The sequence below is a fragment of the Poecilia reticulata genome, chromosome 1, assembly GCF_904066995.2.
Source record: "Poecilia reticulata chromosome 1, P_reticulata-male-v2, whole genome shotgun sequence".
Taxonomy (NCBI): Eukaryota; Metazoa; Chordata; class Actinopteri; order Cyprinodontiformes; family Poeciliidae; genus Poecilia; species Poecilia reticulata.
This window is the reverse complement of record NC_088830.1, coordinates 9,521,040-9,789,840: the sequence shown is the minus strand read 5'-3', so window position 1 is coordinate 9,789,840 and position 268,801 is coordinate 9,521,040. Positions and strand designations below refer to the sequence as shown.

Genomic DNA, 268,801 nt, shown 5'->3' with positions numbered 1-268,801 from the left:
GAGACTTCGTCATTTGCAGGTCAGAGCCAGCATACAGGCTCATCAGATCGGCAACGTGTTGCAGATAAGATTACAGAGCGCTGCAGCAGCAGGAGGAGGACGGAGATGGCTACATTGTGTCTAGTTAGGGCTTGGTTCAGTCGGTGTGTGTGTATACCTCTCTGATAGGGGCGGACAGTGCAGGATAAGAGGGATGTGCAGACAAGCAGTGCCTGAGTACCAGCATGTGGAGCGTGTGTCGGACACTGATCTTAAAGCTGGGCTTACAGGGGGTGGGGGGAGGGGGGAAGAGAAAGGTATGAGTTGAAAGTTTTGCAAGGAACAGGTGGGTTTCCAAAAAGAAGAGAAATATAAAAAAAAAGTTAATGTGGGCTATTGGTGTTTGGCAGCCTGTCAGGTTACAACCTTCTTTTGAAGTGAGGGAGTGTGTGTGTGTGTATGCGCGCAAGTGCATTTGCACGGAGGTGGAGGCATGTTTATGTGAGTCAAAGTGATTGCATAAATTCATGTCAGCACAACTTATGTGTGTGTGTGCGTGTGTGTGATCTATAAATCTGTGTGAAGGTGAGCCAGGGGTTCTCCTGACTAGAGGGCTGTCTGACTGATGTGTGAAGGCCCGACTGTGTGTGTGTGTGTGTGTGTAGTGCCGAACGTCCACCCCCGCTCCACTCTCTCTCTCATCTGTGGGGTTTTCCACCGACTGGTTAGATCTCCACTGTGTGATCCTGCAGGTAATGTTCTTTGGAGGAAACACCACAGCATAAAAAACAAAAAACCTACGCAAAAGTTGTGAAAATTCCTTAGATGTTGGAAATGCTTCGTCAAAATAACTTCTATTTCCCCGCAGTTGGTGTGACAACGCTGTTAAAAAGTATTTGCACCCTCACAGATTTTAGAAAAATATAACATGAGTAAATACAAAATTCAGTTAAAAGTTATTATTTATTAGGGGGGGGGGAGCTAACCAGTCCCCATGTGGGAAAAAAAATTGTTCTCTGAGTCTATTAGAGTGGGGGTGTGCCGTCTTTTGTAAATGAAACTGGACCGGCAAAGTTTTGAAAACCGCACTAGAACGCCCCCTGGTGGATATTTTGTTATGTTGTTTTGTGACGCTAAAAAAAAAAAATAGATCCAAGATGGTGGAACGCAACACCGAACAGTTCGTGGAATTCAGCTGATTATTATCTTTACACGTTGCGTTTCAGACAAGATTTGTTCGTAAGTATTGGTTAATTGTGAAAATAATAATTGTCTCTGTTTTACGTAACGGTGGTATAAATAATTTGTACGCTGAAATCATTTAGAAATATGTTTTTTTTATTTTAGCTCGCAGCAAGAATGGCTAATTTGCAATGTTTGTTAGCTAACACTAACTAAGCCTTGTATGTTGCAGTTTACTATGGCCAAAGTGATGGCAGTGCTCAGAGGCCACTCTTCAATAAACAAGTAAAAAAAGAAAGAAGCTTGGTTATTGAAGCGTCATTGTCTGGCTGTCTAACAGCACAGGGGGTATAATGCAAGTTCAACTTTTTTGAGCTTTATATAATGTTATAATGCTATTCCCTCATCAAAACATACCTGGAGCATTTCTTTGATTCTTTCATGCAAGTTAGAGAAATACTAAAAAAAAGAGAAATTCTCCATGGCAACCACTTAGCGGTGCCTAAACAAATTGCTCTCACAAAGCTCCTCTTTGGAGATGTGTTTCAGCTGCCTTCCCCCTCACATGCTTTTCCCTCTCAGCTCCTTCAGACTAGCAGCGGCAGCAATTAGCAAACACATGGCGGAACTGTACATCAGCTGAGCTCAGCATGGTTTAATGGAGAAACATGTTTGTAATGACTTTCCGAAGGCGGATTGTCCAAAAGAGCAGGAGCTTCTTAAAGAGACAGAGGCCCAATCTGAAGACTTCAAATTACGAAGTCAAACTTCTTTTACGTCACACTTGATAAACACAGCACTTTTATAACAACTGAAGGGAACATAGAGATCTAAAATGCCACTATGTGCCTGGAAAATACATAATACCTCCCCTTGAGCTATTAGTGCCACTGGCTGTGGTACCAGTCCATTACTGTGGATGAGCTCGACCCCACTTTCCTGTGCAGAATTATTTTATTTCAACCACATTAGAGGGTGTTTGAGCATTAAATGTTATGAAAGTCATAACCTTTTCATTCAGAGGTCAAAGGTTGTCCTTCTGATTACTTTTTGGAGCAGATGTTGTGGAGCAGCAGCTCCATCACTCAACTACCACAGCCATGTTCGACTGGTAGTTTGGCCAGTCAAACTACCATGCTAAGTCAACTACATGGTAGTGATGGTTGTGCAATACTTTGTCAATGAGACTCACCCGCTCACTCCTCACAGATTGTAAAGCTTCTACTTAACTATTTAACTCAATCCACAGAATATTTTCTGAAGAGTCCTGGGTATCATGTTTTTTGTTGTTGTTGTTTTTTTAAAGCTAATGTGATGCAGGCCTGTTTGTTCTTTGTGTTCGAAGGTGATATTGATCACCGCTCCCTTTTCGATCTAAGCGCCACACAATGAGTGTATGGCGCAGTCCACACAAATGTTCTTGCATGCTAGCACTTCCCTTTGCGTGAGATTAATGCACCAACGAATGACTCAGCAGATATCAGACAAAAAAAGAAAGAGAGAAGGACATACATGATGAGTTCTTCCTAAAATTCTTAGACATATGAGACAGCACTGACGCATCGCACCTGAATGAATGACCTAATCCCCCTAACTATGACCTGCCCACCTGCAGTTACATCATTATAAACCTCCATTGTGCAACAGAAAAAAATGCTTCAGCGAGTTAGAAAAAAAAAGAAGCAGGGAACCCAACATCAACATGTTTTACCTGTTTTTGGCTTGGAAGACTTACTTGTTAGCTTTTTATTATTTAAAATCCAGCAGTTTCAGGGCATCACACTGAAGCACATAGAAGCATTCACCTGTAATGATCAACTGCACTTGAAGATGGGCTTTTAGACCAACTTTTGTTGTTTTCTTGCGAACTCATAAGTAATTTGGTTAGAAATTTGGTTTCCCAAACGGATTTAATCAACTGATAAAATCACATCTCCGCTAGGGTCCTGTGAGATTGTCAAATATTTTCAAAATATTACAAATAAATTGCAATAAATTCTTTCAAAAGCTGTGATTATTCCACAGATTTCTGTGAGATTATAGGGAAACAAATCATGAATGGCATGATGTGATTTGAATTTTGTATTTTTGTCTGCTTTCCTGCATTTGGATTCATCCTGCCCCCTGAATCAATACTTTACAGAGCCAACTTTTGATGCAACTTCAGGTGCAAGACTACAGGGTTACATGAGTACTAGATTTACACACCAAAAGACAGAGAGAAAAAAATCACATTCTTCTTTGTAAAATAGAGGGAGATCGGCCAGGTTGGATGGAAAGTGTCGGTGAAGATCAGTTCTCGAATCCTGACAAAGATTCTGACAAAGATTCTTAGACCCAGATTTAGACTGGGCTAATTTAACACATGATATATGCATCTGCTTTTTGAATGTGCAATCAAAGTCTGATGTGGATCAAAAAGGCGAACTCTGGTGCGCCTGAAATCACGGGTCTCTGTTTGGTTGAAGTGAACTCTTGACACGGTTTCAATGTGAATGCCAAGCGGACCGGAGATCACTCCTGAAGTGGGAGAAAAGAGTTGACGAAGATCAGACATTCTTGCTAAAGCTTTTAAAAGAGGGTGTGCTTTAATTCTGCTATAGCTAGGAAAATAACGTGACGAAAGCACCTGTCAGATTGTTTCGGAGCAAACAACCGAGTCAAACCACATCACAAACGAGTAAATAAACCAAATGTCTGTGACTTGTAGCTCCACGCCCTGCTGTTCTTTTCTCTACGCTTCAATGAAAGAGTGTTACCTGACATTTCTGACACGCTGCAGATGGAAGATTCTCACTGCTGCGCATATTTTCAATCCTGTGATCACCAACAGCTCAGCAGCTACAGCTACATGACCCTGAGCAGAAGGCACATCCCAGGTCAGATACTCTAACCACCACTTTCAACTCAGACCACAAATTGCATAAAACAAGACGGTTTGGGCATAATGGAGGACGATTAACACAAGCCACATTAAAACGTTTACATCAAAAGTCCTGTCTCTCATCGTCATGAACATTACTGTTTAAGAAACATTTTACCTGCTCCCAAATTACAAAATGAGCTTGGTGCATTAGAAATAATCATTTTCTGAACACATCCAAAACACTGACACTGTAATTTGCAGCGTGTACAGAATCTTAAAATCAAAGTTTGCTTATGATCGGAAACAGTTTATACTTTAATTAACTCAGATGACTGAATTGTGTTGGCGGTTGCTCTACAGTTTGTATTCACTCCTACTTCTGTTGTAATTTAATCATTAATTTCTAATAATCTGTTCTTTGTGTAACGTTTCTCTTGGCTGCGCTGCTTCCCGTACGTGTCTGCAGGAACTATGGATGTTTCATCCAATCTGGTTTCAGTCTCTACTTGCTAAGCTAATCTGCCTAAATACGTCAAAATCAAAAGTGCGGTCATACTTCAATAAATCTTTTGCAGGGTTTCAGTCACGTGACCAGGATGATGTGCAAAATTCAGATGGAGGTCCAGAAGTGGATTTCTCCGATTCAAAACAAAGCAAAATTGACCACAACCAGTAGCTAATGCCCTAAATGGGCTGGAACAGTGGTATTTCGAAAAAATGTGCATCTATTTAGGATATGAGCTGTATTATCTCGGTAAAAAAGACTTCTCTTATAATCTTGAGGATTTACCCGAATCGAGGCGATCAACATAACTAACTACCTGGAGCTGCAGACCTCATATTATACGATGAGTCAGAAAAAGCTTTCAAAAGCCTGGATAATACAATCATTTAGTTTTTATTATTTTATGAGCTTGAATCTCCTGGTAAATAATTTATTTAGCTTCTGTAAACCTAAATTCATGCTGGAGTTGTATGTTAATGTTGAGTCGCTGTAGGATGCTTTACTCAGGTCCAATGTAAACGATTTGCACTGATCTACAGAAACCCCGTGTTCGTGTCTGTTCGTGACCAGACACGAAGCATGTGGGGGAATAGTAACGGCTCACTGTGACTGTATGGCTGGATAGGCTATATTTAAATTATTTAGATTTTTCATTTTTACTTTTTTAGCATGAAAGTCCCAGTGAATAAACATTATATTTTCTGTCTGTGACTCAGCACCTTGCTAGCTGCTAACAACAACATTAGCACTCTTAGGACAACCATGCTAGGGCATAAAAATAATCTTACCTTACATATGAATGCTTGTCTTTCTAAGTAAATGTCTGATAAAATATCTTAAAATTTAACTCCCTTGTGACCAACTACCGTCAAAACACAAAAATAACGCTTATCTTTCTCTCTATTTGAACGGTCGTACAGGACAGACTTTAGACATTTTGATGCTGGATCAACAGAAATAAATAGGCTGCATTTGCTTCCTGCCCTCCATCTGAATTGGGTGACATGCTACGTCATCTGAAACCCAGCAATACAGCAACGATTTTTTATTTATTTTTTAAACCAATCAGCTTTCAAATTTGCCTCATTGGGCCAGTTAGAACGTCCACATTGTCGTCAGAGGTTTTCTGGCCTATGATTGGATGGTCAGAGCAAAGCTAGGACCTGCAAATATTGCTAGGAAAGACCGTCCTTCAAGATCTGCGTTGCTCACATTAATACTTAATTAGTTTATATTTTATGTCCATAATGTATGGCAGAGAAGAATTAATTTATTTGAAAAAAACATTTCAAGGTGGACTTTTTTCAGAAGAATTGGACATCGTTAATAAAATAAAGTTAAAGAAGCATTGAACCCTGTAACATGACCAATAGTGAAAAGCGGGCCAAACTTTGTACAGAATGTCAGACACTGAGGGTGTTCTTACTTTTCTTGCTTAGTTTTGTTGTTTTATTCTGTTAAATGAGTAGAGCAAGCTTAATGTTTTTGTTAATAAAGTGCAAATGAATCCCTTTATTTAGCCAGAGGATAAAGAAAGCAACATTAGACAACAATATTTTTTAACGTTTCTGAAGAAACAACAGAATTTTTAATTGGGCGACTTTATTTTTTTTTAACTTGACTCACTTTGTTTTTCATTTTTAACTCCCCAGAGTATGTCAAAAACTTCATGTGATCATGAAATACCAATTCTCTTCCTTCCAGAAATAGTCTGCAGTCCCCTAAATAACAGCCAGAGCAGCACTTTCCTTATCGGTGTTAAGCCAACCGGTCTCTGGGGAAACACACGTATAAACACACACATGGTGGAAGTAATTAAAGAAAGTGGAGCTAAATTGAAGTATATTGAACTCATCTCTCACGCGCTTCCCGCTTTGTCGATAGATCACTCGCCAAGCGCTATTGACTGACTCCCACTGCAAAGCCCTCTATGCTCCCTGTCAGATGCTACGATGGGCATGAGATACACAAGATGTTTTAAACTACTAAATCACAGATTTTTTTTTTGTTGTTAATTTCATGATTTCCTTTTTTCTGTTACCTGATTTTTTACGTTTTGCTACCAGCTCATCGTTTACCTGTCTCATTCCAAATCCCTTTATCTTCCCTCCTTCTTGCCGCGGTGGATAATGATTTTTGCCAAATGAAAGTCTTGCACTTCTCCGCCCCACTAGATTAGCGGATCAATGTAACTGCATTTGTGTGCTCACTGAAGGAGAGATGCTTCCACATGTTCAGAATGTACAGTCATCATAAAAACCCAATAACACAAGTGTTCCTACAGGGACAGGAGGAAAAAGTGACAGCAGAGATTTTCTCCAAATGGCAAAGGGGAGTAGAAAGTCATGGATTTTTTTTCTTTCTGCACGGAGTAATTGGTGTGGATTTTCCTCAGGGTCTTGACATGACAAATGTGTGTCAAACGCATCATTGATGGCGGAGGAGAAGAATGCCTCCGCTGCTCCTTTGAAATGCATTTCCCCTGTGTCTTCAGTCCCAACTGCTTGATGTGAATTCAGTTGAAGATTAATTGATTATCTCAAACGCGTAATCAATTCTAAGTGGGTCGACATGTTTGCCTGCAACTGTGTGAGTGTGCTGTGAAGCTGTTTGCACGCTCACATTTCAGCCTTCTAGTACTTTATAAGGGGATTTAAATGTTTTTAAATGACCCACAACTTTAACCCTGCCAAATATTAACTCCTACGCACCATTGTGTGTATGTTTAATATGTTCTTGTCTTATGCTAGTCGCTTTGTGCAGATTGTCTGGACTCTCGGCTGTTGACAAACGATTGTGTTCTGGATGCATGGACTCTGTTGAAGTTCAAAATTTTACCCAATTGCTAACACTCGGCCATGACATATGTAATGTTCCAGTTCACTGTGAAGCTTACCGGAAATTGCCAACCGTCCTCCACTGCGAAGAGAGAAGTCCTGAACCGAACAAGGCAGCTGCTAATGCTAATTTAATGTTTGGAAATGTGACCAACATGGATTGAACGGATTCTCCTGTCTGCTGATTTGAGACAAACGAGTGAAGGGGAGAAACCCCAGGATGTGTGGTAAGTGACACTTTTTCTGATGGGAATAGCACAGGAAGACAATGGCCAGACAAAAAAAATAGTTCTGTGAAATACATCTATTTCAATACAGCTGAAAAAGTGCAACAACATTTTATAAAAAAATTTAAAAAACAGGTTCCATTATGTGAATTTTTTTTCCCATAATTTCAATTTGCGTAATTCCGTGGTTAATGGAAACTGCTTGCTAAGGCAGGTGAGGCAGTGTTGTATCTCTATTGGGTTATACCAACACTTCGACCACTTCAGTAGCTGCTGTCGCGTTAAAACCCACTTGTGGCTATCAACATAATTAGCTAACAAGAGCTTTTTACTTTACTTTAACTTTACACTCACATTTCAGTCGTCGTTTGATCACCATGTTCTACAACTTCCAAATATCCATCTGTCTTTAAAAGCAGCACCTGACCCGTACCCAGATGCATCAACAAACGCTCGCACACACAGGTCCGGGCCTGCCGCTGACAGGCTTCTGCCCGCTGCAGAGGGCCTATCAAAGCAGCGCGGTTTCCTGCTGTTAGTGTGACAGCTCTTAAGCTTCACACATGAAAGACAGGCAGGGAAGTTTTTTTTTTTTTTACCAAACCCACCTCACCTCAAAGCAACTGTGGGAATGCATGTGCATGTGTGTGGCGGTGTTTATGAGGATGTGTGTGTGACTGTTCTTTTCAGAGAGGTGTAGACAGCGGTCAGGCTGAGAACCTGCCAGGTTTCTAAAAGCAAAACATGACTTCACAACAACAGCGTCCTCGGGGCATCAGCCTGCTGCTCTGTGCTAACACAAGAACGAAAAGGGATTGCTTCTCACACGCTTCTAGACAATCACAGGAGTTCAGACAGTGTGTGTTGTCTTATAGGCTGGTGCCTATCTCCAGCGGTCTCTAGGCGAGGGGCTGGTACACCATGGACATAAACACAATGCTGCACATAAACAATGTAATAATTTGTGTGATGACCGTATTTTCTGCACTATAAGGAGCACCGGATTATAAGGCGCATAGAATAGACGCTACAGTAGAGGCTGGAGTTATGTTATGCGTCCACTAGATGGAGCTGCACTAAAGTGAATGTCAACAAAACAATCCGACTCCGGTCTGCAAGGAGAGCCTTCTGAGACTGGGCCGGGGCGTGGCTGGACGATGGTCACCCTTCTCCGTTCGCGCACATCATGTTCATGGAGAACGTGATGCTAAATGACCTGCAGACGACCTGATTCTAGACGGTTGGTAGGTAGATAGGTCAGTCAAACTTTATTAATAGATTACAAACCAGCGTTCTGACAACTATCCCAGCATGCACCGCGCGCTTCTTCTACTGGCCAAAATGAAGTCGGCGGCTGCTTACCGTAGTTGCTAGACCTGTTGTTGCTCAATATTGGTCCATATATAAAGCGCACCGGATTGTAAGGCACACTGTCGGTTTTTAAGGAAATTGGAAGGTTTTTAGGTGCGCCTTACAGTGCGGGAAATATGGTAATCCAAAAATAATGTCTTAAAGCAGAGGTCCCCAAACTGTGGGGCACCCCCCCTAGTGGGGGCGCCGTGCCATTGCAGGGGGGGGCACGGGAAGCCGTCTGGATGGATGAAAAAGACAAAAACAACGCTGTATGCGCTCGGTTTTTACCTTAGAATGGCCAGCTCTCTGTTATTCCTCTGTCAATTTGATACAGTAGGGGCTTCCACACTTCCCATATCTGTGTCCTCTGTCACTTTTATCAGCAGTTAAAACTGTTTAATCCGTTGTTAATATGTGATAACCTGTTTTTCCGAGCCACCTTTAAACGCAAAATGAGCGCTACGACACTTGCGCTGGGTTTATACCTGTGCGGCAGCGATGGAGACCTGCTACTGCTGTGCAGAGCTACGTAGGAGTGTTTGAATTATGGCAGCAAACCAAGAGACCTTTTCACAGTTTTTCTCCCAAACTAACAGACTGAGGTGAGTAATGCTATTGGATGCAGGTAATGCTAGCTAAAAGATGACTAGCTAATATCAATACATCACCTTAAGCTTAAGTAGCCTGTAGGCTACCGATGTTGTTGTCTATGTCCAGCTACGTACATTCTTTTTTCCCCCAAAAGAAGTCGATTTCCCCCCACCCCGCTCATTCTTAGAGACAGGGAGTCTCTAATAATTCCCCCCCAAACAAATGTCGTTCAACCAGACAGCTATATGTAATCCGTAGGGGATCCCAGAAAATGTTTGGAAACCACTGGGGGGGCCCAGGAGAAAAAGTTTGGGAACCACTGTCTTAAAGGCTGCGTTCACACTGCAGCTCGAACTGACCCAATTCTGATTTTTTGTCAAATCAGATTTTTCTTTTGCCGTGGTCGTTCACATTTCCCAATAAATGCGACCTGTATTTGTTCTCCAGTGTGAACTGTAGAGTAGACGACCTGAAAGTGCCCTGCATGCGCAGTAGAGGGCGCAGTAACGTCAGCATTCTCAGTGTTCTGCCAACTGCCATAAAAAGAAGTGTTCAGTGAAGAAAACATGGAGGCTAACGGTGGAGCATAGCTTACTCATTTGAAGTTGTTGTCCGACCGGAGCAGCATATTAACAATTTAATCCTCATATAGCCGGTCATAGTTGTTCTTTTTCGTTGTTTTTCTTCCCGCTTGTGCATAACAGGACACAGAATAGTGACGTTTGTCGAGTATCAGTGACGTTCAGGTTGGAAAAAGGCGACATGGATGCATTCAGGTCGCATTTGAATCGGATATGTATCAGATACCCAAGTGGCCTGGGTCGCATTCAAAAAGAATCCGACCTGTGTCGTTCAGACTGTCATGAAAAGATCAGATACATGACGTATTAAAAAATCGGAATTGGGTCACTAAAGGCTGCAGTGTGAACGCAGCTTTAGATCATGAATTGGTTTGACTAATTTGAGGTGAATTTACTAAAAAACAGGATTTCACAATAACAGAGGTAGCAACATAGAAATACAGTGCTTCAGTTATATTTATTATATTCATTCCTATTATTCACAACTGTTCTCCCCCCTGATACTAATGTGAACTACTTAGGATTTAGCAGATTCTGTGTGCCCTCCTTACATTTAAGTTGGTAAAATCAATGTAATGTATCTAATTAAGTGCTACATAATTCAAACCAGCACATTTATGGTTTAAAGCAAACCTCTTCTACAATATATATATATATTTGGACTGGAAGTAATATTAATATTTTTGAGCTCCAACTTAAATCTGATAGGGTCTGTGGAAGAATGTCCAGATTACAACGATGCCAAGGAGGCCTTGGAGTTAATCTGCTAGCATAAATAATCAAAAATGCCAGTGGAAACGTAAACATATTTACATGTTCACTCAGTGGCATCAACAAAACACATAACCCATATATTACTTCGATTAATTAGTAGACAAGGGACTATATTTTCCAAGCATATCTATGCGTAGCTAACTTTCTTTAATTGTTTTCAACATTGTTTTTCAGTCTTTGTTTTTGCTCTCTGACACCACAATGCTTTTTTTTTTTTTAAAGAGGGTGAAAAAGAAACATTTGGTAGCTAAAAGATGAATGTGTGCCTCCATTAAAAGGCTTTCTGCACACAAAAATTGTTAAAACATTTTTAAGCTGGCTGCACCAAAAGTCTCTTTACTCCTTGCTAGCCAACATTTTGGACCGACGTTACATATAAAGTCCCAGATATTACACCAACAACAGGAATTAGAAGGTGACCTTAGTCAGAAACTGTAATAGCAATCATCTGGGATTTTTTAGGACTTTTTTGTGGAAGACATCAGGTTTATATGTGTGTATTTGTTTTTATGGTTGCTAAATATATGTTTAATGTCTGTCATTAGACATGTTTGTTGTCTCACTCACGCTCCAATTACCCTAATCAGCTCGTCATCCGCAGAATAACTGACATGGCAATAAAACCTGATTCTAAAATGTTCCTGTTCAGGACACTGACTTCAGTCTTTTTTTTTATTGACCAAACAGATTTTCACCTCACTGTGATCTTTGTTCTCAAGAATCCAGCTACCTCACAACAAAAACATAAAACACTCACACACACACACGTTTCACGTGTTTGATGGTGTCTTATTGTGTCACCAAGTGTTTCTGTTTAAATAGAGAGAGATTTGAAGGAGGAACCCGAGGTGTTTCTAGTGATGACAGTATACATACCTGAGGAGTTACGGCACGGGGGAGATGACACACAGTATGTGGAAAAGTGTCAGAGAGTTTGAATGGGTGCGTATGTGTGTGTATGTATATAGATATATTTTTTAGATATGTTACGTCCCATTATTAGTGGTTAATATTATGTTTATTTATGGGAAATATCTCTGTCATGTTTGGTGGTGTAGTATAACAAACGGCACCACTGAGAAGAATTCATTCAACAAGTCGTGCTTTCTTTAGCGGTAAGTGGAAAATAGTCATCATTTCTCTGAAATGTCTTGTTCCATTTAATAGTCATCACTCGTCCATCCATGATTTTTTGTTGTATATTTAACATCTAATGGATCCTTGAACCCCCCCCCCCATTTTTGGGTGACAACTTTTAGAATCAGGATGAATGTAATGCAGCGGATGAATACGGATGTTGGACTGAATCGGGGAACCTGGACAGAACCTATTCATACACGGGGAAACTACCACCGTGCAGCCCGTGCTTTTTTAGATGGAAGCATAAAACAACTAAAACTACTACTATTAAAACTGAGTAATATTTAGCTAATAATAACTAATAAAAATTAGTAAACACACTTTATAAACTAATTAAAGCTACCTGAATAAGACACAGAGAAAGTCACAGCTAAAATAAAACCAGATAGTGGTGAAAAACCCAAAACTAACTAGACTATCCTCAACTAGCCCCCAACTCTCTGATAAATCTAAGATATCAGACCATGTTAAAGTCTACTGTGGCTGCTGTCCTCTACTGTCTTTATACTGGCGCAGACGTGATGGAGTGATGGCTTTTTTAAAACGCCTCCACAGTGAAACCTTTTCTACCAGGTTATTCTCTTCTTCAGAGATGTCCTGCTCAGCCTGGACAATAACGCCTTGTGTTTCTGATCCTTGAGGAGAGATGGTTTTTATTTCAATTACGTCTCCAGAAAGTTGTACATTGTTGAAGTCTGTTGCACAACCTGTGCAAAATCAACAAAAGTGTTCTGTGAAATTCTCCACAAATCCTGCAATCCCATGAGCACCAAGATTGTCAGCTGCAACGCACTGAACGGTGCCCTTAATGTTTTTTCCAATCTGTGGAACAAAGATCCCTCGAGTTTCTAAGGTAAACAAATCATTAATAAGAGGGTCCAACACGTTCTCATACCCATAGTCTTTAATGTGGCTACTCTTACAGAGGAGAGCCAAATAGATTGATGACAATGAAGAGTGCTGACCTGGTGGTAAGTTGCTTAAAATCCAGTACGTTGCACAAAGCTTGTGTTTCTTTCTTGATGTATCCAGAGGGGTGCATACTTCAAAGTCATCAATGTAAAGGGTCAGACAGATTCTCAGCTCTTCTCCAGATAGGATTTTTTTTTTTTTTTTTTAAAATCTCTCCATCCTGAAATGATTTGTATGTCTGTGGTGTGGTATCAGATGAACGGCCACTGTAGTTTTCTATAATGTCATCAATAATCTCATCTTTGCTAAGAAGCTGCTGCATTGATTGCAAAATAGGAATGTACTGGTAGGTATGACTACATTTATTATCTAAAATACACTCAACTGGTTCAACAACTTGGAACCTGTCTATGTAATACTGCTTTTCTTTTGGGTTGTGGGTTAGAGGTAAGGTGTGAGCTGGGTTTTGGGCATGCTTAGGGGAAATATCTGGGTTAGGTGTAAATGCAGTTCCTGAAATGAATGGTAGTCAATATAAAGTCCTTATGGGTAGAAATGCAAACTTGTGTGTTTGTGTAGATATTATAGAGGACTAGAGTCAAGGTGGAAAACTGTTGCTGCCAGTCAGTCTGGAGACGGTCATGAGGCCATTTCCAAACAATTTGCACGAAGCCCGTCATTGTACAATGAGAAAGACCGTCCACTATTTGAAAACGCTTAAGACAGTGGTTAATCTACCCAGGGAATAGTACCTAAAGGTCAGACCATGCCACGCCCACAATACCTGCAAGGAAAAGAAGGAACTAAAGTTGATCTTACACTCCTCAGAAAGCATGCTAACCCTTGACGAACAAAGGTTGTAGAAACAAATCAAACATAGTTTGTTTGGAAGCATTGTCAGGAGAAAGTCTGTTCTCTCTGGAAAAAGTGGCAGCACTCCTTAGGTTTGCAACATTGTGTCAAAATTAGCCACCAGAGTTATGGAACAAGGTCCTTTGGACAAGTGTGACCATGATAGAGATGTTTGGCCAAAGACCAAACAAAGCACATTGACACAAATATCAACTGTTAAGCTTTGTGGTGGAGGGCTGATGATCTGGGCTCGTTTTGTAGTCAGTCACTTGACGTGGACGCTCCTCTGCATTCAGGAGTAAAATGTGAGGCCATGGGTGTAAATGGGATAATTGACAGGAAAATGATTTGAAACTCTACAACTGAATGGCTGAAGATGAAAAGAAAAAGTGTTGCCTTGGTGTAATCAAACTGCAGCCCTCAACCTGGTTCAGGTGGAGGCCAACGGACCTCAACAAGCTAAAGCAGTAGCAGAGAAGAATTCGAACGCAACAAAGTGACGCACTAGGGGAGTTGCGCCGCAATTTTCAAGTTATTGCTGCTAAAATTGGCTCTGCAAGCCTTTAAATGACCCTGACTGTACACAGACGAGCAGTTGGCGTAAACACGTATCTGAAAGGCATTAATTGGTTTCCTCTTTCTAGGTCCCATTTCTCCTGCAGAACGGCAGGAATCCCGGCTGATCTGGCGCATCGAGTCAGCACACGCTCGGCCCTCTGAGCATCCACAGCGCGCTCATGATTTATCTCTGAGCGACTTTGTACGTTTTAATCACTCAGAAGGAACTCATGCAGGCACACGTCGAGACTCAATGACAGGTGGGCTTGTGCAAGAGAGAGTGTGTGTGTGTGTGTGTGTGTGTGTGTGTGTCCCACATTGGTGCTTGAAGTCAGACGGTCCAGCACATCCAGGGTCCCCTTTGAAGGTGTGTTCAGGTACACAGACACACACACACTGACCAGCTGTTTCTCTCTTCCACCGCGCTTTGATGTCTCAACTTTTTGAGTCGCTCTGTGTCTTCACCTGTTACTGTAGCTCCTTACATTCCCGTCCCCAAATATAACATAACAGCTGATTTGCCACCAATGCAAGATTTTTCTAAAGCCTAAAATCTTTTAAGAATTTTACTGCAAATGCCTTTATGCACCACATATGCAGAGTGTTAAAGCTCTTCTCCGCAAAAGTAGAGGAAATTCTGAAATCCTGGGAAGGACAGAGATGCAAAACCAAACTTCAGTGATCAAGACTGCAGCACATTGCTAACATGTTGATTGACTCTGCAACTGTTGGCCTTCCATGGTTTATATCGGTTTCATGTGGCCCCCCCAACATGAAGTAGTACATCACTGCAAAATGGGAAGATGAAATGATTGGTTTACAGATTCCTTATTAACATAAATATAAACAGTGTGGTGTGTATTTGCATTCAGAGTGCGACATGTCATATTTCGGTATTGATCCGGTGTAAAGAGTAATACAGAGTATCAGTATCTGCAATACCGATACTGATGCTCTTGATATGTCATGAATTATCTGGCCTTTAGGTATTTTGTAGTTTTTCCTTTGAACTTAGGACAGAGCAACCCTCCCAACCCCACTAGGGAGAAGGGTGTATAGAAAATGGATGGATTTGGACAAAGTTTATAGGTGTGTCCAAAATACTTTAACAACATATTTTTTAACATTTTCAGTTTATGTGTATTTAATCAAGCACAGCACAGTGAATAATGTTACATGATTAAATAAAAAAACAAAAAAAAAAAGCAGCTGTTGTTTTGTACGAAGGTTTGTTAGCTACATGCTAATTTGCAAACTCAGTCCTTGGTTGGACCTTGATTAAGATGACAAATAAAAGCAAAACACTTTTGTGTTCATTTTTTCTAAATAAACAAAGTACTAAAAAGTTGATGGAAAGGTGAATGAAGTTGAAAGCAAGACAGTTCTAGAAAACAAAACATGTTAGAAGCTGCAAAAGACGGTTGTGGACAACTCTAAATATTCTCGTGGTAGAATGGCCTAGTCCAACTCCAAACTTAAATAAATCTGGAAATCTGTTTTGCATAAAAAAGTTCTGCTGTTCATCTTTATAATGTTCTATCTTTGGTAATAAATACCGAATGAACACTGAGCTAACTTTGCAACAATGTAAAGCAAACAGCAGCCGTTTGCAAGCACACGCAGTCACAAACATATCCTCGTGTCACTTAAGTATGATAATTATTGTTTAGATTCGGCTCCGTGTTTCTGTGCCTGCATCACCCTTAGTTGTCTTTTCTTCCACAGATGCTAATGATGTTGTTGTATTGTCTCACACAGACGCGGCGGCTCTGCAGCACGGATCGGTTTCATGAACAAACTCTCGTCTTTGTCAGGAACATGCGCTCAGAAAAGTAGCTGACTGAACTGGGTTCAACCTTTCCCCCACCCACAACATTTTAAGATCAGTGAGTATTTAAAGTATTTGCACAAGGCTGAGGTGGAGTTAAATATGCCAGCTATGTTGGCTCAAACCCTGATCCGCATATTCTTTCTTTTCTCTTTTTTTTTTACTGTAGCACTTGAAATTTCTCTGGATATCCAGCGCGTTTGAAATGCATTTTAAAACGTAGCAGATGCTTTTGATATTATCAAGCTTAACTTTGTGTAATTGTACTGCAGGCGGATTGTTTTGCTAATAATAATACAAACTTTTTACAGAATTAACTTTTTCCAATTTGGCACAGCTTGTGTCAGCATTTTTTTTTTTTTTTCCATTTTGCCAAATTTAGAAAAAATATTTGACTCCACACACATTTAATCTGTCTTTGCTTTTTCGTCACATTTAAATCTTTCACAAACAACATAAGACAAAGATAACCTGAGGAAATTTGATAAAGTGGAGTTTTTGGATGAGCATTTTATTTTTTAGCGCCAAAACAAAAACATTAACTTTTACTTTTTTTTTGAGCCATTCAGAGATTGATTTGCAGGTGTGATTTGGATCATAAGAAGCAAAATTCATGGTTAAATTCAGTTAATTTATTCAGGTCTCGAAGCAATAAAGCAGCCAAAAAACCACCATGCTACCACTATTATTTTTGATGTAACATAATCTTGATATAATGTTCTTTTACCAAATGCTGTTTGGTAAAATAATATTATATCAGATATCATTAATAATCACACACTTCCCAAAAAGTCCTACTTTTGTCTCGTCAAGTTAGAGAAATTTTTCGCAAAATTTTTGTGGGTCATTAAGATGTTTTTTTTATTTTTTGAGACTGAACTTTGTGTTCTATCAGAACAGAGTGTGTTTCTTATTGTTTAATCCTGAACACATTTAGTTCTCCTCTTCGACGAGTCGTCGGTGCTCTCCGAGAGTAACTTTGGTACAATCTCCCGTCTTTGTGCGGTTCATCGCTGCTCTGTGTTTCCTCTGTCGATAAAGGCTCTCACTTTGAATTATAAAAGTTTAGGGAAAACCTTTACAATCCTGTCCAGACTGATTTATGTCAACAACTTGTTTTTCCAGCAGAGCTGAAGCTGTTAAGCCTGCAAAGGCTGGGCTGACATCATATTAAACCCTGCGGGTGAGATAACTCTCAACACCATAGGTGTATTAAGCCAAAGATTCATTTTGGTTTGTTGTACAAAAACCATTGCAATATTTTGCATAAAAATAACTGGAAGAAATAAAAGTGTCAAAAATGTTATAGTCACTTTTTTACATTAGTATTTAGGGGAATGATCAGTGTTATTACACTGGCTTCTCGGTTGTTGATAGTATTAGTAAACTAAATACATTCCTGCCGCCTCGTGTATTTTTTTGGGAATATGGACTTCTGGTGGGAAAAATGTCCCAGTTGACGACGACAACAGCTCAGGACGTTAGAAAACTGTGTTTTTAAAGCCAACATTTTCCCATGTAGCAATCTTCTTTTAACCATCTTCCCTTTGTCTTGGAGCCATTAAGTCCTTCTAATGTTACCTGGACTGTCTGTGGGCCGGTGAAGCTCCAGAGGTCCAGCCTTTGTCCGGGCCGGGGAGCCGGCTGAACAGAGGAAGCCCGTGTCAGGGGCCTCTCTGCTCAGATACACCTGATACCTGCCTCACGCTCCCCCACACCAGCATCCACTCGCCCTCTAGTGTTCTGTCTGGACCCCCGAAATCCCCCCGCTTCGCTTGTCTGCCTGCCAGCTGGCGTGTTTTTTTTTTGTTGTTTTTTTTTGCGGGAATGAAGGATGTTTTTGTGGACCGTGTCCTCCACTCTGCCCTCTCTCCGTCTCTTTTGTAGAGTCCATGTGGGCTCTTGGCTGTTGTCTGAGCTTCAGATTTGTCTGAACACCTTTGAAACTCCCAGCCCTTTGCATCTCTGCAGCTCCTCTCCCCCTCACCCAGCTCCCCCACCACTTTGATTCCCTGGATCTGGTTGATTCACTGTCAGATAATGACACTCAGCCGCTTCTAGGCCTAAATGTTGCTGAAGGTTCAGATGTCAACCCAGAGCAGGAATTCATTTTGGCTTTTTAAAGTTGAATTTTTTGCATTCTGATGTCTTGCAAAAATATTCATAACCCTTAAACTTCCTAACATTCTGTCATGTAGCAACCCACAGGTGACTTCTTGATTCATAAGTCTCCTAATTGTTACAATAGAGTTGATCTGTGTGTAATAACGTGAGTGTGAATAGAGCTGACCTGAAGTCCCTATAGGTTGGTTAAAAAGATTTATTTCTGTTGTAAAAACAAGTAAAAAATACTGTAAGTTTTTCTAGTTTTCATAAATGGAAATAAGATATCACACACCCATATGCTGCAATGCATTCTGGGTAGAGCAATCTGTAAGTCGCTGTTGACTCAAAACATAATAATGTTGATTCATTTCATTTCTGGGCTAAAAAAAAAAGCTTTTGAACAAAAATATGGAATTTGGAGTTTACTTACTGCATAAATTAAAGCAAAAACATGATTAATAAAAGGGAAATACTTTATGGACTTTTAAAAAAAATGTATTTTAAGAATATTTTTGTGAAAACCACAATTCAGAATGACTCCCAAGCTGCATTTCACACACCCCTTGTTTAGAATAAAGTACGCTCAACAATCTCTCACGTAAAAACCCCGAAACCTCTGATATTTGACAAAATGTGAAAAAAGTTAAAAGCCAGACATGTGAGAGTAAAATAAATTGAGTTTGCTCGCTCTGGAGCCACGGTTTGTCTTTAAACTGCTCTCACTTTTTACTGCGCGTCACCAACGTGCTGAAGTAGCACCGCTGCTCTGCAGGGACACAGGTGGATTAAAAGAGGCTTCACGTTTGCATGCTGATGAGCGTCTGACCGGACAAGCTCAAGGACAACGCACGGAAAACTTCCCGTTCTTTTACAGCTGCAGTTTGGCTCCAGGTCACACATCGGTGTCAGGAGTTATCAGAGTCCATAAAACGTATTTAATAGATTTTGTTTCGCTCTCGGCCCACAGTTTAATCCTGACACATGTCTGATTTTTTTAACAATCATATATATTTCCTTTCTGCTAATGCGCTCTCCTGACATTTAGCATGTTAAGATTTTGGTTCAGTCACCAAAATTTCCACGGAATCTTGTACTTTAAAGGTTTTTTATTTTTCTAAAAGCTGTGACATTTTCATGACCATACCGTGTCTAAAAGTCCTAAGCCCAAATGTTTTAGCACTAAATATTAACAGTGTCTCACTGCCAATTGGAGGTTGCAAATTAACACAGAATCAACAATTTACTCTTATTTTTAGCTGGGATAGACGACCATTAACAAATCCCACCTGTGTGTGTGTGCGTGTGTGTGTGTGTGTGTGTGTGTGTGTGTGTGTGTGTGTGTGCGTACGCTGCAGACCTATCTATGAAATTAGAATATTGTTTATCTCAGTAATTATTAACTACAGACAGGCTCATGTTTTCATGCCTTTATTTCAGTTACCTATGAAAACATTTATCACTTTTAACTTTTTCCATCTTTCCGTCACTTTTGCTCATAGATTTTGTCCAATGAATAAAACTAAATGTTTTTTTGTTTAATAAAGCAAAGGATTTTTTTTTGTTGTTGTTGCTGTAATTAAATCATCTCCTTTTCCAGCAAGTAACAAAAAGAAGCAAGTGAACATTTCCTCATGGAGGAGCTGAACATTTTTTTCTACTTTCCCACAAAACTGTAAATTACTTTTTGTGCATTTTCTGCTCTTGACCATCCAACTGTGCGAGCGGATGATGAATGGTTCGTTTCGACCTCCCAGCTGTTGAGACCATTTGTCTAAAGCCACTGTGGCTTTGTCAGCACAAACAAACGACCAATCAGCACACGCAGACGTAACCCAACTGTGAAGCCTCGTCGGCGCTGAGCATGATGGATTGGACCCGTGGTGAGTCTCGTCCCGCTCATCGATGGGCAGGTATTGGAGCGGCATCATGAAATATTAACCAGCTGGAGCTAAATGGTGCTGTAACAAGTAGCCAGAAGGTCAGACAGAGAGAGAGAGATGTTTGAAATGTACCAGGTCAGCATGAGAAGAATCACAGTCTGTCTCAGAGTCCCCAAAAATGTCTCATATCAATGTCATTTTTTTTTCCCAAAAAAATTATTGTTCCAAGTGGAAATTCCCACCATCTTTGATACGTAAAAAGTCAAACAAGGCACAAATTAAAATCTCTCCCTCGTTCTCCTTTTGTCACTCCGGCCCACATCCTGTTGTGGTTCTGCTTCTCTCCTTTGATACCTGAGAGCTGCTGACTCCTGCAGACAGACAAGGCCCACCTTTGTCTTTGCCACACACTGCATCGTCCTTCTCTTTTTCTTCTTGTAAAAAGCAGAGCGAGTTTGTCTGTCCGTGTTCGACACACACACACGCGAGCACGCACACACAGAGTGTACTTCTCTGCATCTAATCTAAGCAGAGGGATGTTTCAAATATCCCATCTGTTTAAAGTGCATTACTGAGGACAAATTCTTGGCAAGAAATCACTGTGTGTGTGTGTGCGTGTGTGTGTGTGTAGGTGTGTGTGTGTGTGTGTGTGTGTGTGTGCGTGTGCGTGCGTGCGTGTGTGTGTGTGTGTGTGTGTGCGTGCGTATGTGCGTGCGTGTGTATATGCGCGTGTGGGTGTGTGTGCATGTGTGTGTATTGAAGCAGTGCTGCAGGATGATCTATACTAATGATTTCCCATGGACACCTCAAGTTGGTCTGAAAACCACAGAGGGGGAGGAAGTGGTGGTGAAGGAAAAGATCAAAGAGAGGGAGAGAGATGTGCATAATTTATTGTCTATAAATCACTTATTAATAACTTAGTGATCAGGGGGAAAAAATCGATGTACAAGTGAATCAATTGTAGAGACCCTAGATCCATAACATAAACGTAACTCAGTGCAAAGGTTCGTATTTGAAAAGATCCAAAAAAAAAAATTTCATATTATGGGATTATTGTGGGCTTTTTTTTTTTTATCAATATTTGTTTCAAATACTAAAGGAATTCTGCAACTGGTCCATATTTAATGTTAGTTTTGCTTTTTTAAATAAATCAGAAAGTGTGGGAACTTTAAATTACGAATGCACAACTCTGTTTCCTCAGAGCGTGCAGCTGGGAGCAGATTGCACAAAAAGATTCAAAACAAATTTCTCAGTCGTCTGCTCTGTCTTTACTCTCCTAGCTCAGTTAAAATTATCTAACTTATTTGCTAAATGCCAGAATAATAAAAGATGTGTTTAACTTTCTCAACATGCACACATAATTGTTAGCATTTAGCAGCATTCCCGTGTAGGAGTTTGGGTCGGGCTTCTGACAATTGTCAGCTGGAATTTTGGATCGATGTTCCATAACGTTGCTTCGTCATGATGCCGTTTATTTTGTCAGGTGCACCAGTCCCTCTTGCCGCCAAACACCTCTCACCACATGATGCTGCCACTCTCATGCTTCACAAGTTGAGATCATGTTCTCAGGCTGGCAGTCGTCCCCCTTTTTCTCCAGGGCGGCCTCGCCTTACCACTGACATGACAAAGGTCTCCTCACAGCAAGTCACAAGAAATGTAGTAAAAACTTAAATATTTGCATTAAATATTGACTTTGATTCAGTCATTTTGATCAAATTATTTGTTATGATAATGAAGGAACCAAATGATCTTGGGACTGATTTTTTTATTTACTTATTGTTTTTGTCCAGGGTTTTTTTCAATATAGCTGAAAGTCAGTCAGATTTGACAGAGGCCATCTGAACATCAATTTTCAGGTCTTGCCACACATTCTCAGTTAGATTTAGATCTGGGCTTTGACTGGGCCATTTTAATGCATGGTCATGCTTGAATCTAAACTATTAAACAGAAGCTCTTGTAGCTTGTTTAGGCTAGCCATCCTGCTGGAAGGTGACATTCCAGTCTTTCTCCTGTTTCCCAGCTGGAGAACAGCATCCCCACAGCATGATGCTGGTGTTTTCAGGATCATGTGCAGTGTTAGTATTCTAACTCAGGTAACGTTATTTTGCACCGTATTTCCTCTGCATGTTTGATTTGACACTCTTGAGGAAAATTGCAGAGCGTACTTTTGTAGTTTTCCCGGCCGTTGATCTTCATGATGTTTGTTCACTAATGTTATCTTACACACTAATGTGGGTGAAGCATAACAAAATAAAAAACAAAATTCACACAGCATAAATACTTTTCAAATTTTGACTTAACAAGTTTTGCTGTTTTGCTTGCCTTAGAGTGAATTGTTGTGTTTTTTCCTTACCCGCTTCTTTAAGAGACATGAATGAATTAAACTCACTTCTATATTTGAACACATTTCCATTGATTTAAGTGGAACAGAATAGAAGTTTTATTCACAAGATTGAATTAAATCTTTTACTCTGTTATCAAAAATGTGGATCTGCTGAAAGGCGCAACTTCAGACGCAAGCTGATGCTCTGCTGCCATCTGCTGGTCAAGATGGACCAAAGCATTTCCGGGCTGAGGTTGTCCAATCAACTTTATGAATCTTGTATGATTGAACTATCCAGTTTGAACCACTGATATAAATTAATTTAAATATTAAAATGCTACAATTCAACAAATAATACAAGCGGGGAATAATACAGGAATCATTTTTTATATCTACTCGAGTAATTTCAATACCTAAAGCATTTTTTCACTAATTTACTTATTGTGAACTGAATGTAATAAATAATTGCAGCATTTTTAGATTGATTAGCTTGCATAGATATTTGGATAAATGTTGTTGCGTGTAGTAATAATATTACAACTGTAATAAATACATTATAGAGTCCTCAACCCAAATTCGAAGTTTGTTGAAATACAAACTTAATTTTTTAAAAATTAGTTTAAACAATGAAAAAAAAATCACATGGTTTGTCAAAAAGAAAACGTTTAAGTTAACCTGCACATCAAATCACCTGCAGACCAATCACCTTCTGTAGAGCAGCGTTAGCGCCACCCACTGACTATGACTGGCAGATAAAATAATTTGATGATTTTCAACACACTACTATGAAGTTAAATACTTAGGCCTACATATACTTTCCCCTTATACTGAAAAATATTATTTTTGTCATTTGTATTTAATAATTAAAAATTAAACAATGCATTTAAACTTTAAATGACTTTAGATTTATGTATTTATTTAGCGCAGATAACGTAAGTTTTATTTATATTAATACTTAGATTTTAATGACCTATTCGCTGAATTGTGGTACATTTGGGTTACCATATCCTACAGATACGCATGAATGACAATTAGCTAGTGTTAATTGGACTCACCTGCTGCGGTGCTGCTAGCTATAACTTCTTGCCTCAAAATGCTGAAGTTTGTAGACTGACCGGGGTCCAACACTGCTGACGCAGCCGCCAACATGTCCACCAAGGACGTCGTGAACAAGCGTGTCTCCAGGTTTAAAAACAAGGGGAAAGACCTGGCAGTAAGTTATTAGTGGCTTCTCAAATTGGTGAGTTTTGGAGCAACTTAAATAAATAAAACCGTAACCTGTTGTAGAAACTCCGGGAGAAACGGGTGTCTGAGTGTCTGGAGCTGCGCAAAGCTCAGAAGAACGAGAGTTTCCTCAAGAGGAGGAACATTATACTGTCTTCTCTCCCCAGCGAGGAGGCCCTCTCACCTGAACACAATGACACGGTCAGCTGGCTGCACGGAGTCTTAAACTACGTCTTAAACCAGTAGTAGGATTTCTAATAACTTTGTTTCTGCAGCTGAGCTTCAAAATCGAGGATATTATCAGAGACGTCAACAGCAAGGATCGGGAGGCCCAGACCAGAGGATCTCAGGCAGCCAGGTGGGTGGATTGTGTTCCCACTCATCGATCGAACATGAACATGTTTTGATCTAGCTTAAAAGCTGAAAGTTTGCATTTGTCTCTTATAGTTGTGTTAAAGCAGAAAGATTGGGCAGCTGGGCTAGATTATTTTTTAAAAAGTGCAATTATGATACGACTATTCCCATGACTATTGCTGTGTATTATCCTCGTTCCCTCTCCATCCTTACAGTATCACTTTTTTGTTTGTTTTTTGGGGGATGGGGGCTTTAAGCACATGCCCACATCTATACCAGGCTTTGATGCATGGCGCTTGAAGTATAATGGAATACAAAGTCCAAGCAATCCTGTACTTCAGATTGCATGTGTGGTTCTTTAGTCTGTGGTTAAATAATGTAATTATGAAGATTTGAACTTGATGGGTCTTCAAACCCAGACCTTGTGCCCTGCAGATTATAGATGTGTTCCGCATGTGCATTGGATGCGGTCTTGTTCTCTAAAATCCTCTTGGGATTATTTTGCGTGCTCAAACATGGACCATTTAAAAGTTGCAGTACACTGACCCTTGAGGCATGAATTTGAAGATCCCCACTCTAGTTCGTTTCTTGCATGCCAGAGCTGTAAGGCAAACCTCAACAACAGTGAACCAAAGATCACACGGGCAGCCAAAGCTTTCAACCTACTTTGAAAGATAACTGTGGTTCTGGCAGGTGTTGGAAGTACACAGCATCTAAATTTGTCTGGAATTGGATAGCTATTCATAAAGAGTGCCTGTGCTATTGATGGTGCCAGGGTTTATTGGAGCATGAAGAAATGGAAAGTGGTGTGGTCTGCTGAATCACATTTTCAACATGTGGTTGGCATAATGTATGAGCCGCTTTCCTTAAACACATGGATCCACGATGGACTCTGGGGAAGTCAATGTGCTGCACTATTCTGCTGGTAAACTTTGGGTCTTAAAACCACGTGACTGTTGCATGTATCCCATGCTTGAGCAGTATTGATCATGTACACCAAACATCCCCTGGCTTGAATCTGAAAATCTCTGGGCTGTTTGACTAGGAAGTCAAACTTGATGCAGTTTCAAGAACTTTGTTTGCTCTTTCCTCAGGAAGCTGCTCTCTAAGGGCCATGATCCTCCACTCAAGGAGATCGTTGACGCTGGTCTGCTGTCACAGTTTGTGTCCTTCTTGTCTATGGACGATGAGCCGACTCTGCAATTCGAAGCAGCATGGGCTCTCACTAACATCGCCTCTGGAAATTCTTGGCATACCCACCAGGTGTCTACGCCAGCACATGAGGCGACACAAAATTAATAAAATGCTAACCACTGGTTATGATGGACCTATGAAACTGCTTCATAAAATGTTCTTCTGCAGGTGGTCCAACATGGTGCGGTACCAGCTTTCATCGACTTGCTGGCCTCGCCAATGTTGCACATCAGTGAGCAGGCTGTGTGGGCTTTAGGAAACATTGCAGGTCAGAATCTTTTGCCTTACTTAATTGACTCCTGAAGGAATTCAGAAAACATGTCCAACTATTTTTACTTTGACACTACAGGTGATGGTCCAGGTTATCGTGACATCCTCATTGAGTGCAAAGTCATCCCTGCCTTGCTGGCTCGCATTTCCCCAGATACACCGGTGAGTTACTCTTAAGCACTTGATGCTTAAGAGTAACTTTTTTTGTCAACCTGCTTGGACTTGTGTGACTCACAATTGATTACATGGTGAGGGATCCCTAAAGGTCTTATCTGTCCATATCTGCAGGTTGGCTACCTGCGGAACCTAACTTGGACCTTGTCCAACTTGTGCCGAAACAAGATGCCATGTCCCCCTTTGTCTGCAGTTCAGCAGGTGTTTAAAAACCAGTCTGGATTGGAATTGGCTTCCATTGTAGTCCCTCTCTAAATGGGGGGAGGGGAATTAACAACCTGCATTTTCTGCAGATGCTTCCTTCTCTGATCCAGCTGCTTCATCTCAGTGACAAGAACATCTTGTCTGATGCATGCTGGGCAATCTCTTACCTCTCAGATGGCAGTAATGACCGCATTGATGTAGTTGTGAAGACTGGCATTGTCCCACGGTTGGTGGAGCTCATGAACAAAAAGGAGCTCTTTATTTTGGTAAACTGAAACTTTTTTTTTTTTACATGTATAAATGTTTATACTTGCAAGACATGATTCTGCTTTAACCCCAGACTCTTAACTTTGGAAATGTGCTGGACTGCAATCTGTGGTACTCAATTGACTTGTAGACTCCAGCTCTGCGTGCCATCGGGAACATAGTGAGTGGCTCTGACCTGCATACCCAGATGACGATAGATGCTGGCGTTCTCAATGTTTTACCAAAGTTGTTGAGGCATCCAAAACCTACAGTGCAGAAAGAGGCAGCATGGGCTCTGTCAAACATCGCTGCAGGACCTTGCAAGCAAATCCAGCAGCTCATCACTTGCGGATTGCTTCCGCCTCTTGTGGAAGTGCTCAGAAATGTACGTCTACACAACTATTGCTGTAATGATTATAAAAATTTCAGATTTTTTTTACCCTTAAAATAGCAACTGTAAGAAAAAAAAAATTGTTATACCTCCAGATCGGGGTTTTTTTTGTGTAGCAATGCTGACCCCTGCTGGCAAATTACTGATACTTGGTAAAGAATGGCAGGTGGTGAACACAACTTTTTTTTTTTTTTTTTTTTTTTTAAGCAGAACTCCATATTAAAGCTGTATGAACCATTGTTTAAGTTAACTAGCTTTTCTTGTGCCACACTAGAAATTTTCAGACTTGGTTTATCCTAACCCTCTTACTAAATGGTATAACTTACAAATGGGAATGACTGCTTCTGTAATTTATCTAAAATTGAACTGAAGGGAGACTTCAAGACTCAGAAGGAAGCAGTTTGGGCAGTGACAAACTTCACCAGTGGGGGCACTGTAGAGCAGGTGGTCGGTCTGGTGCAAAGTGGAGCTCTGGAAGCGATAATCAACCTGCTGCAGGTCAAGGATGCCAAAGTCATCCTGATTATACTGGAAGCAATCAACAACATGTTCATCGTAAGTAGGAACACCTACATTACAGAAGTAACTTTATTTTTTTAATTTTAAACTGACTTACAAACTTTCACCAGAAACAAATCTTATAATCCACTTTCTAATTGTACTGTAACTTCAGGCTGCAGAGAAACTCGGAGAAACCGAAAAGCTTAGTCTGTTAATCGAAGAGCTGGGAGGACTGGAACAGATTGAGATGCTGCAGAACCATGAAAATGGGATAGTGTACCAAGCTGCACATGACCTCATTGAGAAGTACTTCAATGATGTAAGTCTCTACACACTGAACTGGGAAATTCTGCTAGTCTTTAATGACTAAAATTTATTTTGTTTGGTTTCAGGGTGACGTTGATTCAACTCGGACTGGATTTGAGTTTAAGGCTCCTGATGTCCAGAAAACCTTTGAATTTTAAATTGGAACCATTTTGCTAATCATAAATAAACTTGTGTACAATATGGATGGTGGTTCTGATTCTGTAAATGCCCATAAGCATGACCTGCTACAACTAGATGACTTGAACACTGGTGTGAATTGTATCAGCTACAGTAAATATACTGTGAACTAAAGTGGTTCAGGGAAGCCAGGGTACAGCTGCAGCTTGAAACACATTTCAATAGAGAAACTGTCAAAATGACAAGTTTTTTTTTTTATCATGTTTTGTTGGTCTGAACCATTTTCTAATGATGCAAATGGTCACTGAATATTTCATACTTTTGCTATTGTGGCCAGATGCAAAACCTGCTAAAAATTAAATGCTAATGTCCATAAAGCTAATCAGCAGAGGGAAGCGGTACATTCAAATCGACTTGCATATTTCCCTTGAAATGTAGAGTTTCATAACTTAACTTTTCTATTGTTCTAGAAATTTGTAGTCCATTTCCAAAAACGTCCTTGATTTGGTGAAGTTTAATGACTGGCTGTGCTCAGCTTTTGTGTAGTCACTGGATGCTTGTGGCAAAATTTACTGGGATTTAGAAAAATGGCTAAAACACCCAATTTCAAAAGCACATTTTTACAATTTACATTCAACTTCCCTGCAGGGTAGAAGCAGTCTGATTTGAGTGCCCCCCACCGCTTACTGCAAATATTTTAGAATGAAAATGGTCTAAACTACAAAGTTATACAGGCAGAAGGAACCTGGAAAAGTTCTGCTGGGGAAAATCCCAGTTGTCAAAGTGGTGCACTCAAAAGGTAAACTTTTATACAAATGTTTGTCCTGAGTCTAGGACAGTAAATTTCACAACCAGAGGATGTTCAAACTCTTTAATTGTAATCACCTCATTCTGCCCCCTAACTTAAACTGCAGGAATAAGTCAGTGGATCTATGCAACAAACCTTATTTTATGCCATCACTTGATAAAATCATTACATTTAAAACATACCTTTTACATAAACTTTTATTGCAAAAAATTAAAAGGTTTTCTTTCCAACAATACATTTTCCAATGTGGATGTCTGAAAGAATCGCAAATGAATCTTAAGATTCACAACTACATTTTTCACAAATTTTATGACAGGAGTGCAAAAATAATGCATAATTTAACATTTAATGTAGTTTCTGAAGCAGCACTTGGCTCAGTGGTAGAGCAGGGGGCAACAAATGCAGGCTGCAGCCCTCAAAGGATGTTTGATTCCCAACCCACAGCAGTTTGGTTAAAATTTTAGGGTTATGAATGCTTTCGCAAGGCACTACAGAGGTCAGTGACATTTTCTAAAACTACCAGCAAACCCATGCTGGAAGCTTCTAAATGTCTTGAGGCTTAAAAATACAGAATTTTCTGATGCACATGTAATCTTTCCACTTTTGCAAGCTTTGTTTCAAAAACTTCCAATTGATATACATAATCCAGCTTATACAAACTAGTCATATTTCCGTTTAAGGTCTCATTGAAAGAAGCGTCACCGTTCCCTGAAGAAGCCCCACTTATCTTGGTCCATTTGAGTTTAACATTTTCTCTGTGCAAATGTAGATGTGCTTACATCTTCTCATAGGTGAGTTCATGTCCACAGGTGGTGCAGGTTTTCTTGTAGAGGTCCTCGTCTGGGTCCACCACCTCCTCTGGTCCGTACTCGTGCTGGTGGGCGCTGGTGTTTTTGGTCCACGTGCTGCTCCTCACCGCCCTGCGCAGCTCTGACACACAAACACGTTTTAACATCATGAGTCGGCTCTGCTGGCGAAGGACTTGTGCGCCAAACAGGAAACCAACCTCTGACTTTCTTGTTAAAGCGCTTTTGTTTTTGGACCTCTTTGTTCTCCTCCCTCGTCTCTCTGGCCTCTTCCAGCGCCTCCTCTGAGCCCCACACCTCCATGCATCTTTTTTCTACCTGAGGCACACAATTATTTCAGACATTTATTTCTACATTCCAACACATAATTCATGTCAAAACATCCAGAGTTGTCCATTTTTGGCTCCTAAACATAGAATCTATGGAGGATATTTTTTTTACAGCTGTATGGCTTTAAGTATTTTCATAAAAATGACATACTGGAGTTTGTAATTTGCATGAAAGTAAAAGCTTTAAATTTGCAAAATGTCTAGGAGTGCTGTTAAATTAGCCAAGTCTTAAATATATCAGTGTGATGACTAGAGTTAGAATTGCTGATCAAAACCACCTCAGAAGATTTCAAGAAAGTTTGGTTGCTTGTAGGCAAAGGATAATGACATGAAAAGCAGTACAGTGTAAATTAAAATGGGGACAATACACGCATCTCACCTGCAGCAGAAGGTAGAGCTTCATGTCTCCCCAGCATGGGTTGTGAGGGTTTTTCTTCAGTATGAACCTAAGAGGGGGCTCTCTCTTGTCGAGGTCGACGTCCTTCAGCAGGTAGCGCTGCTTGGCCTCAGTTCTGGAGATCAGCTTGTGCTTCTCCTCGTTGTCTCTGAAGAGAACAAAGACTTTCAGTCATTTTGAACCATCAACTCTTCAGAGCAGCTGGAGAGATTTTGAGGCACTTGGCTATCAGCATAATGCAAGTTCAGTAAGCAGGTATAGATTAAATGCACGGTTTCTGCATGCTTCCCCAGCACCAAATATATATATTTTTTAAAACCATTATGAATTAAATTAAGGTTTCTACAACTGTGACCAGCCAACTAGCCATAAATTTGTATTTACCAATAGAAGACGCAAAAAAGAAAAAGCTAGCTAGCAGGGGTATTGGCACCGAGTTAGCGGTAGCCTCAACAGTACGCAATGAAGATGTATGAGTGCGACTCAAACGTTTGCCTGACAGAAAAGTCCCTTGAGAAAAAATAATGCATTTAATATACAAGATGAAGTCCTGTCAAGACAAAATATAACACCTATGATGTATAGAAGGCTAACTTACTTTTTAAAACTTAAGACATTTTAAGACCTTCATTTTAGACACAAGACTACAGATTTTAAAGGATCCGCGGACACGCTGAAATCTTTACAGATCAGATATAATTTTAATTTAATCATAAATCCAGATGTTTGAGAACATTAATGAAAAATACAGCACCGCGAAGATCTAGGAACACATCGGGAAGATGAAAAGTTTAAAGGCAGTTTGATTATAAAATAATATCCCAAACTAAGCTTAATACTGTCCAATTCATCACCTGGAAATGTAGAGTAAGGCACAACTGCAAACATACATAGACAAGGTCATTCAGCTGAACTGAGCATTAATCAAAGAAGCAGCCCAGAGGTTCATGGTGACTTTGTAGGAGCTGCAGAGATCAGACCTGCATTTGTCGCACACAGACAAGTCAAAGCTGTTGCTGAGGAAAGAGTCCATGAAGGGTTTCTGACAGTCATCACACAGCAGATAGTCTGGTTCAATCACCGGAGCTGAGGACACAACCACAAGAGATGTCAGGGAAACGCGCTTCAACACACACACACACACACTATATATAGTCACAGTCTGCACTAAAACACACCTGGCTGATGCACCACCTTCTTAGTTTTCCGCTCTTCCTCGCCGCCCTCCTCCTCCTCGATAAAGAAACCAGCGCCAGAGTCGATCGTCTTGGAAACTTTGGCCGAGGTTGCCCCCTCCACGGCGGACAGCGGGCGGCTCGCCAGCCGCGCTTGGCGGAGCATCAACGCCTGCTGACGGTTTCTCTCTATCTTAGCCCGCATGGCGGCAGAAAGCTCCGGTTTGGGGTTCTGGTCTGGCGGAGGAGCGGCAGCATCAGCTCCCTCTGATTCGGACCGGTCCATAATGCTCTCATAAAGAGGACTCGGCTTTGTTTCAGCGCTGCATCGGACTGTTGTTATGAAACTGACAGCTGAAGGCTTCCGTTGTTGTTTCTCGTCGTTTTAGTAATTGGCGCAATGCTGCCACCTGTCGGATTGGAGTGAGAAGAGCCAAAAGGAGGGAAAACAGAACATTTCTTTTATTGGCATTACTCACGACATAAACCATAGTATGTAAGTAAGTAGCTGGAATTACTCAGCTACAAGTTTTTAGGGGAAAAAATATATATATTTACGAGTAGTTATACTGAACTTGAGTAATATTTGTATGAAGTATTTGCTACATTTATTTGAGTAAAATTTCTGGATACTCTACTCACCGAGTACCTTTCCTGAATGAAGAAAAACATTTTTGCAAAAAATAAAAATAAAATAAAAAATTTGCAGCGGATACAGAAATGGGTACAGTTTAAATTAAAGTGATTGTTCTTGTTTGTTGTCGCTGTTTTCTACGTGTTTAACATGATGTGCTACTTAGCACTGCAGTTCTTTTTGCATCACCTAGTGTATTAGCTTGAGTTTAGGGTTTGTTTGTAATTGTAAACTGTTATTTGTATAAAAGTTTTCATTTTTAAATTAAAATTTTTGGTACTTTTAAGTGCCTTGTTGCTGAAATGTGAAAAACTTGATTGATTTATCTGTCACTCAGTAGTTGTGAGAAGTCTTTATGCGAAATGCTCTTTTACTCATACTTGAGTAATTTCTTGGACAGTTACGTTTTACTCTTACTTTAGTAAAAAATATGTTGGGATAAAGAACATCTCTACCGGCTATGTACAACTAAAATTCGACGATACGTGAAGGGTAAAACTCGCTACATTTACCTCGTTATGTGAGACGGGGTTTTGGCGCCCCCTCTGGTGCTGCCCCCCTATGCGTTGCATACCCACTTTTTGCGCCACTGGTCACGACAAGTCTCTATCAACGTCATTGTCTTGTCTTGTTTCTCGTTTGGATTTAGGTCTAAACTTTCACTCGGCTGATCTAACACATTAATGTGATCTGACTGAAACCGCTGCATTGTTGATCTTAGGGGTCATTTTGCTCTTGGAAGGCAAACCCTCTGACCTCTTCTGACCTGATCTCACTGCTAGTTTTCCATAAAAGCCCAATATAAAGCCTGACATCCACAGCTAATTGCAATGTTTGTCAAATGGAACAAATAACTCGCATGGTAACGCAGACTCTGTGTCCATGGGAAGGCAAGGAACACAGCACGTCCTTAGATGTCACAGAACAGGCAAGTGGACAAAAAGGCGCACAGGTGAGTGCTCTGGCTGTCCTCAGACGTCCAGTTAATCTCTGTCCCATCGCGCTGATTATGGCGGCAAGCCACATATAACTCTGTAAGGAGCTTGCGTCAAAGTAAAGCTCTGCACAAAACTGATAGATGACACTGCAGATCTGACTGGAGACATGAGGAAGCTTAATTTGTGCTCTCTGTGTATTTAATAACCAATACAGTCTTAATAGTTTCACAGGTTCCAGCTGTGAATTTTAGACAATTTCACACAATAAACAAAAAATAAATAATTGTTGTTTCAGGTTTTTTTTTTATTTATTATTATTTATGACATCTTTTACAGATATAAATAATACATATGTTTTTACAGCAGGATTCAAGTAGTACATAAATAAGATCCCATATTTTCAAACAGATGATCCGTTTTAATCCATTAAAACTGCAGATTTTGGGGATATTTTTAATGCACTCGTTCAGTGAATAGTTTCCAAAATCTAAACCAAATATAATAAAGACATGGGGAAAAAAAAACACAAACCTACTGCATATGCAAGCTAGATGAGAACCGGATGTCATGGGTACAACTACATGTATTAAATTAAGCTCATGTACCGCAGTTTACATATGAAACACAACTTTACTAAAATTGACCTAAAATCAAAAAAATTCATGTTTTTTTTCAGTGTGTGAAAATATAAATAATATTTGGGTAAAATATAAATATAAAATGTCCTATTTTTATTTATTCCTTAAAAGAAAAATACAATTCTGGTGTTAATGGTGAAATATTCAATAATGAAAAAGCAAGACAAATGCAAGTGCATACCAAAAGTCCTTCCCTTGTTCCAGCACAGAGAAATGAAAACCCAAGACGTGCGTTACTGAAAAAGGTTCTGAGCCCGGTCTCCACCGTGTAGCTTTGAAAACATAGAGAACATTAAAATAAATTGGTTTGAGATGCTGCAGAAAAATAAACCAAACAAAAAAAGAAAAAATATATCTCCTTATATCTAAAGGAGACATTTTTGCAAAAAAATAAATAAATTTGCAGCTGTAAAATTTGAGTCTAAGTAACCATGGCGATTTCCTAGACTCAAATCGCCATGGTTACCTGTTTTGTTTGTTTGTTTGTTTTTGGCCAATTACTTACCAAAAAAAAAATTTTGGAGAGGAGGCCTGTCACAATAATCAATATATCATTTTTTTTTTTTTTGCATGGCATGATAAAAAGTTAAAACAAATTCAATAATTTCCAATTTCACGATTTATTGTTGTTTTTTTTCTACCAAAAACTGGGTGATAAAAGTCTTTAATCTGGAGTTTTGGTCTCAACCAAACCTTTTTTTTTTTTTTTTACAATAATTTTGTTTCCTGATTCTGCATAACTAATTTTATTAGTTGTTTCTGTTGTTTTGTTGATTTATTTCTGATATTTAAAATGTCTTCAAGTTCCAGTGTTAAATGTTAATTGGAATTTAAAGTTTACAGATCTTTGAGAATGTGTTATTATGCCATTATTATCATTGTATTACAAGCAAATTGTGTCAAAACAACATTATCATTTATCGCAATAACTTCTGGAAAGATTAATCATCCAGAAACATTAGTTATTGCGACAGGCCTAGACTGGAGATTTGGTAATAATTTCTATCAGAAACAGCAGAAAACAACTTCTCTTGCTTCTCAAGGCCTGACGTGGAAACGCTGCTGAACAATTCATTGAATCAAGTGCTTTTGTGTCGTTATGTTCAGTTTCTCATGCTTTTGTTGGCACTTCAGAAAACCTCATGAAGACGCTAAACACATCCACGAATCCCAATAAAAGAGAGGTAATGCAAATACAGAAAGGGATTATTTTATTGTAGAACATCAACATCGTTTCCATTTATAGAACGTCATTACATGGTTAACGTATTTGCAGTAGTTGCTGATAATAATTTTTTAAAAGCGTTTAAACGTCTGCATACATTGAAAAAGAAAAGAAAAAAGGATGAAAAAGACTGAGATTTTCTATATGTACACATGAACCCAGATTCCAGGCTTTAAACCGACCGACTGGAGACGTTCCCCGACTCAAAGTGCATACAAGAACACTACTTCCTCTTTTGCATGGCAGTAAGAGTCACGGTCTTACAGAAAATCAACAACATTTGAGTAAAATTACAGTACGTGCAATCTGTTGTACATCAGAAAATCATGGTGAAAATCAGCGTTACCTGCTGGTAAGAAACGTTTTATTTCTTTTTTTAAATTTTTTTTATTAATCCCTAATCTGAAGGAAGGTATTAAAAAGTTCAACAAGAACGACATAACAGAGGGGGCTAATCTTTTTGTCCGTCACTCGGCGACAGTTTTCGCCCCTCGTTCTGCACCCAGTGACCATTTGTTTAGAGATTAAAACTGTAATTTAAAGACTTTTACTGGGACCACAGTAAAACATTTCAGTCCGGGTTTGGCCAGTCGATGTATCGAGGTTTTCATGCTTGTTTCAGTCTGATGACAAAAAAAAAACATAATTTTGGTTGGGGTTTTTTTTTTCTTTACAAATAGATGACATGTTTCATAGCTCAGGTTTGATAAATGTTTTGTATGTTGAGCAAGAGATGTCCAAATTTCCTAAGAAAAAAAAAAGAGTGAAAGTTCCCTTTAATTTAGCTCAAATTAGAAAAGTATGACTCCAGTACCAACTTCAGCGTCTTTACCCTCCAGCAGTGTGCAATCTGTTTTGTGGTCAAGCTGCCCCCTAACAGAATGCCACCCTGGGCAGTCAGCACATTAAAAAAAACAAAAAAACATCTTTGCCACCAAGTGCTTTCCAAACAGTAAAATCAGCATATTAACATGTTCCCCTTTCTAAAGCGGTGCACATAAAGGCAGCCAGAAGAAGCAAATTATGTTCATACTTTTTAGCACACGTGAGAACCCAGTTATGATTGAACTTTTTACATTTTATGAATGGGATGGACATGAAGAGCTGTCTGAAAATCCTGTCAAGTCATTGACAATATTCTTCTTTCTATCATATTGCAAAGTAAAATCTGAAGCGTTGCATACCGTTAACATCTCGAAGCCTACGAAGCTGCTATCAAAATTAAAAGTTTACCTTGGCTTCTCTTTTGTTTCGTTCTTTCCACGACGGCTCCCTTGATCTGGAAGCCAAAGCTCCTCAACAACAACAACATCATCATCATGTCTCTTTGTGTGTCCACGTCAAGTTTATATTCTGAATCTTCCCTCTGAGACGTTCAGTCTTTGTCCTTTGTTCAACAAGAAAAGTTCCTCCCGTCTTCCAGCTTCCGTTTACTCTCCAGTTTTTTTGTTTCAGCGTTTCTCAGACAGTGACGTCTAGTCACATGGTGCAAAGAGAGTCTCCTGATTGGGCGACCTAAGCAACGGGCCTTCAACTCCTGCTTGATCCGCACCAACAGCTTGTAAATGTGTGTGTGTGTGTGTGTGTGCGTGCGTGTGTGTGTACAGTACAGTGTGAGACATAAAACAGGCAGTTTGTCATTGCACTGTTAAAGAGCAAATTTCAACTTTATGTTCTTTTTTTTCAATTATTATTTCTTTAGACGGTGACTGGGCACATGATGACTTTGTCCTCCAACATGACGCTGACGATCAGGAAGACAAAGTAGAGCAGGAACATGAGGAAGCCCAGAAACTTGCTCATTTTCCACTTGCAAGCCGCGATGGAAACGATGACGAAGAGGAGCATGAGGAAGAGGAGGACGATGGCACAGAACAGGCCGTTGCTGCTCACCTCCACGGGCTTGAAGTCGTTGATGATGTTGTAAAGGAGCCACGGGAACGGCAGGCTGCCGGAGGAGGGAAGAAGCAGAGAGGTGGTCAGGTTTTCACAGATGTCTTATGGAGACGTTATCGGTCAACGTGGAGGGGGGTGGTAGGAATGTTACCCGACGGTGATGTCGAAGATGTTGGAGCCCACGGAGCTGGACACGGCCATGTCGCCCAGGCCTTTTCGCGCCACAATCACACTGGTGATCAGGTCGGGGATGGATGTTCCCGCTGCTAGGATGGTCAAACCCATGATTTCCTCTGTGATCCAAAAAGTCTCTCCAACCTTAAATAAAGCAACGATTTAAGAGTTTAATTCCTCAAGGTTTCTGTCTTAGACAGTTTGTACTGGTGGCATTTTAAAAAGTTTAGAGGACTCAACCAGTAGATGTGTGCGATACGGCATATTTTGTTATTGATCCGATAACAAGTAAATACAGGGTTCAGATCACCAATATCAATACCGATATTACCGGGTTATTGATTAGGATTAGTTGTCACAGTCCTGATAATTGTACTTATCCAGATTGTGAGAAGTCAGAATAGAGACGTATGTGTGAGATTAATGAAGTCTGATGTTTGTCAGGTACCTGGTGAGCCCACCACACCATCAGGTAGGAGAAGAACGCGATCCAACAGATGGAGCCGATGAACGTGACTGGAAAGAACCTTTCAGACGTCTGGGGAAAAAACAAAACATCCAACTAAACATCTTCATCAAATTTTCAAGCTTCAGACCTGGTAACGGCCTCACTTGAGACACTTTGAATGATTGATGGCGACTGAGACTTGTAGAGTATTTGAAAGATAAAAGCTAAAACAAAGCATTTTTTTAACCAATAACCAAATAGAAATTATGCAAATGTTGACATCTTCATCATACCATAACCATAATCGTACCATAACCATCATTTGCTTATTTTATGAATGGATGAATGGATTTACTGTTGTAAATCGCTACAACAGTAAACATTTGGTCAAACCACCTGAACATCATCATGTTCAAAATCAGAGCTTGGTCATACAACACTGGAAAATGGACATTAAAATATTCCACTGTTACGTGTTTCCGGTTACAGCAAAGTCACTTTTATTGTCATAATGACAAGACGCTTGAATAATCCTCAAGAAAATTGTGTCATTTATTGCACAAATCCAAGTTAGCACCAGGCCTGTCACCACAACGATCATTGTTGAGATAAACAATGATGTTGTTTTGAGACCATCTTCAAGAAATATATCGATAACAGTTTAATAATACAAGTTTAACTTCTCACAGACCAATAAACTTTAGTTTTGGAAGGAATACTTAGCACTTGAACTGGGAGATATTTCAAATATCCCAAACAAAACACAACAATAAAAAAAAAACAAATAAAACGTAAATAAAAAACATTTACAGCCAAAAGCACAAAAAAATGGATTACAATAGTTTCTAGCTGTATCTTTAGATACATTTAGCATTTTTTGGTTTTTATTGTTTTGTTTTTTTCTTCCCTGTTTTGTGCAACGATCTCTTCTTCTCTGGTGGTTTTGGACAATTCTCCTGATTCGGTCCAGACAGATTCGATACTCCATCTCACACCCAGCAGCAGCAGCCACTGAATCCACACCTGATTTGTAAATGTGGAATCTCGACATACCATTTGACTTTTTTTTTTATTGTTCTTCTGTAATTAATTTATCACAAACCCCTGAACAAATAAGAATTTTGCCAGCAAGCTTAATTTGCATTGAGGATAATGTCAGTACAGTCTGTTATAACTTCAACCAGAACCTTGTTTCCCTCACCTCTCTCCTGACGTCGGGCAGCGTGAGCCACAGGGGGAAGACGATGGGCAGGATGAGCAGGTAGGTGATCTGTTTCCTCAGGGTGTCGGGCCAGGCCAGGCTCAGAGGCTGGTCCTCATCCTCCTCTTCCTCACCCTCCTGAAGACAGGTTAAATATTTGACACTTAATATCGCTGAACAACAGCGTTTCAGTGCCGTTGAACCTGCAGTTGCAAACTATTTTAAGTTGTAGCTTATTAGCAGGAATATGTTGATTTTTTTTGCAGGGATTTTGTTTATTTTTTGCGTCAAGAATGTCGTGAACTGAAGGTTGTGGACAGAAAAATCGTACCTGATCTCCTCCTGCAACTCCGTTCATGGGCGGCGTGACCTCAACGGCGACCTTTGAACTGTTTGGGAGCTTTTTATCGACTTTCAGGGCAAAAACAAAACAAAACATGACAAATAGTGAGAGCTTGTTGAAAAAGCAGAGAAAAGAGAGACCGCTACGTCGTCCTAAATAATTTTTTCCCAGCAACGTGAGTCTGGACAAAGCGATGAGTCAGCAGGTGTATGATTTTTGTTGTCATTCCTCACCTACACCGTTGGCGGTGTTGCCTTCTTCTTTACACTTCTGTTTGGCCATTTTGTGGAGGATGGAAGCCTTCTCCTTAAACCGTCCTGCAACAAACCACAAATCTGTGAACGTTGAGACACAGGACAGGTGCAGCGAGTTAGGCAAAATGTCTGTGTTTTCTCTCCGAGTCGCACCTTCGTTACTGAGGGGGTCGAGTGTGTGTATCATGAGCTGGAAGATGCTGTTCCTCATCAGGGAGTTGTGCAGAGATGCACAGCTGCCTTCCCTCTGCAGCCGGGGTTTGGCCTGTGAGATCAAGATGAAACCACAAGACGCAGGATATCACTAAGGTGCATACTTTTCTATTATTTATAGAACAAAAAAACCCACCAACTTTGGTTGGCACATTTGTGTAACTTTGACACAAATGAATAGTTTTGCTTTAAAACACTTTAGACAAACTCACCGTCAACTTGTTCTCATCATCTCCTGATGAATTTGCCTTCAGGATAAAAAGGGGAAAAAAATGGATGAATACATTAAAATAATTCTTAAATCTAACTCATTAAGTTTACAGAGGATTAAGAAAAACACACTATCTTGAGTTTGAAGACTTCACTTCAGTATACTTTGTATACTTTGTAAGGTCGTCTTGTTGTGCACTGAGGAAGTAAATAAGTAAAATATAGATAATTTACGTGATACATGAGACGTGAATGCTAAAACATCAGATTATAGATTCAAATTTTTTTAGATACCATAAGTGAACTTAGGTGGCAAAAAAATTACCTGAAACAGTTTGCGCAACATTTAAAATCAGTTTGATAATTTTAGGGATGAAAGGTTAAATAGCAGGTTATGGATTTAGTTGCATAACTCTGTAGGCTTTCATTTATTGGTTTGTTTTCTGTTGTTGTTGTTGTTGTTGTTGTTGCAGCTGAGTTTTATCGTAAAAACACAAAGGAAAAAGAAATCACTGATCAGGAAGCAACAAAAAGTCCAACATTTGCAGCAGAAAAGACTTTAACAAAGTACCAATATTTGTTGGAATAAAAAAAAAAAAAACAAGACTTCATCCCCTCTTCACAACTCTAGATAAAAATGGAAACTGTTGATGATCATAACAACAAAATGAAAATACCAAAGTATCATCATCATGTTTAATTTATTTCATTGCAGATATTGTAGACCCTGTAGATACTTTGTTTCTGGATAGTTTCTGCATTTCGGACCTTCAGCACAAACAATAAATAAACTTCAGATGAAGGATGTTAAAGACAAAATGAATCATGTTACCAGCTTTAATGAAATATTTCAAAAGATAAAATAAAGTAAAAGTGTCAGTTTAAGGGGAAAAATGTTTGTAAGTTTCTTTTTGTGAACTATTGAGAAGGAAATAAAGATAAAATGTAAAAAAGATACAAAGTCATCACAACAATCAAACCTCTTTTTATGATTGCTGGCCATCTTTCTGCCCGTTTCTGATGGTATTTTGGATATTTGTGTTTGGAGAAGTAGGAAGGCCTCCTTACCATCACCCTAATCTTTATCTCCCTCCACAGATTATCTATCAGATTCGAATCAAGAATCTGGCTGGGTCAGTCCGAGGCATCAGTATTACATCCAGTCAGAAGATATGTGCTGGTAAAGCTAAAGAATTGCCACTTGGCATAAAATTTAAAAGAGAGGTTGAAAATATGCTTGTTATGAAAGATTAAAAGCTCAAAAAACTGAGTTAGTTTAAGATGGTAGAATATAATTTAAACTCTAACTAACTTTAGCCTCCTGAAAACTTAGTCTCTTCATTACTAATAAAATAAAATGCTAATTTTTAAAATGTTATTTGTACAGCAGACAACATATTAAATCCTTGTAAAACCACATTTTAAAATATCTGTAGTGCCTCTTTTTTGTTGACTCACTATTTGATTTTAAAACAATAGCAACACAAATGTCACAACTGATCAAAAAACAAAACAAAAACAAACAAATCAAAGACACTGTGGTGGTGAGTTGTAGCCAATAGGCTTGAAGGGGGCCCGTAGATCAAACGATGCCCAGGGCCCTACACATGTTTGGGTTGGCCCTGCAAAGCATGAGGGTCAACGTTTTGAAGGCCTTCACTGATTCTAAATCTGATAATAAATTGGTAAGCTGTAACATTGTTTAAAATCAGATCTCCACCGACAAAGTCTGAGCATGTTAATCCTCATTTTAAATCAAGAAATTTGATTGCTGTATTTTTAACTTAAAGTGAACAAAATGCTGACATTTTTAAGAAATCTGTGCTACATTTAACATCGAATCCATTCCTGGGAAACAAAAATAATACAAAGTTCTATGTTTCTAAAATTATGGAAGTATAATTTGAAAAAAACCCTGATGCATTAGCCTCATATTACACGCCCTGTCACCAAGACAGAATATGCAGACCTGTACACATTTAGTGAAAGATTTATGTTAACTGCACTAAAGCTGACAGTGGAAAAAAATATTATTTATTTAACCTGGAAACTCAAACTCTTTTGAAAAGAACATTTTGGCTATTTCTGCAGACTGACACAATCTTTAATAAATAAATAAAAATAAAAGCTTCATTGAGCCACAGCACAAATAAAGAAGGGCCGCATCATTCAGAACAAAGATGCTGTTTTATAATTCCACTAAGACTGACATCCTGGATTCATAATTCAGGAAAAATATATCTCCATTTTTATTATAGATGTACTTATGCAAAAACTGTTATGGGTTTAAGTCGATGGTTCATTTAAAAGTAGAAGGAAACGAACGTCACATTCATCTCTTCCTGTTCAAAGTGGAAATTTATAAAGTTGTGATGTTCTTGTTTGAACATGACAGAATAATTATTCTGCACCATCACGTCAATAAATCGTCTCTTGGTATTTGCTTTTATATGATTTAGAAAACTAACAACAAATGTCAGTTCAGGAAAAATGAATTCAGAAAATTCTTTCAACAGTGAAGATTTCAACATTTAATGTTAGACTCCAGAGTCGCTGCTGTTTGCTTGTCTCACCAGACTCACTCAAGTTAAATCCCTTAAGATTCTCTCCCACCAAACCAAACATCAAAATCCAATATGGCTGCCATGCACATAAAAAGAGACAACTGCTGTAAAATGCTGGAGCTGCTCCACCGCGCTGCTTCTAGCAGATCTACATCCTACAGTAAAACTGAGATAAAGTTTTGTTTTTTGATGTGTGTTGCAAATGCTAAATTTCAAATTGTCTTGTATTGCCATCTTGATAACTGAGGAGGTCACATTTACAAATTCAACAACTTTCCTGCTTGGGTATGACATCATTCTGATATTCAGAATGTTGTCTGAAACCTTATTTTTGATAACTGAAGGAGGAATGATAAATAAATTCAGATATCATCAGAAGTAAAATAAATCTGGTCAGATTTACAAAGAGTTGGCATCATAAAAATGTGCTGACTGGTTCTCCAAAGATCTACTGTAGCTGCTAATATGCAATGCTAATTAATAATAATAAAAAAATATCTAAATCCATTAGCAGATAGGAGGTGCATTTAGTGAGAACCATCCTGAAGGCCTTCACAGGCCTTGTGAAACAACTTAATGTTATGTTTGTCCAATTGCTCAAACAACATGATAATAAATAATAATAATAATAATAATAATAATAATAATAATAATAATAATAATAATAATAATAATAATAATAATAATTAATAATAATAATAATAGTTTATTCATGTCTGTCTTTTCCGAATACACAGAGGAGCCAGAAATTCACAAGAATAAGAAGAATAAGATAGGAGCTAAACTTTAAAGAAGCAATGTGTATGATTTTTTGACATTTAGTTTATTTGTGTTTTTTTAAGGCCACACTTCTTTGTATCTAAAAACTGGATTTGTTCCCATTTTTTGTCACAAATCAAAGTAAAATACAAACATCCTTCCTGACAAAACAGCTCAGCTCTGAACAGATGTGAACCTGTTCAGAGAATCACATCTGTTCTCCTCCAAACAGTAAAAGTGCAGGAAATGATCTCAGATTCTGGCCTGGGATGACGGATCGTACTGACCTGCACCAATAATCTAGTCTCCCTATTTTCAGGACCGAACTGGAACGGCTACTCCCCGTCAACTGAACAAGCAACAAAGCAATAGAAAACTTGTTCAGAGCACAACTGACAGATAAGACACTTATCTGTTTTAACTGGTGTTTTTAATGCCCAGCTTAAAACTACCTCTGTCTGTGAACTTTAAAGTCTTTCCACATATTGTCATTTAGAGTCAGTAACTGGTCTCCAACTGAGCCGTGTAGACACATGAATATTTTTATTTTAGGGTAGCTAAAGGCTCTGACAGCTTGTTTTTTCCAGCTGGAAGGCGAACCTTGGATCAGTTTCAACTGTTTTGCAGCCTTTAACAGGTTTTCTTCCAGGTTAGTCTACATTTATGTCCTTTCTCCCATCAAGACATTTTCTATAAAGCGCAGAGTGAACAACAGCCGATTAAATCTGAAGACAGAGCAGCTCCATTTATACTCATATTTAACACATGTGGATGAATTTCAGGGATTTTTTTGACATTGATTATGATACATTTTATTAGGGTATGAGAGTAAAGGGGGCTGAATAGAAATGCGTGGTTCCACTTTCCAAGAAGTAAAAAAAAAAAAAAAAAGTTCAACTCCATTTATCATTTCCTTTCAACTTCACCATTATATGGGGCTTTGTGCTGGTCCTTCACATAAAGAAACAATCCATCATTGAACATGAAAACTGGTCAATTGGATCAAATTCATGAAGACTATATTTATGTTCAAGACAAGAAACAATTTACTTCTAGGCAATATCTAAAAAGTGTTTAGAGGATTTTCAAGCTTGTTAGTTTAAAAGGAATTTGTGTCTCTGTTTGTGGGGCAGATCTATGGAATAGTTTGGTTGACGGATGGAAGCAAAGACAAAATATAAGTTTTTAAAAGACGATCATAAAAATGACATTTTTGCCGAGACATACAAATTCAGTTTGGTTTTTATTACAAACCTTTGCTGCAATTGGAAATTTGATATGCCTTTGTTTACGTTTTATTCTTGAAATTGTTTGTCTTGTTAAACCTGTATTTTTATCCTGGTGTCTTTTAACTTATGTTTGCCACAATTCAATAAACTCCATGCACCGAGATTAAATTCCATATAAAAATATTAAAACACAACCTTAAAATTCCAGCATTTGAGGGAAATAAATACATGAAAAATTTTCTAAACAAAAAACGCCCTGATCTCCGTCATTCCGCCGAGGCGCCATCAGATCTACTTTCTCTCTCTCTCTCTCTCTCTCTCTCTCTCTCTCTCTCTCTCTCTCTCTCTCTCTCTCTCTCTCTCTGTCTCTCTCTCTCTCTGCGTCTCTTCTTCGCCGTCCACCTGACTGTCGAGCTGTGCGACTTATCCAGGATTAATCCGCGGGGATCGCCACTTTTAGATTGCTGATTTTCGAGCCTGCGTGTGAACTCCATCAGTAACCACCAACCAAGCTGAGACACAACTTACCTTCATCCGCTGCCAATTCATTTTTTAAAAAAGTATTTACAGTAAAAAATAAATAAATAAATAAATAAAATCCCCCTTAAGTCAGAGGCATTAGGTGCTCCTTTTGGACTTTAAGTCCAGCTATAGCTACAAATACTAAACCCAGAGGTTTGGTAGAGTTCCCAATAAATAAGAGTAGCACTACTTCAGCAAACTGTTACTAAAGTAAAAAGTTGAGGTCCAATAAATTACTCAAATAAGAGTAAAAACGTATTTGCTAACAAGTTTACTCAAGTACTGAGTAACTGGTCAAAATGATCAATCATTTAATGTTTAAGAATTACATAATCGACGGATTAAAATATTAGGGTAAGTGGAAATTGTGGTACTTCAGGGCCGAAAATGACAATAATTCATATCAGTAACAAAAAAATAACAAACTCAGGCAAAAGATAAAACTGTGCAAATCAGTTTCTTTCAACAACAACAACAAAAACAAACAAAACTTTGTGGTTAATTTTTTGATTGTATTTCACTCAGTTGGTAGATAATCCAGAAATTGTACTCAATTACGAGTAAAAATACTTCATAATAAAAATTATCAAACCCCAGCGTAGCAAAAAAAACCTCCTAAAAGTACATTTAAAAGAAAATTGTTACTCAGGTAAATGTATTCGAGTAAATGCAACAACTCTCGATTTAAACCCAAACTGGGTTTATCGAAAGACAACACAAACTCTACGCCTCTAGCTGAAACTCATATTTCTTGTCTTCTTGAACGACTCGTCGTCCGTGGACGGTGACTGACTGTTGTCGTCACTGCCGGTAAGCGCTTGATCAGGGGATCAGAGAGGATTGCTGACTCTACCGCCATCAGAGAGCAAACCCGCAGATCTCTCCCAATTTGCTTCTGGAGCAACAAACCCAGCTGACATCAGTAAACCCCCATCAGACACCGGCGACGATGAAAAGATGAGACGCACTCTGCTGCCTCGAGTTGGACACAAGCAGCAGGCAGACATTTTCTCTCAGTGGATCTCATGATTCCTTCTCCCCGAGGGAGCATCTGGCTATTATTAGTGGCTCTAATGGGATTGGGAAGAATTAACCTGGGGGATTATTTAGCCGCTACTGACACATGAGGGCAAGGCATCTGGACATCAAGTGCCGGGACGGGAGGAGAAAAGCTGCTGACGGGAGACACAGCTGATCACCAGAAGGACAGAAATGTCAGAGAGGCAGACTTTTCTCAGGCATTTTTTTATTTATTTATTTTTTAATTATTATTTTATCAGTTCAGAAATAAAGAGTTTCCTGCCCAAAAGACTCTGAACCACACATTTAGAAAGTCGAAAAATGTTCTGGTTCTATTCTTTGTTGCCTCAATGTTTCAATAATGTTGCCCTTTAAGAACATTTGACCACAATCACGTAAATAATTTAGAGGTTTTATTGACATTAATGGCTGCATTCCCTTTTTATAACTCAAACGTGTTCTCGTGCATTATTAGACTGGAATCTGATTTAATTTAGTCTGAACACAAGCAGATCTCCTAAAGTAGTGAGGGACGGACAGATCCTGCTGGACCCAAGATCAGCCGTCCACCTGTGGTATTTTACATCCTTTAAGCCGTTCATTAACTTTAACTTATTTTACCTCAATCGCAGGCGTGGTGGCTGTTAAAAGTCACGTTTTGTAGCAAAAGTTGTTTATGTTAAGTGTGTTTTGTATCAACGTTACACTGGGAAAACCAAGTGTTGCATTTTTGTCTTTTTCCGGACACCTGGATATGGCTAATGTGACCATGAGGTTCACTTTCACTTTGATTTTGACGACCAAAATAAATAAACAAACAAGCTCACACATGCAATCTATTAAAAATGATGGCATATATAAAAAAAATAATTAAATAAATTAATTCACTAGTTGTGCTTGTGTGTGGAACATTCTCCCAGGAAGTCATGTGTAAATCCTAAGCTTTCCAAACTAAATGATTTGCTCCGTTCTTGATTAACGCTCACAGCTGCAAACCGCCCACAGTTTTCTGTAGGAATTCGTCATATTTCACAGCATCCAGAAAACAAATAAACGTGGAAGTTCTGAAATTTTCATGCAATATTTAAATTTTTTAGCTTTTTTTTTTTTTTTTTTGCGAATGTTATATCACAATAATATAATGCAGTTACACAATGAAATGTAGTAAAATTGGGGGGGGGGGGAAATAAACTCCTCATCACACAACACCGACAAAACAACAAACATACTGACTACAAAAACTTAAATTAGTGTCTTAAAAAAAAATGACGTCTGAAATTAAAGAGCATAAAAGCATAATAAAGTGACAGGAGAAACATCTGAGGTATTTTAGCGTTTGTTTAATGTGCCGGTGGCAGCTGAAAAAAAAACAAAACAGTTTCTGTGCTCTGACAGATCTGCGTCGTCTTCAGCGGGGGGCTTAAAGACATTTTGTTCTCCAGAAGGGGTCAGCTGCCAGTCGATGACCTTGTGAACTTTATTTCACAGGATTTTTCTCTCCAGATGCGCAGCCTGAATATCTCACCCAGATCCAGAAATAACTTTATAAACGTAACAAGGTTTAACTCCTGAATTAAACGAGTTGTAGTAAATCATACATTTCTTTGCAACAAGTGTGAATATTTTTAGAATGTTCTGCTATAGCCTTCAATGCAACTTATTAGGTAAAACCCCCAAAATGTGGCCTCTCTTTTTTTCTTTTCTAAAAAAAAAATAGCTTTGGGAGATTTAAAACACAAAAAGATATTTATGTGACGCTTGGAAAAATAATCCTCATGTTCGCTCATGTTTTTGACTTAAAAATCAATTAATGGAAAGCCAAAGTGAGCATATTTTTCCAATTCTGAGTGTGTCAGTGAGAGCTCCTTAGCTTCATCACCGGGGACTGAAACTGGAGCTGATGCAAATAAAATATGAAAATTCACACAATGTCAACAAAAATAACAAAAACTATTTATTCTTCATTGCTTTACCTGTGTAAAAGAGGAGGACAGATATCAAAATAGCAACTCTGAAACCAAATACAAATTATTCCTGTTTAAGTATAAGCTACTTTTAGAACGCTAGCACAGCTAAACACTACAGGAAGTTGGAAAATAATTGTTTAAAAACAAAACATTATGTTTAAATTTCTTTTTCTTAAGATGCTAAAAAGTCTCATTCTAAAACTCCCAAGTGCTTCCGCTTTAAAAGTTGATGTTTACGGTTTATTTTGTTAACAAAGAATAATTAATGCATTATACATCGTTCATCTAAATCATAACCTAAACTAACTCTTCCTTAGTTGTTGCCGTTTTATGTAAAAGTTGGCGTAAGCAGAGCAGCACAGGTATTTGTTGCAGGACGTTACAAAACCAACTCCCATCAACTAATGCTTCAAACACTGCGAGGGTTGTTCCTAATCAGTTTTTTTTTGTTGTTGTTGAAAATATTGTCTCAGAATCTTCATGTGATATAATTAATAGTCGTCATAGTTCAGCTATAAACAGAAAGTGGTTGCAGAAAATAAAAAGCCAAAAGCACAGACGGTGGCTGGCTCCGTGCTCGAAATCAAATCTGTTTTTCTTTGTGTCTCCGCTGACAAAGTGACGCAGATGATCGTGTTTCTTTTATATTTATAAATATATACACCATGTTCTCTTTTACTTTGCACGGTTTGTATTCCAGCCCAAAAGTTCCCAGAATCTTAATCTGATTTACTTGAAGACGTTGACCCAGAACTGTTACATCACTCCTTTGCTTAAGAGCCTTATTGGACTCTGGTCTGAACAAGGTCAGAAAAAAGAAGAGACTGAAGAGAAGGTCTAGATGTACTGGCTTAGTCAGCATGAAAAAGTCACAGCTCTGTTCTGTTATGCCTATTTACAGCCACACAGATTCTAAATAAAATATCAATACCAACAGATTCCAGTCCTTTGCTCATTTTCTCTTAGATTTCCAGAACAGAAATGATGCGATTCTGACACGTTGGGTTTTCACCGTGGTCCTACTTAATAGGACATGTGAATCACATTAATGTAATAACTGTCTTGTATTTTCATTGATGGTGTTTCATGTTCCATTTATCCATCCATTCATCCATCCATCCATTTTCTTACACCCTTGTCCCTCAGTGGGGTCGGGAGGGTTGCTGGTGCCTATCTCCAGCTAACGTTCCGGCCGAGAATGTTTCATTTAATATTTAATTTAAATATTAAATGAATATACGACCCTTTGGTCAACATCAGATGTTTCACATAAATAAAGTGTGATTCATGCATAATCTCAGACAAGTTATCATTGTTGATAAAAAAAAGAAATGTAATGTGAAAAGAATAATATTGCTAATCAGATGTTTTTTTGCAGGAATTTGATAGATGGATGTATGAATGGATGGATGCAGGGGTGTCACTAGGTTTAAAGACATAGGGGGCCTAGGCCCTCAGGAGATGCATAAGATGTGAGAAAGATAGCGGGCGATGTTGCTTTTCCACTTTTAAAATAGTGTTTAGGGTAATACAAACAATTTGTAATACAAAATATGAGCATTTACAGTTAATCGCTATTTTGTAGCAAAAAATAATCATAATTTTCTGTGACTTTACACCTAAAAACTGTTAAGTACTCTTTGAAGGACATTTGTGCAAACGTTCCTACTTGCATTACCTTCTGAACAATTCTTGCCATATTTTATATCGATTACCCAGATTATTACAACACAAAGTAAAGGGAAACTGTCAAATTAGTGACCATATTTGACTTAAAAATGTGATTATTTAGTGATCCTGGACGCATTATATTGAATTTGTCGGTAGTTTCTTATATTGTTAAAAACAACAACAAAAAAACAACAAATTATTTAGAGCAATTTAAGAATATTTTAGGGAAGCTTTGGCCACCCTAAAACAGGCCTGGGCCCCTGGATGGATGGATGGATGGATGGATGGATGGATGGATGGATGGATGGATGGATGGATGGATGGATGGATGGATGGATGGATGGATGGATGGATGGATGGATGGATGGATGGATGGATGGATGGATGGATGGATGGATGGATGGATGGATGGATGAGACTCACCTTTGGAGCGGCTTCCAGCTCGTCCACCTGGTTGCTCCCCAGCCTGGTTTTGATGAGGTTCTCCAACTGAGAATTGTACTTCATGAACGTCACGTAGCAGGTGTAGCACGTCAACAGACTGATACTTTCCAACACCGTGATTTGGTTATCCAGGAAAAAGTAGATGAGCAGGAGCAGCCCGATGATGTAAAACGAGACGTCTCTGAACAGAGGCCACCAGGTGAGGTTGAGCACCTCCTTGGAGAAAAGGGCGCACATTCCGATCACAAACAGGATGTTGAACACGGCCGAGCCCACGATGGTGCCTATGCCCACGTTGCTGTGGGAGACGAAGACTCCTATGACGGAGGTGAAGAGCTCTGGGGCCGAGCCGCCCGCCGCCATGAAGGTGGCCCCGGCCACGTCGTCCGAGATCTCCAGCTTCTCTGTTATGACGGTGAGTGCGGGGACGAAGAACTCATCGCAAACGATGGCTAAGGCTATGAACATGTACAACATTCCAAACATGTGAAGAACCACGTAGCCCTGGCGCCTGTCCTCCACGCTGAAGTAGTCTGTTGGGTAGTCTCCTTGGTTCATATCCAGGTGGGAAGAAGACTTCATGGCCACTGGCGTGTCCTCCGGGGCGACCGACACGTTCTGGCGCTGCAGAAGAGTTCTTTGGGGCACTGCTGCTTCGGCTGGGGACTCGGCAACTGATTCTCTCGGCTCAGTGGTCACGGCTGTGGCCAACGACAAGGCACTCAGTGAACAAACTGTGCAGACTGCCACCAGGCTGACGACGAAGCCGAGAATCCGTCCGGGCCGCAGCTTTCTCTTGACGGCCTGGTGGTGGAACCGGGTGTTGACGCAGTGGGGATCCAGGAAAGGATCGGAGCAGGAGAAAGCTATCATCTCTTGACTTCTTATGGGTAGCGTGAAATCCATGGTGCAGGCTGGCAGACAGAGCTGGGGTGTCTGGAATTCCCGCCACCAAAAGAAAAGAAAAAACTGGGCTGGTGGTGCTGGCGCCTAAGGTCGAGGCTGGGGGTTCGGCAGGCAGCAGCGGTTCACCGGTTGGTTTGCATGCTGCTCCCCGGTCTAAACACCCTGGAGGTCCTCTGGTCTTATTCCGGGATCGAGCACATTCAAAGGCTTCCTCATATTACTACCTGCAAAGCAAAGACATTTATCATTATTATTTGTTATTTCCTTTGTTTAACCAGGTTAAAAAAAAAACATTGAGATCTAGATCTCATTCTTAAGTGGGATCTGGGCAGAAATCTGCAACACACAACAATCAGGTTACACAAAAGTGAAACAAACTAAAACACAAGTTCAAATAAAAATTACAAAACAACTTCTGGTTGATGGAATCACATAACATGTGCCAAGGGGAATAATATCTAAAAATTACTCTGAGGAAACATCAAACCAATCGGTAAATATGAATAAAATGCCTGTTTTCTTTTCATTTTCTTCTGCATCTCTTTGCAGGACTGATCGCTGACCGAGCTGCCTTTGCTTTCACTCGCCTGGTCATCAGCAGTTTGACGTTGAGCTGTCATTTCAGTGCAATTTGTAGCTCAAAATTTCCAATGATATGCAAAATGCATCAGTGTAAGTCATTGCAGCTCAACAGCGAAGATTATATCTGTCATTAAATTGCATAAGATGTGCGATTTCTAACAAAATCTAAACTTTGCTGTGATGTGATTGGTTCCCAAATGAGATGATGCCAACAAGGATAAAAATTTGCTTCCCTTCAGCTTTCAGTAAAGTGTGCTGTCTTTTAATGGTTAGCTGTGATTAATGAACACATCAGCAGAAAACAATTGTCAGAATTGCTGTTTTAAAAGCAAAATCTAAGTGGATGATCTGCACATTTCTATCTATAGTTAAATATACTCTTATAAAATAGAAATAATGCAGTTAACAGCGTCACCGGCTGGTTGCTGGAGCTTAGAGGAGCTACTCTGTCTTCTTGCAAAAGGGAGAAATAAACTGCTGCTGATGTCGTCTTACACATAATGAGACAACATCAACATCTGGTGAAATTTTAAAGAATTTCATGTAACGTGGGCAGCAGCAAAGAGCTCCGTCTCCAGAAAAGTCAATACAACGCTCTCAAACTTAAAGCTAGAGAGGCCCTTGCATCATAATCGTCTTAATTTTAAAATACAATCGTAAAAAATCTGGGAAAACATCTAGAAAACATGGCAGCGTCTTGGCATGAATCTCTTCTCATGGAGCCTCCGACCCTTGTGGCGGCGTTACTAACTTTAACACAGCCACCGTTATTGTTTTGGGTGTTTAGGCCTCATAAGAGATGCAGCTCATAGATTCGCCCAGCAGCAGGGGGGTCACTTCTGCATCCTTGGTCATGGAGCACCAAAGAAAATCATACGAACAAACCTAAGATCGTGCAAATCGCAGGATGTTACAAACTGCACGTGTTATTAGCAACCATTCTTGTAAAGTGACAAAGCTTTCTTGCATTGAGAACCTTCGCTGGGGAGCTGTCCTTTAACTGTAGATTGCACATTAGTTAAAGCTCATTAAGACACAGTTTAATCCCTGAGAAGATATACTTAGATAAGCCTGAGGCTGTGCTCACTGGTGCTGATGCACAAAGTCAAGGAGCAGACATCAATAAAATTAACTGCGTGCAAGAATAAGAAGAGCTAAAGCTCATTCGTGCATTGTTTTGAAGTTCTTCAGGAGCAACATTTGGAAAACTCTCAACTTTATCTGGGATGATTAAAGTTCTACATAATTTCAAGCTGCAGTGCAATTTTATTTTTTTTAGTAACTAGATACATTTTATAAAAAAGGTTTTAGAGTCTTCTCATAATATAACTTTAATGCAGGAGCAACCCTTTGTTAAATCCACAAATGAACCATTTGAAGCATTGCAAATGAAGAAAAAAACGCATTTCACCTACCACTCTCGGATAGTCCCCGGTCTGCAGGAAGGACTCCAGCAGGTGCTGCTCAGTCAAATCCAGTGCTTTTTTGTTTTGTTTATTTTAATGATATTCTTGTAAATTGACTCCCAAAGCAGATCAACCCCAAATGTCAAGTGCTCAAACTGAAGGTCCCAACACTTAATCCATCGTGGATTTTCATCTGTGAGCAGAGGTGGAGCTCCAAAGACAGCGGCTCAGAGCAAGACACACCCTCCTTCAGCGTTCCTCCTCTTTGACTGTAACCGCCATCAGTCTCCTATTTATCCTTGATCCAAGAGAAGCAGCTGGTCTTGCTGAACACGTTTTGATTCTTTTTGGAACTGTGACATGTCATCTTAGTAAGACATGGTGCAAGTAAAACAAAGAAACTACACCAAACACCTTTTGAGGAACACGCCTCAGGTCTGGAGAGTTTGAACTTCAAAAGCCAAACATTTCTTTCTTAAGCAAATCAAAATTTAGTCTTGCTTATGTTCATTCAGACAGAACCGTGCTTGTGCTACATGTTGGCTATAAATATCAAGCTTCTGGGAGTGACATCACCCTTCCCCTGTCTCTTATATCCTTCTGGTCTGTAATTGGCTCTGAGTACAACACCTGCTCCCTGCAGACAATCCAACATGATGTGTTGCACAACAGTTCTGACACATTCTGATATGACCAGCAAATTATTTTAAACTCCCATGTGACCTTGTCATTTCCAATTATAACCTCATTAAAAATATAATTTATAAGCAGCACCTCAGTAAATTATGTAATTTTTTCCCTATTGTCAGAAAATAATTTTATGAGCTTCAGTTATTGTCCAGAAACGTCCATCCTTTCAGGGTCGGAGGGCAGTCGGTGGCTGTTGTCACTGGGTGAGAGGCGAGAAACACCCTGGGCAGGCCTCCAGTCCAGCACAGGACTTCATTTATTTCTGCACCAACTGCTTAAAATGTTGTTGCTGTTGCAGAAGAGTTGGCTTTTTTTTTAGCAAGTATCAATATTTTGCATCAACTTTTTTTAAATTCTCACAAGACTAAAACCCATATGAGGCTGTGAAGTAGACTGTCAACCAATCTCCTGCACCACCATCTTCTGGTTAGGAAACATTGCCCAGGACTTATGGGAGCTGAAAGATGCCAAAGAATCATATCATTGGCAAAAAGGCAAAGACGAGACCCACAGGGTTTCCCAACCAGACATGCTTCTCCCAGACCCTCAGGTTGCAAGCCTTTTCCAGATCCACAAATCACATGTGGATTGGACAACTAACTTCAATTATCCTTATGAACCTGATGAAGGTAAAGACTGGTTGCACTGTTTCAAAGACAGAACAAAATCACCAGATAATAGTGAGTGTGTTTAAGATGTTGAACAAACCTTAACTTAATGCAGATTCTTTAAAAGAAAAGTGGCCCTTTAGTGTAAGACCACAAATCAATCAGATACCAACTGCAGCATCAAGCAAATATGGCAATAGTTGTGAACTGTGCTTACTTGAGGCGTGTCCAACTCCCACTGACTTGATATAACAATAAGCAAAAGAAAATCTCTTTGAAACCCAAAATGACAGATAGCTCTATTCACATATCTTTACCAAAGGTGGCAATAAACAGAGCATTGTCTTGACCAAAAGCAATAGAAAACTCGATTGTGGCAGCCCCAACTGCTGGTGACATCCAGCTTGTGTGGCACAAACCCTCAACTTTTCTTCTCCTCACCTTGTAGGGGGCCTTTGTTTGGCAGAGGGAGGCAAGTCAAGCACCAGGATCCCTGGTTTGACTGTCAGAAAGCATCAACAAACTCTCACAAAGGCCTGAACCCAGAAGAGAGTTAAAATATTTTAATCACTCTTAGTATTTGTCACTGAAAAAACAGACCGGGTTGACCACTCTTGACTTCATTCTAGTCATTGTCTTGAACAAATAAAGACTGTAAACTATTAGGAATGTGACCTTTGTAAATACAATTTACAAGCTAGTAAATGATTGTAAGAACTTGGAAAACCAGGTTTTCCATATTAAGTCCTCTTGTTTCATGGCGCATCACTTTAGCACAGCCGATGGTCTGTGACGAGTTTCTGACATCAACTAACTGAGAAAGATATGGACTAGGGTTTTAAAAATTGAGCACAAGTGTTCCTGAAAACCAAATAATTTACCAATACATTATATTTCTGGGTGTTAGTGTCTGTCTTCAATGGTCGACATGTGAGAGGAGCACCCAGAGCAGTTCGCCAATCAGGACAACAAAAACGGGCAAAACTGGTAATCGTGAATGCAAACACTCATCAAATGGCCACATTTTGGATGATCGTAGTAAGCCAGGCCACCTGAACACAGCACACGTATTCACTGGGAGAAAATGCAAACTCCACCTGTGGGAGTGATTCAAAATCCTGAGCCTTCTTGCTGCCAAGGATCAACGCTAACAGCACCTCCATGTCATCCAACACTGAAAAGCTTCACCACTCTCTAGTTAGTTTTCTCCAACAAATTTCTCTTCTAACTTCTTAAGTTTCCTTCCTGCTGGCTAGAGTCTGGGAGATTACCTCACAACGATGGAAAACCACAAAAGCCCTTTTACCCTTCCTCTCTCTGTAGTTCATTTTTCACTTGTGAAATAACGAGACATGACCTGAGGACACACTTGGTTGGGGACTGTAGAGTTTAACCTTAGCCATGATGAATGTAGGTTGTAATCTGCTATGTTAAGCACCATGTACTGTTCTGAACAGGCTAAACTAGTTACACAATCAAACAAGCTGACCTTAACCTCATACTGGTTATGGTCGAGGTGCATCTGAGGCAAACTTCAAGTTACTAAAGCAGAAGAAACCTTCACAAGAGCCCCACTATCTATCTCGTATACTTTTGTTATGTCAACAAACACTCTAGTAGTCAAACTCAAGTGGCTTTAAGAGGATCTCAGTTTTCTGCACAAAATACAGAATTATTGACGTTTTAAGAGGTGGGTAGGATCATACTGTGAATCTGTAATTGTGCATGGGGTTTCCCATTATCAGACTCTCTGGTTTAGTTCTGTTAAAAAAAAAGTCAATTGAGCCAGACGAGGTTTTATTTGGACTCCCAAAAAGAGAAAGTCAGAGTGAAAGATGTTCCTTCACAAGCTGGGATCAGCAGCAGCTTACCGAGCAAAGCTTCTGCTTTAAATAGCTGCTAAGTTATATGGAGAAAGGGAGGGACCTTATTTCTGCGAGGAGGGGTAGCTGAGGTAATCAGATAGATCAATATAATGGGTCTTTATCTCCTCTCATGAGAGCTAACTAACTGTTAAATGAGCTCATCCCACTTATATTACTATGACTCTGATTACAAAGAACCCACAGGTTTTTAATGTCAAGGGTTTTTCTCTCAAGTTCTTGCTTTGCACAAGTTTTGTGAACTAAAGGATGTTTAGGTGCAACATCACAGACAGAAAGACAGTGACCAAGCTCTCAAAACAAACCCCTGACTCTGTTCTACTTCCTGCAAACAGGTCTTAGAAAATGCCTCAGCAGAAGGCAACGGGACTTCCTTTGTCGGTTCTTAAAGAGATTTGACCTCTCATCTGATAGGCTTCATCTCACATGTTGCTCCGGTAAGTAAGCGACTCACAGATGGCGATGACCTAAATAATTCTCAGGATGAAGGGGTTGATCAGTGACAACACATGTGACTTCAACAATACCTTCAAGTCAAGCACCTCGTGACTCTGCAGTATTGCGTGGACATTGGGGGCAGTTCCTCTGGATTGGCGGACCGGGGTAGTGGTGGTCCTCCAATAAGGCGTACTACAGAGTGCGTTCTAGCTGGTAAGGTTTATCAGTGATTTTGGAGAAGAGGGTCTGTCGGATAGATGAACCTCTGATTCAGGAAGAGCAGTGTGGTTTTTGTCGTGGAACACTGGACCCGCAGGACGCTGGAGAAGATGTCTAACTGGATCCCTCAGGGAATGCTGTGGGGGTTTCTCTGGGAGTATGTGGTATCAAGCCCTTTGATCAGGGTTGTTAGGCCCTGTACGACCTGTGTCAGAGCTTGGTCTGCATTGCTTGCAGTAAGTTGGGACTAGTTTTCAGCGAGAGTAGTACCCAAATATTGCCCTTTGTCACTGATGCAGCCAAAGTGTTGAAGGAATAAGCTTTGGTGGCATCAAGATCGCATCTCTGCTCTGCGCAGATGATGTGGCCCTATTAGTTTCATCACTTCATGATCTAGAGCAGTGTTTTCCAACCCTGGTCCTCAAGGCACACTGACCTGCATGTTTTAGATGTTGCCCTGCTTCAGCACACATGATTTCAATTGATGGCTGATTAAAAGGGTTTTGCTGAATTGCAGTCATCTGAATGGGGTGTGTTGAAGCAGGGGAACATCTAAAGCATGCAGGTCAGTGTGCCTTGAGGACCAGGGTTGGGAAACACTGATCTAGAGCTTTCGCTGGAGCAGTTCGCAGCCAAGTGTGAAGGAGCTGGGATGAGGATCAGTGCATCTAAATTTGAGGCCAAGGTGACTCCGAGTAGAGCCCCTGCTCCTTCACTTCGAGAGGAGCCAGTTGAGGTGTCTCGGACACCTGGTTAGGATGTCTCCTGGGTGGCCTCCCTGGTGAGGTGCTCCAGGAACGTCCTACCTGGAGGAGACCCAGAGGAAGACCCAGGACACGCTGGAGGGACTTTATGTTTCTCAGCTCGCCAGGGATCGCCTTGGGAATTGGCTGAGGAGAGGGAAGTCTAGGCCTCCTTTCTTAGGGTGCTGCCTAACCCAACAATGAATGAATGAATGAATGAATGAATGGATGGATGGATGGATGGATGGATGGATAGTATGTTGTACACATGTATTCCGGTCTCTGAGTCAGAATATTGTAGAACCACCATTTATTTCACTGCAATTACAAAGTCTTTTAGGGTATCTCCCTACCAGCTTGTCACATTTAGGAATTGAAATATCCAGTGAGATTCAATAAAAAATTAATATGTATTCTTTGATTTAGCCAGAAACTCCTGGTGATTTTACTCTTGAGTCTTGGGTGATGAGTTCTTATCGAAGAACAAATATTCTTATCGATAGAAACAAGATGCTTACAGAGCAATTAGCTCCTGTTCTATGATTTATCAATCAGTGAAAATAAGTCACATATTAGTAAATAGATGTTTTAAGGAAAGAAAGACAAGATTAATTTACCTTTTAATTTATGCAGTAGAGGGATTTAAAATATCACGAATCTACACTACATCTGATACCTTTCATTCTACAGTGAAACTACTGTGATGTGGTTGGAAGTAAAGCATGACTTGTTACTTCTGTCATTTTTAATGGGTTTATTATATTCATTAATGCAAAGTTGAAAGTTTAAATATTAAGTGTTAAAATGTGGAAAATGTTTCACATATTTTGAAAGGGTTTTGCAAAATATGAAAGATGGAAAAAGGAAGATTTAGCCCTGCAGGGTAGCAAATTCAGATGTTACAGTAGCACACAAGCCAATTAAGTGTTAGATTTATTATAGCACATATGTTAAAGATAAAATATGCTTTGGATGCTAAAAATCTAAATTGAGCATTTATATTATTACCAGACTTATGAGCAAAATACTAATGTGAAACGAACAACATATTTGCCAAGATTTTATTAGGTTTTTTCTATAAGACACAATTCAGACACAAATGCATCAAAAACACCTGGACTACAGTTTTTGGCAAAGGGAAATTATACTTTGACAGATTTATAACAGGAGTACCAGAGACACACACACAAGGAAAAAGAATAACAGTAAAAAAAAAGAAAAAGAAAAATAATCAGCTCTATGTTTATTTAATAGTTACGCCCTAAAAAGCTGCATGGACAGTACAGCCTGAGATCAGAGCCTGTTTGCCTGCTGGGCAAACAGGCTCTGATCTCAGCAGTCTGAATGAAATGATCAAAGTGTCCAACATGACTTTCTTCTTGCAGTGGAGGGTTAAGGTTCAGTGCAAAGAATGTTTTTCATAACAGCTCCACCTGGTGGTTGGCAGCTTCTGAAGGCACCGACCAGAAATGAAAATAGCCAGAAAATGTCTCATGTTAAGGCCACTTTCTGAAAAAAATATTTTTTAATCATCCATCAAAAGATTTAAGTCATTTCACTCCACTTAAATCCATCATTTGGCAAATTTCTGATTATCTACGAAGTAAAATCACCCTCATACTTATTGTGTGAACATCCAAATTATCCCATTAAGAATAATAAAAAAAAAAAAAAAAAAAAGAAATAAGTGCCTTTTTATTTCAAACCAGTTTCAACCATCTGCTGTGATCAACACTTGGCCTTCTTGCCGTAGCTGTCCACCACCTCCGGCAGGACACTGTTGTCCTCCTCCACCTCCTCCGTCACAGTCTTCCCAACCAGCTGGAAGATGTCCTCTGCCGGGACGCCCATGGGCTCCGCCACTTTCACCGCCAGCATGTCCAGCGTCAGGACCGTTCCCTTGGGGATCTTCACCTTGGCCACCACGGATTTGCCCAGCTGGAGGACAAGTAACGACAGGGAGCAACGTTATTACAGATAATGAAAACGTTCTTTGCTGCCAAATTTTTGCGCGTCTCCTCGCGGAGGAGAAGGTCACGCTGACCTTGTCGTGACACGCCTTCTCGCAGGGCAACATCTGCTTGACGCCACTTCCCAGCGCCCGCTCCACCAGACGGACGGAGCGGACCAGCTCCGCCAGCTCAGAGGGGACCAGCGAGGCCTCGTGGTCGCTCCCCTTCCACGTCTTGTCCAAGGTTATGTGACGCTCAATGACCTTCGCTCCCAGAGCCACAGCTGCCACCGAGATGCTGATTCCAGACTCGTGACCGGAATACCCGATGGGAATATCGGGAAACTCCTTCTGGTATTCCTACAGTGAAAAACAGAAACATTGTTGATGACGTTTATTGCGTCTTCCCTTCTTCTGATATGCCTGTTGCTTTTTTCCAGACTCTCCTATACAGCTTCTCGCAAAAGAATCCATATGTAAACATTTTAGGACTTTTTTCCTGGTTGCAAACTTTCATCCATTTCACTGACTTTTTACATGATAAACTAACAAAAAAAGCCCTATAATATGGATATTATGCCACACTTTTCTGATTTTTTGTTTTTAGTAAAAACTAATAATTTAGAATCAAAGTATCATTTACCTTCTACTTGACAATTATGCACAACTTTGTGTTACTTCACACAAACACTGACTAACTACAAACACACTGAAGTCTGTGGTTGTAACGCAGCACAGCAAAACCTCATCCTTCCCAAAGGAAAAAAACCAAGCAATTTTTTACAGTTAAACATTTGTTTCACATCATCTGCATCTCCCCACACAAATTTCACAAGTGGACACATATGGAAAAATACTTATGTATAAATATATATATTCATTCACCGCGATGACTCTGAGGTTGACATCTTCAGCCTCCAGAGGATACGCACTGGTGCACTGCAGGATGGCAAAGTTCTGGTTGTGCTGCTTCACCGTCTTGTAGACGCGACGCATCGTCTCCATCGACTGCATCCCACTGGACACCACCATGGGACGGCCTGATGCAAACCACAGGACAACATCCTTAGAAATGGTTCATGTGGCTCCTAAAGGCTGCTTAGATCCAGGACTTTGATTTCACCAAGATACAAATATGTAGCAATAAGAAACACCAGAATCTTAAAAGTGTTTGCTTTCTTTTAATATAAGAAAATCAAATTGTTATTTTTATTTCTATTAGAAGAAGAAGAAAAAAAAACAAGAGTTCCTCTGTGTTGCCTAGTGTGTACAATATAGCCTACATGTTTCATGAGAATGAGAAGAAACATATTGTGTCTTTGTTAAAAAAACAAAATCTATTCAGCTAAAATTTGTTTAACTTATGGGTATTTTAATGACTAAAGAGGTTGGAGCTTAGTGGCTCAGACAAACACATTTCCCACAACCTTTTTATGCTTCCTAAAAGCAAAAATATTAAGAAATGAGAAATAAATCAAGACTATTTTATCTGCATAAAATGGTCATAAAAAGAACACGACAAAGTGCTGAGAGAAACAGAACAAAATGAAACATTTATGTAAATGTCATCTGTTTACACCTTTTTTTCTGCTCATTAGGAACTCTGTTTTTTTTAACGGTTAGCCCTTTATAAAACAAGCACTACAAGCTACTAGATGTAGTCTTAGTAAATTAGTAAACTATAGTTCTGTGAGTTTTCAGGTCAGCTTGGTTTCGTTTGTTATACATTGCTAAGAAACAACAGCTTTCAACATTTCTCAAAACCCGAGCAACGTTTCTCTCCCATCACACCCAAAGCCTCAGCCTGAGGCAGCAGCAGGTGACAGCCTCACCCTTCTTGGCCGTTTTCTCCAGATAAGGAAAGTTGTTGGTGTCTCCGGATCCAACTTTGAAGAAAGGCACGTTGAGCTCGTGGAGAAACTCTACTGCCATCTAAAGGACGCAGACCAGAACTGCAGTTAAATCCCCCGACCAGATCAAATCAGAAAGTAACCCTCCGAACTCAAACCCGTCTTACCTCATCCATCCCCGAGGCCGTGAAGAAGATCCCCACCTCTGCAGCGTATTTCTGCAGCTCCCTGTACTGATCATGATTGAACTCCAGGTGGCGCTTGTGCTCGCCGTAGGTTTTGCCCCAGGAGTTCTTGGAGGTGTACGGACGCTCCAGGGCTTGTTTATTGAATTTGTACTCCAGCTCGCTCTTCTGGAATTTGGCGCAGTCAGCACCGCAGTCCTGAGGAGGCGAATATGTGAAAATGCATCAGATATCTTTACTTTGAACCAAACAAAAAAGTTTGTATATTTTTATGTAAAAAGTTATATATATTTTTTTAAAGAGCATAGATTATTGGAGGTATTTTGGCAACAGTTGTAGTTGGGAAGGTGAAATACACATACTAGTACTGGGGATCCAACAAATATCAACTTCAATACTTTTCAAAAGTGGAAAATGTACGCATTAAATAAAATGGACTTAAATATTCATATGTCAATTATTTAAGTGCGGCACTAGAAATACTCTTTAAACCACTATTCAATAATTTATATAATTGCGACCACTTCTACTAGTACTAGGAATACTATTTGCATATGCCGTCTAATCCATCATAAATTAATTTCAGAATTAATTTCACCAAATGGAATTATGGAGCTCGATCAAAGAGAAAGAAAGACAGAACTGGTTTAACTAGCACAAAACACACAGCAGTGATGTGTGACGGCTCTTTATGATCACCACACCTGAACATGACCAACCTGTCAGTGGCCTGACAGGTGCAGCATGTCAGGAAGGTCAGACACAGTTTGAAACCGCAGGATTCCTCTGTGTGATAACTTCATTATTGCGGCTAAAAGTAAACCAGCCAGATTATTAAATCCGGCTGGTTTATACGCCGTTTCTATCAGTTTAGCAAATATCTCCAATTCATAAAAATCGGTAATGCTGTACTCCACTTTTCCCCATTGATTCCATTATTAGATCAGCTAAAAACCGACGTGCGGAACAGCTGATAGTAATCAGCGCACACCTGCCTGAACTCAAATCCTTCAACAATAAAGCAAACTTTCATTCACCTTTGCCATTTTAATCATCTTCTTGGCGATCTCGAGGTCTCCCTGGTGGTTCTGTCCAATCTCAGCTATAATGAAACACGGATGTTTTCCTCCGATGGGTCGTCCGGGACACAGCTCAAACTCCAGAGGCATCTTGGTGGCGCTGAGGGAAACGAAAGGCGGCCGCTGGATAGAGACAGTTTCTAAAAGAAAAGCGCAGAGAGCAGGACGTGCTTTCAGTTGGCAGCGCAGCCTAACCGGACCGAGAGAAGAGCTTCACGTTCAGGAACTACTTCCGCCTTTGTAGCGCGTACGTGTTCCACGTAGGCGCCGGAATGGTTTTCAAAGTAAAAGCACGTTTGTTTGTTTTTTTTACTATTATTTTATCTTTAAGCAAACTATGACAATGAAGATAAGTGCTGATTGTCTCAAATATTAATATTATCGTTTAAATATTGAAAATATAAAAGAGAAGCAGAAATGGGGGAATTTTTTTTATTGCTGCAAATGAATGAATGAATGAATGAATGAATGAATGAATGAATGAATGAATGAATGGTTGCTAGGTCAAAAGCAAAATGAGCAAAACATGACTTCATTTGGTATTCTGTTGAAAATAATTAAAACGTAATACTACTGACAAAAATGAACAAAAAATGTTAGTTTTTTTCTTTGTTTCCTCTTTTTTGTTGTTCCTGATTACTTGACCTAAAAGTATTCTTCACAAAGTTCATGTTTTAGTCGTTTCAATGTTCTTAGCAGAAACCAACCAATGTTTGAGTTTTGTACTATTAATTTGAGAAAAGGGTGGCGGGGGAGGGGAGCTTAGTTAAAAAAAAAAACCTGTACAAATTAAATTTGCATGTCTTTTGCAGTTTGCTGGCTACACTGTAATTTTACTATGATAAAATTAAAATTATACTTATTCAGTGTTCACTATAATGTTCTGTATTTTAAATCAATCAGTCAAGTCTGTTTGTATATCACATCTCAACAACGAGGCAGTTCAAAGTGCTTGACATCATAAAAACGCAAAACAAAAAGTCACAAAAGCATCATACAGACACCAATTTGAGGGCAAACGTTACATTTTATCCAGTGCCATCATCAAAAACATCAACACACTTAATATCTGTTGGTCAATGTTGCCTTTATTATGGTTCAAAGGAAACTCTAAATAGGTGGGTTATAGCCTTGATTTAAAGAAACTCGGTGCTTCGACTGCTCTAGTTCTGATTTTAAAATAAAACAAACAAAAAAAACAACAACTAGGTTTTTGACTTGCTTTTTTCCCCCAACATTGGTGTCTAATGAGAAGTCCTTCCTATGTCTTGTGGCTCAGTGGAAGAACAGCTGCATCACATGCTAAGGTTACACTAGTTGCAGCTGTTCAGGGTTTAATTTCTTTACACCAGGCCTTCCCCCTTTTTTTCTGTCATTCCTGTGTCACTGCTGATGTAATAAAGACTACTAGTGCACAAAATAACTTATTTTGTTTTGTTTTCTCATATATTAGATTATAGATTTGTGTCTCTTTTGCATGTTGTTCATATTTGTTTTGCTTGTCAAAAAGTCTGCACCCACCTGCTAAACATGTACAGTTTAACATAACTCCAATTAAAACAAACAAAGGACACAGTGTCATTACTTTTCTGTCACTATGCATGACTTCTGCATTATCTTGTACATTTAGAATAAGTACAAACACTCTGTCTTCTGCACAGGAGCAAAGGACTGCACAGGATTCAAAGCTTCCTTTAGGAGTCTATGAATGCACCAGTCAGCCATAATAAAAGCAGCCATCAACACTTGACACATTAATGCAACAGAAGCAACACATCAGTGGAAGTGCAGGACAATAAATGACCGAAGAGAAAAAGTTAGTCTATCTAAAATGAAACTGGTCTTGACTGCTTGTGAAACCTGCTTGTGTTTTTAAATACTTATTTTGTTTTTCTCTGCCGATTCTGAATAAGTTAGCTTATCCTTTCATCAATATTTGTGCCAGTCTTTCAGACAACAAATGCCAGATCTGAATGAAATACTAGTTTTCACTGAAAACTATAAAAAGCTAGAATGTGTTTTTGATCAAATTGTATGATTTTTTTCTCTCTGTCTCTCATCTACTTTATCTATTTTCTTGCCCCTCAAGGTCCTTGTATTTTGGCTACTATGGTATCAATAGCACAACAGACCAGTGCTATAGTGTGGGAAAACTACAGAAAGGTCAAAAACTTTGCTCTGCAACATAATAAGCCACACATTTCTTTGAACTTGCTCTAAGAGTAGTAAGTTATCAGTCAGACAGATCAGTGCTGTTCAAACTATTGTGCAAAAATAATTAGAGGAGAGATCTTGTCTTGATTCAGCCAAACTTGAAAATGACATCTGGTGATTATGAAACATGGAAGAAAGAAAGTCTACCAGACAAAACATACCTTGTTTAAGGCACAGCAGAACCGGAATGAGTTGAAGTAAATGTATTAAATCCAAAACAATGGCGTCACATTATGTTATATTCACTGGACCGTCAGGCAATTTCGTAAACCACATCAGATCAATTTTATCTACCCGGATATGCAGCTCTGTGAAAAAGTGTTTGGCCGACCAGAGTCATCCAGAAGACCACAAGAACTCAGAACGAGCATAAGCTCAATGCTTATGGCCCAACCAGAAGAAAGAGACTTGGCAGAAATGGCATCAAGATAAGAAAGTACATTATTATCCGGTGGCAGATTCAAGAATCCTATGGCATTCATAAAAGTTACACACACACACATGACCAAGAGATCAAAATACACACTATAAAAAGATAAGAAAGACGGCAAGGTCACCGTGAGTGCAACAAGGTAGTGGCTGCAAAACATAAAAATGGCTACGCAGAATAAACGCGGGTAAAAAAATACAGAAACGACTACTGAATATATTAACATAGGCAATGGGTCACAGATGTAATGCAACTGATAGATTCTAAAGAGAAAGCTTAATGTTGTCTGTTACAGAAAAAATAAACATTAGGTTTCTCTGTGACATTATACAACCGCATGGCACGGAAGACTTCAGTTAGAAATTGTTTTCCTCTTCACAGTTATCGTGTTAAGCAATTTTAACACATGGGTTGTGTTAAACTATTAGCAGTCAATGTGTCGAATTGAACACATCAAATAGTCAACAGGTAGTGCTTCATTCTTACCACCAGGTGGCATAAGAGGTTTCAGTGTTGAGCTACGTTTGCCAAGCAATGGCGATGAAAGCGACTTTGAACATGACGTTATCATGCCTGGAGCCAGAAAACGAGCTGGACTGAACATTTCAGAAACTCCTTACCTCCTGAAGTTTCACTCAAAATTGATTTGACATGTAATACCATCCCAAATAACCACTTCAAAGAAGCATCAGACTCTGAAGCATTTGGGCTTCAAGGATGACGGCATCAAGATTCAATGATTACATGTCGACTTGTCAGAAAGCTGCAAAGATTGAATTGAATCGATGCAAAGATGCAACGATTAGCATCCAAGGTAAGTAATGGTGAACAAACACACCCCTGAGGTTCTCCTATACATAGCATAGACACAGAAGTAAAACTGACTTATTTTAAAGGGCACTCCATCAGCAAGTGAACAACTTTTGTAAGAAGTGCATGTGGCTGTGTCAAATTAAAAACACCAGTTCACGATGACTATGGAAGACAGGAAAAAGAAAATATTTCCATTACTTGACAAAAACACGTTTAAGGAAAAGAAAAAAAAACGAAGTATATACATTTCTTGTTGAAAACACGTGTATGGAAAAGGAAAAACAAAAGATATAGATTTCCGCTTTATATCATATTTGGGTGGATGCCCTGGTCCAGGAAGTGGGTGAGCACGAGAGTCCTGCCCAAAATGGTGGACAACTATGGGAAGACAGCCAAGTATTGATGAGTTTGATTTTTTTTTTTTTTTTAAGTCACTTAGTTTGGCATTTTCTTCACATCTTTTGGATAGGGTCCAAAGTTACTGTGGATTTTCATAATTTTCTTCTGTGTGGGATTTGTCAAATTTGACATGAATAGTCAGCATTTGGAAAATGTTCAGAGTAAAACAAGTTGTCAAATCAGCTTTGATAAATGATTTTCTGCCTCTCTTCTATACTTAAAAACAAACAAAAAAAAAAATGCTTAAAATATTTTTCAAGATGAATCCAGAACCTTGGTCATAGTTTATGTTTGACAAACTTTTACGAGTTTGCTTTGTAGTCTACAAAGTACTTTGTCAATTGTTTAAGAGTAAGAGTGATAAATCCGATGCCATCAGCATTTTGTCATATTAAGAATACTACACATATGATATTGAGACATTTGGAACCGAGCTCTAGTCTCCATATAAAAGCAGAAAAATGACAGGACAGCAAAATTATCTTCCTTCTTTTACTTGTACTGAAATCAAATGGACAATGAATACAACATGGTCAAGGAACTAGCTAGTATCTAGTCTTTAAAATCACAACGGTCTAATTTCAGTGACATAAATGTTTATATACTGTATATATTGCCTTCTGTATATGTACATAAGTACACTCAAAGTACATACACACACTGTTAGGGTTTGAACACCCATACAAACAGGTCACACGTTTTGTAATGATTGGACTTCCATCACTTCTGACTGGATGAGGGGGAAAAAAAAAGTTTCCAAAAAAAAAATAAAAAAAATGCATAGATTGGAAATTTGAACACGATATGCCACAATGAAGCACTACACACAGTAAAGTACACTGGATTTGGAGCTTGGTCCCCCCCCAAAAAAAAGAAATACAAAACAGACACCAATACTTCACTAAAAGGAGAACAGGAAGTGATATGTTGGAGGGCAAACGATGGAGATTATACAACAGCATTCTGATATTGTTTGGAGGCGACGGAGGATGTAGTGTAGCTGTAAGCCTTAAAAAATACAAACATCAATCTTTCCCTTTTAGTGTCCCAACTCACCACCCTTACAGTTTTACGAAGGACCACAGACCAAACACTTTGGTCAAATCCAACGAGACTTTAACATGGGGCCACAAAACATGAGGTCTCGACTAGTCTGAGGCGGAAAGACGGAAAGCTTTCAAAGGGGGGCGGAGAAAGGATAATCTCTACAGGCCTGCGTGAAAATGGAAACCCGGGCTGTCCCCCTTCACCTTAGATAAAAGTTGTGGATTCAGTAGTTGGTTCGTTGGTGTGTGAGGTGGAAAAAAAAAAAACACAAAAAAACCCAAAACAAAACAAAAAGAAAAGAAAAACATAACATGGAATGGACTTCCCCGGATCTCTCTGGTCTCTAACGGACCAGCGGGGACTGCTTTAGGGAGATGAGGACGGAGCGCATGCGGGACACGTCTTTGGCCTGCTTGCTGGACTTGGGGTTGAAGTCGCAGAGCCGAGCCACCCGCTCCCACTCTGTGCCGGGGTTGTTCTCGTCCAGATCTGAAATCATGGCTTCCTCGGCCGCCCTGACGAGAGGAGGAGGAGGAAGGGGAAAAAACGGGTCGGTCAGTGGAGGAAGAAATGAAAAATCCATAAAAACGACAAACATGAGAAAGTCTCTGCAGAGAGCCAACACAGGTTTATGCTGGGTCACCTTCATGTAAGGAGTGCACCGATTGGCCTGTCCTAATAAGCAATAAATCAATCAGCTGGTAAATTAAAACAAACTCAATTTCCATTTGTAGGATTTATCATTTCTCTTTTTAGCTACCAAAAACTAGATGACAAGTTTTCAGTCTGGAGCTTTGGTCACAACGGATCCTACTTTTGAAGGACAATTTTGCCCACAGAGACTTCATAATTCATTTTATTTGTTCTCTCTTTATTTATTTATTTATTCTGGATATTAAAAATGTTTTTCAGTTTCAGCGCTAAATGTTCACTGGAATTTAAAGCTTATTGACCTTTGAGATTGTGTTCCTGCATCATTATGCCATTAATAGTAATTGCAATAAGCAATAATATTGTTTTGAGACCAGTTGTTATTGCAATAACTTCAGGGACAATTTTATCGCCCAGGAACATTAGTTATCATGACAGGTCTATGCACTGACTGCTTTTTTCTGATTGATTGTTGAGCTTTAAAAAGTCTCAGTTGCCAACTCCGATTTTGGCCAATACTTTTTTTTTTCCCTTTAAAAAGTTGGATTATTGTTTAACCACGCACATGCACACTAGAGTCTCTGGCAGCAGTTCAAAAGGGAACAGTGGCTGATTTTTAGAAATTTGCAGAGGTAGTCAAGTATCGACTGATCACCAATCACCCAAAATTATCTGGGCCGATTTATCATCCAACTGGCTCATCAGTGAACCCAGGCTTCATTCTGCTTTGGCTCCTCACTTTTGACATTTAGCTCAAATCTTCTAGATCCGACAGGAGGATTTTTCGACTTTTGGCTGGGTTGGACTGTTCGCTCTGCAGAGTCTGCCTCAGCACAGGTTAGTCCCATCATAAATATCAAGTTTAATTACACCCACAGCTTTATTGTCGGCGACACAGCCGCGCCCTCGCTCACACATAACACCGCAATTACCTGATTTGTCAGACGAGCCACAACAGCAAGCAGAGGTACGTCAATACCACCGATAAAAGAAAAAACATCAAAAAGGAAAAACAAACTTAGCCAAAATAAATGAAAGGCTGAAGAAGGGTTTTAGCTGGTTAAACACAATTAACTCCTACAAATACACTAAAGCTTGCCTTGTGGGTGCACATTTGCCAAAAATCTCACCCAGGTAAAAAACATTCATTAAATATATGACCAATAGCAGAAAGCTTTGGCCTTTTTTTTGTGCCTTTTTTTTTTAACCGAGCCACTGCGACTTAGCCATGCGCTGTGCTGCGGCAAAGGAGCAGAATGGTTTCCTTTCATCTTGTGTGTGAAAAAACTAAACGGACATATCTGAAAACAGACCGAAAAGTGTAAAAAAATTATATATATTATATATATATATAAAAATAAAGTTAATCACCAAGACCTTTTGAGATCCAATCCAGGCTATGAAAAAGAAAAAGTCCCAACACCCACCCACATTATACCACCCTCAGAGTTAATCTTTATTTACACGGATGTACTCGGAGTTCCCACACTGTCCGTAAACACAAATTCAGCTAAAAAATAAAAAATAAATAAAAATAAAGTAAACACAGTGCAATGGGGATGAAAAACTAACCAACATTCACCATCACAACCATTTACCAATCACAAGGGACTAGAAGGACAACGACATCAAAGAAGGGACAATACAGCAATCAGTGGAGTAAAACAACGAAGCAACTAAACTGAACAAATAAAGAAAAAAAAAAACCCAGAAAGAAACAAACGGTCACAAGATGGATTCCGTCCTCAAAAATATCAAATACTTAGCGTTTCTGGGGTTTCGTTTGTTTACTTAACTGGTCTAGGCGGTAGCAAGGATGGTTAATGTGTGTGCTTTAAGGTGCAGAGGAAAAGAAAACAGGGAGAAACAGTTTCACCAGTCAGAATTCAAAAGAGAGAGAGAGAAAGGGAGAGAAGAGGAGGAAGAGGGGCGAGTGAAATAAAAGACAACAAAAATGAGCTCATTGCAGATGTGGAAGCCAAACATGCCAAAGCGACAGTTTTCTTTATTCTTCCTACAGAAATCATTTCTGTGCAGCTTTTGGTCCAGTAAGCAAACAACTCTTTGCCAATGAATTGAAATAGAAGGAGCATTTTATCCACCGAATCAGCCTCAGAGCTCTGAGGTCGAGTCCAAACCAAAGGCTGCACATGTCGATGGCATATCAACCCGTTTCACAGCAGATACTTTGAGCTGGGAGTATTAAAGTGGGCTGCATCCCACCTCAGCACCCCCACATGCTGATCTGATGTGCAAAACAAACCTTCCATAAAGTGGTAATCAGCCCCCTCTAATACTAGAGATGCACCAATCAGAAATGTGTGGCTCATTTTGAATTTTTTTTTTCCCTAAAACTTTGACATCCTGAGGCTGACTTCAGTGCATTTTGATTTTTCTTCACAAAACTAAAAAACTGTACAAAAACATTTATACATACTGCGGACAAGACGAAAATACTTCTTTGTCTCCAAATATGTTCTACCCAGAACTCAAGTGACCTAGTTTGAGCTTCAAATTATGTAAAAACATTTTTTAAACCCCCCCCAAAAAAACATCCTTTTGCTATTCAATGAATCAAAATAAGTTGGCAGAATTTTTAGCAACAGATGCATCCTTTGCTACAAATAATCAAGCGTTCACTAAAGGAATACTGTGTTGTTGAATCTTAAGACAATACCATTTTTATTTTTCTCATTTTAAAAGAATGTGTTTATTTAAATCTTTTAATGCATTTCTAAAATTGTGTAAATAAAAAAGCTTAGTAGCCAAATGTCTGCAGAATGTGCCAATTTATTTCAAAAATAATTGATAACTAATCACAAGTTGCAGCCCTAAACAGGCGGTTAAAAGCTCAAAACATTTCTTTAGTAAGCTCCCTAACCCCAACACTCTCCTCAAAGCGTCACTCTCTCAACCTCAAGACACGTCTCCACACGTTTAAAAAGTTCTTTTTTCCCCCCTAAATATTCAATCTTTCTGACATCTTTTTTTCAACTTTACACCAGAAGTGTAGTTGTCAGTGTGAACTCACTGATCAGAAATAGTTTGGATCTTTGAGTCACTACCGGCCTTTTCTCAGGTTTGGGCTCATCGAGATGAAAATTGATCAAATCCAGCCACCAATCAATTTCTCGGTGCATCTCGAAATAAGACGACTTCAGCTTTCCCATTTCACCTCCAATTATCTGCCATGAAATTCGACTATCAGCAACACATTTCTAACAAAGCATGAGAGCCGTCTTGTTTGAAGCAGTTGTCCGTTTGTCAGAAGCAAAGTCATCTTGAAGGTGAGGGAAGTTTAATCTAAAACATTATAAAGCTACATCACAATAAATTAAGTTTAAAAATACACCAAATGGTGAACAAATTGATCTACAACATCTCAGACTGATTAATGCAAACGCACAGCTGCTTCAAGCGAATGCTTAAGCACCCTACTCCTCTGTAAATTTACATCAAAGAGAACATTTTAAAACAAACATGAAAACACTTCATTTTGGAACAAGAACAGAAGCAAATTATTGTTGGAAAGGTTTCATACATCCTGATGCAACTTCAGGAGGAAACGGCACAGGTGTGAGTGATGCACAGAGAATGAAAACAAGCAGTTTTGGAAGAATGGAGACGATCTGGATGAGTGTGACTGACGACTTGTGAAGCGTGTTTTAATGTTGAAGTGGACCGAAACTAAAAGGGCCGATATGCTAAAGTTACAGGAAGGGCAACAAAAATAGATGAAGTTTTCCTTCTAATTGGCAAACTAGCCAAAAACTTTAATCTCGACTTTTGACTTGTTTATTCCAACCTCTGAACAGTTTGAGCATGTTCTCATCAAGGCTGAAATGATTCATCAAATTAAATCGATGAAATAATCGTCAACTAATTTAGTAATGGATTAATCGTTAACCGGAGTACACAGACTCTAAAAATGGCCATTTGCTGAATTTGCAGTCAATAAGCCAAAACTGTGCAAAAGATAAAATACATTTTGTATTTGCAATGAGAATTTTTTTTGGTCTGTAAATCCGTTTTACCCAGAACTTCTCAATCGCATTTTTAGCTTCACCTGGTTCAGATTCCGTACAAATATTAAAAATAAAAATCTCCTATTAAGCACCTTTTGTTATCCAATTAATAAAAAAATAATGATGTGCAATAATCTGCAGATTAGCCATCATTCTTTTGGCTGCAAATGAACACAGTAAGGAAATGCTACTGTACACATTGCATTTTAGAAAACAGAATTTTATTTTCATATTTAAAAACGTAACCGATTTGGTTATTTGCATCTTTTAATTTATCTCTAATATTGACCAGAAAGTCTTAAGTTTTTAAATGAAAAACCTACAGAAGGTGCTAATTTTTCAAATCACTTGAGCGTCAGAATAATCGATTGCTAAAATAATTGTCGGTTGCAGCCCTAGTACTTATTCAAATTCTATTCCCACTGCGATCAATTCAAACAGAAAAAGTGAAACATTTTCAGTTTCATCAACCTTTTGGCAATTGCTGGGAGTGACAACAAAGTTAATTAGGAGTCAATTTCAGGATCCTCTTTGGACAAATTAATCAATTGGTCTACCTCTGGTGTAACAACATGCAAGTGAGTGGTTTAGCAATTTACTAAATATTTAATATCAATCGTTCCAATAAACATCGTGAAAGGCATCCACTCAGATGACATGCAGACGAATGGGTCTGTAAACATCACTGGACGTAGTATTTACGAAGGAAGAAATCTAAAACTTAAACTGGATTTAAAAGAAACACGGCAAATACTAAAGGGTGACTAATTTACTATGAGATACATGGAATGTGTGCTGTGGAGAAAACGATATGAGAGGGAAATAAACAGGTGTTAAGAAGGAGGATGTTAGTTGGAGCAACATACACATAACCAATGAGGTCAGAGAAGGGCTGCTTGTAGAAGTCTTCGTCCAGCACTCTGGACAAACATCCGCCCAACGACAGAGCAGCGAGAAGGCAGGAGAGGAGAGAGAAAACAGTAAGAGGGAGGAGGGGATAGAAAAAAAACACAGATGTCATCATCGGTTAGCAGTCAGATATAAAGTCCAACCATCAGCTTTTTTTGATCTTAAAAAATGAAGAGTTTCACCAGCTCAAAGAGGAAGAGAGGCTCACGGGTGACTGTCGTTTCCGAGGACACAGCAGAGCAGCACACATTCAGTAACATGAGTGGGAAACTAACTAGCTATATCCCATTGAGTCAAGTCTTAATCTAAATACGCTTCATTTGGGTTTAATCTAAACAGTAAAACATATTCTACGCGTTTTCCAGGCTGCAGTGAGATCTGAGGGTCTCCCCAAGCATAAACCCGCATCGGGTTGCCATTTTGGAATCCGGCCACGAAGCCGCTACCTGTTGTTGGATTTAGTTTTCTCCAGCTGCTCGTTCTGCCTGGCATGCCAGTCCTCCAGCTCCAACTTGGCCTTCTCCTTCCACTCGGACTCCTGCTTGCGAGAGTTGGCATCTGTGGAGGGAATGCGGCGAGGCACAGGAGGGGACAGGCAGAAGAAGAATGAAAAATTAGACAAAAGCATATTAAACTCAGACTAGTGCTGAAAAAATGTCGGCGTATGGAATTTATCGATTTTCGACGCCGCAAATACGGGAGTCGCTTAAATTCGGGGAGTTTGTAAGTCGATATCTGTGAGGACATTTGTTTCAGAAGAGGAAATGTTGCCGTTTTGATTTTGATAATTTGTATTTAAAAAAAACCCCTGAAAGAATAACCAGCTTATCCACCGACACCGTTTTTTGCCATTGAAAGGAATTTCAATGTTTTATTTCTGTATCAATTGTCTTTTTTGTTAGTTCTTTTCAGCATCATAAGGAAGAGCAGGAGGAAAAGACAGGAAAGGATGGAAGGTGAAAAAAAAAAACAATGAAAAATGAACAGGAAGAATGAACATAAGGAAAATCAGAAGGAAAGAAGAAAATGTAAGAAAGGATGGTGCAGAAAAAGAAAAAGGATAGAAGAGGCTATTCCTTATCCCTTATTCAAAGTTTATTTTCCAGACTGCACAGAAACCCTGAGCCAAGCCTTTTCGAGCATTCCTACCATGTAACTAATTTTTGACAAGTTTGACATTAAAAAACAAAAATGTTACATTAGCACAGACTTGATTTCAGTGAGAAACCGCACTGGATGTGTCAATTTTATTCAACATAGGAAAACGGAAAAACATCGACTGGTTCGCCATTTAAATCATGCTGCAAATTCTGTGCAGGAAGTCAGTGCAACTATGAATAAATATGACTGTGACATGAACATGATAACAGATAGATATGTGGCTACGTGAATCATAAATGGACTCCAGCTTTTAAGAGATGGTCAACAAATCAGGGAAATTAAGTGGCCGTTTCTCTGTGCAGATCTTTGGGTTTTTACTTGTCGCAGCACAGAAAGCAGTGATCGGTCGTTCATGAGCTGCTTCAGAACAGAGTCATCTCTGTGAACCTACCTAGCACCTCCAGCCTCTCTTGTTGTTCCTCCCTCCACTTCCGGAGACTTTCAGGTTCAGCCTGCAGCCGGTCGGCGTTGGAAATGGCTGCATAGGCATCTGATGGGCCGTTGCTTTCCTTCAAAACAAAACATTTACTTTTTGATGACGTTCTAATAAAATATATATACGTATTATTTAATAGCTTTCTGAAAAACTAAAATGCTCCCGACTATAATCCTAACACTGCATCTGGCATCTTTTGTCCTTTATTTCTGATTTGTAGGCACCACATGCGTTCCTAAAAGTGGGCTTCTCTCCGTTTCTCTCTGCCAGAAGTCCTGACGGTGCAGAAGGACGAAATGTTGCAATGACAGCACAGGAAAAGGAAGCTGGAGTCATCAACTACAAGAACCTCGACGCACACGGTTCTACACTGAATTAATGATGTAGAAAAAGCTGAAAGTCGGTGGGAAATTTCCACCCCATACATTACTACGTTCATCTCCGACTTGGCCTCATTATTTCACAAAACAAAACAAAAAATACAGAAAGAAACCAGAGGGTTTTCAGCCTGAAAATGTGTAAAGCTTGTCACTATGCAAAGTTTCATGTCAAGCAAGTGTCAAGTCCAACTCATTTTGAGGAGGTTTTGTATCTACATTGGAAAACAATTTAAACAATGTACCATTTTCCTCATGGTCTACTGAAAAAAATAAATGTGGTTTTATGACTCTAGTCAGCCTCAAAAGAAAAAAAGTCCTTTAGTTTAAGAAGGTAGGTATGATGAAGTTTGGGTTCTAGGTACAAAAAAATTGAGATAGAAAATTTTAGTTTCCCCCCCAAAATCTAGACCACAGGAAGAAGCAAAGTCCAAACTATAACATCAGTTTGCATCGGTTTGTGAAGCCTGTAAAGGCTAAAAGCACATTTATTTAATGAAAGGTTAAAAGACACAAGGAGCTACAAATTCAGTCAAACTGGGAAAAAAAAAGAAACTTATAGGAGAAAATAATGGGAGTATTACCCCGTGAAACTCTCCATTGATGGCGCCGTCTATTAAAAAAAAAATACAAAAAGTTAGAAAATAAAACCATACATATAAAAACACAAAGGGAAAAATTTCGAATAATAATTTTTTAACGTTTTAGGAGTTTCATATGCGCACAATTTTATGCATGACATGTCAGCATTTTAAACCAACAGTTAAAACGACACATTAGTGGTCAAAGGTTGCTGCGTCGTACATAAATGTCCTCCTGCGGTTACTAGTAACGTTTGTGTGAATGGCCACCAGCAATGAATGACACGACCAAGAAAGCTACAGCTGATGTTATCACAAGCCTTTAGCCCATATGAAACGATGGAAAATGCTGCATTTATTAAACAAAGCACGTTATGAAACCTCCCCGAGTCCTAATACAAGCTCTTAACTGTTTCAGGAAGTCAAATTAATCTTGAATAAACCCGACAGCAATTAAATGACAGCTCCATTAGCATTAGCTAAAACTAGGCGCCCCAAATGTCGTGTCAAATTACCGTTTGTGTTACCGCGAGCATTTATAATTTACCGTCTTCTATCTTCGTAATATCCCCAGGTATTAACGGAAGCTAGACAAGCGAAATAACCCTGAATGGAGGTGTTACGGTTCCTCCGTCTGAGCACAGCGGGGACGAACCGTTAGAGTCTCTGAGCGACGAAGGGAACTCTCCGCCGTCCAGGATGCTGAAGCCCTCGTCATTCTCGATCCCCGCAATTTCGCTCTCCTGTTGGGCCAGGAAGGCGGCGGCCGGGTCCTCCTCCGAGCCCACACCGTTTCCAGCGGCGGGTGCGTTCAGCATGTCAAAATCATCCATGTCGGTAGAGCCTGCGGGAGGATAAATAGGAGAAACGACAAGCAGGTGCTGGGATCCTCGAAGAGCTATCAGCTAAACGGGAAGAAGGGCGAGGGGAGGGGTGACAAATCTATAGCTGTCGAAGCGGAAAGAGGGGAACAACCAGTCAAAAGGCAGGATTGCGGATTGGCAGTATTAGTAGCCAATCAGTGAAAATTACATCAGAATTGGACCAATTACATCTCTTTAATCATTGCCTACGGGTCCCATGATCAACTACGTGTGTAAAAGCTGTTAAAAAAAATCCGCAGTCACAGGGACTTCTGGTAGCGTTTATGTGCAGCTCTGTTGATATATATTTAAGTTCTTAACATTTTCTTGTTTTATTTCACTTAAAGTGTTAAATGGGATAAAGAAAAAATACCTGTAGACACGTTAGTAACAAAAGTCATGTAATGTCTTATTCGTAAATGTTGCTCTGAAACAATCAGACTCGGAGGTATGTTTTTCAGCTCCTCATATACCTCCTTTTGCATTGATAAAAAAGTACTAGTTCCAATGGTAGATTATTTCACTTTTAGGGAAAAAAATGTCTTGCTATAAGTGAAATATTCTGCCATAGGAATTAGTTTTTTTTTTTTAAATAAATAATAATGAATTACTTAAAACAAGCTCCTATATTTTGCTAAAAAGCTACTTGTAAACGAGTTTTGTCTCATTTTAAAGTGTATCAAGATATTTGCACTAGAAACTAGACAACACATACTTGGTAAGATTTTGATTGGACAGTTGCCACATCAGAGGGATACTTTTTAAAAAATGTTATTTTTTTTTTACCATTTCTGGGTAAGAGATATAGCACTACCTCAATCTGAACCCAGCAAATTATAGGTTTGCCTTTACAAAATCACAAAGTATCCAATTTGAGCTTCATCTGTTCCTTCTGTAGCACACAAGCTGGCATTGTAACTCCGCCTTGTGCCCCACCGTTTAATAATTAACTCGGATAGTCTCTTGAGATCTCAGGTGACAAGCAAACATTCGCCTGGCTGTTGAAATATGCAGCTGGGAGGAAGAAAAAGGGCTGGGTTTTACAACATGACAGTAATCTTAGAGAGCCTTAAAATCACAAAGATGGGCCAGAAAGTGTACAAATGCAAATAAGTTTCACAAATGATGCAGAAAACAAGTTTTATTTTATATTAACGATATGAAGGATGAACAAAAGTGGTCCTAAAACTGATCCTTGAGGGACACTGCCTTCTAACACAAGACATAATTGAACACATGAAGACTCTTTTAGTATCCAAAATGTTTTATTAATTCGACCAACATCATTAAGCTTCTAGAAATATATTTTTAAAGTTTATACAGCACATAATGTACAACACAACATGTAGAAGTACATGCAAACGTCATTATTTATCTTCAAAAGGCATCCTCCAAATGTCTTCATAAGGTCAGTGGTAATGCAGAAAACACATTCTATACATCCATCTGACCAGCCTGTAGCAGCTGCAAGGAGGTTTTCTGTCAGTACAGCCTCATGTGATGTGCAGTTTAAATAAAATTCACAACATTAAACACAATAGCTGGCTTTCCCTCCCCCTGCCCTGGAAGACGAGACAATAATAAAAGATATAGAGAAACCTGACAAATTAAGCCGGTTTAATGGATTTAGAACATACAGCAGAATGTCTCAACACTTTGGTCACATCTGGGTTTTGTTAAAAAAATACAAATTACCCCCAAAAGCTTAAGAGCTTCATTAAAGCCTTGTTTTACTGTAAGGAACTGTACTCTGCCTACTTCCCAGCACTTGCATGTCAGTTTAGAACATACTAGCATTTCCTTCTCCCACCCAAAACACATATAAGTACTTTAATTTTGCAGCCCAAAATAGCACCAGAAACATTCAAACACAATGAAATTATGTAAAAAAAATTTGATCAGAACAAACCGTTTTTCACTGCAGTGAAAGAAATAAGGTCCACTTTGTCATAACAAGACTAAAGTCAAGATTTAATAACCAGAAAACAGTCAGGTAAAAGAGATCCACTGAGTTTGGGCTTCCAGCAAAGACTACTGGATTTAAACTGAAGCAAACTGCCTCCAAAATGAGGGAATATTTTGGGAATTGCAGTTCTTTAACGTGGGAACGTCTGGAGATTATTTCAAGGGTGCTATTTGGGTTTGGAAAAGGTTTCATAGAACTCACAAGATCCTGTGATGGGAGAACATAAGTCTGAGCATATTGGGAAAAACTCAATATATAAATATACACATTTAAAAGCTAAGTGAATGTTTTCATTCTCTAGAAAACAACACCCTCTTAAGTAATGGTTAGCAGACATGTCCTTTTCTCTGTTGTTCCCCTTCACTAATTTCCACACATTAGATTCGCTACAACAGTAAGATTGCCACCGACATATTGCACACAGAAATTTGGCTTAAAGACTTAAAAAGATTCGGTAGCTCCGGAGCATCTTTGTTTGGACTGACGGAGCCAAGAACTAGTATAGATCTGTTGAAAATCAAATTAAATAAACGACTTAAAATGGCTTATGATCTGAACCATAGTGGTATCAGTTTAGCCATCGGCATGCTGGTGATGTTAGCAGACGACATATGGACAAACTTTGTGGTACATGTAGTATTAGGTTTGCCTAAATTCACCAAAACATAAAGGCAACTGGGAAATGCTTCACAGTTCAGATGGCAAATGACAAGATAAAAAAAAACAACAATAATTTAGCTAGAAAAAAAACGGAATATTGTGCAATAAACTAGTTAATCACCTCTCCAGCCCTCCCCCACTTTCAAACTACAGTCATTAATGTCTGTAAACAAGCAATCGACTTATAGGGTTGTTCTCCCAAAAACAGTTTAAATTGGGATAAGGATTCATTGCAATACAAGATTCAAGTCTTCACTACAAGCCCTTCCTCCTTTCATCAATTTTGACTTGATATATCCTGGTAAAACATGTTCCAAGTGCGTTTCCGGTTCTCTCAGTACGTCCTCCTCGTAGCGTAGTCCAACACCATGCTAGCAGCGCCGAGCAGGGCCGGTTCTTCCAGGTCGGACTTGAAGACCTTGATGCTCTGGGCGGAGAACAGTGCTCTCTCCAACATGACCTGCTGCACCGGGGCCTGGTAGTAAGACGCCAGGACTCCGGACAAAATCACCAGCGACGGGTTGACTATGTGGAGGATGTTGACAATCCCTACGCCGAGCGCCAAGGACGCTGCGACAGGAAGAAGACACAAACACGGTTTAGATTTTTCTTCGATTTTTTCAGCTTTCTTCTTGATTCAAAGCAAAAATAAACCTTCAACTCACTGGTGGGAAAATGACCAAAGCAAGTGAAAAAAATGACCAAAGCAAGTGAAAAAAACAAGCGACCAGAGTTTACGACCAAAACGCAGAGTTTGCGTGTTGTAAATGAGAAAGCAGCAGCGTTCTGGGTCAGCTGATTGAATCTTTTAGGCAGACTTGCGAATACATTGCTGCAGTGATCAATGTGTCTAAAGACAAACACAAAGATGAGTTTCTCTAGATCTTGTTGGGACATTAGTCCTTTAAATCCTGGAAATGTTCTTCAGGTGGTCGAAGGCTGATTTTATAACTGTCTTTGTGTGTCTCTGAAGGTTCAGGTCTGGGACCATGCTTTGTCTTCACTTGTTTCTAACAACTGAAGCTGAGTGGGGACTCTGAATCGTTCCTCTTTACATCTAAAGATGATAACTTCAGTTTTGTTTCTGTTCAGGTGGTGAAAGTTGTGACACATCCACAATTTGTTCTAATCATCAATCCATGTCTTGGAAAGGTTCAGAGTTACCTGGTGACATTGTAATGTAGAGCAGTGTAGTAAAAAGTTAATCGGTATTTATGTACAGTCTATCAATTACAGCCAGACCAAACAGCTTTTCGTCCTTCAAAGGAGAAAGGTTTGTGCAGAAAAAATACCACCTGCTGAAAGCTCGGGGTAATTTTTACAGATCAAGAAAAAAAAAATCCCACTAGTCACTAGTATATTTTCAAAGACTGAATGTAATCATTATATAAGATTTGTTTAGCTACGTTATGAAATATTGAACTTTAGTGAATGCTTTTTATTTATTTTTCAACGACTCGGGGGATGAATCATTTTGATGTCTTTAAAAATCTAAATCATCACGAATGCCTCATTAGATCACGACCTGAAGAACTTTGATAACTGAAATATTAAATAAAACAGTAAAAATGTTTCTCAATCATTTTGATCACTTCAATGGCTATAACTCCAATCATTATAGTGCAATGGTGTGTTTATATTCAACATCTTACTTTATTTCTAAAATAAGAAGCTAAAAAACGATTTCAGATGTCTTGATGGCTAGTTTTTTGTCAATATAGGCTTTTTATTTTTTACAGTTTGCAGTTTAAACCAAAATTCTGCATATTTGATTGCATGTCGGTGTCTGTGCTCCAACCTTTGTGCAGGACAGCGTTGGCCTTGGAGTTGCCGTTCTTGGCTGCGCTGATGAGGTGGGCGGCGGTGATCGGCTCGGCAAGCTTCATATCCATCCCGTCCATCTTCAGCAGCTCCTCTGGAGAAAGGAAGCCCCAACAGGTCACGACTTTTGAACAGCGCTGTCAACAAGAAAATGAAATAGCAGAGAAGTCGGAGCTCACCGTCGTGCAATCGCTTGGCCTCCCTTTGCAGGGCCATTCCGGACGCGAAGGCTTCGATGCAGCCCTGGCTGCCGCAGGAACACTCTGGGCCGTCCAGAGAAACCTTGATGTGACCCAGCTCAGCGGCGCAAAAGGTGCTGCCATGGACCAGCTCGGAGTTATGGATGATACCTCCTCCAATACCTACGGAGGCAAAATATAAACGCTTTTTTTAAGCTATCAGTGCACCTGATACAACAATTCAAGTGATGAATTAGAAATCATGGTTTTAATTGTTAAACTTGGTAAAAAAAAAATAAATAAATAAATAAATAAATAAATCTTGAAAAGATTTCATAAATGCAACACGATAATATGTATTTTCAGTGTTTTTTTTTTTTTTTACATTTTAAATCTTAGGGGGGGAAAAATCAAGTCGTTACATGTAGAAATAAACATCCACCTCACTTCTAATAAGGTTTCTTAAAGTAACTTTGGTTAATTATGCTCAGTTAACAGCAAAATATACAAAATCTTACCAAGTATTTTTGTCTAGTTTGTAGTGCAAATATCTTAGTAAACTTGAAATAAGACAAAACTCACCTACAAGCAGCTTTTCAGCAATAAATAGCAGCTTGTCTGAAGTAAATAATTCCTTCAAACAGATTAAAACAAAGTACTAGTTTCACTCACAGATTATCTCACTTATAACAAGACATTTTCTCCCAAGTTTTAAATGTAAAAAATCTTAAAATTAAAAATCAATATCATTAATTTAAAACATACTTTTAAGTCAATAATTTTCAAAACTTTTCAGCTATATTTTGCTGACAAGTTACTTGTGAGTCAGTTTTGTCTCATTTCAACGGTACTCAGATATTTGCATTAGAAACTAGACCTAAATTACTCGGTAAGATTTTGGGTTTTTACAGTGTTTGTGACGATTCTCAATTTTAATGTCATAACAGCGGGTTAGTAGTAAATGTGACATACAAATGAAGGTGTGACTTTACACGATACTCGCTTTCTCACCTGTTCCTGTGATGACGGTGACAAAGTTGTCCACCCCCCTGCCGTGGCCGAACTTCCTCTCGGCCAGCGCGGCGCAGTTGCCGTCGTTGTCGACCCAGACGGGCAGGCCCAGAGCGTCCGAGATGGGTGTCCTCAGGTCCACTGACGACCACTCCTGGATCAGCTTGGTGGAGTGAAGGACGATGCCTTCCTGCGGGTTCACGCGGCCGCCGGTAGAAATTCCTAATGTGTGGAGAAAAAAAATAAAAAAGTTTGAGATTCCAGTAGCTCAGCTTCACAGCCGTTTTCAGTCCAGCAGGTGGAGCAGCTGCACATGTTTCCATACCAACGCCCAGGATCCTGCAGTTGAGGCGCACAGCATCTTGCACTGCATCTTTGCACATCTTTAATATCAAATGCATCCTGTCTTCAAAGGTCTTCGGATTAGGCTCTGTGTATTTCTTTACTATGTTGCCCTGGACAAAGAGAGAAAGGAGAAGAAAGAATGGAAATTATTTCATTTTCACAATATACAGTTAGACTCAGAAAGGTAATACATCTACATGTTGTGTAAATCGTTTATCATTTATAATAATACATTTCTTATAATAAAAATTTTCATTTAACATTTGTTCAAAGCCTTAAAATATGTTATAAAGAGTTCCAGTCATTTTAATTGTTTTCACAATAGTATCATAAAATATGATGACAAAACTTTCAGTCCATATCGCAGATTTCAGTTCACACATTTTTTCTCTCCATGAAGTTCAAGCTCTACCTTAAAAAAATCATATTAATAAAACTGGAGAAACAATTGTGTGAAAACAATAATACAGGTGCAGTCTTTTCCCAACAGTTTTTCCTTCCACGCAACTTTCCAGGAACATGCTTTGCTATAGCACTATGAACAGCAGCAGTTATTCTCATGACAATGCACTTTTTGAATTACATTACTGAAATAAATAAACTTTTCAATTAGATTTGTGAGCGTTTTCTGTCTCTTTAGGTAACTGTCTCTTAGCCCTAACCTGCATGCAGACGATGGCCACCCTCAGGTTGGTGCCACCCAGGTCAACAGCCAGAGCGCTCTGTGTTTCCAGGATGTGATCGATGTCCTGGGAGATGGTGTCTTTCACAGGAGGAAAGCAGAAGGTCTTCTGGAGCGGCTCATCCAGGTCGATGCTACTCAGAAACTTCAGAATCCGGGGCACCGCATTGCCGTCACCGTAGATTTTAGAGCTGTAAATAAACGTTAACGTCATTACGTTTCTTAAAAACTTACATGTTTATGTGTCATTTTTTAAATGGCACGCAGGGACTGTAATTATTGTTTCAAACACAAGTTTCTTTACAAGTTGCTAAACTGGATCAAATTTTTACTTTCAAAGAATTCAGTGAACTTAATTTTCAACCCCCTCTAGCGAAGGTCACACTAGATTTTCTTAACTGTGGCAAATCGTAAGGCTATCACGATGTCTCCCTGTAAAAAGATGTGCCATTTGATTTGTCAATCAAGTTAAATCCAAAATTTAAAAATATTTTACTGGATTCCAGCTTACTTAATCAATGTGTTTTAAATTTAAAACTGGAATCAATTTTTTTTTAAAGTGCAGAAAGGTCCCAAAATACAGTCAAGCCTCAACAATCCGGTGGGAAACTCAGGAAGTACCTACCCTGGATATCGCTTCCCAAACTGGAGCTCCAAAGCGTGGTAGATCTTGTTATGAGTGTCAGCGTCTCTGACATGTAAAACGTTTTCACCTGAAAGTCAGAAATGTTGCAGTTTTAAAGATAACGTCATGCTTAAACAGACAAAACATGAAGTGGGTATGATTATAAAATAAGGAAACGTAACTTGATTCTTTGTGAGTGAGGTGTTCCCTCAAAAAAATAACTACATGTTAACATCAAGCCTTTGCCAGGTTGACAAACGTGGAAAAAGCATTTAATGTGTTACATAATGTGGAAAATATGGGTGTGTTGGAACATTGTGGCACTGTGTGAAAGTCTCGACTCATTTTAATGTTCTGCTTCCAAAGAGCCAGATTGTCTTATATAATCTATTAATGTGTTCTTAAGTAACAGTTCTTCATGCTTTTTCTACGGTATGGCTCCTATTTCATTCTTTATTTTGCCCATACCTTAATCATCATCAAACTTTTTTTTTTTTTTTTTAAATCACTTAATGTGACCTCATGAATCAGTCAGGCGTTAAAAACCTCCTAAACTCCAAAAAATATTCCAGTACAGAGTATATTTATCAGATATATAAATGGGACACACTGGTGTAAATTCTCAGTAAACCTACTTAAGCACTTTGAAATAAATGGGATCTTTTGGCTTTTGTGACAGCCTTTAAAAAATAATAAATTTTTTTCCCCCCAACTTTTTAAACAAAGCTATACAAAAAAAAAAAAATCTACATTTTAGCACAAACAACAATACAGCAGCAGTTGAGTATCAGTGTCATGTGCCAGAATTTATTAGCAGATTGTTTCTGGCGCAAAAATATTACTAGCAAGTAATTACTATACGATATAGTTTTTATTACATTCAATGTTATCAAAATGATTATATTAATGCTATAACTTGTTTTACCTTACTTTTCATTATTAATTGATAAGCTGCCTGTATAAAGATAGATGATGTTTACATACATTCTGGCTGAAGTGCAAAATAATTCTGACATATTTTATAAGTAGCAACTTGGATAATTTTCCTCTAACAATTTTAACTGTTTAATTATTCTGTAAAAAAAAAAAAAAAAAGATATTTAGACTTTTGTGAAACAAATGCATTCTTAAAGGTGTCACCATGGCAACAGCTAGCTGAAGCTAGTGAAACCTACCCGTTTCTCTGCCTGTTTGCCTTGTTCCCAGGTTGATGACCGGCGTGCCGAAGGCCCCGGCCTCCCGCACGCCGCAGCTGCTGTTTCCGATCATGCAGCCAGCATGCGACAGAAGCTGGATGAACTGCTCAAAGGGAATGTGCTTCACTGCCCGAAAGTTGGGGTGCTGCTCGATGCCCTTCTTTCGCATGACTCGCACCATCTCCTTACTTCCTGTTTGGGTGAGACGGATTTGCTTCAGTCACAGCGACACTTTTCCAATCAACTAGCTGCCTTTACGAATGAATCTAAACGCATCATTTGGGTTCAACAAACTGGAGCGCATCTCAGAAAATTAGAATATATTTCAGAAATTTGCTTTAAAATGTCAAACTTATTCTAAGTTCGACATTCTCAGGTTTAACACTGATAATCCAAAATTCACTTTCAAATTAAATTTTAATATTAATTAAGACATCACAATCAGTTGACAACACGCATATGGAGAGGAAGCAAGGAAAAGTTATTGCTAAAGATGCTAGCGGAACAGGAAGTTGTTTCTGAGCGTCTTAATAGAAAGTTCAGAGGAAGGAAAAAAAAATGGTTGAAAAGATGCTCTTCCTCCACGTCCGACACAGTAATTCATGCAAAAGTAAATTAGACCAAGTATTGTGTACATACTGCACACTACAAAAACAAAACTGTATCATGTAATTTTGGTGCAATATCTCAACACACTTGAAATAAGACAAAACTAACTTGTAAAGAAATTTTCAGCAAGATGGAGTTTGCTTTAAGTCAATAATCCATTGATGTTGAAGAAAAAGTACTAGTTCCATTAGCAGATTATTTCACTTATAACAAGACATTTTTTGCCATGTTATAAGTGAAATAATCTACCAATAGAACAAATATTTTTTCATCTATAACTTAAACTCGGATATTGTGCTGAAAAGTTATTTGTAAGTTAGTTTTGTCTTATTTCAAGTGTATTGAGATATTTGCACTCGAAACTAGACCAAAAATACTTAGTAACATTTTATGTTTTTGCAGTGCAGCCTACCTTGACATACCTTTTAAGTAAGTAGAACATAATTTTTCATTGATTTCATGCAATACTGTAATTTCCCCCCAAAAAATTCCATTGTGCATTTTTATTCAAGGTAAAAAAAAGTGATTAAATTAACAAAACTAAACATTTAAAATATACATCCCTGCATGATTAATCAATCTAAATGTGCGTTTCAGTTAACGTATTAAATGCTTACAATAAATCAACTTTTTGATTATATTCTAATATATAATTCATGGCAAGACATATGTAACTAACCGGCGTCGATATTAGGGAAGAGGATGAGCGTCCTCTTGTTGAAGGAGATGAGTGCGTCCAGCATCAGCCCATAGATTTTAATGGAGTGCTGGATGTCTGTGGTGACGGGGTGCTGCAGCGCCACAATGTAGTCATTCTCCTTCACCTTGTCACCTGCAAAACCATCAGAAAACACATGATTTCTGTAAACTGAAGTGAACTCAATCCTGCACAATATATATATTTTTTAATGTGAAAACATAAACCTGCGAGGTAAACTGACAAACAGGGTTTTTTTCTAGCTTGACGAATCTCAATCTTAGCTTTATACCCTCAATTTTGTAACCGCTTCTATAAAATGTATTGCCAAGAGTTTAACTTTATCTGGCTTTATGGCTTTAATTGGGCCCGTCTGCGTGTTTGCGTTGACCCGTAGGCCTTTAGCGTCTTGTTAAAGTATGACAAACGTAGTCCGGCGTTCTTGATCCTTATCCTGGTTTGGGACAGCAGACGAACTCCCACAATAAAGAACATGCTCCGCCACGTTTGTTATGTTTTTTCTTTTTTTTTTTTATTGTTATAGTAAAACTGTTTGATCTCCTTGAATTTCTGTTTTGACTACATCAGCCACACCTGCAGAATGTAACTAGCATTATGCTAACCTGACTCAGCAGACTGCTGCTCCACTCAGCTCTGATTGTTCTCCTTCAGAAAATACTTTTCAAAGACTTTCAAAGGCAGCTTATTGTCTCTGATTGTAGCCAACTGTATCCCCAAAGCAGAAACCACTTGTTCTTGGAAACAGTTAGCATTAGCATTTTTTTTTACAAACATCTAGAATTTGGATTTATTTTGCTTAATTAAAATCCACAGATTCATAGATCATAATGGGCAAGGATTATATCCCCAAATCCAACATCGCTTTAACCAGCTTTCTAACTAGACGACCAGACAGATTTAAAGAGGAGCGGCAAAAGCAAATGAGGTCGACTAGCAGAGTTTGCCAACCACAGAAGGCGTCATGGTTCTGCTTGGATACTGGTCTGTTAACGTGTCATGGCAGACATGAGTTATGTCATAGATTAAAAGTCTCCAAGTCTTTGGATTTGTTGCGAAACTGACTGCTACTGGAATGAATTATGACATTTAGTAATTTAATTTCCTTTTAGGATAATTAATATATTTCTGAATTGAACAAAAATGGAAAGCTGCCTGTTAGGAGTGGCAGGAGTTCTTTTGAGAAAATTATGTAGCCTTACATATAAAAAAAATAATCTATGCAATAACAAGAGGGCTTCAACATGTTTAAAAATGCATTTTGCAAATGCATAAAAAAAATATAGAAACTTAAACATTATTTGACTGGACCAAGTTAATTTGTGCACACCTAGCCAGCTTTTGATAATATCCATGTAGTCGTCCCGGTGATAAGTCGACAGCAGCTTGTCGTATGAGGGGCATCCGGCCAGCAGGATGCGCGAGTGGTCCTCACACATGGCGATGAGGTGCTGCTCTGCCATGCGCGTGCAGCAGGCATGATAATGCGCCAGCTTACTGATCGCGTGGCGGATTGAGTCGTCGATAGTGCCGCTAACCTGTAGAGGGGTTAAAGGAGATGGAAAAGAAAACACGTAGTTTTTAATTTTCAGAACAAACACTACAAAGTTCACATTAAATCAAAAGCTACAGCATCCTTTTACCTCGCCTCCCTCCAAATGAAGTATCCGAATATTCATCAGTGCGGCAGCAGTTGCCAGAGCGAGCGCGTCGAAACGGTCACCGTGGACGATCAGGATGTTGGGGCTTAGCCTCTGCAGGACATCGGGGAGCTTCACAAGGGCCAGCCCGACGCTCTCCACCATGGCCGCTTCATCTTCCCCTCGCACGATGGTGTGGAGTTTGGAGCCGATGTCGAAGTCATCCTGCTCAATCATACGGAACGTGTTTCTAGGGAGACGGCGGAGAACGTTAAAACCTCGACGACCATGAAGAACGGATGGAAAGTCGCTCTGGGTTCTCACCCGTAATCGTCGATGAGGTGGGAACCAAGCACCACGACTTCCAGTTCAAACTCTTCAGGGTGGGATTTGAGCCCAAACATGATGGGAGCTAACTTGGAGTAGTCGGCTCTGTTGCATGTCGCTACACACACTTTCAGTCTCCTCTTGTTCTGCAGAAAAAACGGTAGTTCAGACTTACAGGGTTCTTGTATTTTTCACACAGAAAAATTCAAGCACTTTTCAAGCACTTTCAAGGTAGGTTTTTCATCTTTTCCATCACCACTTTGGATATAAAAATAATACAAATGAGCAAAAAAAAAAAAAAAAGACAATTTCAATTCACTATTTTTTGTAATTTATTACCGTTAATAATCTCCTAGGTAAACTACAACATAACACAATTTTATGTTTTGAAATGTCTCTTTCACACACACTCCTTTACGTTTTTAATATAAACATAAAGGAATATAGTCTGAAAATATCATCTGAAAAAAATGTAAAGTGATCCCTTGTTTTTCGCGGGGGGGGGGGGTCGCGTTCTAAAAATGACCCACGATAAGCGAAATCCGTGAAGTAGTTACCTTTATTTTTTACGATTATTACACAGCATTTAAATACTCTACATTGAAACCAAATAACAAAACCTGTTTTCAGATCAGTGGATGTGCGTGTTCATCAATCGGGCCTTAATGTGATCTGGAGTCATGTCATTAAAGCATCTCCTCCAACCTGCCCCGAAAGATTCACAGCTGTATCTATGGCAGAGCGATGGATCTCGTCAACCGAGCCTCCGGTCGGGTTTTACGCTGCCTCTGGCCAGTTTTTTCCAGCAGACATTCAAAGTTTCAGTTTCCATCTCCTGAATGGCCAATCTGTATTACTTATACTTAAATACCGCAACGTTATTGGCACACAGGTAGAGAAGGAGCTTGGAGACTATTTAGCCAATCAGGACGCAAAAAACAATGCAGTGTAAAAAAACTGCACAAAAAAAAAACTCCGAGTAGTAGCGAGACCGCGAAGCGTTATAGCGAGGGTTCACTGAATAAAATACAAGGGATATTTTTGAACTTGTCACAACTAGCCAACTCCTTTCATCCAGTTAAGCAGAAGCATCTTACCTGGTACAGGTTTTCTTCAGGCTTTTCACGGTCCATCTTCTCTTTGGTTCTTTGCATTCTCAGATAGTACAGCTCCTAGGAGACAAAGCCCAGAAGATTAGGTGATGATCCTCCAGGTTAAGATTTCTGCTAAAGCAGGTTAATTATTGTAGACCTTCCAAAGTCCAACACAGGGTCATACTCACCTGAGCCTTCCATGTATTCAGAGACTGAAGCATGAAAATACAACAAAACTCCACTATAAGAGAAATTGACACATACAGGAAACATGCCTACACGCTTTTTCGTCTGATCAAGCCTCAACTTCACTAAATAAAAATATATACACATTATTTTATTCTATTTCAGAAATATATTGAGCGTTTTTGACAGCTAGTATATATATTTTTATAACCTCAGATCTTGACAGGTGAATCTTGAATGTGGACTGGCTGGGAGAACCTGTTAGCTTGTAATAACAGCTAACATTCTGAACGAGTCGTGAATTCAGGTGTGGCAAACTTTCATGCTCAGTCACATGAATAAGTTCATTTATTTGAACAGGTGTGTCAAACTCATTTTATTCAATAAAGGAAACTTACACATAATGCTAGTGTAAACAGGTTGACAGCAGGCTAACACCAGGATATTCTGACACCTTATAAGAGTAAAATGTGAGACTAGTCTAAACTTTGAAACTTTCAACTTTCTTTAGTGTTTGAGCAGCTTTTTCAGTGTTACACTAACGATAAGAAGCAACAATGTTAGAAATCTACTAATTAATCAGCTAGAGGTAAGAAAATTGGCCAGTTTTTCCTGAAATGCCCAGTCAAATACCAAAAAAATCCTTCTTTTTTGCTACTCAATCAATGGACGGAAACAAAGGAACCATTAAAGCAGGTCAAAGTAAAATTAATACACTTGTCACAGTTTAATAAAAATCCAATGCAGCTGATGAGCATATACTTTGAGGATAATCTTATAATTCCTGGATTTAAATCCCTCTCGTCTATCCCATAAATATATGGGATAGAAAAAAGCCAAATGTCCTTCTCTAAATTTATGTTGAAAGTCTTTGAAAAAATAATAAATAATAAATCAGAATCAGCAGGTCAGAGTCAAAAGAAAACCAGTAATTGGTAGCGGCCAGGAAAAGCCTGATCAGTTCATCTCTGAGCAAAACATAATCGCAAACCATTCAGAAAAAACCAGGGGGTGATTGATTGATTAATTTATTTGATAGGGACAACCTTCAAATAAATAGGTTTAACTTGTTATATATATTATTTAGCACTTATAGCCATGGCTAATTTTCAATCCTCATGTGTATCATATTTATCTAATAATGCATTGCCACTTAAATGGTTAAGCAAACTTTAAGGAATTTTAGCTTATTTTTTTTATCACTGATCCGACTCAGTAGTCTTTTCAGGATTTAACATGTTGGACCAGTGGTAAGCCAGTGCTAAACATCAAATAAAATTGTTGCAATGTTGTTGTTTTTTTTAAAATCATCATTGCTTTTTGTGTGTTTTTTTTTAAAGATAAGTGTGTGAGATTTTTTTCCCCCACTGTTGTCATTTGCGTTAATCCCTGGCTGGTCTCAGATCCGGTCTCAGGGCCAGTCCACGACTCATTTGTTTCCAAAAAACCAGTTAATAACCGGTTTGTTTCTCCACAGCCAGAAAGCTACGTCATTCAACGTCTCTTTCAATGCGTTTGATGCTCCCACTGATGCATTCTTTAGATTCTGTGTAGGACAACAACTTAAAGAAAAAAAAAAAAAAATCAAAAACGATAATGTTTGAGTTATGCTGCTGAAATAAGAAAAGTGCTCTTAAGAACCTCGTAGTGGTCACGAGAGATAAGTTGGTTATCGTCCAGCTCTGAGTTCTTCAATGAATAGGGCCTTCAGATTTGGTATTTGATCCTGCTCTGAAATGCAGCTCTACTTTTCAGGGCCTTACCTGAGACTTCAGCAGTCAAAACACAAAGAACCGGTTCTTAGAAAAACTCACTCACCTAACAACATAAACACACAAATCTCTTTGTGTTTTGGACAAAGAAGAGTTTTCCTATTATCCGTAGGAACGATTCACACCGGTGTCGATAGTAGAAGACTCAAAATATTTTCCGTTTCACTAGGTGTGCATCGATTGCAGTTTTTTTGGCCAATAATCTTTAAAAAGTCTGACCGACCAATTCTGATTTTGGACTGAAACAAATAATTGTGATTAACTCGTTATTGAAATAATCATCAACTAAGTTAGAGATAAATTTCGCATTAACTGGAGTATACAGACTCAAATATAAGGCCGTTTTCTGACAGAACAACATCCTCAAAGCACTAATTAAAGCAAAACTGTAAAAATATATATACATTTTGCATTTAAGAAAGAAAATAATCTTTGTAAATATGTTGTACTCCAAAAGTGGCATTGTATTAGCTTCACCCAGTTCAAATTCTGCAATAATTTTAAAAAGCACCTGTTGCTGTAAAATTATTAATTGGTTAATCAAAACATAAGTTGATTAACTGAAGTTGATGTACTGAAGTTGTCAAGCAGAAAAAGCTGAGCTTTTCACATCTTGATATTAGAAGTTTCTTTTTTTAGATGCAGATGCATCCATTGCCATACATGATCTGTTACTGCATTTTAAGCAATAAAATGTTTATTTCATTAAAAAAGGAACATCTTTTAAGGTATATCTAAAATTATATAAAAAGACTTGAATGATAAATCTGACAAATGTGCCAATTTTTTTTATCTGCTTAATCATCAGAATAGAATAATATTTGTTAGTTGCAGCCCTGTATATAAAGCTGCTCATCAGCCAAAGCAGCGGTTTTAATATGGACCCAAATTTTCAAATTGGTGCATCCCACTTTCGAACCAGAATAAATGGAAATGGAGTGCATTACAAACCATTTCCTGTGATTGTTTGTGTTGTGACTAGAGGTGGCAAGTAGCATTTGTAGCTATAACCTGGTACAGTACTACATCTCTCCATCAGTGGTTAATAATGTACGTTGTACACTGTCCCATAAATGAAAATCCATTCATAACCTTGTATATCATGGTTTAGGTACAGGATTACAAACTGGTTAGTTTAGATAACTGAAATAGTAAGGCATAAGTAAGAATTAATATTTCAAAGATGACTTTAAATTATCGACTTTATCAGAACCAATCAATAGCCTCCTAAATAATTTCCTGCTGCTTTAAAGAAAAATCATGAGCAGATATTTATCAGTACATTTCCATGATAAGCTCATATTTAGTGCTGCCCAAGCAGTTCAACACAGAATATATTTTACAATATATTGGGGAATCCCTACGGTAAATCATATTTACACGTAAGTTACGTTCCTTGACCGTTTTAAAACCAGCTTATATGAATATGTAAAAGCCACCTAAATAAACAACTTTTGATTTAATTAGATTAAAATGTGGCTTGTGAAAAAAGCTCTGCTGATTTAAGGAGCAGCTCTGTCACCAGAAATCCTGACTGAGGAAATTTCAATACCGCAAAAGTCAATTAACCAACTCCCCTGGGCAAAACTATTCACGTCTGACGTTTCTGCTCACAAAACAATTGCAGCATCTGAATTCTTGAAGCAATTTCAGCTGTCGTTCTCGTTCGGGTCGTTATGTGAATGACGGAGCAGTCTCTTCAGGGCATTTTTGCCGCTCTGTTTGACGTCACGGTGACGACAGAATTTTTTGAACTGTTTTCATCCTTGAACCTCGGCGAGTTCAGAAGTCGCTGTACTCGCCCATCAACAGAGGGATTGTTACTAAAATCTTCCACCCACCAGGTTCGCCTGCTTTTTTTGTTATAGCTGCGCAACCGGCCGGACAAGTCGAACTCACAAGTACATTTTTTTTCCCCACCTGTGTGCATAAAGTATCAGATCACTAAAGCACCTGCTTTAGTAAAATCCCACTTTAGCTAGATCCAAATCTACTGCTTTAAAACAAATTCTACTTTTGTGCATTATTTAGTTTAAGATTTGAAGATCAAAAGAAAAGGGGATAAAAACCTGAGCTTCCAACGCGGATGTGAAGTCAGCCATGGCAGGAAAACGGCTCATGTTCTCTAATCTTTATGGCAATATCGCCGGTCACCTTGTTAACCCTGACCGACGTGGTTTCGTTTTCATTCATGAACGCGGTTTGTACTCACTCTGAAACAATATCAGCGTTTGAAACCTTTACCAGCTGGTGTTTGTAGATACCACGTGAAATGATGTGTAACATCAGTTTGCAGTGCCATCTATAAATACTGACAGACTGTTGCATAAAACAGATTTTATGCTTGCTACTACTAAGAAATATTTATGCTGTGCTAACAAGACAACCCAACTCAGCACACCTCTGAAATAAAAATAACTTGGCGTGGCTTCCTGGTTGTGGAAAATAAATGTTCATGTGTGCCTTTTATTTTTGGAACCAGTCGAGAATCATCTTCAACCCCAGTCCCCATCAGAACCAGTTAGACTGGCATCTTAAGCATCTTAGAACTTGAAATCAGTTCAGGTCTATCTCTACCAACAAGCTAGGTGTTACATGTTACAATGCTAAATAAAGAAAGAAAAGCAAAATGTTGGCACATCTGATCGACTCAGAAACGCAGCGGCTTCCGCTCGAGCATCACAAGACAACATCAGCAGCCGACGGTGTGACATGGGGGCAGGGATGCAAGCAGGAAGCAAGAGATGACACAGCAGCCGAAGCAGACGTACACACCACAGACACGAACAGGCAAAACGAACGGGTAAAAGCGAGAGTGAGGAAGCTTAAAAAAGAACCGCAACATATAAAAAAATTAAAAAATAAAATAGGAACCATGAACGGGTTAAAAAAAAAAAAAGGCTGTCTGACTCACATGAGGGTTTCTGCTCAAAGCACTGGGCTGCTTTTCCATCTTCCACATGTGCTGATTAGGAGCTAAAAAAAATCCCCTCTAGGTTTCTTTTTTCTATTCAATCCTCTTTTTTTTTTTTTTTTTAATCACAACATTAAGCGGGAGAGCAAGCACCAACCAGCAAACACATGAGGAGAAAGAAAGGGAGAAAGGTTTGGTGACAGAGACATGGAGCCGGAGGGGGGGAGGGGCCGGTGTGGCGAAGGCGGGGCAACGACTCGAGCCACGGCTCGTGATTGGACGAGCACGAGGAAGAAGAAGCAACAGCACAAGTTCCAGGCATACAGGAAAGTGGAAAAGAACAGTCGCTCCTCTTTCATTCATCTAAATTAAGCCCTTAGATTTTTGGGTTATTTATTAATCCAAGTCCACAGACAGTAACTATCTAACATCAAACCATTCTGATTCTAAATGAGCCAAAAGAAAAATGATTCTGATGTGATTCATATCCTCCTCAAAATGCTGAACTTATTAGGCAGATAACAGCTGGCGACGTGTCACTCCGTGTGTGACATGAGGGAGGGAACGCCATCAGCTCTGCAAACGAAGCTGAGCAAACTGTTGATACGGTAGCGACATCCTGGTCTAACTCCCCCTGAAAAAAGTAGTTACTGTGATATCAAAGTACACAAAAGAGTCGCTTCCATGACAAGCTACTCCGATGAAGTAAAAAGGCAAACAAAGCCATGGGCCGTGAACTGTGCACCCATCAGAGTTCTGGCATTTTCCACAGCATTACTGGGAAACCTACAATCGTGTTTCAGCTCAACTTACAGCCGCTCTACCTCATCCAAGCTGTTTTATATTCTTCTTCTTTTTTAGCTTTGCATCTTTTCATACCGCTACAGACTTTTGGAAATGGTACAAGTTCTTCATAACCCTGGTAGAGTGAGATTGTTGGTCTTTCTACCAACAAATTTGAGGTGGGCCTCAAGTCTAAGTTTGGAGTGTCTCTGTGCCATCACCCTCATCTTTACCCTGAATATCATGACTCCAAAATATTATTTTATTTCCAGTAAGAGGAAATGTTTTGGCACAATTGAAATATTACGTTAAATTAGAAGTGATACAACTTTTCCCAGTTCCGATACGATACTGAAATTGCAGGTTTCAGCACTGGTCGATACCGATATTGACCCAATACGATTTCAGCAAAAAAAAAAAAAAAAAAATCGAACAGATTTCAGTTCGATTTGAATTATTCTCGTGCAAGATCAATTTACAGCTGTACGCGCTGCATCACTAACTCTCCAAAGACCAGAATGAGAGTTCTCAAAACATTCCCAACTTCAGCCTTGATCCAAAGTTAACACTACCTGCAGAGTGATGGTACACACCAGGTATTGTTCTGTTGCAGTTTCTCATGTATCCTGAAGGAACAGAGAGTCTATCAGTAGAGGAGATGTATTATGTCTGGCTGTGTGTAGGAAACAAGATGAGAGGTTATGTAGCTCCAAGTATAGACTGTAACACAAACCCTTAAAGACAAAACACACAGATGAAAGGTGCTGTGTAATATGGGGACATTGTAAAGACAAATAAGGGATTTATTAATTTTACTTTTTGATCTTTTAAAGTAGATTTTAAAGTATTGTTCTGTATTAAAAACACACCAAGATTTCAATCACAAAAAATTGTTATTATTTTTTGTTATTTATAGCTACTTCCTCTGTAGATAATTTTACAGGACAAATTGAAATACATGACGGTAAAATAGGGAATATCTTTATGTAGAGTCAGGATTTTAATTTTTCTTCTTTTTTTTAAGAGCTGTGATAGCTTAATGGGAGTCACTTAGAAAGCTAAAGACAAATCATTTAATTCTGACAAGTTGGACATGCAAAAAACAAAACAAAAAAACAACGGTTGATTAGAATCAATTAAGCAGAACACACATCAAACAGCAGTTTTCATGAATAAAGTGTTTGGAGTTTGTTGGTGTTTCCAAAAATGTTGCTTATTAGAAGGAAGTTTTATTTATTTATTTTTTTACAATCTAAAAAAGGCACTTGAACTGCCTCCTTTTACAACCTATTGATCAGATGTAAAGGATTTAATGCAAGATATGTGGTATTTAAAAACACAACTAAGTTTTTTTGTGTTTTCATGTTTGTAATGGAAAGTCTACGAATCTTGACTGGGGACTGTTCTTTCAAAACTCATTACTTATTTAGCCATAGTTTATCTTGATTATGTCATTGAAACCTGAACAAAGAACTAAACACTGCGTTGTAACTTGTATGGATAATTGTGATGACTTGATCTTTGTAATCTTTTCTGCCGTCATGTGCTGGGTCAGCATCAGAACCACCGACTTAAAAAGGCTAAACAACCTGATAAAGGATGCTGGTTCTGTTCTGGTGGGGGTGACAGTAGAACCTCTGAAGGAGGATTATTCATAAAATCAAGAAAATAAAAGACACCCTCAAGATTCCTCATCTCAAGTCAGAGGCTTCTTCAGAACTGCTGCAATACAGACTGCTACAGGAGATCCTTCCTGCTCATCCATTAGCACTGAACTTAATTGAATTGAATCTGTAGATGCATAAAAATACTGTTTTTGAACAAGTAATTTCTCCACTACATAAATTCACTCTATCAGATTATTTGTTTTAATAGATCAAACTAATAAACAGAGTATTTTATGCTATCACACCCCTTTAGGCGTCAATTTAAAAAATCATTTCACTTTCGAAGTTACTCTACTTTTTAAAACTGCATCATTCATCCATTTTCTTTACGCCCTTGTCCCTCAGTGGGGTCGGGAGGGTTGCTGGTGCCCATCTCCAGCTAACATGCGGGGTCCCCTGGACAGGTCGCCAGTCTGTCGCAGGGGATAAACTGCATCAGTAACAAGTATTTAATTTAGAAGTAGATGTGTGTAATAATCCGGTTAAAACCTTGAACGTCTTTCTGCTGTTAACTTCTAATGCCATCTATTGTTCCTCCATAAGACGACCGCACGTATGGGGCATCTCCGAGTAGCAATTTCACCCAATGCTAACACCCAACACCAAATCAAGTCAAGGATTTCCTGAAACGATTTCGCTTTACCGACCAGATACATTCTTAGTTTCTCACTTTCTTGTTTGGCTGGTTTTGTCGCAACCGCTGTGGCAGTTAAGATGAAGGAGCTACTCTATCAATGGCGTTAAGCTATTATCAGCTAGCATGTTGGAAGAGTAAACAAAAGATAACTAGGTCCGCGAAATTAGACCATTTGCAGTCTAACCACTCCTCCTGTGACGGACACGTCGGCCAAAAACCATCTTCACTCAGTAACTGGATGTTTCGCAGTGGCCTGTGCTTAGCTTATGCTAGCCAGAGTCCACATAAGTTCGTTAAAGTTTCGATGTTTTGGGATACATGGTGTTGTGCGCCAGCGTAGTTTCAAATGTAATGAGGTTTACCTTAAACTAGTGGCGTTGTGAGTACTTCAAGTTGAAGTCATCGATTGTTAGGTTCACTTGGTCCTCTGGGGCGAGTTTTCAGATAACAGCAGCCAACATGAACATGCTGCAGTGGTACAGTGGTCGGGAAGGTTTTCTGTTAATTTCCCGAACAGTTCTCGAAACTAAACCGGATATTAGAGGTGTGAGCTTTCAAAATAAAAGCCCCCTGACTAGGCGTTTTCTTTTGTGTCTGCCGGTAAAAAACAAAAAAACAAACCTTACTATCAGAGCCCCCATCAGCTTGTTACAAGTCTCTTTTAAAAGTCATAAATGCTTTAATGAACCCATTTAAGTCATTATGATTTGGCTCTGAGCCTTCTGTCCAGGCTCTGGCCTCAAATCTTCAGCCAGCTAGATCAAATCCAAGCACATTATACTGTATGAGGTCAAAGTAATCCAGGACTTTACCAGAGTGGACCGCCAAATCTATGAAAACGAATGCTCTTTGTAGCATTTAAAATTTAAACTCTTTATATTTGTTCATCGGCAATATTAAACTTTTGATAAATTATATTAAATGACATGGAAATAATAATGTCTGCAATATTTTGGAGTAACCCTAAAAAGATATATATATTATTAGTCGTACATAAATTAAATCAGAAAGTCAACCATATCAGTCTATAAAGTGAACTGTAAACAGTTCTTTTTACTTTCATTTATCACCTACTGTTTGATGAGGAAGGCAAACAAAAACACTACTAATACAGTTTTCATTCTTGAAAATGAGCCATATTGATAATTAGTAAGGTTATAAGTAGAGGAACCTAATTTATTTTTGTTAATTAAATACATTATAGTTATATAACTATAACTAAAAACTTAAACTAATATGCATAAAGCAAATACATTTACATTGTACATACATTTACAGTGTAAATATAAAATATTTGAGAAAAAAATAGTACTTATAAAAAGCCTCCTTTAAGAGATAAACTATGATTATGTATGAGTATATATACAGAACAATCTGAATTATAAAATTGCAAAAGGTTTGAATTCATTGTTAAAATTAGTGTTGTGAACATGTACAAATTGGGGCTGCACAGTGGCACAGTTGGTAGAGCTGTTGCCCTACAGCAAGAAGGTTCTGGGTTCAATTCCCGGCCCAGGTCTTTCTGCATGGAGTTTGCATGTTCTCCCTGTGCGTGCGTGGGTTTTCTCCTGGTACTCCGGTTTCCTCCCACAGTCCAAAAACATGACTGTCAGGTTAATTGGCCTCTCCAAATTGCCCCTAGGTGTGAGTGAGTGTGTGCATGGTTGCGTGTCTTTGTGTTGCCCTGCGACAGACTGGCGACCTGTCCAGAGTGAACCCCGCCTCTCGCCCGGCACGCTAGCTGGAGATAGGCACCAGCACCCCTCCCAACCCCACTGAGGGACAAGGGTGTAAGAAAATGGATGGATGGAAAATGTACAAATTTCTGTATATGTGGAGAAGAAAAGATTCCGAAAATTTTAATAAAAACGAGTCTGAACCGGTAATAAAGCTTTATGTATATGTTTTTAGATTGTTGCATATTTTATAAAATTGTTACAATTATTCAATTTTGTCCATTTCTGTCACAATTGAAATAAATAAGTAAACAACATTTGTATATTTGTTAGAAATAAACAAATTAATAAATAATAGTTTTGGTTTTTTTTGTTGTTTTGTTTTGCAAATATTAATTAGTTTCCTATTTAAAATAATTTATGATTAAAAAGATATTTAGCATTTCAAGCACTACAACCTAAGCTAAAAACCTGAATCTGTTGTCAAAGCTTTTATTTTGTTGGACCAGCAACCGGAAGTGTTCGTAGTTACTTCTACTAGATTGTGCATGCAAGGGCAACGCGCTGCTACGTCTGGAAGCCTGGCAACAAGGAACGTGAATGCGCGCGCACACGGCGTGCAAAGATAAAGGTTGTCACAAACATAGACATAATATAACATATAGCAAATGCACTGCTGGAAATGCAGTCACGTGGTATATCTGCATCTGCATAGCTAATGTAAACATTGATGCATTTCCGCATCAGACAGGTGTGGGCTCTGTCCAGGGAAGCATAACGTATGACAACCTGAATCTGTAAAAAGATATGAAATGCCTACGTATGTGTTTCGATAAAGACATACAAGGTGATGGAATAGCTTTAATAAAAAAATAAAAAAATAAAAGTTTTTTTCTGTACAGGCAAAAATGAGGAGAAAAAAAAAATCCTGAAGAATCTTGTGTGAATAAAAGCTTTTTAAAGCTGGCTTCATAGCAGCAACCAGTGCACAGCAAACAGTACCTGACACGGTTGCAGTGCTTTGTCTAAGCTGCCGCCCTCACACGCTGTTTATTTTATTACTCTGCTGCATTGCAGGGCTGTTTCCCCCTCCTCAACCTGGGCTGGGGTTGCATAAGAACTCTCCTTCCTGCAGGTTAGGGCGTTCTCTGGGAGCGAGGCCGGGAACAGGAGGCCGGGGCGGTGGGATGACAAAGAATGACAAAGTTTTTTGAAAAGAAAGGGCTTGGAAAAAAAAAAAAAAGTTTTCAGGATCAAGGGCCTGAAGCGGGAGCAGGAAGTCACGGAGGACAAAGAGGGTCCCTGGCAGATCGATAGCTGGGCGTGGAGGCTGGGCGAGGTGGTGTGAGAGTGAGTCACAGTGAGGGAGAGTGTGACGCAGTGGGACATGCACAGGGAGAAAATTTCTCCCTGTGCAGCTCCTCCGCTTTGTTTCTTCTTTCATGGATTTCACACACACACACACACACACACGCACACACAAAAAGCTTCACTTTTTATATCTGTGGGGTCTCTGTTCCTTTTTAGCGAGGGACGTGATTCTGAGGGGGTTTTCTCAGCCTGGGTCTGACTCTCAGCTCCATCAGCAGTGCTGCTCTGCAGGACTGACTCTAACGATGTGTTCTCTTACTGCCCCTCCTCTCTTCTTCAGTTTATTGACACGAGCATCAGTATTCAGGGGAAGTGGACGTTTCTTATCGAACAAACCGGCAGCAACTCTCTGACCCCCTGCACTGTGCGACAGCAAAAGTATTATATTCCCACTCCTTGAGGGTGAAGCTGCGCCCCATTCTTGGGCAGCCTTTAACAAAGTTTATTCAGTTTCCTGTATTTGTTTGGTAGGTTTGCAGTTGTGCCATACGCTTTTCCTTTTTCAAACAATGGTTCCTTCATCAGGATGTTGTTTTATACCTCAACTATACGGGGTGGGCATTTATCATATTGTCTATATTTTATCGTGAAAACAAATTTTTGATGCATCGTTGTTCTGATAAGTCCGTTAATGTTAAAAATTATGGACTAAAATGGTACTATTTTTCTCCATAGTTTGAAAATATGATTGCTGTCTTGTTCAATTATGAATTTTATGCTATAAATGCATTTATTGTTTGCATTTTTTTTTGTTTTTTTTTTCCCACAAGAGCATCAGTAAATTACTGATTTAATGTTTATATCTTTTTGCCAAAAAACCCCCAAAAAAACTAATCATGCCCGATTATCTTTCGACTTCACAGTTTCGTGGAAGATGAGATGATATTCCACGTGCCAAATAACCACTCACACTCATTTTTGGAGTGTGAGTTGTCATTTGCTGTCTTAATTAGTATTTTTTATGGAAGCGTTGAGAACCTTTAAAGTTGAAGCGCAATTGTGAAATTGAATCGAAACTCTGAAGGTGCCCTGTGAAAAAGAGATCCTCCTCGATTCATTCATTCATTATCATCAATGGAAGACGACTCGCTGGATCCGTTAAGCCAAATGCTTTTGTTTTCAAGTTAAATGGATTCTCTGATTGACATGTAGTTTATGGTCTGTTAGCACCGTTGCCTTGCAGCAAGAAGGTTTTATTCTCGCAGTGAGAAAGTATCTGCTGCAGAACAGATCCAGCTCATGTGCAGGCCTTGTGACTTCATGTTTTGCACATTTTCTTTCTTATAGAGCAAGATGATTGGCTCCAATTAACACAGCTTAAAACAAACAAACACACTTTGACCATTTCATGTTTTCTGAAAAAGAAGTGGAAGAACCAACAATTGTCTTGAAGCAGAACACCTCTAAAGCACTTTTTCCTTCATCTTGATCCGTTTATATTTCATCGTACTTTATTTTATTTAATTAAACATATGCATGGCAATTGCTGAGCGAGAAAGTCAGTCCAGCAGATAAACAGATGTAGTTGGTGAGCAGACGGAGAATGTTATCTCCATGACAAACCACAGCCTTGCACTTCCCAACTACAATCTGATTCAACTGGACAGACAACCACGTTAACAAAACTGCGTTGCAGGACTTATCAGTGACGACTGACGGTGTGTGACTCCAGGTACAGTTTGATTATCTGCTGTAGTGTTTGTTGTGCGGTTGCTCAGGCTCAGGAAAGGAGAATCCTCCTGCTTTCTCTGGGTCGTTGTCTCTGCAGTGATAAAAGGCTTCGACAGGATTAGTTAAAATAAAAAACAACATTTAAGGCGGTGACATCTAAGTGTCTGTTTGCGTTTTTATACGAAAAGGATTACCATCTTTGATCTGTGTGATTTGTTTACGCCCCCATGAGGGAATGCTTCAGGTTATCAGGATCAGTTGGTTTTTTAGCTTCGGCAGCTAGACACAAACTCTGAAATCTTTTCTTCTGATTTGCTAACGCACTTTAACTGAGCGCTACCCAGGTGGCAGCTACAAAAACACTCTTCAGTGTGGAAGGGAAGACTCAAAGTAAATTCTTCTAGAGCCAGAGGAAGCAAAGAACGATAATAAAGCAACTTAAACACACTTTGTTTTAAGTTGCTTTATTATCGTTCTTTTTTTCTGTTCACTCAGATTATATTTGTCAGATTTTCAGTTTTAAAAGTAGCGGGGGTGCGGGGGGACAACAACAACTTTCTCACAACACTGTCCATTCTGTTGGTTTTTGGTGTGGAATAGTGAAAGTTTAGACTGGAATCTGACTGAGACATTGGAACATGACCAGAAGCAGAGACTTGCTGGAAAACCCTCCGATGTTTCTGTGTGACAAACAAGCCAAAGACAGAAGAACTGTAAAAAAAAAGCAAATACTTTTTCACAGCATTCCACCACTAACCAAACACAGATAAACGGCAATATCTGGTGTTTCCTGCTGATTAGGTTTAGCAGTAAGACGCTAACAACATGACATTAAACACAATAGTTCAATAGCTTATCAGTATGTGTCTAATGGTAAACGCAGTGTACTGAAAGGCATTCCTCTCCTTCAATATCGTAAATAAAATAATAGTCTACGTCTTTAATAGTCTTTTTTTAATTAAAGCAGGTCATCCAGCTGCTGACGTAGCAAGGCAGCCCAAAACCATCACACCACCACCACACACCGAGCCAGACTTTACAAAGGTCTTAAAGGGGCACTAGCCCAGGGCGTAATTTCTTTGGGTGGCCCCAAAAATTTGTCTTTTTTAATAAGTGTGTGTACAATGTTTGCAAACACCGTACTTTATATAAAACTCATGAACCCAAATCATGTGAGTTACACAATTTTATCTTTTTTTTTTTTTAATATAAACAATATTCAAGTATTTGAAAATTATGAAGTCACAAAACATCATTTCATGATGAAGAATATGATGTTTCCTATTTATTTGGAAATAACATGGAGTTATTGGCTAGAAGACGAGTTAAAGCTACAGTGTTTCACTTCATACCTGCTGATGTACAGGACTAAATAAAGTACTGTAATTTGTATTAGTAAATACATTTTTCCTTAGTGAATAGGGCACCAGAAAGTGGCTCCTGACCAGGGGCCCACATCCTGGTAAATCCGGCCCTGTCTACAAATGTACATGTGATGTTTTCTATTGTTATTTTTTTCTATTTAAATGATTTTTTGATTTTACAGGTGAGGAAGTAATCAGGACTAAACTGTAAAATAGTGAAACTGAACAAAAAAATAAATGCATTTATAACATAAAATTCATAATTGAACAAGACAGCAATCATATTTTCAAACAGGGTCAAGTTGGTTTGCAAAGCTTTTTCCCTCTAAATAAATGAAACCACCATTTGAAGCGTATATCTCTATGGCTGTGTTTACGCCATATTAAAATCTGTTTAAGGATCTGAAAGACATAAGGGTGACAAAAAAAAGCAGATCTGGAGATAAATATTGAAAGCAGTTTGTTCATAGCACTTGTGTCATGTTCCAACAAATGTTCTTGCATTTTAAATTTGTAATAGGTTTCATTTATTTGTTTTAAACTCTTTTCCTTTTTCCTTGCAGGTCAGGCTGCTGATGTTGTCTTTGCAGTCATTCAGGGGGAGTTCCCCAATCAAATGACTTAAAATAGCTCCGGCTAACAAGGCAAATCTCTGCCCGAGTCACAATTCCTCTCATTGTCCACAGGGGGGCAGCAGCGTAGCCAAAGTTCTGCACTCATAGCCATCACCATGACTGCAATGCAAGCCAAGGTTCCTTTCAAGGGCACCCATCATATCTGCAAAGTCACATGTGAATCAGGGAGAGGCTGTGCGCGCGTTTTTAGCCTCAGCATTCATGCAGGGCTGGACGGTAAGGGGCAGGAAAATAATAATAATAAAAAAAAATTGTCTAGACATCAGCAGAAAACAGCAGCGGGACCCTTTAAAAAGCTGCCCTTGCACATTTTCAAAGGGGAAGCTTTAAATAGGAGAGAGCATGAATCATAAGTACAGGACTGCATCAGGAGAAGGGGGCTTTCAATCAGACCCAAACGTCCCTTGATTTGAATTTTTACCCAAACCTTTTGATCTTCTTTTTGTGAAACCCTGAAAACATTTATTTATTTTTACAAGGTAGAAACAGTAATAAACAAACTATCAAAACTACACTCTACCAAAACCTTACCTTTTCATAGTCATCAAATATGCATGGGCCCCTCTGAGTGCATGCAATGAATTCACAGATGGCCGCGGCGCCGGAAAGCTCGCCATCAGCGCTTCACCGTTAGTGTGTTTAGGTCTCCAGAGCGAGGCGGGCAACGCGATCAATATTCTGAAAGGAAACAGTAACACAATTCAGAGGGAGTCTTTTGTGCGTTCCTGTATCACTTTAAAATGAAACAATTGAAATTAAAATGTTTTCCTGGAGTAAAGGACAGAGTTCTTTGCAAAAACATTCAAACCTCTTTAAGTTCCTCATGTTTTGTGTGGTCATAGCCAGAAACTTCAGTGTATTTTATAGATTAACACAAAGCAGCACATGACTGCAAAGTGGAAAAGAACTGGGCACATTTTTGCTTCCTTTTTGCAAATAAAAATCTGAAAAGTGTGGTGAGCATTTATTTTTTTTCAGACCCCTTTACTTAAGATTCCCTCTTACTAAAACCCCACGGCAACCTACTTTCTTTGAAATTCCCTTCATCGATGATTCAGATGTCAATTTAATCTCTCTCAACGTGTCCGATGGTACGGCGCTCACAACCATTTTCATCGCGGCTTTCCCCACTTTATTAGAAATGGCTTTTGGTTTATTTCAAATGTAATGGACACAAAGACAGAAAAAAAGGGAGTAAGAAATCATATGTAATTTCCTTTACTTTAAAAAAAAAAATCAACTTGTGTTGATTTTTTATATATAAACTCAAAAGGAAAACCATTGAGGTTTTGTGGTTGTAAGAATGCAAAATGTGGAAAAGGGGGTGTGAATGCAAGACTGAGCTCCTTAATCCGTCCGTAAGAGTAGGTGAATTATTTCCTGATATGCTACAAATAGACATAACAAATCTACTATCATATGATTAATTTAATTAATTTTTTTTTCTTGAAAGGAGATACTGTACATAAAAAACTAATAATTTCTGCGGGCCAAAAAGCTGCCATTACACTCCAACATACTCTCACCGTCATCAGACATTAGACCTGGTTAATGCCAGACTGCTGTGTCAGCGCAATCGTCCTCATCAATGCCATCAATGCATGGAGTGTGTGCGTGTGTGTGTGTGGAGGCAGAGAAGGAAGAAAGGAACTATGCAAAAAGATGACAAAAACAAAAACATGACGACTGCAGCTCAGAAAGCATGAATGTTGACAGATTAGACAGACAGAGATAATTGATTCAACATTAGTGATATTCACAGAAACACGGGCACTAATGTGTGTCGTTCATCTGGCCAAGTTGGACAACATCTCGTTTTCTAATTTAAGGAATGTTGCTTTAAGCCAAACACACTCTGCTATTAATTGGGATGACTTCTGTGAGCAGCCAGCAAACACACAGACTGGCTTCTCCTGCTGTGACAAAAAAAAAAAAAACTGCACACCCAAATTCATTTCTACCCGCATCTACGCCTTCCTTGCACAACACAACGTTGACGATGCCGAGTCTCGTATCTCCCTGCCTCGCTCTCTCCGGGTCGGGGCTGTTCTTGTTTTCTTTTTTTAAATCACTGGGATGAAATCTGGTGAGATTAACTCAAAGAACACCAAGAAGGATAATTCAGAAAGACATTTTGCCTTTTTTTTTCCTTCTTCTTCTTCTGCAAAACACTTTGTTCCTAACAAAGATTAAAACATTTAAATCTCTGATAAAAGATTTTCTCTTTTGCTTTTTTTTTTTGAAAGGCGCATCCATTAAACATCAACGTCCAGTCAGATGTACTCTGCAAGGAACTGCCTGGAGTGCAAATTGCCTCCTCAGATGGAAATGCCCCTCTATAGAGCACATTCAGCTCTCTGAGCCTCTGTTCCTGCAGGGCTGAATAAGAAGACAGTCGCAACGAACGGCCAACGTAAAACTTCTTTTTCTGTTCACTGGCTTCCCTAAATAAAATTCACTTTGACCCGATATCATCAAGTCACATTATAAGTAAACCGAGTCCACTTGTGTGATGTTTAGTGTCTGTGAAGGCTTCATGCACAGCAATCATTATGAAATGTGGGTGGAGTTCAATAACGGTGTTAACAGGACAAAATATGTTACAGGCAGCAAAAGACTCGATACATGAAAAAAAAAATAGAATCGTTCAGATGAAAGAATATCCATGTGGCATAGTCAAAGTCCAGACCAAAATCTAATTGAGAATCTATTGATTACGCTTCGAAATTAACCCTTTCATGCATGAAAAATGATTGTCAGGATTTTTTTCCAAAGTATTTTTGATTTTCTTAAGGCATAAAAATGGTCAGGAAAAAAAATTGTAAGAAAAAAAAAGAAAGGGAAAAAAAACATCTAGGAATTCTTTTTTTCTAGGTGATCAGTTATAATCTCTAAATACAAAGTTATTTGGAAAATACATCACTAGTGTTGGTCTTTAGGGGTTACTTGATGTTACAATATTTTTTCTGGAAGAGTTTTCTACAGTAGAAGGATGGACTGCATATCCTTGAGTTGGTCAGCATGCTTTTTCATCAGTCTGCCATATTGGATAAAATAAAAAAAAAAGAAAATCTTACACTTGCAGTGGATGGCCAGTAGTTGGCAGTGTATTGAATGATGGACCATGTATGGTCCACTTCAGTGGTCTGTGTGCCTTTATAACATAAAAACCCACAAGAAACACAATGGCTTTTAGATGGCTGTCCACTACGCATGAAAGGTTTGAGGTTTTCCCATTTTCATGTTTGAAAACTGAATTTGAATCGAATTTAATTCGAATATGCAAATTATGCAAATTGTTTTATACTGATCTCGGGTTGTAATGTGATAAAATGTTCAAAGGGTGTGAAAACTTTTGCTAAGAGACATTTTTAAGTCTTTACACATGTATTTTTGTTAGTTTGATTTGATGAGTCGTTATCTTAGAGCATCCACTTTTAGCATTTTTTCTTTATAAAAACAGTTGTTTGCACGTTTTACATAATGACGAGAGTGCAGCAGCTTATGCAGAAAACCATTTTCCAAAACTCTTGGTTTCACCACCTACTTGCACCACGACCTGTGAGCTCGTAGCTGTCAGAGCGGTGGGCGTGAATCCGGCCGCCGGCGCTCTTTCACTCTCCCCCTGCTCTCCACTCCGCATTGCTCCGTGACAGTTCCACTGCACTAGCTTTCTAGGGCACGATGCACTCCAGTCTGGACGCTTTCCAGCCGTTGTTGTGGAGGAGAAAGGGGGAGCCCTGCCTCCTGCGGTATTTTATTTCTCCCCTCACAGGCAGGTGCGGAGAGGACGAGTATAAATCAGAACTGAGGCAGCGGGAGGATTTGCTCGGCCCGCGCCTGGCTGCTAAGGGATGCGGGCGATGCAGAGGGGCGGTTCTGTTGCCCGATGATCGAGGTCAACAGGACCTGAAAAGCAGCTGCACAGTAGTTGAGAGTTTAGAGAGACAGCATCATCGTCTGTCCTTTCGCTCTCATTTACTTTACAAGATTTTCTTTTGCTTCTCTTGTAAGTCAGGAAACTCTTCCCGAGGAGACATGACATCCTCGGGAAGAGGATGTCATGTCTCCAGTGTCTTTCGGTGTCACTGGAGGTTTTCCAGTTGACACACTGAGCAGCTTCCTTCCTCAGTCCCTTGTCCTCCTGTTGGACCTCAGGGAGCGAAGGACCTTTTGACACCACAATATGGCTCTGATGATGTCATGCTTGGGTGGAAACCTAATCACTCTGTTGATAGAGAGGTTTATTTTTTTTATTGAGTTGCTTCTGTTAATCCCAGACACACAGACTGCCAAGATAAGATATTTAAGCTGTTTAATGATAAAACTGTAAAAAGGATTTGTTACTTTAGATTTTGGGGGCTAAATATAATGTGGTGCAATAATTTATTTTAATTTTTCTACAAAAGTCAATCAAAAGTTTTGGTAAAAAATAAATTTAGATTATACAGTAAATCAACTTGCACGTAATTGTTTCTTTATGTTCAGTTTAATGTTTTAGTCCAACACGGTCTCAGACAATTGATCCTAAAAACTATCCGTTGTGACCTCTGACTGAAAATCCACCTCCTGGAGGTTGAGCAGCGACGTTTTCCTTATAAACAAACACACCAATGAAATTCTGACTAATTACACACTCACATACTCACATACTCACATACGAGGATGTTCCTGTAGTGTTTTGATGCATAAAACAGAGAGAAGTAGGTTGCTGTCCGCTTTTGTTGCTAATAGCAGCTAGCATCACACACAGTACTGAGTGTCAGAGGAGGTCTGATGCTATCCACAGAGAAGTTTAAGCTGGGATTTTTTTTGTGATGCTGTGCACAAGTAGAGAGTAAGTCTGAAAACAGAGGAATCTATTGTTGCGATGCTAACTGACCAGCGCTAATGAATTTAACTCTACATCTAATCTGAAATAACATGTTCGCAAATAACTATTGAACAGCATTATGCTCGACAATCATTTGATGAGATACAAACTGTTGTGTTGATAAAGTCTCTATAATCTTTTCTCCACATGGCAGCCATATTTGATAACAAACATGTAACTGCTAGCCGACCGCTAACTTTACACATTAGAATTCTGACGGTTTGAAACTCGACCTGATTTTCCAAGTCGAAAATATTAAAAACCTTCAGATCGGATGTCGCCAGCATTTGAGATAAACCCAACATACCACAAACTTCGCTTCAAGTTTGTTTCGACTGCAGTCATTTTATTTACTACAATAAAATACTTTTCCCAAAATTCTTTCTAATCGCTTCCCTCTGGTCTGATGTACACTAACTCTCCGAATAATGAAATCCTTTGTGATTTAAAAAAAAGAAAATAAAAAAAATCGAAGTCAGCAAGGCAATCAGCTGTCCTGTCAGTTCACAAGCGCCGTGTAATACTCTCCTGTCAACCAGTCAGTCATTTGGCATTTCAGTCAGCGTGTCTGCTGTCTGGATGTAGCTGTTATGTCTTTACGCATTGCAGCAGAGCACACCTCCCCACGTCTGGGGGCTTCAGTGACTGATAGACATGCACACACAGAATTACATGCAACTCCTCCGCTTCTCCCCCACTCTCCATCCTCCCTCCAGCTCCTCCTTTCCCCTCCTTCAGTGTCTCTGGGGACCTCAGAGTGCAGCACGGATGATGGACAGCAGCCTAATATCCAAAGAAAACCCGCCCCTCCCGTCGGACTTAGGAGAATCGCTTTGGAGGCCACTGTGCCCTTCACAAAGAGGGATATGACCTACAACATCACAGAAGAACATGCTGGCACTTGCACGAAGGAGACTGCAGAGGAAACATTAATAATATAACCCCGATCTTTAAAATATGAGGGGCTTCCGCTTTAGAGGCATGTGGATTTATACAAGTAAAACAAGGTTGATTATACTTCTTTTTTTTCTGCGGTTATTTTTTGCATTTTTACGCAAGAGGAAGCTAAAAAAAATCCCTACATAAATCAAACTGTCTCCTCATCACAGTGCAGATCATTACAGGAACCTTTCACAGCACACAGGAGGCGAGTTATGAATCCACAGAGCTATTTTGGGGATTTTAACTACATAGAGATTTGAAGAGGTCTGTGAGGAGATCAGGTGAGAGCAGCACTGTTGTTTCAGGAAAGCTAGCGGTAGATCATCGAGAGTTTCTATATGTATTCTGTTCTGTCAGTCTTTTATCTCCACACTTACAACAAATGATGAAGCAAGTCCATTATGCCGGAAAATTACAACTTTCTCAGCGTGGTTTTAAGAGGAGGTTCTCTAATAATAATAATAGCTAGCCAGACCTGTGTGTGGTCGGTTAGTCAATGATGGGTTGTATAAGGCAGGAAACGACTAGCATTAATGTTTAAAACACCTAATATATGAAAATGAGCTCAAAATAAGATTAAAAGGAGACAAAGGTTTTATCTGTGGAGTTGGAAAATGAGCTCACTTGCAGGTAAACATCAACAACCGTTCAAACTAAAATGATCACAATGTGCGTCTTCTGATTTTCAAAATACAGTGAGTGAGATATAATGAATTAAAAACACCAAAATGATTTTGTAATGTGTGCTGCTGTGCATACAGCACTATTTCTTTCACTTCAGTTTGCATAAATGGAGAAAGTTAAAGTTAATTATTGAAATGTCATAAAGGTAGTAGCGCTTAGAAGAATAAATGGAACTAATTCTCCTACACTCGTATAACATACTTTATCCATTCCCTTAACTTTATTTATTTTATTTTGAACATGACATCAGTATAAAATCACATACATAGAAAAAGAATGCAAAAGACATGTATTTTTGTACCACAACGATTCCAGTTGTATGCTTGCATAAAGAACTCTGAAAAGCCAGATTCTTCAGCAAACTGTAAAAATGATCAAGAATACGCCATGAAGTTGGAATGATCAAACTTCCTCAACGACCCCACGTTAAACACGAAACGCCTCTCACGTGTGTAAAACGCATTGAAAGTTGCTCAAAGTAACATTTTCGCATAAGCTCCAAGACAGACAAGATTCCAGACGTATCATAAAAAGAAGCCACATGAACATTTTGTTTCTACTGCACTAACACACTTTTCTTCAACTAAACTTCTAAATTATATGCTTGGATATAGCGCTGCTTGATTAGCCAGCTTCTTAAGCAGTTTAATTTTCTTTTTTTTTTGGGCTTAATTTCTTGTGGACGGTGGAAGTGACTGTCTGCAGGACAACTGCCAAGTCTGCACAGTCTTTCCCCCAGGAGTGTGTGGGCCGCAGCATAAAGCTTCTGCATTAAGCATCTTTCTTTGTTGGCCCTTTGCAACATTTAAACTTCAGCAGAAGGGAGTGATTCAGTTTGGGGGCTTTCATTCGTCGCAAAAACAGCAGAAATAAACAATGTAATTTACTTTATTTGTCTTGTTAGGATCCGAGTTACTAAAATAAAGAAACTTTACAATCACACTCATACAGTCACAGTCATCGATGTGCATCGATACCTAATAATTTTTTGTGGCTAATATTGTATGACTGATATTAGAGTTAAAAGGCAGATTCTGGAAATACACGCTTCATAGCAAACTAATTATGCTTTTGACTGGTAAGTTATTCTCTATTGATGTTTTTTTTTTCTTCCATTTCGATGAGAAGTACTAATCCATAAATCTGACTGTGTCCCCTAAGGATTTTTATTGATTCCCATCTACCTTTGCATTGTAGAGAGAGCTGCTCTAACCCTGCCTGGCTCAGCACTTCATGACTAATGAATCAGAGGATGCACAGATTGTTTCTGTAAAGACGGGCTGTCTGACACCGTGTCTTGCAGATGTGGATGTAATCCATGATGTACAGAGATCTTAGGAGACTTGTTTCCGTCTCACCGTTCTACAACCTCAGTTATGCATGTGGAACCTGAACAAATTTCTTTTTACTGAAACAAGAGTGATAGTGACATATTTTGAATATAGTTTTGTTGATTAGCGTGTAGTAAAACTCTTTCATCGTGATTGCTGATGAAGAATAGGTTCTCATCGTTTTACCTGAATCTTTCTCGTGCTGCCATTTTAATGTGACAATGTGCATTTGCTATATTTTGATTGTTCCAATTTGTAAAGAAAGGAATTTACAAAAAGTCAGGGTCATAAAAAAATCATACCTGTACCAATCATAATAATGAGCCATTTAAAATAAAAAAAATGTGTAAAGAGTGTTATTAGATAGAAGAAATACAAAAATAAGAAAAGGATGCAGCCTATCGATTATGCACCTGTGTTTGGACAAGGCCTTGAAAAGGCATCAAGAATCGAAGGTGGGAAAAAGAAAAAGAGTGGATGCAGTGGCAGGATGCAGCTGGGAACGCTGCTCAATACCGACTGAGTGAGACGGAATTAATTTACTGTTGTAGACAAAAAACAATAATAATAATTCTCAAAGCATCATTTTACATGCACCACTGAAGCAACACTAAACTTATTTAAACAAATGAAAAACATGAAATATGATCATTAAAAATCTGAAATGATTCCATGTTCAGCCCGTAACATTTTACATCTGGTTTACCTTAAACAGCGGTGCTAAAGTCTGTTAATCTAAAATATGTAATTTAATGTTTTATTTCATTTTATCCATTTTATTTCATTCACTCCATAATAAATATGAATAGCTCATGTATCAAGTAAGAGAAACCAGGAATGAAAATGAAGAATACATTTATAATATCTGCCCCTATTCACTTAAAAAAAAACTTTTAACAGACTGAGGATTTCTGGTTCTAAGAGCTTCCTTGATAAGAAGAATGTGGGGGAGGCAGAATGAAACGTATGGACCACAAACTCCTTAAATAGCTTTTAAAAAGATATTTTGTCCAGAATTTTCAAGGTTGGTAAGATGCAGCTTGCACTTTAAACACGATAAAGTTATAAATTGATGTTAATCACCAATTTTACTGATTTAAACTGGCATTGGTATTGATCCGTAGCAGTTATTTTTGTTGTCCTGTTTTAAGCTCTGTCATGTATTTCACTGCATGGTGTTCGCTTAGCGACCAATAAAAATGAGAGTTCGTTCTCATCCATAGATTTCCTGTGGATGAAATGGAAAAAAAACAACAAAAAAACAGAACTTTATCTTGAACACTAGCTGCAGGGGGAGGGAGATGTTTAACAGCTTTCTGGGCTCTTTCGTTGTCTTCTTCACCACGTGCCTAAATGTCACCATGAAAATGAGAAAAAGGGGAACGACTTAAGCACTTACAACTCCAGATGAGTTCATTTTACAGTTTAGAGTCTGAATCAAGGTCAGGCGACACACACGTTTTGTCCTTGACGTCAAGGCAGCGATAAGTGTGTTTGGGGACAGGTGAGCAGGTGGACGCGTTATTCAGGTCAGTGAGGCTGCTGGGTGAAAGAAAGTGAAGTAAGAACCGGGCTGATAGAGTCCTTGTGATAGTCCGTCAGGTTATCCAATGAACGGTCTCAAATCCATACTGGCGACGTGTCCAGGGTGTATCCCGCCTCTCGCCCGAAACGTTAGCTGGAGATCGTCACCAGCAACCCTCCCGACCCCACTAAGGGACAAGGGTGTAAAGAAAATGAATGGATGGATGGACGGACAGACAGACAGACGGTCTCAAATCCTAGCGGGGATAAAAGTACAACTGGTAGTAGCTAAGAGTAGAGTGATGCAGATGGCTTTCCATTGTCAAGACACAAGGTGTTTCTGGACAGCTAAGATCTGCACGATGAGGACTAAACAAATAAGATTTAAGCATGTTTATCGTACAAATCACATGCATTCACAAGTAAAATAGATTACTAGAACGCACCAAATTAAATGTTTCGTGCTCACTGTCGAAGTTGAACTACACTGAAGAGGTAGGGCATATCATCCGTGTTGCTCCCCCTCCCCCTCCGTCTTTTTGTGCATGTTCTCCCCCTCGTCCTGCAGGAATAGACTCTCCCCATCCTCCTCCTCCTCCTCCGCTGCAGCCTTGACTCTGACACAGCCGGCATGACTGCAAACTGAGAGCTGCTTGCACAAAGAGAGGCACGTCGCTTCGCTTGAGTTGCATAAATTGCTCGTTTTGTTTCTTCCTGGCGAGGGGACGAAGGAAGACGGCTGATTCAAGGAGCGCCAAGGAAAGGGGGGAGCATCGAAAAAGCAGGTAAATGATGCGGGGAGACTGTTGGATGACGGGACGGGACGGTGGCAGGTCTCTGCACCTCTCACCAGAGGATGCTTGTGCTCGCGTGCCCTTCTCTTTTACGTAACTTATGTTTTCCAGCGCTGGGTTTTGTCCGTCGTACGCGGTAATAGCGGGAGGTGAAGTGAGAGCGGATAAGAACACTTAGTTACGACCGGACGGGTTTGAGCGAGGAGGAACTGGGGGTCCTGGTGCAGTGGGACGAAATCAGGAAACAATCGTTCCAACTGCTGCACGACGACTCTGATGCAGGAAGTTATGAACGCATCTGCCTGTGCTGCAGTGTCAAGGGTATGCAGGAGAATGCAGCAGGACTGCACAGATTACCTTTGAATTATACATAGAGAGAGAGTACACAAATCAGGAGTCAAGCTTTAAATTAATTAGATGGTTTAGCCTCCGTGAAACTCAGTGTCATACAGTTAACGTGAGTTTTGAGTCTCACAGGAATAAAGTTCAATATTGTGAAAAAATGCACATTTATATGTATGATTACTACAAATTTGGTTTCATAAAAAGTCTTACAACAAGGTTAGGATGGTATAAGGGACGCTGAAGTGGAGGAGAATGAGAGCGTCCTAAACATTTCTGCAAAGCTTTTTTCTTTATTGTGCAAAGCTCCTTCAGGGCCCAGTGGATGCAGAACGCAGCCGCCTCTGGATGAGCGCGACCCTGCCTTTGTTTTCACCTTCCTTCCCTCGTTTCTGGTCCTTGTTTTTATGAGGATGAATTACTCTAAAGTCAGGCGGTGTCAGCGTAAATCCTCTCAAGATGGAGTGAGGTTGTGAATCGAGGGCGCAGGTGCCTCGTCTAAACTCACCGCTCCTCCAGAAAGAGCCCGGGTTAGTCTAAAGTAAACACGATCTTGAATCTGTGGATGGACATTTACAGCAATTCAGTAGTAAAACTGGGTTTTGGGTGCTTATGGTGTAGATATATTCTCTCTCTCTCTCTTTCTTTGATTTCCATCCCGTTTAAAACTCCTGTGTTTTGTTCCCTGGCTCCAGGTCTGTCCCTGATAACATTGACGACTGAGGGAAGGGAACGCAGAACTGCCTCATCATGAATTTTGTAATGAAAGCTGCGCTGGGAGGTGAGTCGTCTGCCTTGGCGCGAGGTTGATTTAACAGCACTGCAGTGCTCAGGATTTAAAGGGACGCTGTCGAGCGGCGCTTGCTTTGTAGTTGTTGGTGGGACGTTGGGCTGTTTTTGCATCCTGCACCAAACTAAAGACCTCACTCTCTCACACATGCACACAGAGTAACTTATGTGGAAAGTAAAGTCAAAGTTCTTGAAAGCAAGCGATAAAGACAGGAGAGAATTAGAGCAAAAAAATTTTTGTTTTTGTCCTTTACATCCTTCAAGCTCTATCCTCTTGGATAATATTTGCCTCTAATTAGTCCTAATAATAGCTCTGCAACTGAACCACCTTGTCAGCTTTAGCTCCAAGGCAAAGAGCAGGAAAGTGGCACCGGCCGTTTTAATGCAGGGATCTCTCCCATTCGGCTCAGTCGTGCGTGCCGTCGAGCCGCCGCTCTCCAGGTTGCAGCAGTTAGTCGGCTACGGTTGAATGGCGGGGGCTGACGTGTAGCCCCCTCTTCCCCTCCCCACCCACTCCGTCGTCTCATTGGGATGCAGGAGAGGCAGCCGCTGCCTCACTCTGCATAAGCCGAGCTGCGTGCCCTGCAGCCGCACTGTGAATTCTTAAATCAACTGCATTGAGTCGGAGGCAGGTTTTAAGTCAGAGCTGCAGATGCCAGATTTCGAGAGAGTGGGTGGGTTCGGTGCCTCACGTCTGCTGCAAAGGGGCGCTTGCCGTTGAGAGCGGGTCAGCTCCAATGGGTGGGGTAAACTTTAGAAAGTCGTAGAGTTTGATGTGCAACATCAATTCTCTGCGGGACGAAGCTTTTTTTCTTTTTTCAACCTACAGTTGACCTTATTTAGTGGAATATCGACAAAACGACCGACTCAGCATAAAGGTCGAACTATAAATCATTATGAGAGGGTAGAGGCGGTCTGATAATGAAGCAAACCAATCAGTTAGATAATCAATCCAGGGATCTATTGATCTGCTCAGAGTCTGTCAGTACATGTTAGTTAAGATCCACACAACATCAATGGTCATTGCTTATCAGGGCATTTTTCAGCTCTAATTTCATTTCTTTACACTCACATATTTCACTGTTTTTGCCATCAGATATGTTACAGAGGTAAAATATTGCAATATATTTGCTTGATAAAATTTTTTTTTTAGCTTATTTAAAAGTGAATCAGGACAAAATTGAACTCTGAACATTTCAAAATGACCAGTTTCTGTGATCTTACTTTAGTATAAGCACTTTAAAGCTGGACCAGTTCAGTTTATCTAAATATCTGAAATAAACGTTTTTGTTAACTTGATTTTTTTAACCTGCTGGGTTGGGCGAGGAACCCATTATAACAGCTTGCAGTTCTAGTTTAAATTGTGATTTTAGTTTTAATTCAACAATAATATAGACACGTCTGCACATGCAATAGACGTGCAATGTTTGTTGAAACAAACACGTTTCCAAGTTTAATTAAAGTTCTTTTATTATCTTAACTGCTAGACACATTCGATACTTTAAGTATCTGGACTCCAATCATTCACTCTAATTAAAAAAAAACATCTTGAGTTGGCAACAATAACACAATGTTGTGTTTTCAGACTAAAACATAAAACGTTCATATTAATTTTTAAGCAACATAAGACTTTTTTGAGCTAATTAAGAGACCAGAATTGAATATTTACTAGATTAATGAGTGTGTTTCAGTTCGGTCTCCACCAGTATCACACATTGCTGTTGGGTTCTGGTGTTGACCTTAATAGTACCTCATTAAGCAGAACGAGGTCCGCTTCTGGGGAGTCCAACAGAAACCGGAATGCAGTCGGCTGTCACGCATAACGAGTTACACACATTTTTTCTTTTAAAGTTAGCTGTACATCACAACGCAAGTCTAAAAAATGGTTTGAAATTTTGAATTTTGTAAACATCGTCAGGATAATCATAGAAAACAGAGAAAAAACAGCAACAATGAAATCAGTTGCTGCGCCAGTCATTTTCACACATTGTATGAAATTACGTTTTCCTCTTCACACTTTAGTGAAGGTGAACCTCCATTAGCATTTATGTTGTAAACAAAACATGTGCACCAGATGTTTATATATATATTCTAATTATTTCCCATTGTGATATTTGTGGTTTTCATGCAGCTCTTATATGGCACAAACATATATATGCAAATCCATCCATCCATCCATCCATCTCATATTTCTGTTGAGGGATGCAAGGAGGCTGGAGCTTATATCCCAGCATGCATCAGGGGAGATGCAAGAGTTTCATGCCTCCAGTCCACAAGGCCAAGACAGAAAGCCATTCACACACACCTGCAGTTACAGTTCAAATAAAACATGCTTCCTATAATTAACATTTTACAATTTTAAATAAACTTGGGGTTCTCGTGTTGCACCACTTTGCATAATAAGTAACGAAAGTGGAATTTGTAGCGTGTTGCTATGTAAAATTGAGGCTGAGGTCACTTTACCTCCTGCTATTACAACACATGACAGCCAAATAATTTTAAAACCAAATGATTTGAATGTCAGAACTCCAGAACTAAAAGAGTTCACTGTCTTTTTCAAATGACGGCATCTGCGCTCACATGGTTTTCATCTAATGTAGGGTGAGGCACTCTATTAAACCCAACAGAGCTGCACAGTGCGTTGAACTGCAGCTGCCATCGTAATGTCTACGTGTTCAATATTTATTTTTCAAAAGACAGCTGGACGCAATAATTGGATGGTATATTTCAAGTGGAAGGAATTCACACTGTGCACCAAAATTACATTTACCCAGGGTTATGGTCAAAAATGGTGCATCATTTTTTCCACCAAAAGAATTTGTAAAACAGCAAGTTGACTAATCCAACAGAAATGTCGAACTGAATTTACAAACTTAACCTGTATTTTTACCAAGCCAGTTTTAATTTAACATATTAAAACTGTTGCAACTACAATTTTTTTTGTAAACTAGTCTACATGTTTTAGTTGGATGTTTTTAGTTTTTTTTCCTGGCAGCCAAAACTGCTTTTCTTATATTAAAAGTAGATTTTTTGAGCATTTAAATAAAGAAAAAGACTTGTTTTATCACGTAGTGGAAGAAACTGGCCAAACTTGACGTTTTTCCACAGCGACAGTGTCAATTGTTAACGACACAAACATAAAACGGAGTAGACTGAAAATCCCTTTTAAAATAACAACGAACACAGACATTTTGTGGTAGGCGCAAATATTTATTTGTCAAGGTCAAAACATGGATTGCCTTGTTTAGTTTTAGGGACTTGAGAGTTTTAAAAAAATCTACTAGTTTTCAGGATGATGGCGATGGAGCTCAACAACGATTTATTTAACCGCGAGAGTTGAGTTGAATCGTTTTTCCACTCTCTCTTCTTTCTGTCGGACACTGTTTGGACACCATGCTTGGTTTGGGTCAGAAAAATGTTGCTTCGTCAAACTAACTGGACAGTTTATACCCCCATCACAATGATATTTGCTGAGACGGTGATTTGAAATTTTATGTCTGCCCCATAACCTTGAAAGATGGGAAATAAAATAAACCAGGCTGCATTTTACAGTCCACATTTTCCAAGTTGTAGAAGTCAGATTTTCAGCTGCAAACTTCCTGGTCAGTTTTTTTTTTGTTTTTTGCCCATTTAGTTTCAGCTGTGGGCTGCACAGTGGCGCAGTTGGTAGAGCTGTTGCCTTGCAGAAAGAAGGTTTTGGGTTCGATTCCCGGCCCGGGAATTTGCATGGAGTTTGCATGTTCTCCCTGTGCATGCGTGGGTTTTCTCCAGGGACTCCGGTTTCCTCCCACAGTCCAAAAACATGTCTGTCAGGTTAATTGGCCTCTCCAAATTGCCCATGGGTTTGAGCGTGTGTGTGCATGGTTGTTTGTCCTGTGTGTCTCTGTGTTGTCCTGCGACAGACTGGCGACCTGTCCAGGGTGACCCCGCCTCTCGCCCGGAACGTTAGCTGGAGATAGGCACCAGCACCTCCCAACCCCACTAAGGGACAAGGGTGTAAAGAAAATGGATGGATGGAGTTTCAACTGCGTTTTCCAAAGCTGCGGCACTGTGAGGATGAGTCTTCGTGACTGAGAGAATGCTTCCAGTGCATTAAGTAATCCTCTAAGGCGGCTCTAGTTACAGATACGGGGAGGAAGACGGAGCGTAGTTGAACTGAAATGACTCAGCAGGGCTATAATTTGATACTCGCCTGGCTTGCTTGGCTCTGCCTTGAGAAACCACAGCTGAAAACTGTATGTCACCTGATGCCCAAAACAGTTAAGACCTGCAAACCTGTCACTAAAAAGAGCGACTAATGACACAACACCTTTTGGACAGGAAAAAAATCCTACTTTGTGTTCGACCGCTAGCCAAAAAGCTAGAGCTTAAGCTAAGATTAACTGTTACCGACACAGTAATGAAGCTTCCCAAAAACCTTATTTTCCCCAGACGTTTATTCATGAGTTTCCTCTAAATGAATGTACGAAACCACTGGAACACATTTTAATTAGTGATGGGTCATTGTTCGTTTTAAAGGAATTAAACAGGCTGGCAAACAGCTTCTGCTGAGGAACTTAACGCCATAGTTAAATATTTGTTCCCGCTGCAGAGTGCTCGAAAACTGACCCAGCACTTCTAATACTCAGAAAATCTGAAGTTATGTCGCGTCCCTTTACCTTAGAAGTTGGAAATTGGGGCTGGGAATGACTTCACAGGTTTTCCAGTTAACGTAGTTGGAGAAATCAGGATTCCACCAAGTAGCCATTATGCATAGTATATACAAACATCGTTTTAAACTCTACTTTGCGCATCCAAACACCACTTTTAACTCTTACAAGCGTGTCCTTCAAAATAGACACGTTTCCACCACAGCTTACTATTGTTGATGGGAGGAGCGGCCACATTGGATCGTTTGATTCTCTGATTTTCCGAGTGGGAAACCCAAAGGGGGGTTTTCCAGTTGGTTTTTCCAACCCACTGTGACAGATTGGACCATTGTTATAAAAGACATTTTAAAGAGCTCCAACATTCAAATTCAATTTAAAATACTACTCTGCTGATCCCAGAGGAAATGTAGATGAGTTCAGTCAAACTACAAAGGCCTCAAGCAGCAATATGACTGCCTTAGGGAAAATGGCAGCCAACTCTTAGTCATTTGTAGAGACGAAGGAATGAAGTGGAAGGAAACCGATACGTTAATTTCAAGCAGATAAAAATCTAAAAAGCGTGATGTGCAAATGGGATCAGTCCACTTTCCTCTGACGACCCCGAATTAAATTCTGTTCAACAGATTGGCTTCAGAAATCAACTATTTAATAAACAGAGTTGCCATTTCTGCAAATTAATGGTTGAGGGTAAAGTTTGAAGAAGCTTAAAGATGAATTGACTTCTCAAATAATTTCCCAAGACTTGAAGATCTCAGAAAATGACCCGTCCTAAACTGACAGGCCAGGGAAGGAGAGCTTTAATAAGAGAAAATGCCCTCAGAAAAGTCGATACTCTGCAGAACACCAAGTAAAAATGAAACATGCTGAGAGGTTTTACAGTGATTCTGTTCTCACACTAGCCCACCAAAATTATTTTGTTTTAAACCATATTGGCTCATCACGGTCTTTCTTATTGAAATAATTTACATTAATCGTAAAATTACTTCTTCTTCTATTGCTATTTCGGAGCAACTATTACCAACTATCATTTATTTGGTCCTAAATTCTAACGTATGTGGATCCAGTTTTACACTCTTCACTACCAAAGAGGGAATCACATGTAAGTGAAGCCATTTCAGGGGAAATGAAACAAGAGACACCTTGAGAGACTCCTTCCTCCCCAATTCCCTGAAAGTGGAGATAATTTCGTTAAACAGCTCTGTAACACGATTGGCTGATGGATCGGATCTTCAGTACACGACGGGCAAACCTACACACACGCACACACACACACACACACACACACACACACACACACACACACACACACACACACACACACACACACACACACACACACACACACACACACACACACACACACAGATTCTCTGTTACGCCAGCAAAAACAAAATTATGTGTTTAAAGTGCCTTTAACCTCCTTATTGAGTTCGTTTTTGTTTTGATTTGATTTTGAAGATATTTTTGTACTGAGCAAAAAAGCTTTTCTCATGACAATTGATCTTTACAAAAGAAAGGATGGTTTCATTTATATAATTAATATCCTAATAGCAGGAGTGTAGAGGTAAAACATGCACATCTAAGACAGAGAAATTTATGACAAATTTAACATTAAAATGCATTTACTTTTGTCTTGTGAGAAATTATGAAGGCGAATAAATTATATTAATTGATAATCATTGTTTATCATCTATCTTGTGCAAATTAGGTAATCTAGATAACTTGTCCTTTATCAGGCCACTCCTTTTTTAAATTTTGACCAAAACTATAATGTTCAGACTTTGATAAAAAATAAATGAATATTAGTTAAAACCAAACAACTTTAGTCCAGACGAGGCCTGTCGTTATAAATCCTGCTGGACAATAAATTGTCTCAGAAATTATTGCAATAAATGATAACATTGTCATTTTGAGATCAGTTTCAACTAATATTTCAACTAATATTATATAAAAATGGCACAATAACGTGAGAACACCAACTCAAAGATAAAAAAATAATTATTATTTCAAAGAAACATTTAACGCAGGAAGCGGAAAACATTTAAAATATCCAAAATAAACAAATAAAACAACAAAAATTACATTGAATTTTAAAAAAGTCATCAACAGCCAGGCAAAAGAGACAGGAAGTGCAGGCCAACTACTTCCTAATGGGGATGAAATGTTTGTTTCTCAAAATGGAGACTTTAATAATACTAAAGGCGAGCCTCTCTTTAACGACAGTTGCCCGAATGGAAATCATTTAAATCATGTGATTAATTGATTTATTGCTTCTTGTGACAGGCCTACTTCCAACAGCATAGAGAAAATAACCAATAAGTTTTTTTTAGCTAACCTGTGAAGTAATTTCATCAGTTCACATTTAGTCTCTTAAATCGGCTTTAAGAGATGAGCGTCTTGTGTTCACATCATAATAATGTGATAAACAGTTTGGATAAACAGTTATCTCTGAGCAGAAGTTCATTGTTTTGTAACTTTGGTCAAATCTAAGTTAAGGGGAAATTAAAGGCAATAAAAACCTGCAGTAAAAAAAAGAAAAAAAGATTTGTTTGATAAAACAAGGAAACAATGAAAAGTAAAAAAAGTGAACAATAGATTTTTTACTCACAGATAATTGCATTGTCATCTTCATGCCAATACTTTCTTATGTTTAGAAATAATTTACATAAACTGTCATGGTGTAGCAGCTTTGGTGAAACTTTTTATGGTTCATCTGAAGAAAACATCGCAAAAACAGGCTGTTCAAATGAATACGTCAGTAGAAAGCAATTTTATTTACGACATATCTTCAATACCATGAAAATAAATCAAAACCAAGTGTTACAGAGCAGAGAAACTGACAGATGTGTCTTCCTTGAATAAAGTTGTTGCATATTAAAGTTGAATTTAGTGAATTTCTTGCATAAAACTTCCTTAAATGCGTTTACAAAAATGCCGTGCAGACAGACAAGCTGTGTCAAGCTGTGCATATGACAAGAGGATTTAGTGCAAAACAAAGCTGTTTCCAACCACGGCCCCGATTGATATTCTGCTTCTGGGAGGAAACTAAAATGAATCCAAAGAATAAAAATGCTGAGGAAAAAGTGCTGCTGCTCTTCTGTGTTACCGCCACATTTCTGCCGTCGTTAATACCCGCGGACCCGGTCCGTCCAACCAGGCGCTGGATTTAAAGTGCCGTCCTCTGAAAAGAGGGCAGATTAAGGCGCTGTTTATCTGATGCTGCAAAAAGTTCAAGCACTGGGAAAGTTGGCTGAGGTTGGCGATCTTTCCCACTTTCCCCGGAGGCTTTGGATTTAACAAAGACTTAGCTAAGAGGCAATTTAGCAGAGAGGATTTAAGAAATGACACCCTTTGTCTCGCTGCTGAGTTCAAGTATTATTGAAATGAATCGTGGTGCAATTAGGCCAAAACAGCTATCTGGACACTCGGGTTTAGCCCATAATGATAACTTAATTTCAACGGCGCTGGTGTGAGGCATCTCCACGTATGTTCAACGCAGTTTGTATAAAACTGGCACCAAGAGAGGCTGAAATTAAATGTTTTTTCTGTTAAAACCTTTGTTAGTTTTTGTATTCTCGCTGTTTTTGGCAATGTGCACATGCAGGACATCCAATCTGAACACATAACCTTGTATGCAGATTTTATGCAAATGGGAAATACTTGAAAAGCATATATCTGGAGTATTAACAAAAAAACAATAATCAGGTTTGAACAGATTATCTTAATCTGCTGAATTTGACCATTTTGTTCACTTAGACTAAATTAGCTTTACTTAGGGTTACGTGTATGGATCCTAATCTGCATATTCACAGTTAAAAACATATTGTGTGGAGATTAATTTGAGTTTCAAAGACCGTTCATTTCAATATCTGCAGAGAAAAAGAGGCACCGTTTCTCTGCTAGCGCCACTTGAAACGCTTCATGTTTTCCTATGAATGCATTGTTTGCTGCGACCTTAACCCACTTCAGGTTATACAGTCACTCTCTCCTGCATGAATGCAGAGTGAATGTGAGCAGAAGCTGTGAAGAGGCACATATAGAATATGTAAATACAGCCAGTGACAGACTCACACCAGATACTCTATATTCAGTTTATGCATTTGCATTTTGCTCTTCATGAGAATTTACACGATGTGTTCATTTAAACACGTGGGGCAAGAAAAGCCAAACCCCACCAGATCTTATGGATATAAGCCAGAAATGAAAGTAAACAATTTATGTGCACACACGTCTCCTTCACTCCGTTTACATCTTTTCCTTCCCATAGCAGAAGTGTCAAATCTGTGGTAATCTCTCCCCCGGCAGGAAAATCTATGACCTCATTGAATTTTTACCCCTCGTTGTCAAAATACTTCAGTCTATTGTTATTCTCTACTTAAAGTACAAGGCTATTTATTGGCCCCCTTTGGCAATGTGGAAAAAGGCTCAGAATAAATGTGGCATTTTTTATTTTAACATAATCTTACACTGAAAATTTCAGAAAATGTTTGTTATCCGATTGTTTGTTTATTAAGCACCAAATGATCTCAGGCCAAAATGCATTTCTGAGTTAGGCAACATTTAGTTTAAAGCTCTTCAACTCCCTGGAAACCTGATGTGTGCAGGAAACGTTTAAAACATTTCTGTTTACAGACTTTTTAGATCAAAGAATCTCACTACTGAACTGTCTGATCACTGATGAGTGACTGAAAAATTTGATTATTCAGAGTTAAATGAAAAATTATCTTTAGATTTAAATTAACTTTCTTTTTACGCAATATTTGCCGGTGCGTGACACATTAATTTGTCCTTTTCAACAAAGCTTAAATGTTTTTTTTATTTTATTTGATTGTATTTCCATTGATGTCTTATGAAGTACCTATGCATGCATGGTGTAAACATCCCTTCTTGAAAGTAAATGTTTTTAACAAACTTGCCTGCTACTTTGTACTCCAAAGTAGCAGGAGTACAATTATTGGTACTCCTGCTACTTTGTGAGACTTTGACCAAAAAAAAAAAAAAACAGTAATTAGTCTTCAGTCTTCAACCATGTCCTTTCACAAGCTTGTAACACACAGAGTGACGCCTCTTTGAATGTCCACCACCCCAAAGGGTTTTTACTGGATTCAGGTCCAGTATGTTCAGAGAAGCAGGTTGGATTAAGTTTTCTTGTTTTCTTGAGGTGGTTTTAGACTCATGTTTGTGCCTTACCAGAGGCATAAAACTCTGAAAAACTCTAAACCCAGTAAGGTTCTCTCTGTTTTTCTGAGATGTTTGGTCCATGCTAGCTTGGCATCTCTTTATCTGATGAAGCACCCATGATTTGCTTTTTTTTCTTGTGACATTTTAAAAGTTTGATTAAAATTCACAAGACAATTGGAGAAAAGCTTAGCTGGTAGAACCCAAAACGATACTGACATCAGACTTAAACAAAAAGTACACCCAATAGTTGGTATAGTTAGCTTTTCTCTTTTTTAAAAACCTTTATTATCCTTACTGTGTGTGCTTGGAATACGAGTACGGGTTCTTGTCTAGAAGTGTGTGTCTGTGTCACATCTTATATATATCCCAGGGAAACAGAAACTCATTAGAAGATCCTAGAAAGTCTAGTCAATTAAATAATGAATATATATATATTAAGAAAGATGTAAAATTCCTTTAAATGGACCGTTAAGGCAATAGTCTCTAAATATGCTTATTTGGGTATTTAGTCATTTTATTTCCATCTACTGGTTTTTGAGGAGCGAATGCCAAAGTCTCTTCTTCCTTCTGCAACTTAATAAGTTTGATTTATGGAGAAATCGATGCTCCTCGTTGTGGCTGGAGGCTTTTCTGAGGGTCGGAGCTGATCTACAGCTTCGGTAAAAAGGAGCAAGTGGACTTCAGCTGCAGCCACTAATTTCAAGGTGGCACTTTTATGCAGGGTTAAGCCCAGGTATTTGAGCACTAAGCTTACGGCTGCATAGCACTGCAACATTGTTCTCTGTTTCCTGGTACGAAAGGAATCTCAATAGTGTTTTTTGTCCTGTCCTTGCCATAAAAAGCTACTAAATAGAACTATTTGAAGGACGGCCCTTCAAGTAGCTGTCTGATTTATTAGGCTTATTAGGATGCTTTGCCTCTCTCTCCCTCAACATGCTGAAGTTTGATTTTATTATGCTGAATGAGTCGAAACTCCAACATTACCGCGGGCAGCTGCAGACTTCTCGGCTGTTTATTTTTTCCCCTCAAATGCCTCTTCCCTTCCTCTCCTCTTCCTCTTCTCTCCATCTCGTTCCAGTCGTCCCCTCTCCGCTTGTGTTGTTTTCTTGCTCGTCATCTTCCTCGGCCGTCACACGCTCACCAGTCTCTGTGTGTGGCCGCTCATAAACTGAAGGGTAATCCTGCTGACTGGAGCAGCTCGGCTAATTGGACGATAAAGCCTCAAAGAGATAGCCCGCTTCCCCGTTTTGTTTCCCAAAATTAGTCTGTTGGTAACACAACATTGAAATTATCTTGCATCCCTTCTTCTGTTCATTTGTCTACTCTGGTCTTGAACTAAATTTCTTCCACCACTGGCATTTTTGTTCATTGTGTTTACATAGATGCCTTTAGACAGACTTTTTATTTTTGCGTTGTGCTCAGCAGATTTCCGGTGATGGAAATGGTTAGTTCGGACAGGTAGGAAAACTAGTTCTCTCTTTTTATACGACTATCTCCCCCTTTTTACAGCAATATATTTGCTTCAATGAAGGGACTTCATTTCAAATAATACTGCGGAAGAATTCGAAAGGGCATTAGATCTTCCTTGGTTTGTCGCACGACATAAATCTTTCCAAACGTCAGATTTGGACAAATCATTTTGCTTCAAGCAGCTATAAATATTCCTGAGTTCTCTTCTAGAAAATGAGCTTCTTTAAACTTTTATGTAAGTGCGACTGAAGTTGAGGCGTTCGAGAAGAGACGGAGAAAAATTCATGCTCTTCACTTGGTTAATAATTGAAATAATTAAAATAGTTAATAATGGAGATGCATGATGGAATTTTGCAGCCAAATGTTAATCCATGCAGATGAAATGTCAATGTCTATAAAAAAAATCCCCAAAAATGATTTTTTTCTGCATTTGTAGCATAAAATATCAGCTTTCTTACGAATAGCCTAGTAGGTTTGACCTTCTCGGTTCAGTTTACCCCGGATGAAAACAGGTTGAAAAATAAATGATTACTTCTACTGCGTAAAACAAAACAAAGAAATTAAACAAAGCAGGTAATTTGTGGATTATACTCTTTACTGCTTTAGGTAACTTTAGTTTTTGTATTCTTTGCCATTAGAATAAAGAACAAAGCTGCTAAAGCCCTCTACGTGACCAAAGCTTTCTGTTGGGTTCATTTGTTCACCGTTTTTTGTTTTTAGGTCTTCTGCCTACAGATGTTCTTCTTCCTGGAAATACTCAAATTCTTCAGATCTACTCCAGGTAGACACAAGTTTCTCAAAGCCCAGAAGGGACATATTGTCCCTTCCACAGATTCTGGATCTGCCTGGTGGTGTGCTCCCATTGGGATGTGCCCGAGTCAACCAGGAGTCATTTTGATTACCTGAACTGACTTCTTTCATGGTAGAGAATCAGCGGCCCTGTGAGGGAAGGCTCGTCTCAGCCGGGTTCATCTGGGATCTGAAGCATTTGGTCATAATCCATATCTCAAGATCACAGGAGAGGGTTGGATTTGGGACAAACCGGTTGGTGTTTTTTGGTACAACCAGAGCAGCGGCCACATAACATATCTTACCATCACTCACAGGCAACTGACTCCTTACATCCATGTCAATTAATCACGCGAGGCGCCGTGACAGACTTCGGAAATGAGGGACAGGAGTAGTAAACGGAGCGACCGTGATTGTTTTCCCAAGTTGTTTTTACCATTACAGCCATGGGTTCTACTTGTTCAAGTCGAGTTAATTAGTCTGTGGAAGTAGACCTTACTGCTCAGCTGTAAATGAAGACAAAGAGAGATTGTCTCATGTAATACTGTCCATAAACTAAACACCTTCAAGCTGAGGATTAGCTCAGTTACTAAACCCACTGTGTAGAAGATAGACTCAATGTCAAGCAAGCAGACACAGCTCTTATTTCGGGGCTTTTTATTTAAGCAACCTCAATACTCTTTATTCCTGAAGGACGCCCCAATACATCACGCTAATGGATATGGTGGAAAGTCTTCTCTAGATTCACAAGCTACATGTGGCCTGAACAACCAAACTTATGAAATTCTCAGAAATTCCCTGAGAATAACAATCTGCATGAGGAAAAAAGCTAAGCTACAGGATTGAAGGCTCAACCACCAGCAAGCCTCCCTCCAGTTGCCATTTGCAATGATCATCTAATAGCTATTAGTCTTTTCCTCCCCTGAGGCCATTTTGCCAGAGAGAACCTATCAGCAGCCAAAGTCCCGCAGAACAGATGCTACAAAAGTTTCCATCGAGGCAGAACTGGAGGAAAAATTTAATCTATGCTCACTCTATCAAAACAGCTTGTTCAAATGTCATGACGTCCATAAAATCTTTACCTGGAACACTCTTTGTGTGCAATCTGTTCTGTCAAAAAATCTTTTCCTTTTCTGTCTCATCCTGTGTCTGCCTCCGCTTAATTCACTCCATCCCACAGTCTAGCTTGAATTTTCCGACACTCCGGTCTCAGAGACCAGCTGGAGCCGTCACTGTACCTGATGTCTCTCTTTTACGCTGCCGTCTTTTTGTTTCTCAGGAGGCCCCCCTGATGTGGGCAAGATGCTGGGCGGGGAGGAGAAGGAGGAGGACCCCGATGCAGCAAAGAAAGAGGAGGAGCGACAGGAAGCGCTGAGGCAGCAGGAGGAGGAGAGGAAGGACAAATACGCCAAGATGGAGGCTGAGAGGGAACAGATGAGGCAAGGCATCAGGGATAAGGTATGATGTAAACCACATCTGCCGTCTGAGTGTAGCCGTCATTAACCAAAGGGAAAGAACAGGAAATGGAAATAGATTACTAGCCATTAGATTATTAGGAAAACAAAGAATGCCAATTTCCCAGAGAAGTTTTTAATTAACACGCTAGCTGATTAAGGGGAAAGTCAATCATTTTAAACAAAAATTACTTGATAGAACAGCTCCTGAAAAGTGTAACAATCCAAAAATAATGCAAGACGTGATCATTTATGTTTCTTCTTAAAGTTAAATTTTGACCTGCTTTACTGACGTTTGCTATTTTTAGTGGCAGCTATTTTTTTCTCTTCCTTTAGTCTTATTTTTAACTTGCTGTTTAAAATACATCAGACATGGATCAGGAAGTTGTGCAGAACAAAAAGAGACAGAAGGCCGATAAAAAAGATAGAGAGCTGATGAGGAAATACAACTAAATCAGAAGTTGATGCAGATTTTCTGAGTGTTAATGATTATGTGGCTTACAGCAGGGTATCTCCTTAAAAATGTTCCACCCAAATCAGAACAGGGCTTAAAGTGAGACAAAGTGGATTTGAGTTGATTAGTTTCCCTAAAAATAATTCCCTATTAAAGCTTTTTTTTAGCCCAGACCGAAAAATAACAAAAACAAACGTCAAATGATTGGATAAACAAATCCTCACTCTCAAAAGACTATTCAGTAGTTTTTCTACACGTACTAAAACAATTGCATCAACTCTGATAATTTAATTGTCATTTTGGTAGTTTTAAACCTCACTTTCTCAGGTAAGGAGATTTTTTTCTCACTAGAAACTTTGTATTGACTAATTCATGTCAACTTTGGCAATAATACCGAACAGTTAAAAACTGATGATTCAAATTTCCTACAGTCTACTTTTTGCCCATAATCAGAAAGCTATGCGACTTCAAAAAACTATAATCTACCAACATAAAGTGCTTTATTGCCATTTTGTTTGGATCAGGTGTCCATTTCTCAGATTATTGGCCCAAAAAGGGTTCAGTACCTTGAACAATGCTTTAGGGTGTAATATTAAATCTACATTAGTTTATAATGAATTGTGTAATTCATTGAGATTCAAGCATTTTTGGGATTATTGTCGCATAATTTGGAATTTATATATAGGGTACAGTGGTAAAGTTTAAGGGTACCAACTGGTTCATTGAACAAAATGGGATCTTATTTTAGAGGCAAAATGGCAAAGTCTGGGTTCAAAATGGGAGTGCACATTGAATAAGGATCCAATGTGTCACAAAGCAACTTGATCCTCTTCTTTTTTTTCATATGTATTTTGTCTTTGCATTACTCACCATTCTTGTTCTGCGTTTTAATGCCAGTACGGGTTGAAGAAGAAAGAGGAGGCCGAGGCTGAGGCAGCGGCTGCTGCAGAGGAGCCCGCAGCCGGCAGCTTGACCCGACCCAAGAAAGCCGTGCCGGCCGGTTGTGGAGATGAGGAGGAAGAAGAAAGCATCATGGACACAGTGATGAAATACCTGCCAGGCCCTCTGCAAGACATGCTAAAGAAGTAGCTTAGCCAGCTAACTAAAGCTAACACTGTCTGGCTGAATTTGCAGGCTACATTCACAAGGTTGGCTTGAATCGGGTTTTTATTGTCAACGTAGATCCAACGTAGAATTTAGAGGAGTGTTTCGGTGTCAAATCACAATTTTGTAGTAGGGAAACTTCTCAGATGTGAACAAACAGACGACACTGACTCAACAACCGGGTGAATGTTAGCTGGATTGATGTTAGCTTCAGCCATGTTAGATTTCAAAGCTAACAACACGTGGAGGGCTAAAGTCACATTTCAGATGGGTTACCCTTCTAGTTTGAGACATTTTGAACTTTTTGTTTTCTCCTCTGCGTTAGCTGCAGTATGGAAAAATATATCTGTCCACCACCTTCACTCAGTTTGTACATAAAAATAAAAAATAAAAAATGCAACGCATACCATCAAGGTGGGCAAACAATCATAGATATCACATATAAAAGAATACATGAGTGGCTATTTAAAAGAAGAAAAGAAAGAAAAGATATATCTGGATAAGCCATATTTTAAGAACAATTTAAAGACTACTGTGTTGTGTGTTCCTAAAGTTTATGTTACGTGTGTTCTGTCTGATATTTATGTAAAACCTTTTGCACACAGTGTTACACGTAATCTGTAAAACCTTTTCGTCTGTCTTCCAGACACACTCCCTCAAAGCGCAACGCGTTCATATTGTACGGTGTTCAGAAATGTTTCTACTTCCTTGCTCAGTGTCATGTCCTGCATGCCATTTGTCTGGAGAGTTTGTTGTGTCGGTATGTATTAAAATCCACCTGATTGCTGTCCATCTTATTTCTTATCATGCAAAAAATATCGAGGCAATAACTTAAGTTTGACTGTGTTTACTTCCATGTTGATATAACCGTTAATAATAATAATAATAATTATAACAACAACTATAATAATAATATCAGTAGTTTAAAAAAAAAAGCAATTAGATATGTATGTATTCAGGAAAAACTATTTTTATTTGCTTGGTGTCTCTCTTTTTGTTTGTTTTTGTTGTCATTTTGAGGAAGAATGACTGCTGTAGCCGTTTTACACAACAGCCAAAACCTTAAGCTATATCAGCCATAAGACCAGAAGAAGTTACAGTATCTATACTGCTACAGTCAGGATCAATGGGAAGGAATACGTGACTTGTGAATGAGATGAGGGTTTATTTTCTTCTTTGTTTTAGAAATTATGTCAAAGAAACCAAGTCTTGTTGGAGAGAGGCCACTTTCCTTCAATACACAATCCCAGCCTGCTGATTTTGTTTTACAGAAAATAACAGAAATAAGTGTTTCGAAGGGTTCAGTATTACAGTGTGTTCTGGATGGAGGTTATGCAGAATGACAAGAGCAATAAAGGATTAAATATATGTTTCTGCCTGAGATTCAATAAAGACTTCAAATCCTGCTCACAGACACGAGAAGTGTGTTCTTTCTGTGATCAGACTTGCAAAACAGTGGAAGGAAAAACTGTAAACTTATTTTATATGTCTTAATGCATCTGGATGTTTTATGGCCTTTTTGGATTTGAATTGGCTTTCTACATTTTTGGCCACATCTGCTCCCATTAAATGTAAATAACATGTCAGCAGCTTGATTCAATGTCATATTTTATTTATTTATTTGACTGCAAGCAATGGGATTCCTTTATTTTCTTTTTTTATTATTTTCCATAAATTGGAAAGGACTTAGACATTTCCTGCCAAAAAAAGAAAAAAAAATCAAGAAAAGAGATTTCTGTGCGCTAGTTGTTTAATAAAACTTGGATAATCATTTACGGTACATGAAATACTTTTTGGGGCGTGAGGGTTCTGGGAGGTTCAATAAAGACTTAAAATCCTGCTCACAGAGTAGGAGTAGTTTTACTGTACTTTTTACTTCGATCATATAATGGAGCATAGCAACTCTTTCAATTCTTGAATCTTCAGCTAACTGCGAGTAACTTTACCGAATGGACATGTCAGACAAAAAAAACAAAACATGTTTTTTCTGTCATTTTCTATCTGACGTGGCTGTTGTTCTGTAATATTGATATAGTCGACGGCAAAACTTCAACCCCGAACATTTTTCATATTTTAACCATTCATGAACTGTTCTTGTGTTTTTTGCTAACAAAACTAAATGGGGAAATATGCTAATGCTCTCTGAAATCATTGTCATTGTTGCCAAGCCGCTAATGGACGTGTTAACCCGCAACCGTCTGTCATCTTCGGCAGACATTTCGTTCATTGCGAACTTATTTGGACTTAAACTTTGTGTGTTAAAACCTCACCTGGAAAAGCCGAATTCACCTGGGAGAGTTTGGGCGCCTCGGTGGATCCACACTTTCGGGTTGTAGACGAGTAAATGTGCTCGTGAGACGCCACCGTTTCCGGATGCGTACAGGAAGGCAGGCGGTGTTTGACGCAGGGCCGGAATTTAGTTTTTCAGGGACCTAAGATTATATTTACAATCTTTTTTTTTTTTTTTTGCCAAATTAGTATTGAATTTCAAGGCAAAAAAGGCATCACGTCAAACAAACAATTACTTTTCATAAGTTTGATTTTAAGGACATAATAGGGGCAGTTGGGGGCCAAAGTTCTGTGAATCACTCTATGCCAGTACAACTTACCAAAATGTAATAATTTCAAATAATCATGTATCAGACCATAATTGAGTTCAGCATTTGCTTTCAAGTCTTTCAAAAGCATGCTTTACATGCTTTTGAAAGACTGATGTAAATATTTACAGGGGTTTATTGGAGTTCATAAAAAGATAATCTTAGGATTAGGCTGTCTTGTTTGCAACAGATTTTAAATTTATGGGAGTAGCAATAGAAAAATAAATACATTAAAAAAAAAAACTGACCGTGTATGACTTACTTGAAAAGTCTGCAAAGAGATCGCCTTTGGTTTTGCAACACTGAAAAAACACAGGACCAGTTTCCTACAGCTAATACGGTCCAAATGGAAAAGTTTTGACATTTTTCAAAGTACTAATCTACCCGAAAGTAATTTCAGGATAAGTCTCATTTTTAAGCACGGTGAATTGGAGAACTTGTGCAGAAATCTGTTGCAGTTTTATTAGTTTAAAACAGTGTAGAGCATGAGTTTTTGATGAGGTCATGGTAAACTAAAGAGTGAAAAAACATAACAGTGCTATTGCTCCATTCTGCCACCAGGTGTTACTCTGGTCTTAATGTCAGACCCAGCAGCTTACACGTGGAGGACAAAGACTATTCTGAATTAAATAATGAACATGCAACAAAACTAAATCTCAAACTTTATTAAACTCATAGACACTTTCAACTAACAACTGTGCGTTCTACATTTAAAAAAGAAAAACAGTCAAGCACTAAACCACAAAAAAAAAAAAAAAGGAACAGAGTAGTAAAGTGTTCAAAGTCGAGTGCTTTTTGACGTTTAGCACTCGGTTACAAATGTTTACATCCATTTTTAACATTCGTTGAATCAGACAAGCTGGTAACAAAGCAGTAATGTGAATTTGAGAATACATGGATTATCTTCCTTAGGATCTATGCTGGGTAAAACTGTTTGAATCTAAAACATGAATTATGAACGCAGCTTGTCATTTATGATCACATTCATCTGTGGGTTTTACTAGAGCTTTACAAATTATTAGTTGGGTTGATAACCTTCCAATTTTCATCTTATGTTACAACGAGACATTCCCACTGATTTAGAGTTGCTCTGTACTTTTTACAATTGAAATAGAGGGAACTAAAGTTTTTGATGGTAAAAAAAAGGTATTTTCTTTGGGGCATCCTGAAAATTATAGCAAACCAGTTACAGATGCATATAAATACAGTAAATATCTTTTGAAACAGGAAGTACTAAAAAATAAAAAATAAAAGTTATTCACCAAACCAAAAGTTACCTGAATCCATTCAGAAATGCATTTTTTTTCTCCTGAAGCATTTTTTATATCGGTAAGGACAGAAAGTTGCATCGCCTTCCAGACAAATTTAAGAAAGCGATTCTTTTCATTAAAAAACAAGTTGTTTTTATAGCTTTAAATGTTTTACCAGGTTTTTCTCAAATAAATATGGTACATATAAAGTGACACGTCTCAAAATAGAAAGCTTTAAAACCGCAGAAATATGTGCATAACGGAGCATCTGACACAAAAATGATGCGCCACGTCAGATTTTTAGAACAATTCTTCTGTATATTTTTATTACCTGTTCAGTCTGAGCTTCATCGTTGTCTTTAAAGAATATACAACTAAGTTGACAAGAAAACTGAAGAGAAGTAACATTAATGGCATCACATCCCTTTTACAAAACATAACAACACTGATGTCACGAACAGGAAAAAAAAAGGCCATTTATTTTCAAAACTAGACTCTTATTACTGACACAAAGCGTGCATCTCCTGGTTGGTGAGCACAGAGAGCTGCTGCTTTTAAGGTCTTAGCCAATCCAGATGCACAAAATAATTATTTTCACAAGATTTACCAAACGATGAGGAGGCTGATGGTGGAGGTCATGGACGATTGGAGGAGGATGAAGGTAGCCATTGTTTGTTTGTTTGGTTTTTTTTTTTACACATTTGTCCGACACTTTGGGAAGATGGGTCCTCCCTCAAGCCTTCTCTTTCTTACTGCAGACGGAGAGAACAACTCAGAGTTACAAAGATAAGCCAGATGTGAATTTCACAAATCTGGCCTGTATGGAAAGGAGGGAAGAAGAAAGCCTTTTTGTTTAGAAAAAAAAATATAAGAAGTCTTATTTGCAGTTTGCCACAGGTTATGTAGAGGACACAGCAAGAAGCTTGAAGAAGCTGCTCTGATCAGATTGGACCAAATGAATGAGAAAATGTACAAAGTGATGAGTGCACCTCATTCTGAATAAACCAAGCCTTCTGCAAAACACATGGAAGAGTTTGAAAGAGCATCAAGAAAGGTCTTATATTAAAGCAGAGACATTTCAAATCGCATTTTGTCATTTGCAGAAAAGAAACAGCAGAGAATCTTTCAAAGAAAGAAATTTTTAAAAACTCTGAAACTGGGCAGTGGGAAAACAGAAACAGAGGAATAGAAGTGTTGGAAAAAAAAGAGAAATGTGAGATACTGACCAGAAAATATAGAGAAAAACAACACGGACAAAAGGTTTTATTTTGAAAGGAGCTGAAAGTTGAACACCCTTTGAACAACTGGTGCCATGATGATCCTCAGGGTTACATACCAACAAAATAATGTCCGACGTAGCGCTAATGACTCAGAACTTCTTTTATCATCATTGTGCACGAAGAAAGTGCAGCAAAATGACTTTTGCAACATTTCTACTTTGTATAAAAATTGCATTATTATCATTATTAAAATTTAATTTCTGGGGATTTTGCTCCAGGTACCGTCACCTCGGTAACGGAGATGTTAACGATTGCCATAGATGAAAGGCATTTGATCAGATTGCTTCCAGGTTTCCTCTGTTTGAAAGCTTTACAGACAGATCCCACCAGGAAAATACCCAGAATTCAATGGGTTGGGGTGGGGGGGATCCACCACAATGATCTGAGTAGTGTGGCAGACTGCGTAGACTGAGACCCAATCTCGGATTATAGACAGATGTCAGTGTGAGTGGGTAAGAGTTTGTATGCTTGAAGCTAAACACAAGACCAACGACTCATTTATACGATTTTTATTACAAAAACAGATGACCAGCATCCACAAATAACTATCCAAAAGTCAATTTTGTTGTTTGCCAACCGCCAAAGAAACATCAAAGAAGAAGAAGAACTACTATCCAAAGGGTGATCCGGTTTTGGGGTACCGAGCGCACCAGGAATGTAAATGAACAGAGTGAACCGAGCACATAAAGAAAACAGAAAGGTGGGAAAAACCCACAGCAGAACAGAAGAGACGTCTTTAGATGTCTTTGAAAAGCAAAATTTCTGCAGAAAAGCCAAGTAAAAAAGTGATGCAGATCAGCAATAAAGCCCGAGAAGACGAGGCATCCAGAAGCTGCATCATTAAGTGGGATTGTTCTGACGCTCTTGAAAAGCCGGAAACAACAGAATCATTAAAGAGAAAAGGATCAATGGGAGGCGCTGCGGGGAGGCGAAGCAGAAAAGCTCAGAAGGTGGCAGAGGAACTGGCAGCGTAAAAAAAACCAAACAAAAAAAAGCGAGAGGAGTTGGCGGCAGAAGAAAGGGAAAGCTGAGTGACTGCACACCGTGGCGTCTGCGTCTCATTTGCGTGTCTTTGGTTTTACTTAGTCTTGCACTTGAACTTTTTTCCAAAGGCTCTCTCCAGCTCAGGAACGGACAGAGTGAAGGTGAAGGAGCCGTCCGATTCTGACCTGACGACCCGGGCTTTAAGATGGCGGCGACGAGGTGGCGGCGGAGGAAAAACAACATTAATTATGGCAGACGGAAACACTTAAACTTAAAAGATTCACATAACAAACCTAAAAAGGGTGTTTGCTAACTGACACCATGAAGTCTAAATCCAAGTGTTTATATAAAGTAATCCGTCAAATGACTTGCAAGAGGGCAGAAAACAGTTCCTTTCCTTGTTACATTTTGTTCTCTTCTGTCTTTTCTTAGTTCTTATGTCACGACTTGGGAAGGCTCTGTTTTCATTGGCCGTCCCAACCGAGTTACCAACTGATGATATCACTGCCGCTCTCCTATTGGGCTCTGAAGTAGGACTCCAGCAGATAGAGTGGAGATAAGGTGTCAGCGGCACTGACACACGCATCAGCCAACGCTGCCAAATGCAACACACTGCTGACAGACTGAACGGGGTTACATAAGCAGCTCGGGTTTTAAGGGTCTGCCAAGTCCAGCATGTGCATCACAACTTTTACTTTCCCTGAAACGCCCGTGTTTGCAAAGTGTAGTGATGGATCCTACATGCGATGTTTGTGTAAAACCCACCCAAGTCGTTGTTGTTCATCATGGCGTTGGAGCCTCGCAGGCGCGGGCCCTGTTGAGTGAAATGATAGCCGAACTTTAACAAGGTGGTGTTTTTCTCCAGAATGCTGGCTATCTCCATCTCCACTTTGTTTCCCAGTGGCTGGCTCTGGAGGGAGGGAGAGAAGAAGAAGAAGGAGAAGGAGAAGAAGGAGAAGTAGAAGAAGAAGAAGAAGAGGGGTTAAGAAACCATTGACATCCAAAGCAAGCACTAGTTTCTGATTGGGAATTCCCTTTACAAACTCACAAACTCAATGCTTCAAATTGTGTAATCATCAACTTTTAAAACTTTTTTTCCCACTTTTATTCACTATTCAATCATTTTTACTTTCATTTAGCCTAAATTCTGCCTCATACCTTCTGATTTTAGTTAGCAATGAATTCATGGAGAAAGATTTTTATCATCAGGTGATATGACATTGTTAATCAGATTTTTGAAGAGAATTTTGTTCATCACAATCCCGACTTTTAATCATAAGAAAATATGTAATATGTTATATTAAACACACCCCCACAGTTCACAAATGCGTTTTTTGTCTGGTTTACATTCAAAGTCTATGTGGATGCACGTTGAGGGCCCGCTGGTGCGTTTAGAGCGTCTTGTCAGGTACGATTTGAACAGTTTGGAGCGTTGGACGCCCTCAACGCGTCCAACGCTCCAAACTGTCTACATAGACTTTAGTGTAAACCAGACGCGCCTGACCCTACAAAATGCATTTGGTGTGAACGCACCAAAAGTGCACACGTGTCGAACTTGAAGCGTCAGATGCGTTTTTGACGTGCGTAACACGTGCGTAACGCAGCATTAGATTTTTTACAGCTTGTCAGAAACTTGTTCATTTCACGCTTGCTAGCTTTGCTAACCATGCTAGCTACGCTAACTATGCTAGCTATGCTAACTATGCTAGCTTGAGGAACAAAATAGTTTTATAAATTTAACTGGCTTTGTTAAATGTATAAGACAGAAGAGCATGGCAAATAACATGTCAAAACATTACTTCATACATCTGAGCAACTTACGTTTTATAATAATTTTTGAAAAACAGATTAGATTTGAATAAAAAAATGTAATAAAAAAATGTATTTTAAAAAATAATAAATGTTTGGTAACACTTTATTTGAAGGGGTGTTCATAAGACTGACGAGACACTGTCATAAATATGACATAACACCTGTTATGAACATGAAGGAGTCTTTATTAATGGTTATGACTGTTGCCATTTGGTAAATAATGACACTTTTAATGCAGAGTTGGCACTTTTAATTGAGTTTTAGTGCAACTTTTAAAGCAACTTTGCATTAAAGTGTCATTATTTACCGAATGACACTTCATGCAACAGTCAAACATTCATAAAGACTTCTTCATGTTCATGACAGCTATGTTATGTAATTTATGACGGTGTTGTGTCAACCTTATGCACACCACGTCAAATAAAGTGTTACCCAATTTTTTCTTTTTAATTTTTGGACTTTTTTTTTTAATCTTCCCTCCAATTTTTTGCGTTTGTCTCTAGTACAAACACAAGAGATGGCAGAAAAAGGTAGCGTTTCCCTTCGCCTCCTGCTTTCTAAGTGATAAATATGGAAAAAGAACAAATGCCGAGGCATGTTATGAAAAATCGTCAACGAGTGAGTCAGCGTGACACATCACTATGTAATCTAAAAGGCATTAGACTGAAGTGGTACAAATGGCTTGTGTAAAGTGAATCCGCCCGCGGTGAGTGGCATGCGGGAGTCGGCTGGTACCTGATTGTCGATTTTAATCTCCAGTAGAGTGGCGTTATTCTGCAGTGATTCGATCAGGGACAGGATTCCAGCCCCGGTGATGAAGTTTGACTCGACATTCAGACTCTTCAGAGTTGAGTTCACCTTCAGCATCTCTGCCAGTGCCTGAGGAGAAACGGTGCAGGAACTCAGTTAACCTTTTGCTGTAAAGGGATGTTACTCTGTGTCTATTTAGGTGAAATCCCCAAAGGCTTACAAATGCTACAGGGTCGTTGCTCCTTGTTCCAACAATGCTGAACCTCTCCACCACGGTGTTCTTCATCAGTGCTTCGGCATAAGCCTTCAGTATTTGGATGGGGATATTCTGGGTAACAAGGAGAACACAGTGAAACAGCAACACATTGCATTTTTGAGCAAGACGACTTGCAAGAAGTTTCAAACACAAATAGATGTACAACCAGCCTGTCCACCGGTTTAAATTTAAAACACTTTACCGACATAAAAACTGGGTCTACACTTTGACAGTCACGATACAGCCGTGCAGTTAAACCAATTTAAAAACACCGACCATGTGGAGGGAAGTGAGGCTTACAGAAGTTGCAGCGTCAACCTGAACTCTAGCAGAATTTTTGTTGTCCAAAATACAGGTTTTGTCACAAATGGACATTGACAATGCTTCAGTTAGAAACCTGAAGCATTAATTAAAAAGAAAACATTAAAATTACGACACATATCCATTAAAACTGAAATTATCTCAGTTTAAAATGTTTACATTTGACCAGGGTTCTGTCTTTGTTTTAGATTAATTAACGCTGAGAATGCGTTGAAGAAACAATACGAAACAGCAAAATGTTTATTTAAATAGTTTAAATCCATTATTTTGGAAAATCAATTGTATCCTATTTTCGTGCAGATGGATATAAAATCAGATAATATTTCATTTTGATAGTATAATTGTAGGACTTGGTGTTTTTTCAAAAGAAAAATTCTCTAATTTGGAGAACAATGTATAGAATACATTTTGCCTTTTTCTTCTTTTTTTTTTTTTTTCAAACTGTCTGTAAATGTTGCACAGTGGATTTTTCGACCATGTGGTCGGTTGTTGTTATTGCGTGTGATGAAACCTTCCCACCTTTATGTTGTTGAGGTTGACCTCCACCAGGTCAGGATCGTTCCTCTTTACCCTCATCAATGTTTCCTCGACGTCAGTGGAGTTGGGCTCCTCGTCGGGGACTGGTTTATACTGGGTACACTGGATCACACCTGGGAGGCAACACGAGATTAGCTGCTGTGGCTGTAAAGAAATTAAAAACTGTTTTTGTTGCACAAAGAATAAGATATTCTTTACTCAATGAATTCATTATGCTTTGGGAAGAGGGTCCCATCCAAACCACAAAGCCACATTTTTTATTTCTTTATTACAGTTAAGTTTATAACAAACACATTGGGATTACCAGCCTAAAATAAGTCAATAATTCTCCTGTTCCCTCCCATTTATCACTGTTCATTTGAAAACCTTCGTGACCAACACTTTCAGCTGGCGGTTTGGATACGGATTTGTTTATCTGATGAATACATTTGGAAGTGTTAAGCTCTCACACGGCTCAAAGCTGAGGAAGACCAACACAAAGCGTCTCCTCAGAAGATATACAACGGGTTTCGAAGCGTGTTCACGTCCAAATGACAAAGAAAATCTGTACAGTAGTTTATAAAATTCAATGTAAACAGATGACTCAGTATAGTCTTTTCTCTTTTCCAGGAGAAAACATGTGGGATTTGAGCCCGAAACAAAGGCAACCCCCCCCCCAAAGAGCTAAAGATGATTGTCTATTTTAAAGTCGGTGTCGTCGTTCTGACTGACTGATTGTTTCGTTTAAATCCACGCCTGCTCTCGTCAGCGTTTCTCTGCCAGGCGCCACATAAACGTGTTTGTGTCAGATAAAAGCTGGTCCTGTCGCGAATGTTTCCATCCAATACAATAAACTTCAAGTGAGTTTGTACATACAGTGTGAGCAGATGTGTGTGTGTGTGTGTGTGTGTGTGTGTGTGTGTGTGTGTGTGTGTGTGTGTGTGTGTGTGTGTGTGTGTGTGTGTGTGTGTGTGTGTGTGTGTGTGCGTGTGTTTTACATACTGTTGAGGCCTTGCTTGTTGACTATGGTGCTGCTGGCCAGCGCTTCGTAGTACTGCTGGTTGCTCATCAGGGTGTGCATGCCCAGGATAGCTGAAAAAGCAGAAGACGCCAAAATAAAAATCAATACAGTGATAAATCTGATAGATGAAAAGGCCAAAAGCACTTTCATCTTGGAGCAAACTCCAAAACTTATTTACATGCTTTTCCAGATTCAAATGTAAAACGCTTTAAAAATCCTTTTAAAACAATTTTTTTTGGGCTTTTGGTTTTTGTTTGTCTAAAGACAAGAGACAAAAAATGTGAATGGCAGACAGATGAGATGGATAAGTGCATGCACGAACAAAAAAAAAAAAATAATGCGTTAAATCATTTTTAGCCTGAAAAGAACTTTGAGAAAAAACTGAAACGTAGGACTCACTAAAACAAATGTAGTTGTATTGACTGATGCTTTTCTTCAGTCAATTAAAAACATTTTTATGCAAAAAGCTGTCAGGGGCTAACATCATAAATTTTAAGTCACTAAAAACTCAGTTACTGCACTTTTTTAGTGTAAAAAATGTTGTTAATTGCAATTTATTGTTATTAACTCATCAGAATTTAATCCAAAACTGTATATCGACAAAACACAACGTTTTCAATTCAGAAATGCTGGCCGCAAATAATTTGTGCCGTCCTCAATCAGAAACAGATTTTGTTTTATGTTATCAAAACAATCAAACCTGTTTTTTAATGGCTCATAGCTTTGTGCACTTTTCCTTGTTTATTTTGATGATTTATCCTCAATGGTGAACCTGCAGGTCCTTGAGGTTGGAAGGCTTCTTTGCCATCACCCTAATCGTTAGCCACTTCCACAGATCAGGTTTAATTTCATCATCAACATCACTTCCAACCAGAAGAAACATCTTCCAAAAAAATCTAAACATTAGCTTGAACCTAAATCTATCAGGGGTGTGAGTAGGTTTGGGCTTAACTATCGGTATGAAATGCAGATCGAGATTAAATGTGACTGCAGGGGTATGAAAATAATCAAGATTTTTCATGCCAAACATTGTTTGCTCACGCATCAACAAATGTGTCACGTCTAGTAAACATAGTGCCACTGTTTACTAGGACGCAGTATTTTAGTTAACAGAAAAACCTCATTAACAGGAGAGGGATCCTCAAATATTCCATGCAAACACAGAGCGGTGTCATTAAATACCCAGAACGCAGCTCAGTTAGTGGACAGAGATCCAGCAGAAGTAGGATAAGGAGAAAATGGTGAAACCGATGGAGAGATGAAGGGGAGAATGAGGAGGGAAGATGGAAGGAATGCTAAAGGAAATGGAGAAATGAAGAGTTAATGTGAGGGGAAACAAGGGCTGGAAAGGCCAAAGACGTCTTCATTACTCATTACAGAGTCAGTGTGTGGAGGACATTTCTGAGGTGTTGCATTAGAGGGGTTAGGGTCCGTGTCGGGATGAACTACCTGCAATGTCGCAGAGTTCTGCATCGGAGGCACTGGCCAGGGCTTCCTCCAGCTCCGGCTCCAGGGTCACGTTCTCTATGATGGGGTCCACCCTCTGTTTTGGCACCCACGCCTTTCCTGTGGAAGGTGCGAAAGAGTTTCAGACAAAGCCATTTGCTGCACTGTGGCACCAGAACAAAACAACCGTATCAAACCGTCTGAAAGAAGGTTGCGTGTTTACCTGAACCGACGTGAAGCTGTAGCTGCACAGTAAATGTTTTACTAATACTTAAGCAGATTTTGGTTGCAAAAGAAGACATGAAATATCCCAACAGGTTGAGACCCTAAGATGTTTTGTTTCTTCTGATAAAAATCCAAAGTTCAAAGAAGTCTGCTTTGCTGTTGTAAAAGGATTAATGGTTTCTTTAAAGGAAACGGTGGTACCTACCTCTCTTCTCGCCGGTGAACGGCACCAGGTCTTCTCTGTCAGGATGCTCCTTGGCCTGCTTCTCCAGATGGGCCAGCAGGTCGTCTCTCTGAAACGTTCCTGTTGGTGATTTCTTGGTCTGGTCCTTCTGTCGAAGGCCGGCAGGCAGCAACGCATTCTAGGCAGGAAGGGAAATCTAGATTGTTTTAAAACTTGTCTTTTTTTCAGATCAGTGAGAAAGTCGTCTTCTGAGAGAAGAAGACGGTTTTCTTGTTTTTCTACTAGTATTGCTGAAGTGTTAAAAGTAGCAGTATGCAACCTTTATAGACAATGTTTTTATTTGTACATATTTGTTAAAGCTGTCGCTATGTCATGACAATCTGTTGGATAATCCAGCTCCTCATCTTCTCCGTGGTCCTATTGACATCTGCAGAAATACACCACTTCCGGTCAGAAACAACCAATCAGAGCCTGGAGGAGGGTCTTAACGCTGGCAATCATACTTGTGTACACCCTGACCCTTGCTCTGTGCTAGGCTGCGCCAGAAAAACAGTTTTCCTGTAACGGTAAGTTGCTTCTCCGCCATTAGCACATTTAGCAACGCTTACCCAAAACACATTTAGCAACGCTTACCCAAAACTGATTGTCAGCGCAAAACCCTCCTCCTCCTGGCTCTTATTGTTTTTATTCTTTTATTGTTTTATTTCTGTTTTTATTCTTATTGTTTTATTGTTTCTTACCCTCTAATAGCAACCGCTCTCACACTCTTGGCATGATAACAGATATAAATGATAATGACCACTCACACCGGAAAGGCTAAAAAAAAACAAAAAAACAAAACAGCCACAACCTCGTCCATCCACAAATCAAAAGAAAATCAAACTGCCAGAAAAGTAGGATACAAAACAGAAACTGCTAGTAAATATAACTCCCCCATCAATCTTCCTCTTATCTTTCCTCTGCCCAGCGGAGGGATCAAGGAGTTTCCCACACCGTTACGGCACATTAGTTTTTTTCATGATGGACCAAGAGTGAAAACCAGATCTCTTGGAGGCTCTACTTATAGCTCCGTATCTTATCACAGTTCTCAGCACTCCCAAGCCTCCATGCAGCCCGGTCTGCCTCTCTCTCTCTCTGTCTCCCTCAGTCTACCCTCGGGGCTATTCCTCTAAATAAAAGCCGGCGTGGAGCAACAATATTGCGACAAAAGATTTTCAAGAACTTCCCGAGCAGTGCGCAGTCGGTGAGAGGCACACTGTTCCTGCCGACCTTTCTTTGGTGCTCTCGGCTCCGGATGACGAGCCTCGGTACCAACTTATTTTTAACAACAGTAGAATCTGTTTCTCTCATCTTACACAGCTAAATCCTTCACCGAGCCTGCCAGCAGCAGGCATGGGCCAGTTCCCGGTATCAAGGTTTAACAAGGTTTAAAAAGAACAAAAAAACCCAGGATGGTTTAAAAACCAATAACGATCTCTTTAATAAGATTCCAGAGAGAATGCTGGAGTGAACAGAGTTTTTCTAAACCGTATGGAAAACAGGTAGGGACAGGTAGGCGCGTCCCCCTTAGCAACCGTCCACTTCTTGTTTTCAGCAAGTGAATTTTCATGTTAGCAAAATATTCCGTTTTAAACTAAATATTTAGGATGCTAACTAAATATTCAGTTTTGAACTAAATATTTAGCATTTTAGCTGAAAATTTAGTTTGAAGCTAAATATTTAATTTGCCAACCAAATATTTGGTTTGAAGATAAATATGTAACATGCTAACTAAACATTAAGTTGAAGAAAAAAATTTAACATGCTAACTAAATATTTAGTTTGAAGAAAAAAATTTAACATGCTAATTAAATATTTAGTTTGAAGAAAAAAATGTAACATGCCAACTAAATATTTAGTTTGAAGATAAATATTTAACAACCTAACTAAACATTTAGTTTGGAACTAAATATTTATGATTTTAGTTAAATATTTAACTGTGGCATTTATAAATGAATTAATAATATGACTTTAAAAGACAAACCCATTATTCCAGGCTAAATAACTCAAATCATTGATGCAAATTTTTGACTGTGTAACTTTATGAATCCACCCCACAGGCAAGAATGTTGATGGATTAAATTTTTATGTCAACAAAATCACCCATGTTAGCCGGCAAATAAAAGTTGCTTTTGCCTTGAGCCCTAACCAAAGAACACCAAGTATCCGCAGCAGTAAATAAACCAGCATGTTTCATTAGCTATAAACACAAAGAGCCGAGCCAAGTCTAGACGTCCAACAGTAAGACAACACGTGTACTCAATGTTCTCCTGATGACAGTATTATTGCGCTCATGTTCAGTCAAAACAGCTGGCAGAGTTGTTGCTGTGTTTTTTTTTTTTTTTTTGTCCTACGTGGGACTTTTTCAGAGTCTTTACCAGAAGTGATGCAGGACAGTGTCTCTCTACGTCACATCAAACGGACACTTCAGCGTTGTGTGCGCCCCTGACCATCCGAACGAACGCGCACAAACAAAATCCAGGCGCGCGCGTCGTCCTGTTTACGTCATGGAAGCCCCTGCAGTTGCTCACCGCTGGCATCCGTCTCACTAACACACATGCGCAGTCCTCCACCCTGAGCCCCACCAGTCATTCCCTTGGCATGGAGCGGGGGCTCCTGTCTCTTCACACGCAGCGAGACATCCATCTGAAAGCTAATATAGCTCCCCTCACAGCCATAGCTCACGATAAGTAACAGTGCATGCAGAAATGCTATTAGCACAAAGACAACACAGTTACCCATGATGCATTGTATTTTCTGCGGCCGTACACACGACAATAAGAACAATCTTCAACAACTCTGGCAAAAGTATATATACATCTTTTTCACAGTTTTCTTTTTTTTCCTTACATGTCAACCACAAACTTAAGAATGAGAGGAATAAAGTTTGTACTTTTTCCATATTATTGTTCTTACTGTGTGTAGTTCATCTAGTAAAAAAATCAAAATAACCAGCTTCACAGTATTCTAATTGAAAAGAAAAAAAAGGAGGTTGCTCTAAGACAGCGTGACCCCATAACTTTGCAGTGAAGAGAAAATAATATGACTCTCTTCGTTATAAACCCACGTCAGGATCGAGTTCCTCCAGCTCGTCCTCTAGCCGCTGCAGCTCCTCCTCCGACAGCTTCTTCAGCAGCTCGTCCTCGTCTATGTCCCTGTACTTGTCCATCTCCTTCTTCAACAGCGACATGATGAGCCGCACACCTGGAAACAAACAGCGTCAATTTCAATACGAGAAGATCTCACATATAAGCAATTGGAAATTATATACGAGTTCATCTTGACGAAACATATTCAAACTGCATCCTCACCTCCACAACCTCCCCCGAACCAGAGAGACTAAAAAGACAACTGAGCTGGAGAATGTGGACTCAATTTGAAAATATCTAGAATGATGGAGGCAGTGGACTGGAAAGAGGCAAAAAAAAAATAAAAAATACAGATCAAGTACCTGGAATTTGGAAAGAACACCAAAAACAAAAAACAAAAACAAAAATTTACATTCACCTCAGTGACGCTCACTCACGCCAACGGTAGGCTGAGACCAAAAGGTGTCCAAACTGGGATGGTGCAACAGCTGTAAGCAGCAGAGGCAAGAAGGTTCAGGAGAACGGTGCTTTGGATACTTTTAATTATCATCATCGTATCTGCAGTAGCTCGTTATTTACTGAGTAACTAATAAAAATCTACACAGAAAACAGAAAACTGAGATGGTGCTCCCCCCTGAAACACACCGTAAACAGACACTATAAAGAATTGAGGCAACTGCGACACAATGGGAAGCCTAGCCATCTTGCAATTCAAAGGTTGTGGGTTCAATTCCAGTTTTCCCCAACCAGGTTGTGCCCAACCAGGGAACGGCACTAAGCCACAAGTTTCCTTCTCCTGTTGCTGAGTGTGAATCCAGTGTGAAGCACTATGATTACTATGATTACGCTTAAAGGGTCGCAACATCTTCAGGTAAACAACTGCATTACTTATTAAAGCTACAGTGTATATCTTTTATGAAGAATATGGATTATTTTTTTACATATTTTTAAAATAATGACTTTGTCATGAGGCTGGTAATCTGTGAAGTAAATCCCATGCCCTGCCTCTCCCAATTCTAACTGCAGAAATACAAAGCTCAGTTTGAAACAACCAATCAGAACCAGGAGGAGGGTCTTAGCGCTGTCAGTCACGGTTGCGTACATGCTGCTCACACACTCCCTCTTTCTCTCCGCTGTGCTATAGTGACTTCTGGACAGCTAGCAATGTCATGAATACTAAGGCTAGTTAGCATGACTGTGGATAAACAGCTTTCCTGGAATGGTAAGTTGTTTCTCTGCCATTAGCACATGGAGCAGCACATACACAAGCATAATTGAGAGCGTGAAGACCTTCCTCCTAGCTGTGATTGGTTGTTTTTGATCAAAAGTGGTGCATTTCTGTATAGCTCAGGGAGAGGTAGCAGCAGCTTGATTATCTGAGTATCTGTCTTATAACAGTCACGCCATATTGGCTCTTTTAACAAATATGTAAAAAAACTTTTTTTTTCTAGTAAGAGTCACAAACTGTAGCTTTAAGTATGACACATATCCAATGCAGCTCCAACGTCCTGGCCCAGCTAATCTGGATTTATAACAAATGAGAGTTTACTAATTATTCCTTTGCTGAACCAAACAGAGACAACACACTGAGTGAAAGTGTGTTTCCTGCCAAGATGACTTTGGAGACCCACTAATTTGTTTCCATCTTCAAAGGTTCCTTCAAACGCTACAGCAAGGGAGATGTGTTTAGATGCACTTGACAAATATGTCCCTGCATGATAATTTTGGAGTCTGCAGTAAATTATTAATCGCATTTTTTTTTTTGTATTAAATAAGCATAGATATGATTCAAGCTGTAAATTTTTCTCTGTCTGCCAGCAGGTGTTTTTCCATGGTCAGGAGAAGCTGGGTCAAACCCACCTTTATTTTGTTCTGCTTTCTGCAAGATCAGTGAGAGGACATGTTACCAAAACATAAGATCAAGAACTGGGCTGGAGTCCAAATAACACTGTCTGCAACTCTACTGGAAGACACTGGTGATATCAAACAGACCACTCTCCTGTGTCTGAGTTTCTACAAGCCTCGGCTTCAAAACAGGACGCACAAACTCAAAACCCACACTGGAATAGACTGATCCGTCTGAAACGGTTTCAACAGCAGAAGTATTTTTCTTCTTGTATGAAATACCGATATGTTTCAGTAATCAGAGGGGTTAAAAGCTTTTGCAAACTTTCAATTAGCAGGAAAACTGGACGGGAAGAGAGTTTAAATGTCAGAAGACTGTCAACTAACAGTGAAGGAGTTCTGTTAGTTGACAGATTCAACTGAAAAATGCTGTGTTAATCTATTTCATTGTGGTCTTTGTGTGAAGTGGCTTTTAATTGCGTTGCTAGAGCTGTGTCTTTGGTGCAGCGTAGTGGAAATGTTTAAATACATCAGTATGAATGGCATGCTAGTTCTAGAGTTACATATTCAAGCTCAAATGAATACATAAACCCACATTACATTTTAGTTAGGTGTCATTTAGCAAGTTGCAAAGAAAATGTACATTTTGGGTGCACTTTATTTGATGGGGTGTGCATAATAAGACTGACATAACATCTGTCATGAAAATGAAGGAGTCTTTATGAATGTCTATGACTGCTGTCATGAAATGTCAGTTGGTAAATAATGACACTTTTAATGCAAAGTTGCATTAAAAGTCCCATCTTTGCATGATTTTGCAAACTGTCACTTTAGTCCAAAGTTGACCCTTTTAATGGAGTATCAATGCAACATTTAGAGCAACTATGCATTATAAGTGTCATTATTTACCAAATGACACTTCATGACGACAGTCAGACATTCATAAAGACTTCATGTTCCTGACAGGTGCTATGCCATGTTAATAACGGTGTCGTGTCAGTTTCATGCAGACCCCGTTAAATAAAGTGTTACCACATTTTGCAACCATCATCAAGTCTTTTGGTGTAATTTTGGTTGGATATTTTGCCCACTTGTTTTTTCAGAAATAGAAGAGTTTAATTTTCTTCTAGCAAGGACTCGTCTTTTATGCACTACGAGCAAATTTTCAACTGTTAGAAACCGCCAACTATGTCTGTTCATGAAGCTGTTATTTGAGGTGAAGTTAAATATACGGAAGCAGTCCACCTTCATTATCAACCCACTTTGTGTAACGCACCACTACTACTGGCAGCTGAACTAACCCTCAGCATGATATAACCACCACCATGCTCAACACTGAAGGCCTCATTGACAAACACTTTTTGTCCTGGTGGACAAACAGCGCGGTCATCTGACAAAAAAAACAACCTTGGAGAAGCCTTCAGAGTGTCGATGTTTGACTGTGTTCATTTTAGAGCAGAAGCTCCCTTTTTCTTCAGGGACCCCTCAGTGATGTAAAACAATCTACTCTGCTATGACTGAAGTGTTTGAGCAGATTCTAGCTTACGTCAGGCAAAAGCCGGTGTTGCTTCTGAGCTGTTCCTGAACACCAACATCCTTTAGCCTGAGAGCGAGAGGGTCAGATGGTTGAACCTTGGAGACAGTTGAGTTGTGTCAACAGCACAATGATCCCAAAAACATTATTTTCTAAGCCCTTCTCCGCCACGTTCAGGAGAGCGTTTCCACCATCAGTTGGATTTTCTCTGGGCAGGTGGAGTCGAAACCAAAATGCCTAACATGGTGTCATATTAGTGCGACGGCAAACATGACGCACTGGTATTCCTCACGCTTGTCGCAACCAGTGGGGTTTTCCGGTAACCCAAGCAATGAATTGTGTGGTGTGACACAAGTAGATCTACCATAACTGCATCGTTGTTCTGCTGACCTACAACATAAGAGGTCCCAGTCAGACCCAAACAACTGCGGTACAGGTCAGCTGTTTGGGTTGCTTTTCCGACGGAAAACGGACAAAATAGTGTATCAAACCACACCGACCTATGGTGTACCGTTCAGTGGAAACAAGCCATTTGTGAATTCTGCTTTTAAAAAAAGCTGCGATTGAGGTCAATCACTAAAATATCTTAAGTAGATCATTAAATGCTCAGGAAAACTGGAATTTATTCACCTAAATTGTAGCTGAAGCTGTTAAGGAGCAATGTTATGTCAGTATGCTGCATTACTTCAGCTGTTGAATTGTACAGATTTCTCAAATAGAAAACAGCTGAGGGACAACTGGTCCGCCTATGTTAGCCGCATGTCATAACATGCATAAGAGAGCTTATCCTCTGCATTAAAGTGTCTATTTCACAGATAAACAGTGGGTATTAAAACAATATGTGACATCGTGACAGTGTGGATAGATTGACTAACATCTGTACACATCACCAACTTTTGTCAAACAAAGTTGTCAGTTTTTGTTTCTGAAAACAGCAAACTCCTTTGCGTTTTGTTCATTTTGGGGACCAGCGAAGGTTCATGTGTCATAATAACTTGTGTGGTGAGTGAAATGTAAACGTACTCTGAGCTTTCTTGGACTTGACTGCGTTCTATAGGGGTCAAAATGTCATGTTTAATCAAGGTTACCTCACTTCACTGGTTGTATGCATGTGGTTAGGTTTGCGTTTTGAAATGTACATTATTTAGGAATAAATATGGTGAATATTGATGGTGAACCAATATGAAACATTGAGAATGGGAAGAATATTCCTCCATATACAAGAAACAATATGCTTATCCAAACTCAAAAGAAAAATCATGACTGCTCGTGAATTAGTTTGCTGTGGAGAGATATGTTTAATTTCTATAAACACTGCAAACCTGTCGGATAAGCAGAAAAAAATATACTTCCGGCATATAAAGTGAAAGTTTTTCCACACATTTTCAAGAAGACGCTCTCTTAAAGCGCTGCTGCTTTGGAATAAAACTTTCTCCATGCAAAATCAACACCGTCAACTAGAAAAGCATCTTCACCTATTTGACTACTTTATTGCTCGCAGACAGTAACTTTTGCATCAATTTACGTACCTCCTTCGGCGCTATTAATAGCCGGTCCGGCTCTACTGGGTGACAGCAACGAATACTTTGACCAGATATGGTTTCCCTTTTGGAGCCGCAGTGAGAGCTGCGCTCGGCTGCAGGCGCACAAACCGGGGGGAATCCGCCCGAAATAAAAACGCGCTCCGCTACACGGAACCGGCCATGACCCGTGGACAGATTGGTTACTGAATTCAGTAGAAGTCGAGGCGTCCCCTCTCCTCTCCCGTCTTTGCTCAGCTCTTGGTGGGTTTGCGGAAAGCTGAGTCTAATCTCCCTAAAACGGCAAAGTCAACTTGTGGAGAGGTGATCCTCCTCCTCCTTTCTTCCTCCCCCAACACGCGGCTGCCCTGTCACTCCAGTGATGTCATGAAGAGGCGCTGCGTTCATTATCGGACACAATTGTTTTGCGGTTTTCTCGTATTGAACTTTTCGATGTCTTGAAACGTCATGGGGCGTTTCGTACCCGCTTTGGCCACAAGTATGTTCTTTGTATTTATTTATTTTTTTTAAATCCACCGAAAAGAAATGGTTAGCGCTTACAGGTGAATATTTACCAATAGGTGGTCGTTCTGGGCTAAAATTGGTTGGATTAAGGATAATAATCTGCTCCAATTTCATAAGAGAATCTGTTGAAAAAGGCCAAAAACCAAAATATGTTGGAAAAAAAATACAAGATGTACCCCTCCGCCCCCCACAAAAAAATGTCACTTTACCACACACAATTTTCTAGATTTTCCAATGAAATTTTATCCATGAGAACACAAAACTTACTAAGGCATCCGGTGATATTTTGCAAACAAGAAAAACCATCAATATGATTTCCTATTTTCACCTTTTTTTTTTAGCATTTTTTCGCACAGCGTTTGTGTCTGTAAAGAGTCAGACAGTATGCAGTGATAGTTTTGTTACCACCACCACTGATGAATTTGAAATATTTTTTGTAATTCCAAAAATGCCAGGTCAGAATAACATTTTAAGTCCATTTGTTTTTCCCTACCAGATTGTTACAACGCTTCTTCAATTGACTGAAATTAGAAAAACTACTTTTGCCTCTCTGAGTAGGCATAGAAAGCCATTCCAGAGCAGAGTTGGTGAGTAGTTGTGAAGTGAGTAAAGTAGGCCAACAGAGCTGCTGTCCTTTGCTGATGCATCACCAAAGTTTATTGAAAATGTTTTTACAGAAACTGTATTCTGTCATCTCTTTGCAATCACTAACTCGCACGTAACAAAAATCACGGTGAATACATCTCTTTCAAACAAAGTAAAACATTGGAGATATGAACCATAATGACAATCCAACAACTATGTACACACATGCACTATACTGAAGTAATTTGTAAGACACATATTCCCCAAAAGGTAGAGTATTGCATGCATAAACCACAGCAAACAGAAACGCACATTTATATGACATATTTGACAATTCCATATCCATGTTCTTAAATAATGGAAATGTAAATCCTTCCCTGAACAAATTTTACAGATCATAACACATCACAAACATTAGAAAATTACTCACACATATGTAAATCAAGCCTGATTATAAGCCACCTACAAAACAACATGAACAAGCAAACGCAGAGGAAGTACAAATTTTCCTTCCAAAGTAAAAGTCGTTCCGTGCATTTTACTTTAAAAAGAATCAAACCAAAAGTAGTTTGTGTGTGCATACAACTGTCAAAGAGCCCAAAAGTCTGCTTACTTTACCACCGTCTGTGTGCACACCTAGCTCGCAGCAGAAGACAGCTCATTCTCGATGTCGGCCAAGATGCTGTGAATCCAAATGTCCTTCTCCTCCGATGAGGTGTCCACCAGGTAAACAGTCAACCTGCGAGCCGACAGCTCACCTTTGACTTCTGATGCTTCCCGAACGCTCTCCACCTGCGCTACCAGCGCTCGCCGCTCCACGTGATTCCTGAACAACGAAGACGTCTCCTCTGACCACTGACGCTGTGCCACACCTGGAGGATTACACCGATACAATGGGATTTTTTTTTTTTATCTTTCCAACTCCAAGTAGACTTAAAACTCCTTAGGACTTTATCAATTATTCAATGATTTCTCTGCTTATTGGCGCTCAATTATTCATGAGAAAAAAAAAATTAAAAAACCAATAATTGTCCTGAAAATAGTTAGGATTTTACATTTTAAAATCCTAACTATGACTCATTTAGGTCTGCAACTAACAATTATTTTGGTAATCAATTTTTCAATAGATTTTTCTGATGATTGATCCATCATATTGTAAATAATTTACCTAAAAGAAAGTCGATAACTCACCTGCTAGTTGTGCAGCAATAGCCTGGAAGGACAGCTGTCTGAACTCCTCTATTAGAGGCTGGATTAGACTGCGAGGGACCAGTTCGTGCTTACCGTAGTCCAAATCATAGACAGAAACCAAGCCGTTTGAGAGAACCCCTTTCACCTGCACGCGGTGCCAACTAAGCAGAGATTAACATCAATAAATCAACTAACCTCACAACAGCAGAAGAACATCCTATATTTCAGATCTGGTTGTTGATTCATACAATTACATTTAACATATTTTTTTCCTCTTCCTGGGGTTTAGGTTTACTTACTTCTTGTCAAATTTGGCAGCATAGACATGTCCTTTCTGGATGTCCATTGTTGTGGTTGTATTTCCGCTCTGGTTGTAGTAAAGGACCATTTCTCCCCTCAACACCTCAAGTTTATGGAGGTCCTGCCAAAGCTGTACCACAAAGTAACCTGGGTGGCAAGCCATCGGCACAAAGACATCCATGTTCTGACCAGGCTGAAAAAAAAGGAAGGAGACAATAAGACGTGGATTTGAGGAAAACTGTAAATCTGTGTCTGCAATCGTTTTGTGCTTCTACTACAACAGGCGGAGGTCCACCAGGCTTTGGATCAGCACCGGGCAATGGGTAAGTTGGGACTAAAGTACTATAAATGTATGGTAGGTCTATTTCATTCCTACTAACTGCCAGAGGGTGGTGCTGAAAGCACTGAATCAATGTTCCCATCATCCAGAGCTTTCAGCACCGCCCTCTGGTGGTCAGTAGGGGTTCATAGAATCACAGTTACAAGCGCAACTTTCCATATTTCTAAAGTGGAGAATCTTTGAATATCAAAAGATATTTTGATCATATATAGCAATTAAAGACAAGTTTTTAATATTTTGATTGACTTTTTAAACTTTGACCTGGAGATTGATAGAAAATGAGAAAAAGAAGATAAAGTACCTTCAATGGTCAACAAAATGTTTCTGACGCCCAAAAACATTCACAACTAATGGAAAAGCCAAAAGCAACAGACTTGGATTTAGAAGAACGATACAGCATGTTGGAATGCTTGTATAATATTAACAGCAATGGTTTGTGTTTAAAATAGTTTTATTTAACAGATATTGAACCTCAAAGTGCAAAACTCAACCCCTTAAACCAGGGGTGTCCAAAGTCAGTCCTCGAGGGCCGGCATCCTGCATGTTTTAGTTTTCTCCCTGGTTTTACACACCTGCATCAAATGATGGCTCATTAGAGGCCTAAGCAGAACACCGACTTGCTGGGGAGATTGTTACAACCACTAGGGAGAGAACTAAAACATGCAGGATGCCGGCCCTTGAGGACCGACTTTGGACACCCCTTCCTTAAACCATTGAAGTAAAAATGCCTTCCCAAGGCAAAGTCACATTTAGCCCTGACTAGCTAAACCAGACAGGCACCCAAAGCAAACGAGCATGTTACTTATTATTAAAGGACATTATACTTTGTATATTTAACTTGCTCTTATGCAGAAAACAATCAATGCTACCCACCTGTGGAAGGTCTAGTGGAGGGGGTAATGGGAGTGGCTGCGTTCCCGTTTTCACAGCTGCATCGTCTTTGCCACGTGGCACAGATGACGTCTTCATGGGGGGACTTGGGACCGGGTTTCCCAGCGTCCACTTCTCCACAAGAGAACTGAGATCTACAAAACAACAAAAAATCTGCATCAGAAGGATTTCTTTTCAGGGTGCATTCACATTTGCTCTGTTAGTTCCGCTTTAATCAAACTGGTTCATTTAGGGAGGGTGTGAATGCGAGATTGAACTCTGATGCGGACCTAAAAAGCGCTCTCAAACCTTGGTGCGGTTTGAATGAATATGTAGATGCCTAGTGGGCTAGAGACTGCTCAAAAAGCATGAAGCGAAGTACAGGGCATTCTGGGTAAATACAACCAAATCAAACACGCGGGTTTGAAGGTAGCAGGAGAAACGGCTTGTGGCGTTTACCAAAGACAAACTGATAAAATCTAATGCCACTCCATTTTTGTTAATTTGTGAAGAAGGAAGTTGTGCTCGGTGTCATCTTTGGAGGTTTTCATGTCATTTCCCTCTGTGGTTCTTGGTGCAGCTCCACCACCGCCGAAGGGGAGGAACAGGTTTGGTTTGTTTGACACTGCAGTGTGAAAGCAAACCACACCAGCTGAAAGTTTAACAAATGTTGCAATTTTGCTTCCCAATCGAACCAGGTCTACCAGTCTATCAGGAGTGACAACACCATTAATGTCTAACGTTACCTGTGTCCACAATGTTGCTGCGAGTGCTGGTGACTGTGGTGTTGTTCGGTGACACAACGTTCTGCCACACCTCTGAACGAGCCAGGTGATGGTTGATGCTTTCATCTAACTTCTGACCGTCACCACCATCGAAGAGGTACATAAATACCACTCTGTCTCCTTTGCACTCTTCTAATTTGGATATCTGAAATAATACCAAGGGGAAAATAATAATTCAAAGTCAAAGCCAAATGTGCATTTTTATTTATTTTATGCATTTCATCAAAACCAAAAGATGATTTAGATCTCACCATATTAATTGATGACTTAATTTGAATTTTTAAACCTGAAATCCTAAGTTCTTTGATGAAACTTTCTGCCACTGTGACAGATACTACCTTCATTTTGAGCTCTTCTGCTGCAAGTAGAGTCTCAGTTATCAGCAAAAAGGGCTTCTGGCTCCAGCCTTCTTTTGGAACGGCGAGGTCAGCCAGTCGACATTTAACAGCCTACAAAAAAAGGACAAATATGAAAATTTACCTAACAGTAAGCAGATGGACTAAAAATATGGTTTTAAAGCAGATTTATGAGGAGGATTTAAAAAAAAAATCAAACCTGTGGCGGGATGATGATGTAATCCTTCAGAAAATGTCGAGGAATCTCTCGAACATCGGTGAATGTGACAGTTGCTGTGATGCTCAGGTCAGTGAAGAGAATCTCCATCACACGGTTCTCATGCATGTACATAATCTGCAATTTGAATAAAAATCATTGCAAGAAAAAAAAAAGACAGCTTTTTCTCTGTAAGCATGTCAACAGTCCAGCTCTTACTTCCGCTCTGGCCCATTTATTTTCGTAACGGCCTAAACACAACTTTCCGCAGAAGGGCCTGGAAACCAGGGACTCTGATGTGACCTTTTAGGAAAATTTAATAATGTAATTATTCACAGGCTGACAATGCAGAGAATTTAGCCACAATTCAAACTTGCAATCACAGCTTTTTTTCATTAAATCAAGTCAAGAGTCAGTCCAGCTCACTCCAATTTACATCAAAACATCTTTATCTCATGAAAATGAGACATTAGCTGAAAACACCATCTACCTGGGAGCTGAAAAATGCTTCCACATTCTCCAGTAGCCTTCTCAATCTGACTGTTCCTCTGCAGGGGAGTTGGCAGAAAATGGTCCCATCTGCGCACACGCTTGTTACAAACACATCTTTAAGGACGACGTTTACCTGGAGGAAACGAAGAACTTTAAATTAGACATTTTGTGTGACGGAGTTTAAAAAAAAAAAAAAAAAAAGCTTGCATGAGAGTGATTTTGGTTTGTGAACATACAGACAGAGGGTTATTCATTGTACTGTCCTGCAGAGCCTTCAGGCACATGGTGTTAATGTTCAGATCATCATCTAGCGAGGTGTCAAAAAGCAGCGCCATGGGCACTTCGTTCTGTTGACGTGGCTTCAAGGATTCCATCCTCAGGATCTTTCCAACCGCCACTTTATCCAAGGCGGACAGCACCTGTGGGTGGGAGCTGAACGCTTCCAACTCTAGCAGGAGGAAGACAACGAGGATGTGATGCAGAACGAACGATTAACTGCTTAAAATATGCAAGGTGTTTGGGTTTTTGGTTCATTTCCACCATGTTTGCACCTGCTAGCCTGACGTTAGTAGCTTGGAAAGGCAGCGAGAGAAAGTCCTGATGGAGCTCCAGCAGACTGTTCTGACTGATCTCTATACAAAAGCCATAGTCCATGTAGAACACCTGGCAGACAAATGGGGAGAAAACAACATTTCCATATGGCCAACAACCAGAGAAGGGAGTCAGATTTCTACAGAAAACAGCATATTTGTGGCAACAATGTTGAAATCATTTCACTTTTCTAAGAATAGACGGAAACAATTAGGTTAAAGCAGCGTTTTTAGGAGTTGAAGCATTAGTGGGCTTTTCTTTCAAGTTGCAGGATGAGAATGTACATCTAGACACTGCCTTAGAGAGCAGAATGTATGAACCATTTGGAAAACATTCTTGAAAATATACCTTTTTCTGCTTTTGCAAAAATAAAAATAAAAAAGTTCAATATGCAAAGCTACTTTCGCCGAGGTGACTCGAGAGACGTCTTGAAAACTAAGCCAGTTACCTTGACCTTGTTGGAGTCCAAGATCTCCGTCACCTGCGCTCTGGCCACCTCACCTCCGTCCTCCCCTCTAATTGCTACCAGCTGACCAACAGCTGGGTTAGACACGGGACGTTTCATCAAGTTTCGGCTGTAGAAGGTCTGCATGATGCACTCCATGGCTTCCTGAGCATCTGAGTAGTTGTTACCAACATACCTGAAGAGAGATTAAAGCTCCTACTCACATTTGTTTTCATACGCTACTCCTTTTCTCAGGTTTATTTCCCTCCATAGTAACAACTTTATAGAACTAAAATTCTTCAGCAGGGAAGAGAAGTGCCGTTCTTAGAGCAGTGCTAATAGTAGCAGCGCTGACTGTTTTCAGGGGAGCTTTAGCCATCTCATAGGAGGCAAAGTGCGACATTCCTGGGGTCTGTATTGTGAACCAGCTTTGTCATCATGGCTCTCTAAAGCCTTGAACCCCGTAGTGTCGAGATTCTTTTGCACAGAATGGACGTAGCATACACTGGGTTGGCAATGGCAACAGAAGCGAGCCAATGGTGAAGAAAGACATCATGCAGTCAACTGACAATAAATGTGCACTTACCCATGATAGATGCAAACAAGCTAGCAAGGAAACATTAGCAGCTAATTAGCGCTAGTCACAGGACACAACAAAGATGTCTGCATGAAAGTTTTGTCAGACAGAAAAAAAAAATCCACGGAGAAAAACTACATATAATATATAAGACTATATAGGTCTCATCACAACAAAATTTAAGACTTGTGATTAATGCTTGTCGGGCCAAATTACTTTTCTTAAAAGTAAACTTTACTCTATTAAGACGAAATAAAAAATGAAGCACAGCAGGAATTCCAACTGCACTAAAGTCTGAAAAAGTAATTAGAAATAATGCACTATACCGGATGGTGAGAGCGTTGGTGCTCTTGGCCTCAGTAACCAACACAGAGGGACAGTCTTCGGGGGGCGGTGCCAGAGGTGGTGGAACCACAGGACCAAGTACGTCCAACCCAGAAGGGAGGGGGCTGATTAGAGTCTGCTGGCTGTTTGTCAGGTTCATGTTAACTTGACACGTGTAGTACAAAATGGCCTTAAAAGAAATGGAAGTCCCAGAAAGAACAAAAATGGAATTAATAAAGCAACAAAGTAAGCAGGAAACCAATGGGAGGTTGCCACAAAGGATGCAGCCAAGTCCGTCTCATTTTCTTACCCTCTTCTTGTTGTGTGGGAAAGGGTACTCCACAGTGCATATATCACACAATGACGACAAGTTCTCCAGGATCTCTTCAGGGAAGGGCATCTTGTACACATCCATGAAACATCTGGGCAGTGCATCGGCCCACAGACCTTGACTAGACTTGGAAAGGAGTTCCTTTATTTTTTCACGCATATCATCGGACACTACAGCAGGACCGGGTGTCGATGGAGGAGTAGAAACCGAACTGGAAGGTGAAGAGAACGTGGCTTTCAAGAGAGGCAAGACGTCACGGTCGGGGGAAGTGTTGGTTGATGACAGGGCAGTCCAGGTGGGAGCTAAAGGAGGAGTGCTTTGTTTGGGAGAAACGCAAATTTTAGAGTCGCCGTCAAAAGACATTGTGTGATTACCACTCCGGGGAAGTCGGGGACTCAGAGCCAGGTTTGGGGTAGGGCTGCGTAAAGTCACTGAAGGCAGTGCTTTGCTCGAAGCAGTGGGGGAAGATTGTGGAGGGAAAATAAAGGTGGGCTCAGCCAAGGGGCTTCTGGGGGAATCTCCAGTTTTAGAGGAAGGAGACCGTTGATGAGGTGTAGACGGACGAGAAGAAACATGTGTTGAATCCAGATGTGACCCTGGAGAGGAACGGTTGACATTGATGACAGGCTTGATTTGGGGGGTTATAGAGAGAGGAGGGTAGATGAGATGGTCGCTACGGTTACTGGTAAAAGTTTTCTCCACCTGAAAGGAGACAAAACCCAAGGACTGAAATCAGACAAAACCTTAAAAAATAAAAACTAGTAGGAGGGACAATATCAAACCCTACACACATAACTCAGTGAAATTGGTGGTGAACTGACGCAACAGAGAAGTAAAAATAAATAAATTTAAAAAATCCCAAGAATTGTTCAGTGCTGTTATGATTTGGTTCAAAGGCCGTGGAGCCAGGGTGACACACCACAACAAATCAAAACTCCTGACAGTAAAATTAGTGGCACACGCAGGAGACGCGTTAAAGCAATATTTCAACCATCATTTTGAGATGGTACAATTGACACACCTGACCAGCTGGTGCAGACACACAGACATTTTCAACTTTACGCACAAAGTTCAACATCAAAGAAATTAAACCAATAAAAAAAATTCCCATGAGAGCATAATCTCTGACCTGTACGTTGTAATGCATCTCGCTATACAAGAGCTGACAGCATTTTGAAGAGTTATGGAGGCTTTGTACCAGTCTGACCACTACAGGTCATAAACTGGTACAGAAGGACTGATTGCTATCCTCCTATTTAATCGATTGGGGGGGGGGGAAAACTTGTTCAGAGTCTTGTCACCGTGTGATCACTTCAAGAAAAGAAATGTTCCCTGATTTCAAAACTTTGGTTAAAGTGGGGCTTGTAATTCCAGTCTCCAGTGTGGGAACAGAGAGCAGATTCAGCCTTCAGAACAATTCAGATCCATGTGGACCAGGAAGAGCCTGTCACACTGCATTCTAGACACAACAGCTGAATCGTCCATAAATTAAGAGCAATTTAAGTGTCTTAACTTCATTATCTGTCTGTTTTTTGTCATTGTGGAAAAAAGTTATATGTATTCATCTGCTTGATGTGTGATGGCACAATGTGGATTCTCTGTTTAGATTGCTCAGACATTTGTTAATACTCCTCTCTTGTAGAAAAAATAAATTGCACATCTTCCTGTTTTACAACATGAAATAAGTCCATCCACTTGGAAATTTACTTCATTATTTTAGCATGAGACTGACACGTTATCTACAATGTGTGGATGTTTCAATCTAAAGACTACCAAAAGGACCATTGTAGTTATAATGTTGCATAAATTCATCCCAAGTCACTCACCGAACAGATATGTGACCACTTCTCCAGATCGATGAGTGCCTGAGGATGGAGCTTCTGCATGAACATTTCACTGTACTTATCCGACAGCTTGGACATCCACACTCCACTAGGCCATCTCTCTAGAAGCTTTTTTATTTGGCTCTGCACTAGTTCTGCATCATACCGATCCAGATCAGTCTGCATGAAGAAAGTCAATGTCAATATGACCAATGGAATGTGGCTTAATATTGTATGTGCTCCTACATATAGGTGGACATTTTCTGGTACACCTAATCTCACTGGCCATGTTAGTTAACTACCAGAAAATTCAACACAATGTGCAACAGCGCTTAAATATAAAGAAGAAACTCCTGAGCAGGTAAATAAAGTACCTGCGGTTTACTAGGGACCAAGACGTCTTTCGGAGGACCTGCTGAAAATGGGACAAAACGAGTCAAAAGATCTGCAACCAGCCTGCATGTACAATCACAGCGCTCTCTCTTATTAGCAACTGGGAACGGTTAAGTTTACTGCAAATCGAGTGTAGTTCAGGAACTGTCCTAAGACTAAAAGAAATCAGAATAGAGTTTGTGGCAAAAACTACATTAATAAAGTCCTTTGCAGCTTAAATTTTAATCTTTGAATTTACCTTGAAAGTCTTAATATTTAGTCCAATCTCGTTCTCATGAACTCATCATGACTCATCTTGTGAGCTTTACCTTTGTTTCAGTAATAGTTCTTTACATGATATAAACAAAGCACCATAACCAATTATGAAACAAGCGATAAACCTTACATTTTGTCAAATCGAGAATAATCAAATATATCAATCAATGTTCCAGTTATTAACCAAAAGAAACTCTAAACAGGTTTGTTTTTAGACAAAAAGCTACAGAAAAGAAAATTATTTGAATAAACCAACAAGTTCTGTAGTGTTTTGCAATTTTCTAACTAGTCCTATGCTATCCTGTATACTGTGTTTAGGTCTATAAAGGTCAGCAGTGCTCAGCAACAAAGCAGAAGTCAAACAAGATCGTGAGATCAACCGCAAGAAGATGAAAGAAAAGGAAAACAGAGTAAAGACACAAAACACAAAAGATGTGAAATTCCAGGGGAGAGCTCAAACTTTCCTCAAATATTCAGGTGTCAAATCAGCATAGCATCGCCACCTGCTGGGCAAGAGTGTAAAACTGGAAACCTATATGAAAGAGGCAGTCGCGCAGCTGGTCCGAACACAGTATGAATGTTAAAACGGAGAGAACTTAAAATAATTAAACTGGGAGGGAGGGAAATAAAATAATTCTACCTCTGGGACTCTTGTTTGTGGGGCTCATAGAAGAATTTTCTCTCCTGTTGAAACAGTCGTTTAAGTACAAGCTTACAAATACAGGAATATTCATATTCATCCGATTATTTTATAGTTTGAAAACCAATAACTGTCTTTACATAACTTGTTTCAGCCTTTGGTATAAATTCAGACCGGTATGCATATAAACTACATATTTTTTATTTAAGATAATGACCATTTACATATCTGGATGCACAATTGCTTAAAAAATAATTAAACAGTTCAAATTAAAATAATTCAAATGTGCTGCAACAGGTTGACCTGCTATGGACGACATTCTCCCTTGAAGCTGCTGATGGAGGCGTCACTCTACGTTCCACTGTGTGTCCGCCATGCGCTCCAAAACGGTTTCCCGTCCAATTAGAATATCTTCCAGCAGACGGCTGGCGAAGAGAGGACCGTGGAGTCACTATAACAATTAAAGGAGTAAAGAGTTACTGAGAAAAAGGACGGAGATTAAAACTGGGCAACTCTACACTGTTTGGCTCAAACAAAATTAGTATGTGTGCTTTGTAGTTCTTTGCCAAATTTTTTTGTTATCAGCCGCACTGGGCCTGATCAGCTCATCCTGACATAAAACAGGGCTTCCCCTAGTTTATTATAAACCTGGCGGGCCACCAGGCTTTACTTGTGCCCCTACCAGGCTAAGCATTGCTTATTTATTAAAGTCTTTTTAAAATGTCTGCATTTTTTAAAGATTTTCTAGTTGTGTTCAGGTATTAATCTTCCAATAAGGCATAATTACCTAGTGATATTTTCAAATTTCCTGTCAACTTTAAACATTTTTTAACTCAAAAGCACGACGGCAGCTGGATGAATGACTGCCGAGCGCCCAACCACAAGGCTTAAGTTTTCTGGTGGAAACCTTGTAAAATGTATATAAAATAGAAGTTGTCTTCAAAATGCCTCAAAAAATAAAATTAATACAAAATTCAACAATAGTTCACATTTTTGTAGATTGTGGACTCTAATGCATAATGCAAGCAAAATAGTAGAATTGTGGCTTAAATACAAGATAAATAAAAATAATATCATGGTAAAGAGTGAAACAAATATTTCATTACACAGAGAAAAATATTGCAAGCTTTTACTTCTTGCAATTAAGGTAATGAAAACAAATGCCCCATACCATTAAGCATGTAGGGATTGAAGGGTTTGTATCTCATCTTGCAGTTGACGAACTGGGAGGACCCGGATTTCTTTGAGTTCTTCTGCCTGGCAACCAGCTCAGCAATGTGAGCCGTTTCCTCCAACACATTAGCAAAGCATCTCAGCTACAGAACAGATGCAATAACAGGATTACCCAAAAGTTCTCAAGTAACTTTGCAAAATGTTTTGAATACATTTTTAGATACTGGATTTACTTTGGACAGTAAAATATGGCTATGACGTTTCTGGCAATTGCAGTGGTTCAAGTTTGTTTTGTTTATGAACAAAGCAAAACGAGCCAGTACCTCTCCCATGCGGTTCTCCAGCCTCACCACCGAGGGAATGCTTCGGAGGTAGTTTTCTAGGTTGCCAAAGCCGAGTTTTTTCAATGGGATGAACTCTCCACATAGTGCGCGATACTCTGACTGGAGGTTAGTGACGGACACACCAGTCTTACTAGACTGGAGAACAGCCATTAACATTTTCTTTATGGATTCACTGTCTGACATCTTAATTGGCAAAGTCTGAAACATAAAAACAAGACAAGGCTAAAATGTTGTAAAGTATACAAACACAACAATAAAAATTTTTAACAAAAAACAAACTCTGGACCCTATTGAATTTTTGCTTCCATCATGTACATGCACCACAACAGCCCTGTTAGATGAAATGCAAGCAGTGACAATTCAGACAGAATTGTATTTGAATAAATTTACTAACATTACTGGTTTAAGCTATTTCTGCAAAAAAAAAGCTTTTAATTATTCATTTAGAACCTGTCACATTTTCAAACACTGCAAGTTTAAGAGAAAGTCTTAGAAAATGACAAATCTACAAACAAAATACCCTCGATCTTCATAATTATGTAGAGTTCCTACCTGAAAGAAACGCGGTAGTTAATTAGCATCAAAATCTATTTTTCAGGGAATTACAAATTTTAATATTTTATTGTAAAAACGTTTAAGTTTCCTTATTTGTGTATAAGATATATTATGTTGGCATTATCATGGCTCCAAAACCGGAGCAAACTCGGTTTACTGAGGAAAAACAGCTTGCCACGTGAATAGCTTCGCAGTTTGCTAATGTTAGCTAGCTGTATTAGCTCCTTAGCGGCTAATTCTCATTTTTAGTTTCAATCTTATGATAGAACTAACTTCCCCATCTCGAACTACAGATAATTGTAAACAAACATACCCGTTGGTTAAAATTATTTACAATATGAAACTCAAAACATTACAGTAAAGCGACAATTTCCTATTTTAAATATGAAAATTACCTGTTTTAATTTAGGTTAGCAAGCCGAACGGTTGGAAAGAAAAGGTTGACACCCCAAAGTTTAAAGACGCGGCGCCTGATTGGTCTGCTTTTTTAACTAACCCTAAATGTGAAATTTTAAAACTTAAATTTTAAAAGAAATTATTTTTAGGTTTTTTTTTACATAAAAAAACAAACAAACACTTGCTTTAACTTTTTATGTCTTGTTAAAAACACACCATTACCACACTATTTTTCTTAATATGTAAAAATGTGCTTTTTTTCCCCTCTTTTTTTTTACATTTGTCGAAGCCCACTTTTAGTTTAACTATTGCATTTCAATGCATTTACTGTGCTTATTTTTAAAGTAAAAACATTGGTTATACCTATATAAAAAAGCTTTGTCATAGCTTCTAAGCAACTTTTATTGGAATAAACATCGTCTGAAAATTACATATTTTCCTATTTTCTCTGAACATTCTGTGAAAGTTTGCTTCGTCATTCACAGTGTGACTTTCTGGGAACTATCAGTAACATTTAGATACAGGGCTTAGCTAAATTTAATCTTTTCATGTGTCACATGGAACACAAGCTTCTACTAATTTGGGATTTCTTGTGACAGACCAGAATAAAGCAGTGACTAATAGTCAAGAGAAAAGAGATACATAAAAAACAAAAAATTGTAAGTAAAAATCTGGAACATTTGGCGTTCACGTTTTATTCAGCACCATCTATGGTCACAGCTGGAAGTCTTTTTTTTTAAGGTATTTCTCTGCCATCTTTTGTTCATTTAGAGACTGACATTTTTGGCCAAAATAACTTGCACTCAGTCAGATTAAATGGAGAGCATCTGTGAGCCTCAGCGTTCACAGAGGCAATGTTGGCTCTGTCACACATTTCATAGCTCATAGATGGCAAAAAAAAAAAAGATCACGTTGGTCTTATTTAATCAGAGCACTTCTTATGGTATTCTTATACTAGATTCTTATTTTCATTTTATTCCCTGAAGGCCTGGTTCCCTCTCTGAGAGGGTTACTCACCTTATCAGTATAATAAGTAACTTTCATTCTGTTTTTTTTTTTTATTAAACTTTTTTTTTTATTTTTTATAAAACTGCAGTTAGGAGAGATTAAGAATAATTTCTTATTTACAAAGGCAGGACCTTTTTAAGAAAAGGTGGTTAAGGAGCAGAGAGAGCAGACAAAATGTACATAGCAAAACAAAAAACAAAAAAACAATAGGCTACTTTGTCAAGTTTCTTCCCTTACTAACTTTTTCAAGTTAATAAGGGAAGGAAAGAAAAGAAAGATTGGGATATCAACGTGAACATCATTTGCTTGTAAGACTATGTATTATTCATTTTTTAAACTTTGAAATCTGTTCACATTCGTTCTTGGGTTACTTGATATTTTTGTGGGTTAATGACAAGGTTTCTTTGTAGGTTAATAATTATTTCATTCTTTTGTTTTGCTTCTGTGGTTTGCAAGAATGTTCCCTTCATGGATTTTGTAAGACATCCAGGAAGAACCGTGGGACCCTTTCTACAAGTACTGGACGAGTATGAGACAAACAAAGGAAGCAGCTCTACAAACAGGATTGTTTCAGACGAATCCACAGTTCCACACATTTAACAAGTTTTTAATGTAGCAAACAAGAGAAAAATGTTACAGTTGTTTAAAACCATTGTAAACTGTTTTTGTACTTCACAATTATTTTTGCATTGACAATTAAGTGACATACTTTCAACAACCGTGAACAAACACATGCATTCTAGACAACAACATAACATCTCTGAAATCTCCCACAGTTAATTAAAAAGAGTCGGCTCACCTCTGCAGCCGTGTTAACTTGAGTTATCGCTGCCTCGAAAGAAGTTGGAATAAATTAACAATTCAAATGCCCAACAATTATAATGGAAAACACCTATTTTCCATTATAAGACAGAATCTGCCACAGTTTTAAGTAATTTGATCCAATTTGTTCAACAGCTTAAAATTCTGCTGAGCCACACAGTTTTTTTTGTTGTTGTTTTTTCAACAGTCTTCTTCTGCTGTGATTATTATTTCTGGTATTCCCTGTGGTGCCGATTGCTGGTTCTGTATTTGTGATGCCATGACCCAAGCCCGAACTTCTGTCTCCGTCTGGGTGGGTGATGATGACGATGCTGTGGAAAGATGCTGTTTCCTGCGCATTATCAGAGGAGGGTTCTTCAGCAGGGTGTAAAGCAACGCCCAACGCCTCCTGGCTCGGCTGTTGAGTGGGGATGCTGAAGAGCAAATATGCCAAAAATGTTTATGAAGTTTAGGTACAAATATGTTGGACTGCCATGATGCGAAAAGGTACTTTTCCAACCTGATTGAGCATTGTCAAATGTGGCGTAAGCAGTCGCATTGTGTTTCTCTATTGTGCTTGAAACCAGAAGCTGGCAGAAACACACCATGACTGGGTTGTTGTGGTAATGATCCGCAAAGATCATCCCTATCCATGTACTGTAGCCTGAAGCAAAAAGTTACATCCACAGAAAACGAGTGAGAGTGAGGATTAAATACAGAGAAATATATGTTCTTCATATAATTTAGAGTACTTTCTGGGTTAACCCTGGTTAAGCAGGTCAAAAATAACCCAGTGAGGTTGCTTTCTTGCCATTTTTTTTTTTTTTTTAAGTTGTTAGTTTATGTTACGGCTAATCACTCAAAACATGTTTTACTGATGTCACCCCAAAGTTGATCTTACCTCTAATAAATTTAACAAACTCAACATTTTTGCATTATTACCCCAAGTTTCCATAAGTGGGTCAACCAGCATTCATTTCCTGTGAAATTTCATTTGAGTGTTTGATTGTGATCAAATTTAAACTTGCAAAAATTGTTACTGATTTCAAATACAAAACGTGAGTTTGATTGGAAATAATTATTTTCTTCAACAGCCAACCAGGCTAGGAAATGAAGCTTAAACATGAAATATGTCTAGACTTAGATTTGACAGCTAAATATACTTAAAAACCTGAAGTCAACGCTTCTGTACATGTGTTTTTCTCTTGTTTCTAGTAAAAGTTAAGCTCACCGGCATCCAGGTTTTCATATCCTCTCTGCATTATGGTTCGGTCAATGCGGGACACCAACCACGTTCCAACCACTATGCTAAACAGCAGGCGGATTATGCAGGTGCTGATCCCCATCACCACATTGTAGAAAAAGAAGAAGTAGTTGAAGCAGTGGAATGCCTTCCTGGAAAGTACAGTGAGAGAAAGGTCAGATTTTGGATTGTTTTTGCCTTTTATCGTTCTCCCACATTTTTGGTTGTAGGTATTAAAGAGGTGGTATTATGCATTTTACAAACACTTGGTGCCATTTTAAAGCACAACCAAGTAACTATGTTTTGTTCAGTTTTCATAAAAGTCCTGCATATATAAAACAAGACTTAACAAAAATTTGATTTCGCAAATTCTCTTTAAGAATGTCCTACTATTTCCGACTCCGCCTTCAGCACGCCATCACGTTTTCTCATTATGCTCTTCACAACACTTCTTAAGAGTGCTGGACTGAGAAGTAGCTTGTACCATAAGCTCAACAGAGCTGCAGTTTCACCAGGTGTTTGCTAATTGCTGCTGCCTCTAGACTGGAGGAGCTGTGTGGGCAAATCGCAGGACAAAGGTTCTGGAGATTGCAGCTCCAAAGTCGAGCTTTGTTGAATTAGGCAGCACTTTGTGAGATTATACATTTACTCTCCAGGTATGCTTCAGATGAAAAAACTCAAAAAAAGTTGATTTTACATAATGCACCCCCTTAAAGTAAGTTTCTATGAGATAACTATTGCTATGGAAGAGAACTAGCCATTACATTTAGATAAAAAGTTTTATAAATATGGTTAGGATGAACACGAAATGTTTGACTGTACAAGATGATTACATAATGTAATCGATAAAGTAATGGCACTCCGGAATTTTCTTTTTAGTTATCCAGTTTTTCTAGGGAACCAATAACGGGGAAGTCTTTGTTTTATGGCGTCTGACATGTTCACTTCATTGGAGTTTATCTAATCAGCGTTTGCCCTTTGTCAACAACCACTCCCAGTCCTCCAAGTTATTATTCACTGTCGAACAAAGTATCCTGGTTTAGCTACCATTTCCCCCCTTTTACATTTCCAAAACATACATACCTGTTGTTGAGAGCCAGAGGTTTCTGCTTATCATTGGGGAACATTTTGTCCTGAAGAAAGAAAATGTGAACCAGAACTACCTGCAGAATCACCAAGCCGACCACCATTCCGATGGTCAGACTGAGAGACACATGAGAAAAGAGTCAGTGAGAGGATCCATCAGCATGCACAGCTAACGACAGGGGAAGTGGCCTTACAGAATGAGTCCCAGGTTTGACAGCATGGTCAGTACTTTCCCATTCTGTATGGGAAGAACCAGCAAGTAGGCAAACAGAAGGGCAAACAGGAAGTAGACAAAATGGACAATCAGGTAGCCTAAAGGGAAATAAGAGGGATATAAACTTTTAAGAATAGTTTTATTGTCAAACTGCAAATTTAAATCCTGCTACTATTTGAAGATTTTTCTTTTAAAAAATAATGTCAGTAATTTATGCTTTCTCATCATTTGCTTATTACACAACACAGACATTGGCTCTGGGGATTCACAGAAATATTTTTTATTTTGATCTAAAACCCATGAGTTGTCTCCATTTTTATAAAAATAAAGACTTACCCCATAACGTGAAAGCTATTTGCCATCCAGAGTATCTCGCAATGGACGCCTGTGAATTTAAACATTTGGCATTTTGAGGAGAATGAGCTCTTTATCTCAAACATTTACATAAACTCAAAATGTCTTGTTCACACTTAAAAATCCAGTTTATACAAAGGCCTAAGTGACCTTATGTGTGCCACATGTTCAAGTATTCTTAATGTCCTAACACATGTGAACTGAAACCAAAGTCAATTTGCACCAGACTGGAATAAGTTCACACCTAACAGTGGCAAACATCTTAAAAACATTCAATAGATACACAAAGTTGAGCTGCTCAAATCAACAAATCATTTACTTTCTAGTCTGTTTGTGTTACATGATATTAAAAAAAACCCTTTCCTCAACCAAACTAATATTGTGACCCTTATTCTTAAAATGGCATTGAATGTTCATATTTATGTGTGTTTTACTCACAACGCTGACAGCAGACTTAGGATTGTGGAACTTCTCTGGAAGAAAACCTTTCTGACCCCTCCAAAGTCTCTTTAAGTGTTTCCTAAGGCAGAAGATCATACCGAGAATAACCACAGATCCAGTAAATAGATGAATTTACCTTCCAAGGCTCAGACTGATCAAATTAATTATTTCTAATTGGAAATGTTTTATTGAAATGTTTCCATCTTACCTGTAACATACTAATATATGGAAGGTGTACGCAACAGAGTTGAAACTGGCAAAGATGGTGGTGGCAAGCCAGCACTCTACAACAAACCAAAATGATCAACTAATTTAGGCACAAATATAAAATGCTAGTCAGTTAGCGTTAATTTAATTTAATCAAACTGTCATTCCCAATTTATTTCCAGTATTAACACTGGTAGAGTTAAGCACCAATAGAACGATTTTGACGATAAAACAAAACATTTTAAGAGTCCTTAATTCACTCTTCTGACATGACGATAGAGGAACTCACTCCTGGCCACGTAGATAAACTCTTCCATCTGCGGTATCATGTATCTCAACTCTTGTGTCTGGCTGCAAGAGTCAGTAATGTTTTTTAGTGTATCCTTCCAGTGCTCTACTTGGTCAAAGACAACATCACTGAGGCTGTAGTCTGCTAGTGTCATCTAGAAAAATGGCCAAGAAAACACATAAAAGCGGAAATAACTTGTTGGTGAAGGTGATCGCAAGATCAAATGAGCATCTCGTACAAATTTTATTGTTGTTTTTTTTCCTGTACCATATATAGGCCTATGAGGGATACAATGGACGTGCCAATGATCCTGTTTGGAAACTTGAAGTACGGGTCCCAGTCATACACTCGTTTTTGGAACCAGCTGAGGGGTTTACTGAAAAACAGAAAGTAGGTTTGAAAATGGAGTGTGAACAAGTCAATGTGAAACGTTCACAGTTTTTTTTTTTTCTGATTGATTTGTTTGCTGTATGATTTCTTCTATGAATTCATGTCTGGGAGAGAACTAAGAGATAACTAAGACCTGTTGTGCTGTTTCTTAACTTGCCTCAAACATTGAAACTTATTACAAGTTGCTCTTAATGTAGACAAATTTTGTAAAACATTTAAGTTCTGCCACGTCTCTTACTCATAATGTGCTTCTGTTTAGCTTCTCTGCGTATGAGAATGAACATTAAAGGTTTCCGTGTGTGTGATTTACCTTTGTTGTGGCGTTCTCAGTAGCCTCTTAATGTGGTCTACCTGGTGTTGACCAATCAGCTCTTCAGAATCCTAGCGACAGATTCGGCACAGTTGCGCTCAAAACTGTTTGTTAATGTTTCAAAAAATGAGCTAATTTTTAAAAAGAACATTTAAAACAGAATTTTGCAAAAATAAAAAACAATGCCCTGAAATCACATCATGTTTTGACTCATGTGAAGTCTTATATTGGGTTTTCTTTTCTCCACAGCAAACGTGCAGTATTTCATGGACTGATTTCAGCTTACAAGCTCGTCACGCTCACCGCTGTTTCCAGTTGCAGACGTATGCGCACATCTTTAACCAGCATGTAAATAAATCGTCCCAAGAGGAAGACAAGCGAGAGGATGCAGGGCCACTGGAAAATTATCTTCTGGTATTTACCCAAAACCTTCAAAAAACACACAGAATAAACAGCCAAACTATTTTTTCAGATATCTTTGAACAACCATGGAGCATGTAGTGTATGTTTGTGGAAACTGGATGTTTGTTCCACTGCAGCATCTTAAGTTTTATTAGCTACCAACCTTTCCATGAGGACAGGTGGCTGTATCCCAGACGGTGATCACAATCCTAGAAACAGCAACCGGGACATTAAATACAAATTATTACCATAATCTATCTTACTACTACACAGAACTGAATGCCTACCAGGTTATAGAGTAGAGTATCCCCAGCACTGCGCCGACCGTTCTGAATGGCGTGGATAGGCAGGCGAAAAATGGGAAATACACCAGACCCACTTCCAAAGCTCCGACAAGGTACACTATCGCTAAGGATAAGCAGACAGCAATGGGTCAGGGATTTTAATTGAATGCTGCATGCAGAACATGGTGATGACATAGAACAGTAACAGGAAGTACCTCTGGCCCACGGTGGGACTGTAAAAGGGATGTAACGCTCAGAAAAAAGCAACAGAACGCTGCTGGACACTGCGCCAAACGCAAAGCCATAGGACCAGCGGTTACTGATGCTGCCTATTGTATCCAAAGGTCTGTGAAAAAGGCATTATTAATATAAGAGAAGTATGTTACTAACAAAGTAGCACACTGAATTATAGGAGTCTCATTTTGACTTACACCACAATACCAAAACGGCCCTTTAGAAATGGCAGTCTGTGGTCAATGGCCAGTCTCTGTGCTCGTCTCTGAAGAAATGACAACGCTCCTGTAATCAGGACCTAGAAAGCAAGATGACACTTAATTAGTACAACTAATTAAAATAACTATTATGATAAAAACAAATTTCAAAAGTAGCTTGTAAAAAAATTTTTGCTTTACATCTGCACATATTCTCATTTGCTGTTGATTTGAAAGTGAATGTCATGGATAAAGCAAAAAAAAAGTCAGATAGATGTTTTAAAAGAGAACATCCAGAATCCACTCCTTAATTCCAGGTCAGATTTTGATCAAGGCATTTTTAAACGATCAACATTGGAACATCTGACCATCGTCGGTGAGGTGTGTCTGTTAGGTCAGCTGACTGACCACACAGGTTTTGATCGACCCGATTTCAACGATGATCAACTTATCTTGTGCAAACACCTTGTAAGACTTAATTTTAGCACAAACACATTGATTTAATGAATTTCCATTTCCCTTAACTAAACAGAACACAATGAGAGACTGTATTGGCTACTGAAGGCATCACTGTAATTTAGACCTGCACAGAGAGCGACTAAAACACTTTCTAGCATTCAAAGCAAAGCGCACATGACTAACTGATAGCCACGCTGAAATATGCCACGAGCCAAATGATCTACACATCAGATGACAATACCAAGGACATGAGCCAAACGTAAACTAGCTCTTCAAACTCTGAGCTACATTGGGGTTTATTAAGTACTGTAGATCTATCCGTTGAGTATGATTTATCTTTAATAAATGATTGCGTTTTGCAGTTTTCTTGTTTGCCTCGTATTTAAGCAGCATGTTAAGGCTGTCCGGTAGAAACTCAGATGGGAGAAGATATCTGTTGCTGGCAAGAAAAGAAGAACCTTCAACATTCATAACTGTAAGCAGTCCTTAGGATACCAAAGAACTGTAGAATCGTTACTAAGGTTATTGAGTATTTTCAAGCATGTGCGATTGATATTAGAAGTTTTAATGTCACAAATGGAACTTTTTACCATCAAACACCTTGTCTTTAAGTGGTGTGATTGACATCGCAGACAAAACCCTCCGATTGGGACATCCCTAGATAAGAAAAAGCACTAAATTCATTGTAAAATTCAGTTGGGCTTTGATTAGTCGACCATCCATTGTCTGTACTCGGTTATCCTTGCAGGACCAGTTGACCACGCTGGAGTACCCAGAGAGAACATGCACAGTGCAACCAACAATGCCATCAAGCAGCAGAGATCTCATTATATTATAATTTTATTTTGCTTTATGATTTTTGATGCTGCCATGGTTTCATGTGCTCAGGCTGAAAATCATTTGTGATTTTCAGCCTGAGGGTTAGGGTTAGGGTTGAGCTGGATTAATATTTTCTTGAACCAGATAACAGGCTCCTCCCACATGTTCTAAATAACTGGGTCACTTGGTTGGACGTGCAATGAAAAATTTAGGTTAGAAATTTACAAAAACCTTTAATTAATTAGATTTTTAATGCAAAAAGAATAAAAATATGCACTGTTTTTGTTCTGACAAAAAGTCATAGCTATTTGTGACAAATTGTCTTAAAAAAATATCTTTGCGCAACTTTCTAGTGATTCAAAAAGGGCTTGCTGTTATGCTGTTTCTTGTTTTATGTACTGTAGGAAAAGTAAACCACTAACTTACTGCTGGAATGAGAGAAAGATGCAGGAAGAGGTCCAGTGAGATTTTATTTTGACAGTCCACCACAACTGCAGTGACATTGGGAAATCTGTAGAAATATAAACATGTAATGCATTATAGCAGACAATGCAAAAATAAACAGATCCCAGGCGTAATAAAATAAGTGGAGCTGATTGTCGTAGATCGGTGGTTGAAGACGCATTGGGCGACCTCATTTTTTTGAACAATGTACAAAATTATTTTTTAAAGCTCAGAGTCAGCCAATAAAGCTCTGCTTTTGTGGACCTTAAGCTAAATCAAATGGGAGCTGATCATGGCAAAGTGAAAAACATGATCATAAAACTCTTTCTAGTCTCTGAACTGGATCTCTGTACTTACTCTTGCTCCTCTGTGATTCTTATCATCCTTGATATCGCAGCTCATTGAAGTCGAGAGATCCTTGTTTCTGCTCGACTGTACAGAGAAGGGAAGTGGCCGGGGATAGAAACCGCATCTCAGCTTCCTGGTGTCAACCACGTGACAGATCTGACCTTTGACCTTAGGATTCAACAGATAGATTCCCGCCCCATTTTTCTTTTGATGTCCCGTTTTCGTTTTCACATGCCAAAGTATTTGGTGACAATTTCCCATTCTGTCCAGAGATGTGTCTTCTCTGACACACGGAGCAGATATTGACCGCGGTGTTACTCAGTATGAGGAATGTAAACAGTGAGCTAAGCCACCGAGATAACCAGCAAATCATTCACCAGCTGCTTTGCCTTAACAGATCAATACGCCAGACTTTATTACACAAAAGATTTCTGTAATGAAGTTCTGAAGAGGAAGCTGGTTTCATGACGTAGGCTAATTTATAGAACCGGGTCTCATGCAGCCATATCCTACTTTCACATCCCATTACCATTACAAATTCTGCAGTGTGTCATTAGTATTTTAGGTGACCGACTAATGCAAAGCAGTGCGCAGTTACGAGGTGAAATGACAAGAACGAATAATTTCAAAATGTTTCTTACAAGTAAAAATCTATTTCTTTATTTAAACGCCTCCAAAAGAAATTAAGTGCAACCAACTCCCTTCAAAGTCTGCTAACTTAAAAGGTTAGAAAATCATGGAGGTTTGTCTGAACATGTGAGTGAGCACACAAGACAGAGATTAAGAGGCACAAACTGGATTAAAGTTGTGAAGAAGTAAGAGTTAAATCATACAATAACCAAAGCTTTGAACACCTGTGTGTGATCTGTTCAGTGCGTCTTCTGAAAACTGAAAGAGCACAGCACTACTACAAGTGGCAAGACATCCATCTAAACTGACAGACATGATAGCGTCCTCAAAAAAGAGCAGTTCCTGTTCAAGTCGCATCTCATAATAATTCCTGTTTCCAGTTTTTAACAACAAACAGGAGGAAAAACATCGGCTGAACAAATGGAACCAAAATGTAACATAAGGGCTGTGTGAAAAAAATAATTTGTCACTTCATGATAACTGGAAAACAGCAACTCATCTTAACACATGGTGGCGGAAGCATCATGCTTGGGATGCTTTTCTTCAGGAGCAAAAGAAGAGCAAGTCAGAGCTGATGGGAAGACGGAGTTAAATACAGGTCAGACCTGGAGTAAAACCGGTCAGAGGCTGGTTGAGCCAATCAAATAATCAATCAATAAATCAGGAGTGAACGCAAAAATACACGACACGTACCTTAGATTTTTAATTGTAATAACATTTTGAAAGCGTTATATCATTTTCCATCTGCTTCACAGTAATGTGCTGCTCTGTGTTGGTATTTCATAAAATCCAACAAACGATGACGAAATGTTTAAACAACTATAAATACTTTTGTAATGAAGATGTATTTTTCCATCCGGTTTCTGTTTAATTTATCTCTAGTATCTCTTTAGCCTTCCTCATGAACTTTGTATGCAGCCACAATGTTGCACAATATTGAGGAAAACAACAAGAAGCTCACACATTTTGACACTTTATTGCAAATTGACAGCAGGGGACGTCGATTTCCGGCCTGCGTTACAGCGTTGACTTTATCAGCCGTACAGGTCAGCAACCTTGTTCCTTCACGATCAAGATGTCCATCTTGGTTTGTCTGAGGAAAGAATTGTGACACATGTCTGCAGTGGTGGCGACTAAAGCATTTTGTTTTCCAAAGAATCAGCTAGGGTGACCCAAAATGAATCTGTGAATCCCAGAAGTGTGGAGCAGCTGTGTGTACTCACTGTCTCTGGACGCAGAGGAGACACTCATTGGCATAAGTGTTTCCATCGCTGCCGCAGACAGGGACAAAGTTCATGGGGCATGCCATGATCTTCTCCAGAGCAGGGCAAGTAGGCTGACAGACATAAAAACAGCACAACATTAAATTCTGCTCAATTACAGGGAGTTCAAATAAATGTTTAATCCTGAAATTCATATCACCTTTCTCATAAGTCCAGAATTGTCTGCAGCATCTTTAGAAAAATAAAAGAAAGCAAGTGCTTTTTGAATCATCCAACATAAATTTAAGTGTTGACGTCAGAGTTCATGTAACTTTAAAGCTTCAGTTGACTAACTTCTTTCAGCACTGAGTGCCAGTAAGGTGCCTATTACGGAAAATCTAGATCATTTTGTATCTTTTTCTTGTAGCATTTGACCTTAACATAGTGAACAGCATAAAGCAACCTTTATCACAGCAGGACTCATTGTGAACAGAGATAAAATAGATACTATTGTTTTTTGCTACAAAATGACTTAGAAGAATACTTTCAAGGCACATTAATCACAAAAATACTTTTTTTTTTTTACCTGCTGCAACACAGATGAGCAAAAGCCCGAGTACAACAAGTCTCCCAGCCATGATGTTGGTGGATGAATAACTCAGACTGGACAAATACTTCTCTCTCTACAAGTTCCTTAACTGTGTTTACATGGGCGTGTGTGTGTGTGGGAGTCTGACAGCTGTTCGGGCTCCCTCGTAAAATAGTCACCATCATACCTTGCACTGTCATAAAGATACTGCAAAACATGTGACAAAACCAAAGAAAAAGTTCAAAGTAAATAAAAAAAAATAGAGACTTATTTGATACTTCAATTAAAACAAGGTTGTAACTTAACAAAATGTGGGAAAAGTGAAGTGCAGAGAATACTTTCCAGATGTATCTCTAGCTCTGGTCCTCTACTAAAGGGTCCTTGGTAGAAGACTGAGGGTTGTTTGCAGCATCTTAGCTGTTCCTCGGACTTCTGGACTGGGATTTCTCCAAGTATCTGGATGTGACCACTTCCCCAAAGACCCTTCAAGTACCACATGCTCTTCCCTAACCCATTGGTATATCTCCAGCTTAATGTGTTGCCATCAAAAGGGATGGCCACAACGGCTGTCCTCTTCTGCTTATCAATCATCACAACGTCTGTTTCTTTGACCTTTTCTGTCATTCACCATATAGTACAAGGCAGTCTTGCATGGGAAGGCAGATGGTGTGTGTTCAACAAGGACACATTGATGGTGACAGACAGAGCGGTGACCAAACTGGCAACCCACTGACTTCTACCACTGTCCAAGGGGATGTTGGCTCAGTCTTTCTCCACTACCCGAGGGGATGATGCGCACTTTGACCCAGTGGTTTCCAGTTCATATTCTGCACAAATGTTCTTCACTGGTATGGTAGATCTGTGGCATCTATTACTCTGGTGCTCAAGGCCTGCTCCTGTGCTGCCATGGTCAGTGCTCTGTGCTGTCCTTCAGTCCAGCCATTTGTAAGTTTTGGTCATATCAACTATTTCTCCTACGTGTTGATGGTACATCCCATATGGGGGGTTTTCCTGCTATGATGATCCCTTCAGCTCCTTCTCTTCCAGTTTTCACTGTGTGAGGGATTCACTGAGTGCTTCATCTTCTTGATGTATTCTTGGAGTTTGGATATTACATCTTGAATGGTGACTGATGCTCATCAGACATCTGCCTCTTGTGCTGTTAGTGGATAGCCTGTGGATACTGGATTTGGTGTGTAGTGCCAAGTACCATTTATTTTTTAACATCATGGGTCTAAATTTCATTCTTTGGGAAACTTAATACCAGCAAGGCTTAACAGTTATCTAGACTTTGCTCTTGCAATTCAGCTGACTTCGCAAAATTTGCCTTACCCATTGCAGGCATTTACTTGTTGCTGCTGTATATCCTGGATCATTGAGTCACTGTGTCACTCACACCTAACAAACAGCTAAATGTAATCAGAGGCGGTAACCGATAGTGGACCTGTATATATACACACGCCCGCATATCTGCTTATTCGGAGTTATTCATCAACGAACACCATGACTGGAAGACTTGTTGTGCTGGGGCTTCTGATCATCTGTGTTGCAGCAGGTAAAAACATTAAGTATTTTCTTGTTTAATTTGTTTTGAAGGCATTTGTTCAAAGTAGTTTTTATTTATTTTTACAATGGAGATTTTTAAATGTTTATGTTAATCACTGCTTTATGTTGACGTCCTATGATAAAAATACACACATAAATTATCTAAATTCTCTTTTGAACTTATAATAGACACCTTACAGCTTGATTCATACTGATACTAACGGCTGAAAGTCTAAAGCTGGTTATATCAACTCTGAAGTCAACATGGTTAAATGTAAGTTGGATTATGAAAAAAGACTATTTTTTTTCTAAAGATGCTACAAACAAGTCTGGATCCACAAGAAAGGTAATATGAATTTTAGAATTAAACATTGATTCCTGGATGGATAAAACTTACTAAGTTTGAGCATAATTTTACATAATGTTGGTATTTCCTATGCCCACCAGCCTTCTTGTCCTGATGGAAATATCCGGAGATGCACAAAGATTTTGGACCCTGTGTGCGGCAGCAATGGAGTCACTTATGACAATGAGTGTCTCCTCTGCAGGGAGATGCAGTGAGTACACACAGCTGCTCCACACTCACAGTTCACATGTTAATTTTAAGTCACTTAAGCTGATTCTTTGGAAAATAAAATGCTTTAGTCACAAACTGGTAGTATATCTAGATGCTAATCAAACATGGAGTGTTTTTTTGTTGTTATTTTAAAAGGAATTCCTGTCTTTTCTTGACACAAGTTTTCAACTTAGACACACTTCTAATTGTCCCGAAAAAATATTCAATTTGTTTTATTTGTTGTTATTAATACCATCTGATTTGAAGAACTGAATCACTGCTATGTCATGTCATAATTCTCTCCTCAGTGAAACCAAAAAGGACATCTGGATCACCAAACAGGGACCCTGCTGACCGGTGGTTGATAAAATCAACACTATGAGGCAGCCCAGAAAAATTATATCCACTGTTGTCTCATTGAAATAAAGTCTAAGTTTGATCAACCTGTGACCTTCTGATTGTTTTTCTCAATAATGTGCATACATTTGTGATGCATATTAGTTTCACAACCCTGAAAAAACAAAAATCTTATCAAGTATTTTTTGTATCATAGTGCAAATGTCACAGTACATTTGAAATAAAACAAATTTAAGTAACAATCAACTTCTTTCCCACATACAGGAGCTTGTCAATAATATCTTAACATTCCACAGGCAGATTTTTTTAAACACATGTAGCATTTTTTCCATGTTTTAAGTGAAAGAAACTGCCAGTGGAACTAATGCTTTTCAAATTATTAACGGGGCAGCATTATTGTGTAAAATATACTTTTTTGAGCTTTACATCATGTTAGAATGTTATGCCCTGTGAAAAACATGCCTGGCGTGTTGCTTTGATTCTTCCATGGATGTTTGAGAAATCCTTTAATGTACCGTGGTAACCATTCAACTGTACTACGGGGGAATTTTTTACACATTTTCAGTCTGAAAAGTGTTCTCAAAACTTTTAATATCTGTCCTAAAATTCTTAGATTGAAAGCAGGACTTCATGTCTTTCTTCTCAAACTTGTAATGCTTGTGCTCAAAGCTTCTGCTCTCTTTCAAACAGCGGCAGATCTACTGGAGTGGGAGGGTCTGGCAGTTGCCACCCCAAATGATAATCTTGTCACCCTTGTTGCCACTCCAGCTGGCGACTACGAATTTAAGAAATAGTGATGGCAAAACTGACATTAAGAACATGAATATATTTTTTCCGACAACATTGAATGCAACACAGTGTAATCTGACGCGAAGTAGTGGCAAGTGCGAGAGGACAGAGCGCGAGGCAGCAGCATTCATATATATGGATGGATATGTATTACTGGACTGGACATTACGTGACTTAGCTCTTAAATTTCTACAAAATAAAGCTGTATTTTCCTCAGTCCAATGTTGACACCTTGAGATGCCATGAGACCTAAATTGTGAACATTATGGCATGGAGTGCATCCCAGTTTTCCATGTCTGGCATATAACCATTCATTTCATCTTTTAAACTGGTTATATTGATCCTGTGTCCAGACAGAGGGATAATCAGTAGCCCAGCATCATGACCTGTTTGTTCTGAAGATCCTGCAGCTTCCACTTCTCTTCCTAACATGGCGCCTCCTCACCCTGAATCTCGTACTGATGGGAGGAACCACAAAGCTCTGTTAAGTTAAAGCTCATCTTCTGAAGTTGGGATATTTTTCCTCCAACAGGTTCCAGAGGAATCACCTCAAACCAGATGTTGGACTGAATTTATTTCAATGTCATTTGTGAATGTCAGAGCCTCATTTTCAACAGTGGAGCTATAAAGGTTGAAAAAGATCATTATCTTGGAGAAAATCTCATCAACATCAATATTTCCACTAAAAAAGAGGCAAAAAACAAAATTGTTTGATAAAGGAAAAGCCTCTCAGACTCTGAGCTCAAAGCACCAAACTATTTTTTTTATAGACAATTAATTTAATTTCACATAATTATCGCGGTAGAAGACATTTTTGTTTATTAAATACTTAATGAAACGTATTTGCCGTGTTTGTTGTGATTGACATATAGTCACAGACTAACGAGGTAATTAGTCCAAGTTTGTCGTTTATTGAACGTTCAGAAACTACAGCGGCTGTGATGCAGCAAGGCAAATGTAAAACAACCCGAACAGCTGATCAACTCTAAACCACTCGCACATTTTTACTCTCCGTCTCTCATTTAAGCACACCCCTTGCCATGGCAACCTCCTGAACTTCACAAGCCGACCAGAGATTACGTAAAAAAAAAAACATTTAGTCCGTTACGATATCAGGTTTTTAGGCTTGATATTTATTTTGCAATCATTAATAAGCCTCTCATGAACTCAGAGGTGGTTGATTAGTTAATTTTAAACTTCTGCTCTTAGGTAATGGAACTGAAACGCCCATAATTGCTCAACACCTTTAAACAATAATTATTACTAAGATTATTATTGTTGTTGGATCATTCATTTGAACATGTTTTGTTGATTTATTTGTTGTTCTTTAATAAAGTCATAAACATTTTGATAAGGAGTCAGAGGACGTGCTGGTCTCAGCCTCCTGGCTGCGTTCAGTTTGTCACCTAATGCCGAGATCGACTCAAAACCTTCCGCGATCAACTTATTCCACCTCTGCTCTAGCAAAGCACAAACAGTTCAGAAACAATATGAAAAACGAATCAGTCACGGCTAATTAGTGGGCGCAGTCGCGGCTGCACAGAGACCCCTTTGATATTTTACAGCAGACAGCTGCTCCCCTCTCTTGCAGGTACTTCGTACCCCCGCTAAATCTTTTAGGGGTACGCAGTACCCTGCTGTACCCCCTTACTTTCACCCCTGCTGTTAAGGTTGCCAAATCTTGTGTTTTGGTAGTGCTAACACTAAAACATACGGAAGAGGATTAGGGCCACTGAAAAAAAAAAAAAATGTCAATTTTTTTTCAGTAGCTCAAAATGTTTTTGTTTTTTTTTCAGAATTCAGGGGAAAAAGTAAAAAAAAATTAAATAAATCAGTAGCCCAAAGAAAAAAAATGATTCAGAATTCAGAGAGGGGAAAAAAAATCAGTGGCCCAAATAAAAAAAAATGAAATAATGTGGTGAATCTAATATTCATCAAAAATTGATGCATAATATTGAGAAAAAACAACCAAAAGGTCACAGGTTGATCAAACTTAGACTTTATTACAGTGAGACAACAGTGAATATATCATTTTTCTGGGCTGCCTCATTGTGTTGAAGTTATCAACCATACTGGAAGAATGTGCAGGTTCCCCTGTTGGAGATATAAATTTTCCTCTTGGTTTTTCTGAGGAGAGAATTGTGACATGACATAGCAGTGATTCAGTCATTCAGCTGATATTTATTTAAAGCAACTAATAAAACAAAGAAAGTCATTTTTCTGGACAATTAGAAGTCAAAATGTGTCTAAAGTGAAAACTTGTGTCAAGGAAAGACAGGACTTCGTACTTTCTACTACAGGGGTGTCCAAAGTCGGTCCTCGAGGGCTGACATCCTGCATGTTTTAGTTCTCTCCCTAGTGGTTGTAACAATCTCCTCAGCAAGTCAATGTTCTCCTTATGTCTCTAATGAAAAATCATTTGATGCAGGTGTGTTAAACCAGGGAGAAAACTAAAACATGCAGGATGCCGGCCCTCGAGGACTGACTTTGGACACCCCTGTTCTACTATATTCTCTAAAGAATAAACAAAGCCTTACATGACTTTAGTAAGATTGACTTAAATTTGTTCAGTTACATCAAATGAATAAATGGTTGATATGAATTTTTTGGCTGTATTTTTAAAGAGGAAAAACTGGAGACATCCTTTTGTAACCAGTTTTCAATGTTGTCACATTCAGTGATTAGCAGGTTGGGACAACAGTACTTTTTTATTTTCCAAAGAATCAGCTTAGGTGACTTTAAATTAATATGTGAATCATTGAGTGTCTTGGAGCTGTGTGTACTCACTGTATCTTCAGGCAGAGCGTACAGGTATTGGTATAAGTGATTCCATCACTGCCGCACACAGGGCGAAAAGTGTTTGTGCATCTGTAGATCTTTGGAGGACATTTGAGCTGTAAAAAATGCAACATTACATGAAATTCTGTTGAATAAGTTAATTTTATTCATGCATTTAATTCAACTTTAATTTTACCAAAAGATCGCTCTTAGGAGGCCTGTCTGCAGCACCTTAAGAAAAAAGAAAGCGTCTTTTTAATGCAACTTACTTTTAACAATATTGACTTCAAAGTTGATATAACTGGCTAAAAATGACTACTTTTAGCTCTGATTATCAGTATGAATAAAGCTGTAAGGCGTCTATTATGCATTCAAAAATTTTTTGACAATTTTGGATGTGTTTGTTTTTTACTGTAAGACTTAATCATAATCAGCATACATAGTTACAAATATCCTTTGTAAAAAAAAAGAATACAATTAAATCAAAAAAAAAATAGATTTAATTTTAAATTAAATCTATTTTTAATTTTGAAGGCATTGAAAAAGGCATTGAAAAAATGCCTTCAAAACAAATTAAGCAAGAAAATACTTAATTTTTTACCTGCTGCAATATAGATGATCAGCAGCCCCAGCACAAAAAGTCTTCCGCTCATGATGTTCGTTGATGAATAACTCTGAATAAGCAGATCGGTGGGTGTATATATACAGGTCAACTGTCTGTCACCGCCTCTGATTATATGTAGCTACACTTTTTAGAGTGTACATGTATTACCCTCCCTCCAGACCGAATAACAATCTGATGTCCTGCTAAAAAAATCCTTTCAGTGTGGATCAGGGAGTCCCTGTGTCGCTCACTCCTAGTAAACAGCTACATGTAATCAGAGGCGGTGACTGATGGGAGACCTGTATATATACACCCACCGATCTGCTTATTCTGAGTTATTCATCAACGAACATAATGAATGGAAGACTTTTTGTGCTGGGGCTTCTGATCATCTGTATTGCAGCAGGTACAAAATTAAGTATTTTCTTGTTTCATTTGTTTTGAAGGCATTTTTTCAAAGTATTTTTTTAAATTTAATTTTATTCTTTTTTTTTTACAAAAGATATTTGTAACTATGTATGATTATGATTAAGTCTTACAGTAAAAAAAAACATGCAAAATTGTCAACATTCTTTTATGAATGCATAATAGACGCCTTACAGCTTGATTCATACTGATAATCAAAGCTAAAAGTAGTCATCAATAGCCGGTAATAACTTTGAAGTCAACATTTGCATGTCACATGGGCAGAATAATTTGTTCTACCTTTGTATTTCTTACGTTTGTTGCATTCTGTTTTATTTTGTTTTCCTTTTTCTTGATTGTCTTTTCTGTCTGTTCGACATAAATAAATAATAAAAAAAAAACATTGTTAAAAGTAAGTTGCATTAAAAAGACACTTGCATTCTTTTTTTTAAGATGCTGCAGACATGGATCCTCAGCGCCACCGTAAGGTGAAATTAAAGTTGAATTAAATGTATGAATAAAATTAACTGATTCAGCAGGATTTTATATAATGTTGCATTTTTCACAGGTCAGATGTCCTCCAAAGACCTTCGGCTGCACAAAGATTAAGTTCCCTGTATGCGGCACTGATGGAGTCACTTATTCCAATTCGTGTATGCTCTGCAAGGAGATGAAGTGAGTACACACAACTCCTAGACACGCAATGATTCACATATTAATTTAAAGTCACCTAAGCTGATTCTTTGGAAAATAAAAAAAGTACTGTTGTCCCAACCTGCTAGTCACTGAATGTGACAACATTGAAAAATGTTTATACAAAAGGATGTGTCCAGTTTTTCTCTTTAAAAATACAGCAAAAAATGTAATATCAACAATTGGATGTTTTTATTCTTTAGGGAATATAGTAGAAAGTATGAATTCCTGTCTTTCCTTGACACAAGTTTTTGCCTTAGATACATTTTGACTTCTAATTGTCCAGAAAGAATGACTTACTTTGTTTCATTTTTTGCTATGAATATCAGCTAAATGACTGAATCACTGCTATGTCATGTCACAATTCTCTCCTCAGTGAAACCAAGAAGAAAATTTATATCGTCAAAGAGGGGCCCTGCTGACCTGTTTGGTTGAGAAATTCAACACGACGAGGCAGCCCAGAAAAATGATATCCACTGTTGTCTCATTGAAATAAAGTCTAAGTTTGATCAACCTGTCAGCTTCTGGTTGTTTTTCTCAATATTATGCATCAATTTGTGGCGCATATTAGATTCACAACACTGAAAAAACACAAAATCTTACCAAGTATTTTTGTGTAGTTATAGTGCACATATCTTACTACACTTGACAAAACTATGTTACAAGCAACTTCTCTCCAAGACATAAGAGTTAGTTTTAAGTCAATAATGTCTGAATATTGATAAAGTACAAGTTCCACTGGCAGTTTTTTTTTCTAAATCATAAGACTTTTTTTTTTCTTTTTTTTTTTACAAAAAACTCCCAGTAGAACTGGTACATTTTAAAATGAATATTGAAATGGCAGTATTGTTACCTAAAATCAATTTTCTGAACTTTACATCATGTTAGGATGTTTTTCCTTCATCAAAAACATACCTGGAGTTTTGCTTTGATTCTTTCTTACTAGTTAGAGAAATCCTTTAGTCCTGCATGGCAGCCACTCAGCTGTGCAAAACGCCTGGGTAAACCGAGCTGAAACATTCTAACATTCATGTTAAAATATAATCAGAAACTACAAGCTGAGCTTCCGCCTCTTAAAGCAAACCTCCACCACCACTCCTCCACTCAGCTCCTTCAGAAGATTCAATTAGCTAATAGCTGGTGGAAGTGTACATCTACTGAGCTCATTATAAGAGCTACCTGCTATTGAAACATTGGGAAATATTTTGTTAAAGGGATTAATAGGGGAGCAATGTTGTGATGACTTCCTGAAGGCAGAGTTTCAGAAAGAGCTGGAGTTTTTAAAGAGACAGAAGCTCAATTTCAAGATGAAGAAGTCAAATTTCTCTTAAGTCAAATTTGGTATATATTACAGAGCCCTCTATTGGACATAAGGGATTTTTTAATTATTACAACCTCGCAAAGAATTGCATTCTCTAGTAATACTTTTGCATTACCTCACAATGGGTTTTGCGTTCTTTCGCCTCCTGTGCTTTTAGTGGACAGCCTGTGGGTACTAGATTTGGGGTGTAGTGCTGAGTACCATTCATGTTTAACATCAGATGTCTAAATTTCATACTTTGGGCAACAAATCACCAGCAAGGCATATCAGTTACATGGCTCTTGCTCTTGCTATTTAGCTGACTTCTCAGAATTTGCCTTACTTGTTGCAGCTACTCATCTCGTCTGTTGTTGCCTTCCTTGAGGTCTCTTTGTGGTTGTCTTTTGTTTATGGTATTCCAAGGTACTTATAGTTTTGGAAATTGGTAAATGGCCTGTGGTTGATTGGTGCTTTATCAAGTCCAGAGGACCCCATAGCACTTCACACTACATTCACCCATTCACACCCTCATGGTAGCAATCTACTGGATTGTAGCTCGGGTAGTCTGACTGGAACCACTGGTCTCTCTGACCACTAACAGCAGACAAAGTTGGTGAAACGTCTTGCCCAAGGGCTCAAACACAACCCACCAATTACGGGGTGAACTCCTACTACTCTTGCCATCATGAGTTTCTTGGTTGTCTTCTATTCAACATTTGCTATTCTTCCTTCTGCTATTACTTCTACATGCTTTACCTTCCCCCTCTTTGTCATCAGCTGTGTTGCTCACTCCTAGCAAACAGCTACATATAATGAGAGGCGGTGACTGACAGTAGACCTGTATATATACACCCACCAATCTGTCCACTCAGTTATTCACCAATGAACACCATGACTGGAAGACTTTTGCTGGGGCTTCTGATCATCTGTGTTGCAGCAGGTAAAAAAATATCTGTATTTTCTTGTTTAATTTGCTCTGAAGGTATTTTTTCAAAGTAGTTTTTTTTTATTTAATTTTTTTCACAAGGACATTTTTAACTGTTTATGCTAATCACTCAATGATGGTGAAGTCTTATAATAATAATACACATATTAAATTATCTAAATTCTCTTTGGAAATGCATAATCAAGACCTTACAGCTTGATTCATACTGATACTAGTGACTGAAAGTAGTAATCTGAAGCTTGTTATTTCAACTGTGAAGTCGACATGGTAAATGTAATTTGGATTATAAAAATTAACTTTTTTTTTTTCTAAAATTCCTGCAGGCAAGGCTGGCTCAAGAGAGGTCATATGAATTTTAGAATTAAAGATTTATCTCATGTTTGAATAAAACTCACTATGTTAGAGCAAAATTTTGAGTAATGCTGCGTTTTTTGTGTGTCCAACAGGCAAATTGTTTTGATAATGCGATTTGGGATTGCACATACAATATAAGCCCTGTGTGCGGCAGCAATGGAATCACTTATGCCAATGAGTGTCTCCTCTGCAACAATGGGCGGTGAGTACAATCAGCTGCTCCACACTCAACAATTCACATGATAATCTTAAGTCACCTAAGGTGATTCTTTAGAAAATAAAATGCTTTAGTCCCAACCTGCTAGTCACCCAATGTAACATTGAAAGCTGTTTATACCTAAATGACGTCTCCAGTTTTTCTCTAAAAAAAACCCAGCAAATAAAGTTAAAAATAGATATTGATGTCTTTCCTTGACACAAGTTTTCACCTTAGACACATTTTAACTTCTAATTGTCCGGAAAAATTACTTGCTTTGTTTTAATTGTTGCTATAAATACCATCTGAGTTGAATGACTGAATCACTGCTATGTCATGTCACAATTCTCTCCTCAGTGAAACCAAGAAGAAAATCTTGGTTGCCAAAAATGGACCCTGCTGACCTGTATGGTTGATGAATTCAACACGATGAGAGAGCTCAGAAAAATAATATATCCACTGTTGTCTCATTGTAATAAAGTCTAAGTTTGATCAACTTGTGACCTTCTGATTGTTTTTCTCAATATTATTTAACCATTTGTGATGCATATTAGATTCACCTCACTGAAAAAAAACAAAAATACAAAAATCTTACCAAGTATTTGTGTGTAGTTATAGTGCTAATATCTACACTTGACAAAGCTGTTAAAAGCAACTTCTCTCCAAGATTTGGGAGCTAGTTTTAAGTCAATAATGTCTTAATATTGATTACTTATTAATCTATTGATTAATAAGAACAAGTTCCACTGGCAGGTGTTTCTTGATTCATACTGAAAGTATTAATTTAATGCTGGTTATATCAACTTTGAAGTCAATATGGTTAAGTGCAAGTTGGATTCTGAAAATAAACTTGCTTAGTTTTTTTCTAAAGTTGCTGCACTCAGGGCTCCAATCCTAAGAATAGTGATGTGAACTTTAGAATTAAATATTTATCTCATGTTTGAATAAAACTTAGGTTTGAGCAGAATTTTATGTAATGTTGCGTTTTTATATGTCCAATAGGCTAAATGTCCTGATCCAGGGATTTGGAATTGCAGTGTGAATATGCGCCCTCTGTGCGGCAGAAATGGAATTACTTATTACAATGACTGTTTCTTTTGCAAGGCGTTACGGTGAGTACACTCAGCTGCTTCACACTCAATGACTTACATATGAATTGTAAGTCACCCCATTTGATTTTTTGGAAAATAAAATTCTTTAGTCCCAAACTGGTAGTTACCCAATGTGACAACATTGGAAGATGTTTATACAAAAGGATGTCTCCAGTTTTCTCTAAAAAAACAAAACAAAAACGAAGGGGTAAAAAACAGAAAAAAAGGGAAAATCAACCATTGAGTGTTTTTATTTTTTAGAGAATAAAGTAAAAAATAGAGAATCTTGTCTTTCCTTAACACAAGTTTTCACCTTAGACACATTTTGACTTCTAATTGTCTAGAAAAAATGACTTACTTTGTTTGTTGCTATAAGCACCATCTGAGCTGAATGACCAAATCAGTGCTGTCATGTCACAATTCTCTCCTCAGTAAATCCAAGAGGCATCTGGATCACCAAAATGGAATCTGCTGACCTGTGTGGTTGATCAAATCAACACTATGAGGCAACCCAAAAAATTATATATCCACTGTTCTCTCATTGTAATAAAGTCTATGTTTGATCAACCTGTGACCTTTTGGTTGTTTTTCTCAATATTATGCATCAATTTGTGATGCATAACATTGCATTACAAATTGGAGCTAGTTTTAAGTCAATAATGTCTTAATATTGATAAAGTATAAGTTCCACTGGCAGTTTTTTTTTAAATCATAAGATTTTATTTTTTACAAAAAAACTCCAGGTAGAACTGGTACATTTTAAAATGAATATTGAAATGGCAGTATTGTTATCTAAAATCAACTTTTTGAGCTTTACATCATGTTAGGATGTTTGTCCTTCATCAAAAACATACCTGGAGTTTTGCTTTGATTCTTTCTTACTAGCTAGAGAAATCCTTTGGTCCTGCATGGCAGCCACTCAGCTGTGCAAAACGCCTGGGTGAACCGAACTGAAACATTCTAACATTCATGTTAAAATATAATCAGAAACTACAAGCTGAGCTTCCTCCTCTAAAAGCAAACCTCCACCACCACTCCACCACTCAGCTCCTTCAGAAGATTCAATTAGCTGATAGTTGGTGGAAGTGTACATCTACTGAGCTCATTATAAGAGCTACCTGCTAGTGAAACACTGGGAAATATTTTGTTAAAGGGATTAATAGGGGAGCAATGTTGTGATGACTTCCTGAAGGCGGAGTTTCAGAAAGAGCAGGAGTTTTTAAAGAGACAGAAGCCCAATTTCAAGATGAAGAAGTCAAATTTCTCTTAAGTAATATTTCATATGTATTACAGAGCCCCCAAGGACACATGGAAGATTTTATTCTTTTGCGTAACCTCCCAAAATACTTGCATTCTCTAGTAATACTTTTGCATTACCTCACAATGGGTTTTGCGATCTTTTGCCTCCTGTGCTGTTAGTGGACAGCCTGCGGGTACTAGATTTGGGGTGTAGTGCTGAGTACCATTCATGTTTAACATCAGATGTCTAAATTTAATTCTTTGGGCAACATATCACCGGCAAGGCATATCAGTTACCCAGCTCTTGCTATTTAGCTGACTTCTCAGAATTTGCCTTACTTGTTGCAGCTACTCGTCTCGTCTGTTGTTGCCTTCCTTGAGGTCTCTTTGTGGTTGTCTTTTGTTTATGGTATTCCAAGGTACTTATAGTTTTGGAAATTGGTAAATGGCCTGTGGTTGATTGGTGCTTTATCAAGTCCAGAGGACCCCATAGCACTTCACACTACATTCACCCATTCATACCCTCATGGTAGCAATCTACTGGATTGTAGCTCGGGTAGTCTGACTGGAACCACTGGTCTCTCTGACCACTAACAGCAGACAAAGTTGGTGCCCAAGGACACAACAATGAAGGCAGACAGAACAGATGCTCAAACCGTCAAGCCACCAATTACGGGGCGAACTTCTACTTCATCGCCTTATGGGTTTCTTGGTTGACTTCTCTAGCATCTGCTGTTCTTCCTTCTGCTATTATTTCTACATGTATGACTTTAACTTTTTTGTCATCATCCAGACCAAATTACGTTCTGGCGTCCCTGCTGATCAGTGAGTTGTGGATCAGTGAGTCCCTGTGTCGCTCACTCCTAGCAAACAGCTACATATAATGAGAGGCGGTGACAGTAGACCTGTATATATACACCCACCAATCTGTCCACTTAGTTATTCACCAATGAACACCATGACTGGAAGACTTTTGCTGGGGCTTCTGATCATCTGTGTTGCAGCAGGTAAAAAAAACAACTGTATTTTCTTGTTTAATTTGTTCTGAAGGTATTTTTTTAACGTAGTTTTTTTTAATTTACTATTATTTTTTTCACAAAGGCGAGTTTTGACTAATGCTGAAAGTAATCATCTAATAAAGCTGCTACTGTGAAGTCAACATGGTCAAATGTAGATGGGATTATAAAAATTACCTCTCTTTTTTTTTCTAAAATTGCTTCAGGCAAGATTAAGGCTGAATCAGCAAGACCGGTGATATGAACTTTAGAATTAAACATTTATCTCATCTTTGAATAAAAATTCTGTTTGATCAGAAATGTAAGTAATGTTGCATTTTTCATGTGTCCAACAGGCTAATTGTGGTGATCCAGGGATTTGGAAATGCAAAATGAAAGTGCAGATTGTGTGTGGAAGCAATGGACAGAGTTATGGCAATGAGTGTCTCCTCTGCAAGGAGATGCGGTGAGTACACTCAGCTGCTCCACACTCACTATTCATATTATAATCTTAAGTCAGCTAAGCTGATTCTTTTTAAAATAAAAAAAATGCTTTAGTCCCAACATACTAGTCACTGAATGCAACCTTGAAAACTGTTTATACAAAAGGACTTCTCCAATTTTATTTTTAAAAATACAGCAAAAAAATGTGCAAATCAACAATTGAGTGTGTTTATTCGTAAGGGCAAATAGTAGAAATTATTAAGTCTTTCCGTGACACAAGTTTTCACCTTAGACACATTTTAACTTCTAAATGTCCAGAAAAATTACTTGCTTTGTTTTAATTGTTGCTATAAATACCATCTGAGTTGAATGACTGAATCACTGCTATGTCATGTCACAATTCTCTCCTCAGTGAAACCAACAAGAAAATCTTGGTTGCCAAAAATGGACCCTGCTGACCTGTATGGTTGATAAAATCAACACGATGAAGCAGCCCAGAAAAAATGATATCCACTGTTGTCTCATTGTAATAAAGTCTAAGTTTGATCAACCTGTGACCTTCTGATTGTTTTTCTCAATATTATGCATTAATTTGTGATGCATATTAGATTCGCAACATTAAAAAAACAAAAATCTTACCAAGTATTTTTGTGTAGTCATAGTGTAAATATCTTACTACACTTGACAAAACTATGTTACAAGCAACTTCTCTCCAAGATTTAGGAGCTAGTTTTAAGTCAATAATGTCTTAATATTGATAAAGTACAAGTTCCACTGGCAGATTTTATTTCTAAATCATAAGACATTTTTTACCAAGAACTCCCAGTGGAACTGGTACATTTTAAAATGAATATTGAAATGGCAATATTGTTATCTAAAATCAACTTTTTGAACTTTACATCATGTTAGGATGTTTCTCCTTCATCAAAAACATACCTGGAGTTTTGCTTTGATTCTTTCTTACTAGCTAGAGAAATCCTTTAGTCCTGCATGGCAGCCACTCAGCTGTGCAAAACGCCTGGGTGAACCGAGCTGAAACATTCTAACATTCTTGTTAAAATATAATCAGAAACTACAAGCTGAGCTTCCTCCTCTTAAAGCAAACCTCCACCACCACTCCTCCACTCAGCTCCTTCAGAAGATTCTCTTTGTGGTTGTCTTTTGTTTATGGTATTCCAAGGTACTTATAGTTTTGGAAATTGGTAAATGGCCTGTGGTTGATTGGTGCTTTATCAAGTCCAGAGGACCCCATAGCACTTCACACTACATTCACCCATTCATACCCTCATGGTAGCAATCTACTGGATTGTAGCTCGGGTAGTCTGACTGGAACCACTGGTCTCTCTGACCACTAACAGCAGACAAGGTTGCTGAAACGTCTTGCCCAAGGGCTCAAACACAACCCACCAATTACAGGGTGAACTCCTACTACTCTTGCCATCATGAGTTTCTTGGTTGTCTTCTATTCAACATTTGCTATTCTTCCTTCTGCTATTACTTCTACATGCTTTACCTTCCCCCTCTTTGTCATCAGCTGTGTTGCTCACTCCTAGCAAACAGCTACATATAATGAGAGGCGGTGACTGACAGTAGACCTGTATATATACACCCACCAATGTGTCCACTCAGTTATTCACCAATGACCACCATGACTGGAAGACTTTTGCTGGGGCTTCTGATCATCTGTGTTGCAGCAGGTTAAAAATAATCTGTATTTTTTTATTTAATTTGCTCTGAAGTTATTTTTTCAAAGTAGTTTTTTTTTATTTTATTTTCTTCACAAGAACATTTTTAACTGCTTATGCTAATCAGTCAATGATGGTGAAGTCTTATAATAATAATACACATATTAAATTATCTAAATTCTCTTTTGAATGCATAATTGAGACCTTACAGCTTGATTCATACTGATACTAATGACTGAAAGTAGTAATCTGAAGCTCGTTATTTCAACTGTGAAGTCGACATGGTAAATGTAAGTTGGATTATAATAATAAACTTGCTTTCTTTTTTCTAAAGTTGCTGCACGCAGGAGTGAGAACATGAGAAAGGTGATATGAATCTTAGAATTAATTGTATGAATAAACTTACTATTATTCAACAGAATTTTATGTTCACATGTTCAACAGCCTTTTTGTGCTAATCGAAGGATCTGGAAATGCACAACATATTTTTACCCCGTGTGTGGAACCGACGAACGGACTTATGACAATGAGTGTCTCCTCTGCAAGGAGATGCAGTGAGTACACACAGCTGCTCCACACTCACACTTCATGTGTTAATTTTAAGACACCTAAGCTGATTCTTTGGAAAATAAAATGCTTTAGGTCCTACTTGCTCGTGACATTGGAAGCTGTTTATACAAAAGGATCTCTCCAGAAAAATGACTTACTTTGTTTTATTTGTTGCTATAAATACCATCTGAGTTGAATGCCTGAATTGCTGCTATGTCATGTCACAATTCTCTCCTCAGTGAATCCTCCAAGAACATCTTAGTCGCCAAACCAGGACGCTGCTGACATGTATGGTTGATAAAAATCAACACTTTGAGGCAGCCCAGAAAAATGATATCCACTGTTGTCTCATTGAAATAAAGTCTAAGTTTGATCAACCTGTGACCTTCTGGTTGTTTTTCTCAATATTATGCATCAATTTGTGATGCATATTAGATTCACAACATTGAAAAAACAAAAATCTTACCAAGTATTATTGTGTAGTCATAGTGTAAATATCTTACTACACTTGACAAAACTATGTTACAAGCAACTTCTCTCCAAGATTTAGGAGCTAGTTTTAAGTCAATAATGCCTTAATATTGATAAAGTACAAGTTCCACTGGCAGATTTTATTTCTAAATCATAAGACATTTTTTACCAAGAACTCCCAGTGGAACTGGTACATTTTAAAATGAATATTGAAATGGCAATATTGTTATCTAAAATCAACTTTTTGAACTTTACATCATGTTAGGATGTTTGTCCTTCATCAAAAACATACCTGGAGTTTTGCTTTGATTCTTTCTTACTAGTTAGAGAAATCCTTTAGTCCTGCATGGCAGCCACTCAGCTGTGCAAAACGCCTGGGTGAACCGAGCTGAAACATTCTAACATTCATGTTAAAATATAATCAGAAACTACAAGCTGAGCTTCCTCCTCTTAAAGCAAACCTCCACCACCACTCCTCCACTCAGCTCCTTCAGAAGATTCAATTAGCTGATAGTTGGTGGAAGTGTACATCTACTGAGCTCATTATAAGAGCTACCTGCTAGTGAAACACTGGGAAATATTTTGTTAAAGGGATTAATAGGGGAGCAATGTTGTGATGACTTCCTGAAGGCGGAGTTTCAGAAAGAGCTGGAGTTTTTAAAGAGACAGAAGCCCAATTTCAAGTTGAAGAAGTTAAATTTCTCTTGAGTAATATTTCATATATATTACAGAGCCCCCAAGGAGACATGGAGGATTTTATTCTTTTGCTAACCTCCCAAAATAATTGCATTCTCTAGAAATACTTTTGCATTACCTCACAATGATCTTGTGTTCTTGAACAATAATGTAATGATCAGTTCATGTGGCATAATTGAATACTGGAAATCTTTATCACAGCAGCCACCGTACATTTTGCTATGATATAAGTTTTCGTAAGGTTTTTCTATGTATGTTAATATCTCATTTGTGAGATATCTGAAGCTTTATATCTTTTTCTTTGGGATAGAAATGCACCACAAACCTATGTGCAAAATGCAAATGCAAAGCAGGTCAAACATGGGCTTTCCATCCTTTTCCATGTTTTCTAAGATATAAACAGAAACCTTCCGTACGAAAGTGTCTGTTCATTACCCAGTGAGTTAAAGGGGGAATAAAGTCATCTGAGTTTTGATTGTGTCTTTTTTATGTTGTTAGTCTGAATAGTTAATCAAGGGCTAATTTCATGTGCAGTCCCTTCTCAACCTTACACAAACAGACTTAAACATGGAGCAAACAAATTGATTTTCAACCAAGTTTTTGCATCAAAGACTAAGCATGTTTTGACTGAGGCACTTTAACCCTTTTGCGTGCGAGGAATGAGGCAAATGATACAAGTGATACCGGTGTGGGGTTGGTTGAACCCTATTTGTAAACACAAGGGTTAAATGTGTATATATTTGAAATTTTAAATGGACATTTGTGACTGTATAAAAATAGACTCGGGTGCATTTGCTAATTGCGAGGGAGTTCAAATGTATTGTGAAGTAACCAAAATAAACATTTTTCCCCATGTCCCCCAGTGGGCTCCGTTAGTATATGGCATTTTTATAACTATGCTGCTGAAAGCAGCATAGTTACTTGATTATGCTATAAAATTATATGCCTGGAAAACTCATAATACTGCCTATTAAAGGAGCTGTTCAGTTGAAACAAATTCCTATATCTTGCTGAAAAGTTATTTGTAAGTTTGTTTTTCCTTATTTCAAGAGTACTAAGATATTTGCACTAGAAACTTGACAAAGCCATTCATGCATTACCAGGCAGTCTGACAGAGGCCTCTGGCACAATGTTAGAAGCGGACGGAGCGGGACTGAACCGGCAGCCACTGACTCCTACCACCTACCGCCAAGTCTCAGGCGCTTAGCTCAGTCTTTGTCCACTACTCGAGGGGGTGATTCCCACTTTGACTCAGTGGTTCCCAGGTCATATTCTGCACAATTGTTGCTGTTTACCAAGGGCGTAGGAACAAGTTTATCATTTGGGGGGGGAGGGACACATATCGGAAACTTGAAAGATCCGTAAATAGCTTGAGCAAAAATGTCAAACAATGGTGTCATCAACGTGTTACTCTAATCTGACCCCTTGTAACGAGTAATCTAACGTGTTACTATTTACAATCCAATAATCAGATTAAAATAACCCAAGTTAAGTATTTGTGATTATTTTTAAAAAGCATATATTGTTGCTTTCTTCTTTTTCTTTGGGGAGATACGTTTCATATGTAACACCAGCGACACAAACGTAAACGATGGAGGGAAAAGAGATGCACATTTTCTAGCGGATGGATGAATTTTTCATTGAGTGATCAAATTACTCTTTCAAAGTAGCTATGCCATCCAAGGCAATAAACTAACTACACTATATATGTGTGTAGACCTGTCACAATAACAAATTTTGATTTTGGATAAACAATATTATTGCTGTTTTTAGACCATTTTTAAGTAATAAATGTTAATGGGAAAATTATAATGCAAGAACACAATCTGAAAGATCAGTAAACTTTAAATTACAATGAACATTTAACACTGCAACTGGAAGGCATTTCAAATATCCAAAATAAATAAACTAAACGACAAAATAAAATGAATTTTGAAGTCTTTGTAAATAAAATTGTCCTTCAAAAAAGATTTAGCTGAGACCAAAGCACCAACCTGAAAGCTTTTATCATACAGTTTTTTGTAGAAAGAAAGAGAAATAAAAAGAGAAGTGATAAATCATGCCAATGGAAATGATTGAATTTGTTTTAATTTATCATGAGCACGGAGCTCGGTTCATTGTGCGCGTTGAAGCGGACCCGCAGTGCGGATCACGCGCGCCGCTCTCCCAGGCGGCTTTAATGTAAACCTTAACTATAAACCTTGGGGCTGGTACAGTTTATAATCAGTTAACTCACATTGTGATTAACATTAGAGTTGCTACCTGTAACTATACTGGCTCCCTGGCTGGGCTGGCAGTTTTGGCGGGTCTGAATCGCTGCCAACAAAAACTCCGCTTCATCTCCAAGTCGACGAACAAAATGTGTCCAGTTTTTGGTTTTTCCTTGCTTCCTTTTTTCCATCCTTCTCACTTTGCCGCTCCACTCCAATTCAAAAGAGCAGAGCAAATTTTATGTTTTTTGAACAATTACAATTTTTGTTGCTAAGAGATGAGTATGTTTACTGGTAACCAAGTGCCACGAAGTTTTTATGTTTTTTGAACAATAACAATTTTTGTTGCTTATCTGTTGCTAAGAGATCAGTGTGTTTACTGGTAACCAAGAGCCACGAAGTGAACTTCAGATTTTAACTTTTGCGAAATTTGCCAACGGTAATGTCTTGTATATCTAATCAGGTAAGCGTTATTTCGAAAGAGCTTTTGTTTTATAAACTATGTTATTAATTTGGTTTTAAGAGATAAGCGGGTTTTTTCTGGTAACGAACTGCCACGAAGTCTAAATCGAGATTTTTACTTTTGAGTTGAATGTGTTAAATACATTTATAAACAATTACACACACACACACAAAAAAAAACTATTCTGCAAATTTCACCAATTGCACAATTCTTGTTAGTGTAAAATAAGTGGTATTTCAAAAGAGCGGGAGAAACATTATATTTTTTTAATCAATAAGAATTTTTGTTGCTGCGCTTTTAATCTGTTGCTTAGAGATGATCGCGTTTTCTGGTAACCAAGGTCCACAAAGTTCCATAAAGTAAACGTCTGAGAGAGAGCAGAAGAAATCCTATGTTTTTTGAACAATAACAATTTTTGTTGCTAATCTGTTGAATAAGAGATGAGTGTGTTTACTGGTAACTAAATGCCACAAAGTGAACTTCAGATTTTTACTTTTGCAAAAGTAAAAATCAAAAAGCAGAGCACAAACATTTCTAATGTAACTATTGCCCACATTAAAAGTAGGCTTTTTTCTAAAATAAGCTTTTTAGCTATTTTGTTTATTTATTAACCATGTTTAGCACACTGAATGGAGGAAGTCAATGTAAGACAACATGCTAGCTATAGCCCACATGCCACTGGCTGCATTTAGGCTAATATTACCATTATTCGATATTGATATTGCCTAATGTTTTGTGATACCAAGTATAGGCTACAGAACAAAGACAGAAATATTTACAAAAAGAGATGTTTAAGCAGAATCATTGCAAAGGCAGAAATGAGAAAAAACCACCATTTATCTTAAACTCCTAGAACTGGCTTTAATTCTTGAGTTAAAGGAACTCTATTAAAAAACAGAAACACCTGCTTTAAAAACAGACTTAAAATGTTTCGTTCTGTGAGCACCCTATGTATCATCTGATATTGTTCGGACTGGTTCAGATCTGATATCACTTGCCTTGTTAAATTTCCTGTTCCTAAGTTCTCTGACGAGGCCCAGAAATTTGATAACGAGTCAGATTTCTAAGTTTTAAAATGTTATCAGAAAGGTAGAAAGTTTGCAAATTATTTTCCTTACACTTTACAGTTATGCAGCACTTTGTGTTGATCTGAAGTAATCATCTTTGTTGTAAAATATCTTGGAATTTGTGGCTGCATCATTGCAAATGCTAGAAATAGTTATGGGATGTGAGCACATAATGGTGCTTGTTAGAGAGCCCTAAATATTGTATGTTTATGTTATTTCCCTCAGTTACTCAACATATACTGTTACAGAAACTCACAGTTTCAGTGTTGGGGTCACATTGTATTTGGGAAACGTTTGATAGTTATGCACATAAGAAAAAAATAATGTAGTTTACTGCTAGGTGAAACGCTAGTTAAAATCAAACCTACTTGGAGATACTCAGACAATGTGTATATTTATTTATTCATATTTATATAAATTCCCTTCTCACCCTTCCGCAGGTGGACTCTTTCATCCTCTGAGCTCGGGTCCTCTTCCAGAGGCCTGGGAGCTTGAGGGTTCTGCGCAGTATCTTGGCTGTGCCTAGAACCTGACATTTCCGGACTGAGATGTCTGATGCTGTTCCTGGAATCTGTTTTAGCCACTGCTCCAGTTTGGGGGTGACTGCCCCGAGGGCCCCGATGACCACAGGCACTACCACAGGTCCCTGCGCTCCTCGGCCCTATAGACGGAGGGTGAATCCTAGCAGCCTGCGGCCTCTTTGCCAGGAGCACCGGATGCCACCTGATGGTGTAGGTATTTCTGGCAGGATCAGTTTGGTAAATGCCATGTTGCTGACAAATAAAACTTTGGTCATTAGGGATTTCTTTTCCACTTATTGATTGGATGTTTTATTAACAGAATCATGGACAAGTGGTTTGGTGACTCCAGCATTTTTAATGAACTTGTACCGCGGAACTGCGGCTATTTTAATGCTCCAAGGATGTCGGGGTCCGGTGGAGGAATAGTGACTGTTATAAGCAGTTTTACTTGTAAACAGTTGCCCCTGGCCTCGTTTAGTAGCTTTGAGATCAGCCTATTTGAACTCGGCAGCTCTCACACTGTGCTGTGTGCGGCGGTCTATCGGCCACCGAAGTACAACAAAAACTATATAAATGACTTTTCTGATTTCCTGGTTGATATTATGCCAAGGTATGACCGAGTTCTCATTGTTGGTGATTTTAATATTCATGTCTGTCGTCCTACTTCACCTATGGCTCAGTCATTTCTTAATGTTACCGATTCTTTTAATTTTGTGCAGTCTGTGACTGGTGCTACCCATGAGCATGGTCACAGAATCGCTGCCAACAATCGGATCTGGTTTTATCTTATGGTCTACCAGTTTGTAATTTAGTGATTGGTGACTCATTATTTTCAGACCATATGCCTGTTTTATTTGAGATAATGCTGTCCTGTGCTAAAGCTAAAGCATGCGCTGCAGCTCGGTTCTATCGTGTTCTTAACCCTTCTACTGCTGGTCAGTTTTCTTCTGTTTTTAATCAATTTATTGGTGTATAAACTGCTTCATAAATAAAGTTGGTATGGGATGGTATGGTACTGTGGTCTTCACCTTCCAGGTCTTTTCCAGTTCCTCTCTGAGGCCCTGGTATTCCTCCAGTTTCTCGTGCTCCTTTTTCCTGATGTTGTAGTCACTTGGTATTGCTACATCCACCACAACGGCTTTCCTCTGTTGTTTATCCACCACCACAATGTCTGGTTGGTTCGTCATTACCATTTTGTCTGTCTGGATCTGGAAGTCCCACAGGATCTTAGCTCGGTTATTCTCCACCACCTTTGGGGGTGATCCCCACTTTGATCTTCCAGTCCATATTCTGCAGATGTTTCTGTACACTATGCCTGCTACTTGGATATGTCGTTCCATGTACGCTTTCCCTGCCAGCATCTTGCACCCTGCTGTTATGTGCTGGACTGTCTCAGGGGCCTCCTTGAACAACCTACACCTTGGGTCTTGTCTGGTGTGGTAGATCTGAGCCTCTATTGCTCTGGTGTTTAGGGCCTGTTCCTGTGCAGCCAGGATGAGAGCCTCTGTGCTGTCATTGAGTCCAGCTTTCTCCAGCCATTGGTAGGATTTCCTGATAACAGCCACTTCAGTTATTTGTCGGTGGTTCATCCCATGTAGGGGCTTGTCCTCCCATGATGGTACCTCCAGCACCTCATCCTCTGTTCCCCATTGTCTGAGACATTTATTGAGCACATTGTCTGTTGAGACCTTGTCCTTGGTGTATTTATGGATCTTGGATGTTTCATCCTGGACAGTGGCTCTCATACTCACTAGTCCTCTGCCTCTTTCCTTGTGGCTAGTCTCGGGGTGCTGAATTTGGGGTGGGACCCTCCATGCATGGTTAGTAGCTTCTGAGTCTTAACATCCGTGGCGTTCACCTCCTCTTTTGGCCAGCTAGTTATTTATGTATTTATTTTTATTTCTAATAGACATAAAAGACAATCAAGAAAGAAAAAAATATATATAATGAAACAGACTACAGAAATAAGAGGTAAAACAAATTATTATGCCCAAGTGACAAGCAAATTTTATATTTTCTGTTTGAAAAGGATCAGGTAGAAGATGCAATATCTTATAATGTCCTGCCCCTTTCATACTTATCAATTTAAATTAATTAACTGTCAAAACATCAAAACAAGACAACTTGTTTCCATTTTACATGACATTTAAATATGTCCCATTATTTAAACACTATTTATATCATCAATAGTATTTACAGACTTTAAAACAGTCATCTTATAGAACATATTTTGCAATAAGCTCCTTTTTAATCAGTTTTTTAAGCTGGTTTATATTTCTACTTTTTTGAACTCATCATTCAATCCATTCTATACATCTACTCCACGCACCGATAAACAAAAACTCTGCATGGTTGTTCTAATACATTGTTTTTTAAAATGTCCATCACCTCTTAAATTATAACTTCCCTCTCTGTCACAAAACATTTTCCGTATATTGGGTGGAAGTTGCTGATTTCTGACTTTAAACATGAATTGTACAGTTTTAATATTTCAGTATTCTGGGACCTTGTTGCTCAGCTTGGGTTCCCCAAGGTTCAGTTTTGGGCCCACTCCTCTTTTTACTGTACATACGCCCAATAGGTTTTATTTTAAATCGCCACAGTAAAGGATTCCAAAAAATTTTATTCACTCAATTTAGAAAACTCAAGAAATCACCTGCCTTATTTACCTTCCTTGTTCCTCGTTTAGGCAGAATGCTGGATTTGGGGTGGAGCCCTCCATGCATGGTTAGTAGTTTCAGAGTCTTAACTTCTGTGGTGTTTATCTCCTCCTTTGGCCAACTAGCTATTCCTGCAGGGTCTCTGATTACTGGTAAGGCGTAGCTGTTTATTGCACTGATCTTGTTCTTGCCATTGAGCTGGCTTCTCAGGACTTGCCTTATTCGTTGGAGGTATTTGGCTGTGACTCCTTTCCTTGTGACCTCATTGAGGTTGCCATTTGCTTGTGGTATTCCCAGGTACTTGTAACTGTCCTCAATGTCTGCTGTTGTTCCTTCTGGGAGTGAGACCCTTTCTGTGTGGACGACCTTCCCTCCATCCGACCACACTTCTCTAGTCCGAATGACATCCCAATGTCAGTGCTGTAGATTCTGGTGGTGTGTATTAGTGAGTCGATGTCTCGCTCGCTCTTGGCGTACAGCTTAATGTCATCCATGTAGAGGAGGGTTAGGGTAACATTAATGGTGGCCCCATTCTTGAGTCGGTATCCGTAGCCAGTCTTGTTGGTGATTTGGCTGAGGGGGTTCAGATGCAGAACAGCAGAGGACACTTGTGCAAGTGGTTTGCAGTTTGCATTCTACATAAATAAAAAAATAAAATAAAAAAACAAAACTGCAACTGCAAACCAATTCTCACTCCCAGAAGGAACAATAGCAGACATTGAGGACAGTTACAAGTACCTGGGAATACCACAAGCAAATGGCAACATCGATGAGGTCACAAGGAAAGGAATCACAGCCAAATACGAGGGGGTACCCAAAAGCTTCCAGAATTATGCTGCTGCACGCGCAGTTTTCGTAGTACACGATTCTGCCGCTAGGTATTTGTTCAACCACACGTTCTCAAACAGTGTGCCAAGCGGCACTGATGTGGAAGGTTTCATCTACCCGCAGTGAATTTTCTTGTAAGAGCTGTTTTGTCCAGCCCTCGTTTTTCTTCATCGAGAAGTTCTATGAGCAGCGCGGCTGAAGCTTTGCTTCCTGCTCGAGAAAAAAGCATCGGAAACCGTTCAAATGTTAAAGACCGCTTACAAGGATGACGCTATGTGTCAAGCTCAAGTTTACTCGTGGTTCACCCGCTTTAAAAATGGTGAAATGTCAGTTGATGATCAACCGCTTTTTTCCGGAGCAGGAAGCAAAACTCCACAGCCGCGCTGTGAAGCCGGAAAAAAGCGATATCCTGACAGATCGTTTACCTCATTCAAACGGAGTTTCTCTGACCCCGTCTGTTGCTGCCTTTATTCTGAGCCGTTCAGAGGGGGGGAGGAAGCGCTCTGCTGAATGCGCTGTTGTGGGCCTTCAAAATAAAAGCATGCGAGTGGAAGTTTTTAAAATTCTTCGCAACTGAGGTGAAATTATTGGGGGGGGACGAATGTGACTCTCTTCAATATTGGGGGGGACATGTCCCCCCCGTCGCCCCCGCTTCCTACGCCTATGCTGTTTACTATAGCAATCCCTTAGTTATGGTGTTCCATGTATTCTTTCCTGCTAATATCTTAAACCCTGCTGTGAGTGGCTGGATTGTTTTTTTTTTTTGCAAAGCCTGCAGCAGGGATCTTGTTTGCTATTGGAAGATCTAGTGCTCAATGCCTGGTCCTGTGCTGCCATTGGTCAGTGCTTCTGTGTGTCATGAGTTGAGGTTGATGGTGGTGATGAGTGATACGGCTGGATCCAGTTTGAAGTGGAAAGTAATTTGTGCTTCCTGGTGAATCTGTATTCATCAGGCAGCACAGGTGAACAAAGAGGCAAGGGAACTAAGACACATTGGTAGCACTGGAATAAAGTCTAAACAATGAGTCATGACTAACAACTAGGATCTGGGAGGGAGCAGGGTTAAATACACAAGAAGATAATCAAAGGAAATAAGAGACGGCAGGAATCAATCAGGGAAGGAAGACGACACAAGGACAAAACTAACTAGAAACACACACAAAATCTACATCCTCACACTGTGCGGTCCTTCAGTCCAGCCATTTGTAGGATTTGGTCTTATCAACTATTTCTCCTATGTGTTGATGGTACATCCCATATAAGATTTTTTCCCTCCTCTGATGGTTCCTTCAGCTCCTTCTCTTCCAGTTTTGATTGTGTGAGGCATTCACTGAGTGCTTCACTGAGTGCTTCATCTTCTTGATGTATTCTTGAAGCTTGGATATTTCATCTTTTATGGTAGCTCTGATGCTCATCAGACATCTGCCTCCTGTGCTGTTAGTGGACAGCCTGTGGGTAATGTCCCACAGGCTGAGTACCTTTCATTTTTTTAAATCACATGTCTAAATTTTATTCTTTGGGCAACTTATTTCCAGCACAGCATAACTGTTACCCGGATCTTGCTCTTGTGATTCAGCTGACTTCACAGAATTTGCTTCTCAGAAACTCATTGCAGGTATTTGCCTGTTGCTGCCTTCCTTGAGGTCTCTTTGCGGTTGCCATTTGTTTATGGTATTCCAAGGTACTTATAGTTTTGGAAATTGGTAAATGGCCTGTGGTTGATTGGTGCTTTATCAAGTCCAGAGGACCCCATAGCACTTCACACTACATTCACCCATTCACACCCTCATGGTAGCAATCTACTGGATTGTAGCTCGGGTAGTCTGACTGGAACCACTGGTCCCTCTGACCACTAACAGCAGACAAGGTTGGTGAAACGTCTTGCCCAAGGGCTCAAACACAACCCACCAATTACGGGGTGAACTCCTACTACTCTTGCCATCATGAGTTTCTTGGTTGTCTTCTATTCAACATTTGCTATTCTTCCTTCTGCTATTACTTCTACATGCTTTACCTTCCCCCTCTTTGTCATCAGCTGTGTCGCTCACTCCTAGCAAACAGCTACATATAATGAGAGGCGGTGACTGACAGTAGACCTGTATATATACACCCACCAATGTGTCCACTCAGTTATTCACCAATGAACACCATGACTGGAAGACTTTTGCTGGGGCTTCTGATCATCTGTGTTGCAGCAGGTAAAAAAATATCTGTATTTTCTTGTTTAATTTGTTCTGAAGGTATTTTTTCAAAGTAGTTTTTTTATTATCATTTAATTCTTTTACAAAGGAGATCTTTAACTGTTTATGCTAATCACTGCTTTATGGTTTATATACTGGTTTATGGTATGATAAAAACACATTAAATTATCTAAATTATTTTTTGAATGCACAATAAACAACTTACAGTTTGATTCATACTGATACTAATGGTTGAAAGTAGTCATCTAAAGCTGGTTATTTAAACTTTGAAGTCAACATGGTAAATGTAATTTGGATTAAAAAAAATTATTTTTATTTCTAAAGTTCCTGCGCACAACAGTGACGACATCAGAAAGGTGATATGAATCTTAGAATTAAATGTATGGAAAAAAAAAACTTACTATTATTCAGCAGAATTATATGTAATGTTGCGTTGTTCACATGTCTGACAGGCTGTTTGTGCTGATCCAAGGTTCTGGACATGCACAAATAATGTGTATCCTGTTTGCGGCAGCAATGGAATCACTTATGCCAATGAGTGTCTCCTCTGCAACGATGGGCGGTGAGTACAATCAGCTGCTCCACACTCAACAATTCACATGATAATCTTAAGTCACCTAAGGTGATTCTTTAGAAAATAAAATGCTTTAGTCCCAACCTGCTAGTCACAGAGTATAACATTGAAAGCTGTTTATACCAAAGGATCTCTCCAGAAAAATTACTTACTTTGTTTTATCTGTTGCTAAAAATACCATCTGATTTGAAGGACTGAATCACTGCTATGTCATGTCATAATTCTCTCCTCAGTAAATTCAAAGATAAAATCTTGGTAATCAAAGAGGAACGCTGCTGACCTGTATGGTTGAAAAATTCAACACGATGAAGCAGCCCAGAAAAATGATATCCACTGTTGTCTCATTGTAATAAAGTCTAAGTTTGATCAACCTGTCAGCTTCTGGTTGTTTTTCTCATATTATGCATCAATTTGTGATGCATATTAGATTCACAACATTGAAAAAACATAAAATCTTACCAAGTATTATTGTGTAGTTATAGTGCAAATATCTTATTACACTTGACAAAACTATGTTACAAGCAACTTTTCTTGTTTTTAGTCAATAATGTCTTAATATTGATAAAGTACAAGTTCCACAGGCAGATTTTATTTCTAAATCATTAGACATAAAAAAAAACTGCCAGTGGAACTGGTACTTTTTAAAAGTACCTTCAAATGAATATTGAAGGGGCAGTATTATTATCTAACATCAACCTTTTGAGCTTTACATCATGTTAGGATGTTTTTCCTTCATCAAAAACATACCTGGAGTTTTGCTTTGATTCTTTCTTACTAGCTAGAGAAATCCTTTAGTCCTGCATGGCAGCCACTCAGCTGTGCAAAACGCCTGGGTGAACCGAGCTGAAACATTCTAACATTCTTGTTAAAATATAATCAGAAACTACAAGCTGAGCTTCCGCCTCTTAAAGCAAACCTCCACCACCACTCCTCCACTCAGCTCCTTCAGAAGATTCAATTAGCTAATAGCTGGTGGAAGTGTACATCTACTGAGCTCATTATAAGAGCTACCTGCTAGTGAAACACTGGCAAAAATGTATTAAAGGGATTAATAGGGGAGCAATGTTGTAATGACTTCCTGAAGGCGGAGTCTCAGAAAGAGCAGGAGTTTTTAAAGAGACAGAAGCCCAATTTCAAGACGTTACATTAAGAAGGAAATTTTCTTGTAAGTCATAGTTAACATATATGACATTTTTATAACAACTGAAGGTAATATAGTTAGTTGATTGATGTATAAAATGGCTCTATGTGTCTGATAAACACATAATACTGTCCCTTTAAGGTATTATTGAGTTGAAACAAACTCCATCATCTTGCTGAAAAGTTTTTTGCACTATCTAGTGCAGATAGTGCAGTTTCTATCTGGACTAGAAAGTTGACCAAAAATACTTTGTGAACGCTTTGCTTTCTCAGTGACGGAAAAGACTAAAGAGATATTAGTAAGTCAGTATGTAAACCTTATGTTGCACTTTTTATAGCTAAAACTGCAGTGGGCTTTACCAAAATACAGACTTGAACAAAAAAAAAAATGGACCAAATATGGTAAGAACAGCTGATAAGAACAAATGTACAACATTTAATATTGGATCAACGTGTTGGTAATGTAATGAGGGACCTGACCATTTAAAGATCTAAAAGTAGTTCATACATGATTAGACAAATGAATAAGGAGCTCGGTATTTTCAGATGATAAATCTTGTCTAATTCTTACAATATTTCCAAGATGGTAAAAGGCAATCCTAGTTACCGCCTTTAAATGAGTCTCCAAAGAACAAGACACCCAAGTTCTTTACCTTGTTCCTGCTTTTTAAGACAGAATTGTTGATTTTTGAGGTGAAATTTTGGAACAGCCAGTGAGGTTTGTGAGGTCTGCTTACCATTAAATCAGTCTTATCACTATAAAGAAGTAGGGAAAAGAACAAAAAGAAGAGAAAATCAAAATCAACCATCAATTTTAATCCTGCATGATTAATTTTTTTGGATAATAAGTATTAAAAGCACAATTTTAATTTACATGGTCCTCATTTTTAGTCTTGCTGGTTGCATAGACCCCAAAACAATTAGAAACAGTGTTCCCTCTCCCGGACGCGGGTCACTTTGGCCCCACTCTTGAACCAGGCCTGGAGGTGGGGCATATTGGCAAGTGCCTGGTAACCGGGGTTTTACTCCATGGGTCAGTGACATGCAGTCTTTAATAGGCACAAGTTGAGAAAAGATGACAAGGAAGCAGAAAAGGCAGTTTCTAGCAGGTCATCCACAAAGCCTGTCTTTCCTTTCCGTTTGAAAACAGAGGGTGTCCTTATGTCTCGTAGTTTGAAGCAAACCTTTCAGCTCCAGTGTTTGTATTGTATTATTTCCTGCTTCAATTGAAAATCCACTTTAGAAAACTGTTTGAGTGTAGAAATGTAGGAGCTGGTCCAAGTGGTTTGGGAGAGGGAAGTCTGGGCCTCCTAACTTAGGCTGCTACACCCACGACCCAACTCCAGATAAGCGGAAGAAGATGGATGGATGGTTGGATGGTTCTCTATCTGCTAAGAACAATTGTCTCCTCCTCAGTTGCAGTTAACAGATGTGGGCAGACATTTCACTCTCCTTTCACTCTCCTTTTCTTAGGCCTTGTGTCTAAAAATGGGGTCCAACCGACCCCCACACACGTAAAACTTGTATCATTTGCCAGTCCTCTACGTTTACCTCAGTTCTCACATGCACAAGGGTTAAGAAAGCGTTTATACAAAAAGCTAATAGGAAGAGGAGTGATAAAAGTTCAGCTTCTCTCTCCAGTGTTAATATCACAAACTTTCAACTGTACATATTATCCATGCAGCACCAGCTGGGATCTAAAGTGCTCCCATTATGCTCTCTCAAAGGCCACAATAAAAACATTTACATTTTTCAGGTTTAAGGTTCACACAAATAGAAATGCTGATGACTCCACACTGTGGCCATGTAAAAAAAAGAAAAAAAGAAATTATGCAACGTAACACATATGTCCATGTTACTATGAAAAAACAACAGTTTGAGGAATTAAAAACCCTTCCATAATATTTCTGATCAGCCTTTGTTTAGTCTTTCATTAAGAGGATCTTAGTAACGTTTTTTTTTTTTTCCCTGTTTCACTTTGGTGTATTTCTCCAATCAAATAAAAATTCTCAATAAAGTATGTAAATGTTCTTAGTGTATATCCATATATTTATTTAATTAATTTTTTTATTCTTTATGTTGGTTGACACCCAGCGATTAACAAATTGTATCTTTATTTCTGTGCAATGTGTGATAATGATTATGTTATGAGATTGTGCTAACAGCTGCCAAGTTCCTATACACTCACATATACGCAGACACACAGACACACACGCATGTTTACGTGGCTATCTACAGCCTAAGCCTTACTATTATCCTATCCCTAAACCTATACATTACATACCTAACCCTAACAACCTTAGTCCTAAATCTAACCCCTGACCCAAAAACAGCGTTTTCCCTTGTCAGGACCAGGCTTCAGTCCCCACAAGGGGCAGTGGGTCCCCACGACGTAGTGTCAGAAAAATGGTCCCCACAAGGTATTACAAATAAATGCACACGCAGACACACACACACACACACACACACACACACACACACACACACACACACACACACACACACACACACACACACACACACACACACACACACACACACACACACACACACACACACACACACACACACACACCCATATACAGAGAAGTATTTGTCCGTTCTGAGTCATTCATCCACCAACATCATGACTCGAACACTTTCCTTGCTGGGGTTTCTGCTCATCTGTGTCACAGCAGGTGAAAAATGAAAGTTTTTCTTGTTTCATTTGGTTTGAAGGTCTATTTTGAAAGTAGTTTCTTTACAAAGTACAGCTGGAACTATTACATTTCTATTTACAATGAAACCTGCTTTGATAAGTTGTTTTATGCTGATCACTATAAGGTCAAATTCTACAGTACAAACAAAACATACAAAATGATCTAGATTAGATTTGATGATGCCTAATACACTTTAGGTTAATTGACACTGACCCTCAGATCCACTGACCCTCAGAGCTGGTTGTTATCTAAAACCGTGACATCATATATGAACTGTGATGCCAGCACATGTCAGTAGGATTATACAAGAAAAAAAAAAAAAAAACGCACTTTATTATTTTCTATAGATTCTGCTAGAAGGTCTGGACTCTTGAGAAAGGTAATACACATTTTAGAATTAAACTATTATCTATGTGTAAAACTTACTATAACTGAGCAAAATTTGATGTGATGTTGTGTTCATATGTTGGATAGACTTCTTGTCCTACTCGAAGGGTGAACAGGATTTGCCCAATGAACTTTGCCCCTGTGTGTGGCAGTGACGGAAACACTTACTCCAATATGTGTGTCCTCTGCACAAAGTGAGTACACACAGCCGCTCTACACATTATCAACTTTATCAATATTAAGACATTGAAGGATCCACACATTAATTTTGTCACCTAGTCTGACTCTTTGGAGAGTAAAATGCATTAGTCACCACTTAGTGATCAACTAATATGAAACCGAAAGGTGTTCTACCCTGAACAAAACACCTAAACGCGCCATTTTTGTTTTTTGTTCCCATTTGGGCATGAACTGAACCCAAGCATCCAAAATGTTTTCCATGTATACATGCTGTGGCAGCTCCTAAACTTTGGAACTCTTTGCCAATGTCGGTAAAGCAGGCCACTTCTCTGGCAACTTTTAAATCTGCTCTTAAGACTCACCTTTTTCGGCTGGCCTTTGATTCAGCTTGAGCTGCTGTTACTTTTAGTTACTTTTATTGCTTTTTTTTTTAGATTACTTATTGTGATATTTATTATGACTGCATATTTGGGTATGTTCTTGTATTGCATTGTGTGTCTTCATTTTTAAGTGATTGTATTTTTGGTGTTAGTGTGCTTTTAATTTTTATTTCACTTGTTTTAATTTTGTGGCTGTACAGCACTTTGGTCAGTGGAACTGTTTTAAAGTGCTATATAAATAAACTTGACTTGACTTGACTTGACAATAGAACTATTCCTCTTAAATATAATTCATAACTGTTCTAAATTTGTGTTAGTAGCTGCGCTTCCACTGGCTATGTAATTTGACATTTAGAAAATAAATTTGCTGAATATAAACATGCCAATTAAAAAAAAAAAACACGACAGGAACTAGCAGGAGAAAAGTGTGGCATGTTTTTTTTAATGTTTATCACATGAACAAACTTGCATGTGATTTTAATTGTATTTCTTATTTGCTAAATTGTGTGTGTGTGTGTGTGTTGTTTTTTTTTACATTTGCAGAATATCAAACAAGGTTTTGCACACATTTGTAATGCAATGGCAGCTACTGAGTGGTTTTCTGACTTTTCAGCACACCCTGCAGTGAAACAAATCTGCACATTTCATAATGTCCTCTTATTGTGGCCAGTCTAAAGCACACAGTGTGCACTCATGCTGCCCTGATATGCCACACCTGCAAGATGAGATGAATTATCTTGGCAAAGAGGCAGAGCTCTCTAGCACAGATCTAGACAGATTTGTGAAAAATATTTGAGAGAACAATATATATTGTGTATAAAGAAAAAAAAAGCTTGGATGTTTGGGTTCAACTCATGACAAAAAAGGAGAAAACACAATTGTTGCATTTGTATTTTTAAGTGTAAAGAAATCTCTGGTTTTGTCTTTGGAAATACAACAAGATACATGTGGATCAACCTCTGAGAGGGACAGGAAGGTTTTTCTAGTGTTTTTCTACAATGAAGGAAAAAAATAGCAATTCTTATCGTGCATTCACGCAAGTGTTCACCTTAGATATATTTTAAGCGTAGGAAGAGTAACTTTTAATTGTTCATAAAAAAATGTTACTTTGTTTTGTTTGGTTTTATAATTAACATTGCATCTGCATGAGTGAGTCACAGCTATGCCATGTCTCAATTCTCTCCTCATGGAAACCAGAAAGGACGTCATGTTCGTCAGGGAGGGACGCTGCTGATCTGTGTGGTTGATAAAATCAACACTATGAAGCAAACTGGAAAAATTATATCTACTCTTGTCACATTGTAATGAAGTCTAAATGTCATCAATCTTGTGACCTTCTGGTTGTTTTTCTCAGTAATTATACAATTTATGCTGTACGCTAGGTTAACAAGGAAGAAGCTAAAGAGTTATTAAGTAAATAAACTTTATATGTATGGCACTTTCACAGATAAAAAAAAAAGATTTTACAGAAATACAGATCTAGGCATAAATAGAATAGACCAATACGGTGAGAACAGATGACAAGAACAAAAGTAGAACATTTAACTAGAGAGGCTCTGGGCTAAGGACAGAGTATTGTTGAGTAATGTAATGTTTACTTTCAACAATTGTAAAACTATACTCTGAAATTACTTAAAAATTGCAGTATTTTATGGTTTATTGATGACACTTCCTCAACTAGCATTACATTGATGTACAAATTTGCAGAACAGTAAATACTTAGGGAGAATATGCTTAAGCACAACTAAAACACGATGTGAATCTTGTTCACACTACTGTTCGCAATCTCTTACATCTTTTAAAAATGCGTAAACTGCAGCAGCCTGTGAGGGCACATGTGCAGCATTGCTTGAAATTAATTTAAAGGTTACCTCAAACAGCTTTTTCAATTGCCTGGCAATTAAAAAAGGCAATATTCTCCATACAGAAAATGTCTAGAAGCCGTCATAAGCAACAAAAAGTGTCCCAAGTATTTAATACAGTTGCTATTCCTTGTGCTTTTTCACTTTAACTTAACTCCTGTACTGATTTATTTACACTTTTTCTGTGTGTAAATTACATGTGTTGTTACATAGATCCTATGTCAATTTTATATCAGTAATCCAACTGAGAACATAACTACTGAGAAAAATGTTGATGTGCCAGCTGTACAGAAAAACAAAGTGAATAAAATAAACAAAAACTATAGTCGGGAGACATTTGTTGTCAAAACATGATTTTTTTTTTATTTATGTAAAGAATAACTATTCACAATGGGTAACAGACTCAAACAGCTGTAATACTTAAAAATGTAAACAAAGAATATTGAGAATGAAAAGAGAAGAATCACCACCCTCATTCTGTCCTGCATTTCTCACAACTATTTCTGCTTCTCAATTTCTTCACTTACTTTTATCACATTTCTCTTAAATACACAAGCCTTTGTTCTCTACTTCAAGTTTCTAGCAAACATCTCACTGCGGTGGCGCAGCTTTGTTTGTTGTGTCTGTTTTCCAGTGGAGAGATTGTATTTTACTTTTGTTTTTACATCTCTACGTCTAAAAAAAAAAATGGAAACAAAGGCCTGCTAAGCCTGTAAAGTGCTCAAATTCTTTAAAAATCAGGGGTTTCAAGGAAGAGGATAAAATCCTCAGTTTGTAGTTAGTGGATCCCAGAGATAATTGAAACCCCTTCCAAGATTTTATACAAGACAGAGCACCTGTAATCACAATCCACCATCAGTTAAAATCCTGGATGATTTTTTTTTTTTTTTTTTACTATAAAGTATTAAAAGCAAAATTTGAATTTACATGGTCCTCGTTTTTAGTCTGGCTGGCTGTTTAGCTGCTAAAAACAACTGTCTTATCCTCAGTTGTAGTTAATAGATGTGGGCAGACTTTGGCAATTTTTCCACAGGATGAATGTAACTTGCAGTCTAGTTAAGAAAAGAAGGAGAGTGCACACTTATTTTGTTTTTTTTACAACAACCCCAGATGATAAGAGAAACAGGAATATATTTCAAACTGACCTGATGGATAGACGTTATAAAACACTCGTTTGCTTTTGCTGATCGGTCAGTGTTCAAAGTTTAGCTTTGTTTGGCACACAGACAGTTAGTTCACTCCAGTGTTAACATCACAAAATTGCAACTGTACATATTATCCATGCACCACCGGCTCAGATCTGAAGTGCTCCCATCATACCCTCTCAAAGACCACATCCAAAACATTTACATATTTCAGATCTAAGGTTCACACAAATAGAGCTGCTGATGACTCCACCTTGTGGCCGTGCAAAAATAAAAAAAAGAGAGAGGGCAGGATGAGTAAAGCCAGAAGAGCAGAATGCACATCTTAACCAAACATAAGGGAACCACTATTTTTTTGTTTTGATTCTGACAATGAAGGACAACAGTTAAAAAAAACCCACACACACGCAACATTTCACAATAACCTATAACAAAACTATTTTCTATGCTTTGTTGCATGTTGGTATTGGTTTTATACATTCCTTGGCAGCCTACATACATTGTTGTTTTTAATGGAGTGCTCAAGCTTGACGCTCCACCAGAATAGGCACTGTGCTGGACAATGTTAAGGACACCAAATACATTAAAAAGAACCCCACATTGGTTAGCAGTTTGAATTATTAAACAACCATGAGAAACAACTTAACCATGCTTGGCTAAAAGGATTTTTCTTTTTTCAGATTAGCAAAAGTTAAAACACAGATGATTGCACATTTGAGACCAAAACGGGATTTTTAGATGCTTACCTTCAACCATCTCTTGGATTATAAAACAACTGCGCTTGGTAACGAATAGAAATCGAGAAAAGGTTTGACCCTGAATAAAAAAAATTAGTCAGTCCATCTTTCAACAGCTGGCAGTGAATGATTCAAATGACTTTGTTTTTACAACGTCATAAACTCTGCTGTCGCTTGCTCACAGGCAGTCCTGCAGACTGCGGCCGTCTGCTCCGAGGAATGGGGACGAAAACCTTCCAGATTTCGTTTCGCGTTATCCCCTACCAAAGTGTCTTGTCCGTGAAGTCAGTAACCTGGACTTTCCAGTCGAACGGAGAAATTCAGATCCTGCTTTCGCTTCAAGTGTCTTCTTTCATCCTGTCCACGTCGTGAAGAGGAGAAGCACCAGTCTCCAACCTCTACACAGCTACCTTCAAATCTTAAATATATATACGTTTATTTTACTTGCATTGATTTGCATTGAGTTTTTCATGGTTTCAGCGTCTGTCACAAAACCTGCCGTCGTTGCCTCCGTCGGAGGCTGTGCGATGAGACGCAGGTTCACTGAAACACGATGACAATTAAAAAAGACTAAAAAAATAGAAATAAAAAAATGACCATAGGTCGTCTCCCCCACAAGTCAGTGGTCCACGTTTTTTTCTTTCTTTCTTTCTTTTAGCAGGGAGAGAGGGTGAAGCATGATTCAGAAATCAGACGCAGCTTTCTCTTGTCTTGCTGTCCGTGAGGAAAGAGTTCAATTGGGAAAGGTCCACCACGACTGCATCCCGCTTGCTCAGGTGGATGTCTTTCAAGTGGTCCTCGTCACTTTGGTCCTTGGCGAAATTAACAAACACCTGAGAGAAGGGAAATGAAAAAATATATACAATTAGATATTGCTAGACTAATTTGAATATTTTGCAGTGGCTGTTTTTGATTTCTGTAGTGAGCTACTCAGGGTGTCAGTAAAAAAGTGTGGGTTAGCAGCACAGGCACAAGATAAAAATGCAACTTGAACAAGTTTTCTATTGCTTCTCCTTGATTAATTTGCAGAGCAGCGCCATATTTGATCCAATTTCAGAATGTTGAACATAGCTGGCAGAGGGGCCCATTAATTTAAGAATAGCCACTGACTTTGTGTTCGCTTGCTTACTTGGTCTAAAGTAGTCTGAGAGACAGAATAGTCCTCTATGCTGAGTGCCTCCTTGTTTTTGGAGAGAAGGGAGAAGATTCGGGCGAGGGAGGTGAGTGAAGAGGGGAGCTGGTACTGCAGCATGTTGCGGTGTTTCTCCTTCAACGTGCTCCCTGGCAGTTCCCGCTCTATAAACTCCATCACCAGTCGTAGGTCCGGGTCCGGCCCCGCCACGCGCAAAATGATGGTGTAGCCGTCTCCGAACCTGATGGAAGACATTTATTGTTTTAAGATGCTTTGGGTTTACAGGTTTTGCCCCTTTATTTCGTTACCGAAACGGCATTTTTTTGTAATGAAATGTTTCATTTGTGCAGGCCTACCGGTTTTTAAGGTGCTGCACACTGCCCAGACAGCGGAACCTGCCGTTCACCATGATAGCCATTCTGGTGCAGAGTGCTTCACACTCCTCCATACTGCGACAAACCAAGATAGAAAACATTTATTCAATACACAGACATAGGGATGCTACAGAAATTGTTCACTTAATTCATTGATTCCAATAGTTCAGAGAAATTCTTCGACTGACCTGTGGGAGGTGAGGACCACGGATCGTCCCTCTTTGATGATGCTCAGGATGGCGTTCCAGAGGGCCCGACGTGCCTTAGGGTCCATTCCTGTTGTTGGTTCATCCTGTTACAAAGGTGATAACATACGTTTAGCCGAAATATACTGTGCAACACATCAGTTAGTGCCACCGTGAACATTGTCATCTTTATGTTTTATGATTAATATGTAGTTTCACTGACCAAAAACACAACAGGCGGGCCTCCTATAAGTGCAATGGCAGTGGAGAGTTTCCTCATGTTTCCTCCACTATAGCTCCCTGCTGCTTTGTCCACATACTTGATCAATCCCAGTTTCCGTATCCCCCACTCTGCCACCTAGTGTTGAAAAAAGAGTTTTGCTAAATGTTTGGACAAGCTTAACTTTTCTTTGTTTGATATACATGTTATTGGAGTAGGTTGGACATGAAAGACCAATGATGTGTGGTGCTGCTGACCTCGCAGACTTCCTTCTCAGGCACTCCTCTCAAGATGGCGTAGAACTCGAGGTGCTCTCTTCCAGTCAGAAGGTCGTTGATGGCATCAAACTGAGGACAGTAGCCCATGTTCTGATGCGCCTCGTTTATTTCTGTGTTTACACTGAAAGGAGAGAAAACGCACAAGAACATTAGTCTCCAAATGTTATTTTAGTTTTAAATGAAATAAGAATGCTTGTCTTGTTTCATACCTCTTGCCAGCTAAGTAGGCCTCACCGCTGGTCACATCTGAGTCTCCAGTCAACATTTTGAAGGTGCTGGTCTTTCCTGCTCCGTTGACCCCAAGCAAACCAAAACACTACAAGGGAAAATGTGTATCACTGAGAATATCTGCTACGATTATTTCAACACACTTGCTTAATCTCATTAAAAAAAATACAAATATTCTTGCATGTTCCTCTGTATTATTTTCTGTAAACTGGGCGTACCTCTCCGGGAGGGATGCCAACACACAGCCGGTCCACGGCCGGCTTCTGTTTCCGCTTGTAAATCTTGGTGAGCTGCCTCAGCTCGAGAATGTCCAACTGTCCACCGCCGCTCAGGATCCTCTGTCGCTCTCTGGCAACGTCTTCATCCTCTTCTCCAATTGGTTTCAGATGGCCGGTGGAGGATCTGCGGGGTTTTAAAATAGGAGAGTTCAAATTTCAGCGGACTTGAGCTTCACAGCCTGAAATATAAACCCAAAACTAATGTTTTCATTCGTGACGTCTGGGTAAGTGGTAGGTGAACTCGACTGATGACATGTTTTACCAACCTGGCTTTAAAGCAGAAGCGGTACTGAATGAGGACGGTGATGCAGAAGAAAATAACTCCCTCTATTGCCATGGCGAACAGGTTCTTTCCCACCATGTCCCAAGCCAGAGGAGAGCGAAACCGGTTTTCACCTATAACAGACATTTCGTCTCTTTAATATGGCCTTTCATGAGACTTTTCTTGTCCTAGTCAATGATATGACTATAAAATTGATAACAGGTCAAAGTAAAGGCTCACCAAATCTCTCCAAAGCATCAGCCATGGCTTGATTCTTCACCATGTCAATCAGTCCTCTACCCAGGCAGAAGTGAGGGAAGATGAGGAACACATTCTTCAAGATGTCATTAATACCACCGATCTCCTGAGAGAGGAATGCAATTAATGCCAATTTAACTTCATAAAGTTGAAAAAAAATCCTATAGTCTGAAACTCATAACATTTACTTACATTACTTCCAAATAACTCCAGGACAAACGTGGACACACTGCCATTGATTCCAATCAGTATGTTGACACTGGTTAGAACTACGTAGGCAGTGCTGGGGATCTTAAAGAAGAAAGAGGCTGGGTACATCAGAGGGGTGATTGACCACCTGGTAAAAGAAGCAAAACATAAATTTACATGAAGTCCTTGAATGTGGTTGAAGTGAAAAGTCACAGTGTAGAAAGTTTATCCAAATTACCCATAGAGGAGAAGCAGCAGAGCCAGTACTGGTAGATTGGTGGAAGAAACATAGGCTTCTTGTTGGAAACAGACAAATATGATGATCACTAGCGTAGCTGGAACGACGTAGTTACACTGCGAGAAGGAAAAGGAAGAGGAGGACCTTTTAATATTTACACTTGGAATACTTTGCCACTCCAGAGGTGTTGAATTTGTAATGTCTCACCATATCCCAAATAAAGTTGGCCAGCCAGTAGAGCAAGGGTTGCACCCCACTGATGAACTGCATGTGCTTGGCTTTTGTTACTCTCTCCTGGATGAGGAAGACCACAAAACTGGCAGGGACGAAGGACATGGCGAAGATGACGCAAATGGACACCAACACGTCCACAGATGTTGTCATCCTAAAACCCAAGAAGTAAGAATTGTAGCTCGGGAAAATTTCCGCTTGCGTTCATGTGGCAAATTGATCATGATGCTCACAGTGCGACTTGTGAGAGCTGCTCCTTGGTGAGGTTTAGTGGATGGTTGTAAGCGGTGATGCCAAACTTCATCGGGTCTTGACCAGGTTTGAGACTCGACCGCAGAATGGCGTTGTTCATCACGTTGAGGAAGGAGCCGATGCTGTGCCAGCCCTTGTTGTTAAACCAAATCTAAAGGAAAGGGGGGGATTTTAAACTTGGATTTAAAACCATTGTCTTAGAGATGAAATGTTTATAACCAATAATTATTTAAACAGCACCAATCAAAATATAATGAAGTGTGAAATACAAAAACATATAGAGTTGCTAACCTTAACGTTATTCTTTGTGTCCAATCCTTGGATAAAACCAGAGAGACTGCTGAAAAAACGAAAGGCTGCCGTTCCCTAAAGGATGGATGAGGCAGAAAGGAAAGAAGAGAGACAGAGAGAGTTGTCTTTAGAAACTCAAGCAGTAAACTGACACTGCTTAAATTTCAAAGATTTACTACAACTCTATCATAAACCAAAATTATCTAGGATCCATGCAGATTTTTTTTTACCCTCAGTAACAAAGACCGAAATAGAAATTTCCTTCAGTAAAACCAAACTGATTCTGTATAATAAGAATAATGTCATTGTTCTAATCTAATTCATACCTCTTCAAGTTGGAAGAGTTGCCTCAGTTGCACAACAGCTTCATCAATATCACCTGTGTGGGACAAAACATGGGAACCTCGGGCACCCAGAGAGAATCCACCGTATCTGTTATGGAGAGCAAACATTTTTACATCAGTGCAGCTCACAGCAGAGAAGCACTCAGATCAATGTTTTCTTTTTTTTTTTTTAAGATGCATAACGTCTTGGAATGTACCTGAACTCGTTGACCCAGATCTTGTTATTCAAGCTGTAAAAGGGGAAACCATATAATAAAAGGCTAGAACTTATAAGTTAGAAATGTGACATCAGAGGTAAGAGTTTTTACCTCTTGCCGATGATCTGAGCGTAGGTTTTGACCAGGTAGTCCGACACGTTTCTTCCAGTCAAATTCTGCAGTGTGTCTTTGTCACTGATCATCATCTGGATACAAAGACAAACCATGGTACTTCATTACTGTGTGCCAAGTTGAGTTTGTGTGTGTAGCACATTTGATGCCATAACTGAGTCTGTGTTCAGATTTTTGTTGGTCCTACTGACCTGTGGTGGTGGAAGTCCACCGGCCCCGGCGGGACACTCGGGCAGCATCCTCTTACGGCCTTCACAGCTGCACTCACACAGTGGAGACGGGTTCTCCATGGTCCAGTTGCCTTTGTCGAATATATCACTGACACTTTGAGGAACCTGAGGGAGCGTCCAATCATCCTTCACCTCCACACAGGGAGTGTCCCTGGAGCACGCAGAGAGAACAACATTTTAGTTTTTAGCTGAACTTTTCCATTTCTAATTACTACATCATTTTGATTTTTGTTTTTACTGAAGTTAACATTCATGGAGATTGATTCTGGATATACAATCTCCATGAATAAAGTTACTCTTTTCCCACTTACGGTATGGGCTCTCCTTCCATGCATCGTGTTCCAAATCCTGGTTTGTCCATCAAAGCTCCCAGCAGTTTGTGGTTGTGGGGTTCTTCAGGCATGTCATTACTGCAAAGGCACAGACAGAACACTTTAAGTAATGGCATTTCTTACATTTAATATACAAGAAATAGCTCACTATAAAATCCTTCATATAAAGCAGTTACTTTCTTTATCATCCACATCTTTTAGCAGCACTTGTTTAAATAATAATTCTTACCACAATCAGGCAATCCTTTACATCTATGTATACCTCTTAATGGAAAAACACTATTCACTCATTCATGCTGTTTCTTTTCTCCCTGTTTGTTCTCAGAAACAAAAGCGTAAACACCACTGTGACAAAATGCTAGCTAGAATTACACAAAGAAGGTTTACATTTTTTCCAAAAGAATGCCAGATATCAGGACAGAGGTTGATAACATAGGAGTGACGTCCCACCTGATGAAGGTAAACTGCTCTCCATACATGCTGGGATGCAGAGCCAGACTTGGGTATTTCCCAAATGGAGGAACAATGAGGCTGAACACCAGTGCAATGCACACAAACACTGCTGGCAGAACAATCTGAAAAACACGAACCAGGGCAATGCATTTAAACTTTAGTGCAATAAAATGGGCATGGTGTAAAATAATTGACATAGTAAGTTGTGTTAATGATAAGAGCACCACAACTTTAACCACAGCACACCTGAGCAAAAAAGCCTTTCCTAGAGCGGCGAGCGTAGAGGAACCGTTTCCACAGGAGCGCGACAAACTGCTGTCGCTTCAGACTCCAGCCTTTGACCTGAAATGAACCTTTGCCATCTGTTCCACCGAGCCAGTCAGTCTCACGAGATTCTGCACAGAAAAGACACATTTTCAGCAAACGTGCAAACAAGATAAATGTGTTCTCCGGTTTTGCAACAGCAATGAAACTTGTAGTTATTGCTAAAAGCATGCAACTGTTCCAGTTTTGTAACAGCAGCACATGAGCCTCAGGTTGCCTGGGTTTCAGTGCAATGTTTCAGATTTTTTGCATATTTTTCAAATGCACAAAGCCCCTCAGTATTAAAACTGAAAGATTTGTTTCGTCATTGCTCTGCGTGGCGGGCAATTAAATTCTACCTGGGTCACCTTCAGAGTCATTGAAGTCAAAGTCATCCTCGGTGAAGGGCTTCAGGCAGCTCTGGTGGTCTCCAAAAGCATGTCGCCGTCGGGTTCTGGTTGGTACCACTCCATCTACAAAAACACCAAAGTGTACTTGCTTATTTTTACTCTACTCAGTGTTTGCATTTGTTTTTCTTTTTTGTTTTCATGTGCAGTTGCCGCATTTAAAACATCGTAAATCTCACCTGAAAGCTCAACAGAATCAACACCGCTATCTTCTGCCACTTTCAGGAAAATCTGCCGCATCAAAAGAAACAAGGTCAGTTTAAGGGTTCGCTTGAGATTCAATGAATGTTAGCTAAAAATAGATTAAAGGGTTATGTTAAGAAAGCAGTCCCTACCTCTTCCAAGGTGGTGTCAGAAATTCCGTAGCTTGAGATTCCTAAGTCAGTTAGTCGATCATCAAGCTCATGGAAAAGCTCAACAAAGGCGCCGTCTTTAGCCGACTGGTATGGCAAGACGTAGGTGAGCTCATGTCCGAGATCTTCCACCAGACGAGCCTCTGAGACGTGCTTGAAAATTACACTGGAGATGAGGGAGACATCTAATTGGAAAGATGAGCAGGAAAAAAATAAGAGAGAAAGGTGGGTGAATATCATTTTTGAATTTTTGTATAGAAAAATTAATCTTCCAGTTCTTACCAATAGTGGTAGTCTCACTTTCAGGTTCGCTGCCAAGGCCAGCATCTGAACTGCTCTCTGATACGCTGTCCTGAAAAAAGTGGGGGTAAAAAAACCTTAATAAATCCATCTTTATGTTTTTTTAAAGCAGGCTAGTAAGCATAAAAATGTCTTTTCGGTTACCTTCTCTGTCTTTTTCATGTAGGAAACGGTGCTGGCAGAATTCCTGCAGGACTGTAGAGACAGGTCGTAGTCTCTCTTGACCAGCGTCAGGTAGTAGCCGGTTCCCAGGTGAGTCTTCAGGAAGAGAGAGGAGCCCACGCAGCACAGCTTGCCATGGGAAATGATAGCAATACGGTCGCCCAGGATGTCAGCCTCATCCATGTGGTGGGTGGACAGGATGATGGTGCGGGCTAAAAGGTGCATAAAAACGTAAGGTCGCTCACTACAACGCTGCTGCACTAAAGCCCTTTGGCCGACTTTTACATATATGACACACAAAAATAACATTTGTTTCGTTTACCTTGTCTGTATTTGAGGAGCAGATCCCAGATTCCCCTGCGTGCGTACGGGTCGACACCAGCAGTAGGCTCGTCCAGAATGACAACCTTAGAACCTCCGACAAACGCCAGCGCTACAGACAACTTCCTCTGCATTCCACCTGCACAAAAAATGTGTTCCAAATTTAAACATGTGTAAAACAAACAATTTAAGTGATGAAAATAATTAAGAGAAACCTGAAACTAGGAACCGACCTGACAGCGTGCTGGTGCGAGACTTTCTCTTGTGTGGCAGTCCGACATCGTTGACGATCTGCTCCATTTCAGCCTTCACCTTCTCTTCGGGCAGACCCTTCAGGCGAGCGTAGAACCAGATGTGCTCCTCGACGGTCAACCTGATTCACGGCAAACCAACAAACAGCACAAACGCTTGAAATACGAGAAAGGGGGCCCCAAGTGTGCTAAAGTGTTTTCCAGTTAAAGTGCATACATACATGCTGAAAAGCACATTGTGCTGCGGGCAGACCCCCAGGTTCTGCCTGATGGTGCTGAGCTCGGAGCGGATGTCCTTGCCGAGGATGTATGCGGTGCCAGAGGTGGGTGGGAACAGTCCGGTCAGGATTGACCTATCACAAACAGAACGTGGTCACCACTTTGAAATGAGTCGTTTGCATTTTCTCCAGTTGGTAAACGCACTGAACATGTGAACTTACATGGTTGTAGTCTTGCCAGCTCCGTTGTGGCCGAGGAAGGAGGTGATCTGGCCTTCGTAGAACTTAAGGGTCAATCCGTCCACAGCCAGCTTGTTTCCATGGCTGTAGATCTTCACCAGGTTTTCAATGTAAACACCCGGGTCGATGTGGCTTGGGTCCTCCTCGATGCACACAGCTGTAGATGTGATGAAATCAAGAACACCATATTAACGATAAGCAAAGGCTTCTCTTACAGTTTGGTATTACGTAGGATTGTATTTGCTGTACCGTCAGCGTTGCCCTTCTTTGACAGAGGAGTATTAATGTTTTGATTCTCCTTCTCTCCGCACCAATATGTTCTTGTGAAAGGGAAATACCAAGGCCTGGGGATCCCGTACTGACCTGCAACAGAATGATGTGTTTTTAAAATGACTTATATTGCACAGATTACATCAGATTTTTTAAAGAAAAATCTAATATTTTTGTGCGTCTTACCAGGAAAAACGGCTTCGATGTACCAAGTCATTATTCCGTACAGCACTGCGTCGAACAGCATGAGGCATATAGAGGTGGTCAGGTTGTAGCTGTCCTCCTCCAGGGGGCTTGCTAGAAGGTTAGACCACTGGATTCCCACACCTTGCTCCTCAAACAGGGCAAAGTACTCGCAGCCGAAGCCAAAAGCCACAGGGGACAGAAGACTCTGAGAGAGAAACACAATATCCATAGTTTACATAGCAGGAATTCCTGGGATCCCTGTGTATCATGCTAGGTTTGAGATATGGATGTACAACAACTTTTATTGGAAACATGAGTAAACGTGTAACAATCATTTTTACTGCAGTAGTTTAAGATTACACTGAAGCAACACCTAGAACCATGTGCTCTGTAAAATATGAATTTACTTTGAGGCTTTTTACATGTCCTTACCAGTGGTATCACTAAAAATGCATGGGACTGCGTTTATTGAGGTGTAATGAAATCTATCTCACTCACCACTACAAGTTTTGCTCCAAATCCCACGTAGTCCTGCCAAGCAACACACAGAACGTAGGGCAGGTAGAGGGTGAAGTATATTATTCCTCCACAGGCCGCCGCCAGGTTGGCACGAGAAAACAGAGTGCTGATCAGAAAACACTGCATGATGGTTACAACACCGAAGGATCCCAGGAAAAGAAACACAACGCCTGAGTCGCTGTATGGCAAAAGGTTTCCCATCTGAGAGAAGAGTAAAAAAAATAATAATAATCTCACGTTTTCCACTATTTTAAATGATAGAAATGATGCATGTGCTTATCTTCATCAACACACACCTTCAGCAACATCACCAGCAAGCCGGCGCTGATCAGCAGTGGGATTAAACTGCTGATGAACCAGCTCAGCCACAGGGTGCCGTTGTTCAGTCCCATGATCCTCATGGTCTCCTTCAGCCGCGCCTCCTTCTCATACACCACGCCTTTGATGATGATGGCCACAGAGTACATCCAGGCCAACGTCATGAAGAGAGGCATCGACCGGCTCATAACTCGCAGGAATCTGGAAAAAAAAAAGGAGTGAAATGTTTAAGGTACAATCCTGCCAGATCTTTGTACATGAATAGTGTTTTTTAAATGCAATCGCTTACATATCATCAACGTAGCAAGGATAGGGCATCTGCTGGATATAAATGCCCGTCTTCTCCTCAATACCAGTGATGGCTCGGATGATTCCTTGCTCAATAACGTCCTGCAGGTAAGAAAATCCGCCCCAGACGTAGCGCAGGTCCTCAAAGGGGTCTGCTCTGGGACCAGGATCCCAGTATCTGCAAAGTAACGAAAAAAGCAAATATAAAAACTGTCAAATAAACAAACAACCTAAGAAAAAAAAAAAAAAAAACATCTTTCCCATCGCCACTCACCCATCTTTGATCTTGTTGGTCCTCTCCACGTTATCGATGTCCATGCGGATTTTGTAGTTGATGTTGGGAGGCAGGTCGGTGCTATTGGGAGCGATGTCGGGAAACACAATTCCCGCCCAGAACTTCTGGTTATTCAGAAGACCCATGGACTTGTTGACCAGGCGTTCCTCGTTGGGGACCGACTCCAGTTTGTCCAAGTTCACACACTAAAAGAAGAGGGAGTTAGAAAAAAGGCAGAAGAAATCAGGCAAGGATTTAATGAGAAAATGTCGCTGAAGTGATTCATAATCTTTATTGTTATATTGTTGTGCCAATAAAACTATAAGAGGTCAAATTAACTGTTAGGTGATTGACTGTTATTACCATTTAACCTATTTTATTGAGTTATCCTTGTTATCTTGTGAATGATAAAACAGTTTATGAACCTTTTACAGGTCACAAAGTTCATTCTGAGTTTAAAACAGATTAACCACAGACTTTTTTACCTGATCAGTTCAGCCTCCCCACAGATCAACCCTTCATTTGTTTATCTAACATGAGCTGAATTTTACCTCATTCCTTCATTCCAACTTTGATAAACATTAAACATTCAGAAGAGCAAATTAAGAGAAATACAGCATAGAAACCACTAATGAGTGAACTTTTATGGTTATTTGGAGCTGTAATATTGATTTTACTGCAACAAACAACCATATATATAGATTATCGGATCTCGTTAAAGAAAGTCAGTAGGTCACTGGGTTGTTTGGAGTGGAACATTAGTCAGAGAGGTTGTAAAAGTTGTGAAATGGATACGTAACAGATTATATTTGTTATTAATCTACAGAGTTTTAGAAGGAAATGGAAGACTAATAACTTAAAATATACGTGATCAAACATGACATGAGAAGAAATAATAGAAATCAGATCATTATGAAGGTGGAAGCGGATATTTAAAGAACTTTCCTGAGAACAAAACAAGTACAGAGAATAAGCGTTGACTAACAGTGACCTTGTTTTATTTAAGTGATACAGATCACATGGCTTTGAGTTAGTTTGATGAAGCATGTGAAGCAGAAGAACATTTAATTTCAAGGTTGGTATTAACAGCTGTGCTGGTATTTGAGGTCAAGCAAAATCGTTGGAAAAATGAATGACGATTTTACAGGGAGATGACCTAAAAAGTTAACCAGCATTTAACGCCCTTTTCCCCAGTCGTTGGTTTTCTTATTGGTTTTATCCAAAGACAGAGAAAGTTTTCACAGACTACTTCAAGAGCCATGAATGTCTGATTTACTGACAGGATCTTAAACTAACAGTAATATAATTCCCATTTAAACCCTGGAGGTAAAAAAACAAGATTATGTAAAAATGTAGTCTAATGGTCTAGATTTCTGTTTTGTTGCCTTGCAATGGAAAAATAAAATAACATTCGTAAGTCACTAACCTCCATGAACTGTGAAATAGTCTTTATGGCACGGTCGGTTTCATTGAACGCGTCTCTCCATGTGTAAGCCGACCCCGAAGGCCTGCGGTCCTCTGAGACTTTTGTGAGGAAGTCCGCCACATCGGACACACTCCACTCTGTCTCACTGAGCTGAGCGTCCAGGAAAGCGGCACCGGTGTTGCTTTGGAGCAGGGACTGGAAGAAAAACAGAATAGTTTAGATGATTTATGTCAAGTAACTGTGTAAAAAAGGAAAACCTCTGAATGGTTACTGCATTCCTTTAGCCTTTTGGTTTCAGAGAGCAGCTGTTTTGTGCTCTATTTTCTACCAATTGCAAGTGAATTGTTCTGATACATGTTGTTCTGATAAATATAATAAAGTATTTTTCACAAGTTTATCTTTTTTTTATTGATAAAACATCTTTGTTTGAATGTTAAATAAAGTACCCCGGGGTGTGGGCTTCTACAATAAATACATTCCGTAATAGAAGTTTGTTATCTTTAACTCCTAGAAAAATGTACAAGGTAATTTACAAGCATACACCGCTAGGTGGAGGTGGTGTTTAAGCAGTTTGTTAAGGAAAGAAGGTGGTAAAAATTGGGTAAAAGTTCCCATCAATAAAACAACCACATTATGAGCTCTATGCCCACTTAAAGCTGCTCATCTAAACTGAGGAAGTGGAGCAATAGCTCTGTGCGGTTGACTCTCTGATATTAATGTGTTCAGAGAATGTAGGGTTTGATTTTGTACTTGGAACATGTCTGTTTTTAGGATTGGTTTTATTATTTTGTTTATTATTATCCATCTTTCTTTGCTGCCCTAGAACTTGAAAGTGACCCAAAAAAGAAAACAAACTCTGTGCGGGTCACTCAGGATAAATAATTACATACATGCCCTCAAGTTGCCTGATTGTTTTTGGGCTGAACAGGAAGGAACACTGGGAACACAGCCATGTTTTGTCTACAGAAATGATGTCAGTGTACATACTCACCCTGACTAAGTCCATCTCATCGCTGCTCTCCATGAAGCTCCAAAATTTAGGTTTCATTTCTTCCCACATGCCACCCAGATCTCTCAGCACCCCCAGCTCCTGGAAGGTCTTGTTGACCTGCAAAATTAAAGCTTTTAGATCAACTTTTTCTTACTATCGGTATTCTGATAATGAGCTTAACTGTGAGGGATCTGTTGTACCTCGTGAATGATCCTCTGTGTTGCTGGAGTGTCTGGGGTGTACAGAATCTTCCCCATCAGAAGAGGTTTGAGGGCTCTCCAGATCATCCTGGAAATGGGGCTGGACTCCAAGCTCTTCATTAGGTTGTTACAGTAAGGAGCTAAAAGGGAAACACAAACCGCAGTTTGAGTATTGAACAGATAAAAATTGGGAGCAAACAACTCTTTTATATTTAAAACAAATATAGGGATGCTTACTTGAAGAGTTGTCATAGGTGGACATGGGCTCACTGTCGCTGTCGTTGCCATGGTGTCCGAACAGAGCCTTGTAATTGTTGTCTTCATACCAGTTGAGGGATTTGATCTTCAGGCCGCCTCCCTCTGGATGCCCGCAAACGATACGCGACACGGCCTGGTACATCTGCTTCGGAGAACCTGTTGAGTTTGCAGTCAGATACAGGATCTCCTTCCTCATGTCTTTCCAGCTCTTCATGCTGGCAAGCTGTCGAGAGAGACACATCATTAAGCTCAGGGAGAGAGTATTAAACCAAATATTAAACCTGATGGATTCACTTTGAAAGCATAGTTTAGTCATGTTTTTACTTGTGATTATAAGTTGGTCATTTTCAGCACAATAGGAACTTATTGGTGACCGACCAGTTGGAAATTCAGGTCAGATATTTTTCTGGTCAGTTTTTGCACCCCATAAAGTTATATGGACAACTGATAGTAAACTCAAAGTTTGCTTTTTTCAATATCTGTGAGTTGTTTTTATCCCATGTTTTTAAAAATAGATGATTTTAGTCAAAAATTATGCCCAAAATTAGTCCCTTTTGGGCATAAAAAAGACTATCTCACACACACAGGTTCATCTCACAGGAATTTTTTTCTCTGTGGTTACGGTTTCAGTTTCCCCCAAATTTTCACACCTTTTTTCACACCTTCAGGAAACCTCAAAAGTCTCAGTTTCTCCTGTACTGAGTTGGCAGTCAAGATGCGAGACATAAAAATCCACATCTGGCAGGTTATCGTTTGCCACAGCTCAATTTAAAACAGTCGTCATGCGCACAGTGCGTGTACATTTGATACATGTAGAGAAGCGCAGCTCTGAGGGGTGGAGACACTTAACACTTGACCGTCTGCCCGACTAAGATAAATTTAACTGCTGTTCCCAGTCCTCCGAGTGTACGTGTGTGAGAGGGTCTGCGCTGCTTTTAAGGGAAGAGCTTAGATAACACGTAATGCGAGTCAGCACAGTGTCTTTCATCCGAAACAGCCATCATGCCGAGTGTTTATGCCACAGCAACAATGCTGCTGCTCTGCAGCAAATCAACAACTCACACACTGATACTTGTTAGCCAACGCAGAGGCAGAAATATGCGCGTTAAAAACTGGAAAGAATCCTGATGTTTGGAACAAAACAGCACACAGCCCTCCTCTTTGTTCAGGGATTTCTTGATAATGCGTGAAAAGAACTTCTGTTTGAATTGCAGACTTTGTCTGAAATTGGCATAAACTCTGTAGCTGTGTTTGTCTCCAACGGAGAGCAATTTGAGTTTTTGTCACATTTTGGTTTTGTTCAGTGTGAGAAATGGGAAGCGGGGTTTTATACCGTCAGCACTCAGCAGTCATATGCGTTCTGACATCGCACAGCAAGGTTACCATAGGTCAAGTGACAAGTCAGCACAGGTTTAACTATGTTTCCCAGCTGTTCAACTAGACATGCAATCAGGGATTCAACTCGTGACAAGAAACGAATGAAAGAAGGATGAATAACAGGGAGATCTCACCCATTTGGCAAGTATGGGTGGAAGGATGGAGGGGTAAGAACTATACCCGATAAGAAAGAAAGAAATAAAGTGAGAGAGAAAAGAGAGAAAGAAAAGAAAGACAGAGGAAATAGAAAAAATAAAGAGGAAAGAGAGAAAGAAAAAAATAAAGTGGCTGTGTTAGAAGCAGGAGGTGAAACCAGAGGGAGGGTTGAGAACAAAGAGAGGTTACTCTCGGTCATTTCTTCCAACAGGCAAACCTCTGCTGGCTCCACAAGTAGAGCGCTATTATCCTGACATTTATTCGCAACTCGCAGACAAAGAAACACATGCACGCACAGGCACATATGGGCAAGATGATATGCAAACATCCAGTGTTTCCTGGTTGTTACATAACAGAAAACAGTGCTGTTTACGTATTCATATATTTATGAGTCTATTTTTGCCCATTGCACTTAAAACAGATATTCAAAACTTGAGAAAGTGAGAGCCAGCCCCTCTGTTACTGTTTAAACCCGGTTTACCTTGCAGCTGAGTCTGCAGCTACATCAGGGTAACCTCGTTTCCTGCAGTTTCATCTGAAATAGTGCATGGCGTGAGTGTGTGTGTGTTTACAAATGCTGCATACTATTTTACACTCGCTGCTCATGAGATTTTCTGTGTGTTGTGGCAGATGCTTACATTTGTCGTTCCACTTAAGAGTGCCAACATCCTCTTCGCCACAACCTTTCTCACACAAAGTGCAACCTTTTGAGTGACGCGTCTCTATATCACCATGTGCATGTAGGTGATGTTGGACGCCAAAACTGTGTTTGTAGGTCTGTGTGAATGAGCGTTTTTCTTGGGAAGAAGATGATTTTGTCATTCCCTTCAAGACGAACATCCACGCTAACTTGGCGAGGTGGCACAATGAGTAATACCTGCTCTATCCAAGAATGTAGATGTGCTGCACTTGCATGCACATGGAAAATAAAACTGGGATGCAGATCGGCAGGCAGGCAGATAGGCAGAAGAACTGAATTGTCCCAGAGTAACCTCAGTACACAGCCTCTGTGAGGTTATTAAAGTTTAAGTTTCCACTCCAGCACACAGCTATGTAGACAAGAGCAGCTCAAAGGCTGATCACACAATAAAATTTTAACAAGCATAACAGATACTGAACACATTTTTCCAAGAAATCAGAGTATATTAAGTTAACTTTTGATGTGCTTTGGAGAATGCAAGACTTTTTTTGGTTTGATTTTTTGCTGGAAATGCAATAAAACTGCAAAGGATGCGGTGTAGGGGAAATTTAGTTTTTTCCACCAGGAATGGCAAATGAGGCTATCTGAGGTTGTTTTGATAAGAAGAGCAATGGGAAAGCAAAATAATGGTCAGCAGAAAAACTGAACACAGATTTCCTTTCTACTGCTGTATTAGGGGGTGACTGGCTGGAAAATGTCCACCTGATGACTCAAATAAAGTTCTCACACGTAGCTCTTTCAAAACACACGCACACAGGCATAACTGCAAGAAAACAACCAGTTTGATCCTGGAATTGATCTATGTTGTGTTGAGTATTTTTTTATACACCAGGACTTCATCAAGGTGTTAAAAAGATTTATAATAATCTCTTTGGTTATTCCTGAAATGGCTAGCATTCTGTCCAAACAATGTAAAATGTTTGAAAAAGTACATTTTTCAGTTACTCAATTCACTTGAGTTTTTCTTGAAATGTTGCAATTTGAAAAAAAAAAAAAAAAAAAAAGCTAAAGTAAGTGACCAGTATGCAGCATTACTGCAAACTATGAGGGACTGCTTTAAGTTAGATAATTAAGATGTAAATATACATGATTCATATGGATTAAAGTCCCCAATCTAAGTTGATACAGTTACATAAATAAAAATATCATTCATAAGTCATTCTCTCACTATTACTTTTTTTTTGTAATTTATGCAAATCGTAAATTTAAAAAATGACGATCTTAAAAAAGGACTCAAAAAGTATCTATTCAAACATTTTTTAATTGTTCTCAATAACATCGTTGGTAGAATTCTGAAAAGTCACATATAAATTAGCCAAGAACATTATTTAGATATTATGACTGCATATTTAAATGTGCCAGAATTATGTAGGATGCGTCCTATGATTTTAATCATGTTAGGTACCTAAAAAAATACTGAACTGAATGTGTGGCATGACATCTTTGTTATTCCTGTACTGTTTATTCTGACAGCTTTCCTAAAATATGAAAAGAAAATAATCCCATAGTGTTATATTTCTAGACAACATTCTCTTTTGCTCATGTCCAAAAGTGTGAAAAATCTAGTTCTGAAAAAACAGCAACAAAACATTCTGCAACTACAGTAAGGCTGTAGTTTGCTTTACAAATCATTTAAAAACCTTGGACCAAAGCACACAACATAAATTAAATTGGTCTCCTGCATTTTGTTAGCAACAACATGCCATTGCTTGCATATCAGCTGATCACGGCTGCTCTTTCATTTTAACCAAGTTTGCCGCACTGTGCCCACAGAACAGCTATTTAGTTGTGGAAAACATAGACCTTTAAATTTTCAAACGATTCTAATGTCAAAAGTTTCACCTTTACACTGTTCCAATCAAAAAGAGGAATTAAATATTGTGCAAAGAGGGAAAAGGAAATTCTGACTCAAAGTTGCAACATTTTCACTGGTAAAGGAAGAAAAGAGCGGTTCTTTAGGGATCTGTCAGCTGCTTAGACAGGAAGCCTCAACATACACACACGCATGCACACGCACCCACACACACGCGCACACACACACACACACACACACACACACACACACACACACACACACACACACACACACACACACACACACACACACACACACACACACACACACAGACAGCTGGGTCTTTATGTTTTGCCAGATCAGCAGAGCCTGAGCCTGAGAGAAAAGGGGGTTGTGTTGTGGAGAGCATGCTCAACCAATTGCTGCATCTCTGATTTCTCATTGCACTTCAACACTGCAGACTCAGTTACACTAGCTGGGGTCAGACATGTGGCTCTTCATGGTTTTCTGCTACGTGCAGCGTTAGTGATGGTACACTTAATGTTTCACTGAGTCAAGTCTGTCATGTACTCCGGTTACTTTAATTGAAGAACAAAAGACATATTTCCAGTTGTAGATGGTTCTTTGTCAGGTTAACTCTTGATGTAAGAGGGTGTTTAATATTAGCCATTAAAAGGGTTTAATTTTTACTCAAGCAGTGAGAAAAATGTAAGATGTTGCTTCTGGTTGTCTCATTTATTTTATTACGCAGTGAGGTATAAGGTTTTGATGGTTGTTTTGACAATAAATATCTCAATATGGTATAGTTAGTATCTTCTGGAAGTCATGTGGTTGAGTTTCTGTGTTGGAGGTCTGCTAGCTTAGCGACAAGGTTAATTGTAAAGCCAATATTTGAGGCAGCCATTGCATATGAAGGGGACATCTTAGCTGTGGTTGTGAGACAAAAGGTTAACATTCGACTTTGTTGGAATATATTTATCAAGTTTTTCACTATTTCACTTATATAAATTACAAAAAAGAATATCAAAATGATCATAAAAATTGTTTGGGGTGGGGCGCGGCAGTTGGTTGCATTAACGAACTTGCGTGTCTTTTGGCCTTTACATAGTTTCTACTCAGAAATATTGACCAAATCTACCCAAATACAGTGCATACAAATTGCTACACCATTACCTTTGGTTGAATTCTGACAGTTTATCTGTGTGGTTAGGAATTGATTTCAGTCACAAACATGACAACTGAACTTTGGATACAAATAATTTGGATGTCGTGATTGCATGTGGTACTGTGTGGGTGGTGCTCTCTGTACATGTCAGCGGTTCATTTACCTCAACGCCAAGCACGCCGAGGCTCTCCAGGAGGTTGTTGGTCGCAGCTGAGACATCTTGGACAGCTTTGGGGTCTGAACTCACATCCTTCTGCCAAAGACAATGGATAATTCTTAGTTCATCTTTCTTAAATAATGACTTCTTTCTTTTACTGCAAAGTTCTCTGGAGGAGGAGATTTTCCTTGCTTGTTCGATTAGACAAGATAAACTGTCATGAAATTGTAAGAAGTGAGGCAAAATGAAGATTGTGATAATGAAAATCATAAAGACAGGGAGGCAAGGGAAAAAAAATGTTTAAGGGGATTTGAGCTCTTCTTTTTTTTCCTGTGCAGTCTGGGTACGCCGGTGTTTGAATGTGTGATTGAGAGCTTTCATCTATCACTCTAGGCTGCAGGGTGCTGGAATGTCGGACATTTGATAAAGCACAGGTGTCAATGAAAAGAGAACAGCCTTCTAGGAAAAACCAACAATACTCCAGTGAACTCTCAACTTTCTCTCCCCAACTTGTTCGCTTTTGTCTTACTTCTAATCTATAATTTCTCTCCTCCTCCCTGTTACAGATTCTCACAATCAGGGAAGAGATGGGAGTGTTGCAAGAGTTCTTGCCCTTATACAACATTTTTTGCCCATGTTGAAAAGATTGTCCACGATTGCATCAAAAGGGTTTCGCAAAGTTTGGACTCAGTTTTGAGGACAAAGATTGTTTTCTGGGAATCATATCCTATATTAGTCAGTGCTTGTTCGCATGCCATCAACAAGGCATGCTTTTTTTCTCTATGCTGAAATAATAAGAAACGAGAAAGAACAAACCATAATGAGCATCACTATGTTTTATGTTGACTTTTGATGAAATTCTTGACTTTTTGTTGTTGCTTTTAAGTTCAGAACATAAAACTGTTTTGTTCACCTTTTCACATCCTTCCTCATAATGATTTGTATACAGGTCAAAAGTTTATGGGAAGGGGGAGACTGTTTGTGAACAGAGGAGAGTCGACACCAAACAGGAAAGGGAGGAAATTCTTGTAAAGAAAACATTCCTTATACAAGAAAAACATCTAGATGTCAGTTTTTTTTAAATTATATCCTTTATAATGATCACACTCTGAAGTACAAAAAAAAGAACATTTTACTGCACCACACAAAATGATTAACCTATTATCTATTATAATAAATACTCACAATTATCAACAGGGGAAAAATGGTTTTATAGGGATGTCAAAATTCAAACTGAAATTAACTAAAAAAATAATCAAACTCACCCAAATCGGTTTCAGAAAGTCCAAATTGGAGAGGAAATGGTTCTGAGCCTTGTTCAGCCAGTTACTGGATGATTTGCAGATGATCTCTTGAGTCAAGTGGGACACATTACGGTCTGCAATGTGGACAAACTCCTCCAGCGGTGTAGCGTTGCAAAGATCTCTGAGATGGAATCCAAAACCTTTCGTGAGCACCTGAAATACAGAAACAAACTAATTAAATTCAAAAGGTCAAAAATAGTCCAATGTATTCCTCTTAAAATACACAAATAATAGCCTAACAATACAAACTTTTGTTTTTTCACCTAGCAACAATAAAACTGCTGGATTCCACAAAATACAATGCATTTAGGAAATTTTAAGATACAGATTGAAGTTTTAAATTCCAGTCCAGTCTGCCAAAATAATCTTCAAATGATCTCTGTATGGTTTATTGTTAAGAAATTTCCCAGATATTCAAGACAATTTCTCAAACATGACTTGGACAATGTTCCAACTATTTATACAATGCAAATAAACACATTTTATTAAGAATTGTGATTAAAACATTTAAAAATATGAAACAAGTTATAAAAATATGAATGGAGGCACTCAAACTCTGATCAACTGACTAATACCTTATGTGATGTCACCAGGGACACATGGGCCTGGAAGCTTGTTTTAAAGAGAGCAGTTTTTAATTTTAATTAGTTAAAGTTTTACAACTAAATAGCAAAACAGAAAGAAAAACTGGCAGATTGTCATAAAACATGACAATCTGTCTAATGTGAGTCAGGTTGATTTTAAAGAAAATTCTTACTTGTAGCTTTAAACTAGGCCTACAGTCAGCTACTATTTCAATAACATTTCAGAGACACACATATTAAGCAGTTAATATAACATTTTGTCACATGTTTTAGAAAGCAATGTTGCATCAAAATGTTTGCTTCACTAGGCAGCTGGAGATCGTCTTTCGCTAATAGGAAAAAAAGTCCTTAGATTTTACAGACTGAAGAAAATCAGCAGAAAACAGCAAATAAGGACTGGTAATATAAATACTGGGACAAACAACGTACTCAGACTTCCAAGAAACCAATTTCATCATAATTTGTTTTGTTACTGTTTATCTCCCCGCCTGCTCTGGAGAAAAGAAAAGTGTTATGTTTCAGTAGGAGAAATCGCAGATAAAGTAACAAAAGGCACTTTTCTGGAACCTACAGGGAACAGAGACTCTTTTTTTTTTTTTTTGGCGACAGAGTCAAGATGTGTGTGTTTGTGAGCAAGAGAAGCTCCCTTAGCCTGCCTCCAAACGTCCTTGACTGCTCTGTGCTTTCCCATCTATTAGCCAACATAACACACGCGCGCACACACAATTGCACAAACACACATATAACACAGCTGTTAATCTGTTCACTGGAAAAAACATCAGGGCTTAAAGCCGGTTGGGAGGATTGGGAATCATACTAATTGACAGACAGAGAATTCAAAACATGTTTTCCTTCGAGAAACATAATGTCGGCCTGTGTGTGTATTCACCTTTTCGCTGTAGAATAAAATATTATTATATTACATTATATGTCAACAGAAACAGCTACAGCAATGTAAACAGTCTCATAATTGTCATTCCTACGGCGGAGCGATGTTCCTGGTGAGCTACGTGATCTATGAGACGTTCCCGTCTGTGATCAATGAGCGCCTGGTAGAAGGGGGCAGCAGGGGCGGAGGGGGTGGTAGAATCAGATGGTGTAACGTGTTTTTGATGTAAAGCCTCTGTCTCTGCACGTGAGGGGAACTGGAAGGGGGGAGGGATGAAAGACGAAGCAATCATGTGACTGCAGCCGCAGAGCAGAGGCGAAGGAAGGGCTGGAGAATCGGTCAGAGAACGCGGTTCGAGTTATTCAGATATAGCTCATATGGAAGAGGATAGGTTTAGAGAATTTCCTTTTAAGACGCAACAAGAAGAAATGGACGCTGAAGAAAAATGTTTATCTTTTCAGCTAAGGGAACAACAGAAAATTTGATGTAGGGGGAAAAAAAATCATGATAAACATACAGGGAAAACAACAAATGGGAGAGGGACTACTGCTCAGTAGCTTGTACATCCATCCATCCATCCAACCCCCGACCCAATGTACTTCCACCCCCCTGGGTATTAAGGGCTTAGCTGTGCTCTGGTTGAATCCTTTAGTCCAACAGATACTGCAAAGCCAAGGTCATTAGATTTATGCACAACCGCTGTGATTTATCTGCAACAACCCTAATATTTTACCTTCTCCAAATTGACGTCAGCCTCCAAAATTTGCTTCAACGTATGATGAGAGAGCGATGCGTTGTGGTGCAGAAAGTGAGAAAGCGTTTCGTCATCTCTCAAGAAGTCTTTCAGCTTGAATCCTGGGGAGGAGGGGAAACAAAATTGCATAGGTGATAGAGTTAAACTTTCAGATTTAAAAATCGTCTTGGAAACGATAGAAGAGAGAACAAGAGGAAGTTTTTAGGTTGCAAAGAAATGTGCTCAGTGAAATATTATTGGTATTTCATAAAAGGGAGTTGCCAGATTCAACAATGCAGACTGTTTGTCCAAATGTTTCAGGGGGATTCAAAGTTGCAAAATGAAATGGGGAGTAACACATCAAAAATGAGCCAACAAATGAAATGAATCCCTGACTTTATCTTATGATTACGAACCACTTCAAGCATTTGAATACTGATGAGCCCCCCAATACACACACAATTCATCTTCCCCGCAGTCTGAAAGCTCTTTGTGCTTTCCTGCATTCCCAAGAAGCTGAACCCTTCCTGAAACCGGCCCGAGTCAGCTGAACAGTACCAGAGATGCACACAAGCACACAAAATTACAGACTGTTCCCGCTTCCTCTGAGCACTGAATTTAATAGTCTACAGAGGTTACTGCGGGGCGTCCAACTTTGGTCCAAATACTTTATCCCTTCTGTCTCAAACTGGCTTCCTCACTAACTTTTCTTACATTCAGCGTTTCTTGAGGAAGCCATGTTATTTTTATTTTCCCCTCTAGTGATTTTTTTTTTCTTTTTGTGGACTTATGAAGACAGTTTGGAGAATTATAAACAAAAAAGAGGAACATATTTTTTAACAATTTTTCATAAACAACAGTTTCGCAAAAGGAGAAGATGTTGCTACTCTTATACTTCCTTTTCCGATGTTCTGTAGTACTGTATGAAATAAAATTTTATACTTTAGCTTTAAAGCATGTTTTTTTTCTTTAAATCATATGTGCCTCAAAACTCCACTGCTTATGGTTCTTCATGTTGTTCCTTTGTGCATACAGATCAATTGACATCTAAACCAACAGCCACAGGAAACACTTGGCTTTGACTGAAACACCCAAGAGAGGAAGTGAAAGAGAACAGAGTGTTTTTCAAGAGACATGTGACTGAAAAAAAATTGTCCTGAAGTGTGTGAGTCCTTTGAAATTTCTGATTTAAGATTAAGCGTCGTCAATATTTTGGCATCAGATTTCTTCGCCAAATATAGCTGTTTATGTACCCCTGTGTGCCTCTGCCAGCTCTGTGTGAGTATTAATGACTTAAACCCTCAGCGGTTAACGGTCAGGGAGCTTTAATGGAGCCTAATCGGCGTCCCACTGGGAAGCTGCAACTCCCAGTGAACTACACGATTACTCAGGAGATCACGTCAGCATAATTCTGATGAAATTTAAAAAAAAAAATTTCCACACAGTGCACTCCAGTGACTCTGTCAATATGTGTAAAATTAATAATAAAGAAAAACACAGAAGTTCACTGCTGAAGCATAATTTAACACTGAAGACAGTGCTGTTAGCTGTGGACAATTTGTACCATCCTTCACACAATGCTCAGTGACTAAACAAGCTCTTTCTTTAATTCTTGCATGGATTTGGTCATTTTAAAATGTTCAGCTTTTGCTCCAAGCCAAGGTAAGTAGCTTCTTTCTTGCAGCTAACAACATTAACACATATCAGTCTTAATTAAATTGCATGTTCTCTTGTACTTCCCATTTTGAATATTAGAATGTTATAGTTACACGCTGGTAAAAATGTTTAAAAAAAAAAATAAAAATAAAATAAAAAATATATATATATAAACATTTCAGGTACTTGTATTTCATAGGAATTATTAGAAGAGTCATCGGGAAATTTTTTTTACAGACTAATGTTTTCAGTTTAACAGCTTTATTTTACATATAAATTGTGAGGTTATGCTTCTGTAATGAAAGATTCATTTATCATCTTTATGGGCTGCTAGTAAGAGTGGAATGTGCTGTATATGTCGACAAGTGATGTGTTTTTATTTTGTTTCTTTTTTTACATCTTCAAAGTGGTTGGCTGATGTTATCAGCAACAGAAGTGAGTGAGATTATGCAGAAAACACTTTGATCTAGGCTGCTATTTCCGAGAAAACTTCCCATTTCAGCTGCTTAGCGATGCATCGTGCTAGAGACGTCTCTGCATAAGTGCATTCTCCCTTGCGGATTTGAGACAAATGGAGAAAGAAATATGGTTTAACTTTAGAAATCATTTGTGATAAAGTGCACAGAAGCTTTCTGAGCCAATAAAAATATTTCAGATGCATCCTGCTCAATTTGTTTCACATCTTACAACCAAACACATTTCAAACGTGGGAGATAATCAATAACTGGGATCTGGCGATGATTGAAGCAGGAAACTAACAAATGCAGAAAAGATTTTTTGAGCACTATATGACTGAAAAATCCTATTTTGGCCTTTTGCTTTGAAGAGACATCTCGCTTGATTAAAACTTAGAATAGCTTCCAAGAAGTGATTATACAATTAGCTTTACCTCCAGGCTAACTAAGACGCAGCCAAAACAATAACAAAAAAAAATTTTGTTGCATAATTTCTAAAGGAAGATCCAATTTGCTCAGTATAAAATTAAATTGATGTCTTATGAGGCATAATGTTGATGTCCTCTCATTTAGATAGAGGAAGTATACTGATGGGCATAAGAATGTGGTATAAATGTAGTTTTAAGCAACAATTAGCTATTCCATCCTTGTTGTTTAATAGTCTTACACTTTAAATTCTCTTATCTTTTTTTATTATATCATGTTATTTCTACAAGACCATTTTACATATTGTTCTTGTCATGAATTGGAGTTGCAGATGGTGAGGATAGGACGTTGTGGACCCAGGTATTTGTGAGAAGTGATAATTTTAATACCAAACACGAAGGAGAACAGAAATCCAGGCAGCACAGGTGAGCGATGAGGCAAGGAAACACAGAGACACTGGTATCACTGGGAATACAGAACCTTAGACACACGACAGGGAGCAGGTGACACAAGTGGGGTTAAATACACAGAGGATAATCAGGGGAAACGAGGGACAGCTGGAAATCGACAACACAAAAACCCAAATCCTCGCAGTTCTGTTTTTCTTCCTTTCATTGTTGTTGATTTAATTAATAAAAAAAACTAAAACCATTTAAATCAGAGACAAAAAAGGTTTAATGTATTTAATTTTACTTTCATCATAAATCCTAACTGTTCCAGTAAAAACCTGAATGGCTTAGAAGAAAGTGTTTATGTTATCTGCAGCAAACTGTAACTAAACTGGGACAGGAAGCAGGGACAGTGTAGTGAAAACAAACTAGCCAATCTATGCGTTGATTACATTTTGTCTGCCAGGGTGGAGTCTAAAGTTTCATACATTTCCTGTTCTGTACCACTGACAGCACGTACGAGCAGACCGTCCCTCCCTACCAGCCCACCAATGTTGATGGAGTGTGGCGGTGATTACTTGCAACACTGGATACTAAACTGCAAACTTAGTCTATCTTTTATATGACACCATTCATTGCAATTAATTTGTACCTACAGTAAATGCTAGATTGGACTCATAACCTTGGGCTCCAATAAGTTTGAGTTAGAACACAGGTGCTGCAGCTGATGAATGGTGAGAAAACAATAAAAAGTCCTGAGTGAGACTGAAAGTAGGGCACTTCTCAACTGGAAGACACAACAAGCGGATAATTAAAGGCGTGTCCTTACGGGCAGGGTTTTTCTGAAGCTTTCTGAGGGCTCCCAGCATTCCCCTGTAGCCTTCGTAGCTCTTATCGTTCTGGGTGTACAGAAGGATCTTCTTGGCATCGTTAAACAGACGGGAAATTCTGGTGACGACAGCAAGAGGAAAAACACAATTACACAATGCTCTTAGAAGCTTCAAAAAGACACAAAGAGGTCTTCTAAATTGTAAAAACAAACACATTCTGCATTTCTGAACAAATGTTAATAGTGCTAATACTAAACAGCATAAAGAAAAACATTTCTTAGCCACTTTACTTACATGGAGTCATTAAAATTTCCAACTATGCCTGGAGTCTCTCCAGGGGTTGGATTACGAAAGCAGGGATTGTTGGCATTACAGATAATGCCTTGTACCCAGGGCAGGGTACCTGCTGAGGGCATGGCCTTGTTAGGAAAGTGGCCTGGGGTAAAAAAGCAAACATTTTTCATGATAAGTTAAATACCAGAATAGGTAAAACGTAAGACAACTGTAAATAATAATGAGATACATGGTATTCCTCGAAAAAAACCTCAATGTTTAGTTTCTTTGTTTTCTCAGTAGCAGTTGTTTCAAATGTACAAATAAAAAGCTATTCATAAAATAATAGAAAGGGAGTCGAAGAGGTTCAACACTTCTTCACTTTGTCGGCTCGGTTTAATTTTGCAGGTTGGAGTCTTTTTGAGATGCTATGTGTTACACATTTTAATAACTTTTAGATGCTTTCTGTCGCTGAACTGTTACGTGGCAGAAGGTTGAGAAAGCGGCTGCACTTTTCCTGCAGCTGATGGTTTAGTCACAGATTCACATAGTGCAAACAAATGTTGACAAAGTAGATAAGCTCCTTGTGTGTCAATAATAAGGACCTCAGATGACTACCATGTTGATCTTTCTGAGAATCAAATGTTTTGCCTAAAAATAGCATAATGGAACAATTCAGTGATACAGCATCCTCTATCTTTTTAAAATAACATTCTTCAACATGTGTTTTGTTAGTACAATACTGGTAGTGAATAAAGTTTAATCTAATTCACTGAAGGTTACCTGCGGTGTACTACAAGGTTCTATATTAGCTCCTCAAATTTTCAACGAGTCAATTTAACTTAAATTCAACTTTTGCGTGGGTAGCAAAACATTGCATTTCCCTGAAAAGGTTTACAGCTTCTGAATAAAGTTTTCAAGTGATGTTTTCATATAAACATTCTTTTTACTTACATTCATGTTGTTCATAGGGAGGATAATACATCCGGACTGATATCAGGATGAAGAAGATGAACAAGGGCCAAATGATTTCAATCAGCAGCTGGATCTAAGGGACAAAGGATGACGGGAAGGCGTTAATCATTTCTAGACACAAATCATGACTGATGAGTTAATCAGCTCCTGACTGATTCTTTTCATTTGTTCTTCAGTTGTTGCAGATTTCTTTGTCTCATTTTCAGTATTTGATTCAAGAAAAGCTACATTTTGAGTACATTTGACTGGTTTACTTTACAAACATTGAATCTCACCATGAATCTGCATAAAGTACATTGCTTGATAAGCTGCTAGAGAGCGAGACAGAGACGGGGAGATCTGTATGGGATTTTCCGTCCGCACCATATGGCCTTTGAGCTTCAGCTGCCCACTTGACGCAGTGGGTCAGACATGCAGTGTGACGGATGAAGAACAGAGCTGCTGTCTCAACAATATGCACTGTATTCCTTTTGTCAGAGGAGACTGTTGAGGAAGTCACGCGGCCACAGCTGCCACTTCGAGGAGCTGAGAAGTGACCTAATTGTATGCAGACTAACTCTGTATAAAGGAGCACTTATGTTAACTTGTCAGACTGAATCTGATTTGCATAACTTTGAGTGTGTGGGCATCAACCGGCACATGATAGTAGCCAGACAAATAGATCTAACCGATGACTGTGTCATCCTCGCATCTATCTCTGACTTAGTCAGTCTCCACACTGTAAGACTTCTCAATTAAAACGTCTCAGAGGACAATAACATCACTCCTCTCTACCCACTTATGGGAACAATACGTGTGAGTAAGCACACGAGAAAAAACGTTGGATTTAAAGTCAACCAGCTGGAAATGTGAATGAGTTCAAGCAGAGTTGGGGAAATTATTCAACATTTTGTATAATTATTTAAATAAAAATAATATTAGTAGAAATGCATCGACTTTTCTTTCCCCGTGCATTTTTGGAAATTTCTTAAATTCTGATTTGCCCAATCCAGGTTTTACATCTTAAAGATTTGTTTAAAATGTAAAAAAGAAACATCAAGCATGTCCCTAACTTCTTATTTTGCATTTCCTATTTTTTTCATCTTAATTGTGTTACTATAATTTTTTATTATAAACTGTATTATGTTTTTGTTTGCTCCAAGTGTATAAAACAATGCAATATAGGTTTTAAGGTAGTGCAGGTTAATATAAGTGTAAGAAACTTTAAAAAATGCATCAGTTTCAAAACTGTCAACTGAGAGTTTTTAGTTTAATGTGTTCAAATTAATATTTTTTTATTTCATATTGACTCGGCTGTCCACAGATAAATCAGAGCAAAATTTGGCTCCACATTTATTGCCCCCTGTTGCATCTCTAAATATTAGCTCAGTTACATAAGTAGACATACTCAGAAATGTGTGCTCAAAAATTTATAATTTCACAGAAAGAGTAGGATTTAGAAAAATTACAGATGTAATAATCAGTCATAACTTACAGCTGTGTTTATGATTCTTTCAAATCAGTGATTAACAGAGTACTTACGGTTTGTCGTCGTCTGTAGGTGAAGTTCTTCCATAGCAGTAGACCCAGCTGAGTGGAGACCGCCATGTTGCCGTCTTCCTAACCTCAATGAGCCAACTCCAGCTCCTCACTGAGAAAACACAAAAAAAAAACACAAACACACAAAAAAAACACAGGGTCAAACACAACAAGCATAAAACACAGAGATGACTCAAAAACAGATATCAAAACCATTAATTTACACTTTTCTTGTCGTGGAGAAATAGTTATGTAGCTATAACAGACGCGTGTTAAGCCTCTTTAATTTAGCTGTGTTCTTGTGAAAGAAAACAGTGGTCAATTAAAGAGGATGCTCTCACGCAGAAAAATGGATTTGAAAACAGAACAGAAAGTGATTACATCTATAGAAGACGACCAAAGACACGCAACGATAAGAGGGGGAAAAAAACAGCAAGAGGAAGGTTCAAATTGGATGACAAGCATTTCTTGGAAGAGCAAATAATCTTAAAATTAAACCATTAGAGGCAAACTACAGTGAAACGCCGGAACATTCACCTGTTGGAACAAAACTCCTCTGACCTGAAACACAGAGCTGCCAAAATACCAGCGAGGCTCGGCAAAATTCAGCCAACCGACTGGAAGACAGCTGCCAACTCTTGCAAATTCAGCTCCACTTAATGTAAACACTTCTGTCCAAAGTTCAAGCACTTCATCTGTGAGGATGAGTGGGTGGGGAGAGGATAGGGGAGCCGGTGTGGGGGGAGGATTGAGCCCATGAAAAGTTGTCAGTAGACTGGCTCCAGCCAGATAACACCTCAGAATCAAACATGATGTTCCTATTGATGTGAATTCAAAATTTAGGAATGGCTTCAACTCATTATTTTCTCTTTGTTTATTCTTTACAGAATTAATAATTAAACAGTTTTATTTTTTAAAGTGAAATGTGATCTTATTTCTTTGAAAACAATTTGTATTTTGATGTTATTCATCAATCTAGAAACGTAAACTCTTCTAGTAAGAAGTCTTTGTACTGACATTGCACATTGGACTGACATTATGTTGACCTTTCACCTAGACCAAAGGAATGGTGCATCTCACTGATCCAATCTTTATAAAATTATAAAGCAAACCCGAATGCTCTCTCCGTAAAAACTCAGACTGTATTTCATTCAGTATGTTCCAAATTTTTTGGAGTTAGGTGATGAAACTTCACGTTTCATTGGCGGAAGAATCGAGGCCGTCCTGTTTTTCACGCATAATGTCCTTTATACAGATTAAAGCTGATTGGCTGCAGTGGACAGTGGGACCATAGCACGGTGAAGTCAAGGACGGTGATGTTCAAACATAACGTGTCATACTGATTAGTTGATCTGCCGTAAAATCTAACATTCTATTACTTTAAAACAATTTTAAAAAAATAGTCTTAAAGCAAATAACTTTGACCAAATAACTTTTGGTCAAAGCTGTTTGACCAAATCAAATAACTTTGGTCTTTTTTTTTTTTTTTTTTTAACCACTATCAGGGTCGGATGAATACTCACTGAGGGAAAGAAAATATGCAAGGATTGCTTTTAGCACTCAATCATTCTCAATTTATTACTTTGGATACAAATATATTTAAGGGAAACAGATGTGAAAATTCCCCCAACCAACAAAAAAGACTAATAGATCCACAATGCAACAATGTCCATCTATATTTGTCCTAAAATCAGTTCCTAATTTGCACAAAATGTGCAAAGTAGTAACTTTGCACATATAACAAAATCCACTGAAATACTTACCATTTCATAATAAAAACTAACAGGAACTTTGGGATCCATGAACAAACACAGCGATCCAGCCACATTATCTGTTGCTCGGGTACATCTGTTTCACCCCCCAGTGAGTCACTTGATTTGGTGGCAACAACTACTAAGTAAGCAAGTCAAAATTATATTAATCACAGCAAAACTGCTCCATAGATCTCTGTAAATTAGTAATCTGGCCACATTTTAGGCTGCTGCGTCATGTGACAAGAATAACAAAGCAAGCCATATCAGGCACCGTGTCTTTTTTATTTAACAATCCCTCGCCGTGTCTTGATAAAATGCGGAATTTGGTTGTTTTTCTCAATGTGTGAGCCGATCCGTTTTAAACTAAAACCATTTGAACAAAGATGAATGTATTGCCATCATTCTACTAATATCCACTGTAGCTTAAGACTGATTTTTATTTGATGCAACGGCGAATTGTTTTCGACTCCATTACGCATTTCAACGAGACAAATACTAGGTCGAAATCTACACGTCGTATGCAGAGAAAATATGGGGGTTCTCTAGCTCAGTGACTGGTGCAGAGCGAGGGCGCCTCTAGTGGCATAAAACATGTCAAAAATCCCATTTATACTTGTTTACCATCTTTCCTCGCTCACGTGTTACATCACATTAAGACAAAATGTTTTTTTCCCTTTTCTTCAACGCCATTGTCCTTTTAGCTCTCATAAAGAGCCTCAAAATGAAAACTGATCAATATTGTTATTTCTTTTTCTTGTATATAAAACAGAGGGGGTATAGTCATCGATGTTGTACGCAAAACGACTTTTTTTGTCTCCAACCTAGCACATCTGAAAACACAATATTTCAACGACGTGGCAGCATCGCATTATGCATGCATGTCAAACGAAATATCGGAGGGTGGAAAAGATTAAACAAGTATCTTAAAAAACACAAAGAGACATTCTCTGTATGACTTTTTTTGTCGAGTGGAAATTACTTAAATGTAAGATAAATTAAAGCAGACATGAGGCAAACGTCTTTTGACGAAATGTTTTCGGTAGGTGTATTTAATAGGATATGAGATTATAAAAAATAATTGTCTTCCAGACTGACTTTTGTGCTTCATTTCATTGTTCTGTTGAACTGGGGTTACTGTCGGTCATCCAGTGTAGCGGCGCTGACCAACAGCTTCGTCAAGTCAAACAAACTAAAGCGACAAAAAAGGCGAATGAACCTACAAAATAAAGCTATACCTGACATAAACTATGTCCTATGACTGATTTAATCCTGTCTGTCTCTTATTAGACCGTATTGTTCTAAATATGTGAATATACAATGCAGCAACAACCATTGTTTTTCAAGTTATGGTCATTTGTGAAGTTGTTATTTAGCATTAAATTAAGACTTTGCAACAACAGCTCATTTATTTTTGTAATCCCTCACCGGATGCTATTTGCTTATACTTTCTAACAGACTCCCGTCTAGAGTCGAGTCCGACTCAGACGCTGTCGAAATAGAAAATTAGAGGCTACAAGAAAAAGAAAAACGTGACATTTATCATTAAAGTAGCAAAACGTCTTATTTTTAAGTAAACTGCACCCTTGGTTTAAGCTACAGACGTAAAAATGAAGAAAAGTTGCGGATAATTGCATTAGTTCAATTAAAGTACAACATTTTCCTTACAACATAAAAAACAGTTTTTTTCTTCTTCTCAGTTCCAGATTTACACAATTAGCCTAACAACATGCTAACAACAAGACAAAAAGCGATGAAATATGTGGTACGGCATTTTCGTCTTAACAAAGAAATTCCAAATCTTTGCGTAAAACTCACAGAAGTGCACGTGAAGTCACCAACCTCAATCTTAATGTGTTTACTCGCTCTTCTGCCTCTCATCAGTTGAAAGTCCTTTTCTAAAACAGAACTGAAAAACGAGGTTAACAACTGCGTCCCTCTGACGCCGCTGTCCTCCTTGTTCTTTGTCAGTGTCTAGGAAAACAGTTTTTTCTCCCCAGGCAGGCTTTTATAGCGCAGCTCGATGCGGAGCGCAGCAAAGGTAACTAACGGTCACAGTTTGTTGCTGCTCCCTTATAAGGCAAGCACGTGCGGCAGCAAAACATTTCTTAAAGGGCCAGCCTCATTTTTACCGCGCTGGTTTTCAATTAAAGGAGAGCACATATTCAATTACTCCTTGTAATTACGTTATGTAAATAATGCAAATGAATATTTAATTACGTTTTTATATATTTGTTTGTTGGATGAAGAATATCAATGCTTGGTTTATAACTGGTTAACAGTATATGATCTGATTATGTAGCGTAATGGTTTGCTCCGTTATTATTCTATTGAAACTTTGAACCCATAATTCACTTTTGTCAATATTGGCACAGGTTTCATAATATTAGCAACTGAATGTCTAAAGTTGACACTCTTTTCCTCTTTTTTGTTCCCAAAATTAATAATATAGCAGAGCATCTAGTTGTTTTTCTGTATATGGGTGAAATCTATTGCACAATGAATTGCAAACAGGATATGGTCCTGACAATTTTTTTTTGTTAACTTCTTGTTTTTCATCAATCACACTTCCAGTACTCTTAGAATGGCACATTCAGATATAATCCATCACGTGTAAAAAGATATACATCCTTTGAAACATGTTATTTTCTGCAAAACAGGAGAAATTGGAAGAGATGACTTAAGAAAAATGAGAACACTATCCTTTATATTTAACCCTTAAAATGTTTTGAAATGTACATTACATTTGACAGTTTCTGTGAAGACTGACGACCTGTCCTGAATCTGCCCCACCTCTCACCCAATGCCCAATGACCCCTTTGTGACTCTGTAAAGCTAAGCCGGCTTAAATGATGGATGGATTTTTTTTTTTTATAGAGAAATTCTTAAAAAATATCTCCAGTATTTTATTCCATCATAAAGTAATAGCACATGACTCCTTTATGTGCTGTGTTTGTATTTCTTTATTACGGGGTGGATATTTTATTTTTTTTATTTTTTTTACCTGTTTATTCCTGGTTTGAATGTTGTAATCAGAAAAACAATCATGCTTTAGCTAAAATGTGATTATCTATTAAATGAATGAACACATTAAGATTAAAGTTACTCTTAGGTGTCCTAATTTGTTTGCATGATTATTGTCCAGAATCCTCTGTGCAACAGGTTCCAGTCATGGGAAGTAACACCTTGATGGACAGAGGTCTGAACTCAAAGTTGTTAAACTGCATTTTCTACTTTTTGGTGGATTTATGTGTGGATTTTTTAACAAGCTACCGTTCACATCTTGTACTGCAAACAATTACAAAATGTAGTCATTTCTGTCCTGATATTTACAGGACAGAAATATGCAGAAACTCTCTTTAATATGCTATTAAAGAGTGTTTAATAGCATATTCTACTGTCATTTACAGCCCATGTCATCATTCAGCAAAAAAATGTAATCAGTGCAACAGCTGCAATCACTTTGTCAAATCATCAGAGCCTGACTGATGAAGACCTTTAATTCTGTTTCATCTACTGCATTTTTAAACTGAAAACAATTTAATCCAGTAACTCATCCAACTTGTTTTGAACTCTGTCGTCTCTAAAATGCACTCTGTCCTCCACTGTTCTGTTGCCAAATCACTGAGTCTGTCCCAAATCGTGCAGAGACAACTGTCCGACAAATACTCTGTACAGAAGCGGCTGTCAACACTTAATGTCCTCAGATATCAGTGTTTGGATCCTTAACAGCATGTGCTTTGGTCAGAATGGCTCATAGGTACTTAGACCAAATTAGGATGAGTTAAGGTTGCATAGAGGAGGATGATGTCAGCAAAAAAACTGCAAGGAACATACAGTACCTCGCAAAAAATAGTCACACCCCCAGAACTATTTCACTTTTTGTCACATTACAACCACAAACTTCAATGTATCTTATTGGATTTTACTGGGAGTGCACAAAGTAGAGCTCAATGCAAAACTTCAAAAAGATTTAGTAAAGTTTGGTGTTCATTTGTACTCGTTGTAACTACTGTATAATTATCCTAAACACAAATTTGTATGAGCTGCCTTCAGAGGTGGCCTTGTCAGAAAACAGATGGGTCAGAAGAGTTAAATACATGGAAAACTTGGAAGAAAAACTTGAAACTCAGGTAAATGTTCACATTCTAGCAGGAAATAACCTTAAACATACAGCCAGAAATCTAAAAGGAATGGTTTAGATCAGAGCTTATTAATATGTAAGAATTCACCTAAGTCAGAATCCAGAGCTAAAAGCAACCAAAGAGCTGTGGCAATATTTCTTTTCACAGATGCACTCCATCTTGAGATTGAGATAAATATGTATGAAAAGAAAACAAAAGAGCACATTTTCAGACTTTGACTGTGCATAGTAGATAACTACCTGCAACTAACTGAAGCAAAAATGCTGACATGAAAGTATGCCACACTTCTTAGTTGTAAAATCAAAAATTGATGACCAGAACTGCAAGTAACCAGTGGAGGTGATCTTCACTACCATTTTAAAGCAAAAGTTATTATTGTGCTCTAAATTTGCAAGAAAATGCTTTAAATATTTAGCCTTGAATTCAGATTTTTACCCACTCACAATTAATACATTGAAAATATCCAAACTGTCATTTTAATTGTATATCTTTAGTTAATTTGAATTAATGTTACTGGATTCAAAGCAAAAATAAAAACTTTAATGTTTCTCATTGATGCCAGTACATTGTTCCAGTTGAATCGATTATTTTAGACATCTTTCTGATATTTTATTTCATTTGTGTGCATGGGCAATTTCTTTAAAACAATGTACTGAAGCAATGTTATATTAAAACAACAATAACTGCTATTCTTAGACACGCGGAGCATTGTTTTAGAGAGTCTACTTCACTACTTTTACTTTACCCAAATAAAATAAGGAAGTGTGATATCTAAAACTATTCTGTACATTGGGATCTATGTGGAACTGACCGCTGAAACGAGATAAAACTGGAATGCAGCATGGTTCATTAAGAAATGTTCTTTTCTCCAGTGTGGATGGGGTACAGTAAGTTCTCCCAGCATGGGGTTTAATTAAAACACAATCCCCAATCAGACAGATTAGTTTTTTAATCCATCAAAGACCCCCAAATCTGCCTGCACCAATAAAGAGTGACAATCAACCTACATGAACACGCTCTAAAATCTCTCCTTTTGTTTCCTGTGAAGGTTTGGAGGTAAAAACTTTCAGTCGACCCAAAGAGCAATGCACAATAGAGTACCTTTTAAGATTTTAAACATTTTATGAAAAGCAAAAAGGCAAGAACTGATTATTTACAGACTGTTATGTGAAAGAATTGTATGTACATCACCTATAATACCCTCTTGTCTGTACAATTAACTCAGTGATTGTATATCTAATTTAGAATAGAATAGAATAGAATAGAATAGAATAGAATAGAATAGAATAGAATAGAATAGAATAGAATTAGTGTTGGGGAAATTTTGTTGCAAGAGCAGCAAAATGACAAAGCAAGTAAATTCACACAATGATAGAATATGAAACATATAAAAACAGAATAAAGAATGAAAACAAAATACTATATTCTTAAAAGAGGAAAATTAAAATATAAATACAGTGCATTAAATCATAGTAACCTTGATGGCTACTTTCTGTTGATTACATTTGCTATAGTTGTTATCCGTGTCATGCACTCAAGCACCGACTTCAGTGTAGATATAACAAAAGTGAAACATATCTTATTAAAAAAAACACAAAAAATACAGAAGGTCATTTGGAGATTACTTTGTGGCTAAAATCCAAAGATCTTGCTGTGGTGGAATTAAAATCCAGAAAACTAGAAGTTTGCATACACTGAGTAAAAAAGACACACATGGTTTCTTCTCTGTTTGAAGTTAAATCAGACCAAATTTCTTTTGTTTTAGACTGGAAGTATACTCTGCTCCTGACTAATGACTGTGCTCAATGTTCCCCAGTTGACCTTTTGTAACTTCTCTGCTGTATCTACTGTACCAGGCGAATCCAATTCAGTTCAACTGAACATCAGTATGAACCGAAGAAGACTGAAATTGAACCAGAAGCCTACGTATGTGACAGATTTATTTGTTTTTCATTAGGATTATTCAGGTTAAAAGCTGCACTTTACGTGGTAAAAGTCATTTATTTACATTACCGAAATCAAGTTATTTATTTTTTTTATATCCACGGTATTTACACATTTCCGTTTTTTGGTTATGTTTCTTAAGACAAGCTTACTATTTTTCTTATCAAACAATGTTTGCCAAGTCATGAACAAAATGCATATCTCTTTCCTAAGCTGTTTATTGGAAACAGTTATGCATGTATTTTTACATTAATCTAAAAAAGGCAAAAGAAAAGAAAATCACGACAGCATTTCTGTTCTGGTGACATTTCCTGTCTGTTTTTGTTGCTGTGCGAACAGCTAAAGCCTGACTGTGGTACATGTATGGTTTGAGTAACAGAGTAATCATCGTGTAATATTGATTGCAATATTGGAGATGAAGCTGCCAAAGGAAGTGTCATTGCACAATAGCTGCATGTTTTTCGTAACTAAGTCTTTATTTGCCACCGTACCAATACATAGAGGCATTCAGGATAGACAAGAACTGTTTATTTATAGGTAAATGTCCTGTTCGAGGATAATCTCGAGTTCCCACTCTCTGAAACAGAGAACAGAAAGAAACACGCTAAAAGTCACAAAACAACTTAATATTCATGTCCAACTTTAAGATTGTAGCTCGGTTGAAGTCAGACCTTTGCTAAAATACACTTCGAGACAAATGTATATGCATAATTGTTGATTGCATGAAAAAATCTGTCTATTAAAGTGGTTCAACAGATCGAGACATTATTGTTTTATGAAGCAAATTGCCAGAAGCCATGATCTCAGCAGGTTGGAGAACAATAGTGAGTTATGGCTGATGCAGCGTGAGAAAGTCTATACACTCAGAGATAATGGGATCAGGAGATTAATGCCTTCCAGGATGTTAAAACGCTTTTCGATTCTCGTGGAACTCTAAATCTAAAGAAATAACACCATACAGATTAATGCGTGCTTGCTGTGTGAGTACAGACCATTCTAAATAGCTCTCTGGTATGAATGAATGCTTTTCTTTTTTATACTTTGTGTGTCTCTTTGTTACCCTATGACGGACTGGTGACCTACATTCTTCTGAATGTTTTGCTCTGTTTTTAGGGTCAAACTTGTGGTATTTCTACAGTTTTATGGTGGCGGGGTTCATCCTGCAGCTGGTAAGTTGCCAGTTTAAAACCTTGCTTTGTCTCAGTTAGTTTCTTTGCTGTTGTGGGCAAGACAGCTCACCCGCTTTGCCTGCTGGTGGAGGTCAGAGGACCGGGTGGCACCAATTGAACGGCAGCCAATCTATCAGTCGGCCCCAAAGCAGCTGTGGCGGCAATGTAGCTCACCACCATCAGTGTGTGAATGTGTGTGAAAATGGGCCAATGACTGCTTTTAGTAGGCTTGATAATGTGCTGTACAAGTGTGGGCCATTTACCCGTCCAGGAGGAAAAGCAGTGGCATTTTTTTATGTAAAGATGGTTCACTTTTAGGCCTTAAGAACAATATGCCTCGCCTCGCTTTATAGATGCTTTAAAAAGTTTTGGTAACACTTTATTTGAAGGGATGTGCTTAAGAGTGACATGACACTGTCATAAACATGACATAACATCTGTCATAAACATGAAGGAGTCTTTATGAATGTCTGACTGCCTCATGAAGTGGCAGTCGGTAAATAATGACAATTTTAATGTAATGTTGAACTTAAAGTTGCATTAATAGTCCATTAATAGTGTCCATTTTGCAGTATTCGGTAAATAATGATTTTTTAAAAAGCAAAATTCCATTAAAACATGCATTAAAAATCCAGTAAAGGTATCAACTTTGCATTAAAAGTGTCATTATTTACCAAATGACACTTTATGACAACAGTCATAAGCATTCATGAAGACTCCTTCATGTTCCTGACAGGTGTTATGTCAGATTTATGCACACCCCTTCAAATAAAGTGCTACCAAAGTTTTCTATTTAAGGAAACCCAGCAGGTTGCGTAAAGTCATTGACTTTGCAGCGATGCCTCCCACTGAACATGCATACAGCAACAGTGCACAAGAAAAACTCTGAATCAAGAGGAAGAAACCTCCAAAAGAAACTGGCTCAATGCGAGCGGCCTTCTGCCACAACCAACTGGGAGTTTCAGAAAACAGAGCAGAAACACACGAAAAAGAAACAGAAGCATCACTAGAAGCGAGAAATACATCTGAGCAGATAAGCTCTGGGACTCAACAAAGGGTTACCCAACAGCTTTGTCTGGGCATGAGACAGAGTCAAACACGGACAGACAGGGTCAAGAGCATCATCTATGCAATAAAAATGTTGAGTCATTGGCAGCAGTAGTTCAGAAGATGGCGCCCCTCCAGGAAGGTGTCACAGCTAAACAGACCGCCAGACGAGATAGCTTCCACAAAGAGTGAAAACAGAGAGAACATAAAGTCAGGTAGACTTTGAAGTCGCCCGTTCTGGTCCCTGGCAGAGATTTGACTGTCGCCACTGATGTTTCTAATTCCACCTTTCTGCCTACCAATTAACTCTGTGCGCAGACCTTGCTGAAGGACTGCTGAGTGATTCTGCTTTTGGTTTGGATCTGTGCTGGTAGCATGGTCTTCATCCGACTTCCTTTTCTGAAAATGGATATCCTGTGATAGCCTAATGTTTTGGGGTCTGGGGGTCTTTCTGACAAGCAGCGGTTGAGGGGAAGAAAACAACTGCTCTAAGGTCAGTTTCTGAAAACTGAATGTTGTGAAGTCTGGCAGCAACAGAGACATAGATCACTGTCCGGTGGTGGTTGGAAATTTTTGCAAATCTAATTTATGTGTTACAGTCTGTTCCTCTGGGTTTAGTTTGAACGAATAAAAAGTAACTGAACCTAATAGCTACCAGAGATGGGCAACCACTCTCAGCTAAAATAGCCCTGCAACAAGCAAGCCTTATCAGGCAAACTCTTATTTAACCTCAGTCATGCAGTCTATAATTTTTCTCTTGTCTCCATCTGGTAAAGCAGCTCCTTTCAAATTCCTGAGTATTTACTTTTTAACGGCTTACATCCTTGTACCTTGGAGGCATTATGAACGATATGACTCATCTCAGGTTTGTCATCGGAAAGGAGGAGGAAGACAAACTTGTAAAGTGTCAATAAATAAGATATCTCAGAAGACTGCTGCTTATCTTTGTGAATTAAAGCTCGTGTCTTTTTATAACATCCTGCATTTTGAAGACAAATTAAAGCAAAAAACCCCCAACAACAAACAAACAAGCTCTGCCATGACATGACCTAAATGCAGTAAATGTGTTTTATTGTTAAAAAGGGAGCAAAGGTGTAAATGACCAGCCTCTTCATTTTCCCCTCTGGCCGATAGTAACCCTGACAAAGAGAGCGCAACAGGAATTAATTAAACTGCTGCGTCTATCAGATTTCCTCTTTCAGGACACGATGACTGTCGTTACATATGTGGACGTAAGTTGCACCCAATGTTGAAATGCAACAAATTAAGCAGGCAGAGAAGATGGTCCAAGGCAGGCAAGAAAAGGAGGATGAAACATGCTTGCCCGACAGTAACCCCAGCAAGGAGAAGCAGGAGGAGGAGGAGGAGGAGGGATGATTTGCCCGATAGTAACCCCAGATCGGAGTGTGATGGAGGCAGGCAGGGCAGGAGGAGTTGAGGGGGAGGGGATGGTGGATACATCACCTATATTTAACAGCACGCTGCAGATTTTTTTTTTTTTTTTTTGTCACATCTGGTTAAGATTATTACAAAAAACAAAACAAAACAAACAAACAAATAAAAAAAAACCCGACTGCAGTCAAACATCCAAATATTTTTAAACCATGTCAATGCCAAGTGGGTTTTGTAGTCAAAACACGAAGATACGGTTAGTTTTCTGTTTCATTTTTCTGAAAAAAAAAAATGAAACAGAAAATGAAAAATGAAAAAAATGAAACACGTGTGTTGTTTTCTTTAAGTATGTTAAAGAAAACAACACACGTAGTGTGAAAAACTTTAATGTTTCGATAAAATGAGTTAAAATAGTCACGAAATGTCTGAACGCTGTAGAGATGCATAATAAACATTGAGCGGTCTCCTCCTGCTTACGATGCTGGGACTTGTGTTGCGTTAATGTACCATCGGAAATCTGACCAATCTGTCTCTTGTAGTTTAGTCCTAGATCATGTAAGCTCAACTGTAGCTATATCAGCATGCTATTGTGTGACCTCAATCATTTATGAAGACTATTTTTCAAAGATATGTCAATGTTTAGCTATATCATAGCTGCAATTCGAATGAGTGAAAACGACATTAAATAATACCTATAACCTATCAGAGCTTAAAAAGAAAGTAAGATAATAAGCAACAACTCATGATGAAGTAAAAAAGATTAGACAAGTAATCAGCAATATCTACATTTATATATATATATATTCCTATTTATTTATACCCATATTGCAATAGTACATTCATTACCTTTTTTACATCCATGCAATAGAAAACTGCATTCATTGATAAGATGAGAAACAATTTCATAACATCCGAATTGTATCTTTTCTTGCAGATATGAGGTGCTCTGTTTTGACGATGCGTCTTTTTCTTAAGCCGTCGAAGAGCAACGTAGATGTTTTCGGGTTTCTTGTCTTTGTTTGTTCTTGTCCGAGCTTTCTCAGGAGCCCTTGAACGCGTCGCGGTTTGACCGGGAGTTACCTCGCGCTGCAGCCTCCGCGGAACTGGGTGAAAGGGGAATGATGTCACTGGCTGGCTGAGTACATAAAAAAAAAAAAAAAAAAAAAAAAAAAAAGACATCGAAGCTCCCAGAAGTCGTTACCGGGCAGAAACGGAGCGGGAAACCGAAAGGAGAGACGGAACAACCTGAAAGATCTTTATCTCATCGAGCTTCGAGCTCACAGTCCCGATGCAACAGCATCAAAACCTGATTAGAGACAACATTTGAAGGCTCAGGAATCTGAATAAACATAATTTATGCAATGGTAAATCATTCACAGCAGTTTAATTATGTATTTATTTAAGCTATAGTTTGACTTCACTAAATTACTTTAAACCCAAAGCTACCAGTTGTATCAATATATTAATGCTAAAATGTACAGTAATAAAAAAAAAGTGATTATTGAAGTGCATATGCTTCTGAGGAATATAATAATAAAGCAACGTTATGTTTGGCTCACAAACACACTGTTCGCATTCGGTTTGTTTTGTAAACAGGACCGCTGCAGTGGGTTATAGGTTACATTGAATAATGATTTCTCACTGCTTTCTCTCTACAAACGACCTACATACTTACTGTTCCTGAATGAGGCCACTGTTGTTGCAACACTGGGCTTGAGATATTAATTTATGTTTTCTATTTTTCTACCCCAGGAGCTGTCTTAAATGGCTTCTTTCTCCCAAGTTTTGACCCTTTTGAATGTTCACGTCTTCGTGTCGTACGCTGTGTTCTGCACTTCCCTTTTTGGCATCCCAACAGGATGTTCGGTCAAGTTCTTCGGCCTTTCACAGACAACGTAAATAAGCTTACATAAACGTACAAAATATTCATTTAACCCATTTTATGTTTTTCTTTTTTTTTTTTATGGGGCTTGTAAAAGCTCTGCAACAAACGCTAATCGAGCATCTATAATCGCTGATGCTCGATTAGCGTTAGCTGGTGTTGAGCTTCATAACTGAGATCTGGTAATTAAAGTCATTGAATAAGAAATGAACAACTAAACACCCACAAAAACAGATTTTTTTTTAGGAAGATATTAACTTATCTAGCAAGACATCACCAAGTTGTTTCCTTTTTCACATAACTTAAGTTGCGAATTTCCTCCGCAGCCTTCCATTGTGGCAAAGTGTACTCATAAAAAGACAATGTTTCCTCTACACCCCTATTGCTTTGGATTTTGTGGTTGGTGTTAGAGTAAAAACTGCTGTAGGAGAGTGTGAACAAACACGCATTGCGTTGTTTCAGTAGGCTACTTGTGTAGACCTTTTACATGCCTCGGCTTGTACAAAACCTTTAAATTATCAAAACAATTGTTGAATAATAAGGAAGTGACCTTTGCCCCACATCTTTGTGCGCTTCTCTGTCATCATTTCATACTTCGGCCAACATGCATAGCAAACCTTAAATCCTGAATAATCCGTTGAGTTTTTGTTTAACATCACCAAGGGACAGACCTGTTTAAATATAGAGAATAAATTGATTGGTCGATTTTAGGCCATTTTTCTTTTTGTGATGGGTTCTCATTAGGGCACAGTTTAGGAAAAAAACAACAACATAAGTTTAATGAAGGTCAAGGCATAAACTGGGACTTAGTTCATGAAACAGGGGATCAGCTTCTTTCTTTTAATTTTTTTGTCCATACTCGAATGACTCTTAGCCACACTGAAAAACATAAGGAGTCAGATGATTAACAAGTCTGAACAAAGAGTAAGAAAGCTAACCTCCGCTAACATAACCCTAAAATTCTGACCTTATTTAACACATACATGATTAAAACACTAGCTAATCACGAGGTGATCTCATGATATTTGACTGTCCAATGTAACCTGTAGGAGGAAAAAGTGGTAGTTTAGTACTTATCCATAAGTTCTTTTTGGTCACACCTCTTGTGCAGAGTGAAAAGCAAATGAAAAGCAAAATAACAGCTGTTTTTTTGTTTTCTTTTTAGAAAGGTAGAGCAGAAAAAACAAAACATTTCTGCATTCTTTGGATGCCTTCCAGTCTCTCCATTTTGCCATTAAGTTGTTGGTCGACCCTGGGGCCAGACTTACAGCAGAGTCCTGGAATGTTTTAATAGTATTGTCAAAGCAATATATTTATCAGGTTTGCAAATCACCTCAGCTGGTTATTCCTGTTGCGAAGAGGAAGTAACTTTATATGTAAAGACGCTAATCCTCGTTTCAGTTTCCGGTAGAGTATAAAGCAGAGAAAAAGTGACCATAGAAGTGGGGAAAGAGAGAAAGAAGAAGCAACCATTTACACGGTGCATCGCTGTCACGCACAACCTCAGCTGTTGAAAACCTCGATTGTGGATGTTTGCATTCAGTTTGTGTCGGAACAGCTGCGCAGACGCTGAGGCTGAGCTGTGAGCAGACTGAAAGGAAGTGGGCTTCTTCCTGCGTCGTGTAGTCACCGGCTTCTCTCAGAATAAACCATGACATTTCAAATAGTCATGTGAAACTTTTTCAGATTTGGTCATTTCTTACCGTCATGATTTGTGACTCACAGGCTGTTTAAATGTCTGAGTGAACACATTTTTGTGTTCATCAGAAATACCTCCAAGATGATGACCCCATGTGGTAACATCATTGGAACATTGTTTTATTGCATAAAATTGACTTTTTTGTTTTATCGTTATGTCACCAGAGCACCACTCCCATGATACGCCTTTCCCCGCTCAACTCCTTCAAACTAGCGGCAGCAATTAGCAAACACTTGATGGAACTGTGCATCTGCTGAGCTCATCGTACAAATGTCTTCTCAGTCAAATGGTTGTAAACACCATCATGGAGGAGCACTGTCGTGATGACATGCTGAAGGCGGAGTATCAGAAAGAGTAGGAGCTTCTTAAAGAGACAGAGGCCCAATTTCAAGAGGTCAAATTAAGAAGTGAAATTTCTTTTAAGTCATGTTTGATGTACACAGAATGATTGTGCTATAAAATGGCACTATATAATGTGCCTGGGAAGTACACAATGCAACCCCAATTACAGGGCTAAGAATCAACATTTTGTGAAACAACTGCATAAATGATTTTCTTAGATAGTTTTTTAACTGCACTAGCTTTATGAGAAGCATGTTTGCATTTAGCAGCTTTTACAGGTCAGCCAGCAGATTTGCTATTTTAGTCACGTGAGTCTCCCATTTAGTCTCTCAGAAATGTCTGTGTGCAATGTGCCAGTGTGCTGACTAGCCATCTGCTGCCCTCTGTTCAGTATAATGGTCTATTCATCTCAAACAGCTGGCAGCCACACTGACCTCTGTCTATTCTCTCTCCGCTACTGTCGGTCTGCTGGTTGTTTTTTTTTGTTATTTGTTTTTTTGTCTCACTCTGATTATTTTTGTCCACTGCTTGAGGAATCTGCAATAGATAATAAAAATGTGTTTATTCTAGTCTAACGTATATTTGACTTTTTAAAGATTTTAGTAAACATTATTTCCTGTCCTTTTGTTGTCATAGCTTTGCTCATGCAGACAGAAGCAAAAATGAAAACTGTGATTTTTGCTTTTTTCACTTTTCCAATACTCGGTTTTGGTACACTGACCTAACACTTCTTAGTTACTGTGGAGAGAAAATAGGTTGTGTTTCAAAAAAAAGACCTTTATTTCAGAAGTAGGATGTCAACAAGTGGATCTCAGACTATATTTAGGGGATGTAGTGAGAACTCGTACTTCCCCCAAAGATCCTCTAAACAAGACCATTGCATTGTTGTTTGTGAGGATAATCCATTGTCTCTGTGCAATTTTTAAATTATTATATGTTTTCTGTTTGTGTTTTCTCCCTTTTTTAAACATTATTTCTGACTGATTAATTTGTTCAATGGGATGAATAATTTTATCATTTGATATCTCTCTGCAAGTGATGGCTTTTGCCAAAATATTAAATTTTGTGCATGTTGGAAAAGTACAGTAGGTGAGCTGAATTTTAATTTAGGTTAATCAGATTAACTGTTATTGATGCTGAGTGTGTACAAAAGTAAACCAAGCGTTCGTTTAGCAGTGTGCATACACATTTTTTTCAGAAAAAAATCAATAAATATTTTTTTTTTACATCACAGTTATTTGTCATCTTAACAGGAGTATGTAGACCTTTGTCTTCCACTGCAAATCGTCTTGCTTATAAACTCACATATGAGCCTTAAACCTATACCTTCTTTCACAATTTCACCATCTGACTGCAAACATAGGATGAAATACAGTACCTCATTACTTTTTTCCCTTTGTTTGCACTGTTTTTGTGTCTCCACCTGACATTTCGCATAGCTGCCGGTCATTTTTCCCTCCTCTTTCTGCTGCCGTGGTTGTTTTTCTCCCGCCAGGGCCTCTGCACATCTCTGCTGATCAAGCAGTGTTTTCTGTCCCATACAAGTAATTCATGACCATGAGCCAAGATAACAACGGGAACCTCAACAACGGCGTGCAGCGACATTATTTTTGAAAATCTAAACTTGGCAAAATTCATGATGACACAACAGGTTATGATCACATTTTTTTATTTGCTGAAACTGATTGTTTTGCAACCCAAAGAAAGGCCAAATTAAGGAAAGTTCATCATATGAATCTTGGAATTGTGTCACAGCGAACTATTAACCAGTTTTTAAATGACTTCATAGTGAAACAAAGCTAGAGATGCCCGATACTGAATATTTTGCATTGATCCGATACCAAGTGAATACAGGCCCGGTATCACCGATACAGGTACTGATATGATTTGTGTGCATTTTTCTGAAATACCATCCATCCATCCATCCATCCATCCATCCATCCATCCATCCATCCATCCATCCATCCATCCATCCATCCATCCATCCATCCATCCATCCATCCATCCATCCATCCATCCATCCATCCATCCATCCATCCATCCATCCATCCATCCATTTTCTGTACAATCTTGTGTACACAGGGGTTGGGAGGGATGATGGTGCCTATCTCCAACTAATGTTCCGGGTGAGAGGCAGGGTGAGACCTGGACAGGTCGCCAGTCTGTAGTATTTTCTTAAATACACAAAGTGAAAAAAAAATTATCATTTGAGTGCAAATTGAAACAAAATCTTTTTTTTTTTTGAGGTCCAGTTGAGAAACTGCAATGCAAAAATAATATCAAATTTCAAGAGGGAGTCTCAAACTAAAGTGTCGATATCACCAAGCTAGTATCAGTCCGATACTGATATCAGATTGATATCGATACTATTGGTATTTTTGGATGCATCCTCTACTTTCAGTCCTTAAAGCTTACATACCACTGCTTTATCCTTTGAAAGTTGGGGCTTCCTCAGAGTTTTGTGAAAGGGCATTCTCAAATACACGTGCACAAACACACTCAACACTCTGCATGGTGCAGACTATAACAGCAGAGCTCAGATGCCAATCCCAAAGGAGAAGCCGTTGCTATTTTTGGGAAAACTCAAAGCTGAGAGAGAGAGAGAGAAGAGAAAAAGAGAGAGAGAGAGAGAGAGAGAGGAGTGACACAGCAAAGAGATTGATTAGTAAAGGAGGTCGGCTGCAGAGATAAAGAGGGACAATTGTCCTTTGCATTTAAATTAAGACTCTACAGTGAACTCATGTATGCTTTTGTGTTAACAGTCAATATTTTTCATAGGAAATTTTAAAAGAAATTTCAATTACATTGAGATAAAGAAAAAATATATTTTAATACTGTGGCCATAAAATCAATTTCTTAGCAACAACTGAAAAAAAAAAATCGAGATAATTTCGCAGGGACGTCCAGAATGAAAACAAAAATGAAGGAAGAAGATTGACGCTGTGGTGGAAAGAGGGAGGTATTTTATAACATCAAACAAAACAAATGTAAAAACGCAACAGAGAACAAAAGAGAAACAAAGAAAAGGGAAAACTATGATAAACAAGCGGAGCTAACGATAAAAAGGTAAGCAGAGAAAATGGGACGGGGAGGAGAGAGTGAGGAGAAAAACAAGGGAAGCAGTAATCTGCCACAGCTGCCCTAGTAAAGAAGTGATGAGGCTCTTTTATGTTTCTCCCTCATGCTGCTCCTGCTGCATCCACGTGAGGTACGAGGCAGGGAGGCTGGGCAGAGACGCATGGCAAGGCTGCTCTGTCTCTTAGCCAAAAACCCGACATCAACAGCTGTTTGGTGGGAGATTTAGTAGTAACAATCTTGTCAGGATAAAACTGCATCATATGTTTTTCAATAAACAATAAAGATTATAATAATAAAGCGTTGGTAAAGAAGAAAAAACCCCAACAAGATTTAGAAATAGCAACACAGGATGTAACACATACATGCAATGCATGTAAAAAACAAACAAAAAAAAGAAAGGAAAAATGTCCACAACTAAACACACGTGCCTGGACTTGAGGGTGTTATCACCAGAGTAAGCTGGTTTGCTGATTTTCAAATCAAATGACTTAGGGACAGAAATAAATCTCTCATGTGGCGGCTGCGGCCTGGGGAAATCAACTGCATGATTTAGCTAATCTCTCTAAAACCCGCGGGAGCCTCAGGACCACTCCATGTCATGTTGGGTAAAACAGAACCTTGCACATGTATTAACAGAGGACATCAAGGAGAAGTCTGATTCCAGTCCAGATAAAATCAAATATATTGGAATATTTGATTTTATCTGGACTGGAATCAGACTTCTCCTTGACGTCCTCTGTTAATGTGCAAGGTTCTGACTGGCGTCAGAACATGCGTGATATTTGGGAGGGTGATCCAAACCGAATCACATGCGCACGCACAGACACGCACTCACAAGCACTCACACGCCAACACCGAGATCTTTTTATCACTTGGAAGACGGTTTGTGTAGTAAGCAGCGGTTTTGTAACGTGACTCATTGCGTAAAACAGTCATGCTAGCAGTTTTATTGGTGGGGAAGCACTAGGGTTCAAAGAAATGCTCAAAGGTTTTTATCGTTCCTATGAGGTCCTGACACATGGAAATTTAGGTCTTTAACAGTCTTGAATTTTTTCTGTTCTTTGGTTTCAGCTTTTAGGTTCAGCTTTTTACTCACAAATATGACGATCATTTGATACAGCAAAGACAGGCAGTCAAAGAACTGTACGAATTTTATAGTGTTTTTGTTGCATCTGTGATTTTATTATGATTATTTTTTGAATAATAAAAATAAATAAGCACATAGATCCTTGTCATAAGGGATTCCATACAGAGAAAGCGTCTGCCACATATGGATCAGTGTGTATGGATACACATTCCTGAAAGAATACAGAAATAAACATATTTTTTAGCAAACAAATATACCAAAAAAAGAAAAATAGAGAAATTTTAGACTTACCATAAAGGATGATGTAAAAATGTATAGTTTTATTTTATTTTTAACTGCATTGGTCATAATCATGGCTTATTTAATTTATCGTTTCATTTTTATTATTGTTTTTTTTTTTACAAGTTCATTTCTTTATAATTTCTTTTTTGTCTATTTTAAAACTCTATGTCTTTCATATATTATTTCTTGATGCATTTTTCCCTATGAACGTATTTTATTTTGTGTTTTCAGTTAAACCATTTCTCATTTTTGTACTTTTTAATTAATGAGTTAAATTTTTACAGCAAATACACATGGTATTTCAGAATAAACTACTTCTTTTAAATTTTTGGTTGGCACTTTTGTTATGAAATATTTCATCAAGCCATTTCTTTATTTCTGAATGCATGCTTACTTTTGGCAGTTTGGGTACTTCATACTCTATACCTTGGCCAGTAATTCTGTTTCTATATATGCTCAATGATTAGTGTTTCGTGGTGTGTTTTGGTTTTTCCTTCTCTTCAGATCCCTAGTTGGACATGATAGATGGCCGCTCACGCTGGGCTGGAGATCCCTGCCTGCTAAAGTTGTTCCTTTCTACTATAACCACAAGTAAACTGAGTAGAAACGAACTGAAAAAAATGGAAAAAGAGAAAAAAATTAGCAGTGTGCATTTAGCTCGCTCAAAGGCATTGGCATATCTCTTGTGTGTCAAGGCTTTGCTACTTTTCCTGCTTTGCGGCTATTGTTTTTGAAATATTTTATTCACATAGCTTTACATTCACCTTTTATCTTTCTAAAATTATAATGTGAATCTGCTTGGATGATAGTGAACTGATGATTTGGTTACATAAAATGCCTATGGCATACCAGCAAATCAGATAAAATTTCCTTTGATTGTGATAACAGCTCACTTTGTGAAAATTACAAGTTGTACTTTTGTGTAAATTACATTTCTTTAAGTTGTTGTGTCGTCATGCAGCACATTTATTAGCTTAACAATGGCTGTAAAACCACCTGAGCCTTTAGACGTAAAACAATAAACTGAAAAAACCCCCCACATTATTTTATTTCTTAAATTCAAAATTAATATATGGTTAGCAATTAGATTATTATATACAAATAAACTCTTAATCAAATGTTTATTAACAAGTATTTAAGTTATTTATTCATTTCTAATTCATCAGTGGTTACCTCGATCAATATGATTAATCATTTTAGAGGCCAGTGTTACATTGAATGTATTTTTTTAATCATGCAAAGATATTATAATTCTTTCTTGAACAGCACAGTATGTAAGCTTTGATAAACGCACCACCAAGTTACAGCTTACATGGTTTCACGCAAGATACTCCACAACCATGTGCCGTTTCTCATGTGTCTCATTTTTTTATTCTCTGTCCTTCACAAATTGGCGTCTTCTTCCCGTTATTGTTACGCTTGCAGCATTTCCCAGAAGTGTTGCTTTTGTATGAAGGCCGCGGCGCCTTCGTCGGGTCTGTGTGTGAGCCGTTCCAGTCCCACAGGGATCTTGCACATTGGCTCCGTGAAGGACACACAGTCTTCCGGTTCATCGCGTTTATAACAGAGCATGTCTTGTGTGCAAAGTTCTGGATGTGGAGGTTTTGATTCGCTAATGGATGTGCAAGACAATGCACATCCATTACGTAATCGTGTTGTACCAGAAAGTGACCGTGAAGGTCTGGATCTTTGAAGTGACTCTGGAAGCAACTTTTCTACTGCTGCTCTCTAGCACCATCTAGTGTACCACCACCAGAAACACAGCTTCATATATATTTTTCGTATTTTTCTTCAACCCTGGGATAGTAAAAAATCTATTTGCAGGTTTGTCTGACAAAGCAAGAATGATTGAATTATGTCAGATTTGCAAAGCTTCAAAAACAAAAAATATATTTTTTTATTCTTATTAGCTGATTATTAAAAAAAAATATATATATTCAAAACAAGAGTACAGTGGAGTAGAGCAATAAAAGGACCAGCCAATTTAAAGAAAACAAATAAATGAATAATTTAAAAAAAGATAGGCGAAGAGAACAATTTAGAAAAAATATGACTTTTAATATCTGCTATATAAGAAACAATGCTGATAATATAAAAATATACCTTAAATGACAAAACACAATTTGTGTGCAAAAAAGACAAATGATTTTTATGCTCTTTTAAAACAGCAAACAAAAAACACTTTCCCTGCAGGTAACTGTTAGTGTAGGTTGCTTCAAAAATGTAATGCAGATGCAATAATACAGTTCTTTTCTTTTTTTTTATTTTACAGAGGTCATCTATGTTTAGGTGTCTATAAAAGCTTTGTCTATGCCTAAAATCTCTCACTTGGTGTAAAATTAATCTGCATACAGTATATTACTATGACAAAGATAGTGAACACACATTATGTTTTTACTGAACCTTTAAGCAACACTGCAATTACTGCCACCGTCAACCTTATACACAAACTATTTTTTACTCTATTTATCATCCCATGCACACCATTACCCTCACTGAGCTCATTTGTTCGTCTGTTTTAGATGAAGCCACTCACTGATGGAGTTAATTAGCTTCTGTTAAGTTTGTCCACTCACTTTTCCCTTCTGGAAATGGAAACCTGGACCAGCGCTTGTGAGAATGTTGCTCTGTGTTAGATTTCAGGTTAAAGGGGAGTCATTGTTTTATATATATATATATATATATATGGTGGTATATATATAAAATCAACTGGCATTATTCATGACTGTGAATTGCGACGCCAGACTAGTTTAAATTGATTGCATATTTTTCGATACAATTTCATCTTACAAAGTGCCTTAGCGTTACATTTGTTTTGAATTTCTATAAATAAACCAAACTGAATTTGATTGAACATACTTTGTTTTTGTGTATGCTGCTAAATTGGAACATTTGTCGATCTGTGTGAATCCTTCCAAACGAAAGAGACATGATTACATCACAGCAGCTTTCCAGCTCTGATCATTTTATGCAGTATCGCTTTTCTCACAGCAGAGGTCCGCCTCAGCCACTGGTGTTTAACAAACCTGAAGGGAGGTACTTTGACCAGTGCATCTACCTCAACCTTTTTGTATATAATTCAGTAATCTCAAAGTGAATTTAAAAAAACTCATATTCTACAGTACATAAGCAGAATGAATGGTTAATGGATTCCCCCCTCATGGAAAACACTGGTAAGTTAAAGCTATACATAAGGAAAGAGCAGCGCTTTAAACTCAGTCATCCGTCTCGAAGAAATTCACCTCAGTGCAAAATCTTCTTTGATGATTTATTAAAGACACTTTCATAAATGAAAGTGAGATGAAAGGAGACCTGTGACATCAAATACGGGCAAAATCCAACATTTATTCTTTCACATTAATTTATGAAGAGTAACTTAAATAGAACATGAGGCCTCTGTAAAAACTTACGCATAGGAATGCAAATAATATTATTCATCTTTCTTACAAATATTTCCTCCAACACTAATTTTATCAGTTCTTAACAGGAAGCTAATAAAAGTCGGTTCGCTCATGCAAGCTCAGCCACAGAATTTGGCGATACTTAAAACTGGTGGGAAGGTCACAGCACAGTGCCCTCTTGTGGAATAAATCCGCAACAGCAGGGCTGTTTTTTAAAAAAAACTTATTTATATTGCCAATCGATTAGATTAAAAATTATGTTTAAATAAACTACTACTGGGTTAATTTGAGGTTTTACGAGCCTCAGCAAAAAAATAAATAATTCTTTTCGAGAAGAAAGTCAGCATTTTTATTCCAATTACCGTGCAGTTGAAGCCAGAGCAGAGCTGCAAGTTGAACTCTGGAGTTGATTTGAGTGTCATCGTCGGTCAGTGATGTGTCTTTTAAAATAAAAAGTCTGGCATATTTATTAGAATCAACAAGAACGCAAAACTTTCAGAATAAATACATATTAGAGTCCCAAACAGACTGCAAACGAGACTGAGCATAAACAGTCACTCCTCCGAGGAGAAGCTTATTAAAATGAAATATTGTCTCACTGATTTATAGCAGCATACTTTTCCGGTACGTAGACTTAAGTTTTTTGAAATGCTGAAAGAAAAAAAAAAAAAAAAAGGTGAAACAGGAAAACGCCGTGGACGTCCGTAAGCCATGACGAACAATGTTTTTGGTCAACTCTATTTTTATTACAGGAGTACTTTTGGTGTTGGTGTGCGCAGCAGGAGCAACACTCCTCCGGGAAACGTGAAGAGAGAGCCTCGCTTGGGCTGAGGTCCAATTATACAAAGCAGATTATGTCAGGCTCTCTTTCTGCGCCGTCCCGCTGGACTAATAATACGGTGATGTTCAGGAACCCAACATGCTGCCGCGCTCTGCTCGGTCAAGGAGACACAGATGTGATTTGGGACATGGAGAGAATACGGCATACCAGCAGCAGGGGCGGTCCCTGCCTGTTTGGAGCCCTGGGGCAACATGTTCAGCCATGACGTCATTTGGCTTCAGAGATGTACTCCAAATGTATTTTGATATTTTATTTGAAAAAAATGTGGTGTAACAAGAATATTATAAACACATACAACAAGGCACAACACACCATATACCATGCTGTTAAAAATATACAATAAAAACAAAAAATAAACACTGTGGAAAACAAATACAATTCAAATACGTTGCCCCGTGAATCAAGCATTTATTAAATTATGTGTATACTACCGGTGCATTTTGATCAAAACGTAAATTTCACTGCACAACAACCAAATAACGTCTACATTTAGAAAGTAGGTAAGTTTAGTCTATTGCACTTCAAGTAACACAAAGAAATTTTCGCAAGTGCTAGAAACAGTTCTAGCCTTTGTGAAAATAATTTTTGATCAAAAAATAGGCAGCAGATTTAAGTGCAGAACTGTTTACTAGTGTAGCAGCACATGCCGCCCTACATGAGGAGCCACCCTGGGCATCTGCCCACTTCATCCATACCGGAAGCCGCTTATCAGACATAGATGTTTAAGTATGTGAAAGGTCACAGCTAAAACTTTCAACATGCATTTTTGTTGTTGTTGTATAATGTGTTATTATGATTTTTGAATTATGTCTTATTATCCATCCATTCAGTGTCAACACTTTAAAAACATAAGCATTACATTGAGAGTCTGCTTTTTGTATTTCAGCTATAAGGTCAACTTTAAAAAGCTCAAAGTGTGGAAAATGATGGAACTTCGTTATGAAAATGCATAGAAGTTGTGTATCGGGGCAAAAGGGACAGCATTCTCCAGCATTTAAATTAAATAAAATCAAAGATATACCATGTGTGAATTGTGTGAATTTACAAGACATAAAATTAGTCTGTATGTTTTGGTGAAAGTTAGAAAATGAGGTTTCTAAATTTGCTGAATTACAGCAAATTTGGAAATCTCACCTAGAGGGCTCCAAACATGGGATGCTCAGTGAATAAAGGTAATTACCATAAAATTACATTAAAAAACAACTAAAGTGGTTACACAGCCCAGCTGTATTTGTTATGTAAAAAATGTTTCATATCAGGCATAAAAATTCAATGATCTTGGCTTGCAGCATGTGTGAGAATTAAAAAACGGAAAAAAACATGATGACATTTCCAGAGGTAAAAATAAATTTAAGAAAAATAACCCAATTTTAACTACATTTATGCAGCGATAGAGCAGTAGGAAAGTCTTATGTTTTTAATTTCAGGTGTGCAGTCCTATCTGGGTGAATCTTGCATGCTATTTCTGCACGAACTTTATAAAAGACGCCTATTAATGCATAGTTGTATATACATTGTCTGTACGTCTTTGTGTTTGCCCCGTGATCGACTGGTGACTTTCTCAGGGTGTCTCTTTCCTCTTGACCAAGGAAGGCGGAGGAAGGTCATGTGCGGGGGGGACTGAAACTTTGTAGAAATTTCTCGCAAATAAAGTATCTGACTTTAGTCAACCTTACAAAACAGTTCGGGCTTTGTGAGTCAGACAAGCTGGCGTTCAAAGCCTCCAACAGGCCAGCACACACTGCTTCATCCATTTTTATTGGCATGTCTTCTGAAGGTAGGTGAAAAGCCCTACAATAAATCAATGTTTCACTGCAGAAGCAAAATCTCACAGAGAAATATTTCCTGGAGTTCTTCAACACTAAACTTTAGAGATTTTTTTTTTTACCCTTGCTTATTCACTTACCTACTCCTTCACTTAGTGTGGTAACATAAACCTGAGTCCTCAACCAGTCTGTCACGGTTAAGACTTTGCTTTTAACTTTTTAATTTTTGCTTTGACTGCTACTGATGGAAAGGGTTACAGCCATTTCCTGGCCTGTGAAAGTCTACGTTCACTCAGGAGATGAATGAGAACAATATCTGACTTTTTCATGGCAGTCTGAATGACCCATTTCCAATCTTTTCACCCCGCCTTAAAAAAAAAAAAAAATCTGATTTGTGCCACTTCCATATGTGGTACTAAATCAGATATCAAACAAAGCGCTTGCAGTCATGTGTGTAGCCATGTTGCATTTCACCTGACTTTTCTGTTGTTGATGTGTGTCTGTGCGTCGTGATTCTCCACTAGCAGAAAGCCAAACAATAAATCTAAACGTAAAGAATGGCTGTAAATTGTAATCATGAAAATTCTGAACTTATGACAGAAGTCTGCGTCACTGAACCCACATCACATCACAATCTCGCCATTCTTGACTCTGAATACAAAGAGGCTTCTCCACTGAAGTTGCAGTCAATGCTCTACAAAAGCCCATTGCTATGAGTTCTGCCTTCTTTTTCTTAGCTTCATTCGTGTTATGAATATGCTGAATAACTTTAAAATAGATTCATAGACGGCGGCGTCCATTATTACTTCCATGGTGTCCACCAGGTGGGATGGTGATGTCTCTTCTCTAACTTGGTCTTTCGTTGGGTGTTTTCAGGGAAGGAGCTCCCTCCTGCTTGCTGCAGGTTTGGCCTGTGCGTTGGGAGACGGCAGTGTGGCTGGTTCTGGGTGCTGAGTGTCTCTTTGACCAGGGGGCTGCTGCTCCTGTGCTTCCCTGATGACCTCTCTCTGTGCAGGGCCCATGGCCACCCTGGGGCAGTGTCCTGTGTCCATCTTTGTGGGGCTGCTGTGACCTTTCAAAGCCCACCTGTTCTTTGCTGCTCTTGTTGGGTGCTGTGTGTTGCAGACCTTCTACTCTGCTCGCCATGCTAACAACTGTGCACCTCCTGGTAACAAACTCGACACAGGTTACAATTACGTGAATGTAGTGTCCCTATTTAATCTTAATTTAATGAAGTCAATCACTCAGTTAGGGCACAACCTTAAAGGGGCATTATTATGTGTTATCCAACCACATAGTGCCTTTTTATAGCACAATCGAGTAGCTGTTACCTTCAGTAACAGTTACTTTAAAATAAACTTGAAAATTGGACCTCTGTCAATTTAAGAAACTCCTGCTCTTTCTGAAACTCCGCCTTCAGGAAGTCATCACAACTTTGCTCCTCTCTTAACTATTCAACAACATTTTTACCAGCGTTGCTCTGAGAGTAGCTCGAATAACGAGCTAAGCAGATATGCAGTTCTAACAGATGTTTGCTAATTGCTGCTGGCTAGTCTGAAGGAGTTGAGTGGGGGAGTCGCAGGGGAGGGATGCTCTGTGAGCTTGGAAACTGCAACT

At 38.8% G+C, this 268,801-nt stretch overlaps 13 protein-coding genes and 5 long non-coding RNA genes across 31 annotated transcripts; 7 read left to right on the top strand and 11 right to left on the bottom strand.

The window, feature by feature from the left end:
- Nucleotides 1-23,547: 23,547 nt before the first annotated feature.
- Nucleotides 23,548-27,561, top strand: kpna7 (karyopherin alpha 7 (importin alpha 8)). The gene is made up of 12 exons (XM_008414456.3): nt 23,548-23,707; nt 23,782-23,919; nt 23,994-24,076; nt 25,167-25,335; nt 25,435-25,534; nt 25,616-25,698; nt 25,825-25,911; nt 26,004-26,180; nt 26,312-26,545; nt 26,924-27,106; nt 27,225-27,371; nt 27,445-27,561. The coding sequence occupies exons 1-12, from the start codon at nt 23,642-23,644 to the stop codon at nt 27,514-27,516; spliced, it is 1,539 nt and encodes a 512-aa protein (XP_008412678.2). The 5' UTR covers nt 23,548-23,641; the 3' UTR covers nt 27,517-27,561.
- Nucleotides 27,562-28,352: 791 nt separating this feature from the next.
- Nucleotides 28,353-36,134, bottom strand: xpa (xeroderma pigmentosum, complementation group A). The gene is given in 7 exon segments (XM_008414574.3): nt 28,353-29,234; nt 29,311-29,428; nt 29,819-29,984; nt 30,817-30,922; nt 31,015-31,389; nt 31,392-31,421; nt 35,680-36,134. Coding segments are annotated over 7 exon segments (1,038 nt in total). The 5' UTR covers nt 35,768-36,134; the 3' UTR covers nt 28,353-29,079.
- slc24a2b (solute carrier family 24 member 2b) lies at nt 34,416-52,651 on the bottom strand. 2 transcript variants are annotated; one of them, XM_008414693.3, is made up of 10 exons: nt 52,265-52,524; nt 49,341-50,491; nt 39,188-39,223; nt 38,916-39,027; nt 38,742-38,825; nt 38,497-38,576; nt 38,166-38,303; nt 36,965-37,054; nt 36,494-36,660; nt 34,416-36,394 (listed from the first exon to the last, which is right to left on the bottom strand). In XM_008414693.3, exons 2-10 carry the CDS (start codon nt 50,265-50,267, stop codon nt 36,145-36,147), a joined length of 1,884 nt encoding a protein of 627 aa, XP_008412915.1. In that variant the 5' UTR covers nt 50,268-50,491; nt 52,265-52,524; the 3' UTR covers nt 34,416-36,144. The 2 variants fall into 2 exon arrangements, with proteins under 2 accessions (XP_008412915.1, XP_081461194.1); XM_081605068.1 differs by having other exon boundaries at nt 38,742-39,027; nt 52,265-52,651.
- Nucleotides 52,652-57,883: 5,232 nt separating this feature from the next.
- nansa (N-acetylneuraminic acid synthase a) lies at nt 57,884-62,145 on the bottom strand. The gene is made up of 6 exons (XM_008414801.2): nt 61,860-62,145; nt 60,805-61,020; nt 60,620-60,719; nt 59,673-59,827; nt 58,881-59,147; nt 57,884-58,774 (listed from the first exon to the last, which is right to left on the bottom strand). Exons 1-6 carry the CDS (start codon nt 61,989-61,991, stop codon nt 58,565-58,567), a joined length of 1,080 nt encoding a protein of 359 aa, XP_008413023.1. The 5' UTR covers nt 61,992-62,145; the 3' UTR covers nt 57,884-58,564.
- Nucleotides 62,146-66,235: 4,090 nt separating this feature from the next.
- Nucleotides 66,236-75,910, bottom strand: clta (clathrin, light chain A). 3 transcript variants are annotated; one of them, XM_008414925.3, is made up of 7 exons: nt 75,600-75,908; nt 74,948-74,976; nt 73,942-74,059; nt 72,836-72,947; nt 72,347-72,400; nt 69,252-69,287; nt 66,236-67,319 (listed from the first exon to the last, which is right to left on the bottom strand). In XM_008414925.3, the coding sequence occupies exons 1-7, from the start codon at nt 75,775-75,777 to the stop codon at nt 67,148-67,150; spliced, it is 699 nt and encodes a 232-aa protein (XP_008413147.1). In that variant the 5' UTR covers nt 75,778-75,908; the 3' UTR covers nt 66,236-67,147. The 3 variants fall into 3 exon arrangements, with proteins under 3 accessions (XP_008413147.1, XP_081461184.1, XP_008413219.1); XM_081605058.1 differs by lacking the exon at nt 69,252-69,287 and having other exon boundaries at nt 75,600-75,910; XM_008414997.3 differs by lacking the exons at nt 69,252-69,287; nt 72,347-72,400.
- A 1,143-nt stretch (nt 75,911-77,053) lies between these two features.
- On the bottom strand, nt 77,054-103,909 carry gne (glucosamine (UDP-N-acetyl)-2-epimerase/N-acetylmannosamine kinase). Of its 5 annotated transcripts, none has more exons than XM_008415356.3 (15): nt 96,999-97,156; nt 88,866-88,889; nt 88,681-88,755; nt 87,581-87,729; nt 87,260-87,506; nt 86,947-87,154; nt 85,581-85,733; nt 84,272-84,484; nt 83,097-83,184; nt 82,452-82,662; nt 81,770-81,899; nt 81,445-81,666; nt 80,434-80,616; nt 80,232-80,348; nt 77,054-79,003 (listed from the first exon to the last, which is right to left on the bottom strand). In XM_008415356.3, the coding sequence occupies exons 3-15, from the start codon at nt 88,735-88,737 to the stop codon at nt 78,768-78,770; spliced, it is 2,214 nt and encodes a 737-aa protein (XP_008413578.1). In that variant the 5' UTR covers nt 88,738-88,755; nt 88,866-88,889; nt 96,999-97,156; the 3' UTR covers nt 77,054-78,767. The 5 variants fall into 5 exon arrangements, with proteins under 5 accessions (XP_008413578.1, XP_008413335.1, XP_081461144.1 ...); XM_008415113.3 differs by lacking the exon at nt 96,999-97,156 and adding an exon at nt 93,550-94,751; XM_081605018.1 differs by lacking the exons at nt 88,866-88,889; nt 96,999-97,156 and adding an exon at nt 103,885-103,909.
- Nucleotides 103,910-113,293: 9,384 nt separating this feature from the next.
- cplx2a (complexin 2a) lies at nt 113,294-131,145 on the top strand. The gene is made up of 4 exons (XM_008415482.3): nt 113,294-113,492; nt 114,539-114,624; nt 128,001-128,179; nt 129,527-131,145. The coding sequence occupies exons 2-4, from the start codon at nt 114,594-114,596 to the stop codon at nt 129,716-129,718; spliced, it is 402 nt and encodes a 133-aa protein (XP_008413704.1). The 5' UTR covers nt 113,294-113,492; nt 114,539-114,593; the 3' UTR covers nt 129,719-131,145.
- Nucleotides 131,146-132,980: 1,835 nt separating this feature from the next.
- tmod1 (tropomodulin 1) lies at nt 132,981-150,760 on the bottom strand. Of its 4 annotated transcripts, none has more exons than XM_008415666.3 (13): nt 150,412-150,759; nt 145,922-145,991; nt 145,726-145,822; nt 145,482-145,618; nt 142,397-142,553; nt 141,970-142,086; nt 140,502-140,591; nt 139,503-139,633; nt 138,627-138,734; nt 138,392-138,535; nt 136,610-136,754; nt 135,904-136,042; nt 132,981-134,332 (listed from the first exon to the last, which is right to left on the bottom strand). In XM_008415666.3, exons 4-12 carry the CDS (start codon nt 145,602-145,604, stop codon nt 135,939-135,941), a joined length of 1,119 nt encoding a protein of 372 aa, XP_008413888.1. In that variant the 5' UTR covers nt 145,605-145,618; nt 145,726-145,822; nt 145,922-145,991; nt 150,412-150,759; the 3' UTR covers nt 132,981-134,332; nt 135,904-135,938. The 4 variants fall into 4 exon arrangements, with proteins under 4 accessions (XP_008413888.1, XP_008414062.1, XP_008414134.1 ...); XM_008415840.3 differs by having other exon boundaries at nt 145,941-145,991; XM_008415912.3 differs by lacking the exon at nt 135,904-136,042 and having other exon boundaries at nt 150,412-150,757.
- Nucleotides 150,761-151,556: 796 nt separating this feature from the next.
- tdrd7a (tudor domain containing 7 a) lies at nt 151,557-163,973 on the bottom strand. Of its 2 annotated transcripts, none has more exons than XM_008416032.1 (21): nt 163,889-163,973; nt 162,918-163,136; nt 162,593-162,737; nt 161,725-161,872; nt 161,422-161,465; nt 160,508-160,548; nt 160,137-160,313; nt 158,290-159,012; nt 157,982-158,169; nt 157,082-157,274; nt 156,594-156,705; nt 156,279-156,490; nt 156,041-156,175; nt 155,770-155,853; nt 155,554-155,688; nt 155,337-155,447; nt 154,960-155,143; nt 154,217-154,368; nt 153,003-153,196; nt 152,704-152,864; nt 151,557-152,384 (listed from the first exon to the last, which is right to left on the bottom strand). In XM_008416032.1, exons 2-21 carry the CDS (start codon nt 163,119-163,121, stop codon nt 152,149-152,151), a joined length of 3,579 nt encoding a protein of 1,192 aa, XP_008414254.1. In that variant the 5' UTR covers nt 163,122-163,136; nt 163,889-163,973; the 3' UTR covers nt 151,557-152,148. The 2 variants fall into 2 exon arrangements, with proteins under 2 accessions (XP_008414254.1, XP_008414332.1); XM_008416110.1 differs by having other exon boundaries at nt 160,508-160,545.
- Nucleotides 163,974-165,488: 1,515 nt separating this feature from the next.
- Nucleotides 165,489-174,859, bottom strand: stra6l (STRA6-like). The gene is made up of 18 exons (XM_008416998.3): nt 173,429-174,859; nt 173,054-173,138; nt 171,350-171,450; nt 171,134-171,264; nt 170,922-171,042; nt 170,798-170,843; nt 170,536-170,661; nt 170,233-170,303; nt 169,800-169,908; nt 169,533-169,686; nt 169,245-169,320; nt 169,034-169,115; nt 168,578-168,626; nt 168,222-168,339; nt 168,025-168,144; nt 166,930-167,093; nt 166,219-166,362; nt 165,489-166,132 (listed from the first exon to the last, which is right to left on the bottom strand). Exons 1-18 carry the CDS (start codon nt 173,452-173,454, stop codon nt 165,900-165,902), a joined length of 1,956 nt encoding a protein of 651 aa, XP_008415220.1. The 5' UTR covers nt 173,455-174,859; the 3' UTR covers nt 165,489-165,899.
- Nucleotides 174,860-175,009: 150 nt separating this feature from the next.
- LOC103469264 (putative pancreatic secretory proteinase inhibitor) lies at nt 175,010-175,984 on the bottom strand. The gene is made up of 4 exons (XM_008416875.3): nt 175,838-175,984; nt 175,472-175,503; nt 175,273-175,385; nt 175,010-175,142 (listed from the first exon to the last, which is right to left on the bottom strand). The coding sequence occupies exons 1-4, from the start codon at nt 175,887-175,889 to the stop codon at nt 175,097-175,099; spliced, it is 243 nt and encodes an 80-aa protein (XP_008415097.1). The 5' UTR covers nt 175,890-175,984; the 3' UTR covers nt 175,010-175,096.
- A 1,257-nt stretch (nt 175,985-177,241) lies between these two features.
- On the top strand, nt 177,242-178,384 carry LOC103469194 (serine protease inhibitor Kazal-type 1-like). The gene is made up of 4 exons (XM_008416755.3): nt 177,242-177,395; nt 177,700-177,731; nt 177,833-177,942; nt 178,250-178,384. Exons 1-4 carry the CDS (start codon nt 177,344-177,346, stop codon nt 178,293-178,295), a joined length of 240 nt encoding a protein of 79 aa, XP_008414977.1. The 5' UTR covers nt 177,242-177,343; the 3' UTR covers nt 178,296-178,384.
- A 2,686-nt stretch (nt 178,385-181,070) lies between these two features.
- LOC103469108 (uncharacterized) lies at nt 181,071-182,619 on the bottom strand. The gene is made up of 4 exons (XR_014086848.1): nt 182,467-182,619; nt 182,062-182,096; nt 181,875-181,981; nt 181,071-181,214 (listed from the first exon to the last, which is right to left on the bottom strand). It is a non-coding gene; the product is annotated as an uncharacterized LOC103469108 (long non-coding RNA).
- A 2,699-nt stretch (nt 182,620-185,318) lies between these two features.
- LOC103468991 (uncharacterized) lies at nt 185,319-188,028 on the top strand. Of its 2 annotated transcripts, XR_014086851.1 has the most exons (6): nt 185,319-185,807; nt 186,137-186,156; nt 186,260-186,369; nt 186,721-186,835; nt 187,366-187,475; nt 187,887-188,028. It is a non-coding gene; the product is annotated as an uncharacterized LOC103468991 (long non-coding RNA). The 2 variants fall into 2 exon arrangements; XR_014086850.1 differs by lacking the exons at nt 187,366-187,475; nt 187,887-188,028 and having other exon boundaries at nt 185,710-185,807; nt 186,721-186,859.
- Nucleotides 188,029-189,620: 1,592 nt separating this feature from the next.
- Nucleotides 189,621-190,682, top strand: LOC145551071 (uncharacterized). The gene is made up of 4 exons (XR_014086852.1): nt 189,621-189,700; nt 189,916-189,944; nt 190,045-190,154; nt 190,545-190,682. It is a non-coding gene; the product is annotated as an uncharacterized LOC145551071 (long non-coding RNA).
- Nucleotides 190,683-191,356: 674 nt separating this feature from the next.
- On the top strand, nt 191,357-192,368 carry LOC103468922 (uncharacterized). Its single transcript, XR_014088319.1, has 3 exons — nt 191,357-191,829; nt 192,152-192,183; nt 192,282-192,368. It is a non-coding gene; the product is annotated as an uncharacterized LOC103468922 (long non-coding RNA).
- A 3,171-nt stretch (nt 192,369-195,539) lies between these two features.
- Nucleotides 195,540-204,045, top strand: LOC103468840 (uncharacterized). Its single transcript, XR_014086837.1, has 5 exons — nt 195,540-196,206; nt 197,714-198,004; nt 203,318-203,480; nt 203,808-203,839; nt 203,956-204,045. It is a non-coding gene; the product is annotated as an uncharacterized LOC103468840 (long non-coding RNA).
- A 6,996-nt stretch (nt 204,046-211,041) lies between these two features.
- Nucleotides 211,042-245,139, bottom strand: LOC103469417 (phospholipid-transporting ATPase ABCA1-like). Of its 2 annotated transcripts, none has more exons than XM_008417117.3 (49): nt 244,952-245,139; nt 241,362-241,470; nt 239,820-239,913; nt 238,887-239,028; nt 238,592-238,710; nt 234,837-234,958; nt 232,592-232,783; nt 231,333-231,422; nt 225,956-226,199; nt 225,719-225,858; nt 225,519-225,635; nt 224,528-224,722; nt 223,102-223,307; nt 222,829-223,005; nt 222,518-222,740; nt 222,201-222,422; nt 221,703-221,907; nt 221,496-221,609; nt 221,229-221,403; nt 221,010-221,141; nt 220,771-220,910; nt 220,539-220,676; nt 220,199-220,428; nt 220,037-220,106; nt 219,737-219,939; nt 219,581-219,632; nt 219,354-219,467; nt 218,938-219,086; nt 218,689-218,813; nt 218,218-218,316; nt 217,868-218,057; nt 217,656-217,750; nt 217,545-217,577; nt 217,330-217,435; nt 217,004-217,078; nt 216,694-216,863; nt 216,437-216,614; nt 216,230-216,345; nt 215,995-216,139; nt 215,785-215,908; nt 215,549-215,678; nt 215,223-215,406; nt 214,986-215,092; nt 214,756-214,897; nt 214,502-214,636; nt 214,282-214,385; nt 214,076-214,168; nt 213,717-213,960; nt 211,042-213,420 (listed from the first exon to the last, which is right to left on the bottom strand). In XM_008417117.3, exons 2-49 carry the CDS (start codon nt 241,425-241,427, stop codon nt 213,277-213,279), a joined length of 6,810 nt encoding a protein of 2,269 aa, XP_008415339.1. In that variant the 5' UTR covers nt 241,428-241,470; nt 244,952-245,139; the 3' UTR covers nt 211,042-213,276. The 2 variants fall into 2 exon arrangements, with proteins under 2 accessions (XP_008415339.1, XP_008415416.1); XM_008417194.3 differs by having other exon boundaries at nt 219,363-219,467.
- Nucleotides 245,140-268,801: the final 23,662 nt, after the last annotated feature.

What these genes read in the sequence shown, in the direction of transcription:
- clta (XM_008414925.3), bottom strand. Translation starts at nt 75,777, where the DNA reads ATGGATGATTTTGACATGCTGAACGCACCCGCCGCTGGAAACGGTGTG. An exon ending in TCAATGGAGAGTTTCACGGG is followed by an intron (nt 74,060 to 74,947) that starts GTAATACTCCCA and finishes TTTGTTTTGAAG; the next exon opens with GAAAGCAACGGCCCATCAGA. An exon ending in TCTGACCTCATTGGTTATGT is followed by an intron (nt 69,288 to 72,346) that starts GTATGTTGCTCC and finishes TGCACCTTAAAG; the next exon opens with CACACACATTAACCATCCTT.
- LOC103469264 (XM_008416875.3), bottom strand. Translation starts at nt 175,889, where the DNA reads ATGGCTGGGAGACTTGTTGTACTCGGGCTTTTGCTCATCTGTGTTGCA. An exon ending in GCTCATCTGTGTTGCAGCAG is followed by an intron (nt 175,504 to 175,837) that starts GTAAAAAAAAAA and finishes ATTTTTCTAAAG; the next exon opens with ATGCTGCAGACAATTCTGGA. An exon ending in ATTCTGGACTTATGAGAAAG is followed by an intron (nt 175,386 to 175,471) that starts GTGATATGAATT and finishes TATGTCTGTCAG; the next exon opens with CCTACTTGCCCTGCTCTGGA.
- LOC103469417 (XM_008417117.3), bottom strand. Translation starts at nt 241,427, where the DNA reads ATGGCGGTCTCCACTCAGCTGGGTCTACTGCTATGGAAGAACTTCACC. An exon ending in ATGAGATGGACTTAGTCAGG is followed by an intron (nt 224,723 to 225,518) that starts GTGAGTATGTAC and finishes TTTTTCTTCCAG; the next exon opens with TCCCTGCTCCAAAGCAACAC. An exon ending in GGAAAGGCTTTTTTGCTCAG is followed by an intron (nt 218,814 to 218,937) that starts GTGTGCTGTGGT and finishes CGTGTTTTTCAG; the next exon opens with ATTGTTCTGCCAGCAGTGTT.
- nansa (XM_008414801.2), bottom strand. Translation starts at nt 61,991, where the DNA reads ATGCCTCTGGAGTTTGAGCTGTGTCCCGGACGACCCATCGGAGGAAAA. An exon ending in CGGCCTCGGGGATGGATGAG is followed by an intron (nt 60,720 to 60,804) that starts GTAAGACGGGTT and finishes TGCGTCCTTTAG; the next exon opens with ATGGCAGTAGAGTTTCTCCA. An exon ending in AGAAGGCGTGTCACGACAAG is followed by an intron (nt 58,775 to 58,880) that starts GTCAGCGTGACC and finishes CTTGTCCTCCAG; the next exon opens with CTGGGCAAATCCGTGGTGGC.
- LOC103469194 (XM_008416755.3), top strand. Translation starts at nt 177,344, where the DNA reads ATGACTGGAAGACTTGTTGTGCTGGGGCTTCTGATCATCTGTGTTGCA. An exon ending in AGTCTGGATCCACAAGAAAG is followed by an intron (nt 177,732 to 177,832) that starts GTAATATGAATT and finishes TATGCCCACCAG; the next exon opens with CCTTCTTGTCCTGATGGAAA. An exon ending in CTCCTCTGCAGGGAGATGCA is followed by an intron (nt 177,943 to 178,249) that starts GTGAGTACACAC and finishes TTCTCTCCTCAG; the next exon opens with TGAAACCAAAAAGGACATCT.
- slc24a2b (XM_081605068.1), bottom strand. Translation starts at nt 50,267, where the DNA reads ATGGATTTCACGCTACCCATAAGAAGTCAAGAGATGATAGCTTTCTCC. An exon ending in AGCTGGAAGCCGCTCCAAAG is followed by an intron (nt 39,224 to 49,340) that starts GTGAGTCTCATC and finishes TTTATCCTGAAG; the next exon opens with GCAAATTCATCAGGAGATGA. An exon ending in TGCCCGACGTCAGGAGAGAG is followed by an intron (nt 37,055 to 38,165) that starts GTGAGGGAAACA and finishes TTTTTTCCCCAG; the next exon opens with ACGTCTGAAAGGTTCTTTCC.
- stra6l (XM_008416998.3), bottom strand. Translation starts at nt 173,454, where the DNA reads ATGATAAGAATCACAGAGGAGCAAGA. An exon ending in GGCCGTTTTGGTATTGTGGT is followed by an intron (nt 171,265 to 171,349) that starts GTAAGTCAAAAT and finishes CCTTTTTCACAG; the next exon opens with ACCTTTGGATACAATAGGCA. An exon ending in CCCTCATAGGCCTATATATG is followed by an intron (nt 169,687 to 169,799) that starts GTACAGGAAAAA and finishes CCATTTTTCTAG; the next exon opens with ATGACACTAGCAGACTACAG.
- tdrd7a (XM_008416032.1), bottom strand. Translation starts at nt 163,121, where the DNA reads ATGTCAGACAGTGAATCCATAAAGAAAATGTTAATGGCTGTTCTCCAG. An exon ending in CAATGAATAACCCTCTGTCT is followed by an intron (nt 156,176 to 156,278) that starts GTATGTTCACAA and finishes CGTTTCCTCCAG; the next exon opens with GTAAACGTCGTCCTTAAAGA. An exon ending in ACATCATCATCCCGCCACAG is followed by an intron (nt 155,448 to 155,553) that starts GTTTGATTTTTT and finishes CTTTTTTTGTAG; the next exon opens with GCTGTTAAATGTCGACTGGC.
- kpna7 (XM_008414456.3), top strand. Translation starts at nt 23,642, where the DNA reads ATGTCCACCAAGGACGTCGTGAACAAGCGTGTCTCCAGGTTTAAAAAC. An exon ending in AGAGGATCTCAGGCAGCCAG is followed by an intron (nt 24,077 to 25,166) that starts GTGGGTGGATTG and finishes CTCTTTCCTCAG; the next exon opens with GAAGCTGCTCTCTAAGGGCC. An exon ending in GGCTTTAGGAAACATTGCAG is followed by an intron (nt 25,535 to 25,615) that starts GTCAGAATCTTT and finishes TTGACACTACAG; the next exon opens with GTGATGGTCCAGGTTATCGT.
- gne (XM_008415113.3), bottom strand. Translation starts at nt 93,597, where the DNA reads ATGTGGAAGATGGAAAAGCAGCCCAGTGCTTTGAGCAGAAACCCTCAT. An exon ending in CTGAAGAAAACCTGTACCAG is followed by an intron (nt 87,730 to 88,680) that starts GTAAGATGCTTC and finishes TTTTTTCTGCAG; the next exon opens with AACAAGAGGAGACTGAAAGT. An exon ending in GGCCAAGCGATTGCACGACG is followed by an intron (nt 80,349 to 80,433) that starts GTGAGCTCCGAC and finishes TCCTTTCTCCAG; the next exon opens with AGGAGCTGCTGAAGATGGAC.
- tmod1 (XM_081605032.1), bottom strand. Translation starts at nt 145,604, where the DNA reads ATGTCGCTGTTGAAGAAGGAGATGGACAAGTACAGGGACATAGACGAG. An exon ending in TCAACCTCAACAACATAAAG is followed by an intron (nt 138,735 to 139,502) that starts GTGGGAAGGTTT and finishes CTTGTTACCCAG; the next exon opens with AATATCCCCATCCAAATACT. An exon ending in AGATTAAAATCGACAATCAG is followed by an intron (nt 136,755 to 138,391) that starts GTACCAGCCGAC and finishes CCCTCCCTCCAG; the next exon opens with AGCCAGCCACTGGGAAACAA.
- cplx2a (XM_008415482.3), top strand. Translation starts at nt 114,594, where the DNA reads ATGAATTTTGTAATGAAAGCTGCGCTGGGAG. An exon ending in AATGAAAGCTGCGCTGGGAG is followed by an intron (nt 114,625 to 128,000) that starts GTGAGTCGTCTG and finishes TTTGTTTCTCAG; the next exon opens with GAGGCCCCCCTGATGTGGGC. An exon ending in GGCAAGGCATCAGGGATAAG is followed by an intron (nt 128,180 to 129,526) that starts GTATGATGTAAA and finishes TTTTAATGCCAG; the next exon opens with TACGGGTTGAAGAAGAAAGA.